The 288,358-nt window shown below is 43.2% G+C and overlaps 1 protein-coding gene across 1 annotated transcript; it reads left to right on the plus strand.

Moving 5' to 3' along the window:
- The first annotated feature begins 29,742 nt into the window (after positions 1–29,742).
- LOC126162901 (solute carrier organic anion transporter family member 74D-like) lies at positions 29,743–239,118 on the plus strand. Its single transcript, XM_049919713.1, has 14 exons — positions 29,743–29,876; positions 90,026–90,227; positions 101,047–101,257; positions 102,305–102,544; positions 106,565–106,774; positions 126,328–126,468; positions 158,499–158,642; positions 162,736–162,900; positions 172,073–172,268; positions 193,459–193,606; positions 205,144–205,304; positions 217,260–217,363; positions 222,222–222,323; positions 238,888–239,118. Exons 2-14 carry the CDS (start codon positions 90,081–90,083, stop codon positions 239,091–239,093), a joined length of 2,175 nt encoding a protein of 724 aa, XP_049775670.1. The 5' UTR covers positions 29,743–29,876; positions 90,026–90,080; the 3' UTR covers positions 239,094–239,118.
- Positions 239,119–288,358: the final 49,240 nt, after the last annotated feature.

The raw sequence follows: 288,358 nt of genomic DNA on the forward strand, positions 1-288,358 counted from the left end.
TGCACCAGTACCGGCGAAGAAACGGTTAATAGGTGTGGTTTGGATAAACTCTCTGCATTACTACTGATGTTGTGGTTTTCAGCTGGAAGACTTGTTCGATACGGCTCTCCGCTCCTGTTCATTCTATGAAGGTCTCTCCATTTCTGCATATCTACTGCGGCCTACGTCTATTTGAACATGCACACTGCAGTCATACCTTGCTCCATCTACAACTGCTAACCCCCTCCCCCTCTCAAACGCCCCTCCATTGCCAAACTGATGACTACTAGATCTGTTCTTTCAATCGATTTGTGATACACATTTATTTTCTCCCCAGTACGATTCAGTACCTCCTTATTGGTTACCTGATCTACTCATTTCATCTTCAGCCACCTTCTGTAGCACGTTTTTCTTGTTACTGCGAATCTACTTTTTTAAATCCTCTCTGCTACAGTCATGTTCAGTTACTTTCCTGCCTGAATAGCTTCTGGTGTCTCATTTCCTACTTTAACACCCTCAACATAACCTTATTTTACTTTTGTTGGTACTTTTGAAGAAGTACGTACATGGCGACCGTGGGTATTATTTTTACTGCTCGCTTTTGTGCAGTCAGTACTTTCTTTCTAAGTGGTGAGTTACCCCAGAAAATTAGGTTATAAGATTAATATCTTATAGCCTACTATGTTAGTGAAATAGCTTTCCATAGGGATCAACAACCTGGCTCATATCCCAAAGAACCTGCTCGTACAAGCTATCATAAGCTCTGCAATAACATATTTGGTAACACGTGTGAAAAATCTAGTTAGTCCTCGCACGTGTAGCTAAAAACTATTCAGGTCTTGCAGCACAGAAGAAGACGACTGAATTTCGTAGCACCTTTCTATAGTCGATAAAGTCAATGTTAGTCTCATTACAATGCCTTGTTCTAAAAAGATAAGAGACGGTAAACTACCGGCATTGTTGCTGGTCGTGATAAGTAAATCATACAAACACTGGACGCTAATTATCTTATCCATACCAATATTGACACAGAGAGTCAATGGCAGTTACAGTGTTCCTAACAGTGGAACTAGCGCGAATACGTAAGTGGCATGATACAGATTACGCAACAACTTATTCCGAGAGTTTTTATAATACTCTAAGTCTCCCCATTGTCAGTGTTTCCAGATGCACGAATATAGAGCAAGGTAATGAAACTGACAATCCTATCGTTTCCTTAGAAAGAACAATTAAACTCAGAGATTATATGAATAAATTTAATAGTGTGTAAACCATATCGGAGTCTAACTGCATTCATTGTATGGTAAAAGATTTTCTTGTTTACTTTGAGCACTGTATCTTTATGTATAATGGCTATTTCATTAGCTGATGCGAATCCTAAAAGAATGAACACCATTTTCGTCTATGATGCACAAAAATGCATTTCAGTAAGGTACAACATTGGGTTATGGAACGGTTCTGCGAAATTAGCTCTGAAGGAATATACAACTCATTTTATTGTGCCGCTACACGGACTTGACACGTAAAAAGTGTCTTTCCTAAGAGCTGATTGATATTCAACGTGAATCCCCACAGTGGCTCTAAAGCGTCTGCATTAATCCCGATAAAATTTTTAGATACTTCATATTGAGACCCAAATCCTAAATTGGAAACGGTGTCAATTCTGTTCTTTTTTGCAGATGGCACACCATGTAGTCAACGGAGGTAATTTAGGATTCCGAATCATCTAATTGCGTAAACATTGATAATCCGTATCCTCCACATAAAACGCACAGCGACTATGAAATACACAGTTATGAAGTATAATCACAATTTCACACTTTTTATCCTTAGATCCTGCACTCAGATTTTTTTCAAATTCTTCGTAGCGAGAAAGTAAGAATGCTTAGATGTAGACACAACTGACAAACCCTTCATTGCATATACATTAAAATCGGATAAGTGCCTAAAACTGACTGTAGCTGTGTGCAGTCCTTCTTATACAAGATATTTAAAGTACTGCTGCAGTAAGTATGGATGTAAATTTTAGCCGATGTAACTAGTTCATTTTTGTATAAACTTGTTAGCATTAGTGTTAATGTACTGTACAGATTACTATATTGCAGTGACACCGATTCAGCAAATAACCGTAAAAAAGTTGTGTTCATCACGAATTTGAAACAAAAAACATTACAGTTTGAAAGTTGTGCTTAAAACTTCAAATGTTGTACTTTAATTTTCATTTCGTCATTCAAATTAGCACTTCTGTTAATGAGGATAAACAATGAGATTGCATTAAAGTTCATTAACAAACGCAGTTTGGGAAGCTATTTTATAAAGTGATGTCTTTCGTAAGCAGGTCTTTGGAAGTTAATAAAGTGGTGACGAATTTATTACATTGTAGTTTAGAAAGCTGCATGTAGCGGTTACGCACGCGAGCTGCAGAAGTATAACTAGAGCACATTTCAGTCATTTTTATTTTCATGAAATTTATCTTATTTTGGATCACACTTAAACTGGTTGCAGTTATCCCTCACAAAACTTGTTCTGAAACGATCAACGTCTTTTTATCACACACAACAAAGTGGCCTACGTTTTAACGACTGTGTCAGCATCGGGTTCTAGTGTGTTAGTTACTACTTTGAGACAAATGGCACAGGAGGATGTTTACTAGAGTTTTCTGTGACATTTCATCACCAGTGATCCGTCTTCTGACTGGTTCGATACCAGGCGCCATAGTTTCCTATTCTTTGCCAATCCCTTACCGCCAAAGTACTCAGTTGTTAGTTCTGTGTTTCCAGTGTCTGCCTTCCCCAACAACTTTTGCCCTCTACCGATCCCACAAGTATCGCGCGAGATTACTGTCTTGTATTTTACCCAAGTCATATCGTTTTGTCCCTTCCATTTGCCAGAGATTTCCAGACATCCCTTTGCTCGGCGATTCTGAAGAGAGGCTCCCATTTAAGTTCAGAGTACATAAATGACCTAGTGGCTAACGTCGGAACCTCCGTGGGGCTAATCATGGATGATGCGTCTGTGTAGATAAAATCGTAACGCTACAGAACTGTACCGAAATACAGGAAGCCTGGCAGTGGATCGACGGTTGATGCAAAATTTGACAGTTGGCTCTCAACAAAATTGTTGTTTGACTAAATAATTGTTGAACGATCCCTGGAAATAGTCATACTCTTTAAATTGAGGGAAATATGAATTTGGAGCGGTTTAAGTTGATAGGACCACGCAAAGTTAACCATAAGAAAGGCAGCTGCCGTACTAACGTGCAGTGGAAAAATACTCAGGAAGTGCAGTCTACCCAAGAAGAAAATAGGAAGGAGATAGTTCAGTAAATCCTCATACGACCGGTACTTGAGTGTTTCTCCTCAGTTTGAGACCCTTGTATATTGGATTAATAAAGGAAATAGAGAAGATTCAAAAGAAGAGCGTCACATTTCGTAACTGGTTCGTTTAACAAGGGCAACAGCATCATCGAGATGGTCATCCGACTCCAGTGCCTATCTATGAGAGAAGTGTTGTGCGTCACAGTGTAATTTTCAGTTGAAATTCACTTCTAGAAGAGTCAACCATCATATTCCTCACACACACACACACACACACACACACACACATATATATATATATATATATATATATATATATATATATATATATATACTCCTGGAAATTGAAATAAGAACACCGTTAATTCATTGTCCCAGGAAGGGGAAACTTTATTGACACATTCCTGGGGTCAGATACATCACATGATCACACTGACAGAACCACAGGCACATAGACACAGGCAACAGAGCATGCACAATGTCGGCACTAGTACAGTGTATATCCACCTTTCGCAGCAATGCAGGCTGCTATTCTCCCATGGAGACGATCGTAGAGATGCTGGATGTAGTCCTGTGGAACGGCTTGCCATGCCATTTCCACCTGGCGCCTCAGTTGGACCAGCGTTCGTGCTGGACGTGCAGACCGCGTGAGACGACGCTTCATCCAGTCCCAAACATGCTCAATGGGGGACAGATCCGGAGATCTTGCTGGCCAGGGTAGTTGACTTACACCTTCTAGAGCACGTTGGGTGGCACGGGATACATGCGGACGTGCATTGTCCTGTTGGAACAGCAAGTTCCCTTGCCGGTCTAGGAATGGTAGAACGATGGGTTCGATGACGGTTTGGATGTACCGTGCACTATTCAGTGTCCCCTCGACGATCACCAGTGGTGTACGGCCAGTGTAGGAGATCGCTCCCCACACCATGATGCCGGGTGTTGGCCCTGTGTGCCTCGGTCGTATGCAGTCCTGATTGTGGCGCTCACCTGCACGGCGCCAAACACGCATACGACCATCATTGGCACCAAGGCAGAAGCGACTCTCATCGCTGAAGACGACACGTCTCCATTCGTCCCTCCATTCACGCCTGTCGCGACACCACTGGAGGCGGGCTGCACGATGTTGGGGCGTGAGCGGAAGACGGCCTAACGGTGTGCGGGACCGTAGCCCAGCTTCATGGAGACGGTTGCGAATGGTCCTCGCCGATACCCCAGGAGCAACAGCGTCCCTAATTTGCTGGGAAGGGGCGGTGCGGTCCCCTACGGCACTGCGTAGGATGCTACGGTCTTGGCGTGCATCCGTGCGTCGCTGCGGTCCGGTCCCAGGTCGACGGGCACGTGCACCTTCCGCCGACCACTGGCGACAACATCGATGTACTGTGGAGACCTCACGCCCCACGTGTTGAGCAATTCGGCGGTACGTCCACCCGGCCTCCCGCATGCCCACTATACGCCCTCGCTCAAAGTCCGTCAACTGCACATACGGTTCACGTCCACGCTGTCGCGGCATGCTACCAGTGTTAAAGACTGCGATGGAGCTCCGTATGCCACGGCAAACTGGCTGACACTGACGGCGGCGGTGCACAAATGCTGCGCAGCTAGCGCCATTCGACGGCCAACACCGCGGTTCCTGGTGTGTCCGCTGTGCCGTGCTTGTGATCATTGCTTGTACAGCCCTCTCGCAGTGTCCGGAGCAAGTATGGTGGGTCTGACACGCTGGTGTCAATGTGTTCTTTTTTCCATTTCCAGGAGTATATATATATATATGCTAGCTGTGCTCTCACTTGCGTTCTTACGACCATTTGTTTCCTGTTCTTTTCTTGGCGTGTTTCTGTTTAAGTGTATGATTTTTTAAGACGTTCCTGAACTGCTCTCGATTGTTTATGTCGTCTTGAGTGATATCCAGTTTCTTAGTGTCTTCTTCTGTTTCAGTGGTCCACTGAACATTGTTAGTGTTTCCTATCTCAAAGATTTGGCTTGTGAGCCTGTTCTTGCTCATCCTGCTGATATGTCCATAAAATTTCATCCTTCTCTTTCTAAGGGTGTCCTTTCATGTTTACATCCCTTTGTAGGTCTCTTTTGTAGGCCTCTTTATCCAGATTCTTCACGAAACACTGGTCCATATATTTTCCTCTTGCTTTTCAATCTCTCTGATGTTGGCATGACCATTAATCTCCTGCCTTAGTTTTGCAGTGACAGAAATAGGTTTTTTATTGTAGTGGTTACAAGTCAGTTCATACGATTTCTGTAATTTGAAAATTCTTGGTGGAGTAATGACACTGGTAGAGGCAGTACTCTCTGCCACACACTGTAAGGTGCCATTTGAGTAAATATGTGGATGTATAATATGTGGTCAACGTCAGTCGACCTCTTTGAGTGGTGCAGGTGGTGGGTTGCAGGGACTTGGTCGTACTGGCTCTGCATCTACCGGTAATGGTAGATTGAGATCGACTACCCTCATTTTGGGTCACCCAGCAGACATTGAAGTTCCTCACATCAGATATGCCAATGAAGTTTTACGTCAGTATGTCCCGCCCTGAAAGCTCTGTGCTCAAGCCCAGAGGACTGGCTGCCGTGTAAGATTTTGCCAGGTGTCCTCATTTGGGTGCTACATTATCACCTTTACAGACCTCATTCACGTAGCTTCTCAACTGGCCTAAGCAGGCTGAGTTCACACTGTCCGAGTCCTCCAACTACGAAAAAATACCTGCCAGTACTGGAAATTTAACTGTGCTCCTCTACATGGCTGTCAGACAAGCTGATCGCTCAGCTCTCGGACATGTCCCCCCGTAGCGTTCTGCGAAGTTTAATCCGATAATGCCGATACATGTCACTAGACGGCACGAATTTTTTCGTCGCCAATCGTATTATAGTTAGCAAGGCTCAAGACGTAGCACAAGCGATTCCAGGATGGGCGGATGTCTCTGGCCAGTGATGCGCGATTGTCCAGCAAATGGATACCCTCATTACTGAATACGGGTGCATTACGGTGGCAGCCGTTGACCCAGAGGTGAAATGAAATGATCGTATGGCATTGTTGGCCGGGAGACCCCATGCGGGGAAGTTCGGCCGCCGTATTGCAAGGCCTTTTTAGTTGACGCCACTTCAGCGACTTGCGAGTCAAAGGTCGGATTGAACCTCGGATTGAACGTCGAATTGGATATCGGGATTGCAGGGGAAATGCAATGCTCTCTGTACACTTGGATGAATTACCGTTCCACGCACACCTTCCGCTCTAAGCAAACCCACTGCACTCCTTTGTTTTTCTTCTGAAGCCTTCGTTTCTCTATTTTCAGCACTACTGGGTGCAACCGACGATCGACGCGTTCACGTGTTCGCTCTACTGTCAAGTGGGTATGCTCCCATGCACTTTAGCGCCCACTTTTTAGGCGCCCTTGGAGAGACCACATCTTCTTCCGTAGGCAGTGTATTAGGATTTTCATTTTAAAGTCTGCGCTTCGTTTCTTTTTGAATGCTGCACATATGTTTTTTCAAACAAGGTTGCTGTTAAAGCTTCAAAAATCAAAGGATGTTGGTACTTGATGTTTACATCTACACTGTGCAGTACGTAGCGGAGGGTACTTCGTACCAGTATTAGCGATGTTCCTGTCCTTTTCCATTCGTGAGGCGAGAGATCACATCTGTTACATCACATCACATCTGTTTTAGGGGGAATGTCTACTTGTTTCAATCCGATTAGCGTGCTCAGCTCATAAATATTCGGAACGGCTGGAGCTGTGGCCTAGAACCGGCTGCAGTGGTATTTTGCGTGCTATAACGTACTGATAGAAACTGAAAATTGTAGATCAATATCACGCCATGAAGGTCAGGCTGTCCGCCTGCTTAACTGGGTGGTAATGTGCTCGCCTCCCATGCAAGCTGGCCGGGGTTCGATTCCCCACTGGGTTGGATATTTTGTCCGCTCGTGGACTGGGTATTGTATTGTCCTCATCATCATTTCAGCCTCATCACCGGCGCGCAAATCGTCCAATGTGGCGTCGAACGAAATAAGACTTGCACTTGGCGGCCGAACTTCCCCGAATAGGGGCCTCACGGCCAACGATGTCATACGCTCATTTCATGTCAAGACCATTCGGGCTTGGATGATAGTAATGGACTCACCGAAACTATCCGTCTGCTCTGACTTACGATGTCATGAAAATAGTAGACATAAACCACTCATCAAAATCCTCTGTGTTCAAAAGATGCACCATTACAGGAATCATGGTTATTCTCATGAATCGCGCTTATTAGTTCGCCAACTTAACTAGTCTGTCAACGTTCAACCTGACAAGGGGATTACCCTTTAGATCAGTACATCAGTACAACCTAAACTCTAAAAATAATATAGAAAAGGAATAAATAGTGTCAGTATTCTGTTCTATCTTTTCTAAGCACGTGTGATGTCACACACCACATCATTAAGGTACGTCATTTGTCAAAGTCGGCCGGCCGCGGTGGTCTAGCGGTTCTGGCGCTGCAGTCCGGAACCGCTGGACTGCTACGGTCGCAGGTTCGAATCCTGCCTCGGGCATGGGTGTGTGTGGTGTCCTTAGGTTAGTTAGGTTTAAGTAGTTCTAAGTTCTAGGGGACTTATGACCTAAGATGTTGAGTCCCATAGTGCTCAGAGCCATTTGAACCATTTTTTTGTCAAAGTCGACGTGCGGAATGGTAGGCTCAACCCAGCCGGATGAGGAGGTTTACGAGCGGAAAACTGATAAAAGAACTTACAGCTTTCAACAGATTATAAAAAACGAAAATCAGAGGGTGTCGGAACTCCTCTTTCGCTGTGCGTTAGGCACTACGCCATCCCGCCTTGGACATAATGGTAGACGCTCTGAGACAATCGTCCGGCATGCGTCACTTCCCTCTAAGGCGACATCAGAATTGTTGACACAGTGCCGCGACGTGCCTGAAGTAACCTACTCACTAGCTTTGCTTGCGTCTACCGTGACGCAACGAAGGCGCACCGGACCTCTACATAGCGAACACAAGCATTCTTCTAGAATACACCATTCGAAACGATGTATGCAATAGCATTATTCATCGCTAACTGTTGCTGTACGATATAATGCAAGAAATGCTTTAGAAATAGGTGACATGTAGTTCTATCATATGGGTAAAACTATAATAAATGGATTATTAGCATATGGTGTGACATGCGAAATATGATGAAGTCCCTTGCTCTTTTGTATCCGAATCGTTTCAACTTCCACAAATTGTCGTGTACAGTTCTACGAATGCTGTAAGATTCCGTAGGAAGAATTTGTGGCTAAGATGCTTGCTTTTACAACGTAAAGGATGAGATTTAAGCAGAATATTCTGTCCAACAAACTACCACAAATTGTAGTGTATGTAAGGTCCATCACTTACCAGGAAGAATTTGTGACTTAAGATGCTTGCTTTTACAAGATAAAGGATGAAATTTAACCAGAATTTTCTGCTCAACCTGTAGATTTTTTATGTTTCCTAGTTGTTGATTATCTTGTGGATTTGGTGATCTGACTTCAATTAGTTCTGTCTGTCTACATCTACATCTACATCCATACTCCGCAAGCCACCTGACGGTGTGTGGCGGAGGGTACCTTCAGTACCTCTATCGGTTCTCCCTTCTATTCCAGTCTCGTATTGTTCGTGGAAAGAAGGATTGTCGGTATGCCTCTGTGTGGGCTCTAATCTCTCTGATTTTATCCTCATGGTCTCTTCGCGAGATATACGTAGGAGGGAGCAATATACTGCTTGACTCTTCGGTGAAGGTATGTTCTCGAAACTTTGACAAAAGCCCGTACCGAGCTACTGAGCGTCTCTCCTGCAGAGTCTTCCACTGGAGTTTATCTATCATCTCCGTAACGCTTTCGCGATTACTAAATGATCCTGTAACGAAGCGCGCTGCTCTCCGTTGGATCTTCTCTATGTCTTGTATCAACCCTATCTGGTACGGATCCCACAGTGCTGAGCAGTATTCAAGCAGTGGGCGAACAAGCGTACTGTAACCTACTTCCTTTGTTTTCGGATTGCATTTCCTTAGGATTCTTCCAATGAATCTCAGTCTGGCATCTGCTTTACCGACAATCAACTGTGCTTGCCCTTCCAGAAATTTGCCACTGTCAGTTATGATACTGTGTTGCCTGCTATATGCATAATTGTTGTTGTGCCATCTGTTTTGCGGCATTGACCTACATGAATTTTGCCCATGACATAAAAGTATCGCCTGTGATTATTTTGATTGTTGTTGCCCATCAGAATATGCATTTGAATTCACAATATCGTCGGTAATTAATTTGGTTGTTTGAAAATTATTTGCACCTGTAATTTATATAATACCGCAAAATTTGTGAATAATCGCAGTTCCGGAAGTTACAAAAACCATTATTCAACTGCGAGAATTATGCGTCATATGGGCGATGTCGGTTATCTGGTTATGTTTGTTGTTATGTGAGTCCCCGTAGTTTCTGTTTTCACGTTGTACAAAAGCGTCTTGCGTGTCATAGTTTCTGTTGTGATTGTTACTGTGTATTTTCGTTAAACCGTTGTCACTGTCCAATTTCTGAGGTAAAGTCTGAAACGCTTCTAAATCATCTCCACATCTGCCGGCCAAAATTACGTGTCTCAAGCGTGTAAGTAACTTTTTTAAGCAAATGCGAATTAGCTCCGACGGACTGCATGGGTTTGATAAGTACTGATATCTGGGTATCATGTCTTCAAAGTATTTTACTGGTCTACAGAAGTCAGACTGTTCAAAATATTCGTAGCATTGTAATGGTATGTTTTACGCAATCTTGTGTGGCTTGCGACCAGTTGGCTGACAAAAATGCTCGGCAGAAATCATTAACGCTTTGGCTATCTCTCACTCTCGAACGCATTCTTGCCGTGGGTTCATTTTCCAAATAACCGCGAAGAATTTCTAATTTGTTCTTAAGTGGCTAATTTGTTGATAAAGAATATACGAACTGATCAATCAAAACTTAGGGGTGAATTTCGTTACCGTTATTTCTGAAAATTTGAAATTACATACTGAAAAAAATGTTTGTAATCCAAGTTACCGTTTTTGTGTAAACTAGATTGTTTTCTACTGTACCACGTCGATGATTCATTGTCGTATCTGGATGTATCATTCTGTCCTCGTGGAAAATCACCTAAACGTAATAAATTTGTATTGTCACCAAATTTTCTGAATATGAATGTATACAGTCAAATTCGTCCTTCCGGTCATCGCGGTTAAGCTTTCTCTCAATACGCACGACCTCTTTATTCATAGTGTTCCTATGACGCTTATTCTCCCCATTACTTTTCTCCTGGTTGTCTTTAAAATCTATTAATGACTGGTATTCTGCTGTTTCTGAAAATTGTACTGGCAATGTGTTATTTGAATCTCGATCTGCACTGGCTGACAAGTTTAACATTTTCATTGTCAGGTTATCAACTTTTTCTTTAATTGTGCTTAACTGTTCGTTTTGTCCTTCAGAATTTAATGTCAAAGTTTTCACTTCTTCGCTAATTTCTTTTACCGTTATGTTAGCCGACTTTTCTTTTCTTTTACCTGTGTAACTATCGCACTCGGAACTGCAGTACTGAAAAACCAAAAGTATATTTTTTACCCTAACATTCAATCAGCCATTCACCCTGTTCGAACTGTTAGTTCGTCCTTGTCATTACGCTGGTCTCTTCTCATGTTTTCGTGTTCTGCTTCAAGATCACGTAATCTAGTTGCAAAACTGCTAATTACACAGGTCTGCAAAAAAATATTTTTGAAAGTTGTTTGAAATTTGTAACTGACTTTTACGTACTTTTTTGCGCTGATATCAAAAACCCAATCCATTTTTTCTATCACGTTAGGTTTTCTCACAAAAAAGGAAGTATTTTTGGGTATAATAACAAAATTTGAGCAATTTATCACATTCTTTCCAACGCATAAAATTTTATTTTATTTATACATCATGTTCTAAACTACATTTACAGTACACTTCCATTTCTCTTTAAGTTCATAAGTCGTAATAATGCTTTCGCTTTCTGTCGAAGCTTATTTTGTTGCTTTTCCGGCTGTGGACTCGTTGAGGATCATCTCTTTTTATCATCCAGCTGTAGTCCGCTATCATGTTGACGTTCCATCTTCCTTGATATCTTCTATCCATTTCTTTAATGTCTTGGTGGAATCTTTCGCCCTGGTCTTCACGTACATCACCCATGTTTGCAGGGAAGTAGTCAAGATGTGAGTGGAGAAAATGAACTTTAATGCTCCAGGTCCATGAGGAACAGGGCGAATGGCTGATTGAATGTTAGGGTAAGAAATATCCTTTTTGTTTTTCAAATTGAAACCTCGTACGTTGCAAGAACAAAAATAGCAGTCATCACTATGATTTTTGGTCTGCCTCCAAACCACCGGTATTCCAACACGTAAGGATTGCTTTTTTGTTAAAAACATTGCCTCAGGTCTTCAACACACACTGAACAAACTTTGAGTGGGGCCCAAGGCTTATCTTGATCGCCTAACTTTATACCAAAATAGGGGAAATATACTTTTTCAACAAAATCGGAAATGTTTCTTTGTTGCTTTTTAAAGGGGTAGTTACCACAAATGTAACAAAAACAATCTGGTTGTTGAAAAGAAAGCTCAATGGGCGATTTCTGCAATGGGTTGAATTAATTTTAAAGTTTCTGATTACGTGCTGTAAAATTGTAGAGAAATGATAAAATGTTAATGCATTTTTGGTTTCGAACAAATTTAGAGACATGTTTTCTGCAGGGAACATGTACAGAGAGAAATGTCGAGCTGAATCACGTGTTTTGCCTATGTTATAAAACAGTTTTTGCTTGCTGTCCCGTTTGTGAATGTATCGGTTACACTGGGGAGGACATTCGGGCATTCAGTGCCTGATCTATGCGGATTCAGGAAGTCGTATGATCACAGTAGTATTTCGATAGCTGTCGTCCTTTAGCACTGACGGTGACTGGGGGTTGACACATGTTTCGGAGCAGTGCTTAGCCAAGGGCGTCAATAGGCAGCTGGATTGCGAACCATTTAAACACTGACACCAGAACACCGATCGTGTAATTTGTATGTGATAGTAAAGTGTTACAATGTAGTGGTCAAAGCAAAAGGTGTTATCAGATGAGTGCAAAAGAGGTTAAAAACTTTTGAAAAAATCGAAGTGACTCAAAAGTTGTGTGTTTACTTGGACATTTAATTGATATGCCATAATTTCTATAATTTGTGTTAGATTTAGAAAATTTATGCTAATAATATGTTGTGACATATCCAAGGAGATACACGCTGTTTCACACACCACCACAAAGATGCTTACACTACTGTTCTGACACGCAAGTAGGGTATTCTGTTTATTACGTTACGTATGTACACTCCTGGAAATGGAAAAAAGAACACATTGACACCGGTGTGTCAGACCCACCATACTTGCTCCGGACACTGCGAGAGGGCTGTACAAGCAATGATCACACGCACGGCACAGCGGACACACCAGGAACCGCGGTGTTGGCCGTCGAATGGCGCTAGCTGCGCAGCATTTGTGCACCGCCGCCGTCAGTGTCAGCCAGTTTGCCGTGGCATACGGAGCTCCATCGCAGTCTTTAACACTGGTAGCATGCCGCGACAGCGTGGACGTGAGCCGTATGTGCAGTTGACGGACTTTGAGCGAGGGCGTATAGTGGGCATACGGGAGGCCGGGTGGACGTACCGCCGAATTGCTCAACACGTGGGGCGTGAGGTCTCCACAGTACATCGATGTTGTCGCCAGTGGTCGGCGGAAGGTGCACGTGCCCGTCGACCTGGGACCGGACCGCAGCGACGCACGGATGCACGCCAAGACCATAGGATCCTACGCAGTGCCGTAGGGGACCGCACCGCCACTTCCCAGCAAATTAGGGACACTGTTGCTCCTGGGGTATCGGCGAGGACCATTCGCAACCGTCTCCATGAAGCTGGGCTACGGTCCCGCACACCGTTAGGCCGTCTTCCGCTCACGCCCCAACATCGTGCAGCCCGCCTCCAGTGGTGTCGCGACAGGCGTGAATGGAGGGACGAATGGAGACGTGTCGTCTTCAGCGATGAGAGTCGCTTCTGCCTTGGTGCCAATGATGGTCGTATGCGTGTTTGGCGCCGTGCAGGTGAGCGCCACAATCAGGACTGCATACGACCGAGGCACACAGGGCCAACGCCCGGCATCATGGTGTGGGGAGCGATCTCCTACACTGGCCGTACACCACTGGTGATCGTCGTGGGGACACTGAATAGTGCACGGTACATCCAAACCGTCATCGAACCCATCGTTCTACCATTCCTAGACCGGCAAGGGAACTTGCTGTTGCAACAGGACAATGCACGTCTGCATGTATCCCGTGCCACCCAACGTGCTCTAGAAGGTGTAAGTCAACTACCCTGGCCAGCAAGATCTCCGGATCTGTCCCCCATTGAGCATGTTTGGGACTGGATGAAGCGTCGTCTCACGCGGTCTGCACGTCCAGAACTAACGCTGGTCCAACTGAGGCGCCAGGTGGAAATGGCATGGCAAGCCGTTCCACAGGACTACATCCAGCATCTCTACGATCGTCTCCATGGGAGAATAGCAGCCTGCATTGCTGCGAAAGGTGGATATACACTGTACTAGTGCCGACATTGTGCATGCTCTGTTGCCTGTGTCTATGTGCCTGTGGTTCTGTCAGTGTGATCATGTGATGTATCTGACCCCAGGAATGTGTCAATAAAGTTTCCCCTTCCTGGGACAATGAATTCACGGTGTTCTTATTTCAATTTCCAGGAGTGTATTTGTTATATTAAGTAAGTATGTTATATTTGGTGAGACTTAATGTACCAGCTTAGCCAGCTAATGTGCTAAATTAAGAGGAGGTGTCTAACGTTACGAGTATGTGGGCGAGTTATTCGTCTACCTAGGCCTGGTACTGGGGAGAGGTAAACTTGCTTCCATGGCTGAACGCTAGCGGGCTCAAGGCATTATGCACGGCGCGGCCAGCCCGGATAGTTGACCGGTCCCAGCTAACTAGTTCCAACCAGCCAGCTCCGAATATGAGCAGTGCCACAGGCAATGGGTAAATCCCAAAGCTGGCAGTTCAGATGGCTGTTGTTCAAATGGCCTTTGTGTAGGAGACAGAACTCCAGGAAATGGCGGTGTGCCAGACAAGCTGAAAGATGGCTCCTTACAGCTCTTTGAGGTTCGACACTAACTCACAATCAAGTATTAAAGTCAAATCTGAATACGTCTGCGATCTCAGATAAATGAGGCGCATCCAATAACACAACAGTATTTCACACTGAATAAACATTTAAACAAAGGCCTTTGAATTAACAATGTTTAACCGCTTCGTGTGATTTCACCTAATGATATCTCAAAAAAAAAATGGCTCTGAGCACTATGGGACTCAACTTCTCAGGTCATTAGTCCCCTAGAACTTAGAACTAGTTAAACCTAACTAACCTAAGGACATCACAAACATCCATGCCCGAGGCAGGATTCGAACCTGCGACCGTAGCGGTCTTGCGGTTCCAGACTGCAGCGCCTTTAACCGCACGGCCACTTCGGCAATGATATCTCAGACAATGGCATTGCAGTAAACCTATCATCCCTGAAAGCTACGTACCTGTATCTACTTTATTTATTGATTTACGACGTCTTTTATGTGTTTTTCGTTATGCATGTGTAGTCTCTACAAAAACACAATCCACATAACTACAGCATTAATACATTTTGTCATACTTGTGTATTTATTTAAACAACAGTTTTGTAGTTCGCCAGTAACTTTCTTTGTCCAGATGCTGATTACAAGTGCTATTAAGAAAATGTGCTATTGGGACACCACAGCTGAAAAGAGAACTGTAAGGCACTTCTGTCAAGAAAGCGTATGTCGTTGTTGTGATCTTCAGTACAGATACTGGTTTGATGCAGCTCTCCATGCTACTCTGTCCTGTGCCAGCTTCTTCATCTCCGAAAAATTACTGAAACTTACATCCTTCTGGATCTGCTTAGTGCATTCATTTCATGGTCTCCCTCTAACCACGCTTCCATCCCGTGCTAAATTGGTGATCCCTTGTTGCCTCAGAACGTGTCCCTTCTTCTAGTCAAGTTGTGCCACAAATTCTTCTTCCTCCCAATTGTGTTCAGTACCTCCTCAAAGTGCTAGAAACTTAGGTTTGCCTTTCTTTAATCCAAGATAAGTCGTAGGGTCAGTATTGCCTTGCGTGTTCCAGCATTTCTATGGAATCCAAACGGATCTTCCCCAAGGTTGGCTCCTACCAGTTTTTACAGTCGTCTGTGCAGAATTCGTGTTAGTATTTTGCAGCCATGACTTATTAAACTGATAGTTTGGTAATTTTCACACCTGTCAACATCAGGTTTCTTTGGTATTGAAATTATTATACTCTTCTTGAAGTCGGAGGGTATTTCACCTGTCTCATACAACTTGCTCACGAGATGGTAGAATTTTGTCATGGATGGCTCTTCCGAGGCTATCAGTAGTTCTAATGGAATGTTGTCTACCATCGGGGCCTTGTTTCCACTTAGGTCTTTCAGTGGTCTGTCAAATTCTTCACGCAGTATCATATCTCCCATTTCGTCTTCATCTACGTCCTCTTCCATTTCCATAATATTTTTCTTAAGAACATCGCCCTCGTATAGACCCTCTATATACTACTTCCACCTTTCGGCTTTCCCTTCCTTGCTTAGTACTAGTTTTCCATCTGAACTCTTGATATTCATACAAGTGGTATTTTTTTTTTCTCCAAAGGTCTCCTTAATTTTCCTGTAGACAGTATCTATCTTACCCATAGTGATGTATCCCTCTAAATCCTTACATTTGTCCTCTAGCCATGGCTGCTTAGCCATTTTGCACTTCCTGTCGATCTCATTTTCGAGACATTTATATTGATGATGATGATGATGATGTTTGGTTTGTGGGGCGCTCAACAGCGTGGTTATCAGCGCCCGTACAGTTACCCAATCTTTTGCTCAGTCCAATTGCGCCACTTTCCTGGATGATGATGAAATGATGAGGACAACACAAACACCCAGTCATCTCGAGGCAGGTGAAAATCCCTGACCCCGCCGGGAATCGAACCCGGGACCCCGTGCTCGGGAAGCGAGAACGCTACCGCGAGACCACGAGCGGCGGACACATTTATATTCCTCTTTGCCTACTTCATTTATTGCGTTTTTGTATTTTCTCCTTTCATCAATTAAATTCAATATCTCTTCTGTTACCCAAGGACTTCTCTAGCCCTCGCTTTTTTACTTACTTGATCTTCTCCTACCTTCACTATTTCATCTCTCATAGCTACCCATTCTTCTTCTACTGTATTTCTTTCCCCTGTTCTTGCCAATCGTTCTCTCATGCTCTCTCTGAAACTCTCTACAACCTCTAGTTCTTTCAGTTTATCTAGGTCCCATCTCCTTAAATTCCTACCTTTTTGCAGTTTCTTCAGTTGTAATCTACTGTTCATAACCAATAAACAGTGGTCAGAGTCCACCTCTGACCCTGGTAATGTCTTACAGCTTACAACTTTGTCCCTAAATCTCGGTCTTAACATAATATAATCTATCTGAAACCTTCTAGTATATCCAGGCCTCTTCCATGTATACAACCTTCTCTAATGTTAGCTATGATTAGGTTATGCTCTGTGCAAAGTTCTACCAGGCGGCTTCCTCTTTCATTCCTTACCCCTAGTCCATATTCACCTACTACTTTTCCTTCTCTTCTTTTTCCTACTATCCAATTCCAGTCCCCAATGACTATTAAATTTTCGTCTCCCTTAACCATCTGAATAACTTCTTGTATTGTATCATAAATTTCTTCAATCTCTTCATCATCTGCAGAGCTAATTTTCATATAAACTTGTACTACTGTGGTAGATGTGGGCTTCGTGTCTACACTATGATATCAAAAGTACCTTGACACCTGGCTGAAAATGACTTAGAAGTTCGTGGCGCCCTCCATCGGTAATGGTGGAATTCAGTATGGTGTTAGGCCATCTTATTCTTGGTGATAGCTTCCACTCTCGCAGGCATACGTTCAGTCAGGTGCTGGAAGCTTTCTTGGGGAATGGTAGCCCATTCTTCAACGAGTGCTGCACTTAGGAGAGGTATCGATGTCGATCGGTGAGGCCTTGCACGAAGTCGGCGTTCCAAAACATCCCAAATACTCTGTGCAGGCCGTCCATTACAGGGATGTTATTGTCGTGTAACCGCTTCGCCATAGGCCGTGCATTATGAACAGGTGCTCGATCGCGTTGAAAGATGCAACCGCCATCCCCGAAATGCTCTTCAGCAGTGGGAAGTAAGAACGTGTTTAAAACATCAATGTAGGTCTGAGATGTGATAGTGCCACGCAAAACAAAAAGGGGTGCAAGCCCCCTCCATGAATAACACGACCACACCATAACACCGCCGCCTCCTAATTTTACTGTTGGCACTACACACGATGCCAGATGACGTTCACTTCGCATTCGCCATACCCACACCCTACCATCGGATCGACACATTGTGTACCGTGATTCATCACTCCACACAACGTTTTTCCACTGTTCAATCATCCAATGTTTACGTTCCTTACACGAAGCGAGGCGTTGTTTGGCATTTATCGGCGTGATGTGTGGCTTACGACCACGAAATCCAAGTTCTCTCTTCTCCCGCCTAACTGTCATAGTGCTTGCAGTGGATTCTGCTGCAGTTTGGGATTCCTGTGTGATGGTCTGGATAAATGTCTGCCTATTACACTTTACGACCCTCTTCAACTATCGGTCGCCTCTGTCAGTCAACAGATGAGGTCGGCCTGTACGCTTTTGTGCTGTACATGTCCCTTCACGTTTCCACTTCACTATCACATCGGAAACAGTGGACCTAGGGATGTTTAGGAATGTGGAAATCTCGCGTACAGACGTATGACCCAAGTGACACCCAATCACCTGACCACGTTCGAACTCCGTGAGCTCCACGGAGCGCCCCATTCTGCTCTCTCACGATGTCTAATGACTACTGAGGTCGCTGACATGGAGTACCTGGGTGTAGGTGGCAGCACAATGCACCAAATACGAAAAACGTCTGTTTTTGGAGGTGTCCCGACACTTTTGATCACATAGTGTATATTGGCTACAATAATGCGTTCACTATGTGGTTCATAGTGTCTTATCCTCGTTCCTATTTTTTAATTCATTATTAAACCAAATCCTCGATTACCCCTATTTGATTTTGTATTTATAGCCATTCACCTGACTAGAAGTCTTGTTCCTCGTGCTACCGAACTTCACTAATTCCCACGATAATCCATCCTTTCCCTTTTTAAATTTTGTAACCTGCCCTCCCGATTAAGAGATCTGACATTCTACGCTGCGACCCGCAGAAAGCCAGTTTTGTTTCTCCTGATAACGACGTCCTCCTGAGTAGTCCCCGCCTGGAGATCCGGATGGTGTTCTAATTTTACCTCCAGAATATTTTACCCAAGAGGACGCCATCATCATTTAACCATTCAGTAAAGCTGCAGGCCCTCGGGATAAATTACGGCTGTAGTTGCCCCTTGCTTTAATCTGTTAGCATAACCAGCACAGCAAGGCCGTTTTGATTGATGTTACAAGGCCAGATCAGTCAATCGCCTAGAATGTTGCCCCTGTAACTACTGAAAACGCTGCTGCCTCTCTTTAGGATCCAAATGTTTGTCTAGTCTCTCAAGAGATTACCACCCCCAAATACAGGGTGGTCCATTGATAGTGACTGGGCCAAATACCTCACGAAATAAGCATCAAACGACAAAACTAGAAAGACCGAAACTCGTCTAGCTTGAAGGGGGAAACCAGATGGCGCTATGGTAGGCCCGCATACGTCAAACGGATATTAACTGCGTTTTTTTAAATAGGAACCCCCATTTTTTATTACATATTCGTGTAGTACGTAAAGAAACATGAATGTTTTAGTTCGACCACTTTTTTCGCTTTGTGATAGATGGCGCTGAAATAGTTACAAACGTGTAAGTACGTGGTATTACGGAACATTCCGCCAGTGCGGACGGTATTTGCTTCGTGATATATTACCCATGTTAAAATGGACCGTTTACCAATCTCAGAAAAAGTCGATATCGTGTTGATGTATGGCTATTGTGACCAAAATGCCCAACAGGCGTGTGCTATGTATGATGCTCGGCATCCTGGACGACATCATACCAGTGTCAGGACCGTTCGCCGGATAGTTACGTTATTTAAGAAAACAGGAAGTGTTCATCCACATGTGAAACGTCAACCACGACCTGCAACAAATGATGATGCCTGTCGCGGCTCATGCACGAGAATCGGGAATTTCAAAAACGTCGGTGTTGAAAATGCTACATCAACATCGATTGCACCCATACCATATGTCTATGCACCAGGAATTGCATGGCGACGACTTTGAACGTCGTGTACAGTTCTGCCACTGTGCACAAGAGAAATTACGGGACGATGGCAGATTTTTTGCACGTGTTCTATTTATTCACCAACAGCGGTAACGTAAACCGGCATAATATGCACTATTGGGTAACGGAAAATCCACGATGGCTGCGACAAGTGGAACATCAGCGACCTTGGCGGGTTAATATATGGTGCGCCATTATGGGAGGAAGGATAATTGGCCCCCATTTTATCAATGACAATCTAAATGGTGCAATGTATGCTGATTTCCTACGTAATGTTCTACCGATGTTACTACAAGATGTTTCACTGGATGACAGAATGTTGATGTACTTCCAACATGATAGATGTCCGGCACATATGTAAGTAGGCTATTTATGTTTTCTCTATGTAAGTAGGCTGTTTATGTTTTCTTTATGTAAGTAGGCTGTTTAGGTTCTTATATTGGTAACGCCGCCGCCACGTAGCGCTCTCTGTATGAAAATCACTGGCTGTGCTGTGTGCAGTCTGTGGCTAGTTTGCATTGTTGTCTGCCATTGTAGTGTTGGGCAGTGACAGCTGGATGTGAACAGCGCGTAGCGTTGCGCAGTTAGAGGTGAGCCGCCAGCAGTGGTGGATGTGAGGAGAGAGATGGCGGAGTTTTATAATTTGTCATGAACTGCTATATATATTATGACTGTTAAGGTAAATACATTGTTTGTTCTCTATTAACATCTTTCAATTGCTAACTATCCCTATCAGTAGTTAGTGCCTTCCGTAGTTTGAATCTGTTATTTAGCTGGCAGTAGTGGCGCTCGCTGTATTGCAGTAGTTCGAGTAACGGAGATTTTTGGTGAGGTAAGTGATTTGTGAAAAGTATAGATTAATGTTAGTCAGGGCCATTCTTTTGCAGGGATTTTTGAAAGTCAGATTGCGTTGCGCTAAAAATATTGTGTGTCAGTTTAAGCACAGTCATGTATAATTTGTTCTAAGGGGACGTTTCATATGTCGACCCTTAGCCAAGGATATCTCACTGGAATCTTCTGATTTTTTCTTGTAGTTTGTGTATTTAGTGTAGCTTTTGTTTATTGCTAGCGCGTAATTATAGAGAGAACTTCCTTGGTAGTTGTGGTTTTTCATTGTTGCACAGTAAAACAGCTGTGGCATGCATGTAGATTTGCACCAAGTATTTCGCAGCTGCAATTAACTAGATATTATTTTCAGTGCTATGTTAATGTGTTCTCTTATTTTTGCTCTTCAAATTGTGTTTTTCTGTGTTATCGTGTGAAATATTGTCACAATAATGGCGTGTGAAAAACGTAACACTAGACTCCAAAGTAAACTGAGAAATAATAGTGACGACGAGCGTAGCTTATCAGCACCACTGTGTAGTGAATTAACAGACATTCCAAGTAGTAATTTGGTAATTGTGCATAAGGAAATGGAGCGGGCGGCAAATAATGGTGTAGACAGTGAAACAGGTTGTGAACAGGGAAGCATTATCGATCGATCGGTCGGCAACAGCTCGCCTCAGGAATCCGAAATGACAGGACACAATTTTACAAATACTGTAGATTCAGGTTTTGCGTCCTCACCGTTTTCTCAAATGAGCCAAGACACATTTTCAGCTTGTCAAAATGTGAATGTTGCCGGTGCAAATGCACTGCCGAAAAGCGTAGAGGAACAGATTCCAGACACTATTGCATTGTTATTACAACTACTGCAACAAATGGAACAAAATCAGAGACAAACACAGCCAAAGCTTCAAAAGTTAGACACAATGGAACAAAATCTTCAAAAGTTAGACACAATGGAACAAAATCTTCAAAAGTTAGACACAATGGAACAACACCAGAGACAAACACAGCAACAGTTAGACGCAATGGAACAAAATCTTCAAAAGTTAGACACCACGCTTGAGCAAACACGTGAAGATTTAACTACTGAGTTACATAACATTGAATCGAAATGTCAAAAAGTCTGTAATGACGTAAAAACACAAATTTGTGAGCATTTCCAACCTATTTTTTCGCGTCATGAAAATGCATTACAGAATCACGAAGCAGCCATAAAAGAACTGCAAACTATTGTTCATGAAAATCATGAGACCTTGCAAGCTAAAATGGACTCAGTTGCATCTACCGATTCGGTTACGCAACTTGCAAAAACTCAGGAAAACTTAAAGGACACAGTAGATACTCTGAAAATTGGTTCAGAAAGACACATGGAGGAAATTAGTTCATTATCAGAGAAAGTAGCCGAACTTTCGGATCAGGTCACTAACTTATCTACGAAGGTAGATGATAATCTGAATGACACAAAACCGGTAGTCTTTAATGACACAGAAGAGTGCGAACAAATTAGGAAACTGAAACAAAATCTGAATCAAATTAATACGCAACACCAAAGAGAAATCCGGGAAGTACAAGATCAGCTGACACAGGTAATACAAGAATTACGTATTTCAGAGGACACTCGCGCTCCAATACGGGAAGAGGGACATAGAAATATGGACCAGCCACAAAATAATAACACAGGGCATTTCGGAAGTTATGAAAGAAATTGGCAATGTGCACCGAATTTTGAGATGGAACCGCCGATACGACGTAACAATGACCGATATGCTACTCGCCGACACGATGATTTTGACTATAAGCTGTTCATTACTACACGTAAATTAAAAACGTTTAAGAATTCTGCCAACGACATTCATCCACAAGCGTGGCTCCATCAATTCTCTCATTGCTTTCCTCCCAACTGGTCATTGGAGCACAGGTTAGAATTTATGTGTGGCTACTTAGAGAATGAACCAGCTGCAAGAATGCGATCGGTCATTCACGATTGTCACAGTGAAGGAGAATTTTACTATGCGTTCCTCTCAGCATATTGGTCACAAGCTACACAAGACCGAGTAAAACATAGCATCATGATGATGAAACACTTTGAACAATCTGAATTTTCCAGTCTTGTCAAATATTTTGAAGACATGTTGCACAAGAATCAGTACCTGTCAAACCCATACAGCCCCTCAGAACTCATCCGCATTTGCTTAATCAAATTACCTGAACATTTACGGCATATTATTTTGGCAAGACGTTGCAAAGACGACATTGAAGCTTTTCAGGGACTCTTACAAGAATTAGAAATTGACACAGACAGTCGCAGGATGCGAAAACAGGAAAACAATCACTACAGGTCACATCCGTCACAATTCCGTGACGACAGAAACAATAAATGGCCACGACAAGCCTATTCTTACAACGTAAATAGTGACCAAAACAGACACCACCCGTATGACAACCACTGGCAGAGTAATAGTTACAGGGAAAGATCACCTCTCCGCGGTAATGACTATCACAGAGACAATCAGAGAAACAGACAATATGGGAACCAAAGTAATTATTATCAAGGGAGACAGAATAACTTTAGACGCAACGGTCCAGCGCGCAGTTACGATTCAGGGAGAAATTCTCCACCACATGACCGACAAACAAGAAACTATGTAAACTACCGACAAAACGACAGACGTGAATTTCATCAGAACTGGCGGGTTTCTAAAAGAGCTGGGCCCTCTCGTCAAGGCGAATTTGTAGAAGTTAGGCCTCCTAATCCCAATAACGACGTGCGCCAACAAAGAAACAGACAATGACTCGCACCGCAGGCAGCCACTTGCGCCTGCTGGCTCAGGGAAAAATAACATTGACGCTAACCTTGAGCAAAATTCCAGTATTCTTTACGGACGAATACCGCATGATAATTGCATTCAAGTTGAAACTCTGCGTACTGAGAAGAGCTAAGGTTTACACCACATTTCACATGTAAAACCGTTTATTGAAAGATAATCTGCCTTTTAACTTTGTCTTTCCCATAAAACGTTTCACTTCACATTTCTAGTATGCATTGTCACACTTAGAAACTGTTATCATGCAACTATGTTTTGAAGTTAACTATCCAGTCTAGAACCTAGGGTACATATTTAGACAGTAATTACCACTGCATTGTGATAGTGAACAGAGGACACAGTGTTACTGTGTGTGTTAGTTGCACGATTACGTAACGACTATCAGGCTTACATACTTCGAACATATACTGGCACTGCTAATGAGATTCTAATGCAACATTTTGGTTTACTGGAAAATACATTCTGGATTTAAAGTACTTTCTGAGAGATACCAGATGACACAGTGCTTAGTTTATGTGACAGCTACACGATTTTATCACGACGCTACTAATGAGTGACAATTTACAATGTTGCTTTTGCGGTGTTTCTGTTTTATCTCTGCACGGTTTTTCTGAATTCTTCTGGAAAGCAAAACATGTTTTAGTAGTAACTTTTGTGGTATAGCTACAAGGAGACAGCCTTTTCTGTAGCACAACAATACGTTACAGCACAGTACTTTCTTCATCACGGCAATAAGTGTAATAAGTAAGATATCTATATGCAAAGCATTTCACTTTTGTTTATCATGAGGTCAGTACATTGACTTCTGCAGAACTTAGCTTTTGGAGGACGATAACTACGACACTTCCACAGAGATTATCTTACAGCAAGACGCACATTTAGCGCTACAGGACACGTATTTGAGTGATTAATTTTGTACTAAAAACATTTATTTTCAAAGATATTTGAAGTACAATGATACAAAGGTTTTCTGTAATACATTTCATTCCATTCTTGTAATCTGTAACACCTGAGGGTATAATTACATTAATCCTCAGGGGGGTACACGCATGCTTTGTGTACCATGTGTGTGGCAAGCACAAGGATCCCTAGCTAATATGGTATTTGCTTATACAACTTTACACATCGGTACCATATTTCTCTAATACATAAATTACACACCTATCTGATCATTTAACTGAGAGATAAACATTTCTTTACTACATCAGTGACACATGTTTACGCAATTACACAGTTGGATAACTTCACACTTATGAAACTGTATTTTGTCTGTACTTTGTGAACTGTTCATATTTTTTTGGAACCATTGTGATACTATGAGAGCTTTGAATCATGTATCTGGTATGAGATCATGATTTTTAAAGTACGTTTGAGGTAGATGACACTATTGAAATGAGCAGAGAATTTTCTTTAGGTTTTGAAATTATTGCAGAAAGCTACGACGTTTTTGAGATTTGACTGAGGTGTTTTGATGTTATTATTACGACGACGATGTGTATTATGCTGTTGAGGTATGTTTATGATCAATAAGATGATGCTACCGTATATGAGGAATTTGATTAGGCTACGTATTTCTTATGATGAAATATTGAAGAAGTATCGACGAATATGAATATGTATAAAAAGGTAAGGAATAAGGAGTAGTGGTTAGGGACTCTGATTTATGAAAAGGATGTTGGAAACCAAGAAACGTACTTTAAGAGTTATGAAATGTATGTAATGTGTGAATGTATCACAATGCCGACGAACATTTTTTGGGCACTGTCATATCAATAGGATTTTGTTTCTACAGATTTGTAACCCAAATTCTTGACCTGTGAAATATTTTTATATGAGACTGTCACTGTAGCAAACTGATGTCGTAAATATTTCGGTAAGAAAGCCAAGTGACCTTGACGTAATGCGTCTTGAGCGGCCAGCTGTGCGTCGCCTGGAAAAAAGCCATTAGTGCCTTTCGGAAGCACAGGTAGAAAAAAAAAGGGAGGCTATTCTCCTCGCTATTGACATTTCCTTGTTGATAGCATACTGTGGAGCTCGTAATTTATGATATTTACTGAAATGCCTAATGAAATGATGAGAAACATTTCACGGCTATTGTCTTGCTAATTGAGAAAAATGCCGTATGGCTTGCTTTATGTATTTATTTACACATTTTGTTTAATATCAAGTTTCTAGCTGCACTGCAGCATTGGTTAAAATAAAATTTAATATATGTACTAATATAGTTATTTTATCCCTACAGATCCAGTCAATAAGAAATTTATGATCTACTTCCAAGAAAACGAGGGCACATAAATAGACATTTCCCTTCACAGGAATTGCATAAATAATTTCTTTACGATTTGGTAACTTATCTGCTAGTGTACGTTCTCGTGATGCATCACTCTAGTGTTAAGATGTGACATAGGTATTAGACATGGCCATTTTAGTGTAATATTTTTTCTGCTTGAGCTATGTCATGTTTAGGTATAAGTTGCTGCTGCCAATTTGAATTTTTTTGTCCTTGATGTTTGTGTTAATTGTTTTATGCTGCTGCATTGCCTCGTCCCTTAGTTTAGCATCTGAGCTCAGTAGTTTTAAGTTAGCTTAAGAGGGGGTAGACTATATAAGAAACTAACTATGATGAATTGGAAGAAATGCATTGAGGAGATGTAAGAAAATGGTTTGGCCAAAAAAAAGGTAGTGTACAGTGGAGAAAAACTATTTTGAAAGAGGATGTGAACAGAATACAGAAAGCAGGCTTAGATAGTACTTTTGGGAATAATGATGAACAAATGGAGATCTCCATGCAAAATACTGCAGTAAAACAAACCCTGTCCTTTCCTTTTGTGTGTTCCCTCTATATGTCTGTGTACCCATGTGTATTTGTGTTTTTCCTGTCTTTGTGTGTTTAGCTGATGAGAGCTATGTTGTAGAATTTTTCTAATAATATGTTATTTACCTTGTAAATATGCTTAGACATTATTTATTCTGTTTTGTTTTAATGCTCATGTGTAAAGTTGATGTTTCAAAAGTCATTCTGATCTTTTATGTATGAACTCATGTCATAATTCCTGTAACACTGATGTATATGTTATTTCGATTCTTTTGTAAAGCTTGTACTATAAATTTTATCTGTATTGTTATGTTCTTTAATGATGTATTTTGTACCTTTGTTATTGTATTTTTATGTTATAAAATTGTAATTGACACCAGTTTATCAAATTACGTAACTTGTAAGCATTCATTTCACTGCACACATTTCTGTTGGTCATAGTATATGCACAGTATGTGAAAAAAAAGGGACTGTTAGTGTTTGCACATGTGTTGATAATTCAGCAAGGGACTGGATAACAGCATTGCTGGTTCTAAGGACAATTCCAAAAACTTTGTGAGTGCACAAGTGGTGGTTTATGGACTTGCTATATTCTCCGCAAGACTCTTCGATGGTGAATGTGCACCTGCACAGTCGCAACAGATGGCTGCTGGCCGTCTCTACAAGGACTACAGTGGGTCTACACCTTTGCTGACTCACCAGTAACATTATTTCTACAAGAACTGCAGTGGGTTTGCACCTCTGGTGGCCCACCAATACCATACTCTCTACCGGGACTACAGTGGGTCTGCTCTGTGATGACCTACCTACCAATCCTCTTCAAAACGTCGAATGACTCTGCTGTGGGTTTGCTCTGTTGTGGCCCATTACCTGTCAGCATGTCAAGAGTCAGCACTGTCTTTCAGTTGGAAGGACAACACTACTTCTTCAAGACTGCATGGAAATCCACTACTTCTGTGTGCATTGTCTTTTACTGCTCATACTTTGAAAAAAAAAGAAACCACTGAAATTTTACTGTGATGAACAATCTGGACTGTCTTTATGGACTTTGAGAAAATTTTAGCTTTTGACCAACATTGTATAAATAAGTGTGTGCATTTGATATCTTTGTTATTGTAATTATGAAAATTTTTTTCAAATCATTATTGGCCACTGCCCAAAAATATTTTGTAAAATTTTTTGTTGGGAGCATGGAGGCTATGTAAGTAGGCTGTTTATGTTTTCTCTATGTAAGTAGGCTGTTTATGTTTTCTTTATGTAAGTAGGCTGTTTAGATTCTTATATTGGTAACGCCGCCGCCACGTAGCGCTCTCTGTATGAAAATCACTGGCTGTGCTGTGTGCAGTCTGTGGCTAGTTTGCATTGTTGTCTGCCATTGTAGTGTTGGGCAGCGACAGCTGGATGTGAACAGCACGTAGCGTTGTGCAGTTAGAGGTGAGCCGCCAGCAGTGGTGGATGTGAGGAGAGAGATGGCGGAGTTTTGTAATTTGTCATGAACTGCTATATATATTATGACTGTTAAGGTAAATACATTGTTTGTTCTCTATTAACATCTTTCAATTGCTAACTATCCCTATCAGTAGTTAGTGCCTTCCGTAGTTTGAATCTGTTATTTAGCTGGCAGTAGTGGCGCTCGCTGTATTGCAGTAGTTCGAGTAACGGAGATTTTTGGTGAGGTAAGTGATTTGTGAAAAGTATAGATTAATGTTAGTCAGGGCCATTCTTTTGCAGGGATTTTTGAAAGTCAGATTGCGTTGCGCTAAAAATATTGTGAGTCAGTTTAAGCACAGTCATGTATAATTTGTTCTAAGGGAACGTTTCACATAGTTCGCGTGCGGTTGAAGCGGTACTGAATAGTATATTTCATGATAGTCGTCGAAGCACCATGCCATGGCCCGCACGTTCACCGGATCTGACGTCCCAGGATTTCTTTCTGTGGGGGAAGTTGAAGGATATTTGCTATCGTGTTCCACCGACAACACCTGACAACATGCGTCAGCGCATTGTCAATGCATATGTGAACATTACGGAAGGCGAACCACTCGCTGTTGAGAGGAATACACGTATTGCCAAATGCATTGAGGTTGACGGACATAATTTTGAGCATTTATTGCATAAATGTGGTATTTACAGGTAATCACGTTGTAACAGCATGCGTTCTCAGAAATGGTTAGTTCACAAAGGTACATGTATAACATTGGAACAACCGAAATAAAATGTTCAAACGTACCTACGTTCTATATTTTAATTTAAAAATCCTGCCTGTTACCAACTGTTCGTCTAAAATTGTGAGCCATGTGTTTGTTACTATTACAGCGCCATTTATCATAAAGCGGAAAAAAGTGGTCCAACTAAAACATTCATATTTCTTTACGTACTACACGAATACGTAATAAAAAATGGGGGTTTCTATTTTAAAAAACGCAGTTGATATCCGTTTGACCTATGGCAGCGCCATCTAGCGGGCCAACCATAGCGCCATCTGGTTTCCCCTAGACAAGTTTCGTTCTTTGTAGTTTTTTTGTTTGACGCTTATTTCGTGAGATATTTGGCCCAGTCACAATCAAAGAATCACCCTGTATAATTGTTTAAAATATATTTTATGACAATATTTTGTCATTTATGATGAGCACACCAACCTTTATTTATAATTAATGTAAATGATCTGTGTTTACCGCAATATTTATGACATTTCTTTACTTATTTTTTTCAGCCATTGGAAAAGCAGACAATAGTGGAACATTATGGGAGTCAAGTGGAGCCTTGGACTTTTCAAGTGAAGAATTCAAGGGAGTGATTTGGGATACTTCTACACGAGTTTCGGAAAGAGGCAGACCTGACTGTGTTAACAAATGGTATTCAATCGCTGAGTTGTTTCATTCTGGGCGGTGAATGGTCGCTACCATACTTTAACCTTGAAGGGACTTTATATTTCGAGAGGTCTAAATGTGCTCGAGAGTAGGACGCTAAGTTTCCTGCTGGTATTATGCAACTGAGAAAAGACGGAGTATGGGTTACTATTCTGAATAACAGTAACAACACGCAGCACTCGATAATAATTCAAATTTTCATAGAAATTACAAAAGCTAAAAAGTCAAGCATGGTGAGGTGTTTTTGACTTTTTAAATGTCGTAATTTTTATGACAGTTTGGGCAATTATTCATTTAAGCAGCGAATTTCGAATGAAGTGGGAAGTCTGTCCTTGAGTCTGTCATATGTGACACAGTAGCTGTGTAGCCTCACTGCCGCCGTATAGGCAGTATATTCATTTGCTAAAACAAACGGCTTATCCTCCAAAATTTTTACTGCCGCCATCGACTCGGATGAAATCCAGATACGTAGACGGTACAGATGAGGCTCTGAGGCACAAACGATGCGAAACTCGTCATCGACAGAGATGGGCCCCTGCGATTTCAGGCGAACTCGGGGTTCGACAGACGCGCGTCGCCGGACCCGCGCCGGCGCCGGCTGGTGTCGAGCTGCGCGGCGGCTATCGGCAATGGGCCACTTATTTACTTAAGGCCGGAGCCGTGGCCAGGCGCCGCCGCGTGGCCGCCGGCCAGTGCCCCGCTGGACTCCGCGTCGGCCGCCGAGCTGCTCCGACAACGCCTACTCGACGCGGACACAACCTCCCGCGGCGCCACAGCAGTGCAGCTCCCCAGCCAGCCAGTGCCGTGGCGCGCTGCAGTGCGACGCACGAACCGTCAGGTGAGGCGACGCCAACTGCCGCGTGTGGCACAGTACGTGACACTGAATGACCGAATAGTCGCACACATTATACAGTGAAGTGCCAAAGAAACTCGCACGCCTGCCTGTGTACGACTCCCGCGATCTCGCAGAAGTGCCGCAACACGACTTGGATGGGAACAATTAATGTCTGAAGTAGTGCTGGAGGGAACTGACACCATGAATCCTGTAGGGCTGTCCATAAATCCGCAAGAGTACGAGGGGGTGGAGATCTCTGTGCACAGCACGTTGATGGGCTGTTCATGTCTGGGGAGTCTGGTGACCAGCGAAAGTATTTAAACTCAGAAGAGTGTTCCTGGAGCCGCTCTGTGGCAATTCTGGACGTGTGGGGTGTCGCATTGTCATGCTGGAATTGCCCAAGTCCGTCGGGATGCACAATGGACATGAAGGGAGGCAGGTGACCAGACAGTATGCTTACGTACGTGTCAACTCTCAAACTCGTATCTAGACGTATCAGGGGTCCCATATCAGTCCAGCTGCCCCACACCATTACCGAGCCTCCACCAGATTGAACAGTCCCGTGCTGACATGCAGGGTCCATGTATTCATGAGGTTGTCTCCATACCCATACACGTCCATCCGCTCGATACACTTCGAAACGAGACTCGTCCGACCAGGCAACATGTTTCCACTCATCAACGGTCCAATGTCGGTGTTGACCGGCCCAGACGAGGCGTAAAGCGTTGTGTTGTGCAGTCGTCAAGGTTACACGAGTGGGCCTTCGGCTCCGAAAGCCAATATCGATGATATTTCGGCGAATGTTTCGCACGCTGACACTTGTTGATAGTCCGCAGCTCGTGGTCGTGCGGTAGCGTTCTCGCTTCCCGCGCCCGGGTTCCCGGGTTCGATTCCCGGCGGGGTCAGGGATTTTCTCTGCCTCGTGATGACTGGGTGTTGTGTGATGTCCTTAGGTTAGTTAGGTTTAAGTAGTTCTAAGTTCTAGGGGACCGATGACCATCGAAGTTAAGTCCCATAGTGCTCAGAGCCATTTGAACACTTGTTGATAACCCAACATTGAAATCTGCAGCAATTTGCGGAAGGATTGCACTTCTGTCACGTTGAGCGATTTTTTTCAGTCGTCGTTGATGCCGTTGCCAGGATCTTTTTCCGGCCCCAGCGATGTCGGAGATTTGATGTAGAGGATTCCTGATATTCATGACACACTCGTGAAATGGTCGTACGGGGAAAGCCCCACTTTATCGCTACCTCGGAGATTCTGTGACCCATCGCTCGTGCGTCGACCATAACTCTAGGTTCAAACTCACTTAAATCTTGATAATGGACGTTGCCGACCTCAGTGCCGTATTCTCCCTGTTTAAATATCTCTGTGTTTGAATACGCATGGCTGTACCAATTTCTTTGGCACTTCAGTGTATATGGGGTGATTCAGCTGCCCCCACATATGGCTTTGATGCAACCCACAACGCCTTCAAATACCAATTGCAAATTTTCGTACTTGCTCGCTCGCTATGCACCAACTATTAGTCCTAAAGGAAAAATGAAAGGGATCTTTTGTAGGAAATTTAACGTAGTTAAATTTTGTAATGGGACACGTTTACCCTAGAGGCAACAATTTCACGAATTAAAAAAATTTAGGGTTTTTTGTCTGCCCGTCTGTACGTCCTTCTCTCCAACTTAAGACCCCTTTTTCCCACTTAAGGGTGAAGGTATCAAGTGAAAGTTATGTCAAATGCTAAGGTCCCTTAGCTGTATGAATAATTTTATGCTTCCAAGTCAAGAAATACGTCGATGGCTGGGTGTTGTGTGCTGTCCTTAGGTTAGTTAGGTTTAAGTAGTTCTAAGTTCTAGGGGATTGATGACCATAGATGTTAAGTCCCATAGTGCTCAGAGCCATATGAACCAAGAAATACGTCCATGTATGTCACACACTGCGATGCTCACAAACTCACCCATTAAAACATATAGACGAACAATCTACATACATGTTGTCCTCGTGGTCCAGCGGAAATAGAGAGCTCGCGGGATAGAATCTCGGTCGGATAACGGATTTTCCAGTCTTCTTTATAACCAGGCTTCATCTCTGAACGGTGCGAGTAGTCGCCTGAAACATCACGTGCTTAGATTCCAAGTTAAGCTGTAGGTCCGCTTTTCTAGGAAGGCTTGCACCAGGGGACTGAGACAAAAAAATGGCTTTGAGCACTATGGGACTTAACTTCTAAGGTCATCAGTCCCCTAAAACTTAGAACTACTTAAACCTAACTAACCTAAGGACATCACACACATCCATGCCCGAGGCAGGATTCGAACCTGCGACCGTAGCGGTCGCGCGGTTCCAGACTGTAGCGCCTTTAACTGCTTGGCCACCCCGGCCGGCATTCCAGAGACAGTTTATCTTTATTATGCCAGAGACATTGCTCATGTGTGTGAGAGGGTCGAAAGCAGTCTTTTTGCTGTGCGTGTCTGCTTCTCAGCATCTCTACCGTATGGTGCGTAGCAATCTACCCTTTTCATAATTTGTCGTTATTACATTCTGGATTTTCCATTGTTTGATTTTATTATTATTATATGTATACCTAATTAAATTTGTACGGAACCTTCAGAGCGCGAGTACTACTCGCAGCCGGCCGGAGTGGCCGAGCGGTTCTAGGCGCTACATGGATGTGTGTGATGTCCTTAGGTTAGTTAGGTTTAGGTAGTTCTAAGTTCTAGGGGACTGATGACCACAGCTGTTAAGTCCCATAGTGCTCAGAGCCATTTGAACCATTTTTACTACTCGCATTTGTCAGATTTTTTTTTATTAACCTGACACGTTCCACATCATTACGAAGTGTCGTATTCATTATCTATGGAACAAGTACTAATCTAATCTAATCTTAGGTAGTGTTGTCAGGTCCAGAAATAGAAAAGCCGGACTCGGCGTTATATTTAAGCGAATATTTTGCCATTAAAGCTGGTTTGCTCAGTTTAAACAGAAACAGAAACAGTTCGATATTGTTAGCAGTTATTAATAATCGTTACGGTGAGTTTTTTCAAGATAAACATTAAAGGTTGCATGAAACGTGCTAGGCAGCACGAAAAAGAAAGATCTTTCTGCTTTCTGGGTAATGTTCGATAGCTTTGTACAATGCTCTTTAGACAGATAAGTGCCGAAAAATGTCGTGAGGGATGAAAATGACCCATCGGCGTTTGACAGCCATGTTAGAAAGCTGCTACGAAAGCAAAAAAGGCTTCACTGCAAATTTAAAACATTTAATTTATAATTTGTGGTAAGTTCCTATGGGACCAAATTACTGAGGTCATAGGTCTCTGGGCTTAGACACTACTTAATATAACTTAAACTAACTTAAGCTAAGGACACCAAACACACCCATCCCCAAGGGAGGACTTGAACCTCCGACGGGGGAAGCCGCACGAACCGTGACAAGGCGCCTCTTACCGCGCGGCAGGCAAATTTAAGCGTAGCCAAAGCCTCACAACCACACAAAAAGCGAAACAAAGCCATAATTAATGTAAGGAGAGCCATCCGTGAAGCGTTCAGCGAATTCGAAAGTAAAATTCCGTCCACGAACTTTATGGAAAATACTAAGAAGTTTTGGTCTGATCTTAAATTAATAAACGGATAGAAGCCATTTGTCCAGACACTTCACCATAGTGACACTGAAACGGAGGACGACACGGAGAAGGCCGAAATACTAAACGTCTTATTCCAAAGCTGTTTCACACAAGAAGATCGCGGTTTATTATCTCCCTTAAGTCGTTGCAACAACGAAAAAATGGTTGATGTCAGAATCAGTTACCATGGGATGGAAAAGCAACTGAAATCCATCAACCGGGGTAAGGCCACTGGAACTGACAGGATACCAATACAGTTTCACATAGAATATGCGAAAGAACTGGCCCTCATCTAGCAGCAGCGAAGTTATCCTGATGATTTGAAAAAGAACAGGTCATTCCCGTTTTGAAGAAAGGCCGTCTAGGAGACGCACGAAATTATAGAGCTATATATCTGACATCAGCCTGTTGTAGTACTTTGAAGAATGTTATATACACTCCTGGAAATTGAAATAAGAACACCGTGAATTCATTGTCCCAGGAAGGGGAAACTTTATTGACACATTCCTGGGGTCAGATACATCACATGATCACACTGACAGAACCACAGGCACATAGACACAGGCAACAGAGCATGCACAATGACGGCACTAGTACAGTGTATATCCACCTTTCGCAGCAATGCAGGCTGCTATTCTCCCATAGAGACGATCGTAGAGATGCTGGATGTAGTCCTGTGGAACGGCTTGCCATGCCATTTCCACCTGGCGCCTCAGTTGGACCAGGGTTCGTGCTGGACGTGCAGACCGCGTGAGACGACGCTTCATCCAGTCCCAAACATGCTCAATGGGGGACAGATCCGGAGATCTTGCTGGCCAGGGTAGTTGACTTACACCTTCTAGAACACGTTGGGTGGCACGGGATACATGCGGACGTGCATTGTCCTGTTGGAACAGCAAGTTCCCTTGCCGGTCTAGGAATGGTAGAACGATGGGTTCGCTGACGGTTTGGATGTACCGTGCACTATTCAGTGTCCCCTCGACGATCACCAATGGTGTACGGCCAGTGTAGGAGATCGCTCCCCACACCATGATGCCGGGTGTTGGCCCTGTGTGCCTCGGTCGTATGCAGTCCTGATTGTGGCGCTCACCTGCACGGCGACAAACACGCATACGACCATCATTGGCACCAAGGCAGAAGCGACTCTCATCGCTGAAGACGACACCTCTCCATTCGTCCCTCCATTCACGCCTGTCGCGACACCACTGGAGGCGGGCTGCACGATGTTGGGGCGTGAGCGGAAGACGGCCTAACGGTGTGCGGGACCGTAGCCCAGCTTCATGGAGACGGTTGCGAATGGTCCTCGCTGATACCCCAGGAGCAACAGTGTCCCTAATTTGCTGGGAAGTGGCGGTGCGGTCCCCTACGGCACTGAGTAGGATCCTACGGTCTTGGCGTGCATCCGTGCGTCGCTGCGGTCCGGTCCCAGGTCGACGGGCACGTGCACCTTCCGCCGACCACTGGCGACAACATCGATGTACTGTGGAGACCTCACGCCCCACGTGTTGAGCAATTCGGCGGTACGTCCACCCGGCCTCCTACATGCCCACTATACGCCCTCGCTCAAAGTCCGTCAACTGCACATACGGTTCACGTCCACGCTGTCGCGGCATGCTACCAGTGTTAAAGACTGCGATGGAGCTCCGTATGCCACGGCAAACTGGCTGACACTGACGGCGGCGGTGCACAAATGCTGCGCAGCTAGCGCCATTCGACGGCCAACATCGCGGTTCCTGGTGTGTCCGCTGTGCCGTGCGTGTGATCATTGCTTGTACAGCCCTCTCGCAGTGTCCGGAGCAAGTATCGTGGGTCTGACACACCGGTGTCAATGTGTTCTTTTTTCCATTTCCAGGAGTGTAGTTGCGTGCTATGACATTTCTGGAGACCGAAAGTTTCCTCTGTAGGAATCAACTTGGATTCCGAAAACAAAGTCTGTGTGAAACCCAGCTCACTCTGTTCATGCACGAGACGCAAAAGGCGGTAGATACATCTGCCCAGGAAGCTGCCGTGATCCTTGAATACTGTAAGGCTTCCGATACAGTTACACACTGCCACCTAACGAATAAAATTAATATTAGAGCAAGTGCGTGACTGGACAGAAGAGTTTATAACAAACAGAAAGAGCTATGTTATTCTCAAAGAAGAGAAATCTTCAGATGTAAAAGTAACTTCGGGCGTACCATAAAGGAGTGTTCTAGGACCATTACTTTTCACAATATGTGTAAATGACATTGCAGGCGACGTCGGAAGTTCCTACAGGCTTTTTGCGAATGATGCTGTTGTGTACAGAGAGGTCACAGCGCTAGAAAATTGCAGTGAAATGCAGGAAGACTTGCAGAAGATCGACGCCTGAGAGTCACAATTGATCCTCACCACAAATGAATGTAACGTACTGTGAATAGACAGAAAGACCCATTCTCGTATGATTACACGATTGTAGACCAGTCACCGGAAGCAGTTACTTCCACCAGATATTTAGGAGTATACCTATCGAGCGATTTAAAGTGCAATGACCACATAAAACTAATCGCAATAAAGGCACATGACAGACTGAGTTTCTCTTCAAGAATCCTCAGGAAATGTTGTCCGTGAACAAACACGTGAACGTGAAAGTGGAAACATCCCCCAGGCTGTGGCTAAGCCATGTCTCCGCAATATCTTTCTTTCAGGAGTGCTAGTTCTGCAAGGTTCGCAGGAGAGCTTCTGTAAAGTTTGGAAGGTAGGAGACGAGGTACTGGCAGAAGTAAAGCTGTGAGTACCGGGCGTGAGTCGTGCTTCGGTAGCTCAGTTGGTAGAGCACTTGCCCGCGAAAGGCAAAGGTCCCGAGTTCGAGTCTCGGTCGGGCACACAGTTTTAATCTGCCAGGAAGTTTCATATCAGCGCACACTCCGCTGCAGAGTGAAAATCTCATTCTGGAAACATCCCCCAGGCTGTGGCTAAGCCATGTCTCCGCAATATCCTTTCTTTCAGGAGTGCTAGTTCTGCTAGGTTCGCAGGAGAGCTTCTGTAAAGTTTGGAAGGTAGGAGACGAGGTACTGGCAGAAGTAAAGCTGTGAGTACCGGGCGTGAGTCGTGCTTCGGTAGCTCAGTTGGTAGAGCACTTGCCCGCGAAAGGCAAAGGTCCCGAGTTCGAGTCTCGGTCGGGCACACAGTTTTAATCTGCCAGGAAGTTTCATATCAGCGCACACTCCGCTGCAGAGTGAAAATCTCATTCTGGAAACATCTCCCAGGCTGTGGCTAAGCCATGTCTCCGCAATATCCTTTCTTTCAGGAGTGCTACTTCTGCTAGGTTCGCAGGAGAGCTTCTGTAAAGTTTGGAAGGTAGGAGACGAGGTACTGGCAGAAGTAAAGCTGTGAGTACCGGGCGTGAGTCGTGCTTCGGTAGCTCAGTTGGTAGAGCACTTGCCCGCGAAAGGCAAAGGTCCCGAGTTCGAGTCTCGGTCGGGCACACAGTTTTAATCTGCCAGGAAGTTTCATATCAGCGCACACTCCGCTGCAGAGTGAAAATCTCATTCTGGAAACAAAGGAGGTAGATTTTGGTAGCTTTGTTTGAGCAATACCTGATTATTCGGCATAGGATCCATACCAGAGAGGATTTATAGTGGAAATAGAGAAGGTCCAAGGAAGGGCAGCGCATTCCGTTACAAGTCCATTTAGTAAGCACGAAAGCGTCAAGGACGTGATCGACCATTTCCAGTGGCAGACACTGCAAGAGAGGCGTTCTGCATCACGCTATGGTCTACCTTTAAAATTCCGAGACGCGTGAGTTGCTAGAACAGTCGACAATCATATGGATTCCTCCTAGTTTACCTCACGAAAAGGCTGTCAAGACGAAATTAGAGAGATTCGAGTCCACTCGGACACCTACCGGCATTTGTTCTGTCCGCGAGGCATTCGCAACTGCAACACGAAGGGTGAGGGCGAGGGGGGGGGGGGGGGGGGGGGTTGCGACACTGGTATACAGAGCATCCTCCACCACAAACCGCAAGGTTTCTTTTTTTTTTTTTTAAAAAAAAAGGTAGCAAACTGCATTATAATTGATGTTTGGAAGAACTCGGCTCAAGCTGGTAAAGTTGTTGTTTATTAAAACACGACCGGTTTCGCGACTTTAAAGCGCATCATCAGGTGAACAATGTTAAAAGATCATAGGCATACCCATTCAGAGTAAATTTTGATTAGGATCAATGGGTATGCCTATGATATTTTAACATCGTTAACTGATGATGCGGCTTAAAGTCGCGAAATCGGTCGTGTCTTAATAAACAACAATTTTACCAGCTGCGAGCAGAGTTCTTCCTAACATCACGCCTTTGAAGAGCTGCGGTTGCCCGCAATATAAAATAGTTTGTGCATTATAATTTGGTAGGTACCAAAGAAACTAAGTGCTTATTCTTCCTAGTTGCTATCTTCTTCGTATGATAATCTTACTAGAAAATAAGCTGAAAGCTCTTCGTTAAAGAAAATAAACAATTATCTGTTCTCCTGGGACGAAAAACGGAAAGACGCTCAATAACTTGGCTCATTTCAATTAGACTTATAAAGCAATTGATCTGTAGTTGAGTATTAACACGTCTCAACTGAATCCACTATATGATGAACATTATTTTTCTTGGAAATCATTTCATGGAACTCTCGACGGGATAATTTTAAATTACACCTCAGCAACTACATCATCAGTTTATTGCGTTAACTTGTCCATTGGGCGTTTGTGAAGAAGAACTTCCTTTCGACGTTGGCTTTAAAGCCTCGAATTGCAAGGTAATATTTTGCTAATTATAATAATTTTGAACGAAATTCTTTGTTACGCTCTTGCGTGTCTCAACACGGATAGGATCGCCGTGGGAGCTTCGTGGGGTGGGGGTTTGGCGTAGGCAGATAGGCACATTTTACTTTGCCTAGCTCGCTCTGCTTCTAGCATGGTTCTGACTTTGTGTATAAGACTCGTTCGGCCAACTAAGGAAAACATAGACCACATTTACAAGAATAGCATTGGTTCGTTCAACTATATATGGTCTTATAATATGTCTCCTTGTTCCTCCTTGTACATATTCCTCGCGCTTACATCATTAATTTGGAACAGGTCTTTGTTGTGCGTTCTCTATTGCACCAATAAAAAGAAAAAAAATCAGACAGACTAAATTTTAAGGTATTTGGCCAGACATGACCGTAAAAACCACGAATATGTCGGCTAAAACCCGATACCAGCAGACAACATACGTACAGGACGAAGGCTTGTTGAGACGTTACATCGGGGGATGACTCTATCACCAAAATATTCACTTTCGAAATGAATTATTTCATTAGACGTGCGCAAGTGGCACCATCCTACTGCAATCAACAGTAGTGTTCACTGCCTCGAGAAGCAAAATGAACTGTGTGGTGATGCCTTAGCACACAACGCTGTTCACTGTATTTTCAAAGACATTAGCGTTCATTGTACGACGAGACAATACGGCACACTACACGCCAATTTTCTGAAAGAGCAAGGTGTTTTCATGAAATATATGTAGGTTTCCGGTTGACCAAATTCTTGTGTTTTGACTGTTCAAGTACCAAAAATGGTTCAAATGCCTCTGAGCACTGTGGGACTTAACATCTGAGGTCATCAGTCCCCTAGAACTTAGAACTACTTAAACCTAACTAACCTAAGGACATCACACACATCCAGGCCCGAGGCAGGATTCGAACCAGCGACCGTAGCGGTCACGCGGTTCCGGACTGAAGTGCCTAGAACCGCACGGCCACCCCGGCCAGCTATTCAGCTACCCACTAAGCTAAAATGGCGCCTCATCAGTGAAGAAAACATGGCCCAGTTCTGCAATAATATGAACGTCAATAAATGACCGAAACCGTGTACAGTGCGTTAGACACTATTTCAGGGGCCTTCAATTCCTGCACACTGCGAAAAGAATATGCACGGAATTTCAAATTCTGCATCGCTTTCTGAGCACATGGCAGCCTTCCCAGTTCTCTTCCTGTCTACAACTCATACTTATTAACGGAAACGGGCGATTAATCTCGTTGTTGTTGAATTGTTCGGCACTGTGCCATCTGGATGTTCCCGACGAAACGCGTCTACGACACGTACGTACGAATTACTGGCAAAATAATGTTCAGCCATAAAAACTTGTTGCTATTGTGAAAACGGTATGCAGAGTGAGTTTTTTTTATCTTGAGAGGACAAAATATCTCAAGAACCACGCATTGGATTAAAAATGGAGAAATACGTTTTCAACATTTGTAAAAATACTGTCCCGTGATACCAATGTTAACCGCCCTGCCCCGTCCTCTTGGGATCGGCCGGTAGACAACTTCGAAATCTTCAATATGAATATACCATGTAAAACTTGATTCTACGGGAGGAAATACGTAACTTCTGTGTGTAACACTTCTGTCGTTGAGATAGGCGGCGCTGTAATATACAGATGGCAGAATTGAGTAGCAAAACGGTATTATCTCGAGAAAAAGGGATTGGATTGAAAACATAAAAACAGATACATGTGGCAAACGACTCAATGTTTTGCAGTTTTCTCCTCGTAGCTGTTCGTAAACAGTCATTCATTATTTCACTTGATATTATTGCGTGCATGAAGTCACTTATTTCTTAAATATGTTCCTTCGTAACCTGCCTGTGTTATTAGTTAGAACGCTGGCTATTGCGGTAGAAGAGAAAGTTGCAAGTGTTTACATCATGTAAGATGTCCATGATTAAGGAATTTATTACTAGCGCACTCAAGCAGATGTAACTTCGATGGATTGTCCACGCGCTACCTGCGATATGTAAACTACCATAGAATCGCAGACCAGAGAGCAGTGTCGGCAGCAGTAGGAGTAGTAGCTCGCAGTCGGGCGCTTGGGTCAGGTCGCTCTTATAGAGCAGTTGTATAAGTATGAAATTGCGAGGAGCCGGTTGTGGAGAGCGCTGGCGGTGCCTGAGCGATGTAATAAAAGGCAAAACCAAAAATTACTGTTTATAGCAGCGCACATATGTAATTTGTAGCAACTGATTTTGTACTATTGTTATATCAAAACCCATGTTAATGTTTTTTAACAAAAATCTTTTAATAATAATCTTCCGTATAAAATTTTTTGACAATCATTCACCTGAATTTAAAGATGTTACTAATTTGCCCTATCCATGGTCATCCAGATTACACAAAGAAAAATCAGTTGTTTCTTTTTATACGTGATAAATCTAGCGGCCAGCATTGCACTCGGCTGTGCCAGAAAAATTTCTTATAGGAGCAGATATATACGTGTTATCCGGCGACTTAATTGTAAGAATTTTCAGTTTATTCAGGATGACTTTTTAGGGCCATGACGCAGCATTACTGACGTCCAGATTTGCCAGTTTAGGTTCACAGTTACTTAATTATTGAAAGGTTATATATGAGCCACATTTTTATTGAGAGGTTAGACACATTTTATTCCGAGGTTACGGAAATAAATAAAATGTTGGGAGGTTAAACTTCTATTTTACATGGGACTTGATATAAAAATAGTATAAAAATATGCGCGCAGCTATAAATAGTAATTTTTGGTTTTACCTTATGCTATATCGCTCAGGCACCGAAATCGCTCTCCACGACAGGCCCCTCACAATTCCATACAAGACACAAGTGCCCTCTGTGAGCTATACAACTAGACAATTGCTCTCTAAGAGCGACCTGACCCAACAGACCGACTGCGAGCTACTACTCCTACTGCTGCCGACACTGCACTCTGGTCTGCGATTCTATTGTAGCTTAAATATCGCAGGTAGCGCGTGGGCAACCCATCGAAGTTACATCTGCTTGAGTGCGCTAGCAATAAATTTCTCAGTCATGGACCTCTTACAATGTATGGAAACAGTGGCAGGAATGTCAATAATGCTGTAACCCATTATGCTCCACGTTTTCCAAACAGGGTGCAATCACGCGCTTCTTCTTGTCAGGTTATTTGACAGTTCTCCATCGAGTAAACATTACACTCATGAAAAGGGAAACGTCGACGAACAGTTGCTGAGACACTCATAAAACAGCGATATCAGCACTAGGCAGTTAAGTCGGGAATCGGGAATTAGTCAAACCAATGTGTGCCGAATTTTGAAACATGGAAAACGTCATTCATCAAGAATTTCATGCAGTATTTCCAGAAGCAAGTAAAATTTTGTCAGTGGTTGCTTCATCCTCGCCGGCCGGTGTTGCCGTGCGCTTCTAGCCGCTTCAGTCTGGAACCGCGTGACCGCTACGGTCGCAGGTTCGAATCCTGCCTCGGTCATGGTTGTGTGTGATGTCCTTAGGTTAGTTAGGTTTAAGTACTTCTAAGTTCTAGGGGACTGATGACCACAGATGTTAAGTCCCATAGTGCTCAGAGCCATTTGAACCATTTAGCTTCAGCCTCTACAGAGGACCACAATTTCTTTGTTCTCTGACGAATCGACCTTCACAAACCACGGTACGATTAATCGACACAATAGGCAATATTGAAACGCGGAAAATCAACATTGGTTACACGAAGTAGAACTTCAGCGTCCGTGGAATGTGAATTTTTGGTGTGGAATAACTGGTGAGGTACTCATTACTACGTTCTTTATCGATGACACCTCAAAAGGTTATAAATATCGAATACTCTTGGAGGTCGATTTCCACTGTTGGTTGTAGGCATTATGTTGGACTTGCTACAAACAATGTGGTTTCAACATGATGGTTATCCGGCACATTATTCTGTAGCAGCACGACAAGTGTTAAGTAGCGTGTACTATCGTCGGCGTATCGGAAGAGGTGGTCCAGTGTCCTGGACTGCAAGATCGCTAGATCGTACTTCGTCTATCTTTTGTTTGTGGGGTTACTTGCAGAGTGAAGTTTATAATGAAATGCCAGCTTCGTGAGATAGTATGATTCAGGGCATAACCAATGTATGACGACAGAGTACATCGGAACCACTGCTCAGTTGTGTCAAATCATTCCGTGTGCGGATAAGTAAGTGCCTCGAAGTCGGCGGCGACATTTTTGAGCACTTACTGTGAAGTAATTCTTATAACCAAGCACCTCGTTGATGAGATGTGAGAGAACAATCTCGAGCTTTTTCGCAGTTACTGAACACGTCTTGTTTTCTCTTTTGAGCGAAGGCATTTTTCTCGAGATAACTCAGTTTTCTATTTTGTCATATACAGGTTGTTCAAAAATGAATATCGGGGTTTTAACGCTCTATAATATTTATTATATTAAACTTACAGTTATAAATGGCATGTGAAATGAAAGAGCACCTCAAAAGTTTTACCAAGAACCTTATAAATGTTCAATGTGAGCACCATTTGTCACACGGCTCACATCAAGTCTATAGCCAAGTTCTTCCCAAACATTGATAAGTGTGTCTTCAGTGACTGTAGCAAGATCTGCTTCAATCCGGTTTCTTATTTCAGGGAGGTATACTGGTAGCGTAGGCACGTACAAACGATCCTTGATGAAGGAAAAAATCGCATGGCGTTAGGTCGGTTGAACGTGGAGGCCATGCAAAGCAAGCCCTGTCATTGGGCCCCTTGCGGCCTATACAGCGCTTGGGTACAGTGAAGGTCAACCAATCGTGTACTTCGTTATTATTTAACATTCATAAAGTTCTTTGTAAAACTGTTTGAGTTGCTCTTTCATTTGACATATAATTTATAACTGTAAGTTTATTATAAAGCGTTAAAACCCGATATTCATTTATAAACACTCTTTACTCCTTCCACATTTCAGCTTTATCATCTTTTCTTAGGACTGGTTATTCATCTGAGCTCTTGATATTCAACAGGTGGTTCTCTTTTCTCCAAAGATGTCTTTAATTTTTCTGTAGGAGGCATCTGTCTTACCCCCTAGTGATATATGCTTCTACATCCTTACATTTGTCCTCTAGACATTCCTGGGTAGCCATTCTGCACTTCCTACCGCTCTCATTTTTGAGAAGTTTGTATTCTTTATCGCCTGCTTCATTTACTGCATTTTTATATTCTCTCCTTTCATCAATATTTCTTGTGTTACCCAAGTATTTCTACTAACCCTCCTCTTCTTACCTGCTTGATCCTCGGCAGCCTTCACTATTTCATGTCTCAACGCTACACATTCTTCTTCTACTGTATTTCTTTCCCCTTTTCTTATCAATCGTTCCCTAATGCTCTCCCTGAAACTCTCTACAACCTCTGGTTCTTTCAGTTTATCTAGGTCCCATCTCCTTTAATTCCTACCTTTTTGCAGTTTTTTTCAGTTTTAATCTACAGTTCATAACCAATAAATTGTGGTCAAAGTCCACATCTGCTCTGGAAGTGTCTTACAATTTAAAACCTGGTTCCTAAATCTCTGTCTTACCATTACATAATCAATCTGAAACCTTCTGGTGTCTCCAGGTCTCTTCCACGTATGCAACCTTCTTTCCTTCATGATTCTCAAACTAAGTGTTAACGATGATTAAGTTATGCTCTCTACAGAATTCTACCAGGCGGCCTCCTCTTTCATTTCTTACAGCCAATCCATATTCACCTCCTACTTTTCCTTCTCTTCATTTTCCTACTGTCGAATTCCAGTCTCCCATGAGTATTAAATTTTCGTCTCCCTTAACTATTTGAATAATTTATTGTACCTCATCATAAATTTCTTCAATCTCATCATCATCTGCGGAGTTAGTTGCTCAGGTTGTAGTACTTAAAAATAATGATAATGAATTTCGTGATATGGAACTTTTAGTTTAATTTAAAAATTTACCTTCAATTTTTTATTATTACATACAATTTTTATTATTAGTCGCTGCACGAGATACCAGAAAATTAAAGTTATATGTGAATATGGTAGAAATGTAGTCAAGCATTCATATAGACAACATGAACAATCACATATTCACAAAATTCTCGTGTCTGCTTAATTAGGAAAAATTTTATATAAACAAAATTTTGTTTTTATAATAAGATGATCTGTTTCCCCTATTTCTTAAACTCGATTTTCTTAGAGCTGGGGAACATAAAGAAAAAAAATAAAATGAAAAAATTTAGTTATTTTTATGAACTGAGGAACCAAAGAAACTGGTACAAATGCCAAATGTCGTGTAGGTCCCCCGATAGCACGCAGAAGTGTTACAACACGACGTGGCATAGACTCGACTAATTTATGAAGTAGTGCTGGAGGAAACAGCACCATGAATCCTGCAGGGCTGTCTGTAAATCCGTAAGAGTATGAGCGGGTGGAGAATAGTCTGAACAGGACGTTGCAAGGCATCCCAGATATGCTCAATAACGTTCATGTCTGGGGAGTTTGGTGGCCAGCGGATGTGTTTAAATACAGAAGAGTGTTCGTGGTGCCAATCTGTAGGAATTTTGGACGTGTGGGACGTCGCATTGTCCTGCTCGAATTGCCCAAGTCCGTTGGAATGCACAATGGACATGATTGGATGCAGATAATCAGACAGGATGTTTACGTCATGTCACCTGTCAGAGTATTATCTAGACGCATCGGGGGTCCTATATCATTCCAACTCCACACGCCCCACAGCATTACAGAGCCTCCACCAACTTCAACAGTACCCTGCTGACATGCAAGGTCTATGTCTGTACACATTCAGCCGCTCGATACAATTTGAAACGAGACTCGTCCGACGAGGAACATGTTTCCAGTCATAAACAGTCCAATGTCGGAGTTGACGGGCCCAGGCCAGGCGTGTAATTTTGTGTTGTGCAGTCATCAAGGGTACTCGAGTGGGCCTTCCGCCCCGAAAGCCCATATCGATGATCCTTCGTGAAATGGTTCACACGCTGACACTTGTTAACGGCCCAGCATTGAAATTTGCAGCAATTAGTCGTATGGGAAAATTCCCACTTCATCGCTACATCGGGGGTGGTGTGTCCCATCGCTCGTGGCACCTACTATAACACCAAACTCACCTAGAGATTGATAAACTGACGTTGTAGCAGCAGTAACCGATCTAACAACTGCGCCAGGCACTTGTCTTATGCAGACGTTGCCGACCGCATCGCCGTATTGTGCCTGTTTACATATCTCTTTATTTGAATATGTATTATTATGCCAGTTTCTGCGGCGCTTCAGTATATGTAGATATAAAATAAGTCTGAAGACGGAATCACTTTCAAATCTCCCTCACCAGGGCACGCTCACATGGGAGACAACAAGCTTTGATGTTTGTGCCCTACGGAATACGTTTCACGTGGCGACATTGCTGTTCGTTGCTCATGATGTATCTGCGAAGGCTGCTTCTATACAGATGGTCCACAAACCCTGGAGCACAATAGTGAAGCCTTCTAGTTGCGAATGAACCAGTTTCCCGTAGCCGTTATAGTCGGACGAAAGTGGTATGTCATGGACGGACGATCCGGACAATTCTCGATACATGTGCTGTGTAGCTCTGCCATCACGCACCGTACCGTGAAGCGGGGTATATGAAAGTGTTCCGATCTATAAAATTATTTTGTATCCAAACAGTACTTTTTCTGGGCGTGGGTACTTTGTCAAATGTATATCGTCTCTAAAAGACTGCAACAGTAATAGTGAAAAATTCTATAAACGTACCCACATAAGGCTGCTATAAAACTTTGTAATGTTGTAACTAGTTTCGACTATTTTGCAGTAATGACCACGCGATCATACCATTTTAACTTTTAAAATCTGCCACTACATGACGAAATATTCGAATTTAGTTGTAGCACAATGCAGTATTACAGCAGTTCTTTGCTGGTGTATAGAACAGCATTATTTACGTATTACTGTTGCAACAATATGGTGCTTTCTAGAAATTGTTTGAGGAGGCAGCCTAGGCTATATTAGTGTAAAAATCCCATTGTCAACACCGTTATCATTTGATTAAAGTCACAGAATTATTCAAAATGCACTACCACTGAATATTTGTTTGTACAAATTATTAAAGTTCTTTCCTTTTTCCTTTAGGACTTGAGCATGGGAAGAGAAACTGATTATATATTATATATTTAGGCAAGTAGTTGTTGGGACAATTTTATGTTCAGCGTTTCCCCGAGAGCAATATGCAGGAAGCGAAAGAATATTCATGGCTTCCGGCATTTAAGCCAGTTCTTGGCGTTTTCTAACTAGGTTTCAGCTTTTCTGTAACACTACACCCCCAGCGAAAGCTCCATGTGAATGATCGCGCCTCTTTTTTGTTTTCCGGATGGATGTATGATATTAGTCCGGCCTGAAATAGGCCTCATAGACTTGATCAGTATTCCAAAATTGATCATATTTTGTAAGTAACCACCTATTTACATAAATTGCAGTTTTACACTACCGTACCAATAAACCGAAACCTACCTACCTGTCTACAACTGTTATTGTGTAATCACTACACTTCAAATAAGTACACATCGTAAGTCAACGGTTTTTGAAAAACGTTACTGACTACAGTTATTTGTCAGTACCCCTGTACACGAAAGGTACTCCGTTTCTTCGTTTCGCAGAATGCACAAATTATCATTTCTCTGGAGTCACAGCTAGTAGCTGACCCTTCCATTAATCCGACATTTTGTCACGATCTAACTGTCTATTTCTACAAGTTTCATAGATAGCTGCATCAGCTACAAAATGTCTCAGATTGTAACTAACACTTCCCACGAAATCAGTAATGTACAACCTAAACAATAGTTGTCCTTGTGTCCTTCGTTGAGGTGCATTGGATGGTATTTCCGTGTCTGTGTCTTTTACAGTATACTATTTATCTGACAGGGAATTTTCAGTTTAGCAGAAACATGTGTTAGCAGTTTTCAATGTAGAAGTAAATCTTACTAGATTTTCCTGTATTTTCTTTATTAGCCATCAGTCTGTTCCTGAACAGGAGGCATTAAAAATTTAGAAACACCGAATCCGCTTGGTGAGCTCTATTACAGGTATAACGTTTTGAAGAACAAGCATAGGATTTCCCATGATAGATACGTTTCTACATCCGGTTTTTTTCTATAGAGAAACACGCTGTCTTTTGACTCAGAAGGATTTCAACTACCAATGATTATTGAATCATATAGAATGATAATTCTGTGCATTTGTTTAGCTGCCTAATTTGTAATTATATGTGATCTCTCTTCTTTTCAAATCGCTGAAAACACTTTCTATTGGTGAAATCTGAGATAAACAATGGTAATGATTGCAGCCATTTCAGTGGCAAACGTTGTGTAGCATCTGAAACGGACTTCGTCGATCCATGGAATGTTACTGAGTTTTTGTGATTTCAATCGTTCTTCATCATCGTCCACACTGATCTCAGTAATTTTTGGAGTGGAACTGCAGTTGTATGGTGACAACATTCTTCGGTTTCCTTTATGAAAGAGCATTTGAAAACAAATTCAACGTTTCCCACATTGTTTTGTTGATACCTATTTCGGTACCAGCTTATTCTTGTCTACAAGGATCTGAAGGATTAATTTTTGCCATCGTTAGCCTCAAAGTTTTCTAAAATCTCTTAGAAATTCTTAGACAGTGTGGTCAACTGAAGCCTTCAGCCTTTGACTCTTACGTACTGATGTTGAGGCGCGTGGCGTGTGCCCGCTTATATGGGCGGTAGTTAACTGAAGGTATCGACACAAATTATGCGAGGTGTTTTCGAGGTTTTGGGTAACGTAATGTTAATGAATTTTCTGATTTTCGTTTGTATCTTTTTGTGTTTTTCGCAGTTAATTTGTGGACCCCAACACTCTGCAGGTTTTAGCGACATATTGGTTTCTAATGACTTAGAATATTTTATTGTTAGCCAATTTTTGCTGTTTATTATGACGTTCAGGTTGCGATATTGAAATTAGATGCGTTGCTTGTTGTTGTTGTTATCTTCAGTCCGAAGGCTGGTTTTATGCAGCTCTTCACGCTACTCTATCGTGTGCAGATCTCTTCATCTCCGAATAACTATTGCAACCTATCTTCTTCTGAATCTTCTGAATCTGCATGCTATATTCATCACTTGGTTTCCTTCTACGACTTTTACCCCCGACACTTCCCTCCAGTAATAAACTGGTGATCCCTTGATGCCTCAAATGTGTCTTGTCAACCGATCCCCTCCTCTAGTCATGTTCTGCTACAATCTACTTTTCTCCCTAATTCCATTCAGTACGTCCTCGTTGGTTACGTGATCTACTCGTCTAATCTTCTGCAGTCTTCTGTAGAACCATATTTCAAGAACTTCTGTTCACTCTTGCCTAAACTGTTTATCGTCCATGTTTCACTTTCATACATGTCGACACTACAGAGAAAGACTTCACTGTTTCATTTCTCAAAGCTCCCCATTCTTCTCCTACTGTATTCCTTCCCCCCTGTTCTTGTCAATCTTTGCATAATGCTCTCTCTGAAACACTCAAAAACCTCTGGCTGTCTCAGTTTATCCCCATCTCCGTAATTTCCTACCTTTTTTCTATTTCTTCAGTTTTAATCCACAGTCCGTGACCAATGGATTGTGGTCAGAGTCCACGTCTGCCCCTGGAAATGTCTTATTTAAAATCTGGTTTCGAAATTTCTCTCTTACCAGTACACAATCAATCCGAAACCTTCCGGTGTCTCCAGGGCTCTTCCACGTTGCTCCATTATTTTGATGACGTCACTGTTTGCCGCGTTTCAAATATCTGCACATCTGCGTTTTAAACGAAGTTGTCTCTTGTTCAGCACACTTCGTTTCGGAAGAACCTTCTGGATGTTGTTTGGCTGACGCAACAAACATTAATTTTCAACAAATAGGGAATTGTTTTAATGTGACTTATTTCTTGAGATACTCACCTATGATCTGCTCGAAAAAGTCCTATTTTACCGGGCTAGCATATCCGAATATTTATTCCAGACATTTTGTCTTTATCAGTTAGCGTATAGCACATTTCCTGCAGGACGGGCATAGGGACGCATGTAAGCGCCATAGATGTCTTCTTTGTTCAATTACGTAGTAACATTTTCACGTATGTGAGGTAATGAAATGCGTGCGAACATAAAACAATATCACCACACTCACAAAGACTCAGTCTCGTCTGAAGCCATTCGTTTGGCTCACGTGTGAAGTGTGACAACAGGGTTCTGTTTCTCGCAGAATGCACATATGTTTTCCGTCACTCTTTGACCGAATCGGTACCAACACATACAGAGGACCTCGGCAGAATAGAACAAGTGACCCATGAGTAAACTCTTCAGTTTCGAATTGAAAGCGCGTGGATTATTGCTAAGATTTTTGAATACTTTGGTAATGTATTGAAAATGGATGCAGCAGTATACTGCACGCCTTTCTGCACCAGAGTTAAGGAAGTCCGATCCAAATGCAGGTTCGATTTCTGTCGAGTAGTAACCAAGCGAAAGCTGCTTATTCTTTGGAATAAGCTGATGTTGTTAACAACAAATGACAGTAAAAAACATATATATATATTGAGAAGCCAATGTCAAAATACCCAGGCTAGTGAATAGGGGTTGACAAGAGGCTCTAGAACTTACACCACTTATTTCCTGAACTGCCTGTTTCTGAGCCAAAAATACCCTTTGAGAATGGGAAGAGTTATCCCAAAATATAATACCACATAACGAATAAGCGAATGAAAATAAGAAAAGTAGACTAATTTTCGTGTCGAACGATCACTTACTTCAGATACCGTTCAAATAGTAAAAATGACAGCAATAAGTCTTTGAACAAGATCCTGAACATGGGCTTTCCATGACAGTTTACTATCTATCTGAACACCTAGAAATTCGAACTGTTCAGTTTCACCAATCAATGTCCATTCCGTGTAATTAAAACGTCGAGTTTTGTTGAATTGTGTGTTAGAAACTGTAAAAACTGAGTCTTACAGTGATTTGGCATTAGTTTATTTTCTACAAATCGTGAACTCATGTCATGAACTGCACTATTTGAAACAGAGCCAATGCTGCACACAATATCCTTTATTACCAAGCTAGTGTCATCAGCAAACAGAAATACTATAGAATTACTGTAATACTAGAGGGCATATCATTTATATATAAAAAAAAGGAACAGGAGTGGCCCCAACACTGATCCCTGGGGCAACCCCAATTTGACTGTACCCCACTCAGACCTCACATCACAGCCATTCTCAGCGTATTAATAATGACCTTTTGCTGTCTGTTGCTAAAGTAAGAATTGAACCAATTGTGAGCTACTACCCATATTCGGCAACAGTCCAACTTTTGGAGCAATATTTTGTGATCAACCCAATGAAAAGCCTTAGCTAAATCAAAAAATATGCCATGTGTTCGAAACCTTTTGTTTAACCCATCCAGTACCCCACAGAGAAAAGAAAACAGCATTTTCAGTTGTTAAACGACTTCTAAAACCGAACTGTACGTTTGATAGCAAATTGTGTGATATAAAATGATCAATTATCCTTACATACACAGCCTTTTCAATAACTTTAGCAAACACTGATGACATAGAAATAGGTGTAAAATTGTCTACATTATCCCTTTCCCCTCTTTATAAAGCGGCTTTACTTCTGAGTACTTTAATCGTTCAGGATACTGACCATTCCAAAACAAATATGGCTAAATATGGGGCTAAAATGTGCAGTACAGTGCTTTAATATTCTGCTAGGCACTCCATCATATCCATGAGATTCCTTAGTCTTCAATGATTTAATTATTGACTCAATCTCCCCATTTTCTGTATCACAGAGGAGTATTTCAGATATCAATCTCGGAAAGGTATTAGCCAAGATAGTTATACGATTCCCTGTAGAAACTAAAGTTTTATTTAATTCACCAGCAAGCTAAGAAAATGATTGTTAAATACTGTAAATCTATCTGATTTATCAGTAACAGAAATATTTTTACTACAAACTGACTCTATATCATCGACCTTGTGCTGCTGACCAGACACTTCCTTCACAACTGTATATGGTTTTCGTTGTATCCTGTAAATTAGCTATTCTTTTTGCATATCGCATATTCTTTGCCTTCCTAATAAAAATTTTAAGCACCTTACAGTACTGTTTCTAATGGGCTACTGTAGCTTGATTGTGACTACTTCTAACATTTTGATATAATTCCCACTATGTTCTACATAATATCCTTATCCCACTAGTCAGTCACCCAGGCTGCCTTTTACTGCTAATACCCCATTTATAGCTTTCTAATGGAAAGCAACTCTCAAAGAGCATGAGAAATGCGTTAAGGCAGGCATTGTTTTTGTCATGTATGTTAGCGGCACTATAAATATCCTGCCACTATTATTCCTTGACGAGGTTTAAAAACTCTCTATCGCTGTTGGATTGAGTTTCCTACATATTTTGATATTACATGTGACATTTGTTTGAGTACAAAAGCCTTTTAGTGTTAAAATTTGTGCATCACTGTCTGAAAGACAATTCACCCTTTTACTAGCAAAATGCCATCTAGTAATGAAGAATGAATACAAAATACTGTCTATGGCTGTGCCACAGTTCCCCTGCACCCTACTTGGAAAAAACACAGTCTGCATCAGATCATTTGAATTTAGGAGATTTCCAACGTATTTTTTCTTGCACAATCGTATACAAAATTAATACTGAAGTCAAAATATATAACTAATTACTGGTACTTCCTACAAAGTGAATCAAGAACTCTGTCTAGCTTGAGCAGAAATGCTCTGAAGTCAGAGTTAGGGGACCCATAAACAACAACAACTAGAAGTTTAGTTTCACTAAATTCAATTGCCCCTGTACAACATTCAAATATCTGTTCAGTGCAGTGCTGTGATACGTCTATGAACTTAAATGGAATACTGTTTTTTATGTACTTGGCCACTGCTCCACTCCGCAAGGAACTCCTTGAAAAACAGCCAGCTAATCTGTATCCTGATAAAGGAAGCGTCTGCATTGTCAAATTATTTAAGTGGTGCTACGATGTACCAATAATTTCAGAGTAACATCCATAAGCAGTTCACCTCCTTTATCTATAATACCTCTTTATATTTTGATGATATCTGCTAATTTATTCTCTACTTGGAAACATGATATCATCTGTAGGTGATTTCTTAGTTAGAGGGACGCCCTTTAAACAGGTATACCTATCATCTGACTTCAATCTAAAAAAGGTGCAGCTCTAACACCAACCACTATAGGAATTTTTCCATGAGTGATCCCACCACCACCCATTACACTGTCACCTATAAGCTTTGCCAGCCTCCCCTTCCCGTACCTATTGAGGAGCAGGCTAAGCCAAGTGAAACCTGATCTACTGATAGACTTAACCGATGCCAGTGCAATGTGACCCATGCCCTCTGCCATCAATGCTGTCTCTAGTTCCATGTTAACGCTCCTAACAGCCGCATTAAGATGAGGCCGATCATGACGCTGAAACAGCTGCACGAAGTGCACATTAGTGCCCCCAGTTTGAATAGCTATATTTACCCGGTCACCACCTAAATCATATTCTCCGTTCCTATCAAGACTATTCCCTGCTCCACCCATTATCAGTACCTGCTCCTCCTTCGTAAAATTCCTACATAACTCCCCTATACTGTCAGTCACCTGACAGATATCCAGTCATCCTACTCCACCTTCTTGTCAGTGTTTTCCATACATTCCTTTCCTCGCCGATAGTGCAGAGAACCTCCTCACTGCATATTTTATCAGCCTACCTAATTTCCAACATTCTTCTATAACATGCTTAGATTCTCTTCTGTTCCGGTTTTTCCAAGGTCCATGTTCCACTACCATACAATGCTATGCTCCAAACGTACATTATCATCAATCTATTTCTCAAAAATTAAGGCTTATGTTTGATATTAGTAGACTTCACTTGACCAGTAATGCCGTTTGTCTAGAGCTAGTCTGGTTTTTATGCCCTCCTTGCTTCATCCGTCATAAGTTATTTTGCTGCCTAGGAAGCAGAATTCCTTAACTAGAACTACTTCGTGATCCTATTTCAGTGTTAAGTTTCTTATTATTGTTATTTCTGCTACTGCTCTTTACTTTCGTCTTCCTTCGATTTACTCTCAGTCCATGTTCTGGTACTCATTAGACTGTTCACTCCGTTCAACAGATCCTGTAATTCTTCTTTACTTACACTGAGGATAGCAATGTCATCACCGGATCTAATATTCTTTCACCTTGAATTTTAATTCCAGTCTTGAACGTACCTTTTATTTGGGTCATTGCTTCTTCGATGTATAGATTGAACAGTAAGGGCGAAAGACTGCATCCCTATCTTACACCCTTTTTAATCAGAAGAGTTCGTTTTTGGTTTACCACTCTTATTATCCACTCTTGGATCTTGTGCATGTGGTATATTACCCCTCTCTTCCTATAGCTTACTCCTATTTTTCTGAAATTTCAAAGTTTACATTGCCGAACGCTGTTCTTGTACATAAATTGGAATCACTTTCAAAGCCAAACCACACAAGTCTATTGATCGCTTTCTCGTTACCATTGTGATGTGCTACGTTTTGCGATAATCACTTGATTCGATTCTAAATATCGCAGCGATACACTCATTATCCGAATATAATGCACAGTACGGCATCTCCACAATTAATTCTATGATACCGTTGACTTTTCCAACTCGTGACTCAATCAGCCGCTGTGCGGCAGATGTCTGTGAATATAAGTTATAATACGTGGTAATTATCTGAAATTGTGAGATTAAACGTATCATTGCACTATTATGCGCCCCATTTGTATACGAACCACCTACTGTTCGCGCGTTAACGAAACAAATGGGACCTTAACGCCGGGCGATCGATGTCTGCGTGCAACGATTTGCAGCTTACAAGTTGTCCTATGGTAACAGCATTGTGGTTGCTGTGTGGGTGCTCTTTGGACCACTCTGTTGATAGAGAAATGTATCTCTGATATTTTATCCATGCTTCCAGTAATGACCACCTTACTGCAGAAAGAATGGCAACTGATGCATAAAGCTAACAGGAGGCACAAGTGATCATCAAAACTTGGTGAAACATACATGAAGGTTCATCACATGAAAGATCCCAACAGAATGATCACGACATGAAGCATCACAAGATGAAGGACTCCAGCAGAAGGATCGCCATATGAGGATCTTCACGGCCCTGAACTATCAGCACGTCAAGGATCACCACCCTGAAGGATCACTACGTAAAGGATAATAACTTGAAGGACCACCACATGAAGGATCACAACATTCAGGACCTCCGCATGAAGGATTATCGCATAAAGTATCACACTATGATAATGACATGAAGAATGGCAATAGGCACAATATTCAGGAAATTATTCTCCTCTTCCATGTTCGCTGAGAAGAAAAATATGAAATATGTAGTGCATACGGTGACGTACCATTGCTGGAAAACAGAACTGATAGCCGAGAAATGATGTCAATGAAATAAAAGCAATGCACATAGTTTTATGTTAACACCAACGACATCCACGTGTACTTTAAAGCCGTTGCTCCCGGGCTGGACTCGCTCTCATGGCTTGCGTCAGATGGTGGCCATAAATCTGAGACGTGTAAGACACAAAGTGTAGTAGCGCTCCACCAGTTACGTAGGCAAACAAACGAGACGCCGGCTGCCTGCTATTGTCTCAGAGCGAGCCACGGAACTCGGTTATGTTCAAATACCTGCTTCGGAAGTGTCGACGTGCAGCTGACGAATCCTCATTCGGATAGTGGTACACTTTACAGACAGGTATGCATTCAGTGCCTCCACAGTTTCTAATACATCAAGATGAGTCGTTACACCTTAGTTCCCATTTACTTGTTTTCAACGTAACATCAGAAGATTTGTTACAGAAGTTTTTACATTTCCCTAGAGTAAACCCGAAAACAGCTTTAAACTGGTGGGATAGACAACTTGGTGAATAATCGCTTCGTGGACGAATTGCGATTTCTGGCTGCAAGTCTAGCATATATTTCGGTTCTGTAACAGCTCCCTTCCCGAGCACGTGGTCCCAGGATCGATTCCCGGCGGGGTCAGGGATTTTCACCTGCCTCGAGATGACTGGGTGTTTGTGTTGTCCTCATCATTTCATCATCATTCGTGAAAGTGGCGAGATTGGACAGAGCAACAGTTGGGAATTTTTACGGGCGCTGATAACCGTGCAGTTGAGCGCCCCACAAACCAAACAACATCATCATCATCTATAATGGCCCATTTGAACTACGGTCTGACATTACTTCATATATCATCGATGCCGTGAACAGGAAGCTTCATAAAAGATGTGTGCGTGTAAAGCGAACAGTTCATTACAGGAGCGATACCGACATCCATAGCAGAGTTAGATAACATTGGCTTGTGCACCGGTGACCGCCTCGGAGGTAGCCGGTGCGAATCAGTGTCGGAAGAAATGTTCGTCGCGACTATTTAATGAGGCGAGGGCACTGGAGCTGATACAATACAATTCTTGGTAGCTGCACTTGGAGACAACGTCCTGGTTTAAATTCCAAGCCTCTCTGCACTCTCTCATGGAATGATAAATTGTTGATGGCGATATGTCAATGGCCGGCCGCGGTGGTCTCGCGGTTCTCGGCGCTCAGTCCGGAATCGCGCGACTGCTACGGTCGCAGGTTCGAATCCGGCCTCGGGCATGGATGTGTGTGATATCCTTAGGTTAGTTAGGTTTAAGTAGTTCTAAGTTCTAGGGGACTGATGACCACAGATGTTAAGTCCCGTAGTGCTCAGAGCCGATATGTCAATGAAGATGTTAAGCTCGGCTGTCTCTTTTGTTTCCATTCTCTCTCTTTCTCTCTCTCTCTCCTCCTTAAGGAGAACAGTAGTTTTATACGCTGCTGTCACACTTTTCGAAAGAAAGGTGCTGCACTGCCCAACAAATACCAGTGTTGACAATTAGGCAGCTGAAACTAATCTTCGGAGTCGCTCAGCCGTCTGTACTGTGGGAGGGACCACTTACAACGAGCGCACAGATTTGCACTGCGGATTGCAGATGAGTGGAGAATCAGTCTCGTCACTCATTAGTCACCCTTTGGCTTGCAGTTTTGTTAAATTAAAGGCTGGTAAGCATTATCAACCAAAACAATTTGCATGGTATTGTGGAACCGGAGTAGTATCTTAAATAACGAACTATTCAACGTTTGGAGTACCCAGTTCTATAACCTGCCCTTAATATACTGCAATACCGCTACGCCAGAGAAGTCGACCGGCCGTTGAAAGAACTACCTGTGAGGAGCCAGAGTTGACACTTAGTAGACAAAATGTTCCAGGCGGAATGGTCAGTATTCAGGGATATTATTTAAAGCAAGAAACTTCATATGGAGCCGTGCCCTATTGCAAATGGTTTCCTAATTGTAAGACATTTGATGTATATAGTAATTTATTTTCTGTATTAGTTGATACATCGTCAGTTTTGCACATGTACACATATCAACAGGTAACAAACATAACAAAATGAGTTTCGCGAAGTATCCACTGAAAAATACGCATTTTGAACACATTAACCTCTAAGCATTATCATACACGTCACACTATAGCTGCTTCACAGTTCACAATAAATGTTCGAGTAACCCACCGTCAAGTTCTACGCTTTTCTGCTCTTTTGGGAGAATATGTTGTATTCCTTGTCTAAGTAGCTATGCACGATCACTAATGGGAGCAGCAGCGTCCATGACGTGACCAAGCAGTTCACCTCGTGTACACAGCTTTCGTTTGTACACCTCAGACTTCATCCAGCCCCATAAGCAAGCATCTAGTGTCGTAAGATCTGACGATCTTGGTATCCATTTAATTTTGCTACTTCACATGTCTGGTGAAATGTGGAGGGACTCCGTCATGCTAGGAGTACATTTCAAACTGTGTGGCTGAAGGAAAGTCCTCAAGCGGCTTAACCAACTAATTTTCCAAAAAAGTCAGCCTTCCAAAATTACTGAACCTATCAAAATATCACAGATCATGCTGCTCAAACACTGGTCGAAAAACGAATGTGGAAACTGGTTTCCAATGTAGCGTGCGGATTTTCCTGTAAACATCGATGACTGTTAAGCATGTTGCTGATTCCATTCCGTGGAAACCTGGCTTCTTCAGTGATAAGTGTTAGTGGAAGTAAATGACGGTTGTCATTTAATGAGTGACAAAATTCAAGTCGTTTGGCATTGTCGACAATGTTAATATTGTAGACACATTGTAGTGATAGTGATACAAATTTTATGCATGTAATGTTCGCCGAACACATGTTTGCAGATAGTCGCCGTGTACTGGCAGTAGGGCTACGCTGCAGTCTCAACAATGTGTTGCTGTTCCTTCACAGGTTGTTGAACTACACATTTACAAGAAGAATGGCAGCTTGGAACAATACCTGTTTCACGCACTGTTCCGAAAATTCTGGTAAACACTCTACTACACAGAATTCGAAGTGTTGGAAAGGGCCGAAGGTATTCTCCGGCAGCAGCAGGCGCACTACCGCAGCACAAGTCGTAAACATACACCATGTGGTCATATTTTTCGTTACTGTAAGTGTGTGTCACTTTAGCCAGAATGTGTAGAAACACAGTTAACCGATTCTTCTCCCTGATACACTCTCAATCCCTCACACTGCTTCACTCCAGCCAACAATGGAGAACTGTGCAGTAACGGGCTAGTTTAATGGCAGAAAGATATTACGAGCAAAGAGGTTGAAAGCAACGAGTTTTGTTGGGCTAGAACAAACCGTCAAAGAGGCTGGGTGGGTAAGACATATACGTGGGCGCCATTCGCCCAAAGACAAATGTGTATGAAATGTATTCTATCTCAGGAACCATTTTGAACAGGGAATATGTCTATACAAAGCTTTTTGCTTCAAATGAGCATTCCCGTCATATCCCTGAATATTTACTATGTCCCCTTGGACACGATGTATAGAATAATTGCAAATATCCTAGTCTGCTACTTATTTCCAGGTACTTCACAAATGGTTTGTTTATGGACATATGTTTATTTGAATATTTTTGCTTATATGATGGTCAGTTAAATAAAAATGAGATGGAAAGAAGTAAGTAAGCTGTTTATTATTTCAAAAGTAATAACAATAGATGTTGACATATTTATCCCACTATGAGACAAGACAGTAAATGCTTTCATGGAAAAATGTTTGTAGTTGCCTGCCAAACCATGATTGTACTCAGGCAGGCACCCCTTCATCTGAAGCAAGTCGACAGCCATGAATGTCTTCCTTCACAGCTCCAAACAGGTGGGCTGATACTGTTCCCACAACACATCTGTAATGCAGAGCAGGCTATGTGTCAGGGCCCATAAATCGTTTGTAGCACCTGATTTGTAGGCTGCTCTCCAAAGCAGATGGACTCGGCAGGTCGATACTGTTCCCACACAACATGCCTGTCATGCATGACAGCCTATGCACCACAGGCTGAAAAAAAAAACAAATTTTTTTCCGTGTCTCCACTCCCATTGGAGACAGGAAGTTATAAACCCCATAGTGCTCATATTCATGAGACCCGTTGTTTCTGTGTCAAATTTGTTTGAAATCGATGTGGGGGAGGAGATCCCAGACATACACATACATATACTCTGCTTTATATATGTATCTACAATACGAAAAAATTGTATTATATAGTGTTCTCCCTGGTGTTGGAATTTTAAATAAAGTCTCCGCAAGAGCGTTTGCACTACAGTAAAATCTGTAAATGAATTACATGTGAGATTTATTACGTCCACAGCCATCAACACGCTAATCTGTCACAGCTTAAGTGCAGGACACGTAATCATATGATTTTTCTATTTGACTGACAATGACACTGTTGAGTTGATGAAGCCACCGTCGTTGTTGTTTTAAACTTCAGTCGAATGACTGGTTTGAGGCAGCTCTCCATGCTAGTCTGTCCAATCCTACACAAACCTCTTGACCTCTGCATAACTACTGTACTGCACCCTAAATCCATTTGAACCTGCTCACAGCATTCAACCGTTGGTCTCTATCTACTATTTTTTTTACCCTCAACACTTCTATCCATTCCCAAAGCTATTCTCGGATCCTCAGGATATGACCCACTAAGCGACCATTTATTTTAGTCTATTTGCTCTATAATTATGTTCACTACCTCATCATTTATTGTCCAATCCAACAATCGAATTTCCGAATTTTTCTGTAAAAAGTCCACAGCTTCTTCTCTGAACTGTTCTTCACCACCGTTTCACTTTCGCACCAGGCTGTAGCAGTCGTAGGGGAAGGAATAGAAGAACAGCTTACAGGACAATATGGGCTTTGGACAAGGAATGAGAGAGGAGAAAGACTGATTGAGACCCTACGATAAATTTCAGCTAGTAATAGGGAATAATCTGTTCAAGAATCACAAGAGGAGTAGGTATACCTCGAAAAGATCTGGTGATGTGTGAAGATTTCAGTTAGATTACATCATGCTCAGACAGAGATTCCGAAATTAGATGCTGGTTTGTAAGACGTGCCCAGGAGCAAATACATACTCAGATCACAATATAGTACTGATGAAGAGTAGGCCAAAGTTTAAGAGATTATTCAGGAAGAACCAAAACGCGAAGAAGTGGGACATGGAAGCCCTAAGTAATGACGAGATATACTTGAACGTCTCTAATGTTATAGATACAGCAATAAGGAATAGCTCAGCAGGCAGTACAGCTGAAGAGAAAGGGCAATCACAGAAGTTGGAAAGAGAAACATAGGTACAAAGAAGGTAACGCAAAGAAACCATCGGTAACCTAAGAAATACTTCAGTTGACTGATGAAAGAAGGAAGTACATAAATGTTCGGTATAATTCAGGAATACAGACACACAAGTAGCTGAGTAACGAAATCAATAGGAAGTGAAGGGAAGCTAAGACGAAATGGCTGCAAGGAAAATGTGAAGAAATCGAAAAAGAAATGTTTGTCAGAAGGACTGACTCAGTATATAAGAAAGTCAAAATAACCTTTGTTGTGAATAAAAGCAATGGTGGGAACATTAAGAGTGCAACGGGAATACTACTGTTAAATGCAGCAGAAGAGGGAGCGGGTAGGCGGAAAGAGTACATTGAAGAGCTCTATGGAGGAAAGACTTGTCTGATGTGATAGATTTAGAAAAGATAGGGGATCCCATATTAGAATCAGAATTTAAGAGCGCTTTGGAGGACTTAGATCAAATAAGGCAGAGGGGATAGATAACATTCCATCAGAATTTCTAAAATTATTGGGGGGAAGTGGCAATAAAACGACTACTCACGTTGGTGTATAGAATGTATAAGTCTGCCAACATACCATCCGACTTTCGGAAAAATATCACCCATACAATACCAAAGACTGCAAGAGCTAACAACTGGGAGAATTATCGCACAATCAGCTTAACAGCTCACGCATCCAAGTTGCTGACAAGAATATTATGCAGAAGACAACTGAGGATGTGTTAGATGGCGATCGGTTTGACTTTAGGGAAGGAAAAGGCACCACAGAGGCAATTCTGATGTTGCGGTTGATAATGGAGGAAAGGCTGAAGGAAAATCAAGACCCGTTCATAGGATTTGACGACTTGGAAAAAGTGCTCGACAACGTAAAATGGTGCAAGATGTTCGAAATTCTGATAAAAATAGGGGTAAGCTATCGGGAGTGACGGCTAATATACAATATGTACAAGAGCCAAGAGGGAATAATAAGAGTGGATGACGAAGAATGAAGTCTGATTCTTATACTGGATTCTCTGTCTCTTCCCTATCGACTCTATTTCTTCTTCTAACACGTCATCAGACAAGTCCTTCCCTTCATAGAGGCCTTCAATGCACTCCTTCTACCTGTTCGCTCTCTCCTCTGCATTTGGCACTGGAGTTCCCATTGCACTCCTATTGTTACCATACTTGCTTTTAATGTCACAGATGGTTGTTTTGACCTTTCTAAATGCCGAGTCACTCCACCCGACAGTCATTGATTTTTCGATTTCTTCGCATTTTTCATGCAGTAATTTCGCCTTAGCTTCCCTGCACTTTCTATTAATTTCCTTCCTAAGCGACTTGTATTTCTGTATTCCTAAATTTCCCTGAACATTTTTGTACTTCCTTCTTTCGTTGATCATCTGAAGCATTTCAGGCGTTACTCATGGTTTCTTTGCAATTACCTCCCTAACACATACGTTTTCCTTTCCAGCTTCTGTGATTGCCCATTTTAGAGGTTTCCATTCTTCTTCAGCTGTACTACCTACTGAAATAGTCATTATCGCAATATCTATAGCCTAAGAGAACTTGAAGAGTATCTCTTTATTCCTTAGAGCTTCTGAATCCCATTTAGTTGAACAATGTTTCTTTCTGACTAGTTTTCTCCGCCTCAGCCTACTCTTTACCAGTATTGTGATTTGAGTCTATGTATCCTCCTGGGTACAGCTTACAATTCAGTATCTGATTTCGGAATCTCTGCCTGACCATGATGTAATATAATTTAAATCTCCTCCTGTCTCCTGCCCTTTGGCAAGTATATGTCCTCCTCTTGTGATTATATAACAGAATATTCACTACCACTAGCTGAAATTTATTGCAGAACTCAATTAGTCTTTCTTCTGTCTCATTCCTAGTACCAATCCCATATTCTCCTGTAATCCTTTCTTCTACTCCTCCCCCTACAACCACATTCCAATCCCCCATGACGCTTTGATTTTCGTCTCTCTTTACGTACTGAATTTCCCATTCCATATCCTCATATACTTTCTCTATCTCTTCATCTTCCACTTGCGACGTCAGGTTGTATACCTGAATTTTTGTTGTTGGTTTTGGTTTCCTATCGATCCTGATAAGAACAACCGCATCACTGAACTGTTCACAGTAGCTCACTCTCTGCCCTGCTTTCCTGTTCATAATGAATTCTGCTCCCGTTATACCACTTTCTGCTGCTATTAATATTACCGTATACTCATCTGACGAGAAATTTTTTTATTCTTTCCATTTCACTTCACTGACCCACACTATATTTAGATTGAGCCTTAGCATTCCCTTTTCATATATTCTAGCTTCCGTACCACGTTCAAACTCCGTACATTTGACGCCCCGACTCGTTGAATGTTACTATTTCATCGAACTTTTCTTCATGGTCACCTCTCCATTGGCAATCCCCTCCCGGAGATCCGAATTGCGGACTGATCCAGAATATTTTAAATATGTTTTGATTACATGATTATAATTTGTGAATGTGTACAAATGAAAATAAACTGAATATTACAATAAAAATGTGGTTCAAAGCATGAACTAAAATAGCTTCGTCTACTGGTTGTACTACTTCACCCAAAAGAATCTTTCTTCAAGAAATGTTGCAACTGGAATTGTCTTGTCTATTGCCACTGACACTTTCTATTTCCAACAATGTCATCTAAATTATCTACAAGAGACTTATGCTGCATTGCTAATGCCTCAATGAATGTAGCGTTCTTTGAATCAGCCAATCGCTTTCCTTTCTCACTGCAGTTCGGGTCTTTCGGTCTTCAATTTAAAGCTGCGCGGTACTTTACACTGAGGCTGCCACCCACGAACTAGCGGTGGCTGAGGGGTGGGCGGGGGGGGGGGAGAGGGTCTCACGAAAGCACTGCATAAATAAGCTTCACTTCCTCCCCGTCGCCGAAGATGTAATCGATTGTCATTCCCTTGAACCATGTGAGTGCATGGTATTTGGCGAGGTAAAAGTAATAGTCATCCAGACTAAGATCTATGTCAGTCGCCAAACGTCGGACCAGGGCACACACATTAAGTGATGTGCTTCAGTGCCCAAGAGGTGACAGTCGGGGCAAAGTGGGGAGTCTGTCAGTCCGATAGTGTGGAGCTGGTGATTTGATACCACGTCGCACACAGTGGTTGGTAGAAAGTAGTGGTGTATCGTTTTCCAGTCCCAGCCTGCCATCGCCTACAGGGAGGGTGAGAGTTTCATATCATACTGTAAATGTGTATCCTGTGGAGAGAAATAATCGAAGGCCGTCTGAAGTCTGGTCTGCGACATAGCGCCGCCGGTTAAGGGTAGACCTGTGCCATGCCATGCAGAGGTTCAGGACGCTGCAGCTGGTTCAAGACCCTTAGCAGGTTCTGACGCAGCATCATGCATACAATCTGTAGTAACTGTCTATAGTTTGTCGCGGTCGTTCCGCACTCGTCCTTCGTAAACGTGATTCCGAAATATCTCAGCATAGTAACTGGTGGGAGGAGGGCGACAGCGCCCAGACCGCATTCGATATCCAATGCCGCCGAGTTGTTATTGTTCAGAAGACTGCTGTCCATATCGCTCGATCCAGTTTGTAGGCTGCGTAGTTCGCTGGCAGAACGAACCAGCCATGTCAGGTCGTCGCCATACGCCCTATAGCAAAAGCAACCTTTCGCTATAGGGCGTATGGCGACGACCTAAAACGGCAGGGTGATGCCAGATATCCTGTGATTGAGATCCCCCGAGGAGTGACTGGAGTGGGAGTGCATAAAGATATGATTCTTTTTTATTTTTATTCTATTCTATTTTATTTATTTCATCAACAGAGTAACCCACCGCCTTGAAATGCATCTGAATCTAATAGCAAAGACTTCTCATTATTACAATCTTATTGGTATACAGTTGTTAATGACGTTTTATTAATTTAAATAACATAGTATATAAAGATTTCTTTGAGGTTACTGTGAATTGAATGCTTAACAATTGTTAAAATGGTTCCATATAATTTGTTACTACCTAGATGATGAGTATATAATTTATATAATGCAACTGTCAAAGAAAAATAAAAAGAAGAAAATGTAACACAATGAGCGTGGTGAAAATAATTTGTGGTATATAGAGGGAAGTGACATGCTGTATTTGGATGTGTAATACAGTCTAAGTAGCATGTTGGTTAATAATGGTCTATTTCTACCTATTTCAGATGAGAACGTTTCGGTACAACCTCGAGGTACTCTCATCTGAAATGGTTTGTGCTAATGTAAGATAGGCAGAAAGGCACCAACCTTCTCGTAGAGACCTCTTGATGGGTACTGGGTCCTCCATCCATCCGTTGACCTGGATCTGAGAGCTGGCTGCTGCCAGAAGGCGTCGCAAGGAGTCGAGGAGCCTGGGGATAAATCCCATACTATCCACTACCTGTAAAAGGATGCTATGGTGCACTCTCTCGAAGTTCCGATCGAAATCGATGGAGGCGATCGCCGCTCGCAGGCGGCTTGCCGAGATGTGCAATATTAAGTCCCTGCAGTCACTGGCTTTCGTTTGTACAATGGCGTTTACCTCTTTTGCTGTTTGTTCTGAGGCGAGAATTCATGACAAAGCTTTATTAGTGCAGTCTGTCCAAAGCCTGGGGAAGGTCTCGTAGTCGGTATTCGACTTGCAAGTGGCCGGTAGTCATTCACCGATTCCTCCCATGCTGGCCTCTGAGTTGGTATTAGACTTGCAAGTGGCTGGTAGTCATTCACTGATTCCTCCCCTGCTGGCCTCTGAGTTGGTATTAGACTTGCAAGTGGCCGGTAGTCATTCACCGATTCCTCCCCTGCTGGCCTCTGAATTGGTATTCGACTTGCAAGTGGCTGGTAGTCATTCACCGATTCCTCCCCTGCTGGCCTCTGAGTTGGTATTAGACTTGCAAGTGGCTGGTAGTCATTCACTGATTCCTCCCCTGCTGGCCTCTGAGTCGGTATTCGACTTACAAGTGGCTGGTAGTCATTCACTGATTCATCCCCTGCTGGCCTCTGAGTTGGTATTCGACTTGCAAGTGGCCGGTAGTCATTTACCGATTGTTCTCTTGCTGCCCTTTGTACTGATACGAGAAGTCATTCGACGAAAGAAGGCAGGATTGTGCGAACCGGGAACATGAATTCTTGGAGCGTTGTAACCCAGCGTGGTACTATTATGCGACGGAGTGACCGGTAAATCTCGACAGATAATCCATCGGGCCCTGGAGACTTGTTGACTGCTCCTTTGTCCAAGGCGTCCCTCACCTCATCAGACGATATTTCCTCCATTAAAGCCTTGTCAATGCCCTTTCGATAGTGTTCCATCTGTTGTAACGCTTCCGCTGTAACCCCATGTCTACGGTTCTTTCCTTGTAAAGATAAAGAAAATATTCCTCTGAGACTTACGATGGTTGCTTGGGTGGTCGGCGCATCTCCGCCACAATGTGGTGCACGGTGGGGACCTGCAGCTGTTCGGTCGTGTCGTCGCGAGCAGACTACAGCACCTTACAAGTGGTGCTCCGTCAGCGATGAAATATGAGCCTTAATTCAGCGTCGTGCTCGGCTATTTGACCATCATCTTCTGTGCGGATGCACAAACAATGCCCGAATTCATATGGGATTCGTCAGTAAAGCCGCGAGTAATAGGTATAATGGGCAGGGGCACTATGAATATAGTGCGGGACAATAAGCTGCGAATGGGGGTCTCACGGGAGGCGTGCCACGGATAATTCCCTGCAGTCGCACTATCCTCTGTGTCCTCGGTGGCTCAGATGGCAGCCGGCAAGGTAGGTCAGCGTGTTCGATCAGAGGGGTAGATGCCCTCTGTAATAAAAAAACTGAGTTAATGTGTCAACGAGGAACTGAAACGGGTGTCTTGCGACAACCGGCCCGAGCCGATGCAACGAACGAAAACGAACAAAATGAGATTAAAAAAAAAATGGATAGAGTGTCTGCCATGTAAGCAGGAGATCCCGGGTTCGAGTCCCGGTCGGGGCACACATTTTCAACGGTCCCAGTTGACTTACATCAACGCCTGTATGCAGCTAGGTGTCTTCATTTCATTATACTTTCATCCTGGTGAATGGCTGTGTGTAACTAGAGGCAGCCTCAACAATTACTGCCCTTCCCATCTTTCACCCGAAGCCCAGAGTAGACGGAAAGCGTCTGTTTATTTCCCTTCACAGTCAAAATGGTTTTTAAATCGGAATTTTACGTTCCCATTAGATAGAGCACTCCCAAATTACTCTAGTCCGATATTCTTTTTATCGACTTGTATTAACAGGGACAGTAAAACACGAAGAAGAAACAGCAATCCAGCAACGACTCTGCAGCGCTGCATGTTTCCCAGTAGCAGTCAGCGCGGGCCAGGACAATGCTGTCGCTGCTGGTATACTGGCTGTTCTTCTTTCCTGTCTGTGTTAAAATATCGATAAAACGGATATCGCACTAGACTAATCTGGGACAGCTCTGTCGAAAGGACACGTAAAACCTTACTTCAAAAATCATTTAGTTCAGAATGGGAAACAAACTGACCCTTTCTCTCGACGTTGGGTGTTGCATGAAAGACGTGAGGACCACTATTTATTTGGGCTGATTCCAATTTTATTTATTTATTTATTCATTGATTTATTTTGAGCCATCAATATTTTGACTGGTTTGATGCAGCCTGCCACGAATTTCTCTCCTGTGTGAACCTTTTCATCTCATAATAGCAACCTACATCCTCAATTGTTTGCTGGATGTAGTCCAATCTCTGTCTTTCTCTACAGATTTTATCTTCTAGAGCCCCCTCTAAACCATGTCAGGTGTTCCCTCATGTCTTCACAGATATTCTGTTATCTTACCCCTCTTTTTTGTCAGTGTTTTCCATATATTCTTTTCCTCTGATGGCTCCTAGTACACAACTGTAACACCTCCGTTTATCTCGACCCGACCTGATCTGATCGAATAGCAGCCCAATAATTGTTATTAATGTGACCGTGTACCTAATGGGGCTGGCAATCGGAATTGACTGCTACGGAAGTTGTTACTTTCCAGTTCGTCCTTCTCAAATGCTGTAATAATGAAATGTCTGGTAACAAGAAAAACACCAACACAGTTTCACTAATTACGGACCTATATTCGTCTCAAAAACACAAAACGGAGGAGACAGCCACTGCCTTCGTCATACATATCTAATTACAGCTAATCTCAGCACAGGCTTCTTCATTTTCCATTATCGTCACACGCTAATCCATCACTGCAATCCAACACTGCAATCCAACACTGCAATCCAAAGAGATGCCGGCGCGGTAGACGCGAAACCAAAATATCAGCACTAGAAATATCACTGATCACTCTCGTAATTATACTTCTTCACTTTCCCGGTATTATTCTAGCACAAAGGGGTTAAACCGCGGCGATGGCAACTACCTTTGTCGTTAAAGCCTTGCATTACAACAACTGGCCTTCACACACCTCTACCCGCAACATGGCACTGGCTCAAACTCCACACTCGCTCTCGCAACACGACACAATCGATTGTTCGCCCTATCGACCTGTGCCGAGTGCAAACTTATAGTAAGGGCCTACGGACCCCGTACACAACGCAAGAACTAAATTGGAAATATCTGCTGAAACACCAGAGATAATGGACCTGAGGGCTGTTAGGAGAGACAAGCTATACAGGGTGGTCCATTGATCGTGACCGGGCCAAATATCTCACGAAATAAGCGTCAAACGAAAAAACTACAAAGAACGAAACTTGTCTAGCTTGAAACCAGATGTCGCTATGGTTGGCCCGCTAGATCGCGCTGCCATAGGTCAAACGGATATAAACTGCGTTTTTTAAAATAGGAACCCCCATTTTTCATTACATATTCGTGTAGTACGTAAAGAAGCATGATTGTTTTAGTTGGACCACATTTTTCGCTTTGTGATAGATGGCGCTGTAATAGTCACAAACATATGGCTCACAATTTTAGACGAACAGTTGGTAACAGGTAGGTTTTTTAAAATAAAATACAGAACGTAGATATGTTCGAACATTTTATTTCGGTTGTTCCAATGTGATACATGTACCTTTGTGAACTTATAATTTCTAAGAACGCATGCTGTTACAGCGGGATTACCTGTAAATACCACATTTATGCAATAAATGCTCAAAATTATGTCCGTCAACCTCAATGCATTTGGCAATACGTGTAACCACATTCCTCCCAACAGCGAGTAGTTTGCCTTCCGTAATGTTCGCACATGCACTGACAATGTGCTGATGCATGTTGTCAGGCGTTGTCGGTGGATCGCGATAGCAAATATCCTTCAGCTTTCCCCACAGAAAGAAATCCGGTGCCGTCAGATCCGGTGAACGTGCAGGCCATGGTATGGTGCTTCGATGATCAATCCACCTGTCATGAAATATGCTATTCAATACCGCTTCAACCGCACGCGAGCTATGTCCCGGACATCCATCATGTTGGAAGTACATCGGCATTCTGACATGCAGTGAAACGTCTTGTAGTAACATCGGTAGAACATAACGTAGGAAATCAGCATACATTGCACCATTTAGATTGCCATCGATAAAATGGGGGCCAATTATCCTTCCTCCCATAATGCCGCACCATACATTAACCCGCCAAGGTCGCTGATGTTCCACTTGTCGCAGCCATCGTGGATTTTCCGTTACCCAATAGTGCATATTATGCCGGTTTACGTTACTGCTGTTGGTGAATGACGCTTCGTCTCTAAATAGAACACTTCCTGTTTCCTTAAATAACGTAACTATCCGGCAAACGGTCCGGGCACTTGGATGATGTCGTCCACGAAGCCGAGCAGCATGCATAGCACACGCCCGTTGGGCATTTTGATCACAATAGCCATACATCAACACTATATCGACATTTTCCGAAATTGGTAAACGGTCCATTTTAAAACAGGTCATGTATCACGAAGCAAATACCGTCCGCACTGGCGGAATGTTACGTGATACCATGTACTTATACGTTTGTGACTATTACAGCGCCATCTATCACAGAGCTAAAAAAGTGGTCCAACTAGAACATTCATATTTCTTTCCGTGCTACACGAATATGTAATAAAAATGGGGGTTTCTATTTAAAAAAAAAGCGCAGTTGATATCCGTTTGACCTATGGCAGCGTCATCTAGCGGGCCAACCATAGCGCCATCTGGTTTTCCCCTTCAAGCTAGACGATTTTCGTTCTTTGTAGTTTCTTCGTTTGTTGCTTATTTCATGAGCTATTTGGCCCGGTCACTGTCAATGGACCACTCTGTATACTGTCGTAGGACCTGTACCTGTGGTACTAATCGAACGCACGATGACAGATGTGGACTACGTGACCTGATTGCGGATGATGAGCACCCTATTATACCCGACACCAGAATAACAATTCGTGTCACAGGGCCTGAAACGTGCGACAGTGATTTGGGGAGCATGTCAGCGCACTGACGTTAGTGTCGTTTCCATCAAATTCTGATGATAGTACTCCGATAGAGCATATCTGGCATGCGTTATGTGCAGGAGTTGGGTGATTTATGCCGTACCCCACACCTGCAGAAACCTGTCAAAGACTTGGCGAATCCATGTCACGCAGAAGCGCTACTGTATTGCGCTACAGAGGTGGACCACCACGCTACTAAGCTGTTGGTCACATGCCTTCAGTGTATACCCAACAACACACCCCAGCCACACTCAGCACAGTCGTCTAAGTCACACTCACACACGCAGAAGTTTGGTTAAACTTCATTCTTCTCTTTTCAAGCATCCGCATTCCGGCTGATTTGATAGTTTGAATGGTCGGAAAAGAAATTTGGTAAGAAAAGTTTTAACGTACCGTCTACGAGCAGATCTCTGGAATTGAACTTTGGTCTCCGGAATACGACTCCATTGTATTGACCCCTGCGTCGCCTAGTTCATTCGACTACTTTGATTCTATACTGAACATGTTTTCACCCTGCGATAGTCCTTAGCCCTCCTGTCACCCCTGCACTCGACATACTTGGTAACACCATACTCCAGTACTTGCACAACTCTACGGTTTTACTCTCTTTTCCTCTTTTACGTTTCATGTCTACTAATGCTGGACGCCTTAATTAATACTCCAGTAACTTATATATTGTTCTTAATGCTAGATACTCGTCCGTCAACCTATGGAGGAAGAGATTTTTTAGGATGTTTTTTGAATTAGTGAAGCAATCGACATAAACCTTTTTGCACATTATTTATTGGGCTTTGGACATCACCCTCTGATGTTTTTAAAAATTCAGTCATCGTGAAGCCACCCCACCCTAGGAGTTTAAGTTGCAGTGTCCAAAATGAGATGTTCCCATAACGAAAGTCATGCAGTTCGCAAACCTTATCTGAAATCAAACGACAAACAATTTTCTTAATCTACATTACGTTTCGCACTGAGTAATAGCACAGGTTTTTCGAAACTTGAAGAAATAATAAAATAGCGGACGTTTCAATCAAAAATATGTTTTCGTTGTGTTCGTTTGGTCACGTCTTTTTGGACTAACTAATGAATAAAGGAAAAATAAAAAAATAGCCTGTTTCTCCTTGCGGACATGTCCGAGGAATAATTCAGAAAATTTTCAGGAAGAAATCCTTATTAGTACGCCCTAGAGTTTCACTCTACCAAAACTACGGTTGAGTACTTGTGATACACTAAATAAATGACATAGTAATTGGTAGGATTACCGTTAGTATTGATAGAATTGGTAGGGAAAACATAAATGAATGTATAAGAAAGAAAATGAGAGCCAACGACATCTCTTTCTTTTTTTTTCTTTGGTTGTTTGTTTTGCATATAATTAGAACTAGAACTGCACATCATTCAGTGTTAGTCTGTTAAGAATTTTGTATCCTTACTGATTATAAACTGCATTTTATAAGTAATAAAAATAGTTGATAGCGTAACTTCTGCGCTTTTTTGTAACCAAAGCAATTACTTTTGATGCAGGTACAGTTTACATTCAGAAACATAAAAGATACATATACGAGGATTGGAACTAAAATAGTGGTAACTATTTATTCACAACCGATACCAAAGAGTTACATGTTTGCACCTGTTACTGTCCTTCAAAGTAGTCACCAGCGTTGTGTAGAACCCGTTGCCAGCGATGTGGAAGGCGTAGTATACCGTTAGCAGAGCCTGTACTGTTGATGGTCCGAATGGAACGGTGTACTGCCTGTTGAATCTCCGGAACAGTTCTGAAGCGAATGCGACGAAGTGGTTCCTTCATCTTCGGAATCAAATCAAAGTCACAAGGACTTAAGTCGTATTATTGCTCATTTTGGAGCATCGCCTGCTACCAGCTTTGCGAAAGAAGCGGCGACACTTTCTGCGCAACCCACCCATCATTTTGCAAGATAATTCGCAGGCATATACAGCGCAAGCTGAGGCTGCTCTGTTTGGTCGATGGGACTGGGAAGTACTGTACCGTCCACAATACTCCCCGGACTTAAGTCCGGTATTTGCCATCTGTACTATCGCTGGATCTTAGAGTCAGTAGCTGCATTGCCGTCCGTGATTGCTACACCACGTACAATCTGAGCGACAGATTTTACCACGCAGATCGCCCTTCATGAATCCCATCAAACATTTATGGGACATACTCTAGAGGTCTGTTCGTGTACAAAATCCTATTTAATATTTGTTGTGATATTCTTCAGATTCTGGAGCAACACATTCACCAGTTCTTAAGGCGTAACGCTGAGGAAGTGTGAATAGCTTCACGAGCAAGTTGTCTGCCAGCCAGAACAGCAGACAACATTCTGATGGACTTCAAGCGCGCAGGTACTCACAAGCGGTCTGCTAAAATGCCATCTCTCCTGGGTGCAATATTGTTACGCTCGACTTACTCTTCGGGCGGCATCTTGTTTTGAAAAGTGCTGGAGGCCACGAGATTCCGTGCGGAAGAAAACATAAAGTGTTCTTCGATTAACTGATAGCACTGTTCGGCACAGTTCTGCCTTGTGTGTCCGTTCCGAGATGTCAGTTTTGAGTGACTGCTACTTTGGCTACGGAAGTAACTTCCAGATTGTTAATTAACAAAAGCTGAATATAATGAGGGATTTCACCAAAGTCAGCGGCGATTGCGTAGCGTTGTCAGAGCTAAAAGGCAAGCAACACTGCGTGAAATAATCGCAGAAATCAATGTGGGACGGACGACGAACGTATCATTTACGGCAATGCGGCGAAATTTGCTGTTGGTAGGCTATGCCATTAGATGACCGACGCAGGTGTCGTTGCTAATAACACGACATCGCCTGCAGCGCCTCTTCTGGCTCTTGATCATATCTGTTTGGCCATAGACGACTGTAAAACCGTGGACTCGTTCAGATGTGTGCGGATTTCAGTTGGTAGAGCTGATAGTAGAGTTCGAGTGGGGTGCAGACCCCACGAAACCATGGACCCATGTTGTCAACAAGACACTGTGCAAGTTGGTGGGGGCTATGTAACGGTTTTGCTATGTTTACACAGAATAGATTGAATTCTCTGGTCCAAATGAATCGATCATTGACTGGAAATTGTTATTTTCGGCTACTTGGAAACCATTTATTCCCAAACAACGATGGAATTTTTGTGGATGACAATGCACCATGACACCTGGCCACAATTGTTCGTGATTGGTTTGAAGAACATTCTGGACAATTCGAGCGAATGATTTGGCTACACAGATCGCCCGACATGGATCCCATCGAGCGTTTACGGAATACAGTCGAGAGGTCAGTTCGTGCATAGAATCCTGCACGGGAAATTATGGGCGCCTATAGAGGCAGCATGGCTCAGTGTTTCTATAGGTGACTTCTAACGATTTGTTGAGCTCCCGACAAGATATTAGGAGGTATCCCATCAACACGTTTGTCAGCTCAGTGTAAATTTGCCTAAGATCTCAGTCTTGCTATCTGTGTTTCCTAAAATTAGTTTTATGTGATCATTCCACTTCTATTCGCTCCAAACCGCTACTCCCGGGTACTTTACGGTAGTTCCTGTATCCAGTGACTTTTCTCTAACAGAGTAATTGAGGCTTAACGGATCGCTCTCCTAGTTTTACGCCTTAAGCTATATTTATTCACTGCAGTTCCCTGCACCAATCATTGATCGTTGACGTTGCAACCTTTCTGTATACAACAGCACTGTCTGCGAGCAGTCCCATAGAGCTTCCAACGATTATGCTTGGACGTTGAAATTAAGCGAGGTGTCAGTTTATACTGCTTCATCCCCCCACCCCCTAAAAAAAACTACGAACTGTCATTTATGTCCCACAATTCCTTCTTGCTGTTGCGATTTTTTTCCCGTCATTGTATATTTATTTGCTGCTAGTAGCTGCACCAGCTTCATCCTGTCTTTTTCGTTCTGCTCATAGCCTTCTGACGTCATACCCTTCCCATATACAAAAACATTGTCTGCGAACAGCTCCATGCTGCGAACGATTATGCTTGGCGCTGAACTTCAGCGTAGTGCCAAATTATGCATCTTCAGAGATGAACTTTCTGTGTCGAAGGGACGTTAAATCCTAAGCTTCCATCCTTTTTTGAATCTTTTTCTAAAAGGAGCGGAGCTCTTCCTTGAAGACCTGAAAAACTCTGCGGCCCATCGTTGCCCGCCTGCAGGCACGGTCCTCTCCCCGGCAGAGAGGTCACGCACGAGTACCGTGACTGGGCTTCCAGTGACGGCACAGCTGGCCTAATTCAGCTGATGGCCGGCTGAATGGCCGATGCTCAGATGCGGCTGCAGAATTTGGCGCGGCCAGACTGAGTGGGCCGGTAATCGCTGGAACCTTGCTTGCCCTCTGCCCACCACTCTCTGAGACCTCAGCACCAGCACTGAACCACGTCGGCGTGAAGCGTGAAGGTGAAGGTACACGTACCCGCTGGGCACTTGCCCGCAGCTCCATTATTTCCAGTCTATGAATAATAGGAAGACTGCATGCTGTAGTTGAAACGGAACACAGATTCCATTGAGTCATCGGATGCATCTGTGAAATATACTCTGTATCCAAGAGACTCGGCGCTTCGAATGTTTGATCTCATTGCTCACATAGTTTTTCATCCTATCGGAGCTCTCGGATCTGCGAACTATGAGAAAATTTCATACAAAGCGGCAGTTCATTCATTGCATTTGGTTAAAATTTCTGTTTACTGTCGGCTAATCCTCAGTTACGCTCTGTACGGTAAGTACAAATTTATTTTGCTCTCACAACTCATTAAATGTGACATAATTAATCGCTTTCCGCCAAGCAGATACAAAGGGTGGAAAAATGATACTGGCCTGGAAAATATTTCATGCACCTTAAGAGAGTACACCCGTCTTAAGTCATTTGACCCAGGGAGTGGATGATGTGAGTTGCGTTGCCTATGTTAAGGCGTATAAAATATTTTCTGTACCACTCTTACTTTTGCCTATCCTATATGTTTATAGGCTTTATTTGTTCCTCGCGAATTATAGCGTTTTCAAAATGGTTCATATTGCTCTGAGCACTATGGGACTCAACATCTGAGGTCATAAGTCCCCTAGAACTACTTAAATCTAACTAACCTAAGGACATCACACACATCCATGCCCGAGGCAGATTCGAACCTGTGAACGTATGAATCGCCTAGAACCGCTTGGCCACTGCGGCCGTCCTATAGCGTTTTACACGCACTATAACTGAACAGTAACTGAATGCCCATTTTCTCGTTTGGGTTTGCACAGTTTGCTTCCCCCGAGAATTGTTGATTTTTTTCTCCTCGGGTTCTTTGTGCGCTGCAGCCCCTTATATAATTTAAATATTGTGGAACCTTGGTTAAACACACAATTACACTATAATGAGTAACAAATTTTTGCAGTTGGTGACGGGATTCGCCTGGCACAACAAGGAATATGAGGGTCTGACGTACTGCTGATGACGCCACCAATAGACGAGAAGCACAGTCACAGAAGTACAAAGTTACAGCAGGAGTTAACAGGAAGGCCATAGAGCTAGGCATTGCTCCAATATGTTACGAACATTTTTCGTCTCCAAATTTTCACTACCTTGACCAACAATAATTTCAACCACAGCCGAAAATAGGGGCCTGTGTAACATACTGCCTAACGAAACAGGAGATGCAGCCAGAAGGAGAGAAGGGAACGAAATGAAACTTCACGTCTTGAGAGGGTACATGATATACTGCAAAACCAGCAGTTTCACAGTCTGACGTTGCACGTCCACTGCCCATAACTAATGCAAGTGGTCATTGTTGTCTTGGACGCTGGCACTCGAACGGAGTTGACGTCCGACGTGATCTCACATATGATCCATTGTGGACGGATCGGGGACCTCACTGGTCGCGGAATAACTCAACATCACACAGACAGTTCATAGAGACGTGTGCTTATAAGTGGCAAGTCTGACCTTGCGGGTGATAACGGAAGCAAGAGTAAGAAAAATCAAGACATGTTCACAGGATTTTTCGACCTAACAAAGACGTTCGACAATGTAAAATGGTGCAAGATGTTCGAAATTCTGAGGAAAATTGGGGTAAGCTATAGAGAGAGATGGGTAATATATCGGGTAATCAAAAAGTCAGTATAAATTTGAAAACTGAATAAATCACGGAATAATGTAGATAGAGAGGTACAAATTGACACACATGATTGGAATGACGTGGGGTTTTATTAGAATCAAAAAATACAAACGTTCAAAAAATGTCTTACAGATGGCGCTTCATCTGATCAGAATAGCAATAATTAGCATAACAAAGTAAGACAAGGCAAAGATGATGTTCTTTACAGGAAATGCTCAATATGTCCACCATCATTCCTCAACAATAGATGTAATCGAGGAATAATGTTGTGAACAGCACTGTAAAGCATGTCCGGAGTTATGATGAGACATTGGCGTCGGATTTTGTCTTTCAGCATCCCTAGAGATGTCGCTCGATCACGATACACTTGCGACTTCAGGTAACCCCAAAGCCAATAATCGCACGGACTGAGGTCTGGGGACCTGGGAGGCCAAGCATGACGAAAGTGGCGGCTGAGCACACGACCACCACCAAACGACGCGCGCAAGAGATCTTTCACGCATCTAGCAATATGGAGTGTTTTTTTTTGTTCCAATACACCCCATGTCACTCCAAGCATGTGTGTCAATTTTTACCTCTCTATCTACATTATTCCGTGGTTTATTAAGTTTTCAAATTTATACTGACTTTTTGATCACCCGGTGTAATACATACAAGCGCCAAGAGCGAATAATAAGGGCAGACGACCAAGAACGAAGTACTCGAATTAAAAAGGGTGTAAGACAGGGATGTAGTCTTTCGCCCCTACTGTTCAATCTGACCATCGAAGAAGCAATAATGGAAATAAAAAAAAAGGATTCAGGAGTTTAACTAAAACTCAAGATGAAAGGTTATCAATGATATGATTCGTTGATGACATTGCCATCGTGAGTGAAAATTAAGAAGAATTACATGAGTTGCTGAACTGAATGAACAGTCTAATGAGTATAGAATATGGATTGAGAATAAATCGAAGACAGACGAAATTAATGAGAAGTTGAGAAATGAGAACAGTGAGAAATTTGACATTAAGATTCATGGTCACGAAGTAGATAAAGTTAAGGAATTCTTCTACCTAGTCAGTAAGATAACCAATGACGGACGGAGCAAGGAGGACATCAAAAGCAGACTAGCAATGGCAAAAAAGGCATTCTTGGCCGAGGGAAGTCTACTAGTATCAAACATAGGCCTTAATTTAAGGAAAAAATTTCTGAGAATGTACGTTTGGAGCACATTATTGCTTGGTAGTGAAACATGGACTGTGGGAAAACCAGAACACAAGATAATAGAAGTATTTGAGATGTGATGCTATAGATGAGTGTTGAAAATTGGGTGGACTGATAAGGTTAGGAATGGGGAGGTTCTGCGCAGAATCGGAGAGGAAAAGAGTATGTGGATAGCACTGATAAGGAGAAGGCACATGATGATATACGTCTATTAAGATATGAGGGAATGACTTCTGCCGGCCGGAGTGGCTGAGCGGTTCTAGGCGCTTCAGTCTGGAACCGCGAAACCGCTACGGTCGCAGGTTCGAATCCTGCCTCGGGCATGGATATGTGTGATGTCCTAAGGTTAGTTAGTTTTAAGTAGTTCTAAGTTCTGGGGGACTGATGACCTTAGTTGTTAAGTCCCATAGTGCTCAGAGCCATTTTAACCATTTTTGGATGACTTCCATAGTACTAGAGGGAACAGTAGAAGGCAAAAACTGTAGAGGAAGACATCGACCCACGAGAAGAATTCGTGGCGGGCCGCATCAAACCGGTCAGGAGACTGATGACTCAAAAAAAAAAAAAAAAAAAAAAAAAAAAAAAAAAAAAAAGTGGACGAGCATTGTGCTGTAGAAAAATTGCACTTTGATATTGTCGCCTGGGAGGTAACACATGAAGATGCAGTGTGTCCGTGACGTACCATTGTGCTGTAAGATTCCCCTCAGTCACTACCAGCAGTCACCCGAACTCACACCCAAAACCTCCCCGCACCATGACTCCACGAGTAACACCGCTGTGCCTCTCGAAAACGCTGGAAGAACAGAACCCCTTCACAGATCGCTGCAGTACTCGCCGACGATCAGATTTTTATAAACATGATTTGAAAAGAGAAGATGCAATCAAAATTGAAGTTCGAGAGTTTTACGACATCCAAAACTAGAACCATCTACAAGCTATGATTCATAAGAAAAATTCGTTGTCACAAAATATACCAACAGTTCTCAAAAAAGTATTGGCAACTTGAAAATAATTTGCTTCTGATCTTCTCTCTTTGCTTTTGGATACCACCGCCAAAATTAAAGAATATTCTGTTTTGCAGAAAATACTAATTAACTAACTGAAGATTTACTGGTTGATTCTACCTTCGATACAAGTTGATTTTTAAAATGCTTTAACTTTTTATTGTTATAGTAACAATGAGTACCAAAGTACAAAGGACAAATAAAATACGCATAAAGATCTGTATGTTCAGTAACCTAGTGAAAGAAGAGGTAGTGTCGAATCTCAATGAGGAATCTGAAACTTTTAGCTCAGGGCAGAGGCGTTTAGAGGGACTATGGCCAAAGTTTAAGAGAAAAGTTGACCATGCACTGAACAGATCTACCCATCAGAACAGGTAATGTAGGTAGGGACCCTCCAAGCCATACTTTTGCCATGCGAGCGTATCGTGGTGCGATTCAGTATCAATAAATCCCTCTGGTTACCAGCACCACTGGCGGTGGCAGCATCAAAGTGATACGGGATACAGATATAGGGGACAACTTGAGCACACATGTGGTTTACATATCAGTCCCGCTAAAAGGGAATTGAGTAAAAGAAATGTTTTATCCTCAAATGGTTGCTCTCTCTGTAAACCGTATTAAAGCGAGTGCCTAAAAATACAGCTGACCAATCAGGTTGAGTGTTGTTCATAAACAAAAGGAAGAAGTTGTTTTGGGCCTACACGGGGACCTTGTCTGCACGACCAACAGCTTATATTTTGTGTGAACATCTCATCGGCCTTTTTACTTGGATTTCTTGTTATTCCTAATAGCATGCGATCTGTTTTGCTTGCCAGTGGATGTCGAATGCTAATTTCCCGTTAATCATTTTGTAGGTTTCTAAAGCTTAAATCTGGGATATATTGTTAGACGGCACATTGTCGATCTTATTCAATATCTGTTAACAAATACAATATCTCTTAACACAGGCTTGGATTTAATAGCAAGATTTCAGAAAATTTTTCTTAAAATTCTTTTTTTAAAATTTTTCCTTAAATATTATTTTACAGGTTTTGTAAACTCTACCAACATTTGCCTTGCTTCCAAAATAGAAAGTAGCTAGTAAATTTAATCTTGCAGAGGTCATTTTTATGTGGCAAGAAACTGGTTTATTTTTTATTAAATTTGTTAGTAAAATTATGGGTCAGAACTCCAACACTCAGCACCAGGTCCCTACCTCATTTCAATACAGTCATTGTAAAGAAACTTCTAAAGAAACAGAAGCTGCCGGATAATACACTCCTGGAAATTGAAATAAGAACACCGTGAATTCATTGTCCCAGGAAGGGGAAACTTTATTGACACATTCGTGGGGTCAGATACATCACATGATCACACTGACAGAACCACAGGCACATAGACACAGGCAACAGAGCATGCACAATGTCGGCACTAGTACAGTGTATATCCACCTTTCGCAGCAATGCAGGCTGCTATTCTCCCATGGAGACGATCGTAGAGATGCTGGATGTAGTCCTGTGGAACGGCTTGCCATGCCATTTCCACCTGGCGCCTCAGTTGGACCAGCGTTCGTGCTGGACGTGCAGACCGCGTGAGACGACGCTTCATCCAGTCCCAAACATGCTCAATGGGGGACAGATCCGGAGATCTTACTGGCCAGGGTAGTTGACTTACACCTTCTAGAGCACGTTGGGTGGCACGGGATACATGCGGACGTGCATTGTCCTGTTGGAACAGCAAGTTCCCTTGCCGGTCTAGGAATGGTAGAACGATGGGTTCGATGACGGTTTGGATGTACCGTGCACTATTCAGTGTCCCCTCGACGATCACCAGTGGTGTACGGCCAGTGTAGGAGATCGCTCCCCACACCATGATGCCGGGTGTTGGCCCTGTGTGCCTCGGTCGTATGCAGTCCTGATTGTGGCGCTCACCTGCACGGCGCCAAACACGCATACGACCATCATTGGCACCAAGGCAGAAGTGACTCTCATCGCTGAAGACGACACGTCTGCATTCGTCCCTCCATTCACGCCTGTCGCGACACCACTGGAGGCGGGCTGCACGATGTTGGGGCGTGAGCGGAAGACGGCCTAACGGTGTGCGGGACCGTAGCCCAGCTTCATGGAGACGGTTGCGAATGGTCCTCGCCGATACCGCAGGAGCAACAGTGTCCCTAATTTGCTGGGAAGTGGCGGTGCGGTCCCCTACGGCACTGCGTAGGATCCTACGGTCTTGGCGTGCATCCGTGCGTCGCTGCGGTCCGGTCCCAGGTCGACGGGCACGTGCGCCTTCCGCCGACCACTGGCGACAACATCGATATACTGTGGAGACCTCACGCCCCACGTGTTGAGCAATTCAGCGGTACGTCCACCCGGCCTCCCGCATGCCCACTATACGCCCTCGCTCAAAGTCCGTCAACTGCACATACGGTTCACGTCCACGCTGTCGCGGCATGCTACCAGTGTTAAAGACTGCGATGGAGCTCCGTATGCCACGGCAAACTGGCTGACACTGACGGCGGCGGTGCACAAATGCTGCGCAGCTAGCGCCATTCGACGGCCAACACCGCGGTTCCTGGTGTGTCCGCTGTGCCGTGCGTGTGATCATTGCTTGTACAGCCCTCTCGCAGTGTCCGGAGCAAGTATGGTGGGTCTGACACACCGGTGTCAATGTGTTCTTTTTTCCATTTCCAGGAGTGTAGGTAGAGAAGCAAAGCATAAGGTAGAGTGATGCTGAATGAAACGCATTTGGCTGTCAAGAGAGAAATGAGCGAAGCCTTCAAGGACGACTCTAGCCGAATATTGCCGAAAGATCTTTCACAAAACACAAAGAAATTTTGGTTGCGTGTAAAAGCTGTTAACACCAAAGTTAATGTCCAGCCATTCACGGACCAGACAGTAACAGAAACTGTGTGTAACATAGCAGAAGCAGAAAGGATTAACTCTGTTTTCAGTTGTTCCTTTACAAAAGAAAATCCAGGAGTATTACCCCAATTTAATTCTCGTTCCATTGAAAATACGAGTGAATAGCTATTAGTATTAGTGGCGTTAAGAAACAGCTGAAATCGTTAAAACTGAACAAAGCCCCAGGGCCTATGGAATCGCTGTCAGATCGTACACCCAATTTTTGGCTGAATTAGCCCCTCTGTCAACTATAATGTATCGTAGATGGCTCGAAAATAACATCCCTCGAACACAAAACCGTGCCCAGAAGTTGGAATGATGCATAGGTCACACCCAACTACAAGAAGGGTAGCAAAGGTGAACTACGGAACTACCATCTAATATCCTCGACATCCACCTATTGTAGAAACGTAGAATTTAATTTGAGCTCTAAAATAATGTGGTATCTCGAACAAGATGATCTCATTCTTGCCAAAACATCAATCATGTGGAACACAAGTTGCACTTTTCTCACATGATACTGATAGGCCACTCATCAACGTAGACAGACAGAAGCAATATTTCTATATTTCCAAAAAGCATTTGGCTTGGTACCATCTCTACGCTTATTATCTTTTTCTTGGCAGTATCTCTCTTAAATGTCGTGTGTGTTTTTTCTATATTTAAGAAGTCTATCGTCGCGTTTTGTAGCTAAGTATAAATTCAGGCAGTCAGTAGCGCACTAGTTATTCACTTGTGCTTTTGAAAGTTATGATTGTAAATCGGAACCAGCTGAGGCTAACAATTCCCTTACAGCTTTGACAACAGCATCCAAGTCTCGAAAATGTTAGCCACGTAGTCCATCTTTCAGAGGCCAAAAGAGATGGAAATCTGAAGATGCTAAATCGGGACTGTAAGACAGTGCAGCCGGATTTTGCAATGCGTTTCATGGTCGCAAATTGGTGTGGGGACTGGCGTTATCATGTTGCAGGTGAAAGTTGGTCTTCTTCTCTGGTCTTGCCCTGGAAATTCGGGCTTTTAGCTTACTCAGTTTACTCAGTGTGGTCTTGTAGCGTGCTGAATCGACAGTGTCTCTGGGCTCCAGGACATGCAAAGGAACCACACCCTGGCTACCCCAGAAGACTGTGCACATCACTTCGCCTGCGCCATTCCATGGACTGTCTTTTGGACTCCGGTTCGTAATAGTGACACCACGACTCATCTCCGGTGACGATGTTGTTCAGAAAATTGTCTTCGTATTGGTCCAGCTGTTCACTACAGATTTCTATTCGATAAGTTTTTTGTTCTTCTGTAAGCAGCTGCAGTACCCATCTCGCACAGACTTTGCGATAGCCCAAATTTTCCAACATTGTCTCCAAGGCATTACAGCCGACATTCAGCTTTGCACACAATTCTCTGGTCGTTATCCGCCGATCAGCACGGATGAGTTGATCAAGACACTCTTCGTTGCGGGGTATGATAGCTGTGCAAGGTCTGCCGATCCGTGGCTTGTCATGAACACCCTTTTCACCACCTTGAAAATGCCATACCCCTCGCCCACGTTGCTCACGTCTGTCGTATCGTCTCCATATACATTTAACAAGAGTCTATGGACTTCAATGGCGCAATTTCTTCAGCAGTGAGGAATTCGATCACATCCATGTTTTATACGGGCATCCATCTCAGACTAGATTTTGGAACACTCCTTTGCTGGCGCCAACTACCGCAAAACAACGAAACCAGCTGCAAATGAAAGAGAAAGTTCCAGTATTAGCACTACGCCAACGATATCTGGCGCGGACATCCAACGTCACCACAAAAATGTAGGAGGCATTACTTTCGGAACGACACTCGTATGATCATGTAATATAAACATGCAGTAACTTGTGACATGTTTACCATCAAGATGGGAATCATTAAAAAATTTTTCTGACAATGTACGTAGTGTTAACTGACAATCTATGTATCACAAAACAGATTCGGACACTGGCTCCTACGAAGAAGAAAAAAAGGTTCAACCCATATATTTGATAAGTTTTCTGGCCACACTTCACAGCAGTGAATCTTGCTTGCACAAAACTAAAGAGGAAGACGTCTCCAAATCCAACAAGGCAATGCTGGCCACACTTCCCAGCAGTGAATCTTCGGTTGCTTGCGGAAATGCTGTAAAGCAACTCTTACTAAGTGGCAAACGCCTCCAAAAACAAATAACATAATGCTGGACTTGTTACTGGTAGGATGAGTCAACTCGCTACTATTACATGAACTCAAACTGCTCAATACTTTTCTTCGTTCAAACAATATCGAAAACCGATATTCACAGTCAACGTAATATGAGAGAAAATAGAACTTGTATGGATAAACGCTTTCGTCCCTCCATCTCTGTTTTTGTGGTTGGCACATGATACTATAAGGAACCTATATGTGTGGATAAAAAAAATAATTCCAAAATTCACAGCCAATGTAAGATAAGTAAGATAGGAGAAAACAGAGCTTGTGCAGATAGATGCTTTCCTCTCTCTCTAGCTCTGGTTTTGTGAACGGCACATGGAACCATACGGAATGTGTGTGGTTAGCGTATCCTGAAAAATTAGGAGAAGACGTCACGATCACATTATAATCTTATAAGTGACCAACAGTTCGGACCACCATTAAAAAACATGATAGCAGCGCATCTGTGGAAATCATCTTTCTACCATCCATATCTGCAAGGACATAATAAAACGTGTTTCCCAATCTTGGGTCTATGGGGAGTGACAGAGCAGACGAATGGGTACACCATTAGATCGGATGCCAGTACTGCTTTTTAGTGTAATCGATTTCTGCATTAACATTATAAACAGACAACATAATGTTTTATATACCATTATAGATCGTGATTGTTTTTTTTGTATAGTATCGAAGTATCACACCCTGACTTTACCAAACGATCCACTAAAACTTCAGTCTTCTACACCATTTACACATACACTTAAAAATGAGACACTTTTGTATTATAATTTTAGGAGTCATAATAGTAAAAAAGACCTTATGATCAACGTTGTCTACTTTAATATTACTTCCCCTGTAGACAATTTCAGAACGACATTAGGGATATATATATATATATATATATATATATATATATATATATATATATATATATATATACATAAACATTAATATGTAACTGTCTCTAGATCTGCGTGACAAACAATTCCTCCTTTACGTAACAGTATAACATAATTTGCTCTATTTCGTTACCAGTAAGACAGACATGACTCACTGTCGCATTATCGGAATTAGTCACTAGATTTTTTTCCCTTATTCTTAACTCCCTGACAGGTACCTCAGGAGAGGGTTGTGTGTTTGATAACCATAGTAACTGAAAATAACAAACATGTTACAGACACGACTAACTTGTCAGATGAAACGATTACTTGAATACATAGCCACATACTTCCGAAATTAGAAAAACATTAGCATGTCACGACTGACTTTTTTTAAAGTAGAGTATCGATGTACTGCATCTTGCCAATACCGAATGGTCCATTAAAACTACACTCTTACCGTAACATGTACACATACAGCTAAAACAATTTAACATTTACGTATTCGAAGCCAGAAAAGATTTCATGCTCAATATCATTGAAGCCAGTATTACTTTTCCAGTAGGTAAATTGCAGAATATCTTGGGTTATATTTACGACAATTTTAATAGGTAACGGTCTGGCTCTTCTCAATGCACATTGATTCCTTTATGTATGAGGAAAGTATAATTTCTTCTATATCTCTGTTAGGAAGACAGTCAGAACCTCTAGAGATGTATAGTTGTTCTGTGCATTCTCATATTTATGGTCAGCAGAATCTTCCACACTGTTGAAGTTAAGAAAAAGGGGCTCTGCGAAGGTAACGTAGCCCATACAGGTTTGCTTACGAAGAACAGTGAGTCATCCAACCTACATATAGTACACAGTAGAACAGTTAACATCGCTGTGTGGTGGCTCAATTTCCAAGTCAAATAATTAAACTATAGGATTAAAACTGTAGAAACACAGACAGTAGCTTTATAAACAATTATCGACTCCGATTATGAGGAATATGAACAGCGACCCAAATTAAAAATATTTACGTAAATTCTCCAGAAGATGTCGGTTTAGAACTCACGTCATTCTGCCTTAGTATTCGTAAAAGCGCAGGACACACACAAATTCGGCTTAGCAAATGCTTTTTACTACAGATTATTATTCACTCATCCAACGGCCTTGCCCGAGTGGTAACACCAGTTCCCGTCGGATCACGAAGTTAAGCGCTGTCTGACTGGGATAGCACTTGGATGGGAGACCATCCAGTCTGCCGAGCGCTGTTGGCAAGCGGGGTGCACTCAGCCCTTGTGAGCCTTCCAAGGCTTGTTGGGAGGAATATATTATTCACTTTAGAGCCAGAAGTGTGGGGTGGCCATATGGGGCCATAACTTACAAATGACCACAACACATTTGTCCACATCTACCTAACTTTGTGCGCCTTAGATACACTAAGAGTAGGGGTTTGATGTGTCTTAATAATATTTAGCGTTATTCACAGTACAATAACAAATAATACAAAAGATTAGTAGAAAAGTAGTAATAATAATAAATAAAACAGACACCCCTGCATAACAGTGGACACCTATAGAAGCTCACAGGCAGGCAGGCAGATATAGCTATGTGGATGACCCTGTCAGTTCAGTTACATGATAGCCATGATCTAGTGTACAACATAACAGTGAGAAAGAGATGTAAAACATCGATAGTGTTCACAGGATCTCAGAAGTCTCATCTCGTCTCGTCTCTCTCTCTCTCTCTCTCTCTTTCTCTCTCTCTCTCTCTCTCTCTCTCTCTCTCTCTCTCTCTCTCTCCCCCCTCTCTCTCCAGTATACATTAATTCTCCTTCAAAATACATGTCTCAAAAGAAGTAAATTTCCAACAACTGATGCCACCAGACTGAACCCTCGAAAAATAAGTTAAATGTACGATAAATGGGATAAAATTTAGACAAACGCCAAGCAACAGTATTAACAGCTGACCTAAGTCATTAGAAATCATTTTGCTATCCCCGTCGTCCACAGAGCTCCTTTTTATCTTCTATCATTTTGTCTTCTATAAGCAAACTTCTCAAGATTACATCTATTGGGTGGAGGCTGCCACAGCACTCAGAATAAAATAAAACCGCACACGCACACACACACACACACACACACACACACGTATGCATGCATATATGGATTGCAGTAGGGGTAGAGTGTTTACATTATTTCCGTTGTAAACACACATGGCACAAAAAATGGTTCAAATGGCTCTGAGCACTATGAGACTTAACAGCTTGGGTCATCAGTCCCCTAGAACTAAGAACTACTTAAACCTAAGTAACCTAAGGACATCACACACATCCATGCCCGAGGCAGAATTCGAACCTGCGACCGTAGCGGTTGCGCGGTTCCAGACTGAAGCGTCTAGAACCGCTCGGCCACACCAGCCGGCCACATAGGACAGTTACTGCATTACATGCGTTGATTTCCATCAGGGATCTCTACTGCCTCCTTCCATCGACACTAAAGGTGTCATCGGTGGCGGCAGCGGTGTTGGTAGGTGTAAAGCCAGCATCAGAACTAAAGTAGGAGGATCCACTTTTAGATGCTACCCTGGATCCATGCTGTACATTATCCCAGAATTACTGCACCGATGGATCAATCTCAAACATTACCCCAGACTTTGCGTAGATGGATCTGCCCAAACAGTAACCACAGATGCAGACCGTGCTAGATCCAAGGTGAACAATATACCATAATGCACCACATGCTAGACCTATCTCTGGCTGATTCTACTTTCGGATAACGCTTTGGATCATAGGAGAATGAATCCATGCTGAGCACAATCAAAGAAGTTTTTGTGCAGATGGATCCACCCTACTGTTATCCCAGCCTTTGTACAGGTGGAGCCACCCAAAACGATATCTCTGGATGTGGCATATGCTGGATTCACGCCTTATAATACCCACAGATGTACTATGATTTGCATCCACCATTAGCAGCGTCCAGGACCTAATGCAGCCAGAAACCACTATGAACCCATGGCTATACGTTCCAGACACCATAATCACTTCTGCCTCCAAAAACACCTTCAGGGTCAGTGGAGGGAAGGAGTTGAGACCCCTGATGGATGTCAACATATGAAATAGCTTAACTCTGCTGTGGGTGTTTACAACAGAATAATGGAAACACTCTATCCCCACTGCAATCCATTTATGTATAGGTGTGTCAGTTTTAGCATTGACTGTGGCACTTATATGATGGTGCATTGTAGAGAAAAGACGAAACTGTCGTATTCCCAATAGTTCTGCGTGTCTCTGAGTGGTGTATGTCTGTGTGTGTGTGTGTGTGTGTGTGTGTGTGTGTGAGAGAGAGAGAGAGAGAGAGAGAGAGAGAGAGAGATTGGGGTTTGGGGAGGAAACGGTAGTGTTATTTTACTCTATTCTGAATGCTATGGCATTCCTCACAGAATACATGTTAGTCGCAGGTCATATGTATTTGAAATCGTAAGGAAATATTTGGGTGCACTCTAAAGTGGTACGATTTCAGATGCAAAAGAAGCGAAACATGGTGATTGTATATTGACATCACTATAGACGAGATGATGAGAAGTTTGGTTATAGACGATAAAAAGGAGTTCTGTGGACAACATGTATAGCATTATTTTTATCTAAATAACCAAATTTGCCCCTAATAGTATTGTTTGGCGTTTATTTAGTTTTTAAAGCCATTTATCCCACATTTAAAATTTTTTTGAGTATTCACTCTGGTGGTATCAGCTGTAGGAAGTTTACTTCTTTTGACACATATACAGTGAAGTGTTTTGGGGGAGAATGAATGCACAATTCACAGAGATCATTTCAGCTTGACTGATGTTTAGTATCTCCCAATCGCTGCAATGATGCACATTACTTTGGATCACAGAAGGGTGAACCCATACAGAACATTATCTAAGAACTTTTTGTGTAGATGGATCCATTCGACCGTTATTCCAACTTTTGCACACGCGGATCAGCCCTGAACGATATCCCCAAACATGGTGCGCGATGTATTGTGCTTTGGATCCACCACTATGAACATCTAGCACCTAATATAGACAGATACAACTTAAGCACCCGTCCCAAGACGTTCTGGCCACCACCACTGCCACCAACTCCGACTAAGCTTTGGTGGCAGTGGTGGGAGGGAGCTGGGACACCTGCTAGAAGCCAACAAACGAAACAGTGTAACCATACTCTGTGTGTTTACAACACTCTACCCCCAAAGCAATCCATGTGTGCCTACATGTGTGTGCATATTTTGGCACTTAAGTAATAGTGCATTCTTGAAAGACAAGATGATACAAATGAGTTCTGTAGCGCATATGGATAGCGCAATTTTTATCTAACAGATTTATATTAGCTCCTACTACCATTTCTTGGCGTTAGTTTCATTTTTAAACGCATTTATCGTACAGATAAACCTTTTCCTACTATTCACTGTGGTGATACCAACTATCAGAAATTTACTGCTTTTGGACACATGTGGTTTTGAAAGAGAATTAATGTACAATGGAGAGAGAGAGAGAGAGAGAGAGAGACAAAGAGAGAGTGAGGGTACTTCTGAGGTCCTGTGAGCCCAGCTGATGTTTTGTGTCTTCCACTTGCTATGGTGCTGTACTGTAGGTCATGGCAACCTCACACTTGAATCGACTGGGTCATTCAGATAGCTATATTTGCTTGCCTGCTTGCAAGCTTCTAGAGGCGTCTACATCTACATCTACATGGATACTCTGCAAATCACATTTAAGTGACTGGCAGCGGGTTCATCGAACCACCTTCACAGTTCTCTGTTATTGCAGTCTCGTATAGCGTGCGGAAGGAATGAACACCTATTTCTTTCTGTACGAGCTCTGATTTCCCTTATTTTATCGTGGTCATCGTTCCTCCCTATGTAGGTCGGTATCGACAAAATATTTTCGCGTTCGGAGGAGAAAATTGGTGATTGGAATTTCGTGAAAAGCGTCCGCCGCAACGAAAAACGCCTTTGTTTTATTTATGCCCAACAGAAATCCCGTATTATTTCAGTGACACTCTCTCCCCTATTCCGCAATAATACAAAACGTGCTGCCCTTCTTTGAACTTTTACGATGTACTCCGCCAATCCTATCTGGTAAGGATCCCACATCGCGCAGCAGTATTCTAAAAGAGGACGGACAAGCGTAGTGTAGGCAGTCTCCTTAGTAGATCTGTTACATTTTCTAAGTGTCCTGTCAACAAAACGGAATCTTTGGTTAGCCTTCCCCTCAACATTTTCTATGTGATCCTTCGAATTTAAGTTGTTCGTAATTGTAATACCTAGGTATTTAATTCAATTTACGGCTTTTAGATTAGATTGATTTATCGTGTAACCGAAGTTTAACGGATTTCTTTTAGCATTCATGTGGCCCGACCTCACACTTTTCGTTATTTAGTGCCAACTGCCGATACAGATATCTTTTCTAAATCGTTTTTGAATTTTTATTTGATCTTCTGATGACTTTATTAGTCGATAAATGACAGCGTCATCTGCAACCAACCGAAGACGGCTGCTCAGATTGTCTCCCAAATCGTTTATACAGACAAGGAACAGCAAAGGGTCTATAACACTACCTCGGGGAACGCCAGATATCACTTCTGTTTTGCTCGATGACTTTCCGTTAATTACTACGAACTGTGACGTTTCTGACAGGAAATCACAAATCCGGTCACATAACTGAGACGATATTCCATAAGCACGCAATTTCACTACGAGCCGCTTGTGTGGTACAGTGTCAAAAGCCTTCTGGAAATCCAGAAATACGGAATAGATCTGAAATCCCTTGTCAATAGCACTCAACGCTTCATGCGAGTAAAGAGCTAGTTGTCACAAGAACGTTGTTTTCTAAATCCATGTTGACTGTGTGTCTTACAGAATTATTGTTTAAAATTATAATCAATTAATCTGTTTCTATAAAGCGGTCTGGGTGCCTTTAATGGAAATTTCCTACATTAGTATGGCGTTATGCATACAGAGAATAATGCTGCATCCACCCTACCCCTACCCTTGTAGTATTCACGTAACGGAGTGTAATTATAAGCACACTTAGAGATTAGGATCGAAAGTGCTGCCATCTGGAGTCCCATAGTGCTTAGAGCCAGTTGAATCATTTGAAGCTCTGTACTTCGTGAAATGATGTAAATATCGTGCACTGTTACCAATGTTATAACAAAATACTCTTTACCCTGTTAAATTTGTCTGAGATGTCCGAGTTCACCCTGTATAATCTTATCATGAAGCATCTTACTGTCTCTTGAATAACTTCGATTAAAACGACGGGAGTGCTTTGGTTGCAGGACAAAGACTAGACGCGCAGGCAGCCAGTGCGGCAGGCACGGGGATGTGGCCGTGATGCCGGAGTTCGAGGACGTTTCCATGGTGGCGGTAGCGGGCGGCGCCACGGCGTCCCACGCGGAGCCGGCGCCAGGCTCCAGCAACGGCGTCGCCGCTCCCCCAGACCAGGAGGCGCTGCTGCCGGCGCCACAGCCTCCAGCCAAGGTGAGCGGACGCTAGTCCAGTCCAGCATCCTCAGCCTGGAAAGTGAGCTAAAGCCATTCGCAGCTTAAATATAGTAAAAGAAGCTGTTACTCTGCACACTTCTGCTGCTATCAGTTCTGCACCAAATTAGCATACACAGTCCTTGCTATCCTATGCCAAGCTCTTCTCGAATGTCTTTAGAGCAGTACAGCTTTAATTACCACATCAAAAAATGAAGATACGTCCTCGTGCCTTCCATCTACCCTTGCTACCAGATCTAATCCCTCCTTCTTGTCCCCCTCCTCAGGGCTCCATCTCTCCCTCCCCCTTCCCTTCTTCCTCCTTTTCCCCTGACGAACACCTTCTTTTTCCTCTCCCCCCCCCCCATGGGCTTACAGCTCCTTTCCTTCTCCCTCCACTGTCCCCCTCCTACCCCTCTCCTGGTTTCTCCCTACCGTCTCTCCCTCCCTTTTCTTCCCTCCCCCTCCTCCCTTCACCCGGTGGTAAGTTCCCCTCGGTGCAGTGATTTTAACATTTTCGTTGTGGTGTCAAGTTATTCCTGTGCCGTGTGCAGTGCTACGTTCCACCAACACCAGCAGTGTCACCAGCGTCATTCATTTGTGTTCCCACTGTGGTGTTTCTTTGTTTTCGTGTCGACTCACAGTGTTCATTCTCCTTATGTGTGTATGGCTCTCGTCTATGTTGTTTTTAAATCTACCGTTCCTACTGATCTATTTTTGTTATTGTTAATTCATCATTTTATACTGTTGTATGTTATGTGTTATCTTCTCATTTGCCTATGTTTTCACTGTAACTCTCTTGGCTGAAGAGTGACGTATTATGCCGCTGCCAGCCCTCCCCTTTTTGGGGAGTGAAATAACAATAAAGACAAAAAATGAAGATACAAAGTTTGGACAAAAACGTGGAAACACGACGAGAAATGCATTCGTTGACATCCATAACTCACTATGTCACTCAAAGTGCCATATAGTAGCATCTTGTAAAGTGACCTGGTCAGTTTCTCCAGTATAAGCTGCTCCCTGTAGGGAATTTTACAACCTAATTTCTGAACGCAGGCCTGTCCCTTGGCTCATGACAGGTAGGCATTGCTGAGGGACTGCAGTGAGCGTATGTGCAGTTACCTAGGAAAAGCTGCAGAGAACAGATGTGTCTCAGCCAGCAAGCACCACAGTCAGCGGAATGTTTTGCTTAATATGTTAGACTAAAGATCCCCAGGGAGAACCTGCAGCGAGTAGATGTGTGATGTGTTTCAGTCAGGCAAGCACCGCAGTCAGCGAAGGTGGGAGGTAGTATAGAGATGTATGTCTCGACCAGCCAAGGACCGCAGCTCACTGGAAGATTGTGCACTTTGTAAAGCATTAAGACATAAAAGTATTTTTATATAACATGTTGTGTTCCATCTTATCATTGCGTCAGGAATAAGGGAACGGCAGTGAGTACCCTCGCACTATATGCTCACAAGGTAAATGTTAGTTGAAACTGTTGTTTAGGGGTACTGTCCTTGTTTAGTAACCACAAGGTTCTTGGTCCCAGGTTCAAACACCGCCAACGCTTACATTTTGAATAGAAGTCAAGAACAATGGCGGGCGAAGACTTCGGGCATAAGAAATCAGCCTCATTCAGCCATCAACGTTGTGGAAGAGGCGGAGGACAGAGCTTAGGGGCACTCTCTTGCCTTTGGAAGAACCAGAAATGGTCAACGGCGTGAGGATGCAGAAGGCAAATGGCCTGTAACTGAAAAAGTGTCGTGACGATCTCGCCAGTGGCAAAAGATTCCAAATTATTCCTCCATTAGGCTCTCTGGTAGGGGACTGCCAAAGGGAGGTGAAAATGAGAAGAAGATTCAATAACCAATGAAAGAATAACGTTCTACGGAATGGGGTGTGGAATGTCAGGGCACTCTCTTGCCTTTGGAAGAACCAGAAATGGTCAACGGCATGAGGATGCAGAAGGCAAATGGCCTGTAACTGAAAAAGTGTCGTGACGATCTCGCCAGTGGCAAAAGATTCCAAATTACTCCTCCATTAGGCTCTCTGGTAGGGGACTGCCAAATGGAGGTGAAAATGAGAAGAAGATTCAATAACCAATGAAAGGATAACGTTCTACGGGTTGCGCCGTGGAATGTCAGAAGTTTGAACGTTGTAGGGAAACTAGTAAATACGAAAAAGGAAATGCAGACGCTCAATCTAGATATAGTGCAGGTCAGTGAAGTGAAATGGAAACGAGACAAGGACTTGTAGTCAGGCGAGTATAGGATATTATCAACAACACCAGAAAATGGTATAACAGGAAGGTAGGGCAGAGAGTGTGTTACTGTGGACAGTTCAATGATAGGGTTGTTCTCATCAGAGTCGACAGAAAACCATCACCGACAATGATAGTTCGGGTATACATGCCGACATCGCAACCCTAAGAGGTAGATATTATATGAGGATATTGAATGGGTAATTCAGTATGTAAAGGGGGACGAAGATCTAATAGTCATGGGAGACTGGAATGCGTTAGTAGGGGAAGGGGCAGAAGAAAGGATTACAGAGGAATATGGGCTTGGTAGTAGGAATGAGAGAGGAGAAAGACTAATTGAGTTCTGCAATAAATTTCAGCTAGCAATAGCGCATACTCCTTTCAAGAATCACAGGAGCAGGAGGTATATTTGGAAAAGGCCGGGATGTACGGAAACATTTCAGTTACACTACATCATGGTCAGGCAGAGATTCAGAAACCAGTTACTTGATTGTAAGGGATATCCATTAGCTGATATAGACTCATATCACAATTCAGTAGTGATGAAGAGTAGGCTGAAGTTTCAGAGAATACTCAGGAAGAATCAATGTTCAAAGAAGGGGGATACGGAAATACTAAGGAATGGAGTGATACGCTTGAAGTTCCCTGAGGCTGTAATAGGGATACTGTGATAAGGAACACCACAGCAGGTATTTCAGTTGAAGAGGAATGGATGTCTCTAAAAAGGGAAATCACGGGAGTTGGAAAGAAATAAGGTAACTGTAAGGAAACCATGGGTAGCAGATGAAATACTTCAGCTGATCGATGAAAGATGGTGATGATGATGATGATCGGTCTGTGGAGCTGCTCAACTGCGTGGTCATCAGCGCCCGTACAAAGTGCCAATTTTCTCACTGTCCAATTTTGTACACAGTCCTATCTATTCACTGTCACGAATGATAATGATAATGATGATGATGATTATGATGATGATGATGATGACACCCAGTCCCCGCGCAGAGAGAATCTCCAACCCAGTCAGGAATCGAACTCAGGATCCCGTGATCCAGGGGCAGCAACGCTAGCCACTAGACCACCAGCTGCAGACATCTATGAGAGAAAAAAAATGGTTCAAAAGGCTCTGAGCACTATGGGACTTAGCATCTTAGGTCATCAGTCCCCTAGAACTTAGAACTACTTAAACGTAACTAACCTAAGGACATCACACACATCAATGCCCGAGGCAGGATTCGAACCTGCGACCGTAGCGCACGGACAGTTCCAGACTGAAACGCCTAGAAGCGCTCGGCCACTGCGGCCAGCCATCGATGAGAGAAGAAAGTGCAAAAGTGTTCTGGAAATTCAGAAATACTGAAGAAAAAGTCACTTAGGAGTGAAATAAACAGGAAGTGTAGGGAAGCTAAGGCGAAACGGCTGCGTGAAAAATGTGAAGAAATAGATAAAAGAACGATTGTAGAAAGTACTGACTCAGCATATAGATAAGTCAAAATAACCTTCGACGAAGTTAAAAGGAATGGAGGTAAAATAAAGAATGCAACGGGAATGCCACTGTTAACTGCAAAGGAGAGAATGGATAAGTGGAAAGTGTACACTGAAGGCCTCTATGAGGAGGAAGACTTGTCTGCAGACATGACAGCAGAACAAACAGGAGTCGATATAGAAGAGTATTGCACTCAGAATTTAAAAGAGCTTTGTAAGACTTCAGCGCGAATAATGCAGAAGGGATAGACAACATTCCATTATAATTTCTAAAATCATTGGGTAAATCGGCAAAAACAACGATTTATGTTTTTGTGTAGAATCTATAAGACAGGCGATACACCGTCTTACTTTCGTAAAAACATCATCCACACAACTCTGAAAATTCCAAGAGCCCACAAGTGCGAGAATTATCGCAAAATCAGCTAACAGCTCATGCATTCAAGATGCTGACAAGAATAATCTACAGAAGAACGGAAAAGAAAATTAAGGATGTGTTAGATGACGATCAGTTAGAAATTATGAGAGATAAAGGCACAACAGAGGCAATTCTGACATTTAAGTTGATAATGGAAGCAAGACTAAAAAAAAAAAAATCGAGATACGTTAATGGGATTTGTCGAACTGAAAAAAGCGCTTGACAGTGTCAAATGGTGCAAGATGTTTGAAATTCTGAGAAAAGTAGGGGTATGCTATCGGCAGAGACGGGTAATATACAATATGTACAAGAACCAAGAGGAAAAATAAGAATGGAAGACCAAAAACGAAGTGCTCTGACTCAAAAGGGTGTAAGGCGATGTAGTTTTTCTCCCCTATTGTTCAATCTATACATCGAAGAAGCAAGGACAGAAATAAAAGAAAGGTTCAAGAGTGGAATTAAAGTTTAAGTTGAAAGGATATGAATGATAAGATTCGCTGATGAAAGTACTAACCTCAGTGAAAACGAAGAAGAATTACATGACCTGCTGAATGGAATGAACGGTATAATGAGTACAGAATATGGATTGAGAGTAAATCGAAGAAAGACTAGAGCAATGAGAAGTAGTAGAAATGAGAACAGCGAGAAACTTAACATCAGGACTGGTGATCATGAAGTAGATAAAGGTAAAGAATTCTGCAACCTAGGATGAAAATAGCCCAGGACGGACGGCGCAAGGACATAAAAAGTAGACTGTCGCTGGCAAAAAGGGCATCCCTGGAAAAGAGAAGTCTACTAGTATGAAACATGGTCCTTCAGTTGGGGAAGAAAATTGCTGGGAATATGTGTTTGCAGCACAACATTGTACAGCAGTGAAATAATGACTCTGGGAAAACTGGAACAGAAGAAAATCGAAGCATTTTATATGTGGTGCTACAGAAGATTGCCGAAGAATGGGTGGATTGATAAGATAAGAAACGTGGAGGTTCTCTGAGGAAGTGGTGAGGAAAGGAAAATATGGAAAACACTGACAAGAAGAAGGGGCAGGATGGTAGGACGTCTGTTAAGGGAATAATATCCACAGTACTAAAGGGAGGTGTGTAGAGTAGAAACTGTAGAGGAAGACAGATATTGGAATACATCCAGCAAATAATTGAGGACGTAGATTGCAAGTGCTACTCTGAGATGAAGAGGTTGGCCGCATCAAACTAGTTAGATGATTTTAAAAAAAATGGAAACCCTTCCACTGCAGGACAAGAGGCTTGCAATTGAATGCGTGCACTAAGCTTCAAAGTAAATGCAGATGCTAACCAAGCCTGCAGCTTCCGCTGCTGTATTTGACCACGAACGGCTAGTTTGCATTGTCTTCAACTCGCTATGAATGGTCAGTTGTGGTGAGAACGGTTTTCTGTGCAGTTGTGTTTGCATTATGTCGGAGCTAAGTGAATTAGAACGTGAGAAAATTATTGATGCTCTATGGTGGGTTTTTCCGTGACTAAGACAGCCGAAGTATTTGGTGTTTCATTAGGCATTCTATCGAAGAAAGCGGAAAAACAGCAGCCGCTAAGTTTCAACGCAGCCAAATGTGTTTGTCGCATGATCGTGACGCACGGTCTTTGAAGAGAATTACGAAGAAAAATAGGAGAACGATAACGGCAGGCTGGTCCTGGCGCAGGTTCGAGTCCTCCCTCGGGCATGGGTGTGTGTGTTTGTCCTTAGGATAATTTAGGTTAAGTAGTGTGTAAGTATAGATTTAAGTGTCAGGAAGTCGTTTCTGAAAGTATTTGTATGGAGTGTAGCCATGTATGGAAGTGAAACATGGACGATAAATACACTCCTGGAAATGGAAAAAAGAACACATTGACACCGGTGTGTCAGACCCACCATACTTGCTCCGGACACTGCGAGAGGGCTGTACAAGCAATGATCACACGCACGACACAGCGGACACACCAGGAACCGCGCTGTTGGCCGTCGAATGGCGCTAGCTGCGCAGCATTTGTGCACCGCCGCCGTCAGTGTCAGCCAGTTTGCCGTGGCATACGGAGCTCCATCGCAGTCTTTAACACTGGTAGCATGCCGCGACAGCGTGGACGTGAACCGTATGTGCAGTTGACGGACTTTGAGCGAGGGCGTATAGTGGGCATGCGGGAGGCCGGGTGGACGTACCGCCGAATTGCTCAACACGTGGGGCGTGAGGTCTCCACAGTACATCGATGTTGTCGCCAGTGGTCGGCGGAAGGTGCACGTGCCCGTCGACCTGGGACCGGACCGCAGCGACGCACGGATGCACGCCAAGACCGTAGGATCCTACGCAGTGCCGTAGGGGACCACACCGCCACTTCCCAGCAAATTAGGGACACTGTTGCTCCTGGGGTATCGGCGAGGACCATTCGCAACCGTCTCCATGAAGCTGGGCTACGGTCCCGCGCACCGTTAGGCCGTCTTCCGCTCACGCCCCAACATCGTGCAGCCCGCCTCCAGTGGTGTCGCGACAGGCGTGAATGGAGGGACGAATGGAGACGTGTCGTCTTCAGCGATGAGAGTCGCTTCTGCCTTGGTGCCAATGATGGTCGTATGCGTGTTTGGCGCCGTGCAGGTGAGCGCCACAATCAGGACTGCAAACGACCGAGGCACACAGGGCCAACACCCGGCATCATGGTGTGGGGAGCGATCTCCTACACTGGCCGTACACCACTGGTGATCGTCGAGGGGACACTGAATAGTGCACGGTACATCCAAACCGTCATCAAACCCATCGTTCTACCATTCCTAGACCGGCAAGGGAACTTGCTGTTGCAACAGGACAATGCACGTCCGCATGTATCCCGTGCCACCCAACGTGCTCTAGAAGGTGTAAGTCAACTACCATGGCCAGCAAGATCTCCGGATCTGTCCCCCATTGAGCATGTTTGGGACTGGATGAAGCGTCGTCTCACGCGGTCTGCACGTCCAGCACGAACGCTTGTCCAACTGAGGCGCCAGGTGGAAATGGCATGGCAAGCCATTCCACAGGACTACATCCAGCATCTCTACGATCGTCTCCATGGGAGAATAGCAGCCTGCATTGCTGCAAAAGGTGGATATACACTGTACTAGTGCCGACATTGTGCATGCTCTGTTGCCTGTGTCTATGTGCCTGTGGTTCTGTCAGTGTGATCATGTGATGTATCTGACCCCAGGAATGTGTCAATAAAGTTTCCCCTTCCTGGGACAATGAATTCACGGTGTTCTTATTTCAATTTCCAGGAGTGTAGTTTGGACAAGAAGAGAATAAAAGCTTTCGAAATGTGATGCTACAGAAGAATGCTGAAGATTAGATGGGAAGATCACATAACTAATGAGGAGGTATTGAATAGAATTGGGGAGAAGAGGTGTTTGTGGCACAACTTGGCAAGAAGAAGGGACCGGTTGGTAGGACATGTTCTGAGGCACCAAGGGATCACAAATTTAGCATTGGAGGGCAGTGTGGAGGGTAAAAATCATAGAGGGAGACCAAGAGATGAATACACTAAGCAGATTCAGAAGGACGTAGGTTGCAGTAAGTACTGGGAGATGAAGAAGCTTGCACAGGATAGAGTAGCATGGAGAGCTGCATCAAACCAGTCTCAGGACTGAAGACCACAACAACAACAACATCAACAACAGTGTGTACGTTTAGGGACTGATGACCTTAGCATGTAAGTCCCATAAGATTTCACACACATTTCACACACACGACAACAGCAAAAGTCATTGAAAACTGAATGTTGCACTCGCGATCCCTGTCAGCACCAGAACTACACCAAGGGACCTCCATAAGCAGGAAATTGCAAGGCTAGATGAAATTACAAAACCAATCACAGTTACAAATGCCTGCAATAGGAAGATGTATCGCCGGAGCAATAAAACCGGTATTGTGGAACAATGGAAGAAAGTGATTTGGTCGGATGAGTCTTGTTACGCATTGTTCCAACTTCTAGCCGAGTTTACGTCACGAGGGTGAAACATAGTGGGGGTTTCGTGATGATTCAGGCATTGTGGCATTCCATACGCCTAATGGTTACCCTGCAAGGTCGTATTACTGTCATTGTTTTAGATCATCAGGTCCATCCCACAGTACAATGTTTGTTCCCCAGTGATGATGCTGCGTTTCAAGACGAGAGAGTCCCTATTCACACAGCTCGCTTCGTTCAGGACTGATTTTGTTAGCACGAGGATGAACTGTCGCATCTCTCCTCTCCACAGTCACTAGATCTCAATATTTTTGAGGCTTTGTCGTCTACTTTGGAGAGAAGTTTGCGTGATCGTCATCTATCTCATTCACAGTTACCTGAACTTGCCACTATTTTGCAGGTGGAATGGTATACGTTTCACTTGAAAACCATGTGAGACTTCTGTTTACCCCTTATGAGACAACTGGGAACTGTTTTGAATTCCAACGGTTTTCTTACACAACTTTGAGCATGGTAATGTGTTTTTGGTGTTTCCATACTGTTGTCCACCCCGTGTGTGTAATTAGATTACAGATACATGTTTGGAGTTCTACTACACATTGAAATCAGAGCTGCACTGAACGGTAGTGTACTAATAGAGGAGCCCAAAGAAAATGGCGCAGCCGATTATTGAAGAGGAGTGTCGTGTGGGAATTCGTTTTTTGAATTTGAAGGGAAACTGGTTTGCAACGATCTATGACGAGTTGGTGGAAGTGGGGGGGGGGGGGGGGGGGGGAAGCTTAGAGTCACGCCAAACAATTATAACACGACATTAAATATTTCATTCGGCTCTAACAAAACTACTGTATAGTCCATTACTAGTTTTGAGGGATGAACAGAGTAGTTTATTGTCAAATTGGAAACTGAAATTTCTCTTTAGCGTTCAGAATTATCGTTGATCCACGTGCTCTTCCCATGGCTGTGTGCCATAATAGGCCTGCCTCAGAACAGGAGTGGTTAACATCAGCTAAAAATACTGGCTGGAAAAGCTTTGCGAGCGGCGTCTCCGGTGGCCAATAGTACGAGGGTTGCCCGAAAAGTAGTGCACCACATATTTTTTCTCAGCCTGAGACAATGCTACGAATGCGAAACGTTAAGTATGTATTATTTGAAGTGGTCTTAGTGAGCGCGCCAAGTTTTCGTCACTTCCGACAGATAGCGTAGCTGCAGGACAGTTTCAAAATGGCGTATATAGGTGATGTACGCTACGAGAAACGTGCCGTCATTGTATTTCTTACTGCATAGAAAGGAACAGTCAGGAATATTCCCAAACGCTTGTGCCAAGTCTATGGAGAATCTGCTGTCGACAGAAGTACAAGTGGTCTCTGGGCACGGAGGGTGAGGTCATCAGAAGGTGGCTCGGCGGAGCTGACATGCTGCATCGAGCTGATGATGTCATTCGCGAGGACTGACGCATTACGACTCGGCAGTTGGCGCTGCATCTGTCAATCAGTAAGGAAGTGTGGTTGCAATAATACCCACTCTTGAATATTCAAAAGTGTGTGCAAGGTAAGTCCAGCGGTGTCTAACAGTGGATCACAAATCGCACAGAAAAAACAACTGTCTTGATTTGTTGCAACGTTTTAGAGCTGTGAGGGAGGCCTTCTTATCCCGGATTGTGAGAGGTGACGAAACCTGGGTTGACCATTTTGAGCCCGAAACAAAATGACAGTCGATGGAATGGCGCCATTCCCACTCCCCACTGACGAAAAAGCAACTGCTTCCGCCGGTAAGGCCATGATCACCGTTTTTTGGGACTGTAAAGGAGTAGTTCTCATTGATGTGATGCCAAGAAGTGGTAGCCCCTTAATTCAGAATCATATGTTAACACATTAACAAAACTCACGAGGCGCTTCCGGAGAATTGGGCGCCATAGCAGCCCAGGAGATGTTTTGCTGTAACATCACAACACTCGGCAGCTCGTAAATCTGAGGACTGCTGAACACATCGTAAAACAGGGTTGGACGATATTACCCCATCCACCCTACAGCGCTAACCTAGCCCCATCGGACTTCCACTTGTTTAGGCCATTAAAGGATGCTATTCGTGGAAGACGTTTTAAGGACGATACGGAGGTGAATAATACAGTAAAGCACTGGCTCCGCCACCAGGACAAGGATTGGTACCAACAGGGCATACACGCCCTTGTTTCGAGCTCGAGGAAGGCCATAGAAAGGGATGGAGATTACGTAGAAAAATAAGGTGTGTAGATGAAACACCATTGTTTAGTGTGTGTAATTATCATTATCTTTAAAAAAGAACTGTTAAAGAAAAAAATTCGGTGCAGTAGTTTCGTAAGTGTGGGAAAGATATATGTGGCTCTGGGGCACGCAAGCTCTTCCAAATCAAAAATGGTTCAAATGGCTCTGAGCACTATGGGACTTAACATTTATGGTCATCAGTCCCCTAGAACTTAGAACTACTTAAACCTAACTAACCTAAGGACAGCACACAACACCCAGCCATCACGAGGCAGAGAAAACCCCTGACCCCGTCGGGAATCGAACCCGGGAACCCGGGCATGGGAAGCGAGAACGCTACCGCACGACCACGAGATGCGGGCCAAGCTCTTCCATCTCCCAAAAGATCCTGCATATTTATGCTACAACTTTCGTAAAGTCTGCTTCTTGTTTATTTGGTTGATTTTGATGTACTTCTCTGTGGAACTGTTGTGGCAGTGGTGAGTGCACAGTATTGGTAGCAGGAGGAGAAGTGCGGCCGTGAGGCGGCCGAGTCGGACACGCTGTGCGGCCTGGGGAGATGGACGCCGGCGTGGCTGCAGCCGCTGGCCAGCAAGAAGGCCTACGTGCTGCTGCACGGACTCATCGGCATGAACACGTTCGCGCTCGGCTCCTACTTCGTCGCCACCATCAGCACGCTCGAGAAGAGGTTCAAGATCCCCAGCAGAACCTCAGGTACCGTACCAGAGAGCTCGTCACCGATTCAGCTGTACTTTGTAAGAAAACTGCTGCCGTAGTACCACTTCCCTGGTTCTTATACTACACTTTCGACTGTAAAATTACAGCACATATAAGCCTTCAAGGTTTCAGACGCTTTCTCTTTCCTAGCGCTTACCCTGTCGAATGCTGTTTTCCTGGTTTGTCAAATTTTTATTCCAAGTAACACAGGTTATACACTGAAGAGCCAAAGAAACTGGTACTACTGCCCAATCTCGTATAGGCCCCCGCGAGCACGCAAAAATGCCGCAACACGACGTGGCATGGACTCGATTAATGTCTGAAGTAGTGCTAGAGGGGAATTGACACCAAAATCTTGCCAGGCTGTTCATAAATCCTTAGGAGTACGAGGGAGTGGAGATCTCTTCTGAACAGGCAAGGCATACCGGATATGCTCAGTAATGTTCATATCTGGGGAGTTTGGTGGGCAGCGCAAATGTGTAAACTCAGAAGAGTGTTCCTGGAGGACTCTGTAGCAGCCCTGGACATATGAGTTGTCGCGTTCTCCCTGTAGAATTGCCAAAGTCCGTCGGAATTCACAATGGACATGAATGGATGCAATGGATGCAGACAGGATGCTTACGTACGTGACACCTGTATCTAGACCTGTATCTGTATCTAGACGTATCAGGGGTCCCATATCACTCCAACTGCACGCGCTCCACACCGCTACAGAGCCTCCACGAGCTTGAACAGTCCCACGCTGACTTACAAGGTCCATGGATTCATGAGGTTGTCTCTATACCTGTACACATCCATCCATTCGATACAATTTGAAACGAAACCCGTCCGATCAGGAATCAGAATAGTAATGCCTTTTCTGTGATGAAATTTTGAGTTGGGGCTGTCTCATATCGAGTAGACGTGGGATGTTCGTGCAGGCTAATATTGACCGAGTGGAATCCGCGCCACGAGTTGAAGGGAAACCAGGTGGTAGAGCCTTCTTCCTTGATGCGTGTATTTCTGTAAGAGACACGGGAGTGACGGAGAGGGACGTGCCGGCAGGGCTGATATCGTCGGCGTGGGACATCGGCACGATGGTGACGCTGTTGGCGCTGAGCTACCTGGGCAGCCGCGGGCACAAGCCGCGCTGGATCGCCGCGTGCACGCTGCTGGTGGCGCTCTCCTGCCTGCTGCGCGTGCTGCCGCACCTGCTGTACGGGCCCGGACAGGACGCGCTGCTGCTCACGCTCGAGTACGGCGCCGCCGGCGCCAACACCAGCCTCGCTCTGGCCAACGCCTCCGGTAAGCGAAAACACCCGTAGACGTCTACACCATTCTCCATGCACACATAACCGATTCCACGCTGTGGCAGTTTTTCCATCGTCAATCGTTTCATTGGTTGGCAGTGCTCCATCCTGCACTGGGGTATGCGGTGGAAACTCTTGTCACCTCGAAAAATGTAGTTATGTAGCGAAAATCTTCGCTGTTTGCATGTAAATGTCTGCTGTCTTTTCCATCTTCCTCGTCATAGGTAGAAAATAAAACTGACCTAAACTTTTTTTCATGTAACTGAAAACATATTTTTACCTATATATCGCTCCACACCCACGTTTCTACATCAAATACAGATGTTCTTATCATTGCATCTGTCGGCGTCACGAGATATTTGTTTGTTTTATTTACATTGCTAGCCTTTTACCTGTAGCTTCACCCACATATGCATTCAATGCATATACTGAACATACTTCCTCTCTGTCTCCACCTCTTCCTCCCTTTGTCTCTCTACCTCAGCCTCCCACCTCTATCTCCTCCTCCCCATCCATTTCCTCTTCACCCTCTCTCGTATCTTCTTCCTCTCTCTCCTTCTCACCATATCCTCCTGCCCATCTCTCTTCCCATCTCCTCCTTCGTCTCTTCCTTATCCATTTGTCCACTACCCCTTTATATCATCCGCCTCCACCATTCTTTGTCCATTTCGTCCTCCCCTCACTCTATCCAACCATTACTCTGTCCATCTCAACCTGTCCCCAGCCTTACTCATTACAATAAACTTCAATAAAGCAGGCTTATACTTCTCCCATTACACACACATCACACAGGTCAGGCTACACATCAGTGTGTGTGCCCTTATTTGCTGGCCACCAAGCAACGCTGGTCGATAAATAAGGCCGATACTAATCCAACACAACATGGTTGTCATTCAGGGCAGTCTACATGTCCACATCCAGGAAACCCACCTGACATGTAGGCTGCTCTGCAAAGCAGGTTAATTTGTCAAACATACTATTCCCAGACATGATTGTCTCAAAAGGCTGTGTAAATACCAGGGGCTGGAAAAACAAATTTTTGCCCATATCTCCACTCCTACTGCGATTAGGAAGTTATAAACCCCACAGTGCTGATAATAGGCCTGATGTTTCTGTGCTAGATTTGCTTGCAGTTGGTCTAGGGGTTTGGGAGCGGATCACAAATTATGAGATACGACAATAAAGTAATGAGACTGATGTGAAAAAAAATGTTGCTTACCGTTTTAGTCAAGTTTAGTCTTGTCTCCTTCAAAGTAGTTCCCTTCTGATTGCACACAATTTTTCCAGCGCTTCTGCCATTGATGGTAACATTTCTGGAACTCATCTTCTGTAATATCCTTCAAGACCCACGTCACAGTTTTTTTGGACATCTCGTGTTGTTTGAAAATGGTGTCCCTTCACCGCCGTTTTAACTCTTGGAAATAGAAAAAAGTCGCACGGAGCGATGTCTGGTGAATAACGTGGTTGTGGTAGTACTGAAATTTGTTTTGAGGTTAAAAATTTCTGTACTGACAGAGTAGTATGGGATGGCGCATTATCGTGATGCAGACTCCAATTATCAGCAATGTTGGCATGGACACGAAGAACTCCTTTACAAAGTCTTTCTAAAATTTCTTTGTAGTAATATTGGTTAACTGTTTGTCCGGGTTGGCACCCCCACTATTTATGAACAATTCCCTTGGAATCAAAGAAGCACACAAGCATGCATTTCACTTTTGACTTTGACATGCCAGCTTTTTTTGGTCTGGGTGATCCATTTGATCACCATTGCGAACTTTGGCGTTTTGTCTCTGGATCATACTGAAAATACCGACTTTCATCACTAGAGATAACACGGCTCAACAACTATGGATTGATTTCCGTTTGCTCTAACAGATCGGCTGCCACATTTTTTCCGTGTTTCTCGCTGTTGTGGTGTGAGACTTTTGGGGACCATCTTTGCACAAATCTTTCTCATACCAAGATCTTCAGTTATTATTAGACGAACCGTTTCTCGATTGATGTTCAGTTCATCTGCAATCATTTTCACAGACAATCTTCGATAAGATTGTACGAGTTCACGCATCCTGGCCAAGTTGACATCCGTCCGTGAGATTGATGGCCGTCCACTGCGGTCTTCATCTTCAACATTCGTTCTGCCTTCACTAAACATTTTATGCCAACGAAAAAACTTGAGCTCTTGACACAACCTCCTCTCCATAAGCATTCTGAAGCTTACAGTAAGTTGTCGTCGCGTTTTCATCCAATTTAACGCAAAAAGAAATGGCATACCATCGCGCAATATTATGCGGTTCCATTTCCGTGACGAGAGACACAAACATGTGTTAACTTATTACAGCATAACTCACGACTGGGCAGTTGCATCGATGTGCCGCTTGGACTAGAAGCAGCTTATAGACCAAGGTCAAAGATATTGAGCCTACGCCAGCCTGAAGGGCTGCAACATCTTGCAAAGAAAATCAGTCTCATTACTTTATTGTCGCATCTCGTGTATATATATATATATATATATATATATATATATATATATATATATATATATATATATACCACGAAGATGACGTGCTACAGACTCGAAATTTAACTGACAAGAATAAGCTGCTGTGATATGCAAATGATTAGCTTTTCAGAGCATTTACACAAGGTTGGCGCCGGTGGCGACACCTACAACGTGCTGATATGAGGAAACTTTGCAACCCATTTCTCATACACAAACAGCAGTTGACCGGCGTTGCCTGGTGAAACGTTGTTGTGATGCCTCGTGTAAGGAGGAGAAATGCGTACCATCACGTTTCCGACTTTGATAAAGGTCGGATTGTAGCCTATCGTGATTGCGGTTTATCGTATCGCGACATTGCTGGTCGCATTGGTTGAGATCCAATGACTGTTAGGAGAATATGGAATCGGTGTGTCCAGGAGGGTAATACAGAAGGCCGTGCTGGATCCCCACGGCCTCGTATCACTAGCAGTCGAGATGACAGGCATCTTATCTGCATGGCTGCAACGGATCGCGCAGCCACGTCTAGATCCCTGAGTCAACAGATGGGGACGTTTGCAAGACAACAACCATCTGCATGGTCAGTTCGACGACGGTTGCAGGCGCATGGACTACCAGCTCAGAGACCATGGTTGCGGTTACCGTTGACGTTGCATCACAGACAGGAGCGCCTGCGATGGTGTACTCAACGATGAACCTGGGCGCACGAATGGCAAAACGTAATTTTTTTCGGGTGAATCTAGGTTCTGTCGCACCCGGGTTTGGCGACATGGCGGTGAACGCACATTGGAAGCGTGTATTCGTCATCGACATACTGGCGTATCACCCGGCGTGATGGTATGGGGTGCCATTGGTTACACGTCTCGATCACCTCTTGTTCGCACTGACGGCACTTTGAACAGTGGACGTTACATTTCAGATGTGTTACGACCCGTGGCTCTACCCTTCATTCGACCGCTGCGAAACCCTACATTTCAGCAGGATAATGCACGACCGCATGTTGCAGGTCCTGTATGGGCCTTTCTGGATACAGAAAATGTTCGACTGCTGCCCTGGCCGGCACATTCTCCAGATCTCTCACCAACTGAAAACGTCTGGTCAATGGCGGCCGAGCAACTGGCTCGTCACAATACGCCAGTCACCACTCTTGAAGAACTGAACTGTGGTACCGTGTTGAAGCTGCATGGGCAGCTGTAGCTGTACACGCCATCCAAGCTCTGTATGACTCAATGTCCAGGCGTATCTAGGCCGTTATTACGGCCAGAGGTGGTTGTTCTGGGTACTGATTTCTCAGGATCTATGCACCCAAACTGCGTGAAAATGTAATCACATATCAGTTCTACTATAATATATTTGTCCAATGAATATCCGTTTATCGTCTGCATTTCTTCTTCGTGTAAAAATTTTAATGGGCAGTAGTGTGTATAGAACAGCAGTGTATACGAGTGTGAGGTTGTGCTGGGGAGTCAATAGCAGACAAGGGAAGGCATTGCACGTGGTCTGGTTGGCGGTGTGCAGCCGCGTCGGCCGCGGCGGCGGTGACAGCGGTGTGCGGCAGCGCGCCCGACGCCGAGGACTGTTCCGCGGGCGGCGGCGCCTCCTCCGCCCCCTCCGCCATCTTCTTCATCTCGCACGTCGTGCTGGGCGCGGGCAACTCGCTGTACTTCACCCTGGGGCTCGCCTACATGGACGACAACACCCGGAAGGACAAGGCGCCCATATTGCTCGGTAAGTGTGTGCATCAATCCATTGCTGCTGCTACATGCATTACTTGGATGGTAGGGGTCGCAGGGTGTCTGTACAGAAGCAAGCTGTGATGTTTACGTCACAGTCAACCATGTAATGCCAAGTAGCCCGCCACTACCATGAAGTATTGAATTTATCCATGTTATGTGGAACTGTTTGAGGACTGTGACTGTATTGTAAATTTATGAAATAATTTGTACTGTTTCAGCTAACTGTTACTAATATTTGTTAGGATAACGTATTTTGGTAACACTTGATTTTCAAAAAATGGTTCAAATGGCTCTGAGCACTATGGGACTTAACATCTTAGAGGTCATCAGTCCCCTAGAACTTAGAACTACTTAAACCTAACTAACCTAAGGAGATCACACACATCCATGCCCGAGGCAGGATTCGAACCTGCGACCGTAGCAGTCGCGCGGTTCCGGACTGAGCGCCTAGAACCGCGAGACCACCGCGGCCGGCTCCATTTTCAGTTATATGTACTTTACATTAATCTGAAGTGTGATGAGGTTCATTTGTTGGGTGTTCCAGTGAAGTTATGTAATGAAATATAACCCTCTGCAGAAAATTTATTTAACTTATTGTGTACCTTAAGTCAATTATATGTTTAAGACATTTCATTAGTTTTTACACACATCATAAATTTTTGTTGGAAAGTTGACTGTCACACAGAGCACAGTAAAAATAGGTCATCACTTAACACATCCATATTAAGATGTTTACATCATTTGAGAGACTCTTAACTGCTATGATAAACAAATTTCAATAGCTAAGATAGTTCAAACAGTAAAGATAAAAGTTTTCTGTATAAACATATTTATGTTGCGGCACCTATTAAATACTATGAATATTTAGTGTTTCTTGATTAAACCGCAACACTAAAAATTTTTTATAAAATAAGCATTCGACATTGGAGAAATTTCTGAAGAAATTTATGTCGTTGCTTTCTAAAATTTCATTTTTCACTGTGAATGGTCTCACTGAAATATTATGTCCATATAAAAGTAGTTAAGACACAAACTACAGCCAAAAAACGCACACTTCTTGCTGACTCTAACAATAGGTGTAGCACTACCATCAATCATTGGGCACCTAAGCTAAGATTACAGACAGAAATATGCAAAGAAAGTTGCCCAGTCAGGCCATTTTGAACCTCGGAATAAGCCCAGATTCCATATCTCATACAAACTTAATCAGATGTTAGTCAAGACATATACATAGACCTAAAACCAGTAATTAAAAATACAGTCTGTCACTAATGGAAGAAATTGAAAACATCAACATCCCCATTCAGCTCAGTTAGTATCGTGTGACATTATAAATCTTTATACAAACGTACCCATCCCTGAATCACTCAGAATCATCAGATCGAACATTATGAAATATAAAAACCGATCATTGCGAGAAATTTTTGAATTCATGGACCTGCTTGGACTGGTATTAAACTGTTATTATTCACGTTTAATAATAAAATTGACATGCAGCATGAAGATACTGCAATCGGTTCAGCAGTTAAAATTGCCGACATATACATTAACCACCTACAGAAAGAAAATCTTGCAACAAAATCAACCTTTATGGATAACGTTATTTACTATAAATGTTACGTTCAAATAATCTAGAATGGGTCGCAATACTGTTATATTCACTCTCTCCTTTGTAGATGAGCTACACTTCCCCTAAACTCTCCCAGCGAACCGATGTCGCCCATTCACCTTCCCTACTACCGTCCTAATGTGCTCGTTCCATTACACGTCGCTTTGCAACGCTACGCCTATATATTTGATCGACGTGACAGCGGAGAGCAACACACTACTAATGCTGTATTCGAACATTACGAGATTGTTTTTCCTATTCATATGCATTAATTGCATTTTCTTGTATTAAGAGCAAGCTGTCATTTGTCACACCAAATAGAAGCTCTGTTTACGTCATCCTGTATCTTCCTACAGTCACTCAACGACACCTTCCCGTACACCACAGCGTCATCAGCCAACAGCCGCAGATCATCAGCCAAAAGCTGCAGGCGGCTGCTGACTGTCCGTCAGATCATTTCTGTATATGGAGAGAGTAAGAGCGAGCGTTTCACACTTACCTGGGCCACTCCTGACGACACCCTTCTCTCTGATGAACAGTCGCCGAGGAGGGCAACGTATTGAGTTCTGTTACTTAACAAGTCTTCGAGCCACTCACATACCTGCGAATCCAATCCGTATGCTCGGACGTTCGTTAACATCCTGCAGTGGGGAACTGCGTCAGACGTCTTCCGGAAATTTAGAAATGTGGAATACGCCTGTTAGCTTCCATCTAATTCATTATAAATGCAAGATAAGCAAGGGACCAATGCCGCAGTGTACTCCCTTTAAAACCGAAATTGAAATCCGTGTGGAAGAGGCGACTTACATGTTTTCATCTCTTTCATTTGCTTCTCTAAGCCAGGAATGCCTATTACTACGTCCTCCACACGCGAGCGTGTGCGACGGTCAATCGACGGCATGTTTTTACAATCCTCCTGCGTGTATAATTTCCTAAAAGCGAAATTTAAAACTTAGCTTTGCTTTTGCTATCTTCTATAGCCACACAGTCTAAGGTATGTCAGTGGAAGTTATTCAGACATCTATCTTTTTAGTGACTCACGAATTTTTACATTCTTTTGTAGTCAACATTTGCGCCGCCAGTACTTTCCAAATTTTGATATTAAACAATGGTGAGTCTTTTCCGTCCTTAATTCACTTGTTAGGCGCATACTTCTCCCAAGTGCGATTTACAGTCAGTTTAAACTTTGCCGATAATTCCTCATATTGAAAATAAATGATGTCCATTGATTGTGCATGTTGGCTAAGAACAACTGTTTATCTGTCCTTCTAAGTAAAAATATTCTCCTAGCCCTCTTGATGGATTTACTAATTTTAGTAACGAACGTCGCATTCTAAATCCCTGTCTCTATACTGACACTGTCGTCAATGTGAGCCCTTTTTGTAGCTACAAGGTGTAAAATATTTCAGTTACAAGTGGGCTGTCGAACTAGCTGCTCAACACATTTTCCCGGAAACCTGTTCAAAACTGCTTCATAAGAGTGTCTGTCCGTATCAGCTGCGACGAATCCATAAACGTCCCAATCTTTTCTTGATTTTGGCTGTACTTTCATAACGCCGGCATTATTCTGAAAGTACATAAGTTTTTCACTTGTTGATGACTTCTTAACTTGTAGGACCTAAAGAACTTCTTCCAATGCGCTTTCTGTAGTGGTTTGACGACTTCTTAACTCGTAGGACCTATAGAACTTCTTCCAATGCGCTTTCTGTAGTGGTATTCTAGACAATTACGTTGGATACTGGGATCTGCCGTCACTCGATCGTAACTGAACTTTAGTATTTAGAATAATTTCTCCGGAAAGAAATCACAAGATCGCTGCCCAGACAAATTACAAGACTGGATCGTTTTGAAAAAAATCCAGGGGACTCAAACTTGCAATTGTTCATTCAATTAACGTTATAACTATGCTGCCAGTACCTTCTTAGGAATTTGCTCTTTAAATAGTACTCTGCCAACATTAGTAATCTCTGTAACCTCTTTACGGGCATCGAGCAACTCATTTGCTGTAAGCAACGAATCCCAACTTGACTTTTCGTTACTCAGGCGTGTTAAAGTTAATTACGTACGACTAACGCCACAGAGCTGCCCTCTTTGTTCTTTAACTACGTAGCACACCAGTATATCACAGAAATGATATTCACGATAATTTTCTTACTCCACTGCACTTAGTAAGTTTTCACGATTGCCAGTCATTCTGCAGCATACACAAACGTAAAATTATACTTTCATTCATTATGGTGGCTACTGAGAAGTGCAGCCTTGCTCCACTTTCTTCCTTTAGGCGAAAGTCGGGATCGCAAGACGTCCTCTGTGTTCTCGTAATCACTGCCTTCTATCCACGCCGTTCTCTCTCGGCTGACTTTTAATTTATCTTGTAAATCATAAAACTGCTTCAGCTGTATGAAAAACCTTTTTGTCGGGCTCACGACTGAGTTCGCGGAATTGTAACACACCTTCAGCTGAACATCTAGGCATAAACACATGTTGTTGTTGTTGTTGTTGTTGTTGTTGTTGTGGTCTTCAGTCCTGAGACTGGTTTGATGCAGTTCTCCATGCTAATCTATCCTGTGCAAGCTTCTTCATCTCCCAGTACCTACTGCAGCTTTCATCCTTCTGAATCTGCTTAGTGTATTCATCTCTTGCTCTCCCTCTACAATTTTTAGCCTCCACACTGCCCTCGAGTACTAAATTGGTGATCCCATGAAGCCTCAGAACATGTCCTACCAACCGATCCCTTCTTCTAGTCAAGTTGTGCGACAAACTCCTCTTCTCCCCAATTCTATTCAATACCTCCTCATTAGTTATGTGATCTACCCATCTAATCTTCAGCATTCTTCTGTAGTACCACATTTCGAAAGCTTCTATTCTCTTCTTGTCTAAACTATTTATCGTCCATGTTTCACTTCCATACATGGCTACACTCCAAACAAATACTTTCAGAAACGACTTCCTGAAATTTAAATCTATACTCGATGTTAACAAATTTATCTTCTTCAGAAACGCTTTCCTTGCCATTGCCAGTCTATATTTTATATCCTCTCTACTTCGACTATCATAAGTTATTTTGCTCCTCAAATAGCAAAACTCCTTTACTACTTTAAGTATCTCATTTCCTAATCTAATTCCCTCAGCATCACCCGACTTAATTCGACTACATTCCATTATTCTCGTTTTGATTTTGTTGATGTTCATCTTATATCCTCCTTTGAAGACACTGTCCATTCTTTTCAACTACTCTTCCAAGACCTTTGTTGTCTCTGACAGAATTAAAATGTCATGGGCGAACCTCAAAGTTTTTATTTCTTCTAGATGGATTTTAATACCTACTCCGAACTTTTCTTTTGTTTCCTTTACTGCTTGCTGAATATACAGATTGAATAGCATCGGGGAGAGGCTACAACCCTGTCTCACTCCCTTCCCAATCACTGCTTCCTTTTCATGTCCCTCGACTCTTACAACTGCCATCTGCTTTCGGTACAAATTCTAAATAGCCTTTCGCTCCCTCTGTTTTACCCCTGCCACCTTCAGAATTTAAAGAGAGTATTCCAGTCAACATTGTCAAAAGCTTTCTCTAAGTCTACAAATGCTAGAAACGTAGGTTTGCCTTTCCTTAATCTTTCTTCTAAGATAAGTCGTAAGCTCAGTATTGCCTCACTTGTTCCAACATTTCTACGGAATCCAAACTGATCTTCCCCGAGGTCAGCACATAACCATTACATTTGTCCTCTATTACAAGCGCATAATCTTAAACTCAGTTGTATCCCCATACTGCAGGGCATCAGATGATCAATACTGGGCGTATATGGATAACCGAACATTTGTCGCCAATTTAGAATGGAAACTAAACCGCTAAGGAGGCAGTATGTCGAAAATAAAAGCTGCAAAGTTACTACCTAGGCTCAGATTAATCAGTAAGACCCACAATAAAATGTGTGACAACTAACGAAACTACGCGAACATTATGTAGTTCAGTAGCAAGTTAAAACAGGATGAAACAGAAACAACTAAGTGAGTTTATCTTAGCTATTTTTTCCTGTACCCAGTGTGAGGTTAGCCAACGGCTTGCCTCAGTGGTAACTCCGCTTCCCGTCAGATCACCGAAATTAAGCGCTGTCGGGCTTGGATGACAGTTGGATGGGTCACTGTCCGGGTCTGCCGAGTGCTGTTGGCAACCGGGTGCACTCAGCCCTTGTGAGGCCAACTGAGGAGCTACTTGATTGAGAACTAGCGGCACAGGTCACGAAAACATAATGGCCGGGAGAGCGGCGTGCTGACCACACGCCCCTCCGTATCCGCATCTGGTGACGCCTAAGGGTTGACGATGACAAGGCAACAGGTCGGGATCGTTAGGCCTTTATAGCCCTGTTCGGACGGTGTTTGTTTGTACACTGTGAGGTTACTGCTGAGTCATTGTCATATCCCTGTGTATGTAAGAAAGTGTTGTGTCGAGTGATCTTACCCTTTACCGATAATAAACTCGCTCCCCCTACGTGACGTGAATTTAACTGCAGGCGTCGCGGAACGGATAACTTGGTGAATGTACTTTACAAAACAGGGATCGCTCTAACGAATGTGAAACGTAGGTGCTATAATTCACAAGATGGTAAAATAGAGAGATTAAAAAAAATGGTTCAAATGGCTCTGAGCACTATGGGACTTAACATCTATGGTCATCAGTCCCCTAGAACTTAGAACTACTTAAACCTAACTAACCTAAGGACAGCACACAACACCCAGCCATCACGAGGCAGAGAAAATCCCTGACCCCGCCGGGAATCGAACCTGGGAACCCGGGCGTGGAAAGCGAGAACGCTACCGCACGACCACGAGCTGCGGGCGAGAGAGATTCATCAAACTACTAAATGAAACTGTGGCGGTTCATTTCTGTCACCATTTCCCGCGGATTTGAATTCCTGCATAGTGAGTACACAACGGCGTATGTGCGCCGCTGGAGTAATGTTCAGAATGTTCAATTGTGTGTGAAATCTTATGGAACTTAACTGCTAGGGTCATCAGTCCCTAAGCTTACACACTACTTAACCTAAATTATCCTAAGGACAAACATACACACCCATGACCGAGGGAGGACTCGAACGTCCGCCGAGTAATGTTCACAGCGGCCGCAAGTTCTGGGAGGAAGCTCCACGGACTGGACGAGCAGCGCTGAACTCCCTGTGGCAGAAGAATTTTTCCCGTGCACCGATCAGCTTCGCATATCGGTCGAAGGAGGACGACAGTGTGACCACACCTTGCCCGGTTCCGATGGCTAATGGACCCGCATATTGAGTGCACAGGGCACTTGCATCGTGTATCGAGAGAACGTTTTTCTTGCTTGGCTTGGAAGCAGACTCACGGTAACATTCTTACATACGGGCACTAAGTTGAATCAGAAGGTCAATGTACTTTTTCGATTTTTCGTCATTTATGAGCAAGTGAAGTTAAAACATTTTGTAATCCAACAGATAAAGGTGATGTTAATGGCCGATATTTAGTGCGTAGGGCAGAAACTTTTTTTTTCTTTAAAGCATCTCTTGGTGTTATCGAATATCATCACTTGCTACGACACGTTGTTTCCTGAGTTCATTTCTCGTTTGGCTGTGTTCAGATAATACATTCAGAGCCCAGTTCTGGCTAAAGGTTATCTATTTTTAACAAGATTTATTGGTGTAAAATTATTTGGTTCAAATGTGTATGAATTCCGAAGGGACCCAGCTGCTAAGGTCATCGGTCCCTAGACTTACTCGCTATTTAAACTAACTTATGCTAAGAACAACACAAAATTTTTACTTCTGCGTGACGCTGACCACTAATGAGTGATTCATCTGAGTTCCGACCAATCAGATCCGTTCTAACAACGCATCAGTCTTCCTGCCATACTCATTTTAAACACAATTAACCAATCGTGTGAGTCTTTACTGTTAGGGTTAAGAAACAAGCAGCTCCTGACTTCCAGGAACTGTCCTATCTTATGTTTTAGCCAACTATTCGTTCTCTACGTTCGTACAACACTTTCTCTTCAGCCATTCTATAATTTATTGATATCATGCAATGGCAGATGCTCTTACTATGTTTTAACAGAGTCAACAACAATGGAATTAACGTGGCGTCAGTCTGAAGGATGTGATTCCCGTGACCTTAAACACGGATGGCCTCTCATCTCACATCAATTCAGAGATTTCTTTCTGTGTACTGCACTGAATCTGGCGTTTCCCAGAGGGCAGGATGTTGTGGTGATACTATCCCTTATTATTTCTTTGTGGTCCTTTTGTCTGACGTAGGAAGACTGCCCGCGCTAAAACACGATACAATGGCTTTCCGTCGTTTAGGTCACAACACAGTCTTCTTTGGTGGAGTTTAGCCAGCATACCATATACAGTTCCGGACCTTGCATCTTCGCTCCTCCTTCCCCTGCCAGTGTTTGTCCCGGTTCGACCTCCTCTTCTCAAACAGTACTCAACAAGATTCCCAGCTACATTTAGTCAGATCCTCAGAAGAAGAATTTAATATGGAAACATTGAAATTGGATGTGGCAGTCACTAACATTAATTTTCACATACTTTTACTTTAGTTTATAACTTGGGTCTAATTTAGATTGGCTGGACTTATCAATTTACTAGAATTTAATTACGGTACGTGACGGTTGTGACAAAAACTATCATCTAACAACCCTCCTTTCGTCCACCTGCCGCGCGGGATTAGCCGAGCGGTCTGATGCGCTCCAGTCATGGACTGTGCGGCTGATCCCGGCTGACGTTCGAGTCCTCCCTCGGGCATGGGTGTGTGTGTTTGTCCTTAGGATAATTGAGGTTAAGTAGTGTGTAAGCTTAGGGACTGATGACCCTAGCAGTTAAGTCCTATAAGATTGCACTTACATTTGAACATTTTTTTCGTCCACCTGAAATTTAAGTGAATAATACTTTTTTCTCGTTTTGATGAATACGATGGGATAGGTTTGCAGAAAATTGAGAGAAATGCGGCTTTCCAGAAGTTGTGAGGCAATGCAGAGCTGATCGAAAAACGTGTCTGAGATGCAGGTGACGGCAGGCGACAAGACGTCTCAGAGAAATGAGTTTTAGTCGTGCTGAGCAACTGCTTTCTTCCACCATCCTCTTTGAGTGTCATCGAAATTGGTGACATTGTCTAATCAATCGACCACCTAAGTTTATTTAATTATTAGATTAATGCAAGATTTCTTAACGGTTTCGTTCGCTACCACAACAATACTTTTCGAGGAAATTGTCTGCCTTCTGTCATTCGTCAAATGAAGTGCATTGCTTGTAAATGCTCCTGAAATTATGCATATTTAAAGAAACTGTATGCTACTTTCAAGTGAAAAAACAAGTACTTCTTTTTGAGTTTAACAGAACAGGAAAAAACAGCTGTTTGTCATATTTAAACAGTATCGCAAGTTATTGACCCTTCAAAATTTCAGCATGCTGGAAATCCGTAAAACACGGAAAGTGGCTTGAACTGTTAGTGACTTCGAGAGGAAATGAGTTGGAGATAATGGAAATCTCAAAGCAAGAAAATGATTCCGTTGTTTCAAAGGGCAACATTTTGGAGGGAACGATTCTCCACGTCCAGCAAGGCCTGCGAGCTCTCAAAAAACTTTCTGAAAAGTTTAGTCCACAGTGATCTGCAATATTCAGCCAGAAATATTAGTAGTGACGTTGAATTAACAGCATATGAAATTCACATTTTGCAGACAAGGTTAGAAAGTCTACTTTAAATGGAAACTATAAAAATCAAGCATCTGTTCTTTTGTCGGCACTGAAATCGCGAACAACATCGCTTATTCGTACCCAAGATTATTCTTGGCGATAGGAAACGCCTCATATATGAACACTAAACCAAAATAAACACTACACCGCATAAATATGCCTTCCTATCCACAGCAGGCGGAACGGAGAAGGAGTCGTGCGCTACGAACTCTTTCTGCGGAGTACGACCATAACTTTCAAAAACACCCATTATCGTCGAAAATAATAAGACGAAGCAACTGAAAAAGGTCACATTCCAAACATGTTGACTGTGACACAACGTGTGATTATGATAAAAATATAGATGAAGAGCTGCACAAATTTCAAGCAGTATGAAGAACAATAAACAGAATACTTAACTTCAAAATCCAAAAAAGTAAAAAGTCTAAAAGTCTGTGGCGCAAGCCTGTGACCCGGCTATTGGCCTATTGGCAGACAGAGTGCAACGTTTCTTCGCCACGGCACTAGGAGGAGGTGACGGGCCCGTCACCACAGCAGAATTGTACCTCCGGGAAAGTTCGCTGGCACTCACACAATAGCAGGCTGATTGAACCCTAGACGTCCTGGAGGGGCTGGAATGAGGAAAAGTCCTCGTAAATATACAAAAAAGTTCACTTAATTCAGAATCATAAACATAAAATCACTTACCCTCAAAGAGAAAAAGGAAATAAATAAATAACACCACGAGACCACAGCATTCTCAACAGCTGAACTGACTGCTTCGGTAAAGAATGATGAATGATGTCTTTTGTTACTGGCTATTCACGTTTAGTAGCCTTAATTAAGTTTGGATTTTAAGTTTTACCATCCGTGTTTTCTTCTGATTTTTCATTTCCTTTTTGGTTAGTATTTAAAGTCAGAAATGTTTAGGATTCAATTTCACATTAACTCCTACTACATATATCATTTCATTGGTTCCTATGCTGTGTTTTCTCAAAGTTAATGAAGAATGTATATACCAAGTACAGTTTAACAGCTGTTGTAGCAACTCCACTTGCAAATTTCTTAGTTTTTTATCTTATGATTTTACTAGTATCATGCAAACAGCTTTAATGCTGTTCACGTATTTAGTACGACGACTGCCAAATCAGAAACATCGCTAACAACAGTTTACACGTTGTGCAAACCCATCGGTCCTTGTTAACGACTTTTACACAGCTGAGAATTGATTTCTTATGTTTCATGTCAGTCTTTCACATACTTCATAAATCAGTGATGTCAAATACATTACCCGAAGTACACTCTCTGTAGGCGGTGGGTTGTATCGATAACACACTGACAGAGTTTTTGTTTGATCGTTCCACGAAACACAACTTTTAAAATTTGAAGTTATCTGGTTTGTTTTATTTTTGCAAACATCCCTTTCAGTATCTGTGGTGTATTTCTGAGAATCACCACTGCCCGAAAAATCTGTCGTGCTGTGGCACAGATCAGCATATGCTAGAATACTGTGCAAAGTGTATTCAAAGCGTGTTCGTCACACCAGTGAAGACTGCCTTGATAATTGAGCGACATATAGAGAGCGGCAGTTGTAAGTTCCGCTATGGTGGTATCAATGTAGGCTGTTCCTCAAAAGCATTCTGAAGACGATCGCTTCGATACAACCGCAAGACTCCGCTTGAATTTAGCACCCCAGGCGGGGCGCTTGTACTTTGATGTCGTTCTGTTTATACCAGACTGACAACATGTGAGTAGTTCCGGACTGTTTGTTCCAGATAATTTTCCTAGACTGCCTTACGACGCAATCGCAGGAGCTTTGTCCCTGTGTGCTCGTCTATAATGCTTAAGTGTCTCAAAGAAAGCGTACGCCGGTAAACCTCTGAAAGTAACAACGTTAGTATACCGTGCGCCGCATCCAGTGAATTTACACATTTAATATTTAATTTTATTCGCTTCTGGATTGTAGCCAAGTAGCCTTTACTCAATGCTGACATCTTTAAGTAAAATTTATAGCTGCCACAAACCAGAAGTCTGATTTCAACAAATCAGTGTTTTAGTTGGTATGGCACTGTAGGAGGTGGTATGTTACTGCCATCCTCGGACTTTCTAACTGATTTACCAGTTATAAGAGGACCCTTAGTTTAACGTGAATGCCGAATCAAAGTGGAACTCGGAACCTTTCACTTTAAGAAGCGCAGAAAGAGAAAGTGGGACACATATCTGATAAGTCACAACGCGCATGAAAGTTTGTGTCAACCAGTCATGACACACCCTCATTGAAGAGTTGTTGTTGTTGTGGTCTTCAGTCCTGAGACTGGTTTGATGCAGCTCTCCATGCTACTCTATCCTGTGCAAGCTTCTTCATCTCCCAGTATCTACTGCAACCTACATCCTTCTGAATCTGCTTAGTGTATTCATCTCTTGGTCTCCCTCTACGATTTTTACCCTCCACACTGCCCTCCAATGCTAAATTTGTGATCCCTTGATTCCTCAAAACATGTCCTACCAACCGATCCCTTCTTCTAGTCAAGTTGTGCCACAAACTTCTCTTCTCCCCAATCCTATTCAATACCTCCTCATTAGTTACGTGATCTACCCACCTTATCTTCAGCATTCTTCTGTAGCACCACATTTCGAAAGCTTCTATTCTCTTCTTGTCCAAACTAGTTATCGTCCATGTTTCACTTCCATACATGGCTACACTCCATACAAATACTTTCAGAAACGACTTCCTGACACTTAAATCTATACCCGATGTTAACAAATTCCTCTTCTTGAGAAACGCTTTCCTTGCCATTGCCAGTCTACATTTTATATCCTCTCTACTTTGACTATCATCGGTTATTTTACTCCCTAAATAGCAAAACTCCTTTACTACTTTAAGTGTCTCATTTCCTAATCTAATTCCCTCAGCATCACCCGACTTAATTTGACTACATTCCATTATCCTCGTTTTGCTTTTGTTGATGTTCATCTTATATCCTCCTTTCAAGACACTGTCCAGAGTACTGTGACAAAAAATAAAAAGACTACAACTGCAGAAGTCACTGCAGAATTCAATTTTGCAGTCGTGAATACTGCCAGCACCAAAACAACACGAAGGAAGCGCCATAAGCAGGGAACTGTAGGGTGAACTGGAATTCTAAAGCCATTCATCTGTGATGCAAAGGCCCGTAACAGGAAAACAGAAGTCATAAAACCTGGACTGTGGATCAATGGAAGACAGTCCTTTGGTCGATGAGCCTCGTATCACACTGTTACCAACATCTGGCCAAGTTTAAGTTACAGGAGTGAAAAGTAGCGGGGGTTCGGTGATGATTCAAGCAGCCATATCGTGATATTCCATGGGCGCCATGGATACTCTGCGGGGTCGCGTTACTGTCGAGGTTAATGTGACAATTCTGCCTCATGAGGTCAATACCATGGTACCGTGGTGTTCCCCAATGGTCATGCTGTCTTCGAAGACAACAGGGCCCCTATTCACACAGCTCGCATCATCCAGAATTAGTTTTGTCAGCACGAGGATGAACTGTCGCATCTCCTTCGGTCACTATAATCACATCTCGGTATTACTGAAAATTTGTGGTCTACTTTGAAGAGAAGGGTACCTGATCGCTATTCACCTCCATCATCTTTATCTGGTCTTGCCACTATTTTGGAAGTGGAATGGTATAAGATACACCTAAAAATTATACAGGACCTGTATTTATCCATTCCGAGATGAGTGGAAGGGCCGGCTTAGTGACCGAGCGGTTCTAGGCGCTTCAGTCTGGAACCGCGCGACCGCTACGGTCGCAGTTTCGAATCTTGCCTCGGGCATGGATGTGTGTGATGTTCTTAGGTTAGTTAGGTTTAAGTAGTTCTAAGTTCTAGGGGAGTGATGACCTCAGATGTTAAGTCCCATAGTGCTCAGAGCCATTTGAACCATTTGGAGCGAGTGGAAGTTGTTTTGAATGCCGGCGGGTTTCCTGCTCCGTATTAGGCATGGTAATGTGGCGGGGAGGAATACGACAACAGTCATTCAAATTTTGCAGTGCACTCGAAGTTATATAGTTATCATCTCACAAACATAGGAAAAGATGCCATAGCGATCAAAAGTACGGAGTAAATATTGCAAAACAATTACATCAAAATATTAACTACATCTACATCATACTCAAATTTTCATTACTTACACTGTAAATACTGAAACCATATTCTGATGTCGCAGGCAGGAATTGTTTCAATGAGATAACTTTCGTTTTCTGTTCAGACAGAGAATGTATCACACACAGTTAATATCGAAAGCATACACAGGTGTAAATATCCGGAAACAGAAGTAAAGACATTCCAGTACACGTGAGTCCACAAAGAGGCGATTGCGAGACAGCTGAGTGTGTGATTACGGGACGCCAGTGGCTGAGTATGAAATAGAACCCTAGTTAGCACAAATGTATTTGAAATGTAAACATTTTAGTTAAGTCCCCATCTACCTTGCCTCAAATTTTATCCGTGGCCCAAGGTAGAGGAATGTGGTAGAAATATGTTGGAGCACATTCTGCTGATGATGTGAGGCATTTAACCACTCCCAAACTTTCTAAGATGGGTCGAGCAGGGCCTACACTTTTGTCTTACAGCTCATCTGATCTCAGTCCAGGGGATTTTTCTGCCTGGAGCCATCCCATAAGTGAAGTGTATAGCACTGCCGTTGATACGATTGAAGAACTGGAACTGCGAATTGTGCAGTCACGAGCTGGCCCTAGGATGTTTGTATGAATTAGTTGGTTGGTTGGTTTGGAGAAGGAGACCAGACAGCGTGGTCATCGGTCTCATCGGTTTAGGGAAGGATTGGGAAGGAAGTCGGCCGTGCCCTTTCAGAGGAACCATCCCGGCATTTGCCTGGAGTGATTTAGGGAAATCACGGAAAACCTAAATCAGGATGGCCGGACGCGGGATTGAACAGTCGTCCTCCCGAATGCGAGTCCAGTGTTTAACCACTGCGCCACCCCGCTCGGTGTATGAATTAGTAACTCAGTGAAAAGACGAGTGCAGCATTGCATTAAAATGCAAAGAAGACAAATGAAACACTCCCTTTAAAAAGTACAGTACAAGGAAAAGTTGCAAAAACTTCTATTTCAGGTCTGCAGGAACTTTCGAGTCCAATGGTCGCTACTCTGTTTGAAATATGGCAGGAGAAATGGAATACACACTAACTATTACTCCTGTTTCACTCTTACCTCAGTCTACGCGAAGTAAGTAACCCAGGAGTACTGCCTGTTATTATCCATGAAACTAACGCAACCTGACATATACTGTATCATAGACGAGTGATGCTTCCCTGAGGTATCGAAATGAAGAAGTTAGTAATAAATTATCTGAAAAGTTCTAACGTGGAAGTTGCAAATCCACACAAAAAAGAGGAATGACCCTGCATTATTCTATAACTAATCACACGGAACTTGATAACGAAAAGTAAGAAAGCTTGCTTCACCACTGTAGCAAATGGTCGTGCTGCAAAGGGAATAAGGGCCAATCAAAACTTTCTCACCGAATATAATAATTTCGATGATATTTGAAAATCACATAAAACAAGGTTTATTTTGCAGAGAATTATTCGTCTTGCTCACTAACAAGCAATCTACACGCTGTATGTTCACTCTGTGCAAACTTCGCGGTCAAACTATTCAAAAATCCTTGCTTCGTTAAAAATGAAACAAAATTCAAATCTCGCGACCGAAGCACACAACTCACGAGCTAATCAATAAAGACTCTAACTCTGACCGTGTTTTTGCAAACTTTAACAGTCTGGCAGCAGCTGCCGGCCGAGAAACAGCCCCAACAGGGAAGTAACCGATTTTGTTACATTTTACGTGTTCCTTAGCAGGAGCAAATTATGTAGATTCATCTGTTAGCTTTAATAGTTTAGGTTTTGAATTTCTGCTTCTTAATTTAATATTTAATAGACGCAGTTCTTGCGTTTTTGTTTGTGCCATAAATTAACTGATTTTGTAATATTTTACAAGTTCCAAATCAGGAGCGAATTATTTAGTCTCACTTGTGTGCTTTGGTAGTTTAGTTTTCGAATCTCTGCGTGTTAATCTAATTTACTAGACCAATTTTGCGTTTCGTCATTGTCTACAGCAGAGTTCCATTGCGCTTGTCGATAGTCGTTTGTTTGTCTGTGTAGTGCAGCTTTCCACGGTCTTAAGTATGGATGTGAACTGTGATTGCTGTGTGTCGGATGCAAGCTGAGCTGGTGACTCTTCACTCTCAGCTCCAGGTTGTGATGGCTTCGTTTACAATGCTTCAGGCTGCAGTGGATGGACACCACTGTTGTGGATCGGCCGTAGGGGCCCAACGAACGTCCAGCACGACGCTTGAGTCCGCCGATCGGTCTGCAGAGCCAAGTTACTGCTCACCTGAGGTTTAGCTCTCACCCGTGGTCAAGTGCGAGGTTGCCTAAGGATTCAGGTTCACGTCTCATCTGCGTCTGACAATGTTCCTCGGCCAGACGCACTCGTTTGTCCTCTTTCAGAGAAAACCTCTCAGCATGCAAGAACTGGGCAGTCACAGAGGGTGGGGTTATTGTTAGTTGGGAGCTACAATGTTACAAGCGTTGTGGGGCACCTTAGCGACATGGATGTCAGGGAGGGAAAGAAAGGCAGTGTGCACTCCATGTGAATAACTTGTGGAGTCATTACAGACATGGAATAGGACCTTCCAGTTGCTATGAAGAGCACAGGGTGGAGCCAACTGTAGGTGATGGCAACGTCGGTGCCAATGATATGTGTCACTTTGGATCGGGAGAGGTCACCTCTGGTTTCGAGCGGCTATCTGATGAGGTAAAGGCAGCCAGACTTGCTTGCGAGATGAAAACAGAACTCACCATTTGCAGCATAGTCGTCAGGGCAGATTGCGGACCTCTGGTACAGAGCACAGTGGAGGGTCTGAATCAAAGAGCCAGACGGTTCTGTGATCGTGTAGGCTGCAGATTCCTCGTCGTGCACCATAGGATGGTGGAGTTTAGAGATTCGCTAAATAGGTCAGGAGTCCATTACACGCAGGAGGCAGCTACTCGCATAGCGGAGTCTGTGTGGCGTGGACTGGGTGGATTTGTAGGTTAGAAGGTCTCTGGAAAACACATAAAAGACTTCAGTCTCAAAGGGTGCAGATCTAACAGAGGAAGAACGTAGATCCAGGAACCATCGGCATAACTGTTGTAAACTGTCGTAGCTGTGTTGGGGAAGTAACAGACCTCAAAGCGCTGATAGAAAGCAATTAATGCTCAAATAGTTATAGGCACTGAAAGCTCGATGAAGCTGGAGATAAGTTCAGCCAAAATTCTTGCGAAGGCTCTAACAGTTTTGAGAAAGGATAGGCTAAATACAATTGGTGGTGTCGTGTTTGTTGGTGTTGAAAGTAATTTATCTTGTAGCGAAATTGAAGGAGATAGTTCCTGTGTGTTAGTATGGGTAGAGATCCTTCTTAGAAACCGGAATAAAATAATGATTGGACCCTCTTACCGACCTCCCAACTCAGATGATACAACTGCTGCAAAATTCAAAGAAAACTAAGTTTAATTTTAAACACGTATCTGACTCACACAATTATAACTAATACTAACTTTAATTTACCCTCGACGTGTTGGCGAATATACATGTTTAAACACGAATGTACGAATAAAACATCATCCAAAGATGTGCTAAATTCATTCACTGAAAATTATTTTGAGTAATTAGTTCATGAGCCCACTCGACCATAAAAGCCTTCTTGAATATAAAAGCCCTGTCCAATGTAAATGGTTGTGAAAACACACTTGCCCTCTCAACAATAAATAATCCTGGGCTATTAACGAGTATCAGGACGGATACAGGGATTAGTGAACATAGGGTTATCGTAGTGAAACTTAATATCGTAACTCCCAAATCCATCAAAAATAAACGAAAAATATGTCTATTCCAAAAACCAGATAAAAATTCACTAGACGCGTTCCTAAGAGACAGTCTCCACTCCTTTCAAATTAACAGCGTCAGTGTAGACCAGATGTGGCTTGAATTCAAAGAAATGGTATTGACAGCAATTGAGAAATTTATACCAAACAGATTACAAGTAACGGAGCTGATCCCCAATGGTACAAAAAACAGGTCAGGACACTGTTGCAGAAACAACGAAGAAAGCTTGCGAAATTTAAACGAATGGAAAATCCCCAAGATTGGCAATATTTTGTATCTCCAACATGAACATGGTCCTACACTGAACACACACACACACACACACACACACACACACACACACACACATTATAGTCGACTACACTAACCAGATACGCTTCTGCATACGGCTCTCATACTTCACGAGGGAATAATGTCTGTAGGCGCGAGTATAGCCAAAACCTTTCGAATCATGTGGCTGCACCTGCACTTCGGATTCTCCCAGCTGTTGGTGCCAAACTATTTTACTTTTTACAGTTAAATAGGCCGTTTATCACAGGTGTCTTTTTTCTGTATGGCCCACCACCCTAAGAAACTTTCGCCACAAGGGAAGAAAACAACTGTAAACAATAACAAAACAAATGTAATCTCAATGCGAAAATCTGTCTGAAGATGAACCTGACTGTTCGTAACCGGTAACAGCGCTATATTTACAAAAACATAGGATTGTTAACAGTGGCTGTTTGCTGTTTTCTCCTTTGCGATAATCAACTGGTGTGTAAAAGTGTTATTTCAAAAATTTTGTAAAAGAGTTTCAGACCTCAGCCAATTTCAAACAATATGGACAAATTGAACTTCCACACTCACGTGGGCAAATACAGGGTTATTACAAATGATTGAAGCGATTTCACAGCTCTACAATAACTTTATTATTTGAGATATATTCACAATGCTTTGCACATACATACAAAAACTCAAAAAGTTTTTTTAGGCATTCACAAAAGTTCGATATGTGCCCCTTTAGTGATTCGGCAGACATCAAGCCGATAATCAAGTTCCTCCCACACTCGGCGCAGCATGTCCCCATCAATGAGTTCGAAAGCATCGTTGATGCGAGCTCGCAGTTCTGGCACGTTTCTTGGTAGAGGAGGTTTAAACACTGAATCTTTCACATAACCCCACAGAAAGAAATCGCATGGGGTTAAGTCGGGAGAACGTGGAGGCCATGACATGAATTGCTGATCATGATCTCCACCACGACCGATCCATCGGTTTTCCAATCTCCTGTTTAAGAAATGCCGAGCATCATGTTGGAAGTGCGGTAGAGCACCATCCTGTTGAAAGGTGAAGTCGGCGCTGTCGGTCTCCAGTCGTGGCATGAGCCAATTTTCCAGCATGTCCAGATACACGTGTCCTGTAACGTTTTTTTCGCAGAAGAAAAAGGGGCCGTAAACTTTAAACCGTGAGATTGCACAAAATACGTTAACTTTTGGTGAATTGCGAATTTGCTGCACGAATGCGTGAGGATTCTCTACCACCCAGATTCGCACATTGTGTCTGTTCACTTCACCATTAAGAAAAAATGTTGCTTCATCATTGAAAACAAGTTTCGCACTGAACGCATCCTCTTCCATGAGCTGTTGCAACCGCGCCGAAAATTCAAAGCGTTTGACTTTGTCATCGGGTGTCAGGGCTTGTAGCAATTGTAAACGGTAAGGCTTCTGCTTTAGCCTTTTCCGTAAGATTTTCCAAGCCGTCGGCTGTGGTACATTTAGCTCCCTGCTTGCTTTATTCGTCGACTTCCGCGGGCTACGCGTGAAACTTGCCCGCACGCGTTCAACCGTTCGTTCGCTCACTGCAGGCCGACCCGTTGATTTCCCCTTACAGACGCATCCAGAAGCTTTAAACTGCGCATACCATCGCCGAATGGAGTTAGCAGTTGGTGGATCTTTGATGAAGTTCGTCCTGAAGTGTCGTTGCACTGTTATGACTGACTGATGTGAGTGCATTTCAAGCACGACATACGCTTTCTCGGCTCCTGTCGCTATTTTGTCTCACTGCGCTCTCGAGCGCTCTGGCGGCAGAAACCTGAAGTGCGGCTTCATCCGAACAAAACTTTATGAGTTTTTCTACGTATCTATAGTGTGTCGTGACCATATGTCAATGAATGGAGCTACAGTGAATTTATGAAATCGCTTCAATCATTTGTAATAGCCCTGTATTTCTTTGGCCTCAGAAAAGAAAAGAAAATGCAGGAGGTGTCTAACGCTTTTGAACTGATCTACAGATTCGAACCTAACAGGGAATTTTCGTTTGTTGGTGTCAGCCGTGTCGCAGTGCCTGCGCATGCTGGGCCCCACGTTCGGGTTCGTGGTGGCCTCGTACGCCCTGCGGCTGTACGTCGCCCCAGGACTGACGCCCGTCATCGACAACGACGACCCGCGCTGGATCGGCGCCTGGTGGCTGGGTGAGTAGCCGAGCAGCCGCACTTCTTCCCTCCAGCTACGCGTGTTGTGCGCACACACGTCGACCGCAGTCCGTCAGCACAAACCAAGCGGTCTTCCAGTCCTCTGCGTTGCCCTTCCCCATGAGTGGAGTCAACTAGGGAGCTCTAGAACCACGTCCTCATTTTTTGAGTACTTCATACGACAGTTGTCTTGTAATTAAGATTTATATTGTACAAAAACCTTTCTAACATTGTGTTCAGAAATATCCCTCATTTTAGGTAACGCTTAGTGCTTCCAAGCAACTTGATAATTCATCTCGATTTCTTTATGCCACTATTATTTCTCTTTCTGCTGTATACTTGGCTGGCCTTGCTTTACACCACGTTCACAAGGTGAGGAGAGATTATGGAAAGAAATTTAAGGTTAACTGAGGAACATTATTGTAGATCGCTGAATAGCGTACAATGAAATAATATATACACTACTGGCCATTAAAATTGCTACGCCACGCATATCACGTGCTACAGACGCGAAATTTAACCGACTGGAAGAAGATGCTGTGATATGCAAATGATTAGCTTTTCAGAGCATTCACACAAAGTTGGCGCTGGTGGCGGCACCTACAACGTGCTCACATGAGGAAAGTTTCCAACCGATCTCTCATACACAAACAGCAGTTGACCTGCGTTCCTGGTGAAACGTTGTTGTGATGCCTCGTGTAAGGAGGAGAAATGCGTACCATCACGTTTCCAACTTTGACAAAGGTCGGATTGTAACCTATCGTGATTGCGGTTTATCGTATCGCGACATTGCTGCTCGCGTTGGTCGAGATCCAATGACTCTCAGCAGAATATGGAACCGGTGGGTTCAGGAGGGTAATACGGAATGCCGTGCTGGATCCCAATCTCCTCGTATCACTAGCAGTCGAGATAACAGGCATCTTATCCGCATAGCTGTAACGGATCCTGCAGCCACGTCTCGATCCCTGAGTCAGCAGATGGGGACGTTTGCAAGACAACAACCATCTGCACGGTCAGTTCGACGACGTTTGCAGCAGCATGGACTATCAGGTCGGAGACCATAGCTGCGGTTACCCTTGACGCTACATCACAGACAGCAGCGCCTGCGATGGTGTACTCAACGACGAACCTGGGTGCACGAATGGCAAAACGTCATTTTTTCGGATGAATCCACGTTATGTTTACAGCATCATGATGGTCGCATCCGTGTTTGGCGATATCGCGGTGAACGCACATTGGAAGCGTGTATTCGTCATAGCCATACTGGCGTATCACCCGGCGTAATGGTATGGGGTGCCATTGGCACTTTGAACAATGAACGTTACATTTCAGATGACCCGCGGTTTTACCTTCAATCGATCCGTGCGAAACCCTACATTTCAGCAGGATAATGCACGACCGCATGTTGCAGGTCCTGTATGGGCCTTTCTGGATACAGAAAATGTTCGACTGCTGCCCTGGCCGGCACATTCTCCAGATCTCTCACCAACTGAAAACATCTGGTCAATGGCGGCCGAGCAACTGGCTCGTCACACTACGCCAGTCACTACTCTTGATGAACTGTGGTATCGTGTTGAAGCTGTATGGGCAGTTGTACGTGTACACGCCATCCAAGTTCTGTTTGACTCAATGCTCAGGCGTACACAGGCCGTTATTACGGCCAGAGGTGGTTGTTCTGGGTACTGATTTCTCAGGATCTATGCATTCAAATTGCGTGAAAATGTAGTCACATGTCAGTACTAGTATAATATATTTGTCCAATGAATACCCGTTTATCATCTGCATTTCTTCTTGGTGTAGCAATTTTAATTGCCAGTAGTGTATTTTGTAGTCTAGTATCATAGGTAAACACATCATCACACATCAAGAAACCTTATGAACGCATCAACAACATACAAAAAAAATCTAACGGATGCTACATGTAAGAAGCAATGTAGAATCCAGTCAAAGCTTCACTCGGGCGAAGTGGCCGTGCGGTACTGGGCGCTGCAGTCTGGAACCGAGCGACCGCTACGGTCGCAGGTTCGAATCCTGCCTCGGGCATGGATGTGTGTGATGTCCTTAGGTTAGTTAGGTTTAAGTAGTTCTAAGTTCTAGGGGACTTATGACCACAGCAGTTGAGTCCCATAGTGCTCAGAGCCATTTGAGATATTTTTTTTATTTAGACCAATATGTATACAAGGTGTTCGAAGATTTGCGTTGCATATTTCTAAAGGGGAGAGAGTAAATAATATTCTGAATAAGAATCCCATGTTTCGAAAGTTCTGTTCCCGTTCTACGACGGTTTCAATAGAGTTGTTTAATCCTTCCTTTTCTGCTTGAGGAACTGGACAATGCGTGACACAGTACAATTATTAAGCAAAAATTCGAAAGAAGACGTAACAAAACACCCATGTATCACTTAGGCTCATTTGTATGGATTAACTCTTAAACCCTACTTGTTTATTTTATTCCAAAACAAAAGAGGACCCAGCATACCGTGCGTACAGAACAATAGTGATGCATTACAACAGCGGCTCGATGTGACAACCACCGACGTTGTAACAGGCATTGTACCTACGAAGCATGTTCTGGTGCACACTCGCCATCCCACATGGCGTCTCTTCGATTCTACAGTGCAGCGGCCAGATCTCGCGCCAGCAGATCTTCCTATGTCTCAACAGGATCTCATAGATTAAACCTTACATACGATCCCACAACAAGTGCTACACGTCATACTGTCTACACTACTTCATACAAGGACAAGCAACTAAGAGACTTCCCCTTTCCCTCAGCAGACGTAGACGCACTACACATCTGAATTGAAGCTGTCGCATAACGGAAACGGTACGTTTCTGAACGGGGATTCCTATTCAAAATATTATGTACTCATTCCGCTCTACAAGTCCTAGAAGTTTGTAACGGGAATTCCCGAACACCCTGTATTATTATGAAAGTGGCGTGAACCACCTTAGTTATTCACACATATGGCTCAAGGTATGAACAGAGGGGACTGATGCGTTGATGAAGTTGCCGCACATAGATTCCTCCCACAACAAATTTCGAAAACGACAGAAATCTTTGGAAACAGCTCAGCGAAAAAAGTAGATTAACTTTTTCTCGACACACAACAATTCAAAAAACTCGACAATTTTGTATACAACCGAATACAAGAACCTAAAGGCCACAAGTTCGTTTAGATCAGAAACAGCTAAAAGTTCTGCACGTGTGCTGTGCTGTGATACACGTCCTAATCTCTCTCCCCTGAGTGCACAATTCCGCTGCTGCCCCACGCTGTCTGAATGGAAAGAGGAGGAAACTGCGAACGCGCTGCATCAAATGGCAACGTGATACGTCTCACATGCGACTTAGTACAGATTTCATATTTCTCAGCGGTATAGATCTCAAACAAAACAAACTTTCAGTTTAATAATTTTTTTGGCGCATTGGAAACATAATAAAATCTACATCTGGCTCAAAGTGCCGGCGTATGGACAGACGCAGGTAGTGTTGCAGATTTTCGTCACGCATTTTGCCATGTAATTGTGAGTTATGTAATTTCATAATCCGAAAAAGCCCTTCACACACATGCACTATGTGATCAAAAGCATCCGGACATCCCCCAAAACATACGTTCTTCATATTAGGTACATTGTGCTGCCACCTACCGCCAGGTACTCCATATCAGTGACCTCAGTAGTCATTAGACATTGTGAGACAGCATAATGGGGTGCTCCGCGGAACTCACGGACTTCGAATGCGGTCATGTGATTGGATGCCACTTGTGTCATACGTCTGTAGGTGAGATTTCCACGCTCCTAAGCTTCCCTAGGTCCACTGTTTACTATATGATAGTGCAGTGGAAACGTGAAGGGATACGTACAGCACAAAAACGTACCGGCCGACCTCGTCTGTTGACTGAAACAGACTGCCAACAGTTGAAGAGGGCCGTAACGTGTAAAAGGCAGACATCTATCCAGACCGTCACACAGGAATCCCAAACTGCATCACGATCCACTGCAAGTACGTACTATGACAGTTAGGCGGGAGGTGAGAAAACTTGGATTTCATGGTCGAGCGGCTCCTCATAAGCCACACATCACGCCGGTAAATACCAAACGACGCCTCGCTTGGTGTAAGGACCGTAAAAATTGGACCATTGTACAGTGGAAAAACGATGTGTGAAGTGACGAATCACAGTACACAATGTAGCTATCCGATGTCAGGGTGTGGGTATGGCGAATGCCCGATGAACGTCATCTGCCAGCGTGTGTAGTGCCAACAGTGAAATTCGGAGGCGGTGGTGTTACGGTGTGGTCGTGTTTTTCATGCAGGGGCTTGCACCCCTTGTTGTTTCGCGTGACACTATCACAGCCCAGGCCTAAATTGTTGTTTTGAGCACCTCCTTGCTTCCTACTGTTGAAGATCAATTCGGAGATGGCGATTGCATCTTCCAACACGATCGAGCACCTGTCCATAATGTACGGCCTGTGACAGAGTGGTTACACGACAATAACATCCCTGTAATGGACTGGCCTGACAAGAGTCCTGGCCTGAATCCTGTAGAGCGCCTCTGGGATCTTTTGGAGCTCCGACTTCGCTCCAGGCCTCCCCGACCGACGTCGATACCTTTCCTCAGTGCAGCATTCCGTGAGGAATGGGCTGCCATTCCTCAAGAAACCTTCCAGCATCTGATTGAACATATACCTGCAAGAGTGGTCGCTGTCATCAAGGCTAAGGGTGGGCCATCACCATACTGAATTCCAGCATTACCGATGGAGGGCGCCACGGACTTCTAAGTCATTTTCAGCCGGGTGTCCGGATACTTATGATCACATAGTGTATCTTGATCGAAACATTGTATCACCTTTCCAGCCTCTTTGTAGAGACATGGAAACTCCTCCCGATGGAAAGAACGGACAATTACTGGACAGTTCTAACATGAAATAATTTGCTTTGTAAACGAGAATTACGTTACGGATCGACCAGTTCGATCTGCGGATGTCCAGGGACGCTTTCAACTGAAACGTCAAATGGTCTCGAAAACAGCTAAAAATCATACACTGTTGAGCCGAAACATTACTACCATTTGCTTAATAACTTCTCTGTCCATCTTTGGAAGGAAATACGTAACTGATTCTGCGTATCAGGGATTCGACAGTTTGTTGGTAAGTTTAAGATGTTTGTGGCATTGGATGTCTACGCGCAGGTCATGTAATTCACATAAACAACGAGCCGTTGATTTGCATAAGCGGTGATGGCGCGCGATAGCGACCCAAATGGGTTCTGCAGGATTTACATCAGGCGAATTTGGTCGCCGAGACATCAACGTGAGTTCACCATAATGCTCAAACCATTGCAGCACGTTTCTGGTTTGAGACACGGAAAATTATGCTGCTGAAAGACGACATCGCCGTCGGGGAAGACATCAAGCATGAAGAGATGCAGGTGGTTCGTAGTAGTCAGTGTGTCTTCGATTGCTACTACAGGTCCCATGTGAGCGCAGGAGAATATTTCCCAAGCGCAATACTGCTCCCATCAGACTGCATCCGTGGCGCGCTGCACGTTTCGAGCCGCCGTTCACCTCGACGATGGCGTTTGTGGACCGTCGACCTAGTGAAGTAAAAATGTGATTCACTCGAAGAGCCGACACGTTTCCATTGTTCGACGGTTGAATCCCGATTGTCCCGCGCCCACTGCTATCGTAATTGACGATATCATTGGGTCAACATGTGAATACGTAAGGGTGGTCTGTTGCGGAGCTCCATGTCCAACAATGTAAGATGAACGGTGTGCTCCGGAACTGTTAAGCGGGCACCAGCAATGTGCTCTTTCGACAGAGGTGCCGCAGACCACCATCTGCCCTACTTTACAGAGCAGACAAACCTCCGACCCTCACGCTTTGTGATGAGTCGTGGACGTCCTACCAATTAGCGCCAAGTGGTAGTTACACTGTCCTTCTACCTCTTTCCGTAGATGCTTACGACAGTGCATGTGAACATTCGACTAGCTTGGCTGTTTTCGAGATACTCGTTCACGGGATCTGCGTAATAATAATCTGTCCTTTGTCGAAGTCACTTGTTTGTTGTTGTGGCCTTCAGTCCTGAGACTGGTTTGATGCAGCTCTCCATGCTACTCTGTCCTGTGCAAGCTGCTTCATCTGCCAGTACGTACTGCGACCTACATGCTTCTGAATCTGCTTAGTGTACTCATTTCTTCGTCTCCCTCTACGATTTTTACCCTCCATGCGGCCCTCCAATACTAAGTGGGTAATCCCTTGATGCCTCAGAACATGTCCTACCAACCGATCCCTTCTTCTAGTCAAGTTGTGCTACAAACCCCTCTTCTCCCCAATTTTATTCAATACTTCCTCATTAGTTATGTGATCTACGCATCTAGTTTTCAGCATTCTTCTGTAGCACCACATTTCGAAAGCTTCTATTCTCTTCGTGTCCAAACTATTTATCGTCCATGTTTCACTTCCATACATGGCTACATTCCATACTAGTACTTTCAGGGCCCGCATCTCGTGGTCGTGCGGTAGCGTTCTCGCTTCCCACGCCCGGGTTCCCGGGTTCGACTCCCGGCGGGGTCAGGGATTTTCTCTGCCTCGTGATGGCTGGGTGTTGTGTGCCGTTCTTAGGTTAGTTAGGTTTAAGTAGTTCTAAGGTCTAGGGGACTTATGACCACAGCAGTTGAGTCCCATAGTGCTCAGAGCCATTTGAGCCATTTTTGAGTACTTTCAGAAACGACTTCCTGAAATTTAAATCTATACTCGATGTTAACAAATTTCTCTTCTTCAGAAACACTTTCCTTGCCATTGCCAGTCTACATTTTATATCCTCTCTACTTCGACCATCGTCAGTTATTTTGCTCCTCAAATAGCAAAACTCCTTTACTACTTTAAGTGTCTCATTTCCTAATCTAATTCCCTCAGCATCACCCGATTTAATTCGACTACATTCCATTATCCTCGATTTGCTTTTGTTGATGTTCATCTTATATCCTCCTTTCAAGACACTGTCCATTCCGTTCAACTGCTCTTCCAAGTCCTTTGCTGTCTCTGACAGAATTACAATGTCATCGGCGAATCTCAAAGTTTTTATTTCTTCTCCATGGATTTTAATTCCTACTCCGAATTTTTCTTTTGTTTCCTTCACTGCTTGCTCAATATACAGATTGAATAACATCGGGTAGAGACTACAACCCTGTCTCACTCCCTTCCAAACCACTGGTTCCCTTTCATGTCCCTCAACTCTTACAACTGCCATCTGGTTTCTGTACAAATTGTAAATAGCCTTTCGCTCTCTGTATTTTACCATTGCCACCTTCAGAATTTGAAAGAGACTATTCCAGTCAACATTCTCAAAAGCTTTCTCTAAGTCTACAAATACTAGAAACGTAGGTGTGCCTTTTCTTAATCTAGCTTCTAAGATAAGCCGTAGGGTCAGTATTGCCTCACGTGCTCCAATATTTCTACGGAATCCAAACTGATCTTCCCCGAGGTCGGCTTCTACCAGTTTTTCCATTCGTCTGTAAAGAATTCGCGTTAGTATTTTGCAGTCGTGACTTATCAAACTGATAGTTCGATAATTTTCACATCTGTCAACACCTGCTTTCTTAGGGATTGGAACTATTACGTTCTTCTCGAAGTCTGAGGGTATTTCGCCTGTCTCATACATTTTGCTCAACAGATGGTAGAGTTTTGTCAGGAATGGCTCTCCCAAGGCCGTCAGTAGTTCTAATGGAATGTTGTCTACTCCCTGGGCCTTGGTTCGACTTAGGTCTTTCAGTGCTTTGTCAAACTCTTTACGCAGTAACATATCTCCCATTTCATTTTCATCTACATTCTCTTCCATTTCTATAATATAGCCCTCAAGTACATCGCTCGTGTATAGACCCTCTATATACTCCTTCCACTTATCTCTATGGATTTCCCTAATTGTGGCCCATATCTTCGCTAGGGCGATCCGCCGTCCGTGTCTGCTCCGCTTACATACTTCTGTTACCGCTTTACGTGCCCGCAAAGCCACCAGGCGGCATCCTCTCCAACGTCGCGGTGGGCAGTGGTCGTAATGTTTTGGCTTATCTGGCAGTGTTCTTAAAATGCTTAGAAAACTATTATTGTAGTTCTTTCAATGCCAAAATAAATTCTTCAACATTTGTGGCTTCTTCAACGACGGTAATCTCGGGAAAACGGATAGTATTTTAAGTTTGAAGGTGCCCCTGCCAGAATGTGATTCCCCTTTTAAATGTATCCAGTTTCCCCATGCCCCATGAAATCAGAAATCAGTTGCTTCACACTTCGTGATGTCTTACTGAGGGCAGCCCACAGTCAACTGTATTTAAGATGCAAGGTCTGCAATCTATTATCGATCTTATAATTTTCGTTCCTGCTTTCCTTTTTCCATCAGAAATTCAATAATAGCGGGTCCAGAATTAAGGAATTGTTCCACTCATGTCCCTTGACTTAGCAAACGTACTTCACAGTAGTGTATACTGTTCGTTCAGTTCCATCGAAACTATTGCCCTATGACAATGTAATAATACGTGCGACTTTATAAAACTTGCTATTTCTACCATGCATTTCATCACATGTTCCGTATTTAAAGATTAGCGCAAAGTATATGACAACGAATCCAACATAAACTGTATCTCGGTCTTTGCAATTTTTTTGGTCTTTCATAGCCAAATGAATACGGAAATTCTTTCTGAAAGGTGCTGTAACGACGTTTCATTCCCGTAGTTTATGTGACTGCATGAGGGGAACTGAGAATGTTCTGCCTTTTCTTCTGTGATACCCATTCTTTTTTAAAGTCTTCTGAAGAAAGTTGCACAAAATGCCAGAAGAAAGCAGAATGAAATGAAATGTCACGCTATTCTGGGTACTACTGCGAAGGACAGAGCAAAGCCGAGACGTATCAGCTAGTGCCAAGGCAGGACGATCTCCGGACTACACACATGGAAAACTTGCTCACGTGTGCAGTTTCGCACGCCGTGGCCGATCATGGTTCAGAGCTTGTTCCGGAAGCCTCCGTAAAAATCTACTATAACAAATATTTATATATGCCTATGATCTACCTCACCAAGCGTTGTACAGTTTATTACAATTTATGTAAGTGGAGACTGAATTTAGGAGATAATGCAATGAAATAAAGTATACTTCTTTCAGTGTTTCTGAAAGTATTTCATACTATGGCTGGGTTAAGACAAACAACCGCGAATGAAAGCAAGTCTATAATTCCTACGTAGTTCTCGAAAATACGGGCCAATGAAGATAAGAGAAATGTCTAAATTAACATCCATACTTCGCAAGCCAGTGTAGTGCGTAGTTGCTTCGGCGCCACTATCATTATCCACCTACCTTCTTCCATTCGCGGGTGATGTGTGGTGTGGGAAGCATGATTGTTGACAGGTCTCTGTATTAGCTCGAATTTCTCTGATTGTCTCTTCGCGATCTTTTCACGAGATATATGAGGAAGGTAGTAATATGTTGCTTGATTCTTAGTGAAATGTGCTTTTCCAGAATTTTAACATGAAATCTCTCCATTATACACAATGCTCCTCTTATAACCTCTTCCACTGGAATACGCATGGTATTCAAAAGTCATATCCCATAGGACAAAGTCTACGTTGGTAATTTCATAGTATTGACCAATAGGATACATGGATATAAGAAGAACAATAATTCGAAGCAAAAGCGTCTAGTAAACATGGGCTCTAAAATGCATACCCTAAGAGCTATGAGCAATTCTTCTTTGCTACTGTGAAATCTCCTCTACTGAACAAGGGCTCATAGTTCTTAAGGGATGAATTCTTCAGCCCATGTTTATTAGCCTTTTTTGCTTCGAATGATCGTTCCCGTTATATCCCTGAATACGACTTTGTCCTATGGACCAAGACTACTCAATCACCACTGTAGACCTTATCCTATGTGGCATGACTTTGGATCACTCTGAGCCGAATTTCCTGTCGCGTTCTCTTGCTTACTAAACAACCTTTGCCGTATCGCGGAGCTATTCTTTGGCTTTCTTTATCTCTTCTCTTTGCCAGGCTGTCGAGTAATACGCAGGACTCGGAAAAGCGAATTTTTTGTAAGTCACGTCTCTCGTGAAAGAACTGCATTTCCGGATAAGGTCAATGAATATGTATATGACGCCTGCCTTACTTATAAATAGTTTTACGTGGTCGTTCCACTTTCAGATACTCCACGTGTTGCCGGATATTTTACGATCGTTGTTGTGTTTACTGATTAATTTTCAACCGCATAATCCAACAATAATGGTCCTGTCCTCCTATTTACACGCCACACATTACATTTCTTTACCATGGAAAATGGAAATGTCGTGTGGTTAGGGCCTCCCGTCGGGTAGACCGTTCGCCTGGTGCAGGTCTTTTAATTTGACGCCACTTCGGCGACCTGCGCGTCGATGGGAATGAAATGATGATGATTAGGACAACACAACACCCAGTCCCTGAGCGGAGAAAATTTTCGACCCAGCCGGGAATCGAACCCGGGCCCTTAGGATTGACAGTCTGTCACGCTGACCACTCAGCTACCGGGGCGGACATTTCTTTACAATGAATGTCAAATACCGCTCCCTGTACCAAGAGTCGATCGACCGCAAGTGTAATAATGAATGAAGTCTACAAATAAGCTGGTATTTTGACATTACCATAAAGTGAAATTTTAATTAAATCAAGACCCTAAGCTGTCGACAGGCGTTGATATTCATCAACGGGGACACTTGAAAATGTGTGCCCTGACCGGGACTCGAACCCGGGATCCCCTGTTTACATGGCAGACGCTCTGTCCATCTGAGCCACCGAGGACACAGAGGATAGTGCTACTGCAGGGATTATATCCTTTCACGCTACCCGTGAGACCCACGTTCCCAACTTCAAGTCCACACACTACATTCATAGTGCCCCTGCCCATTACACTCATTACTCGCGGCAGAGAATCTTACCGAATCCCGTAAGAGTTCGGGCAATGCGTGTGCATCTTGCACAGAAGAAGAAGGTCAATGGCCGGTTAGCCTTAACTATATGAAGATGGTATCTGTTCTTTCGGACATGTCCGAAAGAACAGATACCGTTTTCATATATATTACCATAAAGTGTCCTTAAGTTTGATGACATATCTTTTTTAGAGTAATGGATGCTATGAATTCTTTTTAATTTGACAGTCAATAAAAGGGTCTGCATTACGTGAGTTCATACACGGTATCCCACACTGGTGTGTGGCCGAGAGCATGAGACACCCATAATGCCCTCTGCGCGAATCAGCCCTTGGATAGGATCCCGTGCTGCTGCCCTGATGGCCGCAACGCTGCCTTTCTTGTGGAAAGAGGTTGGCTTCCTCAGCTGCTTCTGTCCCCACTTACGGCCCACGCTGCAATTATGTCGCAGACAGCGTGACAGCGCCACGCGTGCTGACGCCACAAGTGGCCGACGTAATCCTTCTTGGCTCCCACTGCTACTCTGAGATGCCCGCCCATGGTACGCTAGTGGACTGTTGGCCAAGTTTATAGATCGTACCTCTTCGCTACCTCAAGGCCGTCCCGAGCTTGGCTGACCCGCGCTTGTGTTCCTTGTTGCAACAGATTCTCGTTCATTGACCAATGATTTTCTCGCTTCGTTCTACTCGATATGTAACAGAAGACTCACCGCACAGAGTTATTCCACGACAGCCTGTCATTGGCTCCGGGTGTAAGATCCATACCTCTGATTTACAGCACCTGCGAGTAACCTGATAGCACTTGGTTAAAATTGAAGTACATCTTCTTATTGCAGCTTAGTCAAAGGCATTCTGATCGTGATGTCATAGAATAATCACTATCACTAGTAAATAATCATTTTAACCACTAATGCAGCTTCATTCACTCTTTCGTAATTACACACTGAAGTGAAAAAAGTCTAAAGATATCGTGTCAGACCTCGTTTTGCCTGGCGTAGGGCAGCATCTCGACGCGACATGACCTCAACAAGTTGTTGGAAGTCCCCTGCAGAAATATTGATCCATTTTGACTCTATAGCCGTCAATAACTTCGAAAGTGTTGCCGGTGTACGATTTTGTGCACGAACTGATCTCTCAATAAATGTTCGATGGGATTCATGTCAAGCGATCTGGGTGGCCGAACCGTTCTCTCGAATTGCCCAGAATGTCCTTCAAACCAATAGCGAACAATTGTAGTCCGGTGACATTATGCATTTTCATCCATAAAAGTTCGATCGCTGTTTGGGAACAGGACGTCCATAAATGGCTGCAAATGAGCTCCAAGTAGCCGACCATCCAGAGTCCCAGACCATTCGATGTAAACACACCCCACACCATTATGGAGCCACCACCAGCTTGTACAGTGACTTGTTGGCAACTTGGGTCCATGTTTTCGACGAGACTGCGCCACACTCCAACCCCGCCATCAGCTCTTCTGTGCAAGCCACTGTTTCCCAATCGTCTAGGTGTCAACCGATATGTTCACGAGTCCAAGAGAGCCGCTGCAAACGATGTCGTGCTGATAACTAAGGAACTGTCGTCGGTCGTCTGCTGCTATAGCCCATTGACATCAAATTTCGCAGCACTGTCTTAACGTATACCTTAGTCGGTCGTCCCACATCTATTTCTGCCGTTATTTTACGCAGTGTTGCCTATCTGTTAGTACTGACAATTCTGCTCAAACGCCGCTGCTCTCGGTCGTTAAGTAAAGGCCGCCGGCCACTGCGTTGTTCGTAGTGAGAGGTAATGCCTGATACGTGGTATTCTCAACATACTCTTGACACTGTGAATCTTGGATTATTGAATTACTTAATGATTTCCGAAATGCAATGTCCAATACGTCTAGCTCCGACTACTATTCCGCATTCGAAGTCTGTTAATTCCCGACATGTGTCCATAATAACGTCGAACACATTTTTAAATGAGTAATTTGAGTACAAACGACAGCTCCACCAGTTCACTGCCCTTTTATACCTTGTTTATGCGATACTACCGCCATCCGTATATGAGCATATCTCTATCCTGTGATTTTTGTTCAACAACTTAGAGCTTGTTCTGACTATTCCGTCACCCAGGACAACGTAGCTGACGGGACGTCGAGTTCAGAATTCCTTCTTTCCTTTTTCAAAAACGTTCGACATTCCTTTCGTTTGACTGACGCTCTTGCAAATAGTTCCTATTTTTATGTAGTTGACGAACATATAGCTAAAACTAATGTCCACCATCAGATCTTACAAATATCATCAAATTTTCGAGATTGTTTCTGAGACTTTCTCCAACGAGGTAAACTCCTAAAATATCGATGGACCATACTGGGAATGGTCATTTCCCTCTCCCATCCCCCCCCCCCCCCCCCCCCCCACTGAGAGGGTTCATGTCTGACTTCTCAACTTTTAGAGTTCATTACAACCTCCTGAAACTGTTGATTTTTTAATTTCTTTAATCTTTAAGCACTGTAGTAGAACCTACTGCTTGATTAGTTACATCTAAGAAATGAACATTCCCGTTGCTCCTGTTCACAGTCTCCTAACTCCTCTTTGTGATGCTGTCATCTACCCGTTCAAGAAAGCTCCCTTTCACGTCATGGAAAACACTGTTACAAATGAAACTAAGAAAAATCGTTCAACGTGCTGTTTCTAGTTTTCTAAAACGAGCTGTATTCCATTCAGATAAATTCAGTTCAATTTGACACTGATAAAGGGGATACTTATCGCTGAAAAGGCTCCACCGCTGCTTCTCCTGCTTGAATGGGCTACGGAAATGCTCTTCATTCAGTGGCAAAGAAGTACACCTCAGACTGATGGTGTATCTTGCGCCACACTTGACGTAAATATTCCGCTCTCAGAATTGAAATCTCGATCGCATAATTTGCTGCTGCTTTAAACGCATCTCTAGGGATTTGAAAATGTTGTTTTGGATAATGTGAGAAATGATAAGTCAGAAGAATGAAGACAATGTGTCATTCAATTCTTGGCACGAAAAGCGTCAGGCAAGCGCTTTTTCTGAGTGCAATCTCCAGGCACCCATCACACAAATAAGAAGCTAAGTTTCAGCATTATTTGTATTCTGGCTCTACAGTTCGAGATGTATTTCAGCGATTGTGTTATTGACACGATCGGGTCGTTCAGCTGCATGGCTCCGATGTTTTCCTCAATAATGGAACTGTTTTCTATCTCTGCTGTGAAGCACTTGAACTACTCGTGGTATTCGCATGATGGACTCCATTCTGCTTGCATTATGACACTGCCGTCAACATAGAGAACGGTTCCGCGACAACAGCCGCGCACCGACTCACAAGCTGATTGCATTCTGACACCGACTAGAGCTTTTACTGAATGATTTCTGGAATTTGCAACGTGGACGACGATAAGAAGTGTGGTGCTGCTTCTCTGCACAACAAAATAAAAGCATCTTTTTCTTGAATCTCTGTAATTCTCTCTGACTGCAACGCAAAAGTTCTAAATTTGGCTCAAAGATGCCTACAACTTTCCCATGTAATGATGAAAAAACGTGACACCCTGCGACTTCATTCTCGGCTTTGGCGATGCTTCAAACCACACTTCGACAAATTCGAAGGAGGCCACACTTCAGAAGTTCGTATGTCTTCTAAGGTCGGTTAATGAGTTTACATTAGCGCAAATTTCACCACAATTCTAGCCTACGCTATCGTGGGCGTGTCGCACGATGGAAAGGTCTTCACAGCCTGCTTTACCCTCATTTCACTTCCTCTGCAGTGGAAGCCAGTATCGTGACACCCAGCTATTAAATCACGCAGTTTTCGTATGGGTGGCTGAGGAAAACATTTCAGACACACCGCCACTCAGACTGGGTATGAAGAGGCCTGAGATGGTGGCATAAATGGCGTCAATGAAACCACTCCCTCCCTTGCGGTTGAAGGCGATAGTTCGCAGTGCGATAAATAACAGGACGGCGTTCTTGACGAAGCTGGCCACTGCTGGCAAAACCCACTTCGGAGTCATCTTCAGTGCCATCCACGCACCTTTCTTGAGCACGTCAAGAGTGTACCTTTGAGAAACTTCTACACCTACTCCAGCTTCTGAGGGCTAGATAACACCTTCGACTCTCTTACGTGGAGGATGTATAACTTCAAACGCTAAAGCAGCTGGGAGACTGAATTGGCGTAGAAGTTTCTGACAAATACGTTTCAAATGTGCTCGAGAAAAGTGCAAGGGTGGCACAGAGGGTGATGCCGAACTGGGCTATCTTAGGGGAACACTTCGTCATTTTATTCACGCACGTGTCAGTGCCGAACCACCCCGTTGTCACGCCACAAGTGGGCTCAAAAAAGGAGGGCTGGAACAGCATACAAAAACTTTTCTACTTCTAATCACGTTCACATTTCGTCGTCTGGTTTCGAACGGTCCCTAGAGGTCCAAATTGTAAGGCAAAGCGAAACTTGCTGTCACGTTACACTAAAAAGAAATGAGATCGTTTTCACTGGAGTTGCGGCCCTACAGTGTCCATAGAGTAGAGTTGAAACGACCAGATGGTGGCAACAATATCATCGTATTGCTCATCTCACATCGAACTGTCATTTCTGACCACGAAATGTGTGGGGGAACAATGCCCCAAGGGAAGGGGTGATGTCATTGACGCCCTTTATGCCATTCGCTGAGGAATTTTTGTGGCGATTTTTAGCCGTGGTTTGCCTCAGATGTTTTCCTCTGCCACCCATACGAAAATCACGTGGTTTTAAAGCTGAGTGTTACGGTACTTACACATATAGCAGAGGGGTCAAAAAAGGTGTGAAATGAGGGTAAGAGTGGGTGTGACAACTTTCTCGTCATGTGACACATCCACGGTGGTGCTGCGCAGAATTGTGGTGAATTTTGCGCCAATGTGATTTCATTAACCTAACTTACAGCTCACATGAACTTCTGAGCTGTCCTTTTTCTTTGCATGTGCCGACACCTTGCTGTTTCAAGCGTTGCCGAGCCGGAGGGTGAAGTCTCTGGGCGTACGTTTTTGCTCCATTACGGAGAAAGGTTGTGAAGGTTGAAGGCAAATTTGAGTAGAAATTCGAACATTTTCGTCGCATAGGAGAGAATTACGGGGTTTCGAAAAAGTGATCCCTGGCGGCTTAATGTTTGCTGCGCAGTGTACATTGTACAGCGTGGGGGCGCCAACTTACCCAGCAACCAACAACACACGCGGGCTATGCGTGCAAAGGACCTCTGTGCAGAAGAGAGACGCGAAAGGGCCGCGCTCCGACCTGTCAGTAGACGGCAACCTGAGAGCCACCGAAGGACACTGGCCTCGTGAACCTTTTCCCTTCCGTGGGCTATGTGATCAAGAATAGTGCCAGAAGTATCCTGGAGCACGAGAAGGTGGTCGGACCTCGATGTGCCAGTTCACTCCAAGTGCACTTCCTGGGCCAGGCGCCGATTGCTAAGACATTCCAGCTATTAGGATCTCGCTCTGGAGCCACTGTCGTGATGAAGTCACTGTCCGTGTCAATCTTCCCATTCAGCAGCTACCAACTTGGCGTCTACATGGAAGAGACGTGGCTCCGATCACGTAACCAGCAGTAGGACTTTGTAATGTTTGTAACGTTCTTGTTGTCGGGTATGCCGGACTTAAAGTCTTTTTGTCCGTTCGGGACTCTGAAACGTCCCTTCTAAACTCTGATTATGGTACACTTAGTGCAGGAGTGAGTGTGGCACTTTAAAAGTACTTTGATTTTAACATGCCTTTTGCCTCAGATATAATTTTGTTATTGTGTATTCCAGAAGTGTTCTTTGCATTATTTTATTTGTGGTTAAACTACTGCAGTCAGAGAAGATTATTTTCTTGTGGTGCAGTGAACTTCACCTTCATTGTATAACTGGGTATTTTTCCTTCGCCACCCTCGGGGCACACTTTACACTGCTTGCTTTCTGTTCTTGTATTCCTCTGCAAGTTTAACAGCGTACTCTGGATTTATTGAAAAAGCATGATTTAATGATTGATGAATATGGTGATGTGTTCTCCAAGAATTTTCGTGTGAGGGCCCACACCTGTGTTTGCTGCATCGTCTTCTCAACCATTGCACTCCTTTCTATTTATCTTCAACCCTTACGCTACTGTCCGAACAACATAGCAGAAATACTCGTTCTCAACAAAGTAAGATCCTCTCGTACCTCTACACAACATTTCTCTCAGGAAGGTGTCAAGTGAACTTTTATCTTCTTTTTTGAATGGGTACATTTTTCGTTTATTTTCGGAAGACATTGTGGTTACAGTATTCAATCTCGCTACGATAACCCGGTGTTCACTCATCCCTGTATCCGTTTTGGTGCTCGTTATTAACTCAGAATTATTTGTTGCTAAGACATCTACATCTACATCCATCTACATCCATACTCCGCAAGCCACCTGACGGTGTGTGGTGGAGGGTACTTTGAGTACCTCTGTCGGTTTCCCTTCTATTCTAGTCTCGTATTGTTCGTGGAAAGAAGGATTATCGGTATGCTTCTGTGTGGGCTCTAATCTCTCTGATTTTATCCTCATGGTCTCTTCGCGAGATATGCGTAGGAGGGAGCAATATATTGCTTGACTCTTCGGTGAAGGTAGGTTCTCGAAACTTTAACAAAAGCCCGTACCGAGCTACTGGGCGTCTCTCCTGCAGAGTCCTCCACTGGAGTTGATCTATCATCTCCGTAACGCTCTCGCGATTACTAAATGATCCTGTAACGAAGCTCGCTGCTCTCCGTTGGATCTTCTCTATATCTTCTACCAACCCTATCTGGTACGGATCCCACACCGGTGAGCAGTATTCAAGCAGTGGGCGAACAAGTGTACTGTAACCTACTTCCTTTGTTTTCGGATTGCATTTCCTTAGGATTCTTCCAATGAATCTCAGTCTGGTATCTGCTTTACCGACGATCAACTTTATATGATCATTCCATTTTAAATCACTCCTGCTATATTGTAAAAAAATGGTTCAAATGGCTCTGAGCACTATGGGACTCAACTGCTGAGGCCATAAGTCCCCTAGAACTTAGAACTACTTAAACCTAACTAACCTAAGGACATCACACACATCCATGCCCGAGGCAGGATTCGAACCTGCGACCGTAGCGGTCGCGCAGTTCCAGACTGTAGCGCCTATAACCGCTCGGCCACCTCGGCCGGCTGCTATATTGTAGCTAAATGATAAAAGATCTATCTTTCTATGTATTCGCAGCACATTACACTTGTCTACATTGAGATTCAATTGCCATTTCCTGCACCATGCGTCAATTCGTTGCAGATCCTCCTGCATTTCAGTACAATTTTCCATTGGTACTACCTCGCGATTTACCACATCATCATCCGCAAAAAGCCTCAGTGAACTTTTGATGTTATCCACAAGGTCATTTATGTATATTGTGAATAGCAACGGTCCTACGACACTCCCCTGCGGCACACCTGAAATCATTCTTACTTGGGCAGTCTTCTCTCCATTGAGAATGACATGCTGCGTTCTGCCATCTAGGAACTCTTCAATCCAATCACAAAATTGGACTGATAGTCCACATGCTCTTACTTTGTTCATTAAACGACTGTGGGGAATTGTATCGAACGCCTTGCGGAAGTCAAGAAACACGGCATCTTCCTGGGAACCCGTGTGTATGGCCCTCTGAGACTCGTGGACGAATAGCGCGAGCTGCGTTTCACACGATCGTCTTTTTCGAAACCCATGCTGATTCCTACAGAGTAGATTTCTAGTCTCCAGAAAAGTCATTATACTCGAACATAATACGTGTTCCAAAATTCTACAACTGATCGACTTTAGAGATATAGGTCTATAGTTCTGCACATCTGTTCGATGTCCCTTCTTGAAAACGGGGATGACCTCTGCCCTTTTCCAATCCTTTGGAACGCTACGCTCTTCTAGAGATCTACGGTACACCGCTGCAAGAAGGGGGGCAAGTTCCTTCTCGTACTCTGTGTAAAATCGAACTGGTATCCCATCAGGTCCAGCGGCCTTTCCTCTTTTGAGCGATTTTAATTGTTTCTCTATCCCTCTGTCGTCTATTTCGATATCTAGCATTTTGTCATCTGTGCGTCAATCTAGAGAGGGAACTACAGTGCCGTCTTCCTCTGTGAAACAGCTTTGGAAAAAGACATTTAGTATTTCGGCCTTTAGTCTGTCATCCTCTGTTTCAGTACCATTTTGGTCTGTCTGGACATTTTGTTTTGATCCACCTACCGCTTTGACATAAGACCAAAATTTCTTAGGATTTTCTGCCAAGTCAGTACATAGAACTTTACTTTCGAATTCATTGAACGCCTCTCGCATAGCCCTCCTCACACTACATTTCGCTTCGCGTAATTTTTATTTGTCTACAAGCCTTTGGGTATGTTTATGTTTGCTGTGAAGTTCCCTTTGCTTCCGCAGCGATTTTCTAACTCGGTTGTTGTACCACGGTAGCTCTTTTTCATCTTTTACGATCTTGCTTGGCACATACTCATCTAATGCATATTGTACGAAGTTTTTGAACTTTGTACACAGATCCTCAACACTATCTGTACTTGAGAGAAAACTTTTGTTTTGAGCCGCCAAGTACTCTGAAATCTGCTTTTTGTTACTTTTGCTAAACAGAAAAGTCTTCCTACCTTTTTTAATATTTCTATTTACGGCTAAAATCATCGATGCAGTAACCGCTTTATGATCGCTGATTCCCTGTTCTGCGTTAACTGTTTCAAATAGTTCGAGCTTGTTTGTCACCAGAAGGTCTAATATGTTATCGCCTCAAGTCGGTTCTCTGTTTAACTGCTCAAGGTAGTTTTCAGATAATGCACTTAAAAAAATTTCACTGGATTCTTTGTCCCTGCCACCCATTATAAATGTTTGAGTCTCCCAGTCTATATACGGCAAATTAAAATCTCTACCCAGAACTATAACATGGTGGGGAAATCTACTCGAAATATTTCCCAAATTTTCCTTCAGGTGCTCTGCCACAACAGCTGCTGAGCCAGGGGGCCTATAGAGACATCCAATTACCATGTTTGAACCTACTTTAACCGTGACCTTCACCCAAATTATTTCACATTTCGGATCTCCGTCAATTTCCTTCGATAGTATTGTACATTTTATCGCTATAAACACCCCTCCCTTTTCACTGTCCAGCCTGCCTCTGCGGTATACATTCCAATCTGAGTTTAGAATTTCATTACTGTTTACATCTGGTATCAGCCAACTTTTTGTTACTATGTGGGCGTTGTGACCGCTTATTAATGAGAGCAGTTCTTGGACCTTTCTATAGGCGCTCCTGCAGTTTACTATTAGCACATTAATATTTTTATTCCCTGTTGCGTTTTGCCTACTCCTACCTTGCCGCGACTCAGGAGGCGTCTTGTCGGGCCTAGGGAGGGAATTCTCTAACCTAAAAAACCCACATGTGCACTCCACACGTACTCCACTACCCTAGTAGCCACTTCCTGCGTGTAGTGCACGCCTGACATATTCAGGGGGACCATACATTTCTCCACCCGATAGCGGAAGTCGAGAAATTTGACCCCAAATCTCCGCAGAATCGTCTGAGCCTCTGGTTTAAGCCTTCCACTCGGCTCCAAACCAGAGGACCGCGATCGGTTCTGGGAACGATACTACAAATAGTAGACGGCAGGAGTCACTGGCGCTGAGCAACAATTTGCAGTGTGGTGCTCCCAGTGCTCTCTATCCCCGCCGGCAGGGCCTCCTCCACATCTCGGATTAGACCCCCCCGGCAAGCAGACAGAGTGAACACTGGCCTTCTTCCCCGACCTTTCCGCTATTTCCCTAAGGGACTCCATCACCCGCCTAACGTTGGAGCTCCCAATCACTAATAAACCCCTCCCCCCGTGTGCCTGCTCGGACCTTGCTGAAGGAGCGGCCACATGTCCACTCACAGGCAGAGCGGGCGATGCCACACGGCCAGCCTACTACATTGACCCTTCGCCTCGCGCGCCGCGAACGCCGCTGAACCCGCCACTCCTCTTGGGATGAGGGTGGCCCAACCGCGCCCGGTACCCGCAAAGATGTCTCGACAGCAGGGACCGTGGGCGAAGCATGTAACACCTGGGTTGTACCATGCGACGCACCAGACTCCCCACTGCCACTACACTCCGAGGCAGCAGCCTGAAGACGGCTGACCGCGGCCATCAACACGTTCAGCTGTTCGCGAACAGTGATCAGCTTCTCCTGCGTCCATACACAGCAGTCACACATCCTATCCATCCTAAGAAATCAATTTATTGTAGAGAGTTAATCAACTATCAACTAGACTGCTAATTCACTAAAGGCGGCTGATAGCTGACTAAACTGTGGTTACTAGACACTTCTTGTTGAAAACAATGAAAATAAGCACGACCTGTCTCTGGACTGTATTCAAAACAAACACAAAATCTATGGAACACTATTACTAGTACTCGAAAATTAAAGCTTCCTAAAAGCAAAAACACACGGAAGAAGAAGTTAATACTTAAATTAACGTAGCTCGCTGCACAGCAGATGTGAAGTAGACGGCAGTTACGACGACACTCAGCAGTGTGTTTTCACAACCGTTTACAATTTGCGTGGGTTGAATGAACTAACTGCTCGAAATAATTTTCAGGTAATGCGTTTAGCACAATTTCGGATGATGTTTTATGCAAACCTCCGGAATTAAACAAGAATTTTTGCCAACGTATCGAGAATAAATTAAAGTCACCACCAACTATAATCGTATGAGTCGGGTAAGTGTTTGAAATCAAACTCAAGGTTTCTTTGAATATTTCAGCAATTGTAACATCTGAATTGGGACGTCGGTAAAAGGATCCAATTATTATTTTATTCCGGTTGCCAACAATGACCTTTGCTCGTTCTAACAGTAACTATCTACTACTTAAAAGTCCAGTTTGCGCATCCATGGAGCAGTGCTAGTATTGTCATAACCTAATATAACTTTGGTAATCTCCGTGTAGTAGAATATCTCTGTGAACTTCCTTTCCCAATGTTCTGCGTAAAGTTCCACAGAAATAGCTAAATAGGTCTAACTTATTTTTTATTTCATTGTTTGCCCTGTATGTGATACTGTACCCTAAATATTTAAATGTATTAACTCGCTCTACGATCTTAGCTCAAATGGCACGGTATCCTAAAAATGTCACAGATTTTGTCTTTATGATCGAGACGTTCAGACTGTATTCTCTGGAATTTTACTTAAATTAATGACAGTTTTCTTGTTAGTCACTTTCGTTCTGACTAACAATTACTTACTAGTTAGCAAAAAGTAGTGTAACAGCCTCCACGTAGTTAATTTTAAAATGTTTTGTTGTCTGTATCTAAGTTCTGATCACATCGTAGATACACGTATTAAAAAGAGTGAGTGAGAGGGGACACTCTTGTCTAACACCTTGGTTTTCTCAGCTACATTATGTCTGCTGCCCGCTATTTTTATTTCTATTTTTTTATTCATATCCAATCCCAGCATAGCTCTTTTAAGATGAGATGGAATTCTACTGTTTCTTAAAATTTTGCACAGTTTGTTTCGATTTACTTTATCAAACGCCTTTTTGTAGTCAATGACGGCAAGAAAAGTTGGTAAATTGAATTCAAAATGTTTTTCTGTTAGTTGTGTCATGGTGAAGATTCAGTCCAGCATGGTCTGCCTTCACGAAAATCATGATGTGCATCAGATAATACAGTTCCGGCTATCGGCGATAGTCATTTTGTTAAAATTCTGGCATACAATTTGTAATACAAATTCAGAAGGCTAATGCTTTTGTAGTTCTGACAGTCATGTATGTTTCCTTCCTTATAAATTGGGGGTATCTGGGCTATATTTCACTATTTAGGTTCAGTATATAACCACTTTGCCAGCACATTTACCTAAAATCGAGTATTCTTATTTTTGAAATAGTTGGTGAGTGTGCCGGCCGAAGTGGGCGTGCGGTTAAAGGCGCTGCAGTCTTGAATCGCAAGACCGCTACGGTCGCAGGTTCGAATCCTGCCTCGGGCATGGATGTTTGTGATGTCCTTAGGTTAGTTAGGTTTAACTAGTTCTAAGTTCTACGGGACTAATGACCTCAGCAGTTGAGTCCCATAGTGCTCAGAGCCATTTGAACCATTTTTGAAGTTGGTGAGTGTTTTGTTAGTTCTGTATAGATCTGGTCACACCCTGGAATCCTGCTGTTGGTGCTAAATTTCATTGCATCCTGTAGTTCTTCCAATGTTATTAAGTCTACGTTCCTATCTGGTTCGGACAGAACAGCCTTTGTATCTTGCAAATCCTCAAGAGCATTTTATAGTATTGTAACCAGTTAGATTCAGATATTGTGTATTGCGTTTCTTTGCAGATTGTCTTTACCTTCTTTGCTTAAATGTTTCGTTATTTTGTATAATTTCTCTTCTTCCTCTTACATCATGTTCAGTATCAGATGTTTCCCAACTATGGTTTTTAATTTCTCTAATTTTCCTTTCGACTTCAGCTGATTTCCTTTTATAATCTAGTCTCAAGTCTTGATATTCTGCGGAATTCAACATTTTTAAGTAGGCATTATTCTTATCTTCAATTAGATTACGTTATTCATCATTCCAGTGTTGCAGGTCCCTTTTGGAAAGTATTTTATTTCTTGTGCCAAGTGCTTCTTTTGTCGCTTTAATTGCTGTTTCCTTTAAATTATTCAATTCCTGGTTGATGTTATCAGCTTTTATATTTAAAATTATGTATTCTTCAAGCCTTTTCTGATACGGTAATCGGATACTCCGTTTGAAATGAATGTGCTTTTAATGTTGCATTTGTATAATTCTGTTTGGAAGATATCTTCCTGCTTTTAAGTAGTTTTGAGACTGGCGAGATATGATCTGAAAAGACATCTGGACCTCTGAAGACCCTTACGTCTTGCACGTAAGACCGTCTTCCTAGGCTATAATTGTGGTAGAGCCTGTAGCTGACAGGCTATATTCGTGTATCTGTTTATGCCTGAAGAGTATATTGTAATTCTTAGCTCATTATTTAATGGAAACGTCTTCAAACTCTATCCATGAATATTTATTACGTTTTTCCATTTAGGACCAATAACATCTGCCATGGCGGAGCTATTCACCCTTTCTTTTTAATCTCCTGCTATTATCAGATAATCATAATATTACCTTATATAGGGCTGTTTGCAAGATATCGTAACCTTTATTCTGACCACAACTATCCTTCCACTGATGAAGGTTTTAGACTGTATTTTGTTTGTTAAAGTCGTTTTTCACAGACCAGCAACTCTAGAAAAGGCTCTTTCCTTCGTAGGGACTACAGCCGTGATTTTTCCCGAGGGCACACAGCATTACTGTATATTGCTTTCGAAATGTAGTGCTACAGAAGAATGTTCAAGATTAGATGGGTAGATCACATAACTAATGAAAAGGTATTGAATAGAATTGGGGAGAAGAGAAATTTGTGGCACAACTTGACTAGAAGAAGGGATCGGTTGGTAGGACATATTCTGAAGCATTAAGGGATCACCAATTTAGTATTGGAGGGCAGCGTGGACGGTAAAAACCGTAGAGGGAGACCAAGAGATGAATACACTAAACAGATTCAGAAGGATGTAAGTTGCAGTAGGTACTGAGAGATGAAGAAGCCCGCACAGGATAGAGTAGCATGGAGAGCTGCATCAAACCAGTCTCTGGACTGAAGACCACAACAATAACAACATGTTTATTGTTGTGGAACCTCTTGATTTCTCTTTGGTTTCCATTATGATGGCCATGTCAATATTTTAGGAGTTCAATTTCCATTTCTCCTTCTTTATCTTTCAGACTTCGGACATTCCAAGTAGCCAATCTGAATGCAGTGTCTATTTCAAGTCGTTTATTCCCGTTGAATGCCACGGTTTACTTAAATTTGTCTGCCCCACTTGCTTTTTTCTGGAGATTCTGAGCACTATTATGATTGCCCGGTTACAGGACACCTGCCTGCAACCAAGGTAGCTATATGGAGGGCTGCTATCTTCAGGTATACCAGCACACTGTTTTTCTTATGGTGTTGCCTCCCTTGAGTTGTTGCTTCCATTACAGCTATTGATCCATATCTCCTGGTTTCGTAGCATGCTCTTCGCCGTTTTTCATCGAGGTTGGCTCCTTCGACTAGGATATCATCCCCCCCCCCCACCCCCACCCTACGTTGTGAACTGCTATTCGTCTGACTCCTGCGCAAGGGACTTGTCTGGCTTGGATGGCTCTGCCAGGAGCATAAGCCCCTACCAGCGTAGCTCTCTTTGTCATGGCAGAATGCACAAACCTCCTTGCCAATCATAAGGCCGCATTTCTCGAGGCGGTCACAAAAAAGGTACGATGTTTAAAGGTTTTAAATGCTTCCACAAATACTGGGCAGTTCATCACATTTAGGACTGAGAAGGTTCGCAGCTATAATTGCACAGCACCAAATGCGGAATTAATACCCTTCGAAAGAAAGTCTCAGTTCTCACTGAAAAATACGAATTTTCCGTAGATGTCATTCACAACTAACTACAAACTTTTACGAAGTAATCTAATTCTTCATGAAACGTTTCAGAATCTTAAGGCAAATGTTTGGATCTCCGCGTTACGTGGCCTCACATTACGTAATCTGACCACGGATCCCTTCAGACTCACTTGGGAAATCACCTACCAGTACCAAAGCTCGCAGAAGATCTCTCTCCTGACTAACCCAATAATACAGGTGCCAGTCAGCAGGTGCTTCAACTCACAGAGGCCCTTAATATCCCTCTTTTGATCAAATCCAGTTCTGTAAACAGTTTCCTCAAGGAGCCAACCACTGTGTCGATGGGCAATGGCAGCAGACGACGGTCGCGAGTGTCTTTCCTAGCAGCACGACATCGCCTGCAGCGTCTCTCCTGGGCTCGTGACCACATCGGTTGGACCCTAGAGGACTGGATTGGAAAACCGTGGCCTGGTCGGATCAGTCCCGATTTCAGATGGTAAGAACTGATGGTAGGGTTCGAGTGTGGCGCTGACCCCACGAAGCCATGGACCAAAGTTGTCATCAAGCCAATGTGCAAGCTGGTGGTGGCTCCATAACGGTGTGGGCTGCATTTGTATGGAATGGACTGGGTCCTCTGGTCCCACTGAACCGATCATTGACTGGAAATTTTTATGTTACGCTACATGGAGACCATTTGCAGCCATACATCTACATCTGCGTGATTACTCTGCTATTCACAATAAAGTGACTGGCAGAGGGTTCAATGGACCACCCTCAAGATGTCTCTCTACCGTTCCAGTCTCGAACGGCACGTGAGAGAAACGAATACTTAAATTTTTCTGTGCTAGCCCTGATTTCTCTTATTTTATCGTGATCATCATTTCTCCCTATGTTGGTGGGTGGCAACAGAATGTTTTCGCAATCGGAGGAGAAAACTGGTGATTGAAATTTCATGAGGAGATCCCGTCGCAACGAAAAACACCTTTATTTTAATGATTGCCACTCCAATTCACGTATCATGTCTGTGACATTATCTCCCCTATTTCGCGATAATACAAAACGAGATGCCCTTCTTTGTACTTTTTCGATGTCATCCGTCAGTCCCACCCGACGCAGATCCCACACTGCACAGGAATACTCTAGAATGGGGCGGACAAGCGTGGTGTAAGCAGTCTCTTTAGTAGACCTGTTGCATGTTCTAAGTGTTCTGCCAATGAATCGCAGTCTTTGGTTTGCTCTGCCCACAATATTATCTATGTGAGCATTCCAATTTAGGTTATTTGTAATTGTAGTCCCTAAGTATTTAGGTCAATTTACAGCCTTCAGATTTGTGTGAATTATCGCGTAACGGAAATTTAGCTGATTTCTTTTAGTACTCATGTGAATAACTTCACACGTTTCCTATTCAGGGTCGATTGCCACTTTTCGCACGATACAGATGTCTTATCTAAATCATTTTGCAAGTCGTTTTGATTATCTGATGACTTTACAAGACGGTAAATGACAGCATCATCTGCAGACAATCTAACACGGCTACTCAGATTGTCTCCTATGTCGTTAATATAGATCACGAACAATAGAGGGCCTATAACACTTCCTTGGGGAACGCCGGATATTACTTCTGTTTTACTCGATGACTTTCCGTCTATTACTACAAACTGTGACCTTTTTGACAGGAAATCACGAATCCAGTCGCACAACTGAGGCGATAGTTCCTAGGCACACAGTTTGGTTAGAAGACGCTTGTGAGGAACGGTGTCGAAAACCTTCTGGAAATCTAAAGATATGGAATCAATTTGATATCCCCTATCGATAGCACTTATTACTTCATGAGTATAAAGAGCTAGTTGTGTTCAAGAAGAACGATATTTTCTGAATCCGTGCTGACTATGTGTCAATAAATCGTTTTCTTCGAGGTACTTCATAATGTTCGAATACAGTATGTGTTCCAAAACCCTACTGGAAATATGGACTTCATGTTGACAAATAATGATGGAATTTTTATGGATGACAATGCGCCATGTCATTGGGCCCCAACTGTCGTCGATTGGTTCGAAGAGCATTGTGGACTGTTCGAGCGAATGATCTGGACACACAGATCGCAAGGTACGAATCCCATCAAATATTAATAGGACATAATCGAGAGCTCAATATTTTTACATGGGACTTCCAACGACTTGTTCACTCGATGGCACGTCGAGTTGCTGCAGTACGTCAAGAAAAAGGAGGTCCGACACGATGTTAGGAGGTATCTTATGACTTTGTCACCTCAGTGTAACCTGGCTTTTGGCTTGAATGACTGCCGGGAAATATCTTCTCCGGAAGCAGCTTCGAAAAAATCTCCTCTTCTGTTCAAACGAAATTACGAAACGAATCTACATCTACATCTACATGGTTACTCTGAAATTCACACTGAAGTGCCTGGAAGAGGGTTCATCGAACTATTTTCATACTACTACTCTACCATTCCACTCTAGAATGGCGCGTGGGAAAAAGGAACACCTAAATCTTTCCTTTCGAGCTCTGATTTCTCTTTTTTTTATTGTGATGATCATTTCTCCCTACGTAGGTGGGTGTCAACAAAATATTTTCGCATTCGGAAGAGAAAATTGGTGATTGAAATTTCGTAAATAGATCTCGCCGCAAAGAAAACCGCCTTTGTTTCAGTGACTGCCACCCCAACTCGCTTATCATATCAGTGACACTCTCACTCCTATTGCGCGATAACACTAAACGAGCTGCCCTTCTTTGCGCTTTTTCGATGTCCTCCGTCAGTCCTACCTGGTAAGGATCCCGTACAGCGCAACAATATTCCAGCACAGGACCGAGAAGTGTAGTGTAGGCTGTCTCTTTAGTGGGTTTGTCTCATCTTCTAAGTGTTCTACCAACAAAGCGCAGTCTTTGTTTCGCCTTCCCCACAATATTACCTATGTGGTCTTTCCAATTTAAGTTGTTTGTAATTGTAATTCGTAGGTATTTTTCCAATTGACAGGCCTTAGATTTGTGCTATTTATCGTATACCCAGAATTTATCGGATTTCTTTTAGTACGGATGTGGATGACCTCGCACTTTTCTTTGTTTAGTGCTAATTGCCACTTTCCGCACCATACAGAAATTCTCTCTAGATCATTTTGTAATTGGAATTGGTCGTCTGATGATTTTACTGGTACAGCGTCATCTGTAAATAGTCTAAGGGGGCTGCTCAGATTATCACCTAGACCATTTATACACTCCTGGAAATTGAAATAAGAACACCGTGAATTCATTGTCCCAGGAAGGGGAAACTTTATTGACACATTCCTGGGGTCAGATACATCACATGATCACACTGACAGAACCACAGGCACATAGACACAGGCAACAGAGCATGCACAATGTCGGCACTAGTACAGTGTATATCCACCTTTCGCAGCAATGCAGGCTGCTATTCTCCCATGGAGACGATCGTAGAGATGCTGGATGTAGTCCTGTGGAACGGCTTGCCATGCCATTTCCACCTGGCGCCTCAGTTGGACCCGCGTTCGTGCTGGACGTGCAGACCGCGTGAGACGACGCTTCATCCAGTCCCAAACATGCTCAATGGGGGACAGATCCGGAGATATTGCTGGCCAGGGTGGTTGACTTACACCTTCTAGAGCACGTTGGGTGGCACGGGATACATGCGGACGTGCATTGTCCTGTTGGAATAGCAAGTTCCCTTGCCGGTCTAGGAATGGTAGAACGATGGGTTCGATGACGGTTTGGATGTACCGTGCACTATTCAGTGTCCCCTCGACGATCACCAGTGGTGTACGGCCAGTGTAGGAGATCGCTCCCCACACCATGATGCCGGGTGTTGGCCCTGTGTGCCTCGGTCGTATGCAGTCCTGATTGTGGCGCTCACCTGCACGGCGCCAAACACGCATACGACCATCATTGGCACCAAGGCAGAAGCGACTCTCATCGCTGAAGACGACACGTCTCCATTCGTCCCTCCATTCACGCCTGTCGCGACACCACTGGAGGCGGGCTGCACGATGTTGGGGCGTGAGCGGAAGACGGCCTAACGGTGTGCGGGACCGTAGCCCAGCTTCATGGAGACGGTTGCGAATGGTCCTCGCCGATACCCCAGGAGCAACAGTGTCCCTAATTTGCTGGGAAGTGGCGGTGCGATCCCCTACGGCACTGCGTAGGATCCTACGGTCTTGGCGTGCATCCGTGCGTCGCTGCGGTCCGGTCCCAGGTCGACGGGCACGTGCACCTTCCGCCGACCACTGGCGACAACATCGATGTACTGTGGAGGTCTCACGCCCCACGCGTTGAGCAATTCGGCGGTACGTCCACCCGGCCTCCCGCATGCCCACTATATGCCCTCGCTCAAAGTCCGTCAACTGCACATACGGTTCACGTCCACGCTGTCGCGGCATGCTACCAGTGTTAAAGACTGCGATGGAGCTCCGTATGCCACGGCAAACTGGCTGACACTGACGGCGGCGGTGCACAAATGCTGCGCAGCTAGCGCCATTCGACGGCCAACACCGCGGTTCCTGGTGTGTCCGCTGTGCCGTGCGTGTGATCATTGCTTGTACAGCCCTCTCGCAGTGTCCAGAGCAAGTATCGTGGGTCTGACACACCGGTGTCAATGTGTTCTTTTTTCCATTTCCAGGAGTGTATAAATCAGGAACAGCAGAGGGCCTATGAAACTACCTTACGGAACGCCAGATATCACTTGTGTTCTACTCGATGATTTACCGTCTATCACTACGTACTGTGACCTCTCTGAGAGGAAATCACGAATCCAGTCAGACAACTGAGAAGATACTCCATATGCACGCAATTTGATTAATAGTCGCATGCGAGGAACGGTATCAAAAGCCTTCTGGAAATCTAGGAATATGGAATCGATCTGAGATCCCTTGTCGACAGCACTCATTACTTCATGGGAATAAAGAGCTAGCTGTGTTGCACAAGAACGATATTTTCTGAATACGTGTTGGTTATGTATAAATAAGTCATTTTCTTCAAGGTGATTCATAATGTTCGAGTACAGTATACGCTCCAAAATCCTACTCCAAATTGAGGTCAGTGATATGGATCTGTAATACGTTGGGTTACTCCTATTTCCTTTCTTGAATACTGACGTGACTTTTGCAACTTTCCATTCTTTAGGAACAGACCTTTCGTCAAGTGAGCGGTTATATATGATTGCTAAGAAAGGCGCTATTGTGTCTGCATGCTCTGAGAGGAACCTCACTGGTATACCATCTGGACTGGAACACTTGCCTTTCGTAACTGATTTGAGTTCTTTCACAACACCTAAGATACCTAATTTTATGTCACACATGCAAACAGTGGTTCTGGTTCAGAATTCCGGAATATTTTCTTGGTCTTCTTTCATGAAGGAATTACGAAAAGCTGTATTTAGTAACTCCGCTTTAGTGGCACCATCATCGGTAGCATTTCCGTCGCAATCTCGCAGTGACGGTATTGATCTTGAAATCTATGTGATGAAGTACATTACTTCAGTGTGTTGGTAGTGATCGCAATGTCAAGAATATGTTTATTGTAAATGTGTAAACTGACATTAGACACTATACTTGAACTCCATTCAATTTAAAACCGAAAATGGGTTGAAAACTGTATTGAGTTAACGAATAGCTTCAGTTAGTTGTATCTCAGATCGTTGTACAGCATTACGTAGTGTTCCTCTACCAGTAATTCGCTGTTCATGCCATGGACGGATCCAGGATTTTCGTCGTGAATTTTTCCGCTCTTTTTCGACAGTCCCTAACAGAGTTAACGCAGCCAATTTATGCGTGTCCATTCTCGTAAGGAAACTGCTTTTAGCGCCAGATGCAGCTCTGAGCTGACACGGGAGAGTGCTGCGGTCACAAATCGCTACGACGAACACGTTATATTCAATGAGATCAGCCGATTGTTCCAGAGGTGCAGAAACTGCGACGGACACCGCGTCTCGAGGGACACGTCCAATATGCGGACGGGACGGGTCAAATGGGTCAAATGGCTCTGAGCACTATGAGACTTAACTTCTGAAAAAATGGCTCTGAGCACTATGGGACTTAACATCTGAGGCCATCAGTCCCCTAGAACTTAGAACTACTTAAACCTAACTATCCTAAGGACATCACAAACACCCATGCCCGAGGCAGGATTCGAACCGGCGACTGTACCGGTCGCGCGACTCCAGACTGTAGCGCCTAGAACCGCTCGGCCACTACGGCCGGCCAATATGCGGACGGTGTCCAAGTGTCACTGAGTGTGGCAAGACAGGTTATGTCAAATTCCCTACTAGAGTTGTATGATGCTACTCCTCAGCACCTTGAACTGTGTGTGGTATTCGCAGCGCAGTGTGAATGCAATTCGGCTGCGCGGCGATGCATGTGTTCGGCGTGGTGAGCTGGGGCTGTTCCCACAACAGTTGCCGCAGATAGCGCAAAATTTAGCTTGCGCTCCGTTGCAGCGCTGTCAGGTGTGTACTGTTATGTGTCTCACCCTTTTAACATTTTCGGTTCAACGGCGGTGCTTTTGTATGGCGCGGTGTGCTGGTGCTGTTCTCGCTTCATTCTGCTCCTGTCCTGCTCACAATGTGCTGTGAGGTACCTTGACCGTTTTTTGGTGTTTGGTGTTTACAGCTTGGGTGCCGTTCGGCTGCGTGGCGGTGGTGCTGTCGGGCGTGCTGGTGATGTTCCCCCGACAGCTGCCGCGCACTGCCCAGCGGCGGGCTGACGCCGGTCACCAGACGGTGGCGGGCGACGTCGCCAAGATATCTTTCGCAGGTAGCAACGGCTATACCGACCGTTTAATACATCACTTACTGTCATTTAAGGAACGTTCTACTTGAACCTGAAGATTAGATTAGTACTTCTTCCATAGATCATGAATACGACGCTTCGTAATGATGTGGAACGTGTCGGGTTAATGAAAGGTATCTATACAAGATGTTACATTACACAAAATATTACATGACACTTAATTGTTTTGGGGGGGAGGGCTGGGGGTGGGAAATTACATACTTACTATATCTAAAAATACATCTAATGAGTAGAAGGAGTTGCCGTTAATAAATTCTTTTAATTTCCTTTTAAATGCTATATGGCTATATGTCAGACTTTTGATGCTATTAGGTAAGTGACCAAAGACTTTTGTGGCAGCGTAATTTACCCTCTCTGAGCCAAAGTTAGCTTTAACCTTGAGTAGTGAAGATCATCCTTTCTCCTAGTGTTGTAGCCATGTACACTGCTATTACTTTTGAATTCGTTCGGATTGTTAGTAACAAATTCCATAAGTGAATATATATATATATATATATATATATTTATTTATTTATTTATTGTGAGGCTACAGTGAAGATCTCTAGCTCTTTAAATAAGTGTCTACAGGATGATCTTGGATGAGCTCCAGCAATTATTCTGATTACACGCTTTTGTGCAATGAACACTCTTTTACTGAATGATGAGTTACCCCAGAATATCAAGCCATATGAAAGCAGAGAATGAAAATAGGCGTGGTAAGCTAATTTACTGAAATGTATATCGCCAAAATTTGCAATGACCCTAATAGCATAAGTAGCTGAACTCAAACGTTTCAGCAGATCTTCCGTGTGTTTTTCCAGTTCAACCCCTCATTAATGCATAACCTAGAAATTTTAAATATTCTACCTTAGCCATCGCTTTCTGATCGAATCTGTATTTATTAATGGTGTCATTCCATTTTCTCTGTGGAACTGTATATATTGCGTTTTGTCAAAATTTAATCAGAGCGCATTTGCAGAGAAGCACTTAATGATTTTATGAAAAACGTTTACAATTTCACCAGTTAATTCTTGTCTGTTGGGTGTGATAGCTATACTTGTATCATCGGCAAAAAGTACCAACTTTGCATCTTCGTGAATATAGAATGGCAAGTCATTGATAAATATTAAGAACAGCAGAGAACCCAAGACCGAACCTTGCGGCACCCCATTCTTGATTGTTGCCCAGTTTGAGAAATCACCGGTTTTTTTGCATATTATGTGAACTGCTTATTTCAACTTTCTGCACTCTTCCAGTTAGGTATTATTTAAAACATTTGAGCACTGTTCCATTCACACCAGAATACTTGAGCTTATCTAGAAGCAGTCCATGATTTACACAATCAAAAGCCTTTGAGAGATCACAAAAAATCCCAACGGGTGACTTCCGGTTACTCAGAGCATTTAATATTTCATTATTGAAAAAATATATAGCATTTTCTGTTGAAAAACCTTTCTGGAAACCAAACTGACATTTTGTTAAAACTTTATTTTTACAAAGGTGTGCAGCTACTCTACAATACATTACTTTTTCTAGAATTTTGGATAAGGTAGTCAGAAGAGAGATTGAGTGGTAGTTGTTGACATCAGACGTATCCCCTTCTTTATGCAGTCAGTTGCTCCTCCCTTTTTATTAGCGCAAATGAGCATCAAGGCACATTTGTAACAAAATTAACATTGCCGGTTGGAAGAGTCCTGCGCAGTGTATGTGCAGTAGTATGAGGTCTAGTTAATAAAAAATGCAGTCAAATAGTGACGCATTTGATGTCAGTTGCACAGTATTTAATAAGTCATCAACGATTCAGGTGGTACAGGGTGGAACTGGGTACAACAGGAGTCGGCTTTATATTGTTTTAGGGCCGGCATATATGTCTTTACTGCAGATAGGAAACAGATGCCATTATTGACAGTGCGTATTGCGCATATAAACCACGGTTGTGGCAACTCCACAGATAAAACAGTTGTCATCTGATGGGAAAGCAAAGACAGGTGCGTACAAGGAAATGGGACTCTCTAATCGTCAAACTGCTAATAAGTTGAGACCTTCAAGTACAGTGATTTATAATTTCGTTAGATTGAGCGCACGATATGCTCAGAATAGAAAAAAATATCAGCAAAGCAGAAAACTATCTGAGGCATGGAAACGGTTACTTCTGGGCAAAGTCAGGGCCGCAAACATTTATTCCAAATTGTTGCTGATTTACAGTTGTCAGTAACTGCCAGACGTGGACGACAAATTTTATCAAATGATAAACATCTTGCATTGAAGAAACTACTGCAGAAACCTACTTTAACACCCAAACATAAGTGAGCAATACTGGATTTTCCTGAATAATATACGTCAAGAACTTCAGAATGGGATAAAGTGATCTTCTGTAATGAGAAGAAGTTTAATTTAGATGGGTCGTATGTATTTCAATATTATTGGCATTATCTGAGAACAGAGCAGTAGGTAAGAATGAACAGAAATTTTGGAGGGGGGTGTGTTACGATTTGGGCAGCCTTCTCGACTAAAGGTAAACTGCTTGGCTGAACATTAGAATGAACTCATGTACACTGAGATGCTAGAGACAGAACTGCTTAGTATGTATGAGGTCATAGGGGACGCAAGTCTAATGTTCCAACAAGATAATGCATCTACGCATGTTTCTGTTACAATTAAGAAGTGGTTTGAAAATAGCTCGAATCTGGATACCGTGGAAAACCTTTGGGGGATACTTGCAGGGCGTATTTTTCACAATGGATGGCAATTTGAGGCCTTATGTCAGCTGAAAAGTGCGATACGAAAACAGTGGGCTACAGTTCCACTGCAAGAACTAATTATGCTTATCCATTACGGATATTTTAGAACCGTGACTGTATATTAATGTAAATAAGTTATACACAACTGCAACCAGTCACTTTTTCAATAATAATGCTTTATTACATTAACCGGTTTTCGAACCCTTTCAGGTTCATCTTCAGATGATTTCGGGAGGATCCGCGAAGTTACATCATTACTGGTAGTAGCATAATGCTGGGTGCTGGTTTGTGACAGTATAGGCGGCTTTTTTCGTATCTGTCTGCCTCCATTTTGGTGTCCTGAACACTTTCACACGAACTATATTAGTTCACACTTTAACAGTGACTAATTATCATAGCAAAACCGGTGCCGAAGACTATTTTCCAGGGAATTTGGAAGAACGGGGGGAATAAATTACTAACAATAGAATAACGGAACAGGACAGTGAGTGCCTTTATACGAGTCTCTATCCAGCAAATGCAAACGTCTTATTTTGTTACTCGTGATGATGATGATGAGGTTTGGTTTTGGGGCACTCAACTGCGCGGTTATCAGCGACCGTACAAATTCCCAACCCTTGCTCAGCCCAAACTCCCCACTTTCATGAATGACGATGAAGTGATCAGGACAACACAAAACCCAGTCATCTCGAGGCAGGTTAAAATCCCTGACCCCGCCGGGAATCGAACCCAGGGCCCCGTGCCCGAGAAGCGAGAACGTGACCGCAAGACCACGAGCTGCGGACTTGTTACTCGTGTTTTGAAAGAAATTACGTAATTCCGCATGATTGTTTATGTCTTATACCCCGTATGTGTTTACTACTTTCAGGACGTCCACGTTCGAAAGGTGCTCAAAATGATCGATGTCTACGACTTTTGAGTCAAAGATAACGCGGGCTGAGTTCTCCGGAACTTAATTCGGCGTTCGAAGAGGCTACATGACGTCATGTATCACATCAAACTTGGAAGACGATTACCTGATGCGAATCTACATTCCCCACGATCATGGCGAGTTCCACCACTTATCACGACACTACCGACTCTATTAAAGATCAGCAAGAAATCATGCAGAATGGACGTATCTGAATTAGCGTCGGATGTTGTTTACGGACAATACTTGTGTTTGTTTGCACCTGATAATCGGAGGCAACGTCTCTGGAGACAGCCCAGTCACATCAGATGCCTCCAGCACTATGCTACACATGCGCAGCAGTATCGTGGATGGAGCTGTTCACTACGAAATATAATGAGACAGAGCCGGCGCCTTTTGTGTGTATTTGTTCTCTGCCTTTGTACAGATTTCCGTTGCGCGTTCTCGCGGCTGATCCACAACCCTGTGCTGTTGTTCAACACCTTCAGCGGGGTGTGCTTCATGTTCGGAGTGATCGGCTACTGGATCTTCATGCCTAAGTACATGGAGACTCAGTTCCGGCAGTCGGCGGCTACCGCCAGCTTAATCTCAGGTACGTGCTCCCTTTTGTCCCGGCCTTTCCAAAAAGAAATTAATTCCCACAGTAGCACATGTGAAACACCCTTAGAAATTACAAATTTCTATACGCCAATGGCGCAGATCAATATTTGTTTTATTTATTTGCTGTAATTACAACACAACGTACAATTTAGTAAGTAAGCTAAGTCATGTAGTCACATTTTAAAACTGTGTAACAGCGTATATCATTAAATAATTAATGTACCACTATATTTACAACCTTATAATTCATATTTGTGTAGATATATTGTCTGCAGTGGGGCTCATTACTGTTATCACTTTCAGCATTCACTGCACTTTTCTCAGTCTGTCCCTGCCTCCAATTTCTCCCCCCCCCCCCCCGCGCGCACACAAACACACACACACATACACACACACACACACACACACACACACACATACTCCATGTGCACAAGCTACTACTATTACTACTACTACTGCACAAACCGATGTGTCTCATTACATTTTATTGACAATAATGACTAGGTTCGTTCTGTCTTTGGAGATGTTAGCACGTAACTGTGTTTTAGTGGTAACGGTACCTATTTCGAAGAAAAGAAAATAAGATGAATGTAACAATTACCGCATCTTAAATCTGATATTTTACGCAGAAAAATAACTACAAAAATAGTTTTTGAAGAATGGAAGCTGAAATTGATACTTTATTAGCAGAGAACGAATTGATTTTAAGAGACACATAGGTACTTGGTATTTTCTACATCTACATCTGCATTTATACTCCGCAAGCCACCCAACGGTGTGTGGTGGAGGGCACTTTACGTGCCACTGTCATTACCTCCCTTTCCTGTTCCAGTCGCGTATGGTTCGCGGGAAGAACGACTGTCTGAAGGCCTCTGTGCGCGCTCTAATCTCTCTAATTTTACATTCGTGATCTCCTCGGGAGGTATAAGTAGGGGGAAGCAATATATTCGATACCTCATCCAGAAACGCACCCTCTCGAAACCTGGCGAGCAAGCTACACCGCGATGCAGAGCGCCTCTCTCGCAGAGTCTGCCACTTGAGTTTGTTAAACATCTCCGTAACGCTATCACGGTTACCAAATAACCATGTGACGAAACGCGCCGCTCTTCTTTGAATCTTCTCTATCTCCTCCGTCAACCCGATCTGGTACGGATCCCACACTGATGAGCAATACTCAAGTATAGGTCGAACGAGTGTTTTGTAAGCCACCTCCTTTTTTGATGGACTACATTTTCTAAGGACTCTCCCAATGAATCTCAACCTGGTACCCGCCTTACCAACAATTAATTTTATATGATCATTCCACTTCAAATCGTTCCGCACGCATACTCCCAGATATTTTACAGAAGTAACTGCTACCAGTGTTTGTTCCGCTATCATATAATCATACAATAAAGGATCCTTCTTTCTATGTATTCGCAATACATTACATTTGTCTATGTTAAGGGTCAGTTGCCACTCCCTGCACCAAGTGCCTATCCGCTGCAGATCCTCCTGCATTTCGCTACAATTTTCTACTGCTGCAACTTCTCTGTATACTACAGCGTCATCCGCGAAAAGCCGCATGGAACTTCCGACACTATCTACTAGGTCATTTATATATATTGTGAAAAGCAATGGTCCCATAACACTCCCCTGTGGCACACCAGAGGTTACTTTAACGTCTGTAGACGTCTCTCCGTTGATAACAACATGCTGTGTTCTGTTTGCTAAAAACTCTTCAATGCAGCCACACAGCTGGTCTGATATTCCGTAGGCTCTTACTTTGTTTATCAGGCGACAGTGCGGAACTGTATCGAACGCCTTCCGGAAGTCAAGAAAAATAGCATCTACCTGGGAGCCTGTATCTAATATTTTCTGGGTCTCATGAACAAATAAAGCGAGTTGGGTCTCACACGATCGCTGTTTCCGGAATCCATGTTGATTCCTACATAGTAGATTCTGAGTTTCCAAAAACGACATGATATTCGAGCAGAAAACATGTTCTAAAATTCTACAACAGATCGACGTCAGAGATATAGGTCTATAGTTTTGCGCATCTGCTCGACGACCCTTCTTGAAGACTGGGACTACTTGTGCTCTCTTCCAATCATTTGGAACCTTCCGTCCCTCTAGAGACTTGCGGTACACGGCTGTTAGAAGGGGGGCAAGTTCTTTCGCGTACTCTGTGTAGAATCGAATTGGTATCCCGTCAGGTCCAGTGGACTTTCCTCTGTTGAGTGATTCCAGTTGCTTTTCTATTCCTTGGACACTTATTTCGATGTCAGCCATTTTTTCGTTTGTGCCAGGATTTAGAGAAGGAACTGCAGTGCGGTCTTCCTCTGTGAAACAGCTTTGGAAAAAGGTGTTTAGTATTTCAGCTTTACGCTTGTCATCCTCTGTTTCAATGCCATCATCATCACGGAGTGTCTGGATATGCTGTTTCGAGCCACTTACTGATTTAACGTAAGACCAGAACTTCCTAGGATTTTCTGTCAAGTCGGTACATAGAATTTTACTTTCGAATTCACTGAACGCTTCACGCATAGCCCTCCTTACGCTAACTTTGACATCGTTTAGCTTCTGTTTGTCTGAGAGGTTTTGGCTGCGTTTAAACTTGGAGTAAAGCTCTCTTTGCTTTCGCAGTAGTTTCCTAACTTTGTTGTTGTACCACGGTGGGTTTTTCCCGTTCCTCACAGTTTTACTCGGCACGTACCTGTCTAAAACGCATTTTACGATTGCCTTGAACTTTTTCCATAAACATTCAACATTGTCAGTGTCAGAACAGAAATTTTCGTTTTGATCTGTTAGGTAGTCTGAAATCTGCCTTCTATTACTCTTGCTAAACAGATAAACCTTCCGCCCTTTTTTTATATTCCTATTAACTTCCATATTCAGGGATGCTGCAACGGCCTTATGATCACTGATTCCCTGTTCTGCACTTACAGAGTCGAAAAGTTCGGGTCTGTTTGTTACCAGTAGGTCCAAGATGTTATCTCCACGAGTCGGTTCTCTGTTTAATTGCTCGAGGTAATTTTCGGATAGTGCACTCAGTATAATGTCACTCGATGCTCTGTCACTACCACCCGTCCTAAACATCTGAGTGTCCCAGTCTATATCTGGTAAATTTAAATCTCCACCTAAGACTATAACATGCTGAGAAAATTTATGTGAAATGTATTCCAAATTTTCTCTCAGTTGTTCTGCCACTAATGCTGTTGAGTCGGGGGGTCGGTAAAAGGAGCCAATTATTAACCTAGCTCGGTTGTTGAGTGTAACCTCCACCCATAATAATTCACAGGAACTATCCACTTCTATTTCACTACAGGATAAACTACTACTAACAGCGACGAACACTCCACCACCGGTTGCATGCAATCTATCCTTTCTAAACACCGTCTGTACCTTTGTAAAAATTTCGGCATAATTTATCTCTGGCTTCAGCCAGCTTTCTGTACCTATAACGATTTCAGCTTCAGTGCTTTCTATCAGCGCTTGAAGTTCCGGTACTTTACCAACGCAGCTTCGACAGTTTACAATTACAATACCGATTGCTGCTTGGTCCCCGCATGTTCTGACTTTGCCCCGCACCCGTTGAGGCTGTTGCCCTTTCTGTACTTGCCCGAGGCCATCTAACCTAAAAAAACCGCCCAGCCCACGCCACACAACCTCTGCTACCCGTGTAGCCGCTTGTTGCGTGTAGTGGACTCCTGACCTATCCAGCGGAACCCGAAACCCCACCACCCTATGGCGCAAGTCGAGGAATCTGCAGCCCACACGGTCGCAGAACCGTCTCAGCCTCTGATTCAGACCCTCCACTCGGCTCTGTACCAAAGGTCCGCAGTCAGTCCTGTCGACGATGCTGCAGATGGTGAGCTCTGCTTTCATCCCGCTAGCGAGACTGGCAGTCTTCACCAAATTAGATAGCCGCCGGAAGCCAGAGAGGATTTCCTCCGATCCATAGCGACACACATCATTGGGGCCGACATGAGCGACCACCTGCAGATGGGTGCACCCTGTACCCTTCATGGCATCCGGAAGGACCCTTTCCACATCTGGAATGACTCCCCCCGGTAGGCACACGGAGTGCACTTTGGTCTTCTTCCCCTCCCTTGCTGCCATATCCCTAAGGGGCCCCATTACGCGCCTGACGTTGGAGCTCCCAACTACCAGTAAGCCCACCCTCTGCGACCGCCCGGATCTTGCAGACTGAGGGGCAACCTCTGGAACAGGACAAGCAGCCATGTCAGGCCGAAGATCAGTATCAGCCTGAGACAGAGCCTGAAACCGGTTCGTCAGACAAACTGGAGAGGCCTTCCGTTCAGCCCTCCGGAATGTCTTTCGCCCCCTGCCACACCTTGAGACGACCTCCCACTCTACCACAGGTGAGGGATCAGCCTCAATGCGGCAATATCCCGGGCAACCACAGTTGTAGCCCGATCGGGGGATGCGTGGGACGAGCTGGCCGTCCCCGACAAACCCCCATCCGGACCCTCACAGTGATGCCCATTGGCAACAGCCTCAAGCTGTGTGACCGAAGCCAACACTGCCTGAAGCTGGGAGCGAAGGGATGCCAACTCAGCCTGCATCCGAACACAGCAGTTGCAGTCCCTATCCATGCTAAAAACTGTTGTGCAATGAACGTCTGAACTAATCTACAGAGAGCGCAAACAAATCGACACAAAATTTAAACGGTTATTAAAATACGAGATTGACTAGTAAATGCAGTAATGTTGCCACTTGTGCACTGCTGACGCACTGCTCAGCGGCGGAAGGAGACTACGCGATTTTACACTATTCAGGTACTAAAACGCGATGCTACAACTCTCAAATACTATAATACGCCCGAAATTTATGAATTAAACAATGCAAGTACCAAAAACACACAAAGAAATTAAGAATTAAACTATGTAACAAATGAGTGAGCTAGGAGTATACGACTTGCTGCTGCAGCTGCTTATCCAACGGCGGCAGGGAGCACACTTTTAGTACGACAGCTATTAATCAAGGACAAGTTTACGAAAAACATGAAAACTTACATTGCTGTGTAGATTTGTAGAAAGCTTTTGATAATATGGAATAGAATAAGATGCTCTCCATTCTTAGACAGATGGTGGTACGGCATGGAATATTTTTGGTGTTTAAGATGTGCTTCACTTACTTCGTTTAAGAAAATGCTAAATGCGAAAGGATATGAACACATTTTAGAGCATTTTGCACTGTGTACAGTAGAGGAACAGTTCGGAGAATGTGATTGAGTACGTGAACATGACAATGCAATTTGTCATACAGCAGCATCAGAGAGAAAATGGTTCGTTGACGAAAACATTCCTGAAATGGACTGTCTTACTCAAGGTCCCGACTTGAACACAACAGAACACTTGTGAGATGAGTTGTAACGTCGACTTCCCTCCAGACCACAGCGTCCAACATCTCTACCTCCTCTGGATTCCGCTCTTGAGGGAGAATGGGCTGCCATACCTCCAAAAGCATTGAGATACCTCACTGAAAGTGTCTCCAACACTACTGAAGCTGTCATAAAAGCGAATGCTTGGACACATCCCGTGTTTATTTCCTCTAATAGGGTTAATGTAGTTTGGAGGCACCTATGCCGAAACTACAAAGAACTCAAATTACTTTCCTAGCTATGAGAAGTGTCACACGTTGCTGCGCGGCACGTTACTTTTTACGGCCCTGCCAGTGTCCAGCAATGTTCATTTGTCTAGCTAAAAGCTGTAGTAGAAAATACTAGACCACTACTGTCTACTGCAGGTCGCAACATACATAGAATTGTCCGGTAAACGGGATGTGGCTAGTACTGAAATAAAAGTTTTAACTTGGCAATGTAAATTTTCAGGTGTATTTTTACGATAAAGATCACAGTTAATACTGCCAAGTCCGTACTAAGTGTCTACACAATGTAAAGCTCCCACGCACACCACAATCACACACGTAGCCAGTTTATGGTATTTACACCCGTTACCGAAGTTAACAGAGTTCACTAGATCGTTTAGTTATGAAAATGCTCGCTCAAATGTTGTGCACTCTGCTCTACACGTAATACCTGTTGCAGTCTTAGACCGCACAACACGCCACGCGGTTTTAACTAACAGTCAAAAGCAATAATTTTGATATTCTGTCTGAAATTCCACGCGACTTCCACTATACCGTTCACTTAAATACACTTTGTACTACTTCGCGAACTCGTAATTAGCATTTTTCCGCGATTTTACAGTACTTTCATCGGAGCTGCTTTCAATGAGATGTTACTAGTTCGAATCCTCAGCCCCGACTTCTCTAGATCACACCAAAGGCTTTGTTCCCAGCATAGATTGGCGCGAGCAAATCAGGTTGCAACATTATCCCGCGCTAACCCGCGCTTTACTTCAATGTCCAATCATAGTAAAACATTTCTTTGTATGTCAATTGCTAAATAAATAAATTTAGAAAAGTACCAAATATAAAATTACTCCTACCGAAATTACCGATTAATTTGTGTTCTATTCACGATTTATTAGTACCATAAACTGACTGCACATTTAATTATTGTATATCCCCTGTATAGTTTAACTGGTACTTCGTGAATAAACAAAACAATTTTCAGAATGAGATTTTCACTCTGCAGCGGAGTGTGCGCTGATATGAAACTTCCTGGAAGATTAAAAGTGTGTGCCGGACCGAGACTCGAACTCGAGACCTTTGCCTTTCGCGGGCAAGTGCTCTACCAACTGAGCTTCTGTAAAGTTTGGAAGGTAGGAGGCGAGGTATTGGCAGAAGTAAAGCTGTGAGGACGGAGCGTGAGTCGTGATTGGGTAGCTCAGTTGGTAGAGCACTTGCCCGCGAAAGGCAAAGGTCTCGAGTTCGAGTCTCGGTCCGGCACACAGTTTTAATCTGCCAGGAAGTTTCAAAACAGTTTTCATTTACTTCTGTTCTTCTTCACTCATACAACACTGCTAATTACTACACATATAAAACAATTATAATTATGCATATACATTAAATATTAATCAAACATAACTTTACAACGTTGTTTTGACTACGACTGCTAGCACTGTCCGTTAACTGCTGACCTCTGCCGCCTACTAGTACAACTACGTGCAGCTCTGTAACTCAGGTCCATGTCAGGTAGTGACATCTGTCGATGACTCATGCCTATAACGATATCGTCCTAACAAGCGACAAAGCGACAAGAGCGATGCGAAGGCGCTACGCCTCAACGTCTGTACTTGATACCAGCTCAAAACATGAGTGACGCAACTCCTTGCTGAATCTGAGTAAACAGATGTAACTACATGTATGAGAGAAGTATTGGTGCCTGACCGCCCCCACACTCTTCTACGACGAGCGTGAAGCGTCAGACATATTCTCGATTCGTAGCTGAATAGAATTTTATGCGTCTTATCTAGGTTCCATTTCAGATGTCTTCTTGCCCATCTCCTTCGCGCACTACGATGCCAGAGCCACTGTACTGACGTTGGTAATGGATACCTAAATATGCCAATGCGATCGTATGGAGACGGTTGCGTATTGCCTGAGTGGACATAGCCCTCCCAGTTACCTCTAAACAGATACCACGCAGCTCTGTTTCGTTCTCATCGCGGTACCTACAATCTATAAAACCTACGTGGCGGACATCAGCTGGTTCTCCTGACCGCGAGCGACCGCCATGAGGCATATCTGCAATGTTTCATGTCTAACGACAGTGGCTGAATGTTCGAATGACGGAGCAGTGGTGCGTGGCGTTTCTATGGTCAACGTTCCGTCGTGATAATCCTTCTTGCCGACAAGTGACAATGCACGCGCGGTCTAAGCCTGAAATGATCCTTCACGGCATATTGGCAGACTGGATAGTCCACATAAACAGAATTGTCTTGTTCAAGACTACAGACGTAGCACGCTCAACTGAAATGTACTTTTTCAGACTTACTTTTCACCTCTAGCACGCAAGTGGCCGTACGTAGCAATTATCTGTGGTCAAACCATTGTTGAGAAAGCCTTTTCCCGACAACAAAACACTGTTGGCGTAAAACTTTTTAGCGGAGCATTACGTCAGGAGTTTCAGCTCGAAATTGTAGTTGAAGTGATAGCTGAAGTAAGGCCTACGTATTAGTACAAACGCATCTTTGATGATACGTAATGTCGCATTAAGCTGAAATGGAGAGTAAAACTGGCATATAAGAAGAGTGGAGAACTAAGGGAACCAACCTAAGAGTTGATGATTGAAACAAACCCTATTCGAAGTCCATGACGGTGTGTTCGGGATATGTGTGCTCTCCACACCTGCACATACCTCATTCTACGTTTGATACGCTGGATGTGTAAAGGATAAGGATCATGTCCCGTGAACCGCGCCACGGTTGAGCTAGCGAAAGATCGTATTTAGGCACTCACAGATGTTGGAGAAGAATAAATAAACTCGTAGGCACTTACTAACTTTCTCCTTTTTCTGTTGACAGGCACCCATTTTAAAGAGGTGCGCTTGTTGTACTCTTAACTCTAAATTTTTAAATAGTCCAGTACCTGACGGGAAAAGGGTGTCTTTGCATTTGCTGTGTTCTGTTCTACCATCTGAACCATCCAGACGGCCATTGTGGCCGAGCGGTTCTAGGCGCTTCAGTCCGGAACAGCGTTGCTGCTACGGTCGCAGGTTCGAATCCTGCCTCGGGCATGGATGTGTGTGATGTCCTTAGGTTAGTTAGCTTTATGTAGTTTTAAGTCTAGGGGACTAATGACCTCAGATGTTAAGTCCCATAGTGCTCAGAGCCATTTGAACCATTTGAACCATTCTGATATGACGCTTCAACTGGAAATAAAGATTTCCTTTTCCCATTCTCCTAATTGTTATTTCTCTTAAAATTCGCAGAACAGCCTTCGTATATTTGGATACAGTCTGGCTACAAAACGCACTGTATTCATCTGGTATGTGCTAGGTCAACTGTTGGATACTGTGGGTATTAACATTTCCTTTTCTCATTCTCCTCATTGTTATTTCTCTCAAAATTCGCAGAGCATCCTTCATAGATTTCGATACAGTCTGGCTACAAAACGCACTGTATTCGTGTGATGTGTGCTAGGTCAACTGATGGATACTGTGGGTATATTTCTTGCTCTGTTGATTACGTGGGCGAGCAGCTGGCAGCTGTCAAGAAATGCCGGACAGCTAACCCCTGGCCGCGTGCCCGCAGGTTCCGTGGGTCTGGTGTTCACGGCGCTGGGGCTGATCACGTCGGCGCTGGTGATCTCGCGCTGGAAGCCGCGGCCGCGCGTGCTGGCCGCCTGGAACGTCGGCGTCGAGCTCATCGACGTCGTGGGGCAGCTCTGCCTCGCCTTCATCAGCTGCCCGTCCGACAACCTGCAGGGCTCCTGGGGACACGACAACACGTAACTAACAGCTCCAGCGTGGCTCCTAAGTGTCTGCCCAAAAACTTTTCCTCCTCTGACAGTTGGGCACTTAATTCTATTTTCTGATGGGTACTTTGGGCAATGCACGAAAAAGTACTAATGTTTGACCATAAAACTCACAGATCGTCTCAAAAATAGTATCCCCATCAGCAGACATTACAATGGAGGCACATGAAATGGCTTGGGAAGCGCACGTGGAATAATGCGGAAACCTGTCATGGAGGGGGAACGCGACGCGTAGTAAGGGCAGACCCGCTGACAGAAGTGTTGACCGGCGGACAGCAGTGAGTCGGGCGGACCACTGACTTTACCCTGCGCGTCGAGCCGAGTGACGCTCCAGAACACTCAGTCGCCAGTCGCCCGCAAGAGCCGTGTGCTGAGTTTATCCCTGTGCACGTCTCAACGCGGTTTCGGATCTTCTGCTTTCCGCACGTCGAGTTTTCGTTTCCTCCTGCGAGGAAAATGGTCATCTTCGGTCCATGGAGTAACCGCGCCTACAGCGTAGTGTAGCGACCTTGTCACACCTTTGCAAATTCTAAAGTGGCGAAGAAGGACGTTCTTACGCGTGTGATGCCCTATTTTTTGTTTCCCTTTTGCTAGCATTCATTTCGGGCCACCAATGGTCCAGCAATTTCTGCAATGCTCCCAAGAACAGTTTCGCCAGCAAAAGAACAGCAGTGGCAGCAGCAGCAGTAGATACAGGCGTTGACGACCCAGAATGCGGATTTGCTTCGCGCCCATGCCAGGCTCCTATTGTGTAATTCTCTTCCCAACCCCCCGCCACTCGACGCAGTTTGCCGGTTTCGACAAGTCTAATTACCTGTACCGTCCTTACTGCACTGCCAGGTGTATTGTCGATCCAGTAGACAAGGCTGCCTTGTTGTTGTCCAGTACCACGGATTTATACGAATTTGAAGACCCCAAGCGAGCGCGAGCAACTCATGAACTTCGTCAGGTGCTTGCGCAATATCTAGGTCATCAAACCCATGTGGTGGTGGCACGGCTGCAATTTGACCAGCGCTAAAAGCGTCTTGGAAAGTCATATGCGGCCTGGATCGCCGATTTGCACCATCTCTCGCGCAAGTGCCGATCTGAGGATCACAAATGTGCTACTTCTTATGCAGACTGGCTGATTCGAGATTTCGTTGTCCGATTACCTCTTGAACCGGAGATGCAGACGAGGGTGTGGACCATGCCCGACCCCTCTTTAGCCAACATTGCCCAAATCGCGGAGTCGCATGAGCTTACAGCGGCGGCAGCGGACGTCCCTTTTGATAACTGCCAGATGGATCAATTAGGTGTGCATGGTATACGGCTTCCGTTGCCCCGCGGTTTATCCCAGACGACTTAGCCTCCCTTTGAGTCGTCTAGTATTGCCGCCATTAACGATTCCAGTACAGTGGCGTCGTCAGCCGAGCCTATCTCGGCAAGTTGGCGTTGGTGCAGCGTCCCAATTCCCGTCCGCGGCGGTTTTTGGGTTCTCGGCGTCGTTCTCGTTCCACTCGTTGGGCGAACCAGCGGTTGTGCCCCAATGGTCATTTGTGGCATGGTCAACGAGACTGCTCCACGTGGAGGCCAGGTGTGGTGTATGCCGTCGGATAGGCAATTTGGCTAGTGCTAGTAAAAGTCGGCGGGCCATGACTCAGTCGTCGAACGCCTCTGTCTTTTAACTGCACACATTATTAGTGGTCAGTTCACCATCTGCGCGAACTATTTTTAGGCTAGACGCTTTTTACGTTTTTACCTTTCAGATCGTTTACGAATTGCATTTACTGTCTACTTTTTACGATTTGGACTCCTTATTGCGGTGGTGCAGCCAGCTGTTTGACACTTCCTTTGGTCGGGCAAAAAATTTCGAGCCACGCGTTTCTCTTAAGCTGTCGGCAGTTTTGTCACCCCCACCGCGTTCCCTTCGTCCTACACAACGAGGTAAAGACCAAGCTGCAATATTGGCAGGATAATGACGTCGTGTCTCCCATTTCGTCGGATCAGTGGTCCTTCCTTTTGGTGGTGGTTGAGACGCCCGCCGACGCCGTGTGCCTTTGTGGCGATTTTAAACTGATGGGCACCGCGCACTGTGTCGACGATTTGCATCCAGTTCCGTGTCAGGCAGCGTTGTTGCCAAAGTTGTCATTGGGACGCGCATCGACTTGCTCGATGCCTACCTGCAGCTGCCGTCGGACGCAGTTTCTCGGATTTTCCTGGTCCTGTACGTCAATTACTTCGATGATATCTGAGCAATCGGGCTCTCTAGAGAGGAACATTTACGTAAACTTCAGTCGGTTTTCCAACGCCTCCTAGAGAACCGCCTGCGCTACAAGCTGGAAAAGTAGAGCTTTTTCTCCCCGAAGACGCGTTTTTGTGTTTAGGAAATATGATATGGTCTCTATGGATCACATCAAAGTCGTCGACAGCCTGGCTGCTCCTGGTGAGTTCATACTCCGGGCAGCGAACATCTACCAAACTCTTAACAGGTTTCGCCAGAGGGCCGTTAAGTTTGTCTCGTCTGTGGATTGTCAACGGAATCGTCAGCCTCTCCACCCACCGGGTGGCAGGGTTGGTCACGTAGCTGCTGAGGTGAAGCCGATGGATTTTGTATTCCAATCTCTGTCTTCTTCTACAGTTTTTCTTTCCACCCCGGTTCTACGCAGAACCTGTTCATTCCTTACCTCATCGGTCCACCTAATTTTCAACGTTTCTCTGCAGCACCACAACTCAAACGCTTCGATTCTCTTCTGTTCTGGTTTTCTCACAGTCCCTCTTTCACTACAGTGCTGTGCTCCACACGAACATTTTCAGAAATTTCTGCCTCAAATTTAGGCTTGCGTTTGATACTAGTAGATTTATCTTTGCCAGGAATGCCCTTTTTGCCAGTGTTGGTCAGCCTTTCATGCCCCTCTTGCTCCGTCCGTCAGTGGTTATTTTGCTGTCTAGACAGTATAGTTCCTTAACTTCATATACTTGGTGACCATCAGTCTTGATAAGTTTCTCGCTGTTCTCATTTCTGCTATTCTCATCATTTTCGTTTTTCGTCGATTTTCTCTCAGTCCACATTTTGTACTCATTAGACTGTTCATTCCATTCAGCGCATCAAGTAATTCTTCTTCACTTTCACCTAGGATAGCACTGTCATCTGCGAATCCTATCGTTGATGTACATACACCATGAATTTTTATTCCACTCCTGAACATTTCTTTTATTTCCATCATTGCTTTTTCCTCATATATATTGAACAGTAGGGGACAAAGACTACATCCTTGTCTTACACTCTTTTTAATCCGATCACTTTGTTCGTGGTCTTCTATTCTTTTTATTCCCCCCTGTCTCTTGTACATGTTGTCGCTCCCTGTAGCGTACCCCTAATTTCCTCAGAACTTCGAACATCCTGCACCATTTGAAATTGTCGAACGCTTACTTTCAGGGCGACAAATACTATGAATGTGTCCTGATTGTTTTTCAGTCTTGCTTCCACTGTCAACCGCAGTGTCAGAATTGTCTCTCTGGCGGCTTTACCTTTCCTAAGGCCAAACGTCCTCAGTTTTCTTTTCCATTATTGTAACTTGGATGCATGATCTGTTAAGCTGTTTGTGAGACGATTCTCGCATTTATTAGCTCTTACTATCTTCGGAACTCTGTGGATGATATATTACCGTAAGTCAGTTGATATTTCGCCAGACACATACATTCTGCGCAACAACGTGAACAGTCGGTTTGTTCCCTCTTCCTCCCATTATTTTAGAAATTCTGTTGGAATGTATTTTAAATTCTGATTCTAATACTGGATACCGTATCTCTTCCATATCGTCTCCTGTTTCTTCTTATATCACATAAGACACATCTTCCCCTCATAGAGGCCTTCAGTGTACTCTTTCCACCTGTCCACTCTCTCCCCTGCATTTAACAGTGGAATTCCCGTTACACTATTAATGTTGCCACCCTTGCCTTTAATTTCAGTGAAGGCTGTTTTGACTTTCCTGTATGCTGAGTCAGTCCTTCCGATAATCATTTATTTTTCGATTTCTTCACACTTTTCATGCAGCCATTTCGTCTTAGCTTCCCCGCAGTTTCTATTTATTTCATTCCTCAGCGACTTGTATTTCTGTACTCCTAAATTTCCCTGAACATTTTTTTATTTTCTTCTTTCATCGATCAACTGGGGTATTTCTTCTGTTACCCATGGTGTCTTCGCAGTTATGCTCTTTGTAACTAAGTTTTCCTTTCTGACTTCTGTGTTTTCTCTTTTTAGAGATGTCCATTCTTCTTCAACTGTACTGCCTACTAAGCTATTGCCTACTACAGTATCTGTAGCCTTAGATAGCTTCAAGCGTATCTCTTCGTTCCTTAGTACTTCCGTATCCAACTTCTTTGCGTTTTGAGTCTTCCTGACTAATCTCTTAAACTTCAGCCTACTCTTCATCACTACTATATTGTGATCTGAGTCTAAATCTGTTCCTGGGGTCGCCTTACAATCCAGTATCAGTGTCTGACAATGATATAATCTAACTGAAATCTCTACGTTTCTCTCTGCCTTTTCCAAGTATTTCTCCTCCTCTTGCCATTCTTCAACAGAATATTCGCTGAAATTTATTGCAGAACTCAGTGTTTCTCCTATATGATTCCTATTGCCAATCCCATACTCTCCAGTAACACTTTCTTCTACTCTTTCCTCTACAACCGCGTTCCAGTCCACCATGACTATTAGATTTTCATCTCCGTTCCAGTCCACTATTAGAATTTCATCTTGTAACCTCCCCCTCACTTATCGACCTTAATGACAGTGAAAAATGAAACCGCGTGTACCTAATGGAAATTTGGGAAAAGCAATCGTCACTGAAGTTAGTTTGTCGGTAAAGAGGGAGGAAAGTGTTACATGTAAATGAAAGGAAAAATGCTAATGAAACTGGTGGAAATTAATTTTGAAAAGTGGTAAAGTTAATAAAGAAAGTAAATGTGCGGCCGTTACGTTAACAATTAACTAGCAGTAATTAGATATTTGAGATTTGGGGGAAATTACGGTCGCCAGTCCTAAGGACAATTACTATAGTAACTGAAAAAGAAAGGTTATTACACATATAATTAGCACTAGAAGTGTGGCAACTGAAGGTTGACACGTGTAGTGTGAAAACTGAAAGTTTGTCAGAAGTAATAAATTTCGCTACACTCTGACTTAATTTAGAAAAAGAATTAATAAAACCGGAAAATCGAAAGTTAATTTAGTGACTGAAGTTAATAGTGAGCTTTCTTTCTGAAGCACATCGAAATTCAGTAAAATACGGTTAGTCTTGGACTACCTCAACGATCATTTCAAAAGCTACTTGAATCTACGCAATTTAGAAATAAGAGATTTAACTTTGAACTTGAATTAAATGATTCTGAACAATTAACAATAGTAAAATTTAGTACGTACCAAGCTGAGCTGCAGTCACAGGTAAGCTAAAATACAGTAACAAAACTCGCACTCTTAATTTGTGCTTGTGTAATCTAAATATTGTAGCCAGCTATGAATACTTTAACTGAACTTTGAACTTAAAGCAGTGAAATCGAATTATATTAATTTAATGCTGGCGTTTGAATTTCAACGACACTTGGGTTCATTTCGGAAAAGGAAGGGATCCTGCTTGGCAATGCAATTGGGACAATGAGCAACAAAGGTTCATGCGAAGTTGCTGTAATTTTGTGATGCAACAATTTTAAAAGTTTGAAAAGCTGAGGTCTGCCATACAGTTCTAAAACTTTACGTGCTTCCAGTCTTCCTTGTTGGTTGATTGAAGGTTTGAAGCCGTCGATCGAGCAGGTGGCGAGAGTCACTCATTGTCGGCTGTCGCTGTTGCAGAAGCTGGATGTTGGCGCGCCCTCTTCTCGACACGGTCACCAGACGAAACGGGCTCTTGATGTGCGCCAGCTAATGCTTCCCGTCCGCGACACTATGTCAGAAACTATCATCGCAAGTCGAGCGCAATTACATGCTGCCAAACCCCGAAAGCGCGGCAGTTCGCGGGAGCTTCACACAACACACCTCCTCCACTGCACCACCCCAGCTAGACTCTCCCTCTCCCCGCGCTCCACGCGACCGAGTTAACACTACCAAAGATCTTAAACACTTTGGTTCTCCACACGACCTATCGATGTATTCGTTCGATAGCATAGTTTTCCCTAGGCCAGACCCAGCGTGTAAATACAAATAATATTCACAAAACAAACCAACATAAAAGCATAAATATATATATAGGCCTATATACAAACAGTAAAACAATTACAATATATAAAGACACAGAAACGTCATATCTTCAGCTAACAAAATAAAGAAAAAAATTCATAGTACAATAGATGGAAATAGGAGGATATGCATTTACGGCGTTACAATCTCCCTTTACGTACTGAATAACCCGTTCACTACCTTCATATACTTCTTCTATCTCTTCATCTTCAGCTTGCGACGTCGGCATGTATACATGAACTATCGACGGCGGTACTGGTTTGTTGTTTCTGATGAGAACAACCCTATCACTTAGTTGTCGATTCTGATGAAAACAACCCTATCACTGAGCTGTTCACAGTAACAAACTCTCTGCCTTACCTTCCTATTCCTAATAAATCCTACTCCCGTCATACCATTTTCTGATGCTGTTGATATTACCCTATCCTCATGTGACATAAGTCCGTGTCTTCTTTCCATTTCACTTCACTGACCCCCACTATACCTACACAGAAACGCCAAAGAAACTGGTATAGGCTTGCGTATTCAAATACAGATGTATGTAACCATCCAGAATATGGCACTGCGGTCGGCAACACCTATATAAGACAACAAGTGTCTGGCGCAGTTGTTAGATCGGTTACTGCTGCTACAATTGCAGTTTATCAAAATTTAAGTGAGTTTGACCGTGGTGTTACAGTCGGTGCACGAGCAATAGGACACAGCATCTACCATTTTCCCGTACGACCGCTTCACGACTGTACTCCGAATACGAGGAATCCGGTAAAACATCAAATCTCCGACATCGCTGCGGCCGGAAAAAGATCCTGCAAGAGCGGAACCAACGACGATTGAAGAGAATCGTTCGTCATGACAGAAGTGCAACTTTTCAGCAAATTGCTGCAGACTTTAATGCTGGGCCATCAACAAGTGTCAGCGTGCGAACAATTCAAAGAAACATCATAGTTTCTCACGGCATATTTGTTGCTCGAACAGTCCACGGGTATACTGCCGGTTCATAGTGTCCAACGGGCACAATATTTCGGCGTTCAGACATGTCGCCATCGTCAGGTGCGCTTGCTACGTCCGCCCTGTTCGCCAGTTCGTACTTCTTGCATTCAATGCCCGGTCCCAAGCCTTGCTGAGATTGTAGCCGCAATCTCGGATGATAAGATCTTCCCTGGTGCGAACTTCGATAGCCTCCCTTATAACGCTGTCCCAATATTTAGAGGTCTGAGCCAGGATCTTGGTACGCTCATAATACATCTCCTGTTTCTCGGACAAACAGTGCTCTGCTACCGCCGACTTATTTGGATATTTCAGTCGAGTGTGCCTTTGATGTTCTCGGCAACGATCTTCGATGGTGCGCACTGTTTGTGCTCACAGGGAATTTGGTATATGCCGGCCTTCCTCAAACCGAGGTTATCTTTCACACTTCCTAGTAATGCCCGTGTTTTATTGGGCGGGCAAAAGACGGTTTTAACTCAGTTTTTCTTTAATAAACGGCCGATTTTCCTCGATAGTGCAGCATTGTATGGAATAAAGGCAGTGGCTACCTCTTCTTCCGTGACTTCATCCGTCTCCACAGGTTGTGCTGTGGTGGTGGGACGGAGAGCGCGTCTAATTTGCCATTCCGAGTACCTGATTTTTCGGAACACGGTTTTGAGGTGTTCCAATTCCTGGGGCAGATTCTCTGCGTCTGAGATGTTGCGCGCCCTGTGTACTAGTGTTTTTAGTACTCCATTCCTCTGAGAAGGGTGGTGGCAGCCGTCTGCATGCAGGTACAGGTCAGTGTGCGTTTTCTTCCTGTACACACCGTGTCTCAGGGTACCATCAGCTCTTCTCTTGACCATGACGTCCAGGAATGGTAATCTTCCTTCTGCTTCGGTCTCCATAGTGAATTTGATGTTTGGATGTATGGAGTACAGATGTGAAAATTACCGAACAATCAGTTTAATAAGCCACAGCTGCAAAATACTAACACGAATTCTTTACAGACGAATGGAAAAACTAGTAGAAGCCGACCTCGGGGAAGATCAGTTTGGATTCCGTAGAAATACTGGAACACGTGAGACAATACTGACCTTACGACTTATCTTAGAAGAAAGATTAAGGAAAGGCAAACCTACGTTTCTAGCATTTGTAGACTTAGAGAAAGCTTTTGACAATGTTGATTGGAATACTCTCTTTCAAATTGTAAAGGTGACAGGGGTAAAATACAGGGATCGAAAGGCTATTTACAATTTGTACAGAAACCAGATGGCAGTTATAAGAGTCGAGGGACATGAAAGGGAAGCAGTGGTTGGGAAGGGAGTAAGACAGGGTTGTAGCCTCTCCCCGATGTTATTCAATCTGTATATTGAGCAAGCAGTAAAGGAAACAAAAGAAAAATTCGGAGTAGGTATTAAAATCCATGGAGAAGAAATAAAAACTTTGAGGTTCGCCGATGACATTGTAATTCTGTCAGAGACAGCAAAGAACTTGGAAGAGCAGTTGAACGGAATTGACAGTGTCTTGAAAGGAGGATATAAGATGAACATCAACAAAAGCAAATCGACGATAATGGAATGTAGTCGAATTAAATCGGGTGATGCTGAGGGAATTAGATTAGGAAATGAGACACTTAAAGTAGTAAAGGAGTTTTGCTATTTGAGGAGCAAAATAACTGACGATGGTCGAAGTAGAGAGGATATAAAATGTAGACTGGCAATGGCAAGGAAAGCGTTTCTGAAGAAGAGAAATTTGTTAACATCGAGTATAGATTTAAGTGTCAGGAAGTCATTTCTGAAAGTATTTGTATGGAGTGTAGCCATGCATGGAAGTGAAACATGGACGGTAAATAGTTTGGACAAGAAGAGAATAGAAGCTTTCGAAATGTGGTGCTACAGAAGAATGCTGAAGATTAGATGGGTAGATCACATAACTAATGAGGAAGTATTGAATAGGATTGGGGAGAAGAGAAGTTTGTGGCACAACTTGACCAGAAGAAGGGATCGGTTGGTAGGACATGTTCTGAGGCATCAAGGGATCACCAATTTAGTATTGGAGGGCAGCGTGGAGGGTAAAAATCGTAGGGGGAGACCAAGAGATGAATACACTAAGCAGATTCAGAAGGATGTAGGTTGCAGTAGGTACTGGGAGATGAAGAAGCTTGCACAGGATAGAGTAGCATGGAGAGCTGCATCAAACCAGTCTCAGGACTGAAGGCCACAACAACAACAATGTATGGAGTTCAGGTGTGTAAGGAAATCCAGGAGCTTGTCCCTACCATGGGGCCAGATGACGATCGTGTCATCGACATAACGGAAGAAACAAGTAGATTTCCAATTGGATGACGCCAAGGCTTCCTCCTCGAAGAACACGAGATGGATTATGAGCGTACCAAGATCCTGGCTCAGACCTCTAAATATTGGGACAGCGTTATAAGGGAGGCTATCAAAATTCGCATCAGGGAAGATCTGATCAACCGAGATTGCGGCTACAATCTCAGCAAGGCTTGGGACCCGGCACTGAATGTAATTAAGAAGACTCTCAGCAAGAACTACGAACTGGCGACGAGGGCGGACGTAGCAACCACATCGACGCTACGACAGATTCCGACGCCCACGTTTTCGCGCCGTCCACTAGTGCACCCTTAAAGACTTCACGACACAAAGTTTTATGCCTTGCCTGGGCCCTTCAATACCGACATTTGACTGTTGATGACTGGAAACACGTTGCCTGGGCGGACAAGACTCGTTTCAAATTGTATCGAGCGGATGGACGTGAACGGTTATGGAGACAACCTCATGAATCCATGGACTCTGCATGTCAGCAGGGAACTGTTCAAGCTGGTGGAGGATCTGTAATTATGTGGGGCGTGTGCAGTTGGAGTGATATTGGACCCCTGATACGTCTAGATACGACTCCGACAGGTGACGCGTACGTAAGAATCCTGTCTGATCACCTGCATCCATTGATGTCCATTGTACATTCCGGCGGACTTGGGCAGTTCCAACAGGACAGTGCAACACCTCGTAAGTCCAGAATGCTACAGAGTGGTCGCAAGAGCACTATTATGAGTTTAAACACTTCCGCTGGCCACCAGGCTCCCAGACATGAACATTATTGAGCATATCTAGGATAACTTGCAACGTGCTGTTCAGAACAGATCTCCACCCCTCGTATTCTTAAGGGGTTTATGGGCAGCCCTGCACGGCTCATGGTGTCAGTTGCCTCCAACACTACTTCAGACATTAATCGAGCCCATGCCACGTCGTGTTACGGCACTTCTGCCTGCTATCGGAGGCCCTACACCATATTAGGCAGGTGTACCAGATTTTTGGCTCTTCAGCGAAGATTTAGCTTCTGCATTTCTCTTTTCAGATTTTTCTAGTTTTCCGACTACGTTAAAGCTTCTGACTTTCCACACCCCGACTCGCCAACGATATTCAGTCTTTTTCTCGTGGTCACCTCCCACTTGGCAGTCGACTCCCGGAGATCCGAATAGTGGATTATTCCAAAATGTTTTGCCAATGGAGAAGGCCACGTGTCCTGTGGTTACTCATTATCTGTCTTTAATGCAGTGCTTTCTATTGCGTTCTGCATCCTCATGTCGGTGATCATTGCTGATTCTTCTGCCTTTAGGGATAGTTTCCGATACCAAAGGCAAGAGAGTGCCCTGAACGTCTGTCCGCTCCTCCGATCTCTTTGACAAGGACGTTGACAGAATGAAGACGATTTCTCATGCTAGAAATCTTCGGCCGACAACGCTGTTTATCATCCAAAATGCAAGTGCTGATGGGGTTTCGACCACGGGACTGAAGTCGTTTTCATTACAAATGGAAGACGCTACCCCAACACCACGGATGTGTAGGTAGCAAAACTAAATAATATTCTGGGATGGCATTATAACACGTTTATTGATAAATACTTTAAAATTGATCGCAATTACCCAATTTGTTATCTGATATCATAAAATATTGAAAATAGTCGTTCAGATCAGCAGTATAACCTAACACTCATTGACTTTCTTGGCGTGCAACAGGAATCACTAGCAAACTTCGTATAACAATGGAAAGATTCGTACTTCGTCTGTAGTATTGTCACCACCATGTATTTCTTATTACACTTCTGGCCATTAAAATTGCTACACCAAGAAGAAATGCAGATGATAAAAAGGTATTAATTGGACAAATATATTATGCTAGAACTGACATGTGATTACATTTTCAAGCAATTTGGGTGCATAGATCCTGTGAAATCAGTACCCAGAACAACCACCTCTGGCCGTAATAACGGTCTTGATACGCCTGGGCATTGAGTCAGAGCTTGGATGGCGTGTACAGGTACAGCTGCCCATGCAGCTTCAACATGATACCAATGTTCATCAAGAGTAGTCACTGGCGTATTGTGACGAGCCAGTTGTTCGGCCACCATTGACCAGACGTTTTCCATTGGTGAGAGATCTGGAGAATGTGCTGGCCTGGGCAGCAGTCGAACATTTTCTGTACCCAGAAAGGCCCGTACAGGACCTGCAACATGCGGTCGTGCATTATCCTGCTGAAATGTAGGGTTTCGCAGGGATCGAATGAAGGGTAGAGCCACAGGTCGTAACACATCTGAAATGTAACGTCCACTGTTCAAAGTGCCATCAATGCGAACAAGAGGTGACCGAGACGTGTAACCAATGGCACCCCATACCATCATGCCGGGTGATACGCCAGTATGGCGATGACGAATACGCGCTTCCAATGTGTATTCACCGCGATGACGCCAAACACGGATGCGACCATCATGATGCTGTAAACAGACCCTAGATTCATCCGAAAAAATAACGTTTTGCCATTCGTGTACGCAGGTTCGTCGTCGAGTACACCATCGCAGGCGCTTCTGTCTGTGATGCAGCGTCAAAGGTAACCGCAGCCATGGTTTCCGAGCTGATAGTCCATGATGCTGCAAACGTCGTCGAACTGTTCGTGCAGATGGTTGTTGTCTTGCAAACGTCCCCATCTGTTGACTCAGGGATCGAGACGTGGCTGCACGACCCGATACAGCCATGCGGATAAGATGCATGTCATCTCGACTGCTAGTGATACGAGGCCGTTGGGATCCAGTACGGCGTTCCGTATTACCCTCCTGAAACCACCGATTCCATATTCTGCTAACAGTCATTGGATCTCGACCAACTCAAGCAGCAATGTCGCGATACGATAAACCGCAATCGCGATAGGCTACAATCTGATCTTTATCAGAGTCGGAAACGTGATGGTAGGCATTTCTCCTCCTTACACGAGGCATCACAACAACGTTCCACCAGGCAACGCCGGACGACTGCTGTATGTGTATGAGAAATCGGTTGAAAACTTTCCTCATATCAGCACGTTGTAGGTGAATGTTCTGAAAGCTAATCATTTGCATATCACAGCATCTTCTTCCTGTCGGTTAAATTTCGTGTCTGTAGCACGCCATCTTCGTGGTGTAGCAATTTTAATGGCCAGTAGTGTACAATTAGTTTACTGCATAGTGTAATAATGGTATAGATGTTTTAATAACCCTTAGAGTGTCCCTATAATGTATTTCGTTAAAAGCGTACTAATCAATATTTGAAACAGAAAAAGTAGTCGTTCCGCACCATAAAATCGGTTGGTCCATGGCATCTAAAATTGTTATAAGAATAACAGGTACGCCACTGCGCTTCGTTCGACTCCCTTCATCACCAGTGTACGCAAAGCGATATTGGCCATGGCAACTGCCTGGCTTCTCATCGCTGTAGCGATCTGCATCACTACTCAAGACAGTGACTTACTCGTCTTAAATGTAACTTGGAAAAGAAAAATAAATGGTGACTACGAAGTCTTTCGCGACGGAGTCCTTGCATAAAAAGTTCTCCGTTTACTTGCCCGAAAATAAATGGTGCCTGTGATACGCATATAGCACAGAAAATGAAACACTCCTACAGAAATCATTACGAGCATAACCTAATACCGTGTAATTCCGTCTCTGGACTTGATACCTCCTGAATTCGGTTACGAAGTGAGTCCACTACGTTTTGCAAGTATGTCGTATCCAGTCATTCACTGAGGATTTGTTCACACAATTCCCCAAATTGCTGGGATGCCGATGTCGACATGCCTTGGGCAACCTAATAAATTAGTGGTAGTGGAGCATTGCCTAGACACGGGGCACCGCATGTTTTGTGTAAACATCGAATTTTATCCCCATCGTCATCTTTCTGGTACTCTGTTATTGAGGAGGCCATACATATTCGTACGGCGGACAATGTTATCAACAGGGATGCAGGTTTTCAGTTCAGCGCCACCTGGAATCCAGCACTGGCTGTCATTAAATCAAAACAGGGAAAACAAGAACTTCCGATTCATAATCCGACGCAACACACTGCTGAGGTTTAAATCAATGTTTAAATGCAGGAGCGCCCGACAGCACAGTCGTTGCCAAAAGCGCAGTGGTAGAAGGCCCTTCTGCGGTTCCCAGCAGGGTCACCACGAGCGCCGCTTTCCTCCAACTGCGAGCATCTTTCCACACGTGCGTATTGCCTGCTACTGGTCGGATAAATTTCGACGCCGCCACTCGATTATCGTCAGTTGTGTCTTGCAGCAGAGACAGCAGCAACTACCAGCACCTAAAGAAGTCGAGCTGTTGCATCGGTGAAATATTGTGGGATTTACACAATATGTCCCGGAGGCAAACCCGAGAAGCGTATTTACAATGGATCTGTCGGGAAAACCTGAAAAGTCACTTCTAAAGATCGTCCTGTAACATCCTCTTTTTGTATATGAGAGCGTCTAAACGTGCTTGCCTCTGCATTTTAATAGACCTACGGCTTGGACCTCATTTAATGATTTCTGACTGAGGTTTATTACAGTGTATTTATTTCCAATCAACTGAATTTCCCCAGACACGAAAAAAGTCCCGGTTCACCGCGACAGTTGTATAAAAACCCCTCCATAACACCTCTGATTCCTCTCAAAACTAGGACCAAACCAGGGAAAACCAATGTTGCAAAATTATATCTTTCCCCTGAGCTAATTAAGCGAAATATATTTGTGTTCATACTAACGTTGAGCGAGCATGCTCGCAGTTTATTTGATCGTGGGTACAAGACGATATGATGTAATTCAATTGAGCAGTTTTAAGATATTACATTAAAAGAGTGTCTGCCCGATTTGTACCAGACTTGGGAAGGCAAGTGCCGTCTCTGATTCCCCATCGCTTCGAATGACTTTTGTCAACCAGCAGTTTTTACACGGTTTCTCCACAGTCATATAGGCGAAAGCTGAGCTAATTAACTGTTTCAGCCTTATTTACACGATATACAAACGCTTACCATATGAAAAACATATCTACATATTAACACTATTGTGCAGACTCATTTCAACACGAATAAGGCTACCTTTAGAGTTAACCTTGGGTAGTATCATCAAGATCATTGTGTTTCGATCGTTGTAAGAAGGTGCAAAGTTTGAAATTTATAAATGTTTTTGTTCATCTGTACCGCTTAAATTTGTTTATTTAAATGGAAGCAGAAAATACTGAAATTGATTCTGATGTACCGAAAGTTCGATGAAAACAAAGCCATCTTAACTCTTACATAAATATATGCATATATGGATCAGCTTAGTGTGTATGAATGGGGGAAATGGTATGACTGAGTAAGACGTGATCCTCAAGATAAATTCAGTGCGATATACAAATCTGCAAGGATGACTCGTATTACGAAACTATATCAAGCAAAATAATTAAAAGTCAATTGACGAATGAGAACAAATGTTTTTCGCGAAAACATACATCTCACAAGTGGCAGTATGAACTTAAAGTGCAACAGACCAAGCCCCAATAAAAAGAAAAATTGTACCGTATCGTCATCTCAGTATTTAACGAAAACGAATTATCGATGTTGGGTGCTAACAGGCGGGAAGAGAGAGACAGAGCTTCAATAAATTTAAATTAAAGATAATTATTTAAGTAAAATCTTTTTAATGTCGCACGTTTTTGAAGCGGATTAAAATGCATTACATAATTTCTACAAGCACCATATGGATTCCTAACGCTATACAGATAGATCTGAAACTTTGGGCTTGTAAATTTTTAATAGCTATGACAATACTTGTAAAATTTAAAACGAGAAACGTGGGACGCGTTCCACAGGTAACTGATGCATGAATTGTGCACCTAAGTCACTAACAATTTTATTCAACTTACAATGATAGGAACTGTTCTGCGATTTTTCTCAACCACAGTTACTCTCTTCATGAGCCCCAGGATTTCCTACCACAATTTTTCAGGACTATCTGTATGGCGTTAGTAGCTGTAAGGAGGTAGCAGAGATTGTTTATTATACTTATGTCCGTTTTGAAAAGGTGTAATGCTAAAAAGTTTTATATTTAAATGGTTATTTTCTGCTTTTTAGTCTTGAATGTAAAATTTTTCAGTTTATTTCAAACATTCTCATGAGATAAAAACAGAGAAATGTGGTAAATTTCAGAGTTATTTCAGTTTCTCTTCAACTGATTCAACCAATATATTGCTCCCTGCTACGTATACCTTTCGAAAAGTCGGCGAATGTAAAAATTTGAGAGTATCGAGCTTAGCAACAATCGTCATTAAATGCGGAACATTGCGACTGGAAAGGGGGGGAGGGGAACTAGCAGTGGTACATCAACTATTCTCCACCACACACCAGAAAAGAAAGCGAGTTAATATTGCACTGTCATCCAGATCTGAGCCAAGTTCAAATTTTAAGTCTTTAGCAAAGTGCCTAGCTTATCGGGAAGTTAATTTAAAATCCTTTGCAAAATTTGTACCGAAGAAACAGACAAGAAACAGACCTCAAAAATGTTCAAAATATAAATTTACAGGGGAGCATCAGATAATAAACTTTTAAAACTAACTAAAAATTGATATTCAATGCCAAAGGGACGAAAATGTGTAAATAAATAAACATTTTTAAAATACTTTATTTGTAAGAATATACGTTTTATTCACTTCTCCTTGACATAAGATATTTTATTTGTCTATAAAAAGTTGCCAATCCTAGTCATGATTCATGTATAACCGAAAAGGCTGGAAAGCTGTGTAAAAAAAATCACTCAAACCCGGAAGCAAGTGGAAGCATTCATAGTACGGCTGAAACGGATGGAGACTTGTTTCAGTCGGCTGTCTCGCAATGAGTGAAACCACTTAAACCCGGTGTATGAGTGAAAACATTCCTGCAGCTGACATGGCCACAGAGACTGGTATCATTCGACTGAAAAACTTGACTGAATGAAAAAACAATCGACTGACCAATCGATTGTTAAAAACCTTACTACTGAAGTGCCTGCCTTTCAATCAACCGCAGTTTTGTTCTCTCTTTGATATTCTGCCAACGGTTTACATCGTACATTCCGAGACCGTTTTTATGCTTGGTATACAAGTGACGTCAGCGCAGTAACCACGGTGGCAGTTTGCACCAACATCTGTAAACAACAGATGTGGATTCGCCCAGTTAGTTGTGAGGAGGCAGTGTTCAGTAGTGGACGTGCGACCGTAGTGTGCTGATGTAGTTGTGTTTCAAATCGCTATGGGGCAACGTCTCTAAATCATTCAACACATTCTTTAGAAATTTTTGAAGAATCGAAAAGTGTATTCAAAGTTTGCCCCTCGAACCTGGACTCCAGAACAAAAATAACGACGGATAGGTGCCTGCTGCGACTTGAATGAAATGTAAAACGCAGACAATTTTTTTCTGAAAAAAATCGTCATGGGTGACGAGATTTGGTATTATCAATGCGAACCTATCACTAAACAATTAAGTGCAGCAATTCACATGAAGGGTCAACGCTTTGACGACATAACCGACATTCAAGCCAGTGTGACATGAGAGTTGAATAACATCCCGAAGAAAGATTTTCAGACAGTTCCATGTGGGGAAGACGAGGTAGAACACCAGAAGCGTTAAAATTATCACCTTAACTGTTCTCTACTTTTCATTAGTCCAGTTCCGAAACATTTTGGTCTGAGGGGGTGAGAAGAATATTCTACGTCATAAAATAAATGACGAAATTTCACACTCGATAAATGTTCAAATTATGTTGGCAGTATTTAATGAGTGAGACCTATGACTCTGATATTAACAGTTAGAGACGCTCAGTTCTAAGAGTCCTTTAATTTGCTTGTATTGGAACTTTTTAACATACCAGTCACTAAAGAATTTACGTTTTTGTGTAGCTATGGCATTATGCAGCTCTGCATTTCGCAAGTTCATATCGATATGAATAATTACACCATTGGAATTTGGCTGAGAGGTCAGAGCTATACGCTAACCACCTGCGTTAAAACGCAAACAACCTCTCCTCAGCTGCATGCGATGTCACTACTGTGTCGCCATGTCAGATGTCCCTGAGCGGAATTACTCTTTTTTTAGTCATCGATCTACTGACTCGTTTAATGTGACCTGCCATAAATTCCTCACCTGTGCCAAACTCTTCATCTCAGCGTAGCACCAACCTACGTCCTCAATTATGCACTGGATGTACTCCTATCTGTTTTCCTCAACAGTGTTTATCCTTATTTACGTGGACGATACTTGCAGTTCGGTATCCGGTGTATCAGTACCCTCACTATGTGAACTAGTCTGCCAATCTTTCTTCGATGGATCGTAATTGTAGGGTAACACATTAAGAAAAATGAAATGTCTAACTAATACTTGTTAGTAAATGATGATTGTTTGAAAGTAAGATAAACTATGTCTTACTTTGTCAGCTCTAGAGATAAAATGACTTTTACAAAATGCAATTTAAAAGTGATCTATGGTGACCAACATTGTAAGCTGTTCAAGTTGAGCTGATAGCACAAGGTGTGGACAATATGGTTCCTTCGGAAATGACTAGGAAGCTTCGTAGACCACCGCTCTCCTACCGTTTGTACAATTATTTTATTATTAAATTTAATTATAAAACATTAATTTACATGTTTAATATTCTTAAATGCCGAACATATTGCTGAATCTTACCTAGTCGTCGAATAAGGGGTGTCTAGGAAACCTGCTTTCTCGTTTCGCTAGACAACAATTCAAGCAAATCGTATTAATGAATTTTATTACGAAAAGTAAATGACAATACATTACATTGTGGTGAAGGTGATCCTGTGGTGAACTTTTTTTTTATACGCTGGATGTATGTATAAATGATCTGTTAAAATAGCACTGCCGTCATTCCTTAACTCTGAAGTTGAGATCTGCACACGACATAGTGGATATTTTACGTTTGGAAATCTACTTCGCACATACATCTCCCTATGGTGATCTGTGCAGGCAAATATTGTGTTAAAATCTTATTTACAATATAAACAGCATAGGAATGGAAAATAAACAGCAACTGTTAGCAGTAAGTAGTTTTGCATCTTACAGAATACTTGCTGCATTACAAAAGGCATAGGTTATTTTGTGGCATACCAATTCTTCTTCTGCTATCTTATCCATACAGTAGTTAAACACAAAAACAACATAAAATTCCACGTGAATCTGAGTTAATAATGTTATAAGCCTCCTGTCTTCTTCACAACTTAGGATTACATGCAAGAATATATTCTGAAACACATCCTGAATGAAACGCTCTCTTCTGCACGAAGTTTAGACCCCTAAAACCATACAATAACGCTATAGGAAGAGGAGTAGCTTACTTTGGGTAACGTAAAAACAATGGACCTAAGTAGACACCAGACTTAATTACATGAGATTACTACGTTGTGTTATGTATGCCAACTAACGTTAAACACGTGCAAATAAACTGTCCGGTAGCCACAGTTCGCATGCTTGGTCCAGTTTGCAAGCCTAACGTTTCTGTTTAGAAATCTAAGAATTCAAAGACACAAAGCAGTCACATTCCATATACATGTGTGGAATGATTAAATGGTAGCTGATGTGTTGGCAGATGTGCCAACACCTTGTAGTTAGAGGAGGCCGAAATGCACGCTATAATCTAACGCAGACTGGCGTGAGATCTGGAACAGGATACGTAATGAATGCTATAAAGAAAAGTACGTAGCTCCTGGAATACTTAACTTTAATCCATCATTTGTATACAGCATTCTTGATGATACAAGTGAGACTCTCTCTAGAAATGGTTAATGGCGCCTTGCTAGGTCGTAGCCATGGACTTAGCGGAAGGCTATTCTAATTATCTCTCGGCAAATGAGAGAAAGGCTTCGTCAGTGTAGTCGCTAGCAAAGTCGTCGTACAACTGGGGCCGAGTGCTAGTAAGTCTCTCAAGACCTGCCGTGTGGTGGCGCTCGGTCTGCAATTACTGGCAGTGGCAACGCGGGTCCGACATGTACTAATGGACCGCGGCCGATTTAAAGCTACCACCTAGCAAATGTGGTGTCTGGCGGTGACACCACAGTAGCTTTCTCTGAAACTCCAACTTGTGACTTACCTTCTGGTCTGTAAAAACGTGCAAAGAAAATAAATGAGGCAAACCACCAACTGCTGTTTAGAAATATACATATACACTACTGGCCTTTAAATTTGCTACACCACGAAGATGACGTGCTACACACGCGAAATTTAACCGACAGGAAGAAATGCTGTGATATGCAAATGATTAGATTTTCAGAGCATTCACACAAGGTTGGCGCCGGTGGTGACACCTACAACGTGCTGATATGAGGAAAGTTTACAACCGAATTCTCATACACAAACAGCAGTTGACCGGCGTTGCCTGGTGAAACGTTGTTGTGATGCCTCGTTTAAGGAGGAGAAATGCGTACCATCACGTTTCCGACTTTGATAAAGGTCGGATTGTAGCCTATCACGATTGCGGTTTATCGTATCGCGAGATTGCTGCTCGCTTTGCTCGATATCCAATGACTGTTAGCAGTATATGGAATCGGTGAGTTCAGGAGGGAAATACGGAACGCCGTGCTGGATCCCAACGGCCTCGTATCACTAGCAGTCGAGATGAAAAGTATCTTATCCTCATGGCTGTGACGGATCGTGCAGCCACGTCTCCATCCATGAGTCAACAGATGGGGAACGTTTGCAAGACAACAACCATCTGCACGAACAGTTCGACGACGTTTGCAGCAGCATGTACTATCAGCTCAGAGACCATGGCTGCGGTTACCCTTGACCCTGCTCACAGACCGTAGCGCCTGCGATGGTGTACTCAAAGAGGAACCTGGGTACACGAATGGCAAAACGGCATTTTTTCGGATGAATCCAGGTTCTGTTTACAGCACCATGATGGTCGAATCCGTGTTTGTCGACACGGCGGTGAACGCACATTCGAAGCGTGTATTCGTCATCGGCATACTGGCGAATCACCCGGCGTAATGGTATGGGGTGCGACTGGTTACACGTCTCGGTCACCTCTTGTTCGCACTGACGCCACTTTGCACAGTGGACGTTACATTTTAGATGTGTTACGCCCCGTGGCTCTACCCTTCATTCGATCCCTGCGAAACCCTACATTTCAGCAGGATAATGCACGACCGCATGTTGCAGGTCCTGTACGGGCCTTTCTGGATACAGAAAATGTTCGACTGCTGCCCTGGGCATTGAAAACGTGTGGTCAATGGTGGCCGAGCAACTGGCTCGTCACAATACGCCAGTGACTACTCTTGATGAACTGTGGTATCGCGTTGAGGTTGCATGGGCAGCTGTACCTGTACACGCCATCCAAGCTCTGTTTGGCCCAATGCCCAGGGTATCAAGGCCGTTACTACGGCCAGAGGTGGTTGTTCTGGGTACTGATTTCTCAGGATCTATGCACCCAAATTGCGTGAAAATGTAATAACGCGGCAGTTCCAGTATAATATATTTGTCCAATGAATACCCGTTTATCATCTCCATTCTTCTTGGTGCAGAAATTTTAACGACCAGTATTGTAGTACTTTAATTTAATGAATTTTCTTGCATCTTTTGGTTGAAGAGACATAATTTTGTGTCAGCACTGTTTCACCGTGGTAACGCCAACACTGTGTATCTGGCGGCAGGTGGAATATGACGTTGGAGTGCAACGCGGACTGCGGTTGCGGTCCGCACGTGAAGTACGCGCCGGTGTGTGCAGAGGGCGGCGGCGCCACCTTCTACTCGGCCTGCCACGCCGGCTGCGACAGCAGCTTCATCAACGGAAGCACCACGGTGCGTCTGGTGGGCGGAGAATGCACTACACTCTTCCAGCACGATATTATTGAAACCTTCTTCTGCTTCTCTCTTTCAATAACATATTCGTAATCGCTGTTAGTTACTCTAGCCTGTTGCTCTGACCCACTTGTAACGTGCCAGGCTGAATCCTTGTATTAGTGCCACTTTACGTTCACGTCACAACCGCATGTAGTGAAACATTTCCTCACCCAGTAGATAGTGCCCAGTGTTCCTGACCTACCTTGCTTTGCTTATTCAATATTGTCTTCTCGGTAGCTGCGTCCATCTCACCTAAATCACACTGCAATTAAGAAGCCAGGATCCTAGATTATGTTTTCCAAAATCAAAAGTCAAGACCGTATTCATTGTTGAACACTTATGACAACCACTGTGCGATTTATTTTGTTATCACTCACACACACAATATTCACATGACCAGGCCTCTTACACTTAATAATCGTCACATTAGGTAGGTCAGAAACTTCCAGTCTTTAACAATGTTCACAATACGCGTTAAATGTTCAAAGCCGAATACAATTACACTTTCTTGGTACCGACCGGAAAAGTTACGCTTCTGTTTCAAGTATTATCACATCACATTCCGGCACCGACTTGCCGCTCTTTTACTACATGAGAATCTGACCGAGAACTAACTGAGAACTGCATCAGCTCGGACCTTATATAGACGAGTGCTTGAATATTTGACTATTTCTGTTAATATATTATAGTTTATAATTTCCCAGGATTAAAATTATCCTTTCTAATTGGTTTTGTAGTTAACTATTGGGTTTTATTACTTAAATAACATGAGTGAGCTGTATCAATTTAAATACGCCGAACTTACTTATGCATCGGCAGTGGGAATTGCCGACTTATAACCATGGCAGCCCTCTTGAACAATAAGTTTTACTTATTCATATTTACTTAATTCTTAATTAATGCACTTACAAGTTGAGACTGGAGTCATGTTACGTAGAAAAATATAGGTAGCAAAAGTATCAAAACAGATCTCGGAATTATTCAGTAGTTTGGTCACAATTGTCACTGAAAGTCATTCAGGCTACAGATTTCAAGTCTTAATATCTATTTAACTAATAGACTTTAGGTTAATTTAAACACTTTGCTGGAATCAGTAAAATTTAGGCTTTCTTTTGGATGCAGTCTTATAACTGATTTCGATCTATAAGCTCATTCGAATTTTACTTAATATGTATTGCACAATATACATCATTGTTCATAACTTTTAATAGGATGCATTTCCAATAAAACTAATTAGCTCATTACTTTCAGAATAGACATTAGAGTGTACTGAAATAATAAATTTTTCTAGGGGAATTTTATTTAAACTATTTCTGAATTCTGTGCTATGAGGCTGAAGGCCACAGAATCTGTAGTCGGACAACAACGCTTTCAAATCAAAAATCCATGTATTGATAATTTTAAAAAATATGAATTAGTAATCGTTCTGAACTAGAAAAATTGTGGTAAATGAACACCAAATACTCTGAATTAGGAGATAATGCGTGATTTCGATTGTCTTCGTGAAAAACGTCACTTTTAGAAAACAGGCTTTCGCTATATACACTGCTGGAAGGTGCTGAAAGATAATCTGACCACAAAATAAAAAGATTGCGATTGTGATCTATTCGTACTGACTTTAAATAACAGTCAAGTTCGCTTTCTGTCGCTTTGATTCCTGATCGTCAGGCTGACTTATTTTAGCTTGTTAAAGCGGTCCCAAAACATGTCGCGAGCTTCGTGGGTCACAGCTGATACACGCTCCTCTCCTATACTTTTTTTTAGCAGGCGTTGGAAATGTATTGCTGTTGATAGTAAATAATTCATAATATTCCAGTAGCATCGTCTGTCGAACTCTCTCAGCTTTAAAAGTCACCAAACCGTCCTTCTTACATCTTGGGTCTAGCGAGGCTGCAATCAAGTAATTTCGATCTTCATTTAAGGAGGTGAAACGACATTATAATTCAACTTCCAAAGAGGCTACCATGTGTAACCAGGATTCTTTGTGCAGTCTCATCCTTATCTAAATACTTAAATGCCGAAAGTATTGTTGAATCTTACCTAGTCGTCGAATAAGGGGTGTCTAGGAAACCTGATTTCTCGTACAGGTACACAACAATTCAAGCAAATCGTATTAAAGAATTTTATTACGAAAAGTAAATGATAATACTTAACATTTTACGAGGATAATGGACTGTGTCGAATTAGTCAGGTGATGCTGAGGGAATTAGATTAGGAAATGAGACACTTAAAGTACCAAAGGAGTTTTGCTATTTGGGGAGCAAAATAACTGATGATGGTCGAAGTAGAGAGGATATCAAATGTAGTCTGGCAATGGAAAGAAAAGCGTTCCTCAAGAAGAGAAATTTGTTAACATCGAGTACAGATTTAAGTGTCAGGAAGTCGTTTCTGAAAGTATTTGTATGGAAGTGAAACATGGACGATAAGTAGTTTGGACAAGAAGAGAATAGAAGCTTTCGAAATGTGGTGCTACAGAAGAATGCTGAAGATTAGATGGGTAGATCACATAACTAATGAGGAGGTATTGAATAGAATTGGGGAGAAGAGGAGTTTGTGGCATAACATGACAAGAAGAAGAGACCGGTTGGTAGGACATGTTCTGAGGCATCAAGGGATCACAAATTTAGCATTGGAGGGCAGTGTGGAGGGTAAAAATCGTAGAGGGAGACCAAGAGATGAATACACTAAGCAGATTCAGAAGGACGTAGGTTGCAGTAAGTACTGGGAGATGAAGAAGCTTGCACAGGATAGAGTAGCATGGAGGGCTGCATCAAACCAGTCCCAGGACTGAAGACCACAACAACAACAACAACTTTGAGAAATACATAGATGTGTCGCAAGCAAAGGGCGACATGCAAAATAAGAAAGCTCTTCAGTATAACAATTCCAGGTTGAGCTACATAGAATGTACGAGGAAATTAATGAGCTTTGACGCTCTATCTAGTTGCTACCCTTCAAGGTACTGTAGAACTGGGCCGTGACCAGTCGAACGCGGAGCTTAAATTCTCTTCGCATAGAGGCCGTTGCTGTCGCGTTGTCGTCCTGGAGAGGGGTCGATCAGCATGTAATTGGCTGACGTCTTCTTCAGAGCCCTTTTTGCTCTCTCGTTCCCGACTGGCGTGCTGGTACTTGACTTTACGCCCGTAATACATATGATATTACTTTGGATATACAGAAGAGACCACAACTTATTTGTCTTATTTTCTCAAAGGACTTCAAAAGCTTAACGCATTATTCCATCAAATCTGAATGAAATTAGTAAGCATATAGTGATCATCCACATACAGAAACAGAGCAACGCAGACAGTTTCAGTTCCAACAGACACGCTACCAAATAAAAGGTGGAATTATACCTCGTGCTATCTTGCACGAACTGTTGTTCTGGTACATTTAGCTCCCTTTGAATAACCAACAGCTTTACTTGAGCTAAGCTCGAATGACTGAAGTGGTTAACAGACATCAATCAGTAGCGACCATTCCTCCTACTTCGGGCTGCAACAACAATGACTCGGTTACAAGCTCTGACGCGAATGGATGAACCATCTAGCAGAATCAAACTTAGCAGCTCCCGTGCGTTATACCATGTAAGCGTCACTCTCATGAATAGATAAATATTATTTGATTTTGTCGATATCCCAGCCATCTGCAATGGTATTAAACTCCCTTCCTATATTGTCTTAAGCCTGAACCTAAAAAAGTCTCCAGCGCGAGAACTCCGTTTTCCAGCTGAAATTTGAGAGACAGGTAAGCTCTGAAACTCAGGAAGCTAGCAATGTTATGCAAAGAGGTCAATGTATTAGAGGTTAGAGAAGCCGTTAGAGAACATGAAATATTTCATTTGATTTTTTCATAAAATCTGTGGTACATGTCAGGACGGTTTGGCATTTTACAGCGGGTTAAAGCTTGTTCTAGGAGACTTGCAGATCAAGTTCTATCTGCGACAGATAGTGCTCGTTGTCTATTGCATTGTTTACATACTAAAGCAGTAATATTTCAAACGATTCTAACATAGTGAACTGCTTTGTTGTCGATGTTGAAGAGGAACTTCTACTGGGGAAGGCTAAAGAAGATGCATGCACGCAGCGGCTGTACCTTTGCCAACTGCTTGGAATTTACAAGGGCTATTCGCAAAGTAAGATCCGATCGGTCGAGAAATGAGAACCATAATGAAAATCAAAAATTTTTTATTCGCAACAGTTAGCCACATGTTCAAGCTACCTCTACGAATAGTCACCGTTCCGACTTAGAGATTTGTCGTGGCGTTTTACACACTTTCCAGTACCCTCCTCACAGAAAGCAGCCGCGTGTGCTTTCCGCCAATTCTCTACGCTGGTATGCCTTTCGTTGTTTGTGCCAAAATGTTGTCTTCGTAGCCAGCGGTTCATTGAGCAGATATGAACATCGGAGGGAGCCGATTAAGGGCTGTATTGTGGATGATCAAACACTTCCCATCGAAAACGCTGCAGGAGCGTCTTCATTGCCCCTGCAGAATGCAGCTGAAAATTGTCTTCAAGAAAGAAATGCATGACATTTATGTTATGTGGGCTGCATAGCTTCAGGCGAAATCTCTCACCAGATCGACATACTTGGCGGGAGACACTGTTGTTTTAGGCAGTTCTACGTGATCAATTTGCGCTCTGAACCGAAAAGACCGAAGTGAAGCGATCGACAGGCACACTAAAGACACTGCCCAATAGATCCATGAAGAGTGCCATCGGATTTTTATAGTGGTTTCCATTTCGCGCCTAATAGAACCTTACTTTCCGAAGCGCCTCGTATCTGGATGTTTCGTTTCAAATTATTTTTCAAGACTTAAAAACCTATTAAAAAAACAAAATATTTCATTGGGTTTAAGGTAGATTAGGGATTTCTTGTTAGTTTAAATATTTTTATATAACTTCGTTTGGCAAAAACATTTGTGCATCCTAAAAAATTTTAATTTAACCGAGTATTCGATAAATATGCACGTATTGAACGGTATTATTGTATCTATGGACAAATCCGTTGTCGATCAAGTGTAATAAAAGACAAAATAAGGCATGGTACATACCTCTTTCCTTTCCCTTCTCCGCCACGAGAAATTTGAGCTATGCAGAACTAATGGCAATATTATTATCACTGTATATCTCAAAATATTCCTAAACGACACTTTTCGTAATTTACCTTACAATTAAATTACTTTCAGTAGTAACCTGAAATAACAACTCACAGCCTGCAACAAATCAGTAAAGTCAGTTTTTATGTGATGATTCTCATGAGCGACGATACCCGGATTTACCCGAAACTGCCCAATCCGGCTACCTGGCTAATAGGATGACCTCATATCCGGAATCTGGTATCTGGCCAAACAACTATCCATCTCATCTCCAGATTTAACGATCAGATGTGTCAGCTGTGTAATAAGGTACAGGATGCATATAATATATAATAATACATGTATGACGTAAGTAAATCTGTCATGAGGGAATTTCACAGTCCGAAGATTGAGCTGCAAACAACTTACACTGCAATCAGCAAATAGTACATATTAAGACATATGTAAAGTCCGCACTTAGATAGCGCTTACCTTAACGCCTGCACAGCAAATTTAAAAAAAATGTCCCCAAGAACGTCTGGATTTAAAAATTAAATTGAAAACCTAAATTTCAACATGATGTGGATATTATCTACAGGGACTGTCGCTGTGATGAAAAATCGTTCTCTTTAATGCAGTGTACCATGAATACACTGCTGATTATCTATTATTACTGACATTTTTACTAGCGTTCCAAGAGAATATAGAACGCTGGACTTCAAATTGCAACACCAGGAGGGAAACATTACTTCTTGCGTATATACATTATAGATGAAACATAGTCGATTAAATTTGTAGGATTTTTCAGTCATCACTTTTCTGATTGATTCGATGCGGCCCGCCATGGAATTCCTCTCTTGTGCTAACCTCTTTATCGCAGAGAAGCACTTGTATCCCACTTCCGCTATTACTTGTTGGATGTATTCCAATATCTACCCTACAGTTTTTACTCTTTACAGCTCCCTCTAGTAGCATGGAGGTAATCCCCTGATGTCTTAACACATGCTCCATCGTCCTGTTACTTCTATTTACCAGTGTTTTACATATGTTCGTTTCTTCGCTCATTCTTCGGAGAACCTCCTCATTCCTTATCTTATCAGTCCACCTAATTATCAACATTCTTTTATCGCACCACAACTCAAACGCTTCGATTCTCTTCGTTTCTGGTTTTCTCACAGTCCTTGCTTGACCACTGTACGATGCTATGCTCTAAACGTACATTCTCAGAAATTAAGAACAGTGTTTGATACTAGGAGACTTATTGGGCCAGGAATGCCCTGTTTGCCTGTGCTATCTCCTGCTTTTTATGTCCCCATCATGGTAATTCTGCTTCCAAGGTAGCAGAGTCCCTTCACTTCGTGGTCTGCAATTCTGATGTTAAATTTATCGCTAATCTCATTTCTGCTACTTCTCGTGACTTTCATCTTTCTTCGGTTTACTCTCAATCCGTAGTGTGTGCTTATGGGACTATTCTCTCCATTCAACAGATCCTGTAACTCTTCTTCACTTCCTCTCAGAACGCAATATCTGAATCTCCCTTTTATTCCCGCCATTGCTTCTTCGATGTACAGACTGACCAGCAGACTATATCCTTCACGCCATTTCTAATCTCAACATTTCGTTCTTACTTTTCATGTTATTTTTCCGACTTGGTTTCCGTACGTATTGTTTATTAGCGGTCTTTCCCTTTAGCTTACTGCTGTTTTGCTCAGAATTTCGAACATCTTGCATTACATTGTCGATCTCTTTTTCCAGCTCGACAAATCCTATGACCGTGTCTTAATTTTTCTTAACTATTGCTTATATTATCAATCGCAACGTCAGAACTATCTCTCTGGGGCCTTTACATTTCCGAAAGCCAAAATTATCGTCATACAATAGATTTTCAGTTTTCTTTCCTGGGATTTTTTTGATCATCAGTCTTTTGACTGGTCTGATGTGGCCCTCCACGAATTCATCTCGTGTGACAACCTTTTCATCACAAAGTAGCACTTGCAAGCTACGTCCTCAATTATTTGCTGGATGTATCCCTATCAGTGTCTTCCTCTACAGATTCAACCCTTTGCAGCTCCAGTACCATGGAACTCATTCCCTGATGTGTTAACACATGTCTACATCTACATCTACATCTACATAGATTATCTAAAAATCACATTTAAATGCGTGGCAGAGGGTTCATCGAACCACCTTCACAGTTCTCTATTATTCCAATCTCATACAGCGCGCGGAATGAATGAACACCTATATCTTTCCGTACGAGCTCTGATTTCCCTTATTTTATCGTGGCGATCGTTCCTCCCTATGTAGGTCGGTGTCAATAAAATATTATCGCATTCGGAGGAGAAAGTTGGTGATCGGAATTCCGTGGAAAGATTCCGTGGCAACGAAAAGCGCCTTTCTTTTAACTATTTCCAGCCCAAATCCAGTATCATTTCTGTGACACTCTCTCCCATATTTCACCATAATTACCTAACGTGCTGCCTTTCTTGGAATTTTTTCGATGTACTCCGTCAGTCCTATCTGGTAAGGATCCCACACCACGCAGGAGTAATCTAAAATAAGACGGACAAGCGTAGTGAAGGCAGTCTGCTTAGTAGGTCTGTTACATTTTGTAAGTGTCCTGCCAATAAAACGCAGTCTTTGGTTAGCCTTCCCACAGCATTTTCTATGTGTTTCTTTCAATTTAAGTTGTTCGTAATTGTTACACCTAGGTATTTAGTTGAATTTACGGTTTTTAGATTAGGCTGATTTATCGTGTAATCGATGTTTAACGAGTTCCTTTTGGCACTCATGTGGATGACCTCTCACTTTTCGTTATTCAGTGTCAACTGCCACTTTTCTCACCATTCAGATATTTTTTCTACATCGTTTTACAGTTTGTTTTGATCTTCTGATGACTTTATTAGTCGATAAACGACAGCGTCATCTGCAGACAACCGAAGACGGCTGCTCAGATTGTCTCCCAAATCATTTATATAGATCAGGAACAGCAAGGGGCCTAGAACACTTGGGGAATGCCAGAAATCACTTCTGTTTTACTCGATGACTTCCGTAAATTACTACGAACTGTGACCTCTCTGACAAGAAATCACAAATCCAATCACAAAACTGAGACGATATGACATGAGCAGACAATTTCACTACGAGCAGCTTGTGTAGTACAGTGTCACAAGCCTTCCGTAAATCCATAAATACGGAATCGATGTGAAATCCCTTGCACTCAACACTTCGTGTGAATTAAGAGCTATTTGTGTCACAGGAACGATGTTTCCTGAACCAATGTTGAATGTGTGTCAATAGACCGTTTTCTTCGAGATAATTCATAACGCTCGATCACAATATATGTTCTAAAATCCTGCTACATTTCGACGTTAACGATATGGGCCAGTAATTTAGTGGATTACTCATACTACCTTTCTTGAATACCGGTGTGACCTGTTCAACTTTCCAGTCTTTGGGTACGGATCTTTCGTCGAGCGAACGGTTGTATATGATTGTTAAGTATGGAGCTAATGTATCAGCATATTCCGAAAGGAACCTAATTGGTATACAGTCTGGACCAGAAGACTTGCTGTTATTAAATGATTTAAGTTGCTTCACTTGATACTGTGCCTTCTTCTTGACAATATTTTCCGTATATTACTTATCTTGCCGATTCTGCGGAAAAACCCCTCATTCCTTATCTCACCAGTCCACCTAATTTTCAAGATCCTTCTGTAGCTCCACATGTCAAATGCTTCGATTCTCTGTTGCTGCGGTGTTCCCACAGTCCATGTCTCACTTCGATACAATGCTGTGCTCCAAACATTCTCAGAAATTTCTTCCTCAAATTGAGACCAATGTTTGATACTAGAAAACTTTCTTTGGCCAGGCATAACCTTTTCGCCAGTGCTAGTCTTTATGTCCCTGTCAGTGATTCTTCTGCTTCCAAGGCAACAGAGTCCATTCACTTCACGGTCTTCAATTATGATGTTAAGTTTACCGCTAATCGCATTTCTACTACTTCTCGTTACTTCCATCTTTCTTCGATTTACTCTCAATCCATAGTCTCTACGCATTAGATTGTTCATTCCATTCAACATATCCTGCAATTCTTCTTCACTTTCACTGTATAACTATACCTCCACTAACAGTTGATTAGTTCAAAAATTATCACGTCATGCACTCGAAGTATGATCTATTTATTGCGCAACTAAAAGGTCTTTAATGTGGCAAAACTGAAGAAAATTAACAATAATGTCATTTATCTTGTTTTTACAATCCAACGACGACCTCCCTCTGCCTTTGGCTCGTAATTAAAATCGTTGTCTAGGTAGCATGACTATCGCTGTTGGTGCGAAATGCACTCGGTTGTTAATTACGCCGACTGGAAGAACTTACGAAGACAATCTTTCAGGATTAATTTGATGATTTATGTTTTCAATTGCAATGTGCATCATAATTTTTTAAACAATGGTCACTTGAAAAAAATTCTTCACACTCACTTTTCACAGAAATTCATATTTATTAAACGTTTTACACTTCCGCATGTTCAAAACTTTGCTTCATCATACAATTTCGCAGCCGTTACTGCTCTTAATAAAACTCACATTTTTCATTGTCCACAACTCAGACTCATTTTTTCATTTCCAACACAAAGTCAAGACTGCTCATGTTCAACACAGAAACTTGAATACTCTGTACGCTTCCGCGCCAAAAGTCACAAGCCACCATCAAAGATAACAATAAGTACAAAGATATTTACACTAGATATTATATCGATTTCAACATCTCAAAATACCGACGTTGTTGTTGTTGTGGTCTTCAGTCCTGAGACTGGTTTGATGCAGCTCTCCATGCTACTCTATCCTGTGCAAGCTTCTTCGTCTCCCAGCACCTACTGCAACCTACATCCTTCTGAATCTGCTTAGTGTATTCGTCTCTTGGTCTCCCTCTACGATTTTTACCCTCCACACTGCCCTCCAATATTAAACTGGTGATCCCTTGATGCCTCAGAACACATCCTACCAACCGATCCCTTCTTCTAGTCAAGTTGTGCCACAAACTTCTCTTCTCCCCAATCCTATTCAACACTTCCTAATTAGTTATGTGATCTACCCATCTAATCTTCAGCATTCTTCTGTAGCACCACATTTCGAAAGATTCTATTCTCTTCTTGTCCAAACTATTTATCGTCCATGTTTCACTTCCATACATGGCTACACTCCATACAAATACTTCCAGAAACGACTTCCTGACACTTAAATCTATACTCGATGTTAACAAATTTCTCTTCTTCAGAAATACTTTCCTTGCCATTGCCAGTCTACATTTGATATCCTCTCTACTTCGACCATCTTCAGTTATTTTGCTCCCCAAATAGCAAAACTCCTTTACTACTTTAAGTGTCTCATTTCCTAATCTAATTCCCTCAGCATCACCTGACTTAATTCGACTACATTCCATTATCCTCGTTTTGCTTTTGTTGATGTTCATCTTACAAGACACTATCCATTCCGCTCAACTGCTGTTCCAAGTCCTTTGCTGTCTCTGACAGAATTACAATGTCATCTGCAAACCTCAAAGTTTTTATTTCTTCTCCATGAATTTTAATACCTACTCCGAATTTTTCTGTTGTTTCCTTCACTGCTTGCTCAATATACAGATTGAATAACATCGGGGAGAGGCTACAACCCTGTCTCACTCCCTTCCCAACTACTGCTTCCCTTTCACACCCCTCGACTCTTATAACTGCCATCTGGTTTGTACATACATATAAAAATGAAACCAAATTTGAATAGAGTGAAAAATATGAGACATTACATAGAAAAATTTTCGTTAATCGACAGCATCGAAAAATTGGGTTGGCGGGTTGTAATGGTTTCGCAAATAAAGAACCATTACAACTGGGAATAGCGATATCAGAGCGAATCTTAACACCGATATCGTTTCACCTTCCATTTTAATCCCTGTCTTTGTCGTTTCTTTTATTTCCATTATTGCTTCTTCGACGTACAGATTGAACAGCAGAGGCGAAAGACTATATCCCCGCGTTACATCCTTTTTAATCGGTGGACTTCATTTTTGGTCTTCCGCTCTTCTTATTCTCTCTTGGTGCATACTATATAGAACCCGTGTTTCCCTATTTTCAACCGCCTTACGCCTATTTTCCTCAAGTTTCGAACATCTTGCACCACTTTTTCATTGAAAAAGCTTTCCAGAGGTTGGGAAATTTAGTTCAAAGACGTACCACCTCTAGCTGTAACAACGGCTCTCACCCGACTGGGCATAAACAAGTTTCTTGTAGTAAACACAGAGAACTGAGTGGCGCCACTGGTACCTGCCTTAGTGACATTTCCATATTCGTTTGATGGCAGGTGTCTGGGGCGCTTTGATACTGTAGGGTAGTGGTTGATGCACACTTGTGACTTCTTCTCTGCAGGTGTACGGCGGCTGCACCTGCATCCCTGGCAGCGGGCGCGCCGTGGAGGGCGCATGCGCCGTGGACTGCGCCGCCAGCTTCGGCCTCTTCCTGGCGCTGCAGTGCTTCATGAGCTTCGTCAGCTCCACCGGCCGCGCCGGAAACACCATCATACAGTTCAGGTCAGGCGCCGACTCTACATCGCCGTAACAAAACACAGTACTTCACACTTCCGTCGATGAGCACAGAGTTCACTGCAAGGATCTCGTTTATTGAATAACATCTTACAAGAGAAGTACCCATGCTGGAACAGCAGCGTTACATACCCATGAGCATTCGTGCAGAGCTGTTTAAAGTAGAACGACCACACAAATTTAGTCGTAAGAAGGGAATATACCATAATACTCAGCAAGTGTTATGCACTCAGGAAGGAGATAGCTTTCAACACCTTTGTTACACCGCTACTTGAGTGATGCTCATCATTCTGGGGCTCTTAGGACTTTTAGATGCAACGTTGAAGATCCAAAGAAGGGCAGCGGTATTCGTTACAGATCTGTTTAGTAAGCACGAAGTATCACATGGATGAACAGCGGGTACAGCGGCCGACGCTACGACAAAGGCGTTGGGCATCACGACGTGGTTCACTATCAAAATTCAGAGAGCTCCTAGAAGAGTCAACCAATATATTGCTTCCTCCTATGTATATCTCGTGGAAAAATTATAAAGTTAGAGAAATTCGAGCTCAGAGGTTGTCCTACCAGCAATCATTCCTTCCTCGCATTGTTCGCGACAGGAACAGGTATTTGGGGGGCAGGGGGGGGGGGAAGAGTGCGGCGGAGTATATATGCACATGTAGATTTACCTCTAAAACACTGCATTTGTGTACAATCGATGTCTGAAAGTTAACGAATCCATATACAGGGTGTTACAAAAAGGTACGGCCAAACTTTCAGGAAACATTCCTCACGCACAAATAAAGAAAAGATGTTATGTGGACATGTGTCCGGAAACGCTTAATTTCCATGTTAGAGCTCATTTTAGTTTCGTCAGTATGTACTGTACTTCCTCGGTTCACCGCCAGTTGGCCCAGCTGAAGGAAGGTAATGTTGACTTCGGTGCTTGTGTTTACACGCGACTCATTGCTCTACAGTACTAGCATCAAACACATCAGTACGTAGCATCAACAGGTTAGTGTTCATCACGAACGTGGTTTTGCAGTCAGTGCAATGTTTACAACAAATGGGGAGTTGGCAGATGCCCATTTGATGTATGGATTAGCACGGGGCAATAGCCGTGGCGCGGTACGTTTGTATCGAGACAGATTTCCAGAACGAAGGTGTCCCGACAGGAAGACGTTCGAAGCACTTGATCGGCGTCTTAGGGAGCACGGAACATTCCAGCCTATGACTCGCGACTGGGGAAGACCTAGAACGACGAGGACACCTGCAATGGACGAGGCAATTCTTCGTGCAGTTGACGATAACCCCAATGTCAGCGTCAGAGAAGTTGCTGCTCTACAAGGTAACGTTGACCACGTCACTGTATGGAGAATGCTACGGGAGAACCAGTTGTTTCCGTACCATGTACAGCGTGTGCAGGCACTATCAGCAGCTGATTGGCCTCCACGGGTACACTTCTGCGAATGGTTCATCCAACAATGTGTTAATCCTCATTTCAGTGCAAATGTTCTCTTTACGGATGAGGCTTCATTCCAAAGTGATCAAATTGTAAATTTTCACACTCAACATGTGTGAGCTGACGAGAATCCGCACGCAAGTGTGCAATCACGTCATCAGCACAGATTTTCTGTGAACGTTTGGGCAGGCATTGTTGGTGATGTCTTGATTGGGCCCCATGTTCTTCCACCTACGCTCAATGGAGCACATTATCATGATTTCATACGGGATACTCTACCTGTGCTGCTAGAACATGTGCCTTTACAAGTACGACACAACATGTGGTTCCTGCGCATTTCAGTCGAAGTGTTCGTACGCTTCTCAACAACAGATTTGGGTGACCGATGGATTGGTAGAGGCGGACCAATTCCACCTCAACCCTCCAATTCCACCTCAACCCTCCTGACTTTCATTTATGGGGGCATTTGAAAGCTCTTGTCTACGCAACCCCGATACCAAATGTAGAGACTCCTAGTGCTCGTATTGTGGACGGCTGTGATACAATACGCCATTCTCCAGGGCTGCATCAGCGCATCAGGGATTCCATGCGACGGAGGGTGGATGCATATATCCTCGCTAACGGAGGACATTTTGAACATTTCCTGTAACAAAGTGTTTGAAGTCATGCTGGTACGCTCTGTTGCTGTATGTTTCCATTCCATGATTAATGTGATTTGAAGAGACGTAATAAAATGAGCTCTAACATGCAAAGTAAGCGTTTCCGGACACATGTCCACATAACATATTTTCTTTCTTTGTGTGTGAGGAATGTTTCCTGAAAGTTTGGCCGTACCTTTTTGTAACACCCTGTATACACACGCGCACGTTAATGACCATTTTCTTGAAACAGTTTACTTAAAACACGCAGTACTTTGAGGGCCATATTCCCCATTATAGAAGTAAGTGCGTTGTACGTTCTTCCCTCATTCGTACATCACACGTAAAGTTCAGATGGAGTGCACGAAAAACATTTGGACCTCCAATCAATTGCTGTTTATTAAACTGCACAGCCAAGTCAATATCAATCGCCTTCAAACTGCGTCTGATAAGGACTTTGAGATTTTATTCTACTGAGGCTCTAAAATATTACCCTAACATGCTGCAAAACATGCGTCTGCTACACAAAAAGTAACGGCAACGGTCGCAAACAGTCCTTTATCAGCGCGTATTGCGCAACCGGAAGTGAATTATTCTGCAACACGATCTAAGTAAAACTAGAGATCGTGTGTTGCAGCAGCCGCGCCAGAGACTAAGTCCCGTTCAAGGTCACCCGCATTAAGATGCGAAACGTACATAACAAACAAAACCCGCCCACCATCCCCACAGAAGTAAGTGCGTTGTACGTTCTTCCCTCATTCGTCATCAAAATGCTGATGTGGGGTTTCAGTAATGTGATAACAACACAGCGGAAGGGAACAGCTCGTGGCACAGATCTTGGTGATGAGATCGCTGTGGCTTTTGATGTGGGTCTACTTCTGTGCTGATGCACCAGAAATGATTCAGTATCTCCATAATTATAGAATCTGACTGAACTGTGCGTAATATGCCACTACACTATTTTTTAATCAGGTTACTGAAACCACAATTTTGCAATACGACAGTGAATGACAGAAGGACGTACAACAAAAAATATGACCCCGCAAGCGCTGCATGAATTAACGAATATTGTTTCAATCAAATGTTTAGCTTATTACCATATAATAAATTATGGGCTATGAATCTGCTGGTCATAACTGAGTTAAATGGAAGCAAAGAGGGAAGTGGCTAAATCCAATATTTGGGGGATATGTGCACCATACTTTACTGGAAGAACCAATCTGTTAGGTAGCATAGGGATGTGGGTGTATCAGGTGCTTTTATCTTTTCCCTAGCGGTTATTTGAAGAACTATTTAAAAACAATTGTTTTCCCTTCGGATACAAAGAGATACAGGTGCACATACGTGTCTTTGGTTCTACATATTTCGTAAACCGTTGCGATTAGGCGATTTCATGCATTGTGCCAGCATTTGGCAGATTAGAAGCTGTTTTTGCATCCAGAACATTAAAACAGAAGAGTGGAAGAGGGTTAACACATCAAGTGACGCTTTGCTGAGGTATGTACAACACCGTTCTCAGTGTAGAATGACCCTCAGTGCCTTTAGTAGCGACAATGCAGGGATCAGAAAAAAAACATAAAAATCATTTAGTTTTGAATGATTGTCAAAGTACACCTCACTGACGACCCGTTGATCACAGGTTCCTGATTTCTGGCCAATACTGTACGCAATATTTTGTAAGATTACCCTCAGTGACGATATGAACTTTGTAAGAGTGCAGAGTCCTGCGGTGGTAACATTAAATAAAAAGTTCTCAGCTTTCCACCCGCGTCAAGTGATTAAAATTACATGAGCTTTCGCCAAGCCCTCTTTGGACATTACCCAGTGGTATGTCTGCCAGTGGGCTGCTGGTACGCCCATATAAGCACTAGCCGCCTGCTGTGTTCCTATTGCAGCCCGCGGCAGCGTTATACACGGCCTTTCGTTGACTGTTTTTTACGGTGCGTTTCAACTGCACGATCGCTGGATCCAACGCAGCGCTGAGCCGCTGGCTACCGTCAGTATTTAGGGCAGGGCTTCGCAACATACGTGCTCGCGGAGCAAGCTGGGAGCAGCAAGGCGCGAGCACGGAGCAGCGCGAGCACGCTACCCCCACTACCGGACCAGAGCTGAGAGTGAGGAGAGTCACGTGGGGCACACAACAGCTGCCGCCAGTCAATGTAAATCTGCGGCCACCTGCAGGGATATCACTCACGAATTATTACTGCGACAATTGACACAAATAAAGGAGAATGTACACGTGCCACATAATTTTATTAGCTTAGTGTATGCCTCTACATTCGTATTAATTTGTGAACTATTACACAATAAAAGCTGTCACTGAAGTGTGAGATTCTCGGTTATCTTGTACTTTTTGCCCTTTACAATTGCGTCTATGTTCGGAGTAATTGTTCTTGTGCATCGTAGGCGCAGCGTGCAGTTTAAATTTTGATCAGACAATGCGTTTCTCAAGCGCGTCTTGTTACATTTCATTGCAGAGAACAGTTGTTGACAAACATACGTGGAACCGAACATTGATATTATTGTAGCCGCCAGTTTGTGCAAACGTGGAAATCTATCCTGAGGAAAGTGTCTGTAGAATTCCAAAATGTTTTTCTTGTTCTGAAATTTGTCTCTGTATTCTCTGTCACACTGCAGGTCGATAATTTATAATTACAGCTCAGGACGAATCTCTTCAATATTCGCTGAATATGGAGAGGAGAACAGATCAAAATCACTGTCTAGTGCTGTCACATCTTGAAAGCGTTGATCAAATTCTTCCTTAAGGGCAACTAAACTATGGGAATAATGTTCACAGTCTTTGTGAACATCTTGCATGGATGATAATTTAGGAAAATGAGGTAGATCTCCTGTTTCCAGCTGACTCACCCAAAGTGTCAATTTCATTTTAAAAGCTCGTATTCGATCTATGAAATGAGTAATTAGCAGATGTTTACCTTGTAGTGGAATGTTCAAAGCATTCAGATGGCTAGTTAAATCTGCTAAGAATGCGAGATCACATTTCCATGAAGGCTCTTTCAATTCAGGAACACACATGTTATTTATTTCCATGAACATATTTATCTCATCTAATAGGTAAAAAAATCGATTTAATAATTCGCCACGACTAAGCCAGCGGACCTCGCTGTAATAAGGCAGGCTGCCACACTGGCTTTCTACATCCTCAAGAAAGCTTTTAAATTGCCTGTGTTGTAGCCCATGCTTCCTTATATAATTGGTTGTACGAACAACAACACTCATTACATTTTTTAGAGCGATACTCTTTGCACATAAGTTTTCCTGGTGGATCACACAGTAAACGCCCCATATTTCATTCGGCACGGTCAGTTTTTGCATTTTCTCCTTCAACAGCGCAACGAAACCTGATTATTTCCCTGTCATCGCTGGTGCACCGTCTGTAGACACAGAAACTAAAGAATTCCACGACAATCCTATATTTTCAACACTTTCTTCAATACTACTTAAAATATCACCTCCGGTTGTAGTGTTCTTCATGGCTACTACATCGAGGAGCTCCTCCCTCACCTGAAGATCTCTTTTAACACCTCTAATAAATATGGCAAGCTGCGCTGTTCCAGTGATATCAACACTTTCGTCCAGAGCTATAGAATAAGCCATAAAATCTTTACAGATATTTGCAAGCTTGCTCTGGACGTCGTCTGCCATGTTCTGTATGCGACGCATAATGGTCATGTTAGATAATGGCACAATCCGAAACTGTTCAACTTGAGATGGACACAAATGTTCCGCTGCCACTACCAGACATTCTTTTATTAAATCGCTATCAGTGAATGGGCGCAGGGATTTTACTAAAAGCAAAGCAATTTTGTAACTCACTCTGAGAGCTGCCTCAGTTTATTTTCCTTCGTCGTCCAGATCTTCTTCGGATAGCTTTCTTTTAAGTTTAATAACTTCCTGTGCACGATCTGGTCCATCACATTTTCCACTTCCGTAGTCTGACATATAATGTCACTGCAAATTAAATTTTCTAAAAGAATTCAGCGTTTTGTGACATACTAAACATTTTGCAACACCATCTTTTTCTGTAAACAGATACAATTCCTCCCAACTGCGAAAGCATGGTTGGGGTTACACAACGGCGACTTGACATTATTCTTAACCAGCGAAGTGACTGTTAGAGTTACACAGTCGTCGCGATTTCAATAGGCAAGCTGCGGCCCTATTCAAACGTGCGCGCGCATTTCCCCTCCCTCCCCTCCCTCACTACTCCACGACCTTGCACCTGCTCGCGAGCACGTGCCTGAGCAGACGCGGGTACTCGCGCTCAAAACCGGCCAGTTGTTAAGCCCTGATTTAGGGTGTTATCGGTGAATTTTATTTCAATGGCTTCTCTAATTACACGGTCCTAGAAGCCGTTGATGCGAGCCGTTCTGTGGCTCCGTGTCGGGGAAGACAAGCCACCTACTGAAACGACACAAGATCAAATAGATCTTCTGGCCTCTCTCAAAAATCCGTCTATTATGAGACCAGTTAAAGACGCAGCAGGTATCTGAACACCTGGGGTCTACAGGATACTTTGTGAGTGTGGCCAGCCTTAGGTCGGAGAAACAGTATGCTCTACGGCCTACGCTACTCCGACAAGTCTGCTTTAGCTGAACATGCTTTAGAAAACAGACACTGGATGAAATTTACCGAAACATCGTTGTGGCTCGCGGAAACAGCTTATGGAATAGTGTAAGTAAAGAAGCAGTCGAAATAAAAACCACCAATAAAACTCTAAACAGAGACGGTGGCCTACAACTTAGCTTGGCGTAGGATCCAGCGATTGCGCGGTTGAATTGGGCACGTCGAAAGCCGAGTCAACATGCGCCCGTATATGGCGATGCCGTGGGCACCAGTGACGTCTCAGCCGGTCGATAGTGTATATCAGAGGCGCACCAGAAGCCTATTGGTAGGTATACCACGTGACAAGAGCGAAGAAATGCTTGGTGAAAGCTCGTGTAATTTTAATCAGTTCACGCGGCTGGAAACCGGAGAACGTTTTATTCGACATCAATTTTGATTCCATTGACCTAAGACGATAAAACCTAGGACGTCAAAGTTCAAAGACACTATTACTGAATATACTGTCACCAATGCCATAACAGAGATAATATCAGAATCCGCAGTAGTTATTTCCATTTGTGCCTCCAACTTACCATCCATTCTACACGTATCCTAAGCACGTATCTCTTTCCAAACCATATAGGAGATCACAGCAAGTGGAGGTCCTAGCACACCATCTGCTGTTAATGTGGTGCCTTCTGATGATGCTTTGTGAGTTTTGAAATAGGCATTTGCTGTTACACAAACATATGGGATCATTTGTAGGTATGTGTTCCAAGAACTTGTTTAACACATTGTTCATTTGCCTTGTGCGCTGTATTATGTGTATAATCAATAATTTATTTGTATGGATTAATGTAATGCGTAAAAATGGGACAAACTATTGAATTATATTGTAGTGCGTCCTTCCACCATGTCAATGACTGGGCGGCCCCTCCCGCCGGAGGTTCGAGTCCTCCCTCGGGCATGGGTGTGTGTGTTGTTCTTAGCATAGATTAGTTTAAGTTAGTTTAAGTAGTGTGTAAGTCTAGGGACTGATGACCTCTGCAGTTTGGTCCCTTAAGAACTCACGCACATTTGAACATTTGAACGCGTCCTTCCAACGTGATATTAAAGACGAAAAATGGATGTAAGTGACGTTCTTGGAGGCAGAGGGGCGTTAGTGCTAACTAGATTGTTGGTAAAAACATTACTGAGCACAAAATTCTGAATTTAGTTTACTGATATTGTTTTAATAACCACTGCATATGATGGTTACTACGCAACATAACAAATGAACATAGATTTTAAATTTTTTACAAACTTTGAAGCTCATTTTCTCAAAACTTTATTTTGTCACTTTTTCCCCCTTTACTTTTAATCGCCTCAGTTTTCTGGTAGTCTTCAGCGATCTATGATTCTGAAACCTTTTAGATTCGTTAACCTAATGTAAAATAGATACATCTCTGTATTTTAAAACGACTTTGATTCAGTCGTAGGTGTTCCAGTAATTTATAAAACTGTAAGTTTGAAGCACAGCATTATATGAAAGTGAAAAACGGACTGTGGGGTGGTACAGAAAGGTGTTGAAAATTAGGTGGACGGATAAGATAAGGAATGAGAAGTTTATCCGCAGAGACAGCGAAGAAAGGAACACTGAAAAGGAGGCTCGCTTCCTTTGTTTAGTGATCACCGTGTATGTTCGATTCCTGGCGTTGCCAAGATTATTTCTTTGGTGGGAGGACGGGAACTGAGTCTCGTCAGCCGCGTGATGCCAGATAAGGAGCAACTTGAGTGGGAAGTAGCGGCTCCAAGGACTAGAAAACCAACAACGGCCAGGAGACGATGTGGTGACCGCACACTCCTCCATACTGCGTCTACATGACTCCACGGGCAAAGGATGACACGGCGGACGGTCGAGTCCTATTGGTCCTTCAGGGCAGAACACTGACGTTTTCTGATTTATCAAGTAGAAGGGACAGGATGATAGGGTGTTTGGAGTTATTGTTATGGTTTAACGGCTAAATGGCAGTTCTAGTATACAATCTTTCCCTCATAGTCGTGGACTATAAGAGCCAAATTTTAAAAGTTTGTTTACTTGCGTTCTGTCCTCCCGGGTTACTGTAATGTACACCACAAAACCGGGTAGTAACGTAACACTGATTAGTAACATATGAAGTAGTACAGTCACACCATAGTGCTCAAATGGCTCTGAGCACTACGGGACTTAACATCTTAGGTCATCAGTCCCCTAGAACTTAGAACTACTTACACCTAACTAACCTCAGGACATGACACACATCCATGCCCGAGGCAGGATTCGAACCTGCGACCGTAGCAGTCTCGCGGTTCCGGACTGCAGCGCCTAGAACCGCACGGCCACAGCGGCCGGCCACAGTGCTCACTCTTAAAAACAAAATCATTCGGTCTAATATCCTAGGTCATATTTTCTTTGTATCAATGATACATGTTATATTTTATGACGAATATCCTTTGTGATTTTAGCTATTTCTTCAAGTGTTTGGTGATGTTGCAAGGAACATCTTTGGACTAATTTCCTATGTTACGTGTTGACCCTTTCTTACTATGAGATAACCGGGAACAGTATGAGGGGGACATCATGGAAGAAATAATACATATTCAGAATCGACAGCGCAAAATATTAATATCAAATTCTGCGAGTATCATTCTGCGTTTTATAGCTTTTGCGTTAATGCAAGGATTTTCTCCATATTGTTCATGTCACGTCCGCTTCATTTGTAGGATAAGCACTGCAAATGAGGTGATATAAAATGCAATCAAAAGAGACCAGCCGGCAGCTGTAAAACGAAAAGCACTGAATAGATCGTAATGTCGTTGGCTGTGGAAAAATGTTTTGTCCCTGTGAGAGCGGTGAAGTTCCAAACTTGCAGCTAGAGGGACTAAGGTGCACACCCACGTGACGACAAAGCGAACATTCTCACTCGTCGACCCTTCATTGCACACAGTCGTGCTGAAAACAATGAAACGGATGCTTCAAAGAAAGAGCAAATGGGTGTAGTACTGTAACTGCCCGGTCTTCAAAAATGGTTCAAATGGCTCTGAGCACTATGGGACTCAACATCTTAGGTCATAAGTCCCCTAGAACTTAGAACTACTTAAACCTAACTAACCTAAGGACATCACACACACCCATGCCCGAGGCAGGATTCGAACCTGCGACCGTAGCAGTCCCGCGGTTCCGGACTGCAGCGCCAGAACCGCTAGACCACCGCGGCCGGCTGCCCGGTCTTATATGATGAGAGCATCCACCTGCTGGACAGTGGTATCCGCTTTGCGGTGTGGCGTTCCAGAACGTGCGTCGTCGGCCAACGACATCCATCCTCCCATGAATCATTTGTGTCACACCTTGACGCTTGCATTGGGCATTCAAGATGAATTTTCGTTGCCCGCATCCCTTATATCGTCAGGAGACGGGTTACAGACCTGCTTTTGAAGCCTACATATCTGTGTTTCTGTGTTTCTAGACGGTCGACGCGTGTACATGTTTCGGAGGGATCAACTTTCTTCCGTAGGCAATGGAATTACGATGCCTTCAGCGGTTTTCATTTTACAGCCTTCAGCCTGTTTCTTATGGATTACATCTTACAATTAACTACCCTGTAACATGTGCTCTGATCTGTTGATAAGAATGTACGAGGGCAGTTCAATAAGTAATGCAACACATTTTTTTTCTGAAACAGGGGTTGTTTTATTCAGCATTGAAATACACCAGGTTATTCCCCAATCTTTTAGCTACACAACACTATTTTTCAACGTAATCTCCATTCAATGCTACGGCCTTACGCCACCTTGAAATGAGGGCCTGTATGCCTGCACGGTACCATTCCACTGGTCGATGTCGGAACCAACGTCGTACTGCATCAATAACTCCTTCATCGTCCGCGTAGTGCCTCCCACGGATTGCGTCCTTCATTGGGCCAAACATATGGAAATCAGACGGTGCGAGATCGGGGCTGTAGGGTGCATGAGGAAGAACAGTCCACTGAAGTTTTGTGAGCTCCTCTCGGGTGCGAAGACTTGCGTGAGGTCTTGCGTTGCCATGAAGAAGGAGAAGTTCGTTCAGATTTTTGTGCCCACGAACACGCTGAAGTCGTTTCTTCAATTTCTGAAGAGTAGCACAATACACTTCAGAGTTGATCGTTTGACCATGGGGAAGGACATCGAACAGATAAACCCTTCAGCGTCCCAGAAGACTGTAACCATGACTTTACCGGCTGAGGGTATGGCTTTAAACTTTTTCTTAGTAGGGGAGTGGGTGTGGCGCCACTCCATTGATTGCCGTTTTGTTTCAGGTTCGAAGTGATGAATCCATGTTTCATCGCCTGTAACAATCTTTGACAAGAAATTGTCACCCTCAGCCACATGACGAGCAAGCAATTCCGCACAGATGGTTCTCCTTTGTTCTTTATGGTGTTCGGCTAGACAACGAGGGACCCAGCGGGAACAAACCTTTGAATATCCCAACTGGTGAACAACTGTGACAGCACTACCAACAGAGATGTCAAGTTGAGCACTGAGTTGTTTGATGGTGATCCGTCGATCATCTCGAACGAGTGTGTTCGCACGCTCCGCCATTGCAGGAGTCACAGCTGTGCACGGCCGGCCCGCACGCGGGAGATAAGACAGTCTTGCTTGACCTTGCGGCGATGATGACACACGCTTTGCCCTACGACTCACCGTGCTTTTGTCCACTGCCAGATCACTGTAGACATTCTGCAAGCGCCTATGAATATCTGAGATGCCCTGGTTTTCCGCCAAAAGAAACTCGATCACTGCCCGTTGTTTGCAACGCACATCCGTTACAGACGCCATTTTAACAGCTCCGTACAGCGCTGCCACCTGTCGGAAGTCAATGAAACTATACGAGACGAAGCGGGAATGTTTGAAAATATTCCACAAGAAATTTCCGGTTTTTCAACCAAAATTGGCCGAGAAACAAAATGTGTTGCATTACTTATTGAACTGCCCTTGTAGTAAAACAAATGCAGTCCCAGTGTAATTGCAAGAAAAACACGATAGTATGAGGATCATCTAAGTCTAACAATATGCTGTTTAGGAAGTAAAAGGGCAAATGAGCACTTTTTACAAGAATTTGGAATATCATCAAAGTTCTCAGGTTTCCACCATGCAGTGAAGTTAGGACTGTCCCAACGAAATATGATTATGGGACATTGCTATCTTACATAATAGTGACCCAAAAAAATTTCCGGTGTTTGCAGACATGGAGGTATACAATTTGACACATAGTATCCTTACTCTGCACGTTTCTTGTTTCAGATGCGTGGATGAGGCAGACAAGCCACTGGCGATCGCCTTCGCTGAAGTACTCATGTGTGGACTCGCTTTCATTCCGGGGCCCATCATCTACGGTCTCCTGCTCGGTCAGTATTTACGTCTACACTCTGAAAACCACTGAGAAGGGCGTGACAGAGGGTACTTTCCATTTTACCAGTTATTAGGGTTTCTTCCCGTTCCACTTGCGCATGGTGTCAGGGATGAGTTGTTGCTTAAAAGTCTCTGCGCACACTGGAATTAGTCTAATCTCGTCTTCGTAGTCTCTACAAGAGTAACACGTTGACTGCTTGGAATTGAGCGTACGTTGCAGTTAATGCTCATTACTCACGTGGGAGCTCAAATGAATATGCCAGCTATCACAAAATTCTAACTAGTCAACAACCAGCTTAGTCAACACCACAGAATTATTTAAAATCCAAACTGGCCGATATACTGTCTCACGCGACGCGTTAATGATTATGTAGCATTAATCTCACAATAATTTGACTGTCACTGAGTAACTAACCACCCTTTTCAACCAGTAAAATTTCATCACAAAAAAATCAATTTGTATTAGTGGTAGAAGTGAATGCAATGTAGGCGACGCCAGAATACGATAACCAAGAGATCGAGGCATGAAACATTAAATAATATGAACAATAATAGTTTGCCAGATTCATGATTTCAAAATTCAACGCATTTTATGTTCAAAAAAGTAAGTAATAAAAAGGTACGTAATACTGCTGTAGCACGATATTTGTACAACTCTGTATAACGTAACCAACAAGAAAGACTGGGTGTCTGAAATGGTGAAGTTGCTGACGCGACGCATTAGTTCGGCGGCAAGGCAACGGTTGCTTTGACCAAGGCACATGTACCAGTTATGGATAACTTTAAACATGCTTTAGTCACACATTACTCTTCCTTTCATAACTCTCTTGAAGCCCCTTCATTAATTAACATCATACTGTCTCCCACAAAATTATACACCATCCCATCCGCTAAGCCTTGCTATATATATTGCCACCGCGCCGTCGGCATAGCCACTCGATTGCCTGCGCATTTTATCGCAGCTGTAGCGTGCGACCTCCTTCACAGATAACTTCCGACTCTTTCCTAGTCTCTTGTTGTCTACAGATCCAATCGCATAACTGAGACGATACTCTATTGCTACGCAGTTTAATTAGAAGTCTCGTGTGAGGGATGGCGTCAAAAGCCTTTTGGAAATCTAGAAATATGAAATCAATCTGAGATCGCCTGTCGATAACATTAGTTCCCTTATGAGGATAAAAATTTCGTTGGGTTTCACGGAACTATATTTTAGAATCCATGCTCAGTGGTCATAATGCGTTCGATCCTCAGTATACGTGCATATAGTGTGGCTGATAATGCATTAACGGTGTAAAACAAAGCATCAAAGCCTCCTCTATTGTACAGAACGAGCAGAGATAAACCTTGAAACTTCTTCATATTTCTTTACTTAAACTGAAATAATTGAGAAAATGAATTATTTAATTCTGAAACTGCTGAGTGAAACTGACCGTACTGAGCCTACTTTATCTTTACTTATTCTTCGCTTCCACATTCTGGTGAAACTTATTAATTACATTTTTACTTATAGTGCTGAGTAAAATTGACTATACTGTCTCTTTGCTGTTTTCTCATTTCAACACTGACCCTCAATATCCTAGCGCAAAGCAATCTGACAGCTCAAAAATGATAACCTGACTTCAAATAATTAATACAAAAGAATGGCCCTGAATAAGAAGAAATCCAAACAATGAACCATACATATCATAAGTCACTTATCTCACAGAAAATCTTCATTACACGAACTACAACAATGCAGCAAACACCAATAAAGCCAGCTGAATAAAAGATTCTAACTACTGTAGGCTCTAACTACTAATAGGTGTGTGATTAGCAAAGTAAAGATTTTGTTGCAGAGCAAACAATGTATTTAGCAGATTTTACCTTAATCATGTGACAAGCAGTTAAAAGAAATTATATAATCATCAGTAATAAAACTCCATGACGGATACACATTCAGACCTAATACTGCAAACCTTCAAGACCGCTAATTATTAACCCATAACCTCCATCACTGCTGATTACTCACTCCCAACTTCCAGCACTGCTGGCTGTTCACCTCCAACTGCTAGCCCGACCACCCACAGAATCTCTTACATAGCGCACACAGCGCTGCCAACATACAAACACATAACCAGCCTACTTACAACCTTAATAAGCAGTGCTCATGTAATAGGTCTTAGAATAAACAGAAAAGTATTGTTTTATAATGGTCTCGTTTAAAGTATTAACACATTCCTCCAAGGAATATAATTTTTGCTGCTGTTCTCTGCAATTGAGACTGGCGGAAGAAATCTTTTCCTTGCTTTGTTGGATACGGCCTGCTTCTTCCGTAGGCAAAAATATAATGGTTAAAGAGGTCGAAGAACAATGTAGTCCACACCGACGTATTTTGAGGCTCACTGTTTATTTTAGCAAATCTTTTAGAAAAACATGAGTGTGCCTCTCTTTGCGTCCATTGACGCCAAAGCCTCCAGATGTCAGATAGTCAGATCGGTACCAAACGTTATACGTAGTTTAGGCTGTGTACTATGTGCGTAAACTGTAAGTAGGCAACATATGACATAATGAGCACAGGAAAACCATAACCGTGAGCGACTGTCGTGTAGACATCCCATGGGAGAGTCGATAGAGCGTAAGTTTGTCGTAACGAGGGGCCTGCGTTCGAGCTCTAGTCATGCCAGTTTTTGTACTCTGGTCCACATGCAATAGTTATGTGGGACAACAGGTTCCTGACATGTAAAAGGACTGTTCTGAGTTTACAGCAATGTTCTACTGGCAGTCCGCTTACGCTTCGTTTATTTGAAAGAACCAAACCTTTAGAGCACAATTTTAGCTTCACAGAATAAAAATAGACAATCAGAACAGGAGAATGAAGGAACATTTGCATCACACGTAAGGAAGTATTCATAGTATTCATAATAACAATGTGATGTCTACATCGTGAACACATCAATCCTCCTGGTGTCTCTGAAGATCTCCATCACATGCGTTGTAACACGTTTGTACTTCTCTTTCACAGACATTAATTCTCCACTTTCCCGCTATCGTTTCCCTTGATACAAGATACAGCGCGGAGTATATTTAGTGCGAAATCTGTTTTTCATTGCATACATCGTACGATGTACAAATGTTTGAGTTAACTTCTACTGCTCTTTGATGTCAACCCAATATTTGAGCATTTCGATTTTCCCATTTCTTGAGTAAAGCACTTCCGTTTTCTTCTTTGGTAATATTTCGTCATTTCCATCACTTGAGGACTCTGGCGACGATATCGAAGGCGTTGACTATTGGCCATGAATTTGATCACAAACGAACGATTGCATTTCATCTGGTGGGCGCTCGTCCGTATCTAATGTTTCCTCTTCGGTGACGTCCAGTAGAAATGGTGCACACTTTCTCTCATCCTCAGGTATTTCCATTGACGTAGGTACACACAACAGTCGCTTCGCAACAGTTCGATAAGAATGCCAGTAACGTTCCACGGATTCATATCGCAAAACAGCATTGTCAACTGTGGTGCCAACAGTAGCATGCGCACTGGACAGCAATTTCAGACCCACTGACTCCCGTGTCAACAAACACGAGACTTTATATTAAAAAACTAGAAACGCGCCTCGATTGCGAAAAAAGCACCTAGTGTTAATCTAGGTTTCGGCGTAGATAACTACACCTTCTTCAGAACAATAAAAGCCACAAGTGCCTAAGAAGACCTTTGTCAATGATTAAAAGAACACCATAGCTATACATTTATAAACGAAAAAAGGAAAACACAAACAGTACATATGTACAAAGTCAAAACTACTACTTAACTTAATGGTGTACGCTCCAACTCACACCGGCCTATGTTCGATGGGCCATGACCCGCCATAAATGTATAGCTACGGTGTTCTTTTAATCATTGACAAAGGTCTTCTTAGGCACTTGTGGGTTTTATTGTTCTGAAGAAGGTGTAGTTATCCACGCCGAAACCTAGGTTAACACTAGGTGCTTTTTTCGCGGGTTTCTAGTTTTTTAATATATTAACCAACGATTACTGACGATCTGCGATGTTGAAGGTTCTTAAACACGAGACTAGCCACAACACGCGCATCTGATATCCGAAGGTGCTGCCATCTAGCAGTCAATTATAATTATCATTATCATTATTATTATTATTACAATTAACACTACCGCAAATATTATGCAATTGTTTCTTTATTCTTCTGTTCCGACCGCTTATGTTTGTTCTGTAAAACTGCGTATTTACTCTATGGGTTTGCTATTTTCAAATAAACGAAGCGCAAGCAGACTACCAATAGGACACTTCTAAAAACTCCGAACAATCCTGTTACATGTCTAGAACGTGTTGTCCGATATAACAGTTTCACACCTACTACAGTACAAAAACTGACATGACCAGGGCTCAAACTGGGACAGACTAACGGTCCGCTGACTTCCCCACTGGAGCTCTACGCGATAGACACTTGACAATTTTTTCTTGTGCTCTATACGCAAGGTGTTACTTATTACTTACCGTTTGCACACATTATCCTGGACGACAGCACCTAGCACATACTATACCGGAGTTGTGGTTGACACTCTGTCGATACTCAACTTTTCGCATCAAACTGACAGTCTGACATCTGGAGGTTCCGTATGAGCTTCACACCTTTCAGGACAAAAGTATTAACATCTGTCTCTAATTCTTTCTACATATTTCAAGATAACTGGAGATAACATTGCTCAAGTGAGCGCCTAGTGGACAATAAATAATACTTGACGAGAAAAACAAAGACGGAAGAAGTAAAATCACAAAACTAGACGCAAAGGGTTATATTGTCACCAGGACTGGGTGCGATGTATTGTTACATACGGTTTGTTGCTGTTTTGCAGACTACGCGTGCGTGGTGTGGGGCGAGACGTGCGGCCAGAGCGGCAACTGCTGGCTGTACGACGGCACCACGCTGCGCTACCTGCTCAACTTCTTCGCCGCAGGTGAGCCATCCCGCTCTACTGTTTACATTCCACACCAAAAGGGCAAGCGGGCTCTCGCAGAGCCAAACTAGTTTCAACAGGAACAAAAAAATACGGACCCAGATAATATCTGGGATTGAATATGAGATTACAAAACAAATTATTCGTATATACAAAAACTTCCAAAAACTTTGATATGAACTGAGGCTCTAGTAACTACATTTCCTTTTCTGCCTGGATGATTCCGACCCGCCGGTCGGAGTGGCCGAGCGGTTCTAGACGCTACAGTCTGGAACCGCGCGACCGCTACGGTCGCAGGTTCGAATCCTGCCTCGGGCATGGATGTGTGTGATGTTCCTAGGTTAGTTAGGTTTAAGTAGTTCTCTAAGTTCTAGGGGACTGATGACTTCAGAACTTAAGTCCCATAGTGCTCAGAGCCATTTGAACCATTTGATTCCGACCCAGAGAGAAACTTGTAATTCCAGGTGTTGTGTGGATGCAATATTAACTTTACGAAAGTCCTAATGGCATGAAACACAAATTGTAATTAGCACAGCACTAAGCCTTTCCACCTTCGGACATTGTTCCGCTTGCTACAGTGTGTTTATGATCATCAGTTTCGTTTATTTTATTAATTTTTTTTTTTTTTTTTTTTTTTTTTTTTTTTTTTTTTTTTTTTTTTGCAAGCGGCTTCGCCCGCGTATGCGTTAATCACATGTATTTTACTTTATATATTGCTCACATATCTAATCTACATTTGTTGTGAATTTCATCCTGCAGTATCCTCAGGAAATTATTAACTCTGGCCGGGTAAGAAGTTTGCAAAAGGTTGTGAAAAATGGTTCAACTTTCTAGGTGTCGAAATGGAATAAACAAAAGACGTTTGTACATTTTTTCATCTCATTTCTTCTCATTCGCTCACAAGCCTTAACAGGTCGACTTTAAATACTGTTACATGTCACCCCTTCCCTTCTCCAACTCTGTCTCTAGGATGCAGTAGGGATATCTTACTCGTATAGTATTTTTATACAAATACTTACTCATGTATCTACTCAGTCTTGTTCATATCGACCCAGATGTTCCTAAGTTACACTTTTATGTCACCAGTTTTCACCTTCATCCTGAGCCGTAGAATCACTAGGTGTGTCTTACTGTCGCAGGATTTTTTTCGCATAGAAAGTGATGCGCGTGCCAAGCTTGGTAGACACTGGTTAACGAGGTACGTTGATATTTGATGCGGCACTCCACAAATTGTTCTCCTGTGCTAACCTCTTCATCTGTGGATAGCACTTACACCCAACGTTGTCATTTATTTGCTCGATGTATTCCAATCTCTGTCTTTGCCTACTGTTTTTACCCTTTACGGCTGCCTCTAGATCCATGGAACTTATTTCCTGATGCCTTGGAACATGTACCTTCTTGTTGTCAATGTTTTCCACATATTTCTGCGGACAGTCTCATTTCCAGTCTTATCAGTCCACTTAATTCTCAATATCCTTCTACAGCACCACCTCTCAAACAATTCGATTCTCTTTTCCTCAGCTTCCCTCCCCCCCTCACACCGAGCGAGGTGGCGCAGTGGTTAGCACACTGGACTCGCATTCGGGAGGACGACGGTTCAATCCCGTCTCCGGCCATCCTGATTTAGGTTTTCCGTGATTTCCCTAGATCGCTTCAGGCAAATGCCGGGATGGTTCCTTTGAAAGGGCACGGCCGATTTCCTTCCCCATCCTTCCCTCACCCGAGCTTGCGCTCCGTCTCTAATGACCTCGTTGTCGACGGGACGTTAAACACTAATCTCCTCCTCCTCCTCCCCCCCCCCCCTCACCCCCTCCTTCTCTGGCATCTATGAGCTATTTCCATACAACGCTATGCTCCAAACTCAATATTAGAAAGTTATTATTCAGATTAAGGGCTATGTTTCATGCTACTGATCTTCTTTTGGCCTGGAATCCCTTTTCCGCATATGCTAGTTTGCTTCTTATGTTCACCTTGCTTCATCCATCATGGATTATCTTCCTTCCAAAGCAGCAGAATTCCTAAACTTCGTCTGCTTCGCGGTCACCTCCTGCTTCTCATTACTTTCGTCTTTTCTGATTTATCCTAAATCCACATTCTATATTCATGAAACAGTTATCCTCAATTTCGGTGAGGATAACAATGTCATAAGTGAAACACTGCATCCCTATCTTACATCCTTTTTAACACGAGCGCTTCGTTCTTGGTCTCCCAGTCTTATTGTTCCCTCTTGGCTCCTGTACCTATTGTAAGTTATTCGCCTTTCCACAGAGCCTACTCCTGCTTTCCTCAGAATACCGAATTGCTTGCACCATTTCACACTGTTGAATGATTTTCTAGGTCGACAATACCTATGAGCGTGTCTTGGTTTTTCTTAAGTGTTGCTTCGACTATCAAGCAGAATGTCGAAATTGTCTCTCTAGTGCCTTTAGCTTGCTGAAATCCAAACTAGTCGTCATCCAACAGATTCTCAGTTTTATTTTCAATACCTCTTTGCATTATTCTTGTCAGCACCTTGAATGCATGAACTGTTAAGCTGATTGTGGACTACCTCTCTGCTGCTGCTATGTTCTAGTTTGTGTGGATAATATCATTCCGAAAATTCCATGGAATGCTATCTATCCTTTCTGCCTTATTTGATCTTAAGTCTTCCAAAGATCTCTTAAAATCTAATCCTGAATCCTCTATGACTTTCATATCGATTCCCATTACTTCTCCTATAATGTCGTAAGGCAAGTCCTCCCTCTCGTAAATGACTTCAGAATATTCTCTCCACATATTTCTTTTTTACTTTTCCTATATCCTGAACAAATTCCTTCTATAGCCATTTCTTTTTCGATATCTTGACGTTCTTTTTCTGCAGTCATTTCGCCTTGACTTCCCTGCACCTCCACCTTATTTCATTCCCAAGTGACTTATATTTCTGTATGTCTGAATTTCCCTGAACATTTTGGTATTTCCTTATTACGTCGATCAACTAAGTACTACCTCTGTTACCCGAGGTTTCTTCGCAGTTACCTTCCTTGTACCTGTCCACATTCTGAGGTTGCCATTTTTATAAATGTTTTTTTTTTTCCTTTCCAGCGGAAATGCCCAGTGCCGTATTCATACTGCAGTATCGACAGCCTTAAAGACCTTCCAACAAACATCATAATTTCTCAGTACTTCAGTGTCCACCTTTCTTCCACACTAATTCTTGCGAGCGAGTCTCTTAAACTTCATCCTACCGTCATCATTGCTAGGTTATAATCTGAGTCTATGCCTGCTTCTGAATATACCTCAAAATCCATTGTCTGATTTCGGAATATTTATCTGACCATGATGTAATCCAGTTGGAATCTTTCATGTCTCCAAGCCTTTTCCAAGTATATCTTCTCCATTTGGTTTTTGCACTCTATATTCGCTATTATTAACTGAAGTTTATTGCAGAACTCAATCTTTCCCCTCCCTCATCCCTACTACCAACCTCGCATTCTTCCGTAACTTTCTTCATTACCCTCCTTCCACGTTCCAGTTCCCCATCATTATCTGATTTCCTACTCTCTTTTAATAAGGAATTTCCCTTTCAGTATCGTCATACGCTTTTTATACCTCTTGATCTTGTGCTGATAACAGCCTCTTCGTTGCCTCAAAGGCATTCTTGACTAACATCAACTCACCACGCCAAATCTGAAAGAGAACGCTCGCGGTCGTTACAGCATGTAGTTAAAGAAAACCTGATTTGCATCCGCATATGGTGCTACTGACGCCACTTATGCGACTGCACGAAATGTGAACACATATCATTCTTCAGGTGTAGAAACACGCCTACCGACTTTCGTTTATGTCTGACATCTCCTTCTTGGTGTATGCTCATTACACCTTGATATTAACAATGACTGGCGTCGCTCGTTAACTTCCCCTTTCTTTCAATTCCTTGTAACAGAGTAGATATCTGTTTGTGTTAAACTGAGCCTTATGCTGAGTTGAAATGATTACAAAAATTTAAAATTGGAATTGGACGATTGGAATGGCAGAGCTTAATCGATGGTAGGTGCGTCTGGGCGACTCGAATGGAAGAGATTAATTGATGGTAAGTTACGTCTCGACGAATTGAATAACAAAGCTTAATTGATGGTAGCTTACGTCTGGGTGTATGATAAATGGTCGTGTTGTCATAAATCACAATGCGGCGTGCCTAATATTGACCATAGTATATCTTATTATTCATCTTATACTTGCAAGTGATTTGCTTTCTGAAATAGCCGGCCGCTGTGGCCGAGTGGTTCTAGGCGCTTCAGTCTGGAACCGCGCGACCGCTACGGTCGCAGGTTGGAATCCTGCCTCGGGCATGCATGTGTGTGATGTCCTTAGGTTGGTTAGGTTTAAGTAGTTCGAAGTTCTAGTGGACCGATGACCTCCGCTGTTAAGTCCCGTAGTGCTCAGAGCCATTTGAACCGTTTGTTAAGTCCCATAGTGCTCAGAGCCATTTGAACCATTATACTTTCTGAAGTGAAAACAGTTTGTACGAATGTTACGTTTACTTAATTCATATTTTAGCTGAGTATTGTCGACACACACTTGCACTATTCTATCATTATCATATTTCTTCTTTCATTGTGGATGAAGCCACGTCACTAGGTCGTAATCCACAAAATGGTAATTCCCGCTCTCATGCTACTTAAGATGTTTCATACTTCACTGGCAATTGGTCTACTTTAGCCCAATAACGTAACGCACTTTCTGTTTGCGAGTCTATTGCTTTCCTTAGTTTTCCTATTACTTATGCCCCTTGGTTCTCCGGCATTAATCGTCTCCTTTAAACGACACAGTATGCAAAACCTGTGGTATATGGGTTCCTCGCACCCTCATACTTGATGCATGGAAGTCAGATCACCGAACATACAACTCCTTGCATTGTTCCTGTCTATTCTCGTAATTACTCAATATAGTCAAATTCTAACCCCATGCTTAACCCACGCCAGAACCTCCCAAAACATCACAGACACTAAACAAGCCAACTTAGCCAACAGAATATAGTACTGCCAGATACTGTTCTCCTGAACACTGTAATAAAAAAATAGCATTCGAATTCCACAGAGAAGCTTTAACCCTATTCTTGGTTTCCTTTTATCACTTAAGACCATTACTGGGTTGTTGTGTTTGACGATGCATGCTTGGGTTCTTTCCATACTCTTCTCAAACAGTGCACTGTCCTCAAGAGATCGATAGATTCCCTTGCATTCCATCTCAGAATTTTTGTGCATCGAGTATTATGCGACCTCTTCTCCTGCAAATTGGAATAATCGTTGTCTGCCAATAGGAAATGAAGTGTGCTCTTTTCAGAAAACGAGATCCCGAAGCAGAGGCTGTAGCTGGGTTATTAGCATTCGTCACAGGCACTGCTAACGGTGCCACACTTTGCAAGAGGTAAAGTAAAATATAGCATAGCATCGTTGGGTACGATAACACAAGGGTCATGCTCAGGCATCCTAGTTGGAGAGACCATCTTTATTCGCACACACTGACATTTCTCCTCGAGCAGGCCCATTCACGAATGCTTTAATACAGGGTGAACATCATTCCCATTTGTTTCCGAACCGTGACGATAGTTGTTCCGAACTTTTTCAAATGTTATTTTGGATACCTTTTTGTCCCAGAGTTGACAAATATGATACAATTATCCCGAATTTGGTATTTATTTCACCTGTATCGGTGTATTTTGTAAGTAATTTTAGTTAAGTCGATGAAGATGTTTGACAAAGAGTGTCCACTTACATTGTTATGCACGAAGTGCAAGGCTGTTTTCTACCGCGAGAGAAGTTGATCGACATCTAAGAGGTACAATACACGCATAAAATTAGATCCATGGCTGCATGGTCTGTCCACACGGTACTATCTATCACTGCGAGCTGTACCGTTATGACGTCTTCGTGGCGCCTTGTGTATCTGTGGCCGCATGCGCAGTGGCGCGGTCCGTTGGTTTAAAAGAACGGACCAAGTGGTGAAGCGTCAGTCACCCGGATGACTGAAGATGGCTGGACGGTATACAGCCGAAATATCAAAAGAAGAAGTCAAATTTATGCGACCGCACACTCGAAATTTTATGGAAGAATCACTGTCCCGCGAAAATATGAAGATGCACATCAAGTACCTCTTCGGAGAGGAGATGGTTTTATGTGTTCGGCGATTGGATAAGTTACGATACTTGAGAGCGAGACCTCTGAGGTCTTTAATAAGTTTCTTATAAGTTTCCGTGACCGTGGCATAGTTCCGAAGTTTGCCAGGTTAGTAAATTTTATAAAATCGACTGCCATGAATAAGATTTTATTTATATTGTTGTTAAGCAGAGGATCCGCCTTTACCCATCGAAAATTGGACCTGGTTTCTGAACAGCTTTATCACCTCTATCTGAAGATCTGCGGAGTTACCATGCAATTCGTGGCACTGCTTAGATGGTATAACGTGGCCCATGTCAGACTGGATTCGTGAGGTGGTCACATCGAGAGGGACGGCAAAGTTTAGCCGGCTTGAGACCTTTTCGCAGCAAGAAATTATTTATTCGACGCTCCGCATTAATATGACGAATAAAGATTTGGACGACTCTACGATGATGCTTTTCAGTAAAGGACTGAACTTTGCACCCACCAAAGGTTTTGCCAGTACCTGCGTTCATAAGTGCCGTTGAAGAAGCAGTTCGAGCTCTTTCCACTGATTCACAAACGAAGTAAGACGTGCAACTTATCGAGCAGTTATGAAGTCTCGCCCGCAAACGAGTAACATTTCTGTCGCAGAGATGGCTCCACTATCTAAGCTTCTCCAGGATACCGAGACGATGGTTCTTCCAGCTGATAAATGTACAGCCACTGTATAATGTGTCGTGGTGACTGTCATCAAAAAATGAACAGTTTACTGAGTGACAGCACATACCGGAAGATCAGTAAAGACCCTAACAACAAGCTGGCAAGGAAGACTGCTTTGCTTCTGAACGCCTGTCCCTTTCCACCAGAAGTTTAGCGAAGATTGAAACCAAGTGGTGTGGTTCTCCAAGGCTTTATGGGCTTCCAAAGTTCCACAAGGAAGATGTTCCTGTGCGCCTTGTGGGAAAATGCACTCATCACGTAAGTAACTCTGCAAACTTCACTAGCAAACTAATATCACTCAAACTGAAAAATTCTGATATATTAGCCAGTTTCGATGTAATGTCGTTGTTCAGAAAGGTTCCCCTTTCAGAATCATTATTTCTCATTGGCAAAACCTTTAATAAAGAGATTTCAGCTTTGCTTAAACACGTCTTGACCTTGACATACTTTTTTATTCAGTAACCAGTTTTCCAAACAGACTGACGGTGTCACCATCGGTAATCCTTTGTCACCATTGGTGGCCAACTTCTTTATGGAGGACTTGAGGAAAAGGCGTTGGAATATGCTATCTTGAAGCTCACAGTATTTTGGAGGTATGTTGATGACACGTTTGTAGTGTGGCCCTATGGTGAAGATAAATTAAAAGAATTTTAAATCATCTGAATTCCATCCGTAGACAAATTCATTTTACGGTGGAAAAGGTGGAAATCGAAAAAGATGGATGTCTTCCATGTTTTGATGTTTTGTACGAAGCAAAGGTGATGGCACTCTGAGACATGAAGTATATCGGAAATCGACGGATACAGATTTATATTTACGGGCAAGTAGCTGCCACCAACCTTCGCAGGATGTTCTCAGAACTCTGGTACAGAGCGCACACGTCAATGCTGAAGACAGCAGTTTGGAGGACGAGCATCTGCACTTGAGAAGAGTTTTTGAAGCCAACGGATATTCTCCACAGCAGATACGTAAGGCACTACGAATAAACCAACAGGGGGCATAACGATTGCACAAGAAGACACTGAAAGTTTTATATCCTTAACTTTTCTGACATACGTGGGAAGCCTATTGTCAAAAATACGACTGGATCCTCAGCAAGCACAAATTCAAAGCGATTTTTCGCCCTGCACCAAAGACAGCAGCGCTCCTGCGTTCCGTTAAAGATGATTTGATGCTTCGAAAGCCTGGGGTTTACAAGATGTCCTGTGATTGTGGCCATTCATACATCGTGCAGATGACACACACAGTCCATGAGATGTGCACAGAGCATCGCAAGTATACCCAGTTCTTACAACCTAATAAATGGGCGGTGGCAGAGCAGTATACTGGCACTGGGCACCCTACGGTGTATGATAATGTTGAACTCGACTTCATCTTTCTGGGACGCAGTAGTGAAAGAAGCAACTGAAATTCGGTTGGCGACGAATATAATTAATAAAGATAGCGGCTTCAGCTTGGACGAATCATAGAACCTAGCATTTCCTATAATAAACTCACAAAGACGTCGCAACGGTGCAGCTCGCAGTGCTACATCGATATCACCGTGTGGATCGACCATGCAGCCGCAGATCTAACTTTAGGCATATGTAGTACCTCTTTGCCACCGATCAACGTCTCCGGAGCCTTGTGTATCTATGGGTGGATGCGTAGAGGCGCGGTCCGCGGTTTTAAAAGGACTGAGCAGGTGCTGGAGCGTCAGTCATCCGGCTCAGTCTGAAGATGGCTGAACGGTACGCAGCCGAAATATCAGAAGAAGTTAAATTTATGCGGGTGCACGTCCTACGTTTTATGGAAAGTTAGTAATCGTGTTCATTATTATAATCATTAGTCAATTTACATTCGCTTTTGGATAAAGGAGTCTTGTAGAATTTTCCTGCATTATTGTCTTCACATATGTGCAACCATGTTGTTCCTGCATGTTTTCTGTCACCTATTCGCATTACATTACGTCGTCTTACTGGAGGCACTTGCTTGGATTTCCTTGTTCCATGTATTATCAATCTGCCGGATTAGAAGTCCCGCCTACTCCATTTTAGTCTCATTCATTTTATGATTTGTTCTTGATGCCCGTTTATCTGCTATTGTGTCTTTCCTAACAATTTCCTAACATGCATCCCTCCTTTGGCAGCTGAGCAGCCGCCGACTTCCGCATTAAATTTCCGTGCCTCGCTCTACTAACTCAAAACTGGTAATATACCGTACACTGATCGAAAACTTTCCTGTTCACATTGAAAGCTTCGTTTTGAAAATCCAATTCGGTCTGCCAAAAGCACTTCAGTCTTTTACTCATCTGTTTAATAGTTTTCTTTGACAATCAGTAATTAGTTTAAACTGACCTCTCATCAGCTACTGGTTGTAAAACTTCATTTTTAATTTATACTTTTTTTCGATACGTTGGCTGTACATTATTATAGCGTGTACTGTAATTAATTTTCAAACTTGCTGTATTAAGTTTTGTGTTTCTTGAAATGTACATGCACAAGAAAGAAAGAGTACAATGTCAGTCGCGAAATGAGCTTGAGATACAGTCCGCTACCACATTTTACATCTTCGTTTCCCGAGTTTAAGTATAGCAAAATTTGAAACAGTTCTTTTTTGGCGAACCCGAATTAACTCTTTACTCGACAGTCCAAATAAGTGTTGAAACAATGTTGAACTTTCCACTTCTCCCATGTCAATATTTAAAGCCATGCCACTATCTACATACTCTATGGAATATTCCGGGACCCGACTACAGGATTGGTATATGTACACCATCAACAGTTCATACATCGTTTCCTAGCAGCTTCACCGAGCGAGGTGGCGCAGTGGTTAGCACACTGGACTCGCATTCGGGAGGACGACGGTTCAATCCCGTCTCCAGCCATCCTGATTTAGGTTTTCCGTGATTTCCCTAAATCGTTTCAGGCAAATGCTGGGATGGTTCCTTTGAAAGGGCACGGCCGATTTCCTTCCCCATCCTTCCCTAACCCGAGCTTGCGCTCCGTCTCTAATGACCTCTTTGTCGACGGGACGTTAAAGACTAACCACCACCACCACCACCACCACCTAGCAGCTTCTGCCGGTAAGTACATAGCAATGAAACAGAGTCGTACAAAAATCCCACACTCAAATTTCCATGGAAATAGATGAAATTTATTCTTTTCATTGCACCTGGCCTAATCCATTAGCCAACACTGCCATTGATCTTAGCTACTGACTCCACGATCTGATATAAGGGCTCTGCATGGAGATCACATGCATCCTCAAAAACCCAAAACACTCGCCTAGAACACTTGAAAGCGTATAAGTAGAATTTCACGTCTACATACAGGAATAAACTATCGAAAGCTTATGGCAAAGCAATTTCGTTGTTCGTGGAGGATCGTTAGCTGCGAGTTCCGTCAGTCAACGAGCTCCTGATTTTGCGAGCTTCAAACTACTCCCCGAAATTATTTTACAATTAGCCCTCCCAGCCACTCAAACTCAGGACATAAAATGAGGCATTTCAATTGGCCATTTCCTGTGAAGTGCTGCTTTCTGTCTGAATTGCCGTCAGTTTTCTTCCTGGTAAATACGTACCATTCCACGCTCTTCACCATTCCTTGAAACAGCCCATGAAGTCTTCACTACAAGCCAATTAGGAGCATTACGGAAAGACAAGCTGGCTGGTTCAAATGGCTCTGAGCACTATGGGACTTAACATCTGAGGCCATCAGTCCCCTAGAACTTAGAAGTACTTAAACCTAACTAACCTAAGGACATCACACACTTCCATGTCCGAGGCAGGATTCGAACCTGCGACCGTAGCGGTCGCGCGGTTCCAGACTGAAGCACCGGCCGGCAAAGACTAGCTCATCATCTCCGTACGAAAGAAAAGCTCCCCGGGTATCAGATATAACGTCCACAGTAACGAACAGGAAGAGCATGCAGGAACATACGGGAAGTTAGATGTTTCAAATTCTGGCTAGTCTAATGCTATATGGAATGCGGTGTCAACAGTGACACCAATACTTGCAGGATGGCCCCTCCTATCCCAGAATTGTGGGTGTGATACTGTGGGACGCGATCTTCCAGAACCATGGCCAGCACAGTCAAGAATGTTTAGTTTACTCAGTAACAACATTCTTTCTCTATTACCAGCTACTTCCATCCAGGATCTATGGCAGCAGCGTGGCCCATCAGCATAACAACGACTAGCTGCTTGTATAGCCTTGCTGATGCAAACTGTAGTCATCTCTGCAGTCCACCAGCTTATAGTTGGACTCTCGTAAGCTAAAGACAGCCCGAGGAGACCGGCAAAGAGGTGCAGACGCCGCCTGTTGAAACCAGGACTTGTGTAGAGTGGAGCGCCAGGAAATGACACTCATGGGGGATCTCGCCGTGGTGGAGTCAGTTTGACTTCCAGGAATAGACCAGCATCTACACCTTGCTGATGAAGCTGTTCGGTGTGGCTGTAGCTGTCTGGCCAGACATTTGACTGACGACTTGTTGGAGACCGCCGCGGCGCCGGTGGAAGTCTGAAGTTCTAGAGCAAGTGCTACTAGTGGCTGAGCGGGGAGCATTTATGCTTACGCTGTCCAGGTGCGTCGTGACAGGAGCGCGCTTTCCATCGCGTTGGCTGCTCTGGAGTTGCAGCATTGTGCTACGGCACGTGGTAACCCAGTCCACCACAATCTAGTCCGCTGCATTGCATAATGACACATCAACAATATTTTAGCACTTAGCAGCACATCTCGCAGCTTGTTGCGAAGTCTTCCCTAAGGCTGATGCCTTTGAGTGTTGACTCGTTATGATTTTTATAACTGATTTATTCCTGACAGCTCTAAGGTACACTGATGGGGAAAAAAGGCAACACCAAGAAGGAGTTTTGCGACATAAGCGAAAGTCAGTAGTTGTGTTTCTACATCTGAAAGATGATATGTATTTAGATTTCGCTCCAGTTGCATGAGAGTGGCGCTAGTAGCGCCACTATCAGGACGCAAGTCAAGTTTACGTCAATTACGCGCTGTAACAGTCGTAAGCGTTAGTTACCTTCGAGATTGGAAGTGGTGTGGTGTCACCGCCAGACACCACCCTTGCTAGGTGGTAGCCTTTAAATTGGCCGCGGTCCGGTAGTATACGTCGGACACGCGTGTCGCCACTGTCAGTGATTGCAGACCGAGCGCCGCCACACGGCAGGTCTAGAGAGACGTCCTAGCACTCGCCCAGTTGTACAGCCGACTTTGCTAGCGATGCTACACTGACAAATACGCTCTCATTTGCCGAGACGATAGTTAGCATAGCCTTCGGCTACGTCATTTGCTACGACCTAGCAAGGCGCCATATCCTTTGCTATTTATATTGTGAAGCATGTACAGTGAAGAGAGATGTTCACCAATTGTGGATTAAAGTTAAGTATTCTACCAGTTACCTCCTGTTTTGCTAGTCTTATTCCTCTGGCCTGTTCCAGACCTCACGCCAGCCAGCGTGAGCTTAAACGCGTGCCTTTCGGCTTCCTCCAAACTCCGTGAATTGGCTCCTGCCAATTCACAACAAGTGGTGAGTTGGTCTTAGTCAAGAAAGCTTTTAAGGTGACAAAGACGCCATTATCAGCATGTCACTGAGTTTGAAAGAGGTCGTGTAATAGGGCGGCGAGAAACTGGATGTCCCTTCTGCGATACTGCAGAAAGACTTGGTAAGAACGTAGCCACTATATATGATTGTTGGCAGCCGTGGTCACAAGGATGTAGGGTCGCAAGATGATCGGGCTCAGGGCGTCCACGTGGCGCTACCGACAGGCGTACCGTTCTGGCGCGTCATACTCCATCTGCTGCAGCAGTCTGATCAGCAGCTGGCACCATAGTGACGCTATGAACTGTTACAAATCGATTACTTGTAGGACAGCTCAGAGCCAGACGCCCTGTAAAGTGCGTTCCACTGACCCCAAGCCATCGTCAGTTGCGACTTCAGTGGTGTCAACCGAAATCTCGTTGGAGGGAAGGGTGGAGGTCTGCTATGTTTTCTGATGAAATCTGGTTCTGCCTCGGTGCCAGTGATGGCTGTGTCTTGGGTAGAACGAGGCCAGTTGAGGGTCTGCAATCAGCCTGTCTGTATGGTAGACACACTTGGACCTACGGCTGGTGTTATGAGCTGCGGTACGATTTCGTGTGACAGGAGGAGTAATCTCTTGTTTATCCCACTCACCCAGATCGCAAATCTGTACGTGAATCTGGTGATTCGTCATGCTGTGCTGCAATTCATGAGGCACATTCCACAGGGTGTTTGCCAACACATTAATGCTCGCTCATACAGGGTGAAAAGTATTTAAACCAACAAACTCTGGGAGGTTGTAGGGGACATCAAAACAAATATTTTTCTCTAATGTCATTTTTTTCTATGAGCAGTATTTAAACCGGTATAGGAAGATTTGTCTGGCGGCAAATTAATTAAACCAACAAACCCTTTTCCATTTTTTTATGACCAAGAGACAACACATTAACACAACCCAATTTCAATTACAGTAGATTTTCAAAAATGCCTCCATTGACACGTAAACAAAGGTTACACCGTCGGATCATGTTCTGTCTGACACGGGCAGAAACCCCAGGAGCATCCTGATTGTTCCAGCTGCTGCTACTATCCGGGTAACCAGATCGTCTTCTGATGCAACAGGAGTTGGGTAAACAAGGTTGCGTATCTCTCCTCACACAAAAAAGTACAGTGGGGACATATCTGGGGATCGAGCAGGCCTTGGTTCAGGACCATCTCTGCCAATCCATGTTTCTGGGAACCGTCGGTCCAGGAATCGACGCACACGATGACTGAAATGTGCCGGTGCCCCGTCGTGTTGGAGCCACATCCGTTGTTTTGTAGGGAGTGGGACGTCTTCCAGCAATTCTGGCAATGCTCTGTCGAGAAAATTGTAATATCGCCTACCATTTAATGGCGTAGGTAGCAGAAACGGCCCAATTAAACAGTCCCCAACAACACCGACCCACACGGTAACGAAGACCCGCACTTGATGAGCGCTAGTAACTGTGGCATGTGGGTTATCCTCACTTCAAACATGGGAATTGTGCATGTTGAAGACTCCACCACGCCCGAACGCTGCTTCATCGGTAAACAACACAGAGGATGGAAATGTAGGATGCATTTCACACTGTTCCAGGTACCACTGCGAAAACTGTGCTGTGGGTGGATAATCAACTAGTTCCAGGTTGTGGACACGCTGTAAGTGAAATGGACGTAACAATTGCTCTCAAAGGACTGTTCTTACATTCGTCAGATTCGTCCCCATGTTACATGCAACTGCACGAGTGCTGATTGGAGGATCCCGCACCACATGCTGCAAGACAGCTTCTTCACATTGCAGCGTTCTTACCGTACGACGGCGTCCGTGTCCAGGTAATCTGCTAAATGACCCGGTCTCACGCAGACGTTGGTACAGAGCAGCAAAGGTCGTGTGATGCGGGATACGCGTTTAGGATATTGTTGTTGATAAACCCGCTGTGCAGGTCGTCCGTTGTGATGCGCTACGTAGTACGCACCAACCGTATCAGTGTACTCAATCCAGGTGTATCGTTCCATTAGTAAACACAGACAATGCACTACTACACTGGTGGAGAGTAGTTGCCTAAAACTGCAGAGTGTAATACGGCTGCTAACAACTGAAGATCGTAATACGGCCTCTAACAACTGAAGGGCGTAATACGGCCTCCACCGGTTTAGGTAATCCTCATTCGAAAAAATGACATTACGAAAAAATATTTGTTTTGATGTCCCCTACAACCTCCCAGAGTTTGTCGGTTTAAATACTTTTCACCCTGTATACTGCTCTTGCAGCCCAGCACGCTTTACAGAGTGTCTACATGTTGCCTTGGCCGTCTAGATCACCAGATCTGTCTCTAATCGATCACGTGTGGGACTTCATCAGTATTAGCAGTCTCTGTATTGACCGACCAAGTGCAACAGGCGTGAAACTCTGTTCCAGAAATTGACATCCGGCACCAGTACAACGCAACGCATACACGTCTACATGCTTGCATATAACATTCTGGCGGTTGCATCGGTTATTAATGTACCAGCATCTCACATTTATAATGGCTTACCTCGCGCATTCATTAAACTGTCATCTTGCAATGTTAATCACTTACCTAGACAAATGTTCCCTAAATTTCATCAGTTCCACAGTAATTGTTTATTTGATGATGCGTTTTTTTCGTCAGTGTATTTTATGCCGTCGTTCATCTGTGAAACTGCGAAAAAGCCTCAATATACACTCCTGGAAATTGAAATAAGAACACCGTGAATTCATTGTCCCAGGAAGGGGAAACTTTATTGACACATTCCTGGGGTCAGATACATCACATGATCACACTGACAGAACCACAGGCACATAGACACAGGCAACAGAGCATGCACAATGTCGGCACTAGTACAGTGTATATCCACCTTTCGCAGCAATGCAGGCTGTTATTCTCCCATGGAGACGATCTTAGAGATGCTGGATGTAGTCCTGTGGAACGGCTTGCCATGCCATTTCCACCTGGCGCCTTAGTTGGACCAGCGTTCGTGCTGGACGTGCAGACCGCGTGAGACGACGCTTCATCCAGTCCCAAACATGCTCAATGGGGGACAGATCCGGAGATCTTGCTGGCCAGGGTAGTTGACTTACACCTTCTAGAGCACGGTGGGTGGCACGGGATACATGCGGACGTGCATTGTCCTGTTGGAACAGCAAGTTCCCTTGCCGGTCTAGGAATGGTAGAACGATGGGTTCGATGACGGTTTGGATGTACCGTGCACTATTCAGTACCCCTCGACGATCACCAGTGGTGTACGGCCAGTTTAGGAGATCGCTCCCCACACCATGAAGCCGCGTGTTGGCCCTGTGTGCCTCGGTCGTATGCAGTCCTGATTGTGGCGCTCACCTGCACGGCGCCAAACACGCATACGACCATCATTGGCACCAAGGCAGAAGCGACTCTCATCGCTGAAGACGACACGTCTCCATTCGTCCCTCCATTCACGCCTGTCGCGACACCACTGGAGGCGGGCTGCACGATGTTGGGGCGTGAGCGGAAGACGGCCTAACGGTGTGCGGGACCGTAGCCCAGCTTCATGGAGACGGTTGCGAATGGTCCTCGCCGATACCCCAAGAGCAACAGTGTCCCTAATTTGCTGGGAAGTGGCGGTGCGTAGGATCCTACGGTCTTGGCGTGCATCCGTGCGTCGCTGCGGTCCGGTCCCAGGTCGACGGGCACGTGCACCTTCCGCTGACCACTGGCGACAACATCGATGTACTGTGGAGACCTCACGCCCCACGTGTTGAGCAATTCGGCGGTACGTCCACCCGGCCTCCCGCATGCCCGCTATACGCCCTCGCTCAAAGTCCGTCAACTGCACATACGGTTCACGTCCACGCTCTCGCGGCATGCTACCAGTGTTAAAAGACTGCGATGGAGCTCCGTATGCCACGGCAAACTGGCTGACCCTGACGGCGGCGGTGCACAAATGCTGCGCAGCTAGCGCCATTCGACGGCCAACACCGCGGTTCCTGGTGTGTCCGCTGTGCCGTGCGTGTGATCATTGCTTGTACAGCCCTTTCGCAGTGTCCGGAGCAAGTATGGTGGGTCTGACACACCGGTGTCAATGTGTTCTTTTTTCCATTTCCAGGAGTGTACATTACGTACATTTTTTATTTAGTAATTTGCTAAGCCGCTAAGGAGGCCTTTCGCATAGAGTACAGAGATGTTGTTCTGCAGGGTTCCTGCTGTGCGGCACGGTGCTGGACGCGGGCGTGTGGTACTACGTGCGGGACCTGTGCATCTACGACGACGACGAGGTGGCGGGTGGTGTGGGCCCCGGCGGCGCCCCCGGCCCCGCGGCGCTGGGCCGCCGCTGCAGCCGCGCCGTCTCCTTCAGCCGCGCGCTCGCCGACGAGCCGGAGCTGCCGCCAGCCATACACTGACCGCACCGCTAGTCAGCGCAATAAAGCTCGCCTCAAAGCCAGCTCCTGCTCACTCTCACTAATGCTCCCCTTTATCCTTACAGGTGACTCGACACAGACACTATGTGGCATCCGAAATTTGATCCATTATGAATGGTTTTTTCAAAGCCTGCGACTGTAGATACAATAGGTTTGTTTATAAATAAATAAATCTTCTGCTACCAGTCACGCGTTTCGAGAAATAATTCCCATTTTCAAGTGCGTCTTTTGGTGTGTCTTAAGCCATTTCTGTTGATGTTGTCAGTGTGTGTGAGTCTGCTTCATTTTGTTGACTTTTACTGTAATACATAAGAAACACGCGATTATTAGTTGGGTATCAATTCTTTTTGTGAGGTTAGTGGCTAAAATTTAAAAGAATTTGTACTTACAGTTTTCTAATGGTCCATTTGTTTAGAGTCTCACACACACTTAACATCACACACAACTTGCTGTACACTTTACACATCGAAAATATCTTACATAAACAAAACAGTTACAAAGCTCTTCTTACAGGTAGTCCACAGAGATAACATTATAGGTCTTCCACAGATTATGATATGCTTTTTTACAGAGGTTATTTATCTTAACAATTTGGCTCATGAATTACTTATATTGATTTTACAATTGTGCTTATCTCTATGTTTCACCATTTTTTTAAGTATATTATCGAAACATCTGAAGAAATTCACTGATTCACTTTCAAGTTTTTCATTTAATATTTTATCTTCATATTTTCTGTAATGTGAATATATTTGCATTTCTTCAAGCAAATCAATTTTATGTCCTTTATTTAGTCGGTGGAGTACTTTGACATTTTGCTCTATTTTTCCAAATGGGTGTCCTGTATTATGTATGTGTGTTGCTATTGCTTATGTTGTGTTTTCGTTCTGTGTGTATGCTCTAATGTGCTCTGTATACCTGTCATTTAGATTATTGAAATGATTAAGAATGTCTGTGATGTGTTTGGTATCTCCTTTCACTAACAGTGAGAAAATCAAATTTACAGTGGAACATGAGCAAAATAAAAGTATCGACTTTCTGGTCCTAAATATTAAACGGCACAACAACTCATGCACATTCAAATTTTATAGGAAAAACACAATGACCGACACCACAATCCCTGCAACCTCATGTCACCCAAATAATCATAAACAGGCAGCATACAGATCAATGCTGCATGGGGAAACAAAAATACCATTGAACCAAGAAAATATGCAACAAGAAATAAACATGGTGAAAAAGATTGCAGTTGCCAATGGTTACAATGCTTCCATGGTTGACACAATCTTAGACAAAGTGAAGAGAAACCCAGGGACAAACTGCACCACAGAAGAAGAAGAGAAAAACAAATGTATATCTAGCATTCCATACATAGGCAATGTATCACAGAAGATTTCAAATATTTTCAAAAATCACAGAGTAAAAATTGGGTTTTCTACATCTAATAAACTACACCAAAAACTAATACATAATATAAAGTGTAATCATGATCCATATTCAGACTGGAATATACAAGGTAACATGCCAGGAATGCTCCAAGTTCTACGTAGGACATACAAGCCGAAATATCAACACCAGGTACACAGACCACATTAGATCATGCATACACACACAATAAACCCACTACATCAGCAATATCAATACAAATACATAATACAGTACAACCATTTGGAAAAATAGAGCAAAATGTCAAAGTACTCCACCGACTAAATAAAGGACATAAAATTGATTTGCTTGAAGAAATGCAAATATATTCACATTACAAAAAAAATGAAGATAAAATATTAAATGAAAAACTTGAAAGTGAATCAGTGAATTTCTTCAGATGTTTCGATAATATACTTAAATAAAAATAGTAAAACATAGAAATAAGCACAATTGTAAAATCAATATAAGTAATTCATGAACCAAATTGTTAAGATAATAACCTCTGTAAAAAAGCATATCATAATCTGTAAAAGACCTATAATGTTATCTCTGTGGACTACCTGTAAGAAGATCTTTGTAACTGTTTTGTTTATATAAGATATTTTCGATGTGTAAAGTGTACAACAAGTTGTGTGTGATGTTAAGTGTGTGTGAGACTCTACACAAATGGTCCATTAGAAAACTGTAAGTACAAATTCTTCTAAATTTTAGCCACTAACCTCACAAAAAGAATTGATACCCAACTAAAAATCGCGTGTTTCTTATGTATTACAGTAAAAGTCAACAAAATGAAGCAGACTCACACACACTGACAACATCAAAAGAAATGGCTTAAGACACACCAAAAAACGCACTTGAAAATGGGAATTATTTCTCGAAACGCGTCATGCGAATAGTAAAATAAAGAAAAAATCGTGACTGGTAGCAGAAGATTTATTTATTTATAAACAACCCTATGGTATCCGAAAGCTGTTGAAACATATCAGAAACAATACGAACGTCCCTTTCGTCCTTGAAGCTTCCGTTGCGCCACGAAAACAATTATATGTGGCCGTGGAAAGAAAGACGCTCTCATACCTATGTGTGCTGAAACGCCCGCTAAATCCCACAGGTCTAACAGGTAATTAGGGTTGTGGAAAGGGCCGGGGGAGTTGCGGTCGGATTCATTTCACAATTGTGATTTATTATCGTTTAGTTCACAAATACACTTTTGAATGAATTAAATTTGCTTCGCGGCTGAAGATCTCCAAACCGATGCTTTAAAGTAAGTTCAATTCTGAAAAGACATGACACATAGTTAAATTTACGAATAAGATAAGTATACATATATGAGATCAGCATGCGGAGCGGCTGAAGGTCGCCGGATTAAATCTTCAGAATTCCAAATATACTATTATGATTACTGAAGGCAGAAGGCCACAGTGTTTTAAGATGCTAACAGGGCTGGTGGCCCACAAGGTGCACAGAAAGAGATAAACAAACGCAATAAGATGGCTGAAGGCCGCAAAGTTAAATTCTGCAACAATCAGTAAAACAATACATTAAGTTTAATAATGTTCTTTTTGCAGAACCAACGGCGGAAGGCCCACAGTAAGTTGTAAAATCTTTCAGAGGAAATTACAATAACCTTTCAAGAGCAGAAGGCGATAATGTTTGGACTTGAAACGCTGAGAACATGTTTCCAGGGCTGAAGGCCCACAACTATCCTTGCTGAATTAAAAATATAAAGTACAGTTAAATTACAACAACATTAACGCTGCCAAAAGGATAATTAAGAGAACGGCACTCAGAAGTCTCCAGTGGATCGGTCTGCCCTCGTTCACTTAGGCGAGACAGGTGGTGAGTCCAACTACACTTAATTCGTGCGAACCCAACCAAGGGACAGCTACGGACCGACCGACCAACCGCTTGCTTGCCACCACTGGGTACACGAGAATTCAAGGCTCCCCCAAAAAATTTACAAGTATTACTATCTCCAAACAAACGCTGCCAAAACTATACACCATGTTGGGCACCAACAACAGGTGAAGAAAAGACACTGTCTAAAATCTACGTTAGCGGCCAGGGCATGTAACCAGAACACTGACGGCGACAAGGAAAAAAATTCCACTGGTCCACTTAACTACGAAACAAGATAATAGGTTAACTTCACCCAGAATGAACACTGCCTGAATTTACGTCAGCGGCCAGGGCAGGTAATCAGAACACTAACGGTCACACGGTAGAAAATTCCGCTGGTCCACTTGACTATGGATAAATTAATTTGATCAGCTTCATTCGTTGTTGATCACAGGAAAACCTCCACAACAGGAATGCCATCTGATTACAAATGAATTTCCGCCAATGCACTGACGTTTCATACCTTGTACGCGAAACCAGCGTCGTCTGTACAGGTGCATATCAGTATCCCGTGTCTTTTGTCACCTCAGTGTGAAGAGCAAACCACAAGCCTTGTACAAGAAAGGGTTCTTCGATCACTAGCGGTGCACCCGTCTTACACAACCTAACAAATCTGCGGTGGCAGAGCTTCGTGTTTCCTCCGACCATTCCATCGATTAATCAAAAGATGTTAGCCACAGCCTCATCCTATTTTATCTCATCGTTCGAGCAAGCTGTGGAAATATATACGGTAGGCAACCTGCTTAACCGAGACGACGGATTCCATATCTAAAATTAATGAAAATTTTACATTTGAGCAACGAAAGAAATTTTTTTTCTGGTGCCACGTTGCCTAGCACTCCAACAGCTGCTTCCAAGGTTTCTGATTAAGTAAATATTTAATAAACACTGTGGATTTTCTGGTGTTCTGTGTTTGTTTATACTCAGTGCTTTGATGCATAAGTTTTATCTATGACTGGAGCAGCTGTGACGTATGCGCATTTTGCCTCACAGTGTAGCTTTGTACTACATACTTTGTGACAAATTCAACAAAGACCTTGCACGTAAGGGATATTCTGAACCCTCGGTCGGACGGCGTTGTGGTGGTTAGAGGCTGGTAAGTAGCTTGTAAGGACACAGACCAGACATTACAGCCTACATTTATTGGTGCACACGTACACCATTCATTAGTAGTAACTGTACTGTCTACGCATTCCAGAGCCCGTGAAGGAATGTGGTGAAGAGTTGTGCAGCATTTAATTGTACGAATATATTCGGAAAAAGGGACCAGCATTACCTTTTGCATGTACCTGGGTATGTTTAGATGTTTTATATTAGGAACTTTCAATCATAGCACTCACATTTTTAGAAGAGATAGATTCTGGATTTACATTCATTTTCAGCGTAGCTGCTGTTTTTGACAGTAGTGGTGGACATGAGCCTCATAACGTTTTATATTGTGGTGCTGTAAAATAGCTGAGATGGTGATGAGGACACCAGGCAGTCAGATGATTCACCTGCGTAGTGCATGTGGCACGAAACAGCAATGATGTAGCAGATTACGAGATACCGGAAAAATCATGTGATCCTAATAAAATATCTCCCTGTAGCTAAGATGGCATAAAATATTTTGTAGTTTTGACATCTACTTTCGACAGATATTATTGTCAACTTCTGCTCTTCAAAAATTTTTTGTTACCACACTTGTTGATTTTGAGTTAGAACCTCGTATCATGTAGCTATAATGATGGATAAGATGTAGCACTTTATACAAAGGTTTGTCAGCTACACTTTATCCAAGATTACAACATAGTATGGGATTTCAACACGCAATGAACACGTTTTGTAACAAAAAAGGTTTGAAGACCAAAAGATAACTGTTATATCTGTCGAAACCGGTTGTCAAAAATAAAGAATTCATGAGATCTTGGCTGTAGAAAGTTTTTTTACCAAGTAAAAGAAATTACTTCTTCCAGTTTCTCAAAAGGAGAAAATTCGGTGATGCTGTATACATTTCAGTTCAAAAATTTGGAGCGTTAAACAACTAAACGCCACAACTACGTGCTCATGGTAATGTAGTAAGCTGTATTTAATTGTGAACGAACAATTATGGAAAATTTCTTGTAGTGCGTGAAAAAATAGGTTACATTGATTGTCCGCCGTTTGCTCATAAATGAAATTTTTATTTTGTAGTTGCCTACTCAAATGAGACATTGTGTTTGTGACACAACTCAAAGGAATATACGCTGTAACGAAAGGTGCGTACGTTAACCACTACAAAAGCCGTCGAGGCTTCTTTCAAATTGTCCGTTGTTCGCAGCAGACCGCTTGAAGGATGGTGGGGCCTTGGTACTGACAGACACGCTTGGATACTTGAAAGTCAGTCACCGACTCGCCTTGAAAATGGCTGTAAGATACACACCAGAAACGTAGGAAGAATAAGAGTTGCAAACCCGACAAATTATGGAATTCTATCCGCCGGGAAACTTCAGAAATCACAGCAACTGTTGCGCCCTACCAGTAAGTTATTCAATAGTATAACTTCCGAAGTACAGGGTTATTACAAATGATTGAAGCGATTTCACAGCTCTACAATAACTTTATTATTTGAGATATTTTCACAATGCTTTGCACACACATACAAAAACTCAAAAAGTGTTTTAGGCATTCACAAATGTTCGATATGTGCCCCTTTAGCCGATAATCAAGTTCCTCCCACACTCGGCGCAGCATGTCCCCATCAATGAGTTAGAAAGCATCGTTGATGCGAGCTCGCAGTTCTGGCACGTTTCCTGGTAGAGGAGGTTTAAACACTGAATCTTTCACATAACCCCACAGAAAGAAATCGCATGGGGTTAAGTCGGGAGAGCGTGGAGGCCATGACATGAATTGCTGATCATGATCTCCACCACGACCGATCCATAGGTTTTCCAATCTCCTGTTTAAGAAATGCCGAACATCATGATGGAAGTGCGGTGGAGCACCATCCTGTTGAAAGATGAAGTCGGCGCTGTCGGTCTCCAGTTGTGGCGTGAGCCAATTTTCCAGCATGTCCAGATACACGCGTCCTGTAACGTTTTTTTCGCAGAAGAAAAAGGGGCCGTAAACTTTAAACCGTGAGATTGCACAAAACACGTTAACTTTTGGTGAATTGCGAATTTGCTGCACGAATGCGTGAGGATTCTCTACCGCCCAGATTCGCACATTGTGTCTGTTCACTTCACCATTAAGAAAAAATGTTGCTTCATCACTGAAAACAAGTTTCGCACTGAACGTATCCTCTTCCATGAGCTGTTGCAACCGCGCCGAAAATTCAAAGCATTTGACATTGTCATCGGGTGTCAGGGCTTGTAGCAATTGTAAACGGTAAGGCTTCTGCTTTAGTCTTTTCCATAAGATTTTCCAAACCGTCGGCTGTGGTACGTTTAGCTCCCTGCTTGCTTTATTCGTCGACTTCCGCGGGCTACGCGTGAAACTTGCCCGCACGCATTCAACCGTTTCTTCGCTCACTGCAGGCCGACCCGTTGATTTCCCCTTACAGAGGCATCCAGAAGCTTTAAACTGCACGTACCATCGCCGAATGGAGTTAGCAGTTGGTGGATCTTTGTTGAACTTCGTCCTGAAGTGTCGTTGCACTGTTATGACTGACTGATGTGAGTGCATTTCAAGCACGACAACGCTTTCTCTGCTCCTGTCGCCATTTTGTCTCACTGCGCTCTCGAGCGCTCTGGCGGCAGAAACCTGAAGTGCGGCTTCAGCCGAACAAAACTTTATGAATTTTTCTACGTATCTGTAGTGTGTCGTGACCATATGTCAATGAATGGAGCTACAGTGAATTTATGAAATCGCTTCAATCATTTGTAATAGCCCTGTAGTTCCTGGGGACAGGAAGGTGTTTCGCACCCTCTGCATCTGGGTTACAGTTTCCTGAAGTGCACTAAGTTTTTAATAGCTCCAATTATTTTTTTTATTGACTAACAGGACAAATGAACAGATCTTATTTATGAGTACGGTTGCTGGGGAACTACGTTCGTCTCAGTTTTGATGTAATAATTGTGCTCAAAGTGTGTCGTATGTGGTCCTGTGTTATGACGGTGTAAAACACAATTGATAGTGGGTCAGTTCTAATTGTTCCCAAGACATAGATAGCCTCTGGTCACTAGATGAGTAAAGGCAAACTTTCAGGAAGTTCATTTGAGGTAGAGCTTTCGTAAGTAAGCAAGAATACTAGAAAATTTGCAAACCAGTCATAACCAAATAATAAAGCCAAAGTCGTTGTAGGCCACTCACTAACAATGCGTCTGTAACCAAGAAAACAGGAATGAACACATCAAGGTCGTAATCACAGATAGTCCTGTGGAATCCAGAATGAGATTTTCACTCTGCAGCGGAGTGTGCGCTGATATGAAACTTCCTGGCATATTAAAACTGTGTGCCGGACCAAAACCCGAACTCGGGGCCTTTGCCTTTCGCATGGTAGAGCACTTGACCGCGATTAGGCAAAGGTCCCGATTTCGAGTCTCGGTCCGGCACACAGTTTTAATCTGCCAGGAAGTTTCAGTCCTATGGAATGTTAATAAGAGCCCCAAAAATGCTACGAGTGGAGCGCTTGGCTTGCCTAATAGCAGCTACGCACGCTAGCACTACGCCACTTCCTGTCTAGTGCCGAGCTGTCCGTGCCCATCTTGACTCTGTTGTTCGAAGGACGTACACAAACTTTTCTGCGCCACTTTCGTGCCAAAACAGCAACCAGTAGCGGGTTATTCCCTTGATTATTTGTCTGGGGTTTTAACCGACTACCCCCTGGTTACGGCTGAGGCCCAGAGTGATTTTATATTTAGTGCAACACAGGAGAGACAGCACTCTTGACGCCTTTAAGACGACATTTTCCATCGTTTTAAATGAGCACCACAACAATGTAGCGGTATTCACAGTGGGTCTAAACAGGGGGACTCCGTTGGCTGCTCTGTGGTTTTCCCGGACGGTTTCCTCTAGATTAGGTTGCCTACAGAGTTCACTGCCGCGGATCAGGGCGCTGGATCAGATGAGACGTGCCTTGCCTACTTAAATTCCTCGTGTGTTTCGACATACTGTGTGCAACGCATCTATCCAGCCAACAAAACAGTCCATGATTCCCAGACGCTCTTCTCCACTTACAAAGGCTGGGAAAGAAACGGCGGATGTAACAGCCAAGGAGGCGAATCGTGCTCATCAGTTAGTTTGGTGTGCCGTTACCCTATATGATATCACCTCTCTGGTGAAGCACGGAGTCGTGCGTCAATGTGAAAAAAAGTAGCTAGAAGTGGGAGACAAAAAGCTGCGTCAAGTGAAATCCACTATGGGGTCATGGCGTACCTCCTTCGTGGCAAGCAGGCGTGATGAGGTCTCCCTTTCTAGCTTTCACGCATGCCACAGTCTATGACGCACGGATACTTGCTGTGGCGAGACGACTCTCCAATGTGTGTTGCTTGTGGCTTTCCGATCACTGTGCGCCACATTTTACTAGACTGGGTTTTATTTTCAGACCAGAAGACAGCGGCAGATTTGCCGACAGATCTGCCTTCTATTTTAAGCGACATTCAAACGAGTGTGGTTAGAGTTTTAAGGATTTGTGATATGTCCAACTTGTTTCCTAAGATATTAGTGAGATGTTCGTAATGCATTAATAGAGTGACTCGTTCCCCCATGTTTTTTGCAAGTGGTCGGGCAGGCACATTTCCCTGGACTGTTGTTTTAAGTCCGCTATCGTTTTCTTGGGGTTTTAACCACCGGTTTAGCACCGTTCACCATTTCGCCGTTGACTTCCAATGTGTGACGGTGTGACTGCGTGTTTCAATGGGAGTGAGGTGGGAGCGATTCCTTTTGCAGTTTTACTCCTCACAATGTGACATTTTAACCCACATATCCAAATTTGTTTCTTTTAATATTTTTAAGGGCCCTGATAACCGCACCATTGAGCTCTCATAAACTCCAAACAAAAACACACACACACACACACACACACACACTTTATTTGTTCCTCAACCTCAACATAATATCTACAAATGGCAATGGGATGTTCAAGAGGAAACCATTAAGCAAGTTTTAGTGCTGGTGAAGAAGTTATTATCCGCTGTAATGACAAACGTATTTATCATTATTATTACAGTGTAATCATTTGCATCTTATAGGAACGGTAAATATATTTAACACGTTTTGGTGACTTCCAGTATACCAACATTCGTTGCAAATGAAAATTCAGTCATATCAGTGAGTATAAAAAGAGTTAGAGAAACTCATGGTTAATACCCTAATAGACTTGAGGGTCAATATAATGTAGCGGATAGGTGCCGTATTAAAACTCGGTCGAGCTTTTCAAATGGTTTATTTGTTTCCACTACAGTGCTTTGTTCACCTCGGTCCGTGTCACAGGCCCTGCAATGCTGAGGCCACTGCCCCAGCGACCTGTGCAACGCAACGCTGTGTCGTGCCGGCCATGTTCGCCAGCTGTAGAGTTCCGATTACGTCAGGATGGCTGCGCCATCAGCCGACTCAGTGGCCACCGTCCCCATTGTCTCCGCGCTGCTCCGCCGGGAGCCGAAGGCCGACCCCGCTGCCGCTTCTTTCTTGGCTGGCGTAGATGGGAACGCGGCAGCAACGACCTCCCGCGATCCGGCGTCGGAATCTGCGGCTCCACGCCACGAAAGTCTTCCAGCGTGTGTCGGGAGCGGAGACGACTGTCCCTGGTAGCGGGCCAAAGAGTGGCCCGCCCTGGCTGGCTGCGAAACCCACGTCGGCCTCAGATGTTGAACCAACGACCCGATGTGGACTGGGACACTGTCAGCCCATCTGTTGCTGCGTGTTTCGCCAGTACTGTGACATGCCCCGCTGTCCAGGAGAGCTGCCACACTTGAATGAATCTCGCTAGAAAACAACACCTATTTATAATCGGCTGTGTGCCTCTGTTTCGCTAACGCATCACTCCGAGTCACGTACGCCCCACACCCCAGTTGCGCCAGTGGGCCCCTTCTTCCTATAGCTTGCGACATGCAAACCGCTGCGTTTACGGTTTCAGCCGTTCGATGGCCCCTGTGGCCTCCATTCCACTTCGCAACCGCTGGTCAGCGTAACTTACTGCAATCCGGCCCACACCTGGCTGTAGCTTGTGCTCAGGATATCGCACAAAACTAACTTTCCCTATCCTAAACGATGGTGCCGCTACATTATTCTCCTCTTCGGAAAGACTCAGTCCCCGGGTCGTCCTTCAACTAACTCTTAAACTTGTTTGGATTGGCACCCATGGCATATTTCCTTACTACTAGAAAACATAAATGTGGTCTAGTGCCTGATCAGAAAGAAAACAACACATAACAAGGTTAAGGCTGCGATGACACTTGGCACAGAGGTGCTCAAAATGATCGTTATTTGCCGTTGGCTTTCCCTATACTGCACGACATGTTGAACTAGCTGTTCGCCTGATATGCGCCTCTCTTGCTCTTAAACAAACTAGTTTATGGATCTCAACAGACCTGGCTCCAGTCCCAACTCGTTGCAAGTTCAAATTTGGCTCCACGATGTCCCTTGGACAGTCTATTCCTTTCCCCCTAGCTAAAAATAACTGCATCGTGCATGTGTCCCATATTTTTAGCTTCACAGATTTTCCTCCAACATTCACTAATTTTGATTCAAACACCGATTGTGTGACTACTTTTATCTTTAAATTTACCTTATATGAACTAGTGCCCCTGACCCAGCACTCTCGATAAAAAAAATTAAACAAGAAATCGTACGACTCTGACATCGTTCGACATATATTTATTACGGCTTTGCCGCAAAATTTACTCTGACGCATTTATTTCTCCTGAACTGCGTTTGATTTCTCCTCGAACAACACTCCATATACGTCTGACGCTACACTTCCCTTTTCAGTGACCTTAGGACAGGGATCACTATCACCCTTCCTCCCTCTTCAGAAAGACTGCTGCCCCTAGCAGGTTCACAATACTCGAAAATACATATAAAATGCAGTGTCTAATTACTCTACACAAACCCAATGATACAGGACACGAAGACAAAAATACTGCAAATACTCTTCTATTTCCGACAACGCAAAGCATACTTCATACTGTACTCTTTCTTCCTGGTTTTCTCTGCGCTTAGCACCTCTCTTCACTCTCTTTTTCTTCCTCTTTCCCGTCTGTGACACGCCGGAAATCACAACCGGGCAACTCTTTAAATGGCCGTAACTGCCCAATGTGTACTATCGTTGTTCTCGTTGGCAGCTGAATCTTAACATTAACAGGAGATGTGGTTTCAACAACTTGGTATGGTCCTTGATACCTCGTGAGGAACTTCTTCGTTTTCCCTTTTTGCTTATATGGGCTGGACAGCATTACCCATTGCCCCACCCTATACTGCGGTAAACTTCCTTTCCGCTTTACTGTGTCTTCCTTCCTTTCCAAAGCCTTTGTATTTGCCTTTTGTACTCGTTTCCAAACATCCCGAATTGTTCTCGGGAATTGACGTACAGATTCCCCAGTCCTTCTTTTCTGTAGCTTCACTCTCATGTGGAAACAAACCGGTATTTGTATGGACTTTTGCATTGTATGCGCATACAATATGCTTCAAATACTCGTCCCACTGATGGTGATGAGAATCCACATAAAAACTCAACATCTTCCCGACTGTTCTGTGTATCCGTTCTGTCCTTCCGTTGGCCTGTGAATGCAATGCGCTCGTCCTCAGCTTCTTTACGTTCAACAATTTACGCAGCTCCTTCATTAAATCCGACGTGAAGTTGATCCCTTGGTCAGTAATTATTATCTCTGGTACACCAAACTTCAAAATCCAGTTATTTACTAACGCTTGCACGACCATTGCTGTCTGTTGATTTGGCATAGCCACCATCTCCACATGGTCTATTATTGTCAGAACGAATCTGTTCCCCAATGCTGTTCCCCTAAAAGGTCCTAAGACATCAATCCCCAGAAAAGAGAATGGACATGTTGCTTCCGGTAATCGTTGTAGCTGTATCTGTTTCCGGCTCAAATCTGCTCTCTGCGCACATGATATACAGTTCCTGACACACTGATCCACATCTTCTTTCATACCTCTTCACCAAAACCTCTCCGCCACTCTCCTATTCGTCGCTCTACATGACCGGATAACACGTGATCATGTACTTCCTCTAAAACCTCGTCCCTCAGTTTCGCTGGCACTACTACCCTTGGCCCTAACTTCGTTTCCCTGCACAGAAGACCGTCGTACATATTGCCGCTACAATATATAAAAAGTAGTTAAGTCACGATATTTAATGCATTAGATTTCTTTTTATGAGAAATACGACACATATAATACAAAACAATATTTCACTTGAAGTCTTATAAATGAATAAGCGAACGCTCAATAATTGTATCGCTGATGTGGATACGTCTACACAAGATTGCGAAATGAAATTTCTGTTCAAGGTTTTTAATCCAGATTTTAAAAATAAGAAACTTAAGGAATTACGTAAAGGCCGTGAGAGTTAGAAGAAAACAGATCACATTTTCGTAAACAGCGTTAAAAATCCACTATAGCTGACACAAATTCACGTAAAGCGCCTAAACGTCGCAAGGACTCCCAAGGACTACAGTAATCACAGATAAAAATGATTTAAAAAGTATACTAATTGGTCTTCATCTGACAGAGTGTAACTTGCATAGTACGAAAATGTTACAAGTAAGTGACTCTTGACTCACTGAGCTCTAGCTGATCGCAGTGAAGTAGGTTTATTCCACCATCAGGGTCGTGGCCATATATACTCGTATATACACCTGCAACGACCTTGAAAATGAAATTTGTGTTTTGAAATTTGCTACAGTCTTCAAAGCGATGTTGCCTCTATCTGCCATTTGCGAGCTGTGGTACACTGTATGCTTCATCACAAACCAATTCATATTCAATTCTTAGGAGAATATTTGCTAATAACTTTTCAATTAAATATTTATTTTCCGCGGTTCATGCACGGAGCCGAATGTTCGCGCAGTGTGGAGGACAAATCTACTAATGTGACGTCACAGGTTCGTTGCAGGGCCCGTATACTTCGTTGGCCTCGGGTCGTCTTCACGCAGTAAAATTGCAGAACTGTGCCTATTACGCAGAGCACGAAGTTCTACTATGACAGAGTTCCATGAAGAATCCAACTGGAAACAGCCTTCCCGGTTGATAAGAGCCTCAGACAGTGACATCTCTAGTGATAATTTGATAATGGAGTTCCCATAGTTTGAAATTCAGGGCACAATTTTTTTTCACTGTATTTCATTGAATAAGCAATAGAAATAAAGTGTCCTACAATAGCAGATTTGCTGGCGTAATAGCCGTGTAAGAATTTGAGCAGCGGAACTTTTGGCTTCCACTTTCTACTAAAGGAAGTCATTAAGAGACTGAGACTATTTAGTTCATTTTCACCTAGGCTGTACGGACTACCTAAGATCAGTAGTAGTGGAGCAGCTACCTAAAATTTGGCTAAATACCTTACTCAGACCCATTGTAGGCAAGCTCCCATATCCTATAAGAATTTCTACTGATTTTCATCACAGGTCTTCAGTCGTTTAAGCTGAAAAGCAGTTGTGATGTCTCCCTTTTTACAAAAGTGCCTTTGGTGGAACTGCTACATCTCAATGGCACTAGGTTTAAGACTGACATTACAATGTTGTTCGAGCACACTCTCGCGTCGTACTTTTTATTTAACAGCAATATTTTTGAACAATTTGATGGTGTCGTCCAGGGAACCCTTTGTCTCCCTTGGTGGCCAACATTTCTACAGAAGATTTCGAAAAGCGTGCACTCGACTCAGCAGTTTTAAAACGAGAAGCATTTTGACGATAATTTTATAGTTTGGCCCCATGGGTTGGACAGTCTCTGAGAGTTAATGCAACAGTGAACTCCGTACATGAAGCATAAAATTTACCATGAAGGTACATAAAGAAAGCTGTTTTTATATTTCAGACACCTTACTGCGACATAAGAGAGATGGTACACTTCTACATTCGCTATCCCGGAAATCCACTCATAGAGACCTGTATTTGCAGGCATCTAGTTGCTACCATACGACACAGACAAAGGGCGTTTTGAAGTATTTGATTCACCAAGTCCATACCGTCTAAGATGCCGATAATCAGAAAGCCTTATTGGAAAATACCCAAACTGTGTTCCTAGAGAATGGACGTTCATCCCAGCTGAAGAAGACTATGAAGATGAGGCATTCAAGGCGACAGCCTACCTGTCATATATTGGAAAGGTTTCCCCGAAAATAGGAAAAGTACTTCGAAAATGAAAAGTTAAAGTTACCTTTCCGTCCTCCACCAAAATTTTCGACGCTTCTGAGATCGGTTGAAGACGAATTACAATCGCGCAAGACAAGTGTTTATAAAATTCCGTGCGAGTGATGTAAATTATATATAACGCAAACGACGCGAATGGTTCAGGAGTGTGTTGTAAGCATGAGCAGCTTTCTCGCCTCCTCCAAACCAGCAAATCGACTGATCGTTTGATTAAATATAATGCACAAAAATTGCGATCCATAGCACAAACTTCTCCATCTCCATTATCAATGAATCAGTAGAAGTGCGGATGTCTGAGGCTCTAGGCGGCGGTTTCCAGTCAGATTCCGCATCAAATCATTACACAGAAAGAATTCGTGCTGTGCGTAGTCAGCGACGTTCTGCAATTTTCCCATTTGAAGACACTCAAGCTGACATTCCTGAGGCGGGTTTTCACCAAAGAGAGCGATCTCAGCAGCGCACAGACTTGGAGCAGAAGCGCCTGCGCTTAAGCATCCCATAGGCAGCGACAACTGGATACCCCGCGCAAGCGCCGGCACGTTTTTCAATAGTGTAGCTTAGTGTACTGTCGCTAGCATACGAGTACACTTGAAGATGGCCACAAGACTCTGTGCAGAAATACCGTGGTAGTAAGTTACTGACATTCAGCTGTTCGTCCGTAATTTTACAGAACAGTCAGCCCGCATCTCGTGGTCGTACGGTAGCGTTCTCGCTTCCCACGCCCGGGTTCCCGGGTTCGATTCCCGGCGGGGTCAGGGATTTTCTCTGCCTCGTGATGGCTGGGTGTTGTGTGCTGTCCTTAGGTTAGTTAGGTTTAAGTAGTTCTCAGTTCTAGGGGACTGATGACCATAGATGTTAAGTCCCATAGTGCTCAGAGCCATTTGAACCATTTGAACAGAACAGTCTATGTGCTTTGAAAGTTAGGAATTTCTAAATTTTCTTGTTGTTTGTGGTGAAAAATATCACTAGGAAGGCTTGTGTCGTTTTTAGATTGACTGTCCACTATCTGTTAAGATAAATACTTTATCCGCCTGCAACTTATGGAGAACGCAAGTATCAAATTATTTGAAATGTAATGCAATACAATAGCCTTGCATTCGAGTCCCAGATGGCAATTTGTAACCTCCCTTCGTAATAGGCCTACTGGATTACTATATAATTGACCGTGGTCGCATATACCTAACGAAATTTTACAATGAATGAGGCTATCGTTAACCAAGGAAAATAATACCGGGTAGTAAGAGGAAAGTGTGCAAAAGACCTAATGTAAATAGTGATAATAATTTTGAAATGAGTGGAATATAGTGCAGTCGCTTACGACACACACAAGGGGAATAGTGTACCACATAATATTTTAAATATAAAAAATAATGATAATAAAAAATTATTGATTAGCAAAAAAGGGATAATTAAACGGTCTCCAGCCCCCTATGGCAATGAATCTCCAGAATCTTAAGAAAGATAACGGCAAAGAAAATCAAGCAAATAATTACTGGCGTGGAAACAGAAGGTTATCACGCTTTTCCACAACACAGCAGTTCATGAGAAAATAAGTGAATCAGAAAGCGCTGAGTTTGCAGTTACTTAATTTGAAATACTAAATTTTGAAAGCAAAGTTAAAGTAAGTTACTGGTTAAATAAATTACTGAGTGTAACTGAAACTTTGTTACGTAAAAAAATGACTTTCAGAAACCTCAGCGTAACGTAATGGAAAATTTGGAAAAGGGCGAGCAACTTACTTTTAATTATTGAAAGATTGAATTGAATTTATTTTAAGCAAATGAGCAGATGAATTCACTTTTAACATAAGAGCAGTAACGTACTTACCAAGCCAGCAGAAGTCACTCTCTAAGCTAAATATAAAATAAATGAAATTGCGAACTCTTAATTTGTGCTGTATCTTTGAGCGTCTGTTATGCAATACAAGAATGAACAGTTACTGAGGCAGCAAAATTTAGATTGAAACTGGTCATTAGCAAACAAATAAAACTGGCAGTAACACTTAATCAATTTTCATATTTTTACGACATTCCGTGATTGCATGGAAAGGAAGGGGACTCTACTTGGTAATAATGTCTGAGGACAATGACGACACAGGTGCCCTACAAGTTTTAGCTACTCCAGATTACGTACTATTCGAGAAAATTATTGAAATTTGTGAAAGAAATGCCACTGGGTAATGCCTGTACAATATTAGCTATACTCTGTCAGTTAAGAGTCTTGAGATGTTGTAGCTATGCGGACGACGGGGAATGTAACCGACGGCAATGCTGAACTGTTGTGAGACAGCCAATAGTTAGAACTGCAGCTTCTTCCGCCTGTCCACTCCTACAGTCGTCTCAATACTCGCGGGTTGACGAAGTAGGTGCGCCTGCACTGGCGCGTCCATCGCTGCACACCGCGTCTGCAGGCTTTCATGACTCAAGCTGCTCTGCTCCCAATACTCCCCATATACAGAAATAAACAACGGCACAGCTACTGCCATTTCGTCGTTGCTATCAATAAATTCAAATAAAGTTCCCTTAGCTATCTCCCAGGAATTTAAATACTTACATTATAATTACAATCAATTATATACATTCAGAAATAAATACACTACGTATTATATGTAGTTCCTGTAATGAAACTTACAGATTCAGAATTAAAAGTATAGTAAAAGTTATCAACGGATAAGTTCTGCACCATCAAAAATTTTTCGATGGTGCAGAAGATATTTTATCTGCATTTTCCGTGTTACAAACTATCGCTGATGGAAAACAAACTAATGTCAATGATAATAATTTTAAAGAGCATAGCCGAAACTCTTAAACAAATATGGTGCAAAGCACGCGTCACAAGCTAGTCTTACCTTCCTGCGTTGTAGTGTGAATCGTGTGTCACATGTGAATGGACTGTATCTTTCTGAAAAACGTGTTTTAGCATTAGCACGGTCAATTACCACGCACGAAACAAATCTGTGGAACAGTAATCATTTCTCCTGCCACCTTGTTTTTAAATCTCAGAAGTGTGTGACCTGTCAGTGCATAAATAAAAAATTTTGTATTTGCGTAATGAAACCCTCCTGAAACACACGTTTACTTATGAAGAAATTCGAAAGTGTGCTAATGTGTGTACAAACATCCAAACCATCTAAACTGTGGATCGTATAATTTGCAACAACCCATATAACCCCATATTCCTGTGGGTCCTCTAACCACATGGCTGTGCAGTCCTGTGACTAGATGCAATTGTTACCATATAAGACCACAAAAGAACATTCCATAGATATTTAAACCAATACCACAACACTTGTTATTGTTCTACCCGCTTCAGTCCGGAACCACGCGGCTGCTACGGTCGCAGGTTCGAATACTGCCTCGGGCATGGATGTGTGTGATGTCCTTAGATTAATTAGGTTTATGTAGTTCTAAGTCTAGCGGACTGATGACCTCAGATGTTAAGTGGCATAGTGCTTAGAGCCATTTGAACCATTTGAACTTGTTACATCAGTAAACTCAAAATACATGCACTAAATGCCATTTTAAACTTGTAACACTCAGATTAGGGTAGAGAGTTAAAAAGTTTGTGATCTGCCTTACGATAGGTCTTGTCATGGGGAAGCCTCGTCAGAGAGGTCCACCGCATGAGCGTGATTCCAGTGGTGGTTTCCCGTTGCCTTCCACTGGTGGTGATGAAATTGTAATGAGGACAACACAACACCCAGCCCCTGAGCGGAGAAAATCTCCGACCCAGCCAGGAATCGAACCCGCGCCCCTTGGCGTGATAGACCGCCGCGCTGACCACTCAGCTATCGGGACGCACTTACGGTAGAGGGAAACTGCTGATTTGGGGCAGCCAGCATTGTTGCCAGATTTCCCTAAATTGTTGCCAGACTTCCCTGACCTCATTTCCCTGTGATGTCATGAAACATCGCCAGATTTCCCTCTCTCATTCCACATTCCACTCCCCCAAACCCTCTAAAGACCAAATCGAAGACGACGGATCTAGGCTATTAATGTTAAGTTTAAAATTGGGGGGGGGGGGAGATTAAAAAATCCAAGATGGCCCACTTGTACTAAGCTAAAATGGCTGCAAATTCAAAAGGGCCACTTGTTCTAAGTTTAAAATTGCGGGAAATCCAAGGTAGCCCAGTTGTGTTTGTCATTATAAACCTGTATAAGTTATAGTGTTTAAACAATTACCAGCATCATATCTTTGGTAGAATAGAAGAAAGGAGGTTCATGTATGGAAATTTTCCTTAAACAATTGGCAATGCCTTCAGGCTGTCACCCTTCTAAGACGTCCGCAATCTAACCACGCCTTGTATTCTAATACAGAATGATGTGCTGGTCACCCAAACTGGCAGCCACCATGCCGCACTGCCACCCCAGGGTTCTGCACCACCAGCTGTTCAACGATTCTATTTAAACAATTCCGCTTTGCGTGTGAGCTGAATCATAAGAGATGTTTTCAACATTTTTATTTGTAAGATTAAGAGTGTTTATGGATGTCTGTAGACTCGTCAAGCAATGCTGCAAAAAACATGAAAAAGTAGTCTTGAGTAATATCTTGAGTTATATATAAGAACGAATTAAAATCATAATCCACACTACTTGTGTGGGCTAATTTGAATCATCTTCAAAATCAAGGACATGAGCAACTCCATTACATACTGGTAAGTAATACACCAAAAAAAATCATCGGCTCCAGTAATCGTATTTTACATCAACAGTAATACTGATTAACAAGATAGCAAGAACAGTAAAACATAATTTTTACAAACAGGTTTAACTGTCGAATAAAAATACAGAGCGAAAACCTCGTGTGGGAGCTCTTCCACCATTTGATGGAAGATGTGCTGCAGTAGCACACATACTGCAAACAATTGGACTTCTTCTCTATCCCTGTATTTATCCGTTAATGCCAGTTCTTGCATTGTCTTCCACAGGCTTTGGTTGAAGTAAAAATTCCAACTGGAAAGTGATGTTTCCAGGAATACTGTTTTGATAGCTTTAATTGTACCCATTTCAATGCCTACCACTGCAGTTTTTGGTGACCACACAGGCATCTTACTTTTCAATCTAAGAAAGTCTTTTGACTGGGAGCAAAGGAAATAAACAAGAAAAAACTTCGTCTCTTCTTCTGCTCTTCCGATCTCAATGCATATTCTGTACAGTTATTCCAACTGTTTCGAAGCACTGTCACATATCCCACCCAGTTAAATTTTCACACAGAATTTTCTCCGATTATTTACAATCGAACACCAGTTGTATTTTTTTTGTCAGTAACAGATCTATCTCAATTTCAAAATATCTTCGATCAGTTGAATCTCCAAACTAGTGCCACGATTATGGGTTGACCCAATAGCTTGCCTTTTGCTTCACACAGTGCATTCTAGGAGTTCGCATAATCTGGCATATTTGCGGCGAAAAGTAAACCTTCATGTCTCCGATCTTGAAATTTCTCTTCATAAATTTATAACAGACGCTGCTTTTTTCTTCGTGGACTGCTTTCCTACTTTTATGCATTCGTTTGTTATTCTGCACATCTGCTTCGTCATATGGGCAAGATAGTTGCTGTCCAGCCACGATTCTACCATTTAAAATTTTTAAACGGCGTGTGATCAAACTCTTTTCGTTATTCACACACAGTCAGTTCATGTAACCATCACATTTTCTATGTATGTGGTAACGATGAGCATCCCTCAGAAGACACAACTTCCCTTCTGCCGTTATAATTGTTTCCGTTACTGACAATGTGTAAGACTCAAGTAGCTTAGGCTTACGAAACAATGTGGAAACGAAGCCTGTCGGCGAAGACACTGTCTGACTGATGGTGACAGTACAACCGCTGATGATGAACGAGTGGCATAAATCAGTAGTGCTCTGGTCGGAAAACCTACGACGCAGAACTGCTTTGTCGGAAGTCACACGGCACCTGCGGCACGTACGAAGGGGTCGGGACATCGCGGTTGGAAAGTCCACGTAGACGCAACCAGCAGTGGGGAGTGAAGCTTTGGTTCAAATGGCTCTGAGCACTATGCGACTTAACTTCGGAGGTCATCAGTCGCCTAGAACTTAGAACTAATTAAACCTAACTAACCTAAGGACGTCACACACATCCATGCCCGAGGCAGGATTCGAACTTGCGACCGTTGCGGTCGCTCGGTTCCAGAACCGCGCCCAGAACCGCACGGCCACTTCGGCCGAGTGAAGCTTTGACAACGGTAGCCACCCGTGCTGGCGAAACGCCAGAAAAAACGTCAAACCGACGTCGGTTGAAGAACCCAATACAGGAACCAAATCTCGCAGTAAATCTTTGGAAACCTTCTAAATTATCTGTGGGTAGGCGTGGATAAAGCCACGTGTGGGGTAAAAACCCGCAGCGCGTTTTTCAATTGACCACCATCGATTCGGGTGTTGACGACCAAGCGGCAGGTGTGTCTTCTTATAACTTATTTTTCTGTGAAAGTACGTCCCAGAAGATCGCTCCAGAGATGAGAAAATGAGTAAGTCTGTATTTAACTACTCACATCTAACTCCTCTGGTGGTTTACTTGAACACTGCGTAATGTAGGCCAACGGCCTTGCCGCAGTGGTAACACCGGTTCCCGTCGGATCAACGAAGTTAAGCACTGTCGTGTTCTGACCACCTGCCCCTCCGTATCCGCGATCAGTGACGCCTGTGCGTTGAGGACGACACGGCGACCGTCGGTACCGTTGGGACTTTGTGGCCTGTTAGGGCGGAGTTTTTAGTTTTTTATTGTGTAATGTAGGGTTTGAAAAAAGAAACAACACTACTACATTTAAGCTTCATTTCCGCGTGTAAATAATTGCCACAGTTGGTCCCCAAATTCAATACAACTCATTTGTCAGAAAATGGCGAAATGGGGGCAAATCCCCGTAGGTGTTCTGGGGCAAATCCCCGCAGTTCCGACAATCTGACGACAACAGTCAATGATAACACTCGAAAAAGATGACATTCAATCCACGCCAGGTGAGATTATCTCACCTAAAGATATAATTCCACTGCCTAAAATAAAGATTAAGACGAAAGGCTCTGACAAAGCATTGAAACTTCGACACCCTACGAAGAACGAATTGTCGAAGAATCCATGGGATAAGAAAATCTTGTTACTGAGAAGGAAAGAAGATGGCATGCTTTAGTAACAGAACGACACAGGCTAGATTTCACTAAAACAATGCCAAAAAAAGAAGGAAAGATGTCAAAGAGCCACTTGGTTATTCTTCAGAGTCACTATATCTACCAGCAAGAATAATTTGAAGCAAATGTGAAGGAAGTTTTGTAACATAAAAAGGAATCAACTCAGCAAGACTATAAGGATGGTAGAAAAATTGACTTTTCTGTAACATACAGTCAAAGAATCGCGCAGAATTGGTAAAGCCAAAATGGTTGAAATTTTGCACATGTGACATGAGTCGTGGCAGGAAACAGATTTTTACCCCACATGGTAAACAATCCACTGCTGTCGAGAATATTAGAACCAGAGACTGTCGGATTCTGAGGCGTCTGAATTGACCCACAAACGGATGGAGTCAGCGTCCTCTGACTAGCTTAGCCTAAACACCAGAAACCTTTCAGCATACTAAGTATAAAATGTCTACTGAACTAGAGAGAATCACAAACAAACAAAAAATACAAATATTGACATTCTAAGAGGCAAGACCGACTGGCGAAAATGTAATGGGTTTTGGAAACAACAGAGTCATCAAAAATGAAACTGTCAAACGAGTACTGATAAACACAACACTTTTTAGGAAGCGCTTTTATAATCAAGAAAGGCATGCACACCTCCATAGTATGTGAAGACCTGAAAAAAATAGACTAATTACAGCCACCCCAAACACTGGAAATAAGACACATGCACTAATGAACGCACATCTGCCACTCAATGTTGAAAATAAAACCAATAGTGAAAAGGTAGAGAAATCATGCGAAACACTTGAAGAAATGGCATTTAAAACTTTGTAAAAAATGCTACTAGGCGATTTCAACTCACAGTCAGGCAAAGAAAGAATGTACAGAAAAAACAATTGTAAAATTCCCAGCACATAAATTTACCAAACAGAAGAACGAAGTTATAGTTGAACTCTATAGGATAATCAACCTTAAAATCATGTCAACACAATTTTACAAAATGAGCAGATGACTTGAGGTCACCGAACTCACTCATTAGCGAATTTCAAGTTCACCGCGTATCAATCTCTTATTTAAACCACAGAGAATTTATGAAGTCTACATCTACATCTACATTTATACTCCGCAAGCCACCCAACGGTGTGTGGCGTGGCGTGGCGTGGCGTGCAAACACAGACTCAGACCATTAATTGACAAGGATAAAACTACGCTTAAAATCTCAGAGGTCCACAAAAAAAGAAGACACAAATCCCTAAATCTGACACTAGCATTATCCAAATATGTCTCTCAGAAGAACTAGAAGAAAAGCAGTCAAACAACTGCCAACAACTCAAAAGCAAATTGATCGAAACAACAAAACCACTAATTCCTCTGCAGAAAAGGAAAAAACGCCCTTGGTGCAATGAGGAACGTGAATATGCAGTTCAATCTTGTCAGCAAGCAGCAACAATAAGACAGAAGATAACTAGAAAAGATTACTGTCAATGAGGAAAGAGGCTGTCAAATTAACCAGAAAGCTCAAAAGAAAGTAGTAAAAACATCAGTTATTCGAAATCCAGAGACTTGGTAAGAAACAATATACATAAATCCTATAAGAACTTCAAACTAAGCTCATGGGTTATCAACCACAAAGGCACGGCTTCAAGAAAGAAAATCGGCAGTTGCCTCATAACGATCAAGAAAAATTGGAAAGAACTTGTCAGATATTTCAAAGAACTACTTAACTTCCCAGAAGATGCACGAAGATTCCCACCACAGACGAAGAAGGTATAGGCAGACAGATCACAAGACTCAAATACGTAGAAACATAGGGAGAAGATGGAATCATAGCAGCAGTCCTCAAATTACCAGACAAAAGCACCACTAAAGAAAGCGACAAATTTATGCAAGACATTTGCAAATAGAACAAATTACAGGAGATTGGAGAAAATGCGTTAATTCACCTATTACATAACAATGGAGACAGCACAACTGTAAATAACTATAGGAGAGTCACACTACTTGTTGCATACAAAATTCTATCTAACTCAGCGTCTTCTCGATAGAACTCAGGAACAGCTTGAACGAATAACTGGAGAAGATCATGCAGCACTGGGATCAGACCATTCGTGTGCAGAGCAAATCTTGAACCTAAAGCTGATATGTAGACACCAAATAATTTGTAGTAGAAATTTAATCTGCACATTTATTGATTTCTAAATAGCCTGGAATCAAAAGAAAAGTAAACGAAATTAGATGGCAAAAGGTGGAAACGACTTACCTAAAATTGCTACTACAAGAAATAAATCTACAAGTACACAAAACAAAGACATTACAACACAGTTGTTAAATTGGAATATCTCTATGAATCCGAAACATTTTTTTCGAACAGGAAAACAGACACTGAAAACATTGAGGAAAATGAACGCAAAACATAAGAAAAACTCCAGGCCCAAGACCTGAGAACGAACAATGCCGATTCAGGAAATCAAACAATACAAACATCCGTAGTGACATTAAAAACGCTGTTTAGGATTCTACGGACATATTAAGAGAATGAACCCATGTTGTTATTTTTGTCGGCTTCCGCCCAAAGACTGGTTTGATGCAGCTCTCCGTACTACTCTATCCGGTGCAAGCCTCTTTATTTCCGAGTAAATACTACAACCTAAATCCCTCTGAATCTGCTTACTGTATTCATCCCTTGGTCCCCCTCTGCGATTTTTAGCCTCCACGCTTTCCTCCACTACTAAATTGGTGATCCCCTTATGTCCTACCAACCGATCCCTTCTTTTAGTCAGGCTGTACCACAAATTTGTCTTCTCCCCAATTCTACTCAGTACCTCCTCATCAGTTATGTGATCGACCCATCTAATCTTCAGCATTCTTCTGTAGCACCACATTTCAAAAGGCTCTATTCACTTCTTGTCTAAACTATGCATCATCCACATTTCACTTCCCTACATAGCTACACTCCATACAAATACTTTCTGATAGTACTTCCTGACACTTAAATCTATACTCGATGTTAACAAATCTCCCTTCTTCAGGAACACTTTTCTTGCTATTGCCAGTCTATATTTTATACCTCCCTACCTCGACCACCATTCGTTATTTGATTCCAAAATAGCAAAACTCATCTACTACTTTAAGTGTCCCATTTCCAAACCTAATTCTCTCAGCATCACCTGAGTTAATTCTGCTACATTCCATTATCCTTGTTTTGCTTTTGTTGATGTTCATCTTATATCCTTCTTTCAAGACATTGTCCATTACGTCCAACTGCTCTTCCAGGTCCTTTGCTGTCTCTGACAGATTTACAATGACATCGCAAAACTACAAAGTTTTTATTTCTTCACCCTGGGCAGTAATTCCTACTCAAAATTTTTCTTTTGTTTCCTTTGCCGCTTGCTCAAGCACAGATTGAATATCATTGGGGGTGGGCTACAACCTTATCTTACTCCCTTCTCAACCACTGCTTCCCTTACGTGCTCCTCGACTCTTACAACTTCCATATGGTTTCTGTACAAATCGTAAATAGCCTTTCGCTCCCTGTATTTTACCCCTGCCATCTTTACAGTTTGAAAGAGAGTATTCCAATCAACATTGTCAAAGCTTTCTCTGAGTCTACAAATGCTATAAACGTAGGTTTGCCTTTCCTTAACCTATCTTCTATGAAAAGTTGCAGGGTCAGTATTGCCTCGCGTGTTCCTACATTTCTGCGGAATCCAAACTCAACTCTCCAGAGATCGGCTTCTACTAGTTTTCCCATTCTTCTGTAATGAATTCGTTTTAGTATTTTGCAGCCGTTACTTATTAAACAAATATTTCTGTAATTTTCACACCTGTCAGCTCCTGATTTCTTTGAAACTGGAATTATTATATTCTTCTTGAAGTCTAAGAGTATTTCGTCTGTCTCATACATTTTGCTCACCAGATGGAAGACTTTTGTCGTGGCTGGCTCTCCCAAGGCTATCAGTAACTGTAACGGAATGTTGTCTACACCCGGGGCGTTGTTTCGATTTGTCTTTCAGTTACTTGTCAAATTCTTCACTCAGTATCATATCTCCTTTCTGATCTTCCTTTACGTCCTCTTCCATTTCCATAGTATTGCCCTCAAATACATCTCCCTTGTATAGATCCTATACATCCTCCTTTCGCCTTCCTGCTTACCGTTCTTTGCTTAGGACTGGTTTCCCATCTGAGCTTTTGATATTCGTACATGTGGCCCTCTTTTCTCCGAAGGTCTCTTTAATTTTCCTGTAGTCAGTATCTACCTTGCCCTAGTGATATATGCTTCAACATCTTTACATTTGCCCTCTAGCCATTCCTGCTTAGCCAATTTGCACTTCCTTTCGATTCCACTTTTTAGATGTTTATCATCCCCTTCACCCGCTTCATTTATTGCATTTTTATATTTTATCCTTTCTTCTCTTGTGTTAGCCAAGGATTTCTACTAGCCCTCAACGCTTTCATGAGTAATAATTTTGAAAATGGTTAAGGTATCATAATTAAAGAAAAAAACAATATTTTGGCCCGTAAGAATTTTATTTTTTGAAAAGTAAATGATAAACTCAGTGAGATATGTGGTGTTGTTTAGTCTGGGTGTATTGACGCTTCCTGTATCTGGATGAAGCTTGTTAGTTTTAGTCGTAAATAGTTTTCCACGCAAAGTTTGTTTCTATATTTGTTTCCTAGAAATACCAAGCTAAAAAAAAGCACGTTCACATAAGTAAGTAGTTGTGAATCCCATTAGTTCCTTCAAAGCTATGTTTGCAAGCACTCGATACTCTCCCTTTAATGTGATCCAAAATGAGATTAGGTTTAATTCTTGAAATAAAGTTTGCAAAGAAGAATCACACGATAGTTCTATCAGGGAGTCTTCCGCAAATGCCGACAGTTTTAATTTTTTAAGGTTGTCTTCTTCAAACGGATTTCTTATCCATAGCAGTTCATCAGGAATTCTTGGAAAGTAATACCTACAACAACAAATCAATATTAAGTAACGTTCCTGAATTAGCAAACAACTATCATTGGGATTAACGTGAAACTAACATTTTCTTTTGAGTTCGCTAGGTGGCGACGACCTAACTATCATTCTGAAAATGGAGGTGTTTGTAATTAATTGTTATTTTTCTGTATTGGGTGAAAAACAATAACACTAAAATTATAAACATGTTTAATAAGGAATACTTCAAATCTAACTCAATACTAGTAAAATTATTTCAGAATAAGTATCTGAAACTAGAGGCCAGTGCTTCAAGATGTTCCTTCAGGGCAGTGGCTCCTTCCTCGTTAACTCTGATTCCATATGTTTCTACGAAATCACTGAGGAGTGGGAATGCATCAAAACAGCTCTCTATCACTTTACTGGACCATCTTTCAAGTTTTTTAATAGTTGCTTTTATTTTAACTTGAACGTAGCACATATGGACATCCTTCTCTTGTAGCGATGAATTGAGGCTATTAAGAGCACTGAATGTATCCCCCAAATATGAAAGACGTAGTAGCCAGTTTTAGTCATTTAATATGTCCAAGAAACTGATCACTGATTTCGCATCACTTTTGTGCTCCAACAGGAAGATTCTAAGTTCATCTAGAAGCTCAAATAATCTTTATAGCACTTTCCCTCTTGAAATCACCGTACTTCACAATGCAGGAGAAGTGTTTTGTGGTCACTACCCATCTCATCGCACAATATGGCAAACTATCTTGAATTTTTAGGTATATATTTAATGAAATTCACAATTTTAACTGCGCCATTAATGATTTTCTTTAGGCTTTCAGACAGACCTTTACATACGAGGACCTCTCGGTGCAGGCTACAGTGAGTCCACTGTCCTAATTTCGGCAATCAAACCTGAGTAAACGTCAGACACAGCACGGGCACCATCAGTCGTCAGTGCAACATACAGTATTTTGTCCACTCTGTTTCATCCTATACCATAAACCCATCAAGACATTTAAAAATTTGTTCCCCTGTTGTTGTCATTGGCAAACATTTACATAAGAGCATTTCTTCTTTTATACTCCTATCAAATTCAAACCTAACAAAAAAAAAAAAAAAAAGCCTCACCGTCCATATGTGTGCTTTCATCAAGCTGAAGTGAAAAGTAGTCACTTTGCTTGAAAACAGTGATCATGGACTGTTTTACAAACTATGACATTTCATCGATCCTTCTCTTTACTGTTGTGTTTGATAGGGGTATTTTGTCAATTAGTCTTGAGTGCTTTTCGCTAGATAATGCATCAGATATTATTTTCGCCACTGGTAAAATAATATCCTCTCCTACGGTGTGAGCTGCCCCCTTTTTGGCTATCAATAATGACAGTCGATATGAAGCGATCGTAGCTTGCTTATTTTGTTCCCCAAAAGTCGATTTTGTCATCACTAATCTTAATTTTAAAAACTCTCGTTTTTCATTTTGGAAAAAATCGATTGACTTAGTTACGTATTCTGGATGTTTCTTTGATGAATGTCTTTCCAGTTTTGAGGGTTTCATACTCTCGTTATCAAGTACTTCAAAGCACACAACACACTAAGGAAGCGGCTCCTGATCTATACCTGAAAACACAAACCAATATTTGAAATAATCATCATTATATTTACAAAAGCAAAATTTTACCTTCTTCTGGAAGGAGTTCAGTTCACTTCACTAACAGTCACCTTTACGTGTATTACACGATGCACTTGTACCAGATGTGGAAGATTCGTCGTAATTACATGAAGTCTGTCTTTTAAGGCACGAGCCCGTTTTAATCCACGCGTCCGTATTGAAATAAAATGAAACAAGCCTCCACAATAAACCCGCATGCACATACTATACGAACAAACAATCAAAGCACGGTCACACAGTCGTGAGTCACGTTGTCGCAAGTGCAAGAGAAAGCGGTATTGCATTATCGCAATTACTGATGAGTCCTGCGCATGCGCTGTTCTCGTTTCGCCCAGAGCACGTTATTAAGCCACAATAGTTTCTAGCCTAGAATGATTCTGTATATAGCTGTTCAGATTATAAGGCTTTCCTCTTGAAATATCATAAATCTCATATTTCCAGTCGATAAGACATTTTACTTACTTATTTTTAAAATCTTCCAGCGACCCACCTGAATAGGTCTGACGACCCACTCCTGGGTCGCGACCCACAGTTTGGGAAGCACTGGTCTACTGTATTCCTTTCCCCCTGTATTCCTTTCCCCTGTTCTGGTCAATCGTTTCCTAATGCTCCCTTTGAAATCCTCTACACTCTCTGGTTCTTTATCCAGGTCAAATCTCCTTAAATTCCAGTCTTTCTGCAGTTTTGTCAGTTTTAATCTGCAGTTCATAGCCAATAAATTCTGGGCAGAATCCACAACTATCCCTGAAAATGTCTTACAATTTAAAATCTGGTTCATAAATCTCTGTTTAACCATTATACAATCGATCTGAAACCTTCCAGTGTCTCAAGGTCTCTTCCACGTATACAACTATCTCTCATGGTTCTTAAACCAAGCGTTATGCTCTGTGCAAAATTCTATCAGGCGGCTTCATTTCGTTACCCCAGTTTATATTCACCTTCTACTTTTCCTTCTCTTCCTTTTCCTACTATCGAATTCCAGTCCCAATGTCTATCAAATTTTCAGCTCCCTTAATTATCTAATTTCTTTTATCTCTTCATCATTCCTCAGTCTTCTCATCTGCGGAGCTAGTTGGTATATAAACTTGTACTACTGTGGTGGGTGTGGGCTTCGTGTCAATCTTGGCTACAATAATGCGTCCACTATGCTGTTCATAGTAGGTTATCCACGTTCGTATTTTTTTTACTCATTATTAAACCTACTCCTGCATTACCCCTATTTGATTTTGTGTTTATAGACCTGTACTCACCTGATCAAAACTCCTCTTCCTCCTGCCACAGAACTTCACCAATTCTCACTATATCTTATTTTAACCTATCCATTTCCCTTTTAAAGTTTTCTAAGCTACCTGCCCGATCAAGGGATCTAACAATCCACGCTCCGATGAATAGAAATCCTAATTTTGTTTACCTGATAACGACGTTCTCCTAAGTAATCCCCGCCCGGAAATCCGAATGGGGGTCTATTTTACCTCCGGAATAGTTTACCCAAGAGGATGCCGTCGTCATATAAACATGCAGTGGAGCTACATGCCCTCGGGAAAAATTGCGGCTATAGTTCCCCATTGCTTTCAGCCGTTCGCAGTACAGCACAGCAAGGCCGTTCTGGTTGGTGTTACAAGGCCCCTGCAAATCCTGAAGAGGCTGCTTCTCTTCAGGTATTACGCGTTTGTCTGGCCTCTCAATAGATACCCTGTAAGTGGGCTGTTTAGGTTTTAATGTTGGTAACGCCACGTAACGCTCTGCATGAAAATCGCTGACTGCACTGTGTGCAGTCTGTGGCTGGTTGGACTCATTGGTGGAATATTCACTTGTGTGGTGTTGGGGCAGTTGGAGGTGGGCCGCCAGCAGCGGTGCATGTAGAGACAGAGATGCCAGAGTTTTGAGAGGTTATTATAATCGAACGATCTGGACGTGTGTCCGCCAAAAAAGGAAATTTGCAAAGATGGATCTCATGAATTGATATATATATATATATATATATATATATATATATATATATATATATATATATATATATATATATATATATGATGACTTTCGAACATTATTAAGGTAAATACATTGTTTGTTCTCTATCAAAATCTTTCATTTGCTAACTATGCCTATCAGTTGTTAGTGCCTTCAGTAGTTAGAATGGTTCAAATGGCTCTGAGCACTATGGGACTTAACTTCTAAGGTCATCAGTCCCCTAGAACTTAGAACTACTTAAACTTAACTAACCTAAGGACATCACACACATCCATGCCCGAGGCAGGATTCGAACCTGCGACCGTAGTGGTGCGAGGTTCCAGACTGAAGCGCCGAGAACCGCTCGGCCACAATGGCCGGCAATCTTTTATTTAGCTGGCAGTATAGGCGCTCGCTGTATTACAGAAGTTCGAGTAACGAAGATTTTTGTGAGGTAAGTGATTCATGAAAGCTACAGGTTATTGTTAGTCAGGGCCATTCTTTTGTAGGGATAATTGAAAGTCAGATTGCATTGCGCTAAAAATATTGTGTGTCAGTTTAGTGATGATCAGAATAAATAAAGAGAAAACTGTTTGAATACGTTGAGTTTTGCTGAGATGTTTGAAAATCAAATAACGTAAGAGTTTTTCCAGCATCGTCATTCACAATTTTTCTAAGGGTACGTTACAACCCCTCCACTGTGGTTGCACTTACGGTACGGCCATCTGTATCACTAACGCACGCAAGCCTCCCCACTAAAGGCAAGGTCCATGGTTCATGAACCCACACAGACGTACAAAACAATTTTGTTTTTAAATAGGAGGAAAGCGAAAACAGGCATGATGAAATGAGCTGGCCAGATGAAAACTGACTTGAAATTGGAAAGAATTACTCAACCTGATGTTCAGAACAATGAAATCTTCGGATCCAAAATTCACAAATTATAAGTTAACCAGAAAGAAAAACCGAAGGAGAAGATGTAACCTTGAACATATTGTCCGAAGAGAGAAAGGATGCTTACAGGAAGAGCATGAAAGAAGTATGTGCACAAAGGAAGGCAGATGCCTACCACTGAGCAATTTGCGTACTCGTAATGGACGAATTCGCAAATAATAATGAAAATAAATATATTTTCGTTGTATCACTGATGCAGTTCTGCCGTGTTTAATTATACAATACCGGTACCGCTGGAGGTGACGACGTCACTGGAAGCTGTGAAGCTGGTGAGAACGATGAATCTCAGAAACTGTTGAAAGGTAATGTAGTAAGAATGACGTGACAGAGGTTGTAGAAGCACGTGATATGCAGGGGGCTACATAGGGCACTTGGAACTGGAGCATAGATGTAGACGACTACGACTGGAGAATGTTGGTGGGTACATGTACTAAGGTAAGGGTTAATGCGATGAGGCGTAACAAGTCAATGAAACGCAATGGTTAGATAGTGGGCTCAATACCAACAAGAATACCTAAATATGTATCAAAATATTATTCAGATTTTCTCGGAAGGAACAATCGAGGAATGTATGAATTGCTAGTTTGTGGAGTATCTAGAACTTGCAAAGGTGTTCTGTTTAAGGAAAATAGGTACTTAGTGCATATGGGGAAAGCTAGTCATGTGCAAAGTAGTAGATGTACTTCGATATTCTATCCTACTCGGCGTAGGTGAAACTCAGTTTATGATGTTCGCACAGGCGGTTCAAAAATGGTTCAAATGGGTCTGAGCACTATGCGACTTAACTTCTGAGGTCATCAGTCGCCTAGAACTTAGAACTAATTAAACCTAACTAACCTAAGGACATCACACACATCCACGCCCGAGGCAGGATTCGAACCTGCGACCGTAGCGGTCGCTCGGCTCCAGACTGGAGCGCCTAGAACCGCACGGCCACTACGGCCGGCGCACAGGCGGTAATGGAGAGTTCGGTGATGGCGGAGTTCTTGAAGTGAATGGTTAGCGAAAAGCAAAGTGTAGCGTATAGCAAAAGTCCTCGTAAGCACTCATAAATAGTCCAGGGAGCATTGAAATTCAAAAAATTAATACAGACAAGTTTAAACACTACTAATCAATAAACTAGCAAGATTGACTGGCAGTCGTCGGGCCTCGGTATCTCCAGGCACTCTCGCGTCCGAGGACGGCCGCACGTGACATGCCTGCAGCTGCGGCGGCACCTCATCTGGAAGCAGGTTGCGACCGGAGAATGTAGGCCGGAGTATCTCTGACCTCTTGTTCATATCGATACTCGGGCTGGGCGCGTAATCCACATCACTATCGGATACTAAACTCGGCATTGTAGAATTTTCTGTAGATACAGACATAGATTACGTAGAAAACAGAAGGTTTAAACTGGAGGTGGATCTTGTATGAGCGTAACAAATGGCTGTATTACCCATTTTCAGATGAAGAATAGTTTTACTTCATCCCAAAATGTATTATCATTGATTAGTTGAGAGTCCTTAATACGTCTGTGGGAACATCCATAAAAATATAGATAGTAGTACTGACGATCCTGACGGACCAGTTAGAATTCAGCCACTTTCGATGAGCGAAACGCCGACCAAACGTTTCTCTGAGGAGCAGAGACAACCGAAGGATGCTTCTGCATTCCTCCAGTGGCTGGGTGTTGTCACGATTAAAATACTACCTGTAGTGTTGCCTGAATAAGACTTTGATGTAGTGACTGTTCACACTGTCATCAGCACATAGATCCTGAGATTATATGGTGTATGGCCAAATTCGTTACTTTTGGAGTAGGGCGGCTATGCTACTCAACAATACAGGCTCTCAGACTGAAGTCGTCACGGTAGTCTCTAACTCTTATACCCATGCACTTAATGACCCATCAACGACTGCGGCTTTTGGAGAAGGCGCTAGATGTAAGTAACAGGAATTCTTCAAAGTCATTTTTCCGGACGTTTCCTGTGCTGCAGACACTGAGTCACATGAAGACCTCCACTTCAAAGGTTTTCACAGGGCATCTCAATGTCAAGTCCCCTCTGGACATTTTTCCAACGAAGAACATACCACGCGCCCATCCAGTATAGTATGTCATCTGATCGCAACAAAGTGTCCGTGTGTCATGGGAGTCGATGCTGGGGCCAATTTTCTTATTTTTCCAGCTGCAGTGCGTGAGGGCGACCAACTGGGTTTTTACGAAGAAATAACGCCTGGAACCTTGGCTGACACCTCCAAGACGCGACTACCACCCTCTCGAGCCTCGAGCGGCTGTCGACGCAGACAAAATCCAAACGACACTAAAAAAATATAAAAAGAAAGACGCACCACGAAGGAATGTGACGTACACGTATAAGCAAACAAATGATTATAATATCAGGAAAATAGAAATATTTATTCAAGAGAAAGAGCTTCATAAATTAGCAAGGCGCTAACGGTTGGATCGGGCCTGAAATCTCCTTGGATCGAGTGTAATTGTCTCCAGTGATGAGTCCCACTCCCAACTAGGCCCCAGTGACAAGCGGAGACGTGTCTGGAGACGCCCAGGACAGTGGCGGGCTACCAACCTTAATGTCACCCACTATACGGGCCCATAACAGCGATTCGTGGTCTGGGATGCCATTTTATTTCGTAGCAGGACCCCTTTGGTTGTTATCCGCTGTACCCATATAGCACAGCGGTACGTCGACAATATTCCCCTTAATCGCAAACCATCCTTGGGCTTACATTTCAGCAAGATAATGTTTGCCCTCATTCTGCGAGGGTTTTGCTGCTTGTCTTCGTGCTTGCCAAACCCTACCTTGGCCAGTCGAGAACGTTTGCGACATTATGGGCAGGGCCCTCCAACGAGGTCAGGATTTTGAAGATCTAATGCGCCAATTGGACAGAATTTGCCACGCTGCTCTTCAGGAGGACATCCAAAACTCTATCAATGAATGCAAAACCGAATAACTGCTTACATAAGGCCAGAGATGGGGCAGTGCGTTATTGACTTGATCAATTTGTGAAGCTCTTTCTCTTCAATAAATCATCTAATTTTTCTGCAACTGTAATCACTTGCTTGCCTGTAAATGTTCAGCTCATCTACCGATTTCCGGTCCATTCTGATAATTCCTTCGTGATGTGTCGCCTTTTTGGCTTAGTGTGCATTTACTGTATCATAATGTAAAAATATTGCATTTCTTATATTCCTATTTGACCTTCTATTTAAAATCACGAGTAGCTTACATGTTTTTGTGTCTTCTGTTGCTAAAAGCGTGTTAATGTTTGTTGGTAAAGGATTTCCAGAGGTCATCACATGCTGTACTAGTTTCGTAGTTTCTTGATCTGTGACAGCCAAAGGAGATTGACATCATTCTCACTGCAGCGAAGCTTTGACGTCAGTGGTACGTGAAGTGCTTGGAAAACAGGAATGAGAATTTGACTCCACGTTGAGGAGGGACGGAAGCCTACTTCTTTGTCTTAGCGTGTATAATTATCAGTCGGCGGAACATACTGGTCGATTTTCGTTCATGAAAACCAAGTGGGATGGAGCGAAAGTGAGTTACCTCATCGGACAGTCGATTAAGGTGCACCAGTAAATACTCTAACTGCAAGAGAAGATGCTGGGTCGTCTCAAACACCTCTACCTGTTACTGAACCTTACACTACCGTTACCGGAACAGCTCGGCGTCATCCTGTGCAAGTTACTCCTTGGACCGGTCCTGGACTACGCCGCCGAAGTGTGGGGCAACGCAGGGGATCCACACACCCAGGTAACACAGCGTACAGAATCTTGCACTGCCTCTGGCACTCCAACTGAGAAGGGACTTCCCCAGCAGAGCAACTTCAGAAAGCATCAGGCTCATACTGCGTCCTGTGACACCAGTGTGGCATAGTGCCACTTGCTAACAGATTTCGATTTCGTCTGAGAGCTTTTCAGTGACAGTTTGTAATTACTTTGGCCTTTGCGGTCGCATAGTGGACGGTGCTACTGGGTCTACCTATGTACTACTGTTCAACCATCTTAAACGTTTCTCTACATCCACATTTACATACGCACTGCGCAAGGTACCATACAGTCCATCTCGAAGGGTACGTTATACCTTTGCGAATATATTTTAAATCGTTTAAAGTAATCAATTACAGATTTTTTGCGAGATCAAACTTAAGTATGGGCAAACTCAAAGAAAATCATTAAACAGCCTTATGATTTGGTCATTACGATACTAAACAAGTGCTTACTCTTGTTGATTGCTAAGTCTTCTTCCTAAAACAATTTCAGTCGGCCGCTGTGGTCGAGCGGTTCTAGACGCTTTAGTCCGGAACCGCGCTGCTGCTACGGTCGCAGGCTCGAATCTGGCCTCGGGCATGGATGTGTGTGATGTCCTTAGGTTACTTAGGTGTAAGTAGTTCTAAGTCTAGGAGACTGATGACCTCAGATGTTAAGTCCCATAGTGCTTAGAGCCATTTGAAACATTTTTAAAACGATTTCATGTCAAAGTAAAGCAAAAGCCCTTCATTAAACAACATAAACAGTTATCTTTTCGTCTGGAAAGATAAACGTAAAGTTACTCAATTATTTTTGTCATTAGATTTAAAAAGAAATAATAACAACCTGTTGTTAACTTTAAAATTTCGCACTTGAATCCCCTTTATGAAGAACATTATTTCTCTTGGAAATAATTTCGTGGAAGTCTTGACAAGGTAATTTTAAATTACATGTTGTTGTTGTTGTGGTCTTCAGTCCTGAGACTGGTTTGATGCAGCTCTCCATGCTACTCTATCCTGTGCAAGCTTTTTCATCTCCCAGTAACTACTGCAACCTACATCCTTCTGAATCTGCTTAGTGTATTCATCTCTTGGTCTCCCTCTACGATTTTTACCCTCCACGCTGCCCTCCAATACTAAATTGGTGATCCCTTGATGCCTCAGAACATGTCCTACCAACCGATCCCTTCTTCTTGTCAAGTTGTGCCACAAACTCCTTTTCTCCCCAATTCTATTCAATACCTCCTCATTAGTTATGTGATCTACCCATCTAATCTTCAGCATTCTTCTGTAGCACCACATTTCGAAAGCTTCTATTCTCTTCTTGTCCAAACTATTTATCGTCGATGTTTCACTTCCATACATGGCTACACTCCATACAAATACTTTCAGAAATGACTTCCTGACACTTAAATCTATACTCAATGTTAACAAATTTCTCTTCTTCAGAAACGCTTTCCTTTGCTATTGCCAGTCTACATTTTATATCCTCTCTACTTCAGTTATTTTGCTCCTCAAATAGCAAAACTCCTTTACTACTTTAAGTGTCTCATTTCCTAATCTAATTCCCTCAGCATCACCCGATTTAATTCGACTACATTTCATTATCTTCGTTTTGCTTTTGTTGATGTTCGTATTATATCCTCCTTTCAAGACACTGTCCATTCCGTTCAACTGCTCTTCCAAGTCCGTCGCTGTCTCTGACAGAATTACAATGTCATCGGCGAACCTCAAAGTTTTTATTTCTTCTCCTTGGATTTTAATTCCTACTCCGAATTTTTCTTTTGTTTCCTTCACTGCTTGCTCAATTCACAGATTGAATAACATCGGAGAGAGGCTACAACCCTGTCTCACTCCCTTCCCAACCACTGCTTCCCTCTCATGTCCCTCAACTCTTATAACTGCCATCTGGTTTCTGTACAAATTGTAAATAGCCTTTCGCTCCCTGTATTTTACACCTGCCACCTTCAGAGTTTGAAAGAGAGTATCCCAGTCGACACTGTCAAAAGCTTTCTCTAAGTCTACAAATGCTAGAAACGTAGGTTTGCCTTTCCTTAATCTAGCTTCTAAGATAAGTCGTAAGGTCAGTATTGCCTCACGTGTTCCAATATTTCTACGGAATCCAAACTGATCTTCCCCCAGGTCGGCTTCTACCAGTTTTTCCATTCGTCTGTAAAGAATTCGAGTTAGTATTTTGCATCCGTGACTTATTAAACTGATTGTTCGGTAATTTTCACATCTGTCAGCACCTGCTTTCTTTGGGATTGGAATTATTATAATCTTCTTGAAGTCTGACGGCATTTCGCCTGTCTCATACATCGTGCTCACCAGATGCAAGGGTTTTGTCAGGACTGGCTCTCCCAAGGTTGTCAGTAGTTCTAATGGAATGTTGTCTACTCCCGGGGCCTTGTTTCGACTCAGGTCTTTCAGTGCTCTGTCAAACTCTTCACGCAGTATCATATCTCCCATTTCATCTTCATCTACCATCTCTTCCATTTCCCTAATATTGTCCTCAAGTACATCGCCCTTGTATAGACCCTCTATATACTCCTTCCATCTTTCTGCTTTCCCTTCTTTGCTTAGAACTGGGTTTACATCTGAGCTCTAGATATTCATACAAGTGGTTCTCTTTCCTTCAAAGGTCTTTTTAATTTTCCTGTAGGCAGTATCTATCTTACCCCTAGTGAGATAGGTCTCTACATCCTTACATTTGTCCTCTAGCCATGCCTGCGTAGCCATTTTTCACTTCCTGTCGATCTCTTTTTTGAGACGTTTGTATTCCTTTTTGCCTGCTTCATTTACTGCATTTTGATATTTTCTCCTTTCATCAATTAAATTCAATATTTCTTCTGTTACCCAAGGATCTCTACTAGCCCTCGTCTTTTTACCTACTTGATCCTCTGCTGCCTTCACTTCTTCATCCCTCAAAGCTACCCATTCTTCTTCTACTGTATTTCTTTCCCCCATTCCTGTCAATTGTTCCCTTACACCCTCCCTGAAACTCTGTACAACCTCTGGTTACATAACATCATCTTTAAGACTGTATCAGTATCAGTTTACCGCGTTCTTTGTCCATTGGGCGTTTATGAAAGACAACACCTTTTCCATGTTGATGTTATGGCCTGGATTTCCAAAATAATATTCTGTCAGTCTTAATAACTCAGAAAAAAATTTTCAGTATGTTGTGGTTTCATATAAGCTGTCTGATTCTCATGTCCCAAAAGCTTTTTAAAGGCAATCGTATTCCTTTTGTTCCATGAATATCTTGACGTTTTGGGACTGATCGAAGACTTTACTGTCATTCAACTTTACCTTTCCTCTAGATAAAATATCTATAGTTTCTGCTGCTTGTTCCCAGGTTGGAGTACACTCTTATCATCCACTAAAAGTGCTTTAATTGAATGTTAAATTCAGATATCCAAGGTTTTAATTATTTTAATTATGCACATATCAGTCACTTTTGTTCTAAATTCCTACACCTGATTTTGATGTTTCTCTGATAATCACCTTAAAATACTGAGAACTTTGATTGTACATTTACGTCATTAGATTGCAACAAACCGTAATTGTGCGTTCTCTACTTCATCGCTAAAAAGCTTAACAAAAGCCGGATAATCTGAACTTGTATATATTTGGGCGGGCGCGACCGTAAAACGTCGGACACCTGGTAACCCTAAGAACGTCCGATCGCACGGTTGTCAGTGGTATAGTCAAGCGATATCACAGATGTATAACGATATATAATGCAACGGAGGTGTAAGGGCATCGAGAAAATACCATGTTGTTCCAAAGATGGAATGCTGAGCTAATTAGGTTACATATTCTCTCATCCGTGACTGACGTGTGTTCTTAGGTGTCTCTTGTAATAATGTTAAGATACGAGAGTAATTTATTGAATATATCGTTCTGATACTAAATATCATTTTGGACATTCCATATATTTTTGTGAAGCGATTTTCCGCACGTTTTGAGCATGTTTGATACCCACGATGTAACAGGCAAACCGTTACTGCGTTTGAAAGGCTCGCTACATCGACGTCGCTTTCTGACTCTTCAATAACAATCACTGTTGGTGAGTCAAAACGGACGCTACACTACTCCATTGCCCATCCACAATGTCTGTCTACCTCGGGCGACGCACAAAGCGAAGAAAGTCATTTTTTCCTATCTGTCCGTCGTTCGCATTTGATAAGACAAATCAGCTACACAGTGACACGATGTCGCAAATTTCATAACGTGAAAAGAAGTTTTTCTCATTTCTAAAATCGTTCTCAAAGTTATGTTTCCTTCCTGATACCGAAGTCCTCGAATTCGACCAACAATTGTAGTGTCACATAGTACACTTCTGGAAATGGAAAAAAGAACACATTGACACCGGTGTGTCAGACCCACCATACTTGCTCCGGACACTGCGAGAGGGCTGTACAAGCAATGATCACACGCACGGCACAGCGGACACACCAGGAACCGCGGTGTTGGCCGTCGAATGGCGCTAGCTGCGCAGCATTTGTGCACCGCCGCCGTCAGTGTCAGCCAGTTTGCCGTGGCATACGGAACTCCATCGCAGTCTTTAACACTGGTAGCATGCCGCGACAGCGTGGACGTGAACCGTATGTGCAGTTGACGGACTTTGAGCGAGGGCGTATAGTGGGCATGCGGGAGGCCGGGTGGACGTACCGCCGAATTGCTCAACACGTGGGGCGTGAGGTCTCCACAGTACATCGATGTTGTCGCCAGTGGTCGGCGGAAGGTGCACGTGCCCGTCGACCTGGCACCGGACCGCAGCGACGCACGGATGCACGCCAAGACCGTAGGATCCTACGCAGTGCCGTAGGGGACCGCACCGCCACTTCCCAGCAAATTAGGGACACTGTTGCTCCTGGGGTATCGGCGAGGACCATTCGCAACCGTCTCCATGAAGCTGGGCTACGGTCCCGCACACCGTTAGGCCGTCTTCCGCTCACGCCCCAACATCGTGCAGCCCGCCTCCAGTGGTGTCGCGACAGGCGTGAATGGAGGGACGAATGGAGACGTGTCGTCTTCAGCGATGAGAGTCGCTTCTGCCTTGGTGCCAATGATGGTCGTATGCGTGTTTGGCGCCGTGCAGGTGAGCGCCACAATCAGGACTGCATACGACCGAGGCACACAGGGCCGACACCCGGCATCATGGTGTGGGGAGCGATCTCCTACACTGGCCGTACACCACTGGTGATCGTCGAGGGGACACTGAATAGTGCACGGTACATCCAAACCGTCATCGAACCCATCGTTCTACCATTCCTAGACCGGCAAGGGAACTTGCTGTTCCAACAGGACAATGCACGTCCGCATGTATCCCGTGCCACCCAACGTGCTCTAGAAGGTGTAAGTCAACTACCCTGGCCAGCAAGATCTCCGGATCTGTCCCCCATTGAGCATGTTTGGGACTGGATGAAGCGTCGTCTCACGCGGTCTGCACGTCCAGCACGAACGCTGGTCCAACTGAGGCGCCAGGTGGAAATGGCATGGCAAGCCGTTCCACAGGACTACATCCAGCATCTCTACGATCGTCTCCATGGGAGAATAGCAGCCTGCATTGCTGCGAAAGGTGGATATACACTGTACTAGTGCCGACATTGTGCATGCTCTGTTGCCTGTGTCTATGTGCCTGTGGTTCTGTCAGTGTGATCATGTGATGTATCTGACCCCAGGAATGTGTCAATAAAGTTTCCCCTTCCTGGGACAATGAATTCACGGTGTTCTTATTTCAATTTCCAGGAGTGTATTTTAAACGCTAACTGCATCAATGACAATCTGTCTTTCAACTGAGTAGTGGCTGCCAAACGAATGCTTTCTTTTTCCAGTTAGTTCATCTTTCTCAAAGAATGTCTTCTAGTATCAGTCTTACAGGCTTATTAATACTGGCACATAATTTATGAGGTGTGTTCTTTTTCCATAATGGAGCAAAGCGATTTGCCGCTAAATGTAAAAGACTCCAAGTAAATTTACTATCTGATCAGAAATTAATTAGTTCTCAGTACCGAGAGCAATTGCTTCCCATCCTTTTCAATGGTATCCGAACACAGTATCAGAAAACAGTGAACAACTTGTGTGCTACTTCGCATGAGCTCCGTAACTTGGTAGAACATACTGTCGCCATATGCAGGAAGGATTTCGCTTGCCTCTTTGCCCTCTAGAAGTTCCGGTGCATATTTATGCACGATATGAAAAAACTTGTGAAGTTACTCATCCTACCGAAACTACACTATTTTGATCCCTCACGTTTTGTCGGAGTGATGATCAATGAGGTACTTATGGTTGTACAGTCGAGATGCACTAACGTACTGCTTTCGGAGCGGGAAGGCGTGTCTGTCCCCGGCACGAATCGGCCCTGCGGATTAGTGTCGATGTCCGGTGTGCCGGCCAATCTGTGGATGGTTTTTAAGGCGGTTTTCCGTTTGCCTCGGCGAATGTGGGCTGGTTGCCCTTATTCCGCATCAGTTACACTATGTCGGCGACAGCTACGCAAACACTTTCTCCACGTCCGCGTACACCGTCATTACTCTACCACGCAAACAATGTGGTTACACTCGTCTGGTGTGAGACGTTCCAGGGGGTGGGGGAGGGGGGGGCACAGGTGGCCGAACCGCTCAATAACCTTGGGTTCGGTATGGGGCGGCGGTGGGGTAAGTGGACTGCTGTAGCCTGTTGTGGGGTTGTGTAACACTACGGCGGGGAAAGGGCCTCTGCCGGCCGCTGTAGCCGAGTGGTTCTAGGCGCTTCAGTCCGGAACCGCGTGACTGCTACGGTCGCAGGTTCGAATCCTGCCTCGGGCATGAATGTGTGTGATGTACTTAGCTTAGTTACTTTTAAGTAGTTCGAAGTTCTACGGGACTGATGACGTCAGATGTTAAGTCCCATAGTGCTCAGAGCCATTTGAACCATTTGAAAGGGCCTCTCCGTCGTTTCTAAGTCCCCAGTACAATACAGTCGAATTATTGTTTCCATTTTTGCTCAGTATTTCTATAACCGAACCAGTAGTCTTCTTCAGTTGCTGCAAGTTTTTCTGTCATCTGTACTCGCTGCCTGGTCTCCAACGAGACTGTGAAGTGTTGTTGGTTTCGGCCCACTATGGATAGCTGTTTGTTAGTTCCACTCTCGACGGCCACTGCATCTTTTGATACTCTTTTGCCTTTTTTGTTTTCAGAGCTCCGACTGATATTTCATAAATCGTACACTGTCTCAGTGTTTCCCATCTCTGATGGATGTGATGACAGGCAACGTCTTAACAAACTGAGTGCCGGGCTCCCAGCTTTGTTCAAATCGAAACGTCAGCCTACATCCATTTGATCATAATTACTATAATCAAATCTGATCCCTCCGTATACATCCTATGAACTGATGCCAACTTTTAGTAAAGTTGTGCCATAAATTTTATTTTTCACCAATTCAATTAAATGCCGTCTTTCGGGGAGCCATCATCCAGGTTTTCGAGATGGCAGCTCATCCAGCAGTGTAAATAGCATGTTTGGGAACGATGATCAAATGACTATGTATCACAGTTGAAGCAGAGGACTAAGTGCTCGTCAATGGAAGACAATCTACAGCTAAGTACATTGGCTCTCCTGAAGGAATAAAACTTGTCACCCCTTGTGTGGCGCTATGGGATCATTGTTTTCACGCATCCTCATCCTGACGGTTTGGTGCGGGTTGTTTCATTGTACACAGCAACGAGAATCTACACTCCTGGAAATGGAAAACAGAACACATTGACACCGGTGTGTCAGACCCACCATACTTGCTCCGGACACTGCGAGAGGGCTGTACAAGCAATGATCACACGCACGGCACAGCGGACACACCAGGAACCGCGGTGTTGGCCGTCGAATGGCGCTAGCTGCGCAGCATTTGTGGACCGCCGCCGTCAGTGTCAGCCAGTTTGCCGTGGCTACGGAGCTCCATCGCAGTCTTTAACACTGGTAGCATGCCGCGACAGCGTGGACGTGAACCGTATGTGCAGTTGACGGACTTTGAGCGAGGGCGTATAGTGGGCATGCGGGAGGCCGGGTGGACGTACCGCCGAATTGCTCAACACGTGGGGCGTGAGGTCTCCACAGTACATCGATGTTGTCGCCAGTGGTCGGCGGAAGGTGCACGTGCCCGTCGACCTGGAACCGGACCGCAGCGACGCACGGATGCACGCCAAGACCGTAGGATCCTACGCAGTGCCGTAGGGGACCGCACCGCCACTTCCCAGCAAATTAGGGACACTGTTGCTCCTGGGGTATCGGCGAGGACCATTCGCAACCGTCTCCATGAAGCTGGGCTACGGTCCCGCACACCGTTAGGCCGTCTTCCGCTCACGCCCCAACATCGTGCATCCCTCCTCCAGTGGTGTCGCGACAGGCGTGAATGGAGGGACGAATGGAGACGTGTCGTCTTCAGCGATGAGAGTCGCTTCTGCCTTGGTGCCAATGATGGTCGTATGCGTGTTTGGCGCCGTGCAGGTGAGCGCCACAATCAGGACTGCATACGACCGAGGCACACAGGGCCGACACCCGGCATCATGGTGTGGGGAGCGATCTCCTACACTGGCCGTACACCACTGGTGATCGTCGAGGGGACACTGAATAGTGCACGGTACATCCTAACCGTCATCGAACCCATCGTTCTACCATTCCTAGACCGGCAAGGGAACTTGCTGTTCCAACAGGACAATGCACGTCCGCATGTATCCCGTGCCACCCAACGTGCTCTAGAAGGTGTAAGTCAACTACCCTGGCCAGCAAGATCTCCGGATCTGTCCCCCATTGAGCATGTTTGGGACTGGATGAAGCGTCGTCTCACGCGGTCTGCACGTCCAGCACGAACGCTGGTCCAACTGAGGCGCCAAGGTGGAAATGGCATGGCAAGCCGTTCCACAGGACTACATCCAGCATCTCTACGATCGTCTCCATGGGAGAATAGCAGCCTGCATTGCTGCGAAAGGTGGATATACACTGTACTAGTGCCGACATTGTGCATGCTCTGTTGCCTGTGTCTATGTGCCTGTGGTTCTGTCAGTGTGATCATGTGATGTATCTGACCCCAGGAATGTGTCAATAAAGTTTCCCCTTCCTGGGACAATGAATTCACGGTGTTCTTATTTCAATTTCCAGGAGTGTATAAACGACCGCTGTCGAAGATCTCTGTTGTTGCAAGGGAAACGTAGATCTTTGTGCTAGTAGCTATTCAGTTGCTGTCTGATCTTATGTTTCTTTTGTGTACAGTGCATATAATTTCTTCTATCATTTTATTCCCTTGTTTGTTTGTCGAAACTTGTACTGCCTGTTATTATTTGTATTAGTGTAGTTTATATAAGTTAAGTGGGCGAAATGTTCTGTATAGGAGTAAGGTGCCGTAAGAGTGCAGCGGCGACTGGACACTCGCTGCAGGTAAGAATTTGTAGCCTGCCTTCCACCAAATGGGATGGTCGCACTAGGCAAAGCTAGGAAAGACACATTGCCACCAAATCGAAAGGACGCACCTGTAACTGTGTCTCACAGTACACTGATAAAAGTACAGTCCACTTTTAACCATCATTTACTTTTATTTTCAGCTATTTTCCTTTGCAAGGATTGTGCACATTTGTCTAAAGTGTGGAAAGAGCGAGGCATTCTGCTAGATTGACAAAAAACACTATGCAGGAGTTAGGTTAGAAGGTAGTTACGCACCCACCTTATTCACCAGATCTTGTATCCTCAGATTTTCAGCGTTTCCATTCTCTTTCAAAGAATCTTCAAGGAACTTGCTTATCAGACGAAAATACTCTCGGTAAGCCGAAAATACGCTCGATAAGTTCTTCACCTCAAAATCATGTGTTTTCTACAGTCGCGAAATCGAAAAGTTAACCCAGCGTTGGCAGACTGTTGTAAATAGTGAGTGAGAATATATTGTTGATGATTTATGTCTCTTTTATGTGTATGTGTTCTGTTTATTAAACATATGGAAAGGCGGTATGAACTCGTGCACCAACCAAGTTATTGGTTTGGCCTAATGAGGACCACATGAAATTCATTGTGTCTTCTTTCTAGCTGAATTCAATCGTTTGTGAAAACACTTGTTTCTAGTGGACTCAATTGATTTTAAAACCCAGGGATGACAAGTCACAGACAAATTTTGTTATGGTTTTTATTCTGAAGACTGGTTTGATGCAAAATAGTCTATCCCTTGCAGGTCTCTCCATCTCTGTGTAAGTACTGCAACCTATCTCCATTAGAAACTGCTTACTTTAGTCAAGCCATGGACTCCCCCTGAAATTAAAATCTCCTCTTACCCCTTACATCCGTCTATTATCAAATTCATGATTTTTGATGCCCCAAGATGTACCCTAGCAACCGATCCCTTCTTTTAGTCAAGTTGCGCCATAAATTGTTTTCTCCCCAATTCTATTCAGTACCTTTCCTTTAGTTATCCACTCGATGTACATAATCTTCAGCTTTCCTCCGCAGAACAAAATTTCAAAAGTTGAACCTTCTGTCATCCACGTTTTTCTGGCGTAGAATTCTACAGTGATAGTCAATTATTTTGCTGTCCAAACAACAAAACTCATCCACTACTTTCAATGTCTTATTTCGTAATGTAGCGTCCTCGGTATCACCTGACTTAGTTCGACCACATTCCACTAATGTTGTATCTTTGCTGTTGCTGTTACTCTATTAATATTTTGTCAAGACGGTAGCCATTCCGTGCATATGATCTTCCGAATCCTTTGCCGTCTCTGGCAGAATTACAATGCCAACATATCTAAGGTCTACTGCCATGTGGCATCTAGAAACAACGTACAAAAGTAGATGTGGAAAAACTCTTATAGAAATAAGAAAATCAGGAAGATTTCCAAGAAACTGGAAGGACAATATTTATTGTGACGTTGTTCATATATTTACGCCTTGGTCTCCGCCTACAATTTTTACTTCTCAAACTTCCATTACCAAGTTTACGGTTTCTTGAATCCTCAGGACGTGTCCTATCAATCGACCCCTTCTTCAGACACGCTTTATCATAGCAGTGAAATAGAAATTCAAAGTAAAATAAAAACTATTTGGTTTTGTCCAATACAAATGTTTTTTTGAACCTGCAAAATAACATGACCATACACGCACGTAACACAGTACACCCATTTGGAAAATTAGAGCTAAATGTCAAAGTACTCCATCGACTAAATGAAGGGCATAAAATGGATTTTTTAGAAGAACTGGAGATATATACACATTACAGAAAACATGAGGATAAAATATTAAACTAAAAATGTGAAAGTGAATTAGTGAATTTCTTCGGACGCTTTGGCAATATACTTAAAATGGTAACACAAAGAAATAAGCATCATTATAAAACAGGTGTAAGCAAAGTACGATCTAGACTGCTAAGATAAATACCCTCTATACAAAAACATATCTCACTCTGTGAAAGGCCTGTAACATTATCTCTGTCGACTACATCTAAAAAAATCTTTATAACTGTTTATGTAAGTTATTCTTGATGTATATTGTGTGTCATGCTAAACATGTGTGAGACTCTGCGCAAATGGAACACAAGAAAACTGTAGGTGTAAGATTTCCACGTTTTGCCACTAACTACATTTAAAAATCGATAACTAACTAAAAATTGCGCGTTTTTATATATTGCAGTAAAGTCAACGAAACAAACAAGAACCTCACACTTTGAAAACATTACGTAAAAATGGCACAATAGACAGAACAAACGCAGTTCAAAGTGGAAATCATTTTCCGAAATGTATCGCTTAGATATGAATAAAAGGAAGTCGAGGCTGGTAGCAGAAAAGTTATATATAATGACCCCCATTAAAAATATTTTTAATCATGGCAGGGAGCTCCAACGTTAGGCGGGTTATGGAGCCCCTCAGGAAAATAGCGGGTAGGTCGGGGAAGAATGCCAGTGTGCACTCGGTGTGCTTGCCGGGGGGTCTCGTCCGTAATGTGGAGGAGGCCCTTCCGGCAGCTATTGAACGCACTGGGTGTGACCGGCTGCAGATAGTAGCACATGTCGGAACGAATGACGCCTGCCGCTTGGGTTCTGAGGCCATCCTTGGTTCCTTCCGGCGGCTGGCTGATTTGGTGAAGACAACCAGCATCGCACGCGGAGTGCAAGCTGAGCTTAATATCTGCAGCATAGTGCCCAGAGTCGATCGCGGTCCTCTGGTTTGGAGCCGTGTGGAGGGTCTAAACCAGAGGCTCAGACGACTCTGCGACTATAATGGTTGCAAATTCATCGACCTCCGTTATTGGGTGGAGAACTGTAGGGCCCCCCTAGACAGGTCAGGCGTGCACTACACACCGGAAGCAGCTACTAGGGTAGCAGATTACGTGTGGCGTGCACACGGGGTTTTTTTAGGTTAGAGGGAGCCCCCCTTGGGCGAAACGATAAAATACCTGACGGCTTACCAGAGAGGACATTATCATCGTTGATAAAGAACGTCCGTCCTCAGAGACCAAAAACAGGAAAAGTTAACGTAATATTGGTAAACTGCAGGAGTATCCAGGGCAAGGTTCCTGAATTAGTATCTCTTATTGAAGGAAATAGTGCGCATATAGTATTAGGAACGGAAAGTTGGTTAAAACCGGAAGTGAACAGTAACGAAATCCTAGACACAGAATGGAATATATACCGCAAGGATAGGATAAACGCCAATGGTGGAGGAGTATTTATAGCAGTAAAGAATTCAATAATATCCAGTGAAGTTATTAGCGAATGCGAATGTGAAATAATCTGGGTTAAGCTAAGTATCAAAGGTGGGTCAGATATGATAGTCGGATGCTTCTATAGACCACCTGCATCAGCAACCGTAGTAGTTGAGCGCCTCAGAGAGAACCTGCAGAACGTCGTGAAGAAGTTTCGTGATCATACTATTGTAATAGGGGGAGACTTCAATCTACCAGGTATAGAATGGGATAGTCACACAATCAGAACTGGAGCCAGGGACAGAGACTCTTGTGACATTATCCTGACTGCCTTGTCCGAGAATTACTTCGAGCAGATAGTTAGAGAACCAACTCGTGAAGCTAACGTTTTAGACCTCATAGCAACAAATAGACCGGAACTTTTCGACTCCGTGAATGTAGAAGAGGGTATCAGTGATCATAAGTCAGTGGTTGCATCAATGACTACAAGTGTAATAAGAAATGCCAAGAAAGGTAGGAAAATATATTTGCTTAATAGGAGTGATAGGGCACAAATCGCAGAATATCTGAGTGACCACCATCAAACGTTCATTTCTGAGGAAGAGGATGTGGAACAAAAATGGAAAAAATTCAGAAACATCGTCCAGTACGCCTTAGATAAGTTCGTACCGACTAAGGTCCAAAGCGAGGGGAAAGATCCACCGTGGTATAACAATCATGTACGAAAGGTACTACGGAAACAAAGAAAGCTTCATCATAGGTTTAAGAGTAGTCGAATCATAGCTGATAAGGAAAAGCTGAACGAAGCGAAAAAGAGCGTAAAGAGAGCAATGAGAGAAGCATTCAACGAATTCGAACATAAAACATTGGCAAACAATCTAAACAAGAACCCTAAAAAGTTTTGGTCATATGTAAAATCGGTAAGCGGATCTAAATCCCCTATTCAGTCACTCGTTGACCACGATGGCACCGAAACAGAGGACGACCGAAGAAAGGCAGAAATACTGAATTCAGTGTTCCGAAACTGTTTCACTGCGGAAAATCGTAACACGGTCCCTGACTTCAGCCGTCGCACGGACGCCAAAATGGAAAATATTGAAATAAACGATATCGGAATTGAAAAACAACTGCTATCACTTAGTAGCGGAAAAGCATCCGGACCAGACGAGATACCCTTAAGATTCTACAGTGATTATGCTAAAGAACTTGCCCCCTTTCTATCAGCAATTTATCGTAGATCGCTGGAAGAACGTAAAGTACCTAGCGACTGGAAGAAAGCGCAGGTCGTTCCCATTTTCAAGAAGGGTCATAAATCAGATGCGAATAATTATAGGCCTATTTCGCTTACGTCAATCTGTTGTAGAATAATGGAACATGTTTTGTGTTCTCGTATTATGACGTTCTTAGATAATACAAATCTCCTTCATCATAACCAACATGGATTCCGCAAACAGAGATCATGTGAAACTCAGCTCGCCCTATTTGCCCAAGAAATTCACAGTGCCGTAGACACTGGCGAGCAGATTGATGCCGTATTCCTGGACTTCAGGAAGGCATTTGATACGGTTCCGCACTTACGTTTAATGAAAAAAATAC

The sequence above is a fragment of the Schistocerca cancellata genome, chromosome 1 (assembly GCF_023864275.1).
Source record: "Schistocerca cancellata isolate TAMUIC-IGC-003103 chromosome 1, iqSchCanc2.1, whole genome shotgun sequence".
In the NCBI taxonomy this organism is placed as follows: domain Eukaryota; kingdom Metazoa; phylum Arthropoda; class Insecta; order Orthoptera; family Acrididae; genus Schistocerca; species Schistocerca cancellata.

Coding starts and splice junctions, on each gene's coding strand:
- LOC126162901 (XM_049919713.1), top strand. CDS start 90,081: ATGCCGGAGTTCGAGGACGTTTCCATGGTGGCGGTAGCGGGCGGCGCC. Junction 102,545..106,564: donor CGCTCTGGCCAACGCCTCCG/GTAAGCGAAAAC, acceptor GGCGGTGTGCAG/CCGCGTCGGCCGCGGCGGCG. Junction 217,364..222,221: donor CATCTACGGTCTCCTGCTCG/GTCAGTATTTAC, acceptor GCTGTTTTGCAG/ACTACGCGTGCGTGGTGTGG.